Below are 243,793 nucleotides of genomic sequence, written 5' to 3' on the forward strand. Positions count from 1 at the left end.
GTCTTTTCCCTCTTTCTCAGCCTCAGGAATTTTTCTCCCATGCATTTACTGACCAGAACTGAGGGGACTTTTCTGCAGATGTCCAGGGTTCTCTCCCTTTGCAGCTTTCTCCCCTTTGGCCTTACTAACTTGAGCCATTTTCATATCCCAGAATTTCCATGTTAGGAAACCACAGAGATATTCCCATTTGTTGAGTTGCATCTTGGAAGTGGTTTTTTTTTTTCAGGCAACAAACTGGATCAATCTCAGTACTCATCCTGTTTATTTCCTGCCTCCCATGATATATCATTCTGCTTTTCTGATGAATGACCAATGTCTTGAAATTTTTAATTTAGTTTAATATAGTTCCCCTCACCATCTCCGGATGCAACAGTTATATATACCTAGGTCGAGAAATCAACATGATGAATGACCTGGCACCTGAGTTGCGCAGGAGGAAGAGAGCGGCTTGGAATGCCTTCAAAAACGTTGAAGAAATAACTAAAAGGACAAAGAACCTCCAGCTACGAGCACATCTCTTTGATTCCACTGTTCTTCCTGCATTAACATATGCCTCAGAGACCTGGACCCTACGAAAACAGGATGAGAACGCTATTCAGGTCTCTCAAAGAGGAATCGAAAGAGCTATGCTTGGAATATCACGATTCACTCAAATGAGAGATAGAATTCGGAGTTCTGCGATAGCACAGCGGTAGGGCATTTGCCTTGCACGCAGCCAACGTGGCCGATCCGAGTTCGATTCCTCCACCCCTCTCGGAGAGCCCGGCAAGCTGCCAAGAGTATCTCGCCTGCACGGCAGAGCCTGGCAAGCTCCCCGTGACGTATTCCATATGCCAAACACAGTAACAACAAAGTCTCCAATGGAGACGTTACTGGGCCCGCTCGATCTTTGTCAACGCTCAAGAATCAGGGACGCTGTCTCATTTGCCAAGACATCAAAAATCAGATGGGCTGGACACGTATGAGGTTTACAGACAACCGCTGGACTAGAGCCATTACTGATTGGATTCCACGGGACATCAAAAGATCACGTGGACGCCCACCAACAAGATGGTCAGACTTCTTCGTCAAGACCCTGAATGATCGGTTTGAGGCTCTGCATGTTCCTAGAACGAACAGATACCATTGGGCTACGCTAGCACGCAACCTGGATGAATGGAGACATTACTGGCACCCGCTCGAGTAAATCGATGAATAATGGGGATTAAGTGATTAAGTGATTAAGTGATAGTTCCCCTCGCTGGAGCGATAGCACAGTGAGTAGGGCGTTTGCCTTGCACGCAGCCAACATGGCCGACCAGAGTTCGATTCCTCTGCCCCTCTCGGAGAGTCCAGCAAACCACCGAGAGTATCTTGCCCCCACGGCAAAGCCTGGCAAGCTACCCGTGATGTATTCGATATGCCAAACACAGTAACAACAAGTCTTATGATGGAGACGTTACTGGTCCTGCTCAAGCAAACCGATGATGAACAACGGGAGAACCGTGACCGTGCTAGTAAATTGGATACCTTCATTTCATTCTGTCTGTCTAATCAGAAAATTTAAGTCTCCACAGCTCATTTTTGAAGACTAAGAACAGTTTTGTGATTGCTGACATAGGCCCTAAAAAGTTAAACCTATAAACTTGTTCAAATCAAAAACTTCAAAATAAACTTGAATCCCAGTCACTACGTCCAGGGATAGTTATTCCTTTAACAAATATTTGATCAGTTAGTATGTAGTCCACATACACATTAAAGCTCGAATTTTTTTTGCTATGAATCAGACAAAATCTTTGTCTTCCTAGAGCTTATAGTCTAGAGAAAATACTTTGTTAAAATATTAACGCAATGTATTTGCTAATTTGTCAGTGTCTTTTTGCAGAAAGCTCCACACAAAATAAGTGGTATGAAAATTCTAAAAAATAGTGAATGATAAATTTAGACTGCTTTCATCTCCAAATGTCAAGAACTTAGTAGTAGCCCTAAACCAAAACACTTGTATTGCATCTGTAAACAATCACTAATCAACTGGAACATAGCTTCAGGAGGCATGAGTCCCGCCTATGTATCCTGAGTGCTTAAAGCAGTGTCTGGGTTACAGAAGGTGCTGAATATACTCGTGATGTAAACATTCCAGCTTACTTGTCCCCAAATACCTCATCTTGGTTCCGTCGGGAGCGTTGCTGATCGGGAACAGCTAGCCTGCACCATGGGGCTCGAAAAGGCTTAAGTGCAACACATCAGGGGGAGATGGAATTGTAATATGAAGCTGCCCGCCCGTCCTCCATTGTCAGTTCTTGGAAATTTATGACGGACAGGTGAGAGCTAATGCATTCCCCGTCTGCTTTTTGGTTCGGGTCCTGCCGTTTGAATAGGGTTGGTCCAAGTCCCTTGCTTTGATTTCCCGAGCTGAGGACGGGCGGGGGAACTGAGGGGCATCCCGTTAAGATCTGACTTTCGAGTTGGGCGAGAGGCGAGTGGGGAGCCAGCGAGCGCGTGCGCTCCCCGACCGAACCGTGGGAAAGGAGACGTGCACACGACAGATGGGGAAACTCGCGTGTCTGGGGGGGTCGGAGACTCAAGCGCGCGGGGGGCGGGGGCCGCTCCCGGGGAAGTGGCTGCCGTCCAGCCACGCCGCGAATCAGCAGGACCCGAAGGCTGGGCGGCCGACGTGGGCCGGCGCCCGCGGCACACCCCGCGGCGGCGCCCCGGGCCGGCACGTGCAGGGAGCGGCGCGCGCGGGCGGAGCGGCGGGGCGGGGGCGCGGCCCGGCCGCCACGTGACGCGCGCGCGGGTATTAAGCGGCGCGGCTGCCGCTCCCCGCCGAGCTGCCGCTTCGCCCGCGACTCCGCAGCGCCTGGGCTTCGCCGCCCCGACCGACCGAGAGGAGCCCGCGCGGGTCAGCCCGAGCCCCGTCCGCAGCCACCGCCGCCGCCGCCGCGTCCCCGCCCGCCCGTCCGAGCCCTGAGCGCCCCCCGCCGCATCCCACCCACCCCGAGCACCATGAATCAGATCGAGCCCGGCGTGCAGTACAACTACGTGTACGACGATGACGAGTACATGATCCAGGAGGAGGAATGGGACCGCGACCTGCTCCTCGACCCCGCCTGGGAGAAGCAGCAGAGGAAGGTCAGCAGGGGCCGCCGCGCCCGCCTGTCTGTGTGTCGCACCCACCCACCCACCTCCCTCGGGGGGCATCGCCCACCCCGCGCTCTACAGATGCTCGGGGCCGGGCACCCGAGGAAGGTGTTCTCCCAGCCCCGGGGAGGCAGGAGAGCACGTCCAGGGCCAGACTCCACTCCGATGTGTGTGTGTGTGTGTGTGTGTGTGTGTGTGTGTGTGTGTAGGGCCAGACTCCACTCCGATGTGTGTGTGTGTGTGTGTGTGTGTGTGTGTGTGTGCGCGCGCGTGCGTTTGCAAGCGCGCAAATAATTCAAATAACCAAATGTTCATGGGTAGCAGCAGTGCCGTGGACGCGTGTTTCCGTATCACCTGCACTGGTCCAGAAACTAAAAGAGCCTCGGGGCAGTGCCTCCCCTCTGGAGTCTGTGACCTTGCCCCCCCACCCAAAGTTCGACTCTCGGTGGGCCCCAAATCCATAATTGTGTCTTCTGCCTGAGCCCACTTCTAACATCCGATGAAATGGAGATCGAATGCATTCCGAGTTTTCCGAGGGTTTCTCCCAAAGAATAACTGAAAATCGTGTGTTCCAGGCGTTGGACTCTTACTTAGAGAGGGAGGCTGGGTGAACACTAGACATTCACTGATAAAGTAATCATTATTTCACACTCTATTTATAGTTCACTGAGGTAAGCACCCAGGAGCAAGGGAGTCAACCGTCCCCAAAGCTTCCCCACCCGCTTTGCTTGTTGCTCTCTGGGGGCCCATTGGACTGTCCCACATTTTCAATTTTTTTTTCTTCTTGATCTTCTTGGCCAGAGTCAGTGAGGAGTGCTCACCCACAGGCTAAATCTTGCCTCTTGTTGGATTGTGCACGTACTATGAGCAGTCTGGCACACCAGCCCAGACCTGCTAACCCAACCTAATGATAGGGTCATGGCAAAAGCCAAGTGGCCTGTGATTCCCCCGCCACCCGCCCTTTCCATTTTTCAGGGGGTGGAGCAAAGTGGATTTCCCTTCTAAGGGCTTGCTTTAAGTGGATAATCTCTGTTGACCATATGTGTGCATAGGGCACATATGTGCTCCTTAGCACTTGGTGAATAAGCATATAAAAAAAAGCATATAAGCACTTGGTGATAAACATATAAAATATGTTTATCTCACATTTTCAACAGTCTTTGCTGGAAGGAGAGAGGTCCCATCTTTGGATCAGTATCAGATAGCAAGGCACTCATTGTATTATGATTTCTCTTGGTCTCTCTATCCTTTTTTTTTTTTTTTTAAAAAAAACCACTTAACTGTAATTATTTCAAGACTCTCAGTTATCTGTTTCATTCTCTGCCTTCATTTCCTAAGACCTTTACTCATCCATACTGCCCTGAAGAGTGTTAGAAGTTGAATGTAAAGGAAAACAGAATTTTGAGAACTACAGGGTTTATTTTTTTTTCATGCTGTGAGGGAAACATGGAGCTTGGTGATTATTAATGTTGTGTCTAGACTAGAACTATCATCAGTGAGCAAGAAGTCGAATCTTTTTTTGTCAGTGAGCATTTTTTTCTCTATTTTCCCCACAATTTTAAGGATTAAAAATGAAACAAAAAGTCCTAAGCCTTTAAAGTTTACTTTTTTTTTCTTGATGAGGATTATTAGAAACTTCTTTTTCCTTCTTTTTTTTGTACAACCAGTGTAATACATGTAGTCTATCACGAGTCACAGTCTCTAACATGCCCCCATTTTTGGGGGTGGCACTCTCCCAGACCCTTATCAGTAGGCATGGGCTTAGGGGTGTGGGGTTGTACCAGCAGTGGTCTGAGGACAAAATTCGAATCTGGGTCTGCTACTTGGTAGACATCCGAACTACTGCACTATCTCCTTGCCCCCACCATTATTTAAAAAGTGAGAATCTAGGGGCCAGAGAGATAGTATAGCATATAAAGCACTTATGTGACTGACCCAGATTCGATTCCTGGCATCCAATATGGTTCCACGTGCACCACCAGGATTGGTTCCCTAGTCTGGAGCCAGCATTAACCAATGAGCATTGCCAGGTGTTGCCCCAAAACCAAAATAAATAAATAAATTTTAAAGTCTTTTCAGTGGTTTCTGTTGTTTTTAAACGAACAGGCTAGATCTAATGTCAGTATGTCAAGGACACTTTGACATCTTTTTCATATTTAGTTTTTTTTTATATGTTCACAAATTTAAAAAAAAATAATTAGACTGGAGTGATAGTACAGTGGGGTTTTCCCAATTTCACTGCCCGACATCTCATCAGGAGTGATCTCTGAGTGCAGAGCCAGGAATAAGACCTGAGAACTGCTAGGTGTGGGCCTTCAGAATAAATTGTATTTTTTTTTAAGGTTTGGAATTCCTGTGTAAATATATCGTTGTAACTGTGTGACGTATGTAGATATTTTGTAAAGCCTGTGTAACACTTTAAGTGCATTATTGAAATACAAGATATATTTTCTGACTCTAGTCTGGAACTGTGCCAAAAGTTTAAAGTGAATATTCACTTTTTGTCTTAAGATAGGTTGGGTATCATCTGCACTGTGGGAAAGAAGGAAACAAAGTACTCCATGAGAGTATAGACCAGGAGAAACGCTATTTCTACTTTGGGTATAGAACCTACTCAGATCAGTAAGAAGTACTGAACTGTGTACTCCATGTCGCCAGAGCCGAGGCCTCTATTTATGTCCGATGAGACAAACTGCTGGAACAGGCTAAGGGTAAAATGCCATTGTTTCTATTGTGGGCTACCTTCTCCACACTTGCCATTTTGGTGATATGCTGGGTATGAGATCTGTCAACAGATGCCAGTCACCCATGATGACGTCTGTAGCGTTATAATGAATGTAGTGCCTAATATATCCTTGGTGCAGAGAGCGTTCTGAGAGTGTCAGGGCCTGTGGTAATCCCTGCACTGTTGCGTAGAATTCCTTTCTACAGAAGGACTTAGTAAAAGTCTAATGTTATTTCTTTTTCCTTTTTGGTGGGAGGTTGGTTTGTTGTGAAGAGACACATTGTGGTAGAAGGTATATAACATAACATGGGCCATATTCGTCATCTTGAAGTGTGCAGTTTAGTGGTGGTAAATGCAGTCATTGTTGAGCAGTTAATCTCCACAACTCTTCAGCTTTCAAACTTCAACTCTATGTGCTCATTGGACAATAACTTCCCATTTCCCCTACCCCCGCCTCTGGCAGCCACTCTGTGTATCGATGAATTTGACTTCTCTGAGTGCATAAGTGACATCTTGCAGTGTTTATCCTTTTGTGAGTAGTTTATTTCAGGTTTTATTTATTATTTTAGATTTATCCGTGTTATAGCATGTACTAGAAATCCTTTTTTAAAAAAAAAAATTTGAACCATATCTGGCAGTTCTCAGAGGCTGCTCCCAGCTCTATAGTTGGGGCTGCTCCTGACGGTGCTTGGGAGACCAAAATTTCCGTCCTTTTACAGGGTAAATAATATTCCAGTTGAGTGTACATGCCACATTTTGTTTATCCACTCATTGGAAGATGGACGCTAAGTTGCTTCTGGCTTTTCACTGTGTGAATAATGAGGAGGAAAAGAGTCCCCTGCCCACATTTCAAATAGGCTCACTTCAAGCAGGCTAACACCAGAGACTGCAGGACCTGCCAAAGGGCAGCCGAGTGACCTGATATAACCAAGCAGTTCATTTAGGATGGCCTTGAGATGGTCAGAGTCTCACTTTGTAACTTTGGTAACCTGGAAACATAGGCCAAATGAGCTTATGTCCTTGAGGTATTCCAAATCCTGCTTTGCAAAATAACCTGCTTTGGAACTTCTGCTTCTTTTCTCTCCTGCCAGCTGTCTGCAAATGCCCCAACATCTATCAGATATTCTGTAAAATGGAGCTTTTGCCTCCATGCTGGAACATAAACTCACCTGTTCGCTATCATGATATAACTTTGATTTCCCACTTCTCAAGGCATGCTGCTTGTTTTTTCTCTGACTCTTGGTGGGAATTTCTGCAACAAATCATCTGCTATAAACATGGGTTGATAACATAGGATTATTACACACTAATGCTATATGTATATCCTCAATATCTCTTTGTGACCCTACTTTCCCAGTAATGACTTTTATACCCAGAAGTGAACCTTCTAGATCATGTAGTAAGTAGTTTCCATTTTAAAATAAGTGTAGCATTTTCTCCAGCAGTTGGGGCAATTAAAAAGATGTTGAATTTAGCATGAGCATGTGAGGTGTTTCAGAGTACTCACCTTGGGGGTGGAGGGGGGAGTGGGCTGTGTGAACAGAGATGGGGGTTTTTATATCCCCATAACTTAGGTTTTTTTGAAAGGGTCTGTAGACATTCCTAGAGTGTCTCTGCGTAGAAGAATGAAAGAACACATCCAGCCTTTAATTCAACAGAAGCCTAATCAGAAGGTGACTTGTCAGCCCAGCAATGCGGGCTATGTGCCTGTCCCCATAAGCACGCAGTGCTGTCCTTCACCCTCTGTGGGGCTAGATCAGACCTTTTAAGGAAACAGCAGCGTTTTGCTACTTAAAGAGTCCTTAGGTCACTGATCTGTGGCTGGCTGGCTGATCAAACACTTTTCTATCAGTTGTGGAGATTGTAAAACAGTTCTTCATTTATTCCACATTCAGAGTCCTTAATGATTTTCAGTAGTTCCTAAAGAAATACAAATTCTGGATTTTGATCAGTGTTTCCCAAAGGGGGTGAACCGGTGTCCTGGTGGTTGCTGGAATCATGGGGGTGTGATACTACCCTCAGAGGCAGTTGGTGGAGGGGGAGTGCTTTCCGATTGCTTGCTGAAAGGAGTAGACTTGGGGCAGGAGACATAGTACAACGGATGGATGCTTGCCTTGCAAAATGCTGACTCTTTTTTTTTTCTGCAAAGGGGGTGATGGACCAAATAAATTCGGGAACCTCTGCGTTACATGGGCCATTTTTCCCCCATTCACCTCAAGGTACCTCCTGTTGTTTTTGTCATCCAGGCAAAACTGTTGCCATATCAGGGCAGGCTCAGGGAAGGACACATGTGCCTCCTCTGGGAGCAACTGCCCACAGGGGTCAGATTAAATAGAGCCCGGGGAACCTGAGAATTGCCCCTTTTAGTCTTCGGTGAGCAGCTGCCGAAGAAGGGCGCAAGGTGAAGGCTCTTCTCCCAGCTCTGAGCTGTGCTGTCACAGCAGGTTTGCTCTGGAGAAAAGACACTGATTGTTTCCATTACAGGAAAGCCTGTGAGTAGTTGTTGTTGTTGTTGTTTCAGTTTGGGGCCACACCTTGTGGTGCTAAGGGCTTATTCCTGGTTTGGTTCTCAGGTATCACTCCTGTGGAGCACGGGAGACCATATAGGGTTCCGGAGATTGAACCTGGTTAGCCGTGTGCAAGGCAAATGCCCTAAGCACTGTACCAACACTCCTGCCTCTCTGTGAAGCTTCTTTGAATGCTTGAGACCCAGAGGAAATTTCAGCTCCTCCTGGGACTCTTTGGTTGAAGATAATTAAGTCATTAAATCTTTTCAGCTTCCTTCCTTCCTTCCTTCCTTCCTTCCTTCCTTCCTTCCTTCCTTCCTTCCTTCTTTCCTTCCTTCCTCCCCCTCCCTCCCTCCCCTCCCTCCCTCCCTCCCTCCCTCTCTCCCTCCCTATTTCCCTCCTTTCCTCCTTCCTTCTTTCCTTTTTTCCTCACCTGACTGTATTCAGGGCTTACTCCTGGACATGTGTGTAGGGATCACTTCAGATGGGTCTCAGGGGAACCATATGTGGTGCTGGGGATCCAATCCAGGTCAGTTCGTGAGTAAGACAGGAGCCTTACCCACTTACTTTCTCTCCAGCCCCATTTTCTTCCTCTAAAAAATTAAGATTAGTGTTACTTATTTTGCCTACCTCTCAGGGTTTTGCCATTTCAAATTATTAAGCTAGTTTAGGTTGAAGGAACTTTATAGTTCTGTAAAGTGAAGTATGTATAACACTGCACTTGGATTTGTGAGGCATGAAGAAGCATGAGATTTTTTTCCTCAGTGACTTGAATGTACTTTAGTTTGTTGTGGTAAAATACACAGGACTGAGGCTGGAGCACAGCAGGTAGGGCATTTGCCTTGCATGAAGCCAACCCAGGTTCGATTCCCAGCATCCCATATGGTCCCCCAAACACCGCCTGGAGTAATGCCTGAGTGCAGAGCCAGGAGTAACCCCTGAGCATCGCCAAGTGTTACCCAAAAAACAAAAAAAATACACAGGACGAAATTGTCCATAGGGGCCCCATGGCGAGGCACTATCACTGATGATGGGACAGTCACTGTGGTGCAGCCATTTTTGTTCCATGGCCTTTATGTCTCCTTGAATTGATCTGCACTAGTTAAACAGTAATTTCTTACTTTTACCCACACAGATAATACATTTTTTAAAAATAGTGTCTACACTCAGAGCTGGTGGGTGACCCTGTGAACTGCACCATGCGATGCAGTTCTGGGGATCAGAATCCTGGCTGGGCATGTGCTCTGTGCTTTGAACCACATCCCTGGCCTCTAATTCACTTTTCATTTGGATTAGGCAAACTTGAACTTTCTTAGAAATAAGAAATTATTTGCGTGTCAAGTACTGAATAGAGAACAGTTTTGGGAGCAGAGAGATTGCTTAATAGTCATTGTGTATGCTTTGTATATGTGATACCTGGGTTCAGTCCCTGGCATTAATATTCCCCTGGGCACTGCCAGAAGTGACCCTGAGTGAGCTAAGAGAAACCCCTGGGTATTGCTGTCTGCGACCCCCAAACACAAGTAAAATAAAGTAAAATGAAAAAATTTTGGAGGCCAAAAAAGAAAAAGGGTTGTGATTGAGAATAATTGATGAAGCAGCTTTCTACGGGAGGTGGCCTTGCTATGGGCTTCAATAGGTTTAGGAACTATGAGCTGAGTGGAAGGAGAGATAATCAATATTTCTGGCTAGAGAAATAGAGCTAATAGCCTCTAGTGCCTTTGGGAGGGGAGTGATAAGTGTGATGTCAGAATAATAACAGATGTTTGACTAATACATAAGCATGGTCAAGGCACCCTCGTATCTGTAATTCCTTCTGATCCAACCTCATGTCCATGAAAGAGATGCAGAAACAAAGTCATAAAGGCCAGGGTATAAAAGAAGAAAGTGCCAAGTTGATCCAGATGAAGGTGTAGGTCAGCGCCTGGCCCTGTCTCCTGGGTAAGCATGCTGCTTATGTTCTGTGTTTGAGGTATGGAGGCTTAACTGAAGAGGATGGAGGCTTAACTCAAAATCAACCTGCAGCTTCAGAGTTAGAAAGAAAATCGACCAGGTAAAGCAGAGTCGGTTATAAAGGGGAAAGTTTACACCCCATTCTCCAAGCAGTGAGGGGCTCTGGAGGTTTTTGAGCTAGAAAGAACCATGTTTAATGTTAGAGTATTATTGGCAGAATAAATTGGATTGGGTAAGGTGGTGAGACAGATGAATCCAGGCTAAATAACCAATGAGATGGTTGTACACATCGGTGGGGAGGATTAGAACAAGGGGGCTCACCCAAGCAATGGCAAGGAAGGCATCAATTTGAGAGTGAGCAGGAGGGATTAGAAAAAGGATTAAATAACCTCATGTTGTTCCAAAGCAGGCTGTGATCTAAATCCAATTAAGCAGACATGATCTCGCCAGTAGAGCTGCTGGACTTAAGACTCAGGATAGTGTATTGATAGCGTATTAACAAACAAACTAATGAGAAGTGTGTTTAGCTGCTAGGAGAGTGTGTCTGGACAGAAAGTGAAATAGGTACAGGATGTGTTATTATTCAGGTTGGGGAACAGGGTACCATGCCAAAAAGGCAAGTCTTTGGAGCCATGTGGTCGTGAAGGGAGGTCGTCTTTAGTGTTCCTGGGAGTGCTGAATCTTACGTGTGTAAGGAAAAGCTCTCTCCTGGGGATAGAAAGATAGTGTAGTGGGTAGGGCTCCCTGCTTGAACACAGCCGACCCTGGTTTGATGGTCAACATCCTTTACAGGCCCCCAAAGCACCTCCAGGAGTAATTCCTAAGTGCAGAGCCAGAAGTAATCCCTGAGCATCACTAGTGTGGCACCAGAACCAAAACAAACAAAAAGACCTCTGCAGAGAGAGGGGGGAGGGAGAGAGAGCGGGGGAGGGGAGGGAAGGGAAGGAAAGTTTCTGCCACATAGAGTTAGGCTGGGAGGAGGGAGGGAAACCGGGGACATTGGTGGTGGGAAATGTACACTGGTGGAGGGATGGGTGTTGTAACACTGTATGACTGAAACCCCACCATGATCAGCTTTGTGACTCTATCTCACGGTGACTCAATAAAAAATAATTTTTTTTTTAAAAAAAGAAGCACTTGGTTTTCAAAGAAAATTTCAGTTCTGACTAAGCAGTGAAGGGTAGTGTAAAGCCTGGAGTTACCCTGAGCATAAGGGATGCTTTCATGCGACTTCAACTCTAACTTCTTATGCCTTATTGTCAATTACTCAGTTGTCAATAGATCAAGCAAGGACATCAAAATGAAAATCCTCATTGTTTGTTTGAGGGGTGAAAAAGACCTCGTCCCAACTCAGAGAGACACTGAAATGGCACTGAAGGTGCCAGCATTGTAAGAGGGCAAAAATCACCATCTCTGCCTCCTCCCGTGAGTACTGTGACTCGTCCTGGCATCTATCCTGCCCCTGCAGTCGAATTCACTCAGGGAGAAGCAGGAACCCGAAATAAGATGTTCCGTGCGTGTGGGAGGAGGACTAGAACTCCTCGCTGGGAAACTTAATTAACGCAGCCTCAGAGAACTGTCAGAAGGCGCTGCAGTCAGTCGCCGCAGCTGGGAGACACCTACAGAAAAGGCACAGTTCTGGAGTGGGTGGGGGAGCGACCATGACGAGCAGAGGAGTTGATACGGAATCCGTTGGAGGACAGTCAGAATTGTAGCACGGTTTCCCTGGGAACGGTACTAATTCTTCCAGAAAGAACAGAAAGCAAAGATGAGAGAGGAAAGGCTTGCTCTCTGCTGTGCGAGACGGATCTCAGAGGAGGGCAAGAGCCCGGGCTTCCTGCAGACTTCTGAGGAACTCTTCTTGTACACACTTACTCTGTCTGAGCACCTGCACCCAGCCGACACTCCTCCTCCGGTCCGCAGTTTCCTAGCTCAGATGCCATGATGCTTTGCATCCCCACCCCAGAGCCAAATATACATGAGCTCAAGCAGCACGGTTTCTTCTTCTGTTCATTTGGCAGCATCTGATCACGGCACTCGTCAGGGCCACAATAGAGGATCGAATTGACCCCACCTTAGAGACTCTCACAAGATGGAAGACAGGGATGAGAAGGGCAGAAGTGCGACACCCACATCAACCACACTGTGGAAAGAAAATACACAGTACAGTTGAGCTGTGAGCAATGCACGGGTTAGGTGCCCAGCCTTGTCAGTTGAATTCCGTGTACTGTTAGCTGACAGTCAGTCTAATCTGAGGTTGGTTGAACCCAGGAAGGTAGAACCCATAAAATCCTCATCAGCACTAGGGCGTTTGCCTTGTGTGCCGCTGGCCCGGCCGAGCTGGGTTCGATTCCTCTGCCTCTCTCGGAGAGCCTGGCAAGCTATCAAGAGTATCTTGCCCGCAAGGCAAAGCCTGGCAAACTACCCATGACGTATTCAATATGCCAAACACAGTAACAACAAGTCTCATGATGGAGTTTTGTGTTGGGCCGGCTCAAGCAAATTGATGAACAATGGGAGGACCGTGACTGTGACCTCATCTTGGGGGCTAGAGCGATAGCATAGCGGGTAAGGTGTTTGCCTTGTACACAGCCGACCCAGGTTCGATTCCCAGCATCCCATATGATCCCTTGAGCACTGCCAGGAATAATTCCTGAATGTAGAGCCAGGAGTAACCCCTGTGAAATGCTGGGTGTGACCCCCAAAAAATTAAAAAATAAAATCCTCATCTTGCCTCACACACAACTATCAATAACATTGTAAATTACAGTTCTTTAATAATAATTTTAAAAAATCTTCTAAGTGGAACTGGCTGTTCAGACTGATATAGCACTGTAGTACTGTCCTCCCGTTGTTCATCAGTTTGCTCGAGCAGGTCCATTAATGTCTTCATTGTGAGTCTTGTTGTTACTGTGTTTGGAATATTGAATACATCACGGGTAACTTGCCAGGATTTGCCGTGCGTGCGGGCTAGATACTCTTAGTACCTTGCCAGGCTCTCCGAGAGGGGCAGAGGAATCGAACCCAGGTCAACCGGGTCAGCTGCATGCAAGGCAAACACCCTACCCGCTGTGCTATTGCTCCAGCCCTCAGACTGATGTGGTTCCTGTTATTTCCAAGGCATAGTTCCCTCCTGCATTGGTAGAAGGAAATATCTCTCCTGACTCCAAGATGGGAACCTGGTGAGCCAAGCTCGCTCTTAAGTTCACCTTCTTAAGGCTCCTGGAGCTACCCCTTCCTTCTGTGTTGGGCTCCAGGCCTCTCAGTGTGGGATTGGTGCTATTGACCTGTCACTGCTCCACAGATCGTGCTCATCTGCATGCATTTCTCCTCCTTGCTGTTAGGAGTGATCTTCATGAAACACAAGCCTGCTCATGGTATTGAATTCGCAAAGGCCCTCCCAAGCGTTCAGATTTACTGTGCTCTGGGACGTCAGACCTGAACTGACCTTTGGCTACTGGTCTGTTTTCCCACAGGTTCATAAAGATTCCTGCCTCTCATCTAGTTCCTGTATTCCTCATCTGTGACCCTCACTTTTTTTTTTTTGGTGGGGGAAGGGTAATTAGGTCAAACCTGTGTTCTGGGGTTACTTCTCACTCCTGGCAGTGCTCTGGGGAACCTTATGGGATGTTGAGGATTGAATCTGGGTTGGCCGCCTCTGAGGCAAACTGCTATTCACTCTACTATCTCTCTGACCTGACCTTGTGGGTTTTTTTTTTCTTTCTGGGTCACTCCACTCGGTGCACAGGAGATTACTCCTGGCTCTGTACTCATAAATTACCCCTTATGGTGCTCGGGGGATCATATGGGATGCTGGGGATTGAATCCGGGTCGGCTGCGTGCAAGGCAAACGCCCTACCCGCTGTACTAGAAGCTCCAGCCCCTCTTGTGGTTTTTCTAACTTGCCCTTTTGCTCTGTATCCAGCCCTGATCCCCACTAGCCATCCTGGGACTTTCTCCTCCTTACATATCACCTCTTGTATGTGAAGGAGGATAGGCTTTAGGCTTAGGCCCTGAGTTCTATGCTGCTTTCTGAATCTCCCCTTCCAGGGGGGTGAGTAAGCACTCTTTTAGAGGGGAAAGCCATATCTGGCATTGCTCAGGTACTCTTTCCACCTCTGTGTGGGGAGTTATTCCTGGCAGTGCTAAGTGGTACATGCAGTGCCAGGGATCAGCCCTGGACCTCCAGCATGCAAAGCATATGTCCCAGCTCACTCTCCACCCTCTGTCTGCTCACCACTTGCAGTCTCAGTCATGGAGTGAATGAATTATGAGATATATTTCTAAAAAAATGAGTACAATAAAGATTTTAATTTAATAACTAAAGTATGTTTGCAGTCTTTGAGCAATAAATGTATAAATGTTGACATGTGTTTAATCTTTTTCAATGTTTTCTTTCAACTTAGGGCTTAACTCAAAGATTGGAACATATATGCCTAGCATGTCCTCGGCCCTGAATTTGATTCTTGGCACTAAGTGGCCTGCCAAGCACCAAGTGGCCCCTATTTTAAAAAAGCAATGTTTTGAGCCAGAGAGATGGTATAGCGGGTAGGGTGCTTGCTTTGCTTGCAGCTGACCTGGGTTCAATCCCTGGCATCCCATATGGCCCCCCAAGCACTGCCAGGAGTAATTCTTGAGTGCAGAGCCAGAAGTAACCCCTGAGCATCATCAGGTGTGGCCTCAAGAAACAAACAGGCAAAAATTTTCTTAAAGCATTTTCTCAAATTACTAAAATAATGGAATTCTTTGATTTAATTTCTAATTCTAAGAGTTAACCTTCAAAGACAAGCTGCTAACTAGTTTATTATTTTTGTATATGATATTGGGAATAAAACTCCGGACCTCACACATGCAAAATATATGCTTTACCACTGAACTATAACTGTAATCCTAAACTGCTTAACTTCATCGGGGGTTTCTAAACCCAGCCCGACTTGGGGAAATCTCGCAGTGCCCTTGGTCAGACGTGGGGCTCCCACACACAAAGTACACATTTAGTCCTTTGAGCCATCTCCTCAGTACCCAAGCTGCTTATTTTATAAAATAATTTGGAACTAAGATGTTTGTGGAATTAAAAAGAAACCAGGCTGGGAGGAGCGATAGTACAGCATGTAAGGTGTTTGCCTTGTATGTGGACGACCCGGGTTCGATCCCTGGCATCCCATATGCTCCCCCAAGCACTGCCAGGAGTAACCCCTGAGCCTCACTGAGCATCACCCAAAAAGCAAAAAAAAAAAAAAAAAAAAAGAAAGAAAAAGAAAACAAGGCCGAGGAAATACTTAAAGGGTTTCTGTGCATGTTTTGTGTATGAGAGGTCAAATTCAAGACTAAGCATGACTTTGAGTTGTCTTCTTTGTATGTTTGTTGGTCATCCTTCCCCCAGATTACTAACCATTGAAAAAAGGTCATTAGTATCCATTACATTGTCTGTTTAAAAGAAAAGCTGTCTTGCGGGTAGAGGGGGCTTATTTTTTATATGAGTATATCAGTCAGTGATGTTACTGAATTTTCAGAAACATCACTTCTGTGGAAAAAGCATGCATATATTACATGACACGAAATCACTTGCACTGTTGAGATGCTTTTGGCTTCTTTTTGGAGAAATCTCACTTTGATATTCCATTGGAACTTTGCCAGACAATCTGATTTCGCATTTGAATTGGGTTAGTTGCTGGAACAGAAACCTAGGGATTTGGCTCATAGAATGGGATATCCTTTAGCTCACAAAATACATTATGCTTTAAAAGAAGTGAAAAGTTGTAAGAAAGTATTTCTGGTGGTATGCTAAAGCCTGTGACATAAAATTCTTGTGCAGTTAGGAATGGCGAGTGGTAGGTTTTATTAAAGACTTCATTGAAATTTTGTAATGATTGCTGAAAAAAAATAAGTGTTCCATTTTAATATACTAAATGTAGAATTTAACACCAAAAGTGGTATCCATTTTCTATTTTATCACTCATAAAGCCTAAGGAAGTAAATTCTTATTATCTTTAGGTGGCTGATTTCAAGACTTAAAATATCCACATTTGGGGTGTTGGAGATTATCAGTTATAAAAATGGTAAAACAGAATTGTAATGAATCAGTTTAGAGATTAGCTGTGGAGAGGCCTGAGCGATAGCACAGCAGGGAGGGTATTTCCTTTGCACAGTGCTGACCTGGGTTTGATCCCCGGCATCCCATATGGTCCCCTGAGCACTGCCAGGAGTAACTCCTGAGTGCAGAGCCAGGAGTAATCCCTGAGCATTGCCAGGTATGCCCTAAAAACAAACAAAAAATAGAGATTATCCATGGAAGGTAATATTTTACTATTTTGAAACAAAAACATTTGGAGGTGAAACAAGGGTGAGAGTTGGATATATTAGAGGGTAAAGGGAGATGTGTTATTTGGGAAAATGCAACCCATGTACTTAACATTTTGCACAATGTATAATTAATAATCCATTATTCCAATTTTATGGAAATAAGAGGTGACTGGTCACTGCATGCTTTGACCTCTCATTTTACATTTTGAGACAGAACTATGCTTTATTCTCTTTTAGTATAACATTAAAACAAAAAGAACTACAGTAGAATATTAAAAGTGATATTTTACATGGATTTTTGTTAGATGATTAAAAAAAGGAAGGGAAATTTGTCATTTTGCTCATAGTATCACAAGGTATTTATTATATAAAGCAGAAAGGCAGCTATTCTAAGAATTTCTCAGCACTGTTTTAGCATAGATTTTATTTTATTTGATCTTTGTAACAGTCTTAAGAAATGAGTGTTACTTAGCCTCCAGTTTTTAGCTGGAAAAATTAGGTGACTTGCCCCAGAGGGGTTAAGAGTTAGTAAGTGGTTACTGGAAAATGCCTATGTAATTTTATCTAAATTACAAAAATACAGTTCCGCTTCATAGTTGAAACTTGATAAAATATGGAGATGTTAGATATTTCATTGCGTGTTTTTGTTTTTCAAGACTTTTTACTACTAAACTTTTTCTGGTTTTGTTGTTTTCTGTTCATATTTGTAACTAGCAACAAAGATAATAAATCCGAGGTTCAATATTGTGACTTTTTCTGCTCAGACTTTGTGGAAGGGTATGTGTTTGTAGCTTTTAAATTTCTATGTGGTTGCAACTTGGGGCATCTACTGAGAATGAGAAGGCTAAATTTGGAGACTTGATAAACTTTGTCTTCTCTAAGTTAGGCTCTAGCAGTTGCTTTTATCCAACAGAAATGTCAAAGCAAGAGGAAAGGGACTACAGGAAAAGCCAATTAACCTCTCAAATGGTGGTTTATAGGTCATGCCATTAAGGGACATCTTTGGAATGAACTGCTGGTCTGTCTGACTCAGTGTCCAAAAAAGCCAGACATCAGAATGCCTAAGTATTTGAGTCAGGTCCCTTTCAGAACTAGAACATGAGACTTTCAGAGACAAGAGCATAGATTAATTATCCTCCTACAGACACAATGTCGCAGTTAGTGGACAGGAGTGCTCTCTAAGGTTTAAGCTCCCCAGAGACTTAGCTAAGCATATTTTGAAATGGCAGTCTGAAAGCACTCTCTTAATTTTATATTTCAAGTATTCTCTTTTATTTAACTTTTGTGTATGTTGGGGGACATACTCCTGGCTTTGCACGAAGGAATCACTCCTGGCGGGCTTAGTGACCATTTGAGGTGACTCAAAAGCATGCTCAGCTGCGTGCAAGACAAGCTCCTTACCTGTTGTACTATCGCTTCAACTCAGCTCTTTCATTTACCTTCTTATTATGGATAAGTTTAAACATACACAGAAGCAAAGAGAATTGAATATAGTCAGTGCAATGAACCAAGAAAACCCCAAGTTTCATAAGTAAGGGATGTTCAGTTCAATCCCCCCCCATTGAATGAAATGTAATTGACAGAGTGCATATATTTAAGGTGTGTAACGTATTATGATACATGCCTGCAGTGTGAAGTTATTGCCACGAATGCCCAGTGCTAAAAGGAAAAAATGTTTTGTGTTCAACAAGTGCTTTTTCTCTGAACAAAAGTCAAGATTTGGACAGAGTAGGGTCAGGTGTTCCCTCCTGATTTGGAAGGCCTCCCTAGATAAGATACTGCAGCCCCGGCCTGCCTTCCCAATGCTCCTTAGGTCTCCCTCCTCTACCATCCAGTTCCTTGCTACAACTTCTGCTGCGCTTAACATTTTGATTTAGCATTTTCTTGGTTTTGTTTTTATTTGGGGGCTACACCCAGTATTGCTCAGGGCTTACTTCTGGCTCTGTGATCAGGGATCACTCCTGGATGTGCACAGGGAGCCATGTGGAGCACTGGGGTTTGAATTCCAGTTGGCTGGCCATGTGCATGTACTATCTCTCTAGCCCGCAATTGTGTGTTTCTAAAAGCCAGACTTTCCTAAGAGCCACCTTTCTGGAGATCACCGGTGTTTTAAAGATGACATTTCTAGGGCAATAACCCTATTATTTCTAGGAAAAACCCCCTTGGTGAATTCAGCTTTCACAGAAGAGGAACGAGTTGTACTTAGAACACTTTTAGTGGATCAAAACCCCTTTCAAATCCTTTAAATGGTTCTTTGCATATGTATAAAGTCAGTACTGATTTGATCTATATTAAATTTATTTCTTAGAGAGTATTTCTCTTCTGCTATAAACTTTTCTGATTAGCCCAACCTATAATCTCTTTTCAGGTTTATTGGTCTGGTCTGAAGATTTTCACCACTTGAATGGTGAGCCTGAATTTGAGGCCAGAGATGGGAATAGTTTCTGAGGATGAATTGGAAACTTTTGTATTTATTCCTCAGCAGGTTTACCTCATAGACTAAGGACAGAGGAAGGAGCAAATACAACCTACTAAGGATTCTCGTCAAGGAGTCGGGAGAGAGGTTTAGTGAGGACTAATATGTATGCTTTGCATTTGGGAGACCTGGGTTTGATCCCTAGCACCACGTGGCTTCCTGAGCACTGACCTGGGAGTGACCTGAACACTTCGGGGTATGACCCCAAAACAAACAAACAAAACACACTAAGGATTCTTGGGAAAGGGTATCTTGGTGATGCTCCGGTGTTACTCCTGCCTCTGCACTAAGGAATCACTCCTGGGGGATTCAGGAACCATACGGATGCAGGGGACTGAACCGGTGTCAACCAGTGCAAGGCAAGCCCCTTACCTGCTGCACTATCGCTCCAGCCCAAGGACCAGTTATCTTTAAGGGTGCTCTTGCCAGGACTGCTTCTGGGTTTTTTTTTAGATGTAGATCTGGCCCTCATGTGATTATAGATAAGTGGGGATGCACGCCACCACATTCCTTACAAAGATTTTCTTTCTCCCTGTATTACTGAGATATAATGTAAGGTGTGTGCTGAGTTGGTGGCCTGAGGGAGTATCTAGCCTTAATTGAAGGCAAGTGATGCAGGCTTGAAGACCTCCAGAGTAAGGGCGCCCCTGTCTCCAGGTTTGCCTGGGACTAACCCCCGCTATGGTTACCACTCAAGTAGTTTAAGTTGTCTCATCTCACTTCTGAACTTGGTCCAGTTGGGTCTGCAAATGACCCTCAAACTTTCTGAGGAGCAACCTCAGTAAAGGTTGCAATAATGTTGTAGCCCAAGTAATTTTTATATAGGATAACAAGTCATTCCTCAGAGTATTGACCTATTTCTGAATTGCAAAAGCAAAAATTCAGATATTAATAAAGTGAGATTTCTAAGTCTTTGACCAGTTTACCAGAGACAAGTATAGATATTTACTTCATGTCAGTTTATTTCACAAGAAAATATATTTTAAAAAATTAAAAATTTGTGGCACAAAGATGATGACTTGCTGAATACTCAAATGGTTAGTAAGTTTTAGCAATAAAGGTTTGGGGGTGGGGGGGGGTGGGGAAGGACTCCTAAGTAGTCCTCAGGGGTCCTGGTACCACTCTCTGAAATACTTGGCCAAGTTAGGCGGGAAATAAGCTACTTTTAAGTGGAGGTATATATGGGAGCAGGTTAATTAAAGCTGTTGCACGCTTAACAGACTGCAGTTTAATCATACCGAACTTCTTATGCACTTAGAAAGCAAAATGCATGCCACTCCATTAACTGAACTATTTTCCTTGTTTCAGTGGTTTGGAACCCAGTCTTCATTGTCTCGAAAGTGTGCGTGGGTTCTAATGAAGAATTCTTTTTTTAAAAAAAAAAAATTTCTTTAATGGAATCAACTTGAATTACAAAGTTGCAAAGTTATTCTTGATTTTCAGGCTGCAATGTTCCCGCACCAATTCTGTGAAGCTCCTGGAAGACTGTTCTTGCTATGGGCCGCTTCGCCCCTGCGTGTCCTTGTTATACTTTGCCATAACATTCCCTATTTGTTATTTTATAAGCTATATATTTTGGTTTTATAAATACTACATCTGCTTCTGCTGTAGAGGATTATATTAACATGTGCTAAGCTTTAAGGATGTTTGTTTTGACTATTTGCAACACTAAAATTTAAACATGATTTAAATATCTGTGCCAGTTACTAGCGCTGGATTTTTAGATTTGTTCCTCTGACAGTTTTGATATTTCATTTTTAAAAGGTATAAAATAAGACAGTAATCATGGTGTGAAGTGATGCTAATTCTATTTATTGTATGGTAAAATCATGTTTAATGTAAAAAAAAAATCCTTATATCCGTATGAGACATAGGTGGAGCTATTGCTGTCAGAATGCTTTAAAGGCCTGGAAGAAAAGCAGGAAAAATCCTGTCAGAAATACCTGGGGTGAAAGAGGTCTGGAAGTATCACAGGGCCAGGCGCAGGACGTTGGGCTTACCTGTTGTGTAGAGATGAGAACCTATCTTTATCAAAACCACTGGACCTAACACTGCTGAAAGCTGGGGACCCAAACCTCAATCCTTAAATTTTAAAATGCAGGGGTTGGAGTGTGAGTGCAGCAGGTAGGACATTTGTCTTGCACGCTCCCGGCCTGGGTTTGATCCCCGGCACCCTATGTAGTCCCCCAGCACAACCTGGAGTGATCCCGGAGCACAGAGCCAGGAAAAAACTGAGTGTAGCCCAAAAACCAAAACCGAAACCAAAACCCACCCCCCCCCAAAAAAAACAAAGCAAAAAATTTATATATAATTTACTTTGGGGGGAGGGAGGGAACCTGGGGTCACTAGTGGAGGGATGGGGTCAGATATGGGAATATTGCATACCTGAAACCCTATTTTATTTATTTATTCATTGTTTTGGGGTTTGGGGCTTCACCTGACAATGCTCCTAGATTTGCATTCAGGAATTACTCCTAGCAGTGCTGAAGGATCATATGGGATGCCTGGGATGAAGCTCAGGTCAGTCACATACAAGGCAAGCACCCTACCCACTGTACTATTGCTCCAGCCCTGAAACCCTATTTTAAACAACTTTATAAATCACGGTGTTTTTAATTTAAAAAAAATACTATCTGGGTTTTGTTGCTGTAACAGCTATCCGACTGACTAGATATTAAGGACTCCAAAGAAATTCTATTCTGTAACTCTAGAACTTGGACAGCCTACACCTTTACTACTAGGGTTTTAAAATAAGATCCTGGTTGGAATTTTTTAAATTAAATAGGGATTTTAATGTGAATAAATGTAGGAGGGGCACTTCATTGAATGAATACTTTGAATATAGGGGCTGCTGGATTATATCCAGTTTTGTTTTGTTTTGTTCTTTATTTGGGGGTCACATCCAGCGATGCTTAGGGGTTACTCCCTAGTTCTGAACTCAGGAATTACTCCTGCTGGTGTTCAGGGACTATATGGGATGGTAGGGATTGGGCCCGACTCAGCTACATGCAAGGCAAGCACCCTACCTGCTGTACTATTGCTCCAGCCCCATGAGTTCTGTCCAGTTTTAAGTACATTTTCTTTTCCAGGTGGAAATTGAGAGAATGAGTGAAGCAAACCGCTAAAGTAATGACAGATGACCTGGGTTGGAGGAGGAAAGAATCTTGGCCAACAAATTGTTATCAGCCTTCCCAAGTTACTTTTTCAAAGATATATTTTTAAAATTACAGCATATATCATACCTGCTCGCTAAAGAAAACATGGAGATTTTAAGGTCTCTCTGAGCTGGAAGTCTAATGTAACTCTTTGCCCTTTACCAGATCACTTGATGCTGTAATTCAGAGTCATGTGTTTATTTATGTACTTTTTACTGTAGCATATAATTATCTGCAATGCCTCTGAATACAGAGATTTGAATATACATTATTCTGACCACATCCCACTTTGCACAAGGTGTGAATGGGGGGCTGGGAATGAGCCTCTGGATGGAGGAAACCCCTGCCTGGTTCCCTCCCACAGGGAGTGGGTGGGGACTTTGGAAAGGCCCAGTTTGCCTGGATTGATCCCTATTGTTACCCAGTGCTTTTCCCCAGATGGAGAAGCAAACCTGGAGATGCACCTGAGGGGATGCAGTTCCTGCTGAGAATAGTGCTCTCCGCATAATGCAGAGAATGTGGTATATTCCTGAGAGCTGCTTCCTCCTAAATGAACGCTTTAAGCCCTCTGTGTAGGCAGCCATTTATTTGGGTCCCTGAAAATAGTAACAGTATGGTGAACTTAAATTAAAGAATATTTATTTTGCTGTCTGTGGAGTACAAGCTGCTTCCCCAGTTGCTGGGATGGACCGAGGTGGGGTGGGGAGGGAGGCGGAGGGTGGAACCTCAGCGCGCTTTCCCTTAAACAGGAATTCAGCCTCCAGAAGAGAAGAAGGCGAGCACCCAAGAGGGTGCTCTCACCTAAAGCGGAGCAACAGTTGGGCCTGCCCTGCCACAGAGCCACCTCCTGCACATAATTACCCAGGCTCCAAGGGAACAAGTTATTTTGGGAAGCTTAGCTCAGGATCAATCATATGTAAGACTGTTTGTTGGGAGCCTTAAAAGCTTGCTGAGCAGAGAGTTCTCAGAGGAATTCTCCACAGAGCTGGGGCCAACTCAGCGGCAGCAGGTGTGACCCCACAGAACTCTCAGCCAGGGGCTAAGTCAGGCTCCTGGCTCAGGACATCTTTAAGCTCAGATTACCCTGCACCAGTAGTTTTCATGGGGGTTCTTGAGCTTGCCACATCAAAAAAAAGATCTTTTCTAGAATAAACAAAACTTAGACTTTGATTCTTGAAGACATTTGATTTGGTTAAGTAAACATGCTTTCAACCCTTAGTTTAGGCAAAATATGTAGATAGATAGATAGATAGATAGATAGATATGTGCGTGTGTGTGTGTGTGTGTGTGAACTCTTTTTTCCTCCTTACCAATTTTAGTGGGGAGTTTCATCAAGATCATTCATTAACTGTCCTTTAGGAGAGTGAATGCTGTACCTTTTTTTCCTTTAATAATTAAAATTTTTCTTTCAAGAATTTTAAAACACCCACTGGGAATTGAAGTTGAGATTGCTTGAATTGCCAACCAGCAGTGGGAATCAAGGGTCATGGAAATGTTCCTTGCCCTTGCTATGTTACTAAACTTTTACCTTGAGGATCTTAGAAATGGAGAGATGGTAATGGCTGTGGAAACATTAGGAGAATGAGTGAAAAGGGCACCTAGAAGTGGTACTAGGATATTTCTAGGGCATTTATTTGAACAAGAAGGCAGGTAACAAATGAAAGATACTTTAGCTGCTAGGTAAAAGTAAGAGCTTTATGATATAGAGAAAAGTGCTAAATAATTAAACAAAATTCATTATTATTTATGGATGATAGGAAACATGGGAACATATTAGATTTTATTGTATCTGAAATTTCATTTTTGTTTTTGGATGCATATATATTTTAAACGGCGAGTTTGACATGGAAAAGGAATGCTATAACTCCCACAAGACATGACAGCATTTTCACAAGACAAGGGAAGAATACTGTGAAGTCCGCAAATGAGAGACTGCATTTAGTTCTGGATATCATTCTGTGTGTTAACTACTTTTTGTCCTTACCCAAATCTATAACATTTAGGTGAGAATAGCAAGTGTGAGAGCATATTTGAGCATTGACCTCTTTTAAGAAGACTCAAACTAAGGGCCAGAGAGATGGTACAGTGGGTACGGTGTTTGCCTTACACGCTGCCAACCTGGATTCCAATCCCGGCATCCCATATGGTCCCCTGAGCACCGCCAGGAGTAATTCCTGAGTGCAGAGCCAGGAGTAACCCCTGATCATCACCGGGTGTGACCCCAAAAAAATTAAAAAGAAATAGAGTTTAAAAAAATAAGATTCAAACTATTAAAAGATAATTCTTAAAGCTGGTAGACATGATTCTCATCTCAGTATAAAAATGAATGCATTAAAGGTACTGTTTCATTCATTAATGAGGAAACTGGAGAAGTATTACTGGTTCGAAAGAGAATTCAAAAAGCAAGCACATTAATAGATCTGAAAGAGTGGAAAGTAGGCCCAAATGTATGTAAACTTTTCTGTGAGAGGAAGGAGAGCTCGCTACTGAATAGAACACATATCTTGTCAAAGGGCAAGAATTATTCTGCCTTTCTGTCAGTGATCAGTGCCTTATTCTGGAGTTGTAGAATAGCATGAATGGGTTACTGGGACAGAACACATAGTTTTTGCACAGTGAAGCCCAAAATTGTTCTCTACCCTAATGCATCTATCTTCACTAGCCATCTTCCCTTCCCAGGAAGCTTTGACTTGTTCCATCCTTTCTCCACCTTACGGAGGAGATGCCATTATCAGAAACTGGAATTCTTTAAATTGGAATTAGTTTGGGCTAGATAGTGACTTTTTAAAAAACCTGAAAGGAATGCTTCTTTTTTTCTTCCATTAGGCAACTTCAAGTTTTTAGCAGCTTTCTTCATATAGTCTGGTCAGCCCAAGGATGCTATGAAAGTTAACTGTATAAGGCTGGGAGGTTGAAGTCCAAAATTCACAGCTCAGAATCTCTGATTGAAACCAGAGCTGGTGAGGGCTATCTCTTCAAGTGCGGGGAGAGCCATCTTTAACCTCCCACTTACAGTATCATCCATTAGCTTCACTCTATTTTTACCCACAGTCAAGAGGTTGCCATTTACTTTTATTTTTAAAACAAGACTTTTATTTTTCTTTCAAATTTAAAGCTCTTTGTGTGTGGTATTTTTTTTATTTTGACATTTAAGGATTCTATAGTTAAGTTTAACATAGTTTTGTTTTTTAAGGCCAGGAACTAAAGTGTATTTAATTTTTCAGCCCTCCATTTTCTCTCCCTCCCTCCCTCCCTCCCTCCCTCCCTCCCTCCCTTCCTTCCTTCCTTCCTTCCTTCCTTCCTTCCTTCCTTCCTTCCATCCATCGTTCCACTCATATATACAAGTATCTTGTACATAATCTTTACCATTGAACCACATTTTCTATTAAAACAAAAAAAAAGAACCCAGAGAGGCTGGAGCAGTAGTACAGCCGGTAGGGCTGTTGCCTTGCATGCAGCTGATCTGGTTGGATTTAAGGCATCCCACATAGTCACCTGAGCACCTCCAGAAGTAATTCATGAGCACAAAGCCAGGAGTAACCCCTGAACATCATCTGGTATGGCCCAAAGCACAGCGGGTAGGGCGTTCGCCTTGCACGCAGCCAACATGGCCAACCCAAGTTCGATTCCTCCGCCCCTCTCGGAGAGCCCGGCAAGCTACCGAGAGTATTCGATATGCCAGACACAGTAACAACAAAGTCTCCAATGGAGACGTTACTGGGCCCGCTCGAGCAAAGAAATTAGTAACAACAACAAAGTCCTAAGGGACTGGAGGGATAGTAGACAGGTTAAGCATTTGACTTGCATTCAAAGGCACCCTGTTTGATCCCCAGCATTGCATAAGATCCTCTGTAAACTACCAGGGCAGTGATCCCTGAGCACAAAGTCAGGAGTGATCCCTGAGCACATCCAGGTGTAACGTGGCCCCCCCCCCCCCCAAATCCCTCAAACAGCAATAACAATAACCCCTCCCTCTGATTGCTGTCCTTTTTGGTGTGTTCACAAAATCTGACAAAAAAAAAAAAGATTTTGTTTAACAAACAAAATTGTTGAGTAGTATACGCTGTCCTAGGCATCATTTAGATAAAGGTTTCTTAAACTCTACTTGGGACCCCTCTTTGCCCAAGACATTATTATGCCACCCTGGGTGTAAAAGAATGCATTTAAGGATACATTTAAGTAGGCATACAAATCAAACACTTACTCAAGACCAGTCATACATTAATTTTAAAACAAATCTTTTGCAACCCCCACATTTAGTGATGCAATACCATCATAAAAACCACCATTTAAGAAACTAATGTTTCTTAACACAAGACTAATGTTCTTCAATCACTAGTAGCACTAATCTGCAGGCACAGAAGGGTTGAAAACCACTGTTATGCGAACATGGTGGGCTGGAGCGATAGCACAGCAGGTAGGGCATTTGCCTTGCACACAGCCAGCATGGCCGACCCGAGTTCGATTCCTCTGCCCCTCTTCAAGAGCCCAGCAAGCTACCGAGAGTATCTCGCCTGCACGGCAAATCCTGGCAAGCTCCCCGTGAGGTATTCGATATGCCAAACACAGTAACAAGTCTCACAATGGAGACATTACTGGGCCTGCTCCAGCAAATCGATGAACAACGATGAACAACGAGAGGACAGTGCAGTGCTACAGTATCAACATGGTTATAATGTGGATCTATGGGCTACTTTGCAGGGCAGTGCTGGTCAGCAGGTATAAAAAGGTTGAAGAAAGCTGCCCTAGAATTCTTCAGGTTGTTCTAGCCTTGGGGGCAGTAGTTGCTGCAGCACACCCAGGATCTATGCTCAGGGGACCATATGTGGTGTGGGGCATAGACCCAGGATAGCCTCATGCAAGGCAAGTACACTACCTGCTGTACTGTCTTGTATAAATTCTTTGTGGGGCGACCAGGGAGAGGCCCCAATGGCTCGTCCCCTAGCCACCCGGGTTCGGGGTGCCCCGGGCCGCTCGCCCAGCCGGGGCAGCCCGAGACATGGGGCAGATGGCAGAGAAGAGGAGGGCCAAGCCGGTTGACTGATCAGATGCCATTTATTCCACTCTCCGCACGCGCCTGCCCCAGTCTCTCTGAGCCTCCCATTCTAGTCTCACACTGCTCCTCATTCCCGTCTCCTGTCTCTCCTGCTCATCTCTCCGTGCTCCATCTCACAGCTTGGGCTCTCTCTCTCTCCACGTGCCTGCTCCTGTATTCTACATTCTTCTCTCTCTGTCCCCCTTGCTAGTCTCTCCATGGTCTATCTTGCAGCCCTGCTCTCTCTCTCTCTCTCCAGCTCCCTTGTCTCTCCAACTCCCTTGCAGTCTGGGCTGACACTCCACCCAGTCAGGTAGCCAAATCAACATAAGAAAGCCCTTCCTGAGGGCCCACCTGAAAGGTATTCTAAAGCCCTTCCTGACTGCCCCAGGCAAGATACCCCGAAGGTGTTTTTCTCCTTTCCTCAGTCCAATAACTCTCTACATCTTAATACTAGTTATTTTTGTATGGACAAAGTAAGAGATACCATAGAGGCTTATAGGGCAGCTCTCCTGGGAACATCTTGCCACAGACTCAGACTGCAGCGCTCAGGCCAGATTAATCATTCCTAACCCTTGCAGGGTTCAAATTTAGTTGTTACTTTTGGGATCATGACAGCATTTGTCCATGACCAAGCTCTTAACTTATAGTTAAGCATTATGGCGCTTTGGCCCGGCCCATCTTGAGGCCAGGGTAGCACATAGCTTACCGCTTGCCCTGGTTCCATCCAGTCCCTCATAGGGACCCTGCTTTTGGGGGCTCTCGGAAGAAAGGGCAGCTGAGGCTTAGGTGAGAGAACAGTGCCCAGGAGGAAAATATCACTGAGAGTCACATAACAAAAGCATACTGTCTTCTTGTGTCCATACAAAAAGGACATTGCTCTGAATAAACTATGCAAAGGACTTAGGGAGAAGAGAAAAACATTATTTACAAGTCAACAGAGCACAAAGAAGTTACAAATAAACACAGAAATAGGAGCACTGTGATGGGAGCAGCCCAATATACCTAAACTGTGTGATGCTATGCAGGAAGGACAAAACAGTGTTATCCTGCACTATCTCTCCAGCCCCTTAAGTCCGTAGTTATAAATACAGTATTTGTGTACTGTTGAGCATCTAATTTGTTTACGACTGAAATGGTCAACTGAAGTACTGAAATTGAAAAGGAGTGAGCTCTCTAGGTGGAGATCTGGATTCATTTACTATGTGCTAGATTCTTTAAGTGATGCAAAGGTGAGGTAAGTAAAAGCTACTATGTTTGTTACTACTATATTTGTTTCTGAGGTTTTGATTCAGGCTGTCTATGATTGTAGGCATTCACTAGCTTCGAAAATGGGTTATGGGTCTTTTTTGTAATGGAATACAGAGAAACTTGCCTTCTTATAGGGCTTACTTTGGTGGAGAGGGTTCAATTATTTTTTTACTTAAAAAATTGATGAGGGGCTGGAGCAATAGCACAGTGGGTAGGGCATTTGCCTTGCATGCAGTTGACCTGGGTTTGATTCTAGCATTCCACATGGTCCCCCGAGTACCGCCAGGAGTAATTCCTGAGTGCATGAACCAGGAGTAACCCCTGAGCATCGCCGGGTGTGATCCAAAAGCAAAAACAAAAAATTGATGATTATTTTAGTTTAGGTTGGGCTGGAGCAATAGCACAGCGGTAGGGCGTTTGCCTTGCACGCAGCCAGCCCGGCTGAGCCGGGTTCGATTCCTCCACCCCTCTCAGAGAGCCCGGCAAGGTACCGAGAGTATCTTGCCCGCACAGCAAAGCCTGGCAAGGTACCCATGACGTATGCCAAAACACAGTAACAAGTCTCAAAATGGAGATGTTACTGGGCCCACTCGAGCAAATCCATGAACAACAGGAGGACAGTGACAGTAACAGTTTAGGTCATGTGTTCTCAGTGATATTCATGCTTATGGTTTTAATATTCACAGTTACAGAGCTCACTGTCACCAAAGTACCCCAGACCCTCCACTTTTGTCCTTTTGTTACTTCTAGTCCAGATCTTCATTCCCTTCTCTCACCCCTCTTGCCTGGCAGTCTCAGCTTTCATAATCCATGATGAAAGGGATGAAAGGATTATCTCTCTTTTCTCCCCCCCAGCGCCCCCCGTAAGGGCCAAACCAGACAGTATTCACACCAACAGTGGATGAGGGTTCCTTTTTTAGGGCATCCTTGCCAATACTGATTGTCCCCAGTCTTTTTGATGCTCACCAGTGCCAGATGATCTCTTGAGGTCATTTTGATTTGCCTGTCCTTGATAATACAGAGGTTAATTTTAAGGCGCTTTATACCTGTTGTATTTTGAACGAAATCTTGATTCCAATGTAGCTATTTATATGATTTCTCTTAGAAATCCATTTAAAAATACGCACGGGCAAAATATTTTTACCCCTATTTGCAAAAACTATTGTTCTGAACACCTCCTACCTTAGGGAAATATGCTAATGAAGCTCTCTGTGCTCTGCAAAGTGATGAGAGCACTTGTGAAGAATCCTGGGAAAATGAAGACCTGGCATCCTTCTGTAATCTTGGATCACAGGCCTCACATCCCTTTTGCTGTCTGTATGCAGCCACTGTCTGTGAAATGTGCTAAGCCGTATCGGGCTTGTACCAGAGACAGACAGTCGTCTATGGTGCAGCTCCAGACTCTTATTTTCCTAGGCATTCACACTTTTCCTTAAACCCTCAAAGCCCCTCAAGTTTCTGTAAGTTCCGATTATGAGTTGTTGTTCTTTCGTATTTGGAAATTCAGCATCTGTGAAGTACTCTATAGCTTCTCATAAGTTACACTACTTCTCGGGAAGCTATGAGAAATAGAGAAATCGTGCATTCCTTAGGAACTGAAACAAGTTTTGGACTGGTGGGATGGCAGAGTGGCTCAGTCAGATTTCAGATTTGGGGGCTGCTGATTTTCAGTGATTTGCTAACCTTGAGCTGTGACAAGCTGTATTGTCTAGTAGGTTTCGGAGACCAAGCAGAAATTTGTAGGTGGAGATACAAGGGTTGTCAAATTATGCAAATTGTGAGAACATTAGTGTCCCCAAAGGACTTCCAAGACCTCTGACAAGTTGACTATGTGCAGGAGACTTAGAGTTAACATGCTCAGCTAGAGCAATGGTACAGCAGGTAGGGTGCTTGCCTCGCATGCAGCTGACCCAGGTTTTATCCTTGGCATCCCGTATGGTTCTCCAAGAATCGCCAGGAGTAGTAACCCATGAACATCACCAGGAATCATTGCTGAGTGCAAAGCCAGGAGTAACCCCTGAGCATTGCCAGGAGTAGTCCCAAAACAACACACACACACACACACACACACACACACACACACACATTAACATGTTCTTTCTTAGCAAACTTCTTGCTCAAAACTGGTAAAATGTCATGAGTGTTGTTGAAAGGTGTCCCAAACACCTGAATACCTTAAAAGCTGGGCAGGTTTTTTTCTTTTTAAAGATCAGATGATTACCCAATGCTGGAGCGATAGCACAGCGGGTAGGGCGTTCGCCTTACACGCGGCCAACATGGCCGACCCGAGTTCGATTCCTCCGCCCCTCTCGGAGAGCCCGGCAAGCTACCAAGAGTATTCTATATGCCAGACACAGTCACAACAAAGTCTCCAATGGAGACGTTACTGGGCCCACTCGAGCAAATCGACGATCAACGGGAGGGCCTTTACCTTTACCTTTACCTTACCCAATGCTGATTATGCTAAACAGTCAGTCACTGCTGTGAATGACACCAAAGTCTGAGAATTTGCCTGATGTTCTTGCAAATGTCAGCAGCAATGCTTCTTACCATGTTTTAAAAGACAATTGAGGGGCTGGAGCAATAGCACAGAGGGTAGGGCGTTTGCCTTGCACGAGGCCAACCCGGGTTCGATTTCCAGCATCCCATATGATTCCCTGAGCACCGCCAGGGGGAATTCCTGAGTGCAGAGCCAGGAGTAACCCCTGAGCATTGCTAGGTGTGACCCCAAAAAAGCAAAAATAAATAAATAAATAAATAAAAGACAATTGAGGGGTCCAAGTGATGGTATAGCAGCTAGTGCACTTGCCTGGCATGTGGCAGACCCAGGTTTAATCCGCAGCATCCCATATGGTTCCCCTGATTACCACCAGGAGTGATTCCTGAGTACCAGGAATAAGCCCTGAGCATTGCTGGATGTGGCCCCAAAACAGAAAAACAAAACAAAACAAGACAGTTGAGTGTCTTTCTCAACTAAATGCTGCTCTGCTGATTTCTGATGTGCTGTGGGAGTGGCCCCAGGTTTGCAGGGATCACCCCTCTGGTGATGACACATGTGGTGTGTGGAACAGGGTCTTTCTAGCCAAGGGGACTGTGAAGCTTGGGAGCAAGCCAGGAGATGCCCCACTCTTTATTGAGGGCACAGTGGCCTGTCTTCACTGGGAAGCTGACTATCTCAGGGGAGCAGCTCTGACCCAGCTCCCCTACCTTCACCAGGGATTTTACAAATGTACAAGTGTCATAGGACCATTCTGTTTTCCATCTTTACGAAAAGAAAGGCAGTGCGAAGGAATCTTGGCAAATTGGGGATTTGTGAAGGAGAAAACGCTATTCATGTGGTGATTGTAAATGGAGAAACAAAAGGAACAGTTTTAGAAAAATGACTTAGCGGAATTGTCTCAGTCGTTTGATAGGAGAAAGAGGGTTTTCAGAAACAAGGGCTGGAGCGATAGTACAGCGGGTAGGGTGTTTGCGCTGTGCTGAGCTGATCCAGGTTCGATCCCAGATGGTCCCCTAGCACTGCCAGGAGTAATTCCTGAATGCGAAGCCAGGAATAACACCCAAGCACTGCCGGGTGTCACCCAAACAAACAAACAACAACAAAAAACCAGAAACATTGTCATGAAGTCAGTGCCATTTGAACTTTTTCTTCGCCTAATATCCTCTTGAACTTTTCATAAAGTTGATCAAGGCAACTATCATCTCTCTCTTCTCTCTCTTTTTTAGTTTTTGCAGTAGGGAAAGTCTCATGATATGAAGGGCAAATAATTGCTGGGTGTCAGAGTCAGAAATAGAATTGCAAGCTCTGAGCCAGGACTCAGGGCCTAATCAGGCTCTTGCGTGTCCTGATAGGTGCATGTGTTGCTCTCAGAGCACCGGAAAGTCCACTAAGTGCCACAGAAAAAACAGTGTGTGGGTTTTGCAGCTACTGCTGCTGCCGTTTAGTCTCCTCCAGAATTCTCAGGCGTTTCACAGAATCAGCAGACAATGGGGATCACAGAGGCACCCTCTCTGTAGGCCATGGTAATTAAAACTGTAAGCAGTGAAAAGTAAGCATTTTCGTAAAGCATAAGCTTCCTTTTCTTGCAAGCTATTATCACAGAGCTGCTGGGGTCCATTTCCCCCATTTCAGATGGTTACTCACCACTTTTATTGGCTCTCAAGAATATTCATTAAAGACAGAGAAGCTTCATTAGACTTAACGAAACAAATGAAACTTCAAGATTAAATTCATTCTCTAGAATTGAACAACTAAGTAACTACCTATGGTAGATTTCCCTCATGGTATTAGACCTTTCACAGTCTTCTGTAGTGGGGTTCAGGGAGCTTGCATTGGTTTATAGGAGCCACTTTGGATTTATATCAGAAATGTTTCTAACACTCTCATTATGAAAGGATTTAAGTTACATAAATTACAAGGCAAGGCAGTTTGCTCCACAGTATTTCACCATTTTCAGCGTATTTTAAATCAAAACTATATTTTATGTCACTGTTTTCTTTCTGTCAGTTCCATTTAAAAATAAGAATATGCTATTCGTGTCCAGTTTCCAAATGGTTGAATATATTGTTAACCTCAGTATTGTCAAAAATGTTTATTAAATGATTTTATATGCTGAAAATGGGGGCTTGGATGATTTTTGCTCTAAGAACTTAGTTTCAGACACTCTGGGATAACCCACATCCCATCTTGGGACATGTAAATTCCTTTCTTTGACTTCATGAGATTCTTTCATCTCTAGAAAAGTGCCTGGACTATTATGCAGCTAGGAAAAGGAATGCTCTGTATAGTCACATGCTGCATAATGCTGATTCTTGATTGGCCACAAATACAACATGTATTCCTTATAGTGGTGGTCCCTATAAAAGGCCAAGTTGTATAGTTGGAAACCATTAGGTTTGTGTAAGTAGCCTCTATGATATTCACAAGACACTGATTTCCAGGTTACAGTTTTTAAGTGGGTGAAAAAATTTAGGTGTAGAAAAGAGTTTATATCACGATTTATGTTAAAGGGACCCCAAAAGAGGGTCAGAGAGAAAGTACAATGGAAACGTGGCTTACCTTGCATGTGACTGACCCAGGTTCGATTGCCAGCACTGCATGTGGACTCCAGAGCACTGCCAGGAGTGATCCCTGAGCACAGAGCTAGAAGAAATCCCTGAGCACTGCCATGCATGGCCCCAAAAGAAACAAACAAAAAAGGAATAGAAAACAGATGTGTGTCTATATGTGCACAAAATATTACTGAAGAGATAAAGAGGGAGAGGAATGTACTCATTGCCTTGGGGATGGGAACTGAGTGACTGGGATCAAGAATAAGAGATGGAACCAGAAGGGTAGTAGAGAAGTTAAGGTGTATCTATCCTTTGTACGCGGCTGACTCTCTTTTGATCTCCAACACTTCATGATCCCCTGAACACTCTCAGGTGTGGCCCCTGTTCATCACTTCCTGTACAACCCATCAATAGGTCCTGTTGGCCAAGGATATCTTGGAGAATCTGGTGGCTCCCTCCCTGCAGAAGAATGAGAATGGGAGGTTTTCCCTTTAGTCCCTTTTGTTCCACTTGTTTTGTGCAGTGCTGGGGACTGAATCGAGAACTTGACATGCAAGGCGGATGCTTCTCTGCCCGGTCACGTTTGTAACCCATGCACTTGAATTTTGAGTCGAGGAAATGTATTATCCATTCAAAAACAAAACTCATTAATATTTAAATAACAAATTCATTAATATTATATTTTTTAAAAGTGAAATGTGATCCACTAGAATAGCCCTGTCCCACAGAACTTTCTCTGATGGCTGGTTCCATATTTATATCACCTATTTTTTTTGAACACTTTGAAAATGTCTTTCACAACTAGGAAACTGAAATTTCATTTCCTTTCATTTTAATTGGTTTACATTTAGATACCCACACTGGAAGCAAATGTAGACTCTTGCTTAGAATATCCTTTTCTGTTTATATCTGATGAAAATTTAGGGAAAAGTGGGAGCAGAGAGATGTACAGGTGAGTAGTGTGCTTGCCTTGCATGTGGCACACCCAGGTTTGATCTCCAGCATCCCATATGGTCCCCCAAGGACCATCGGGGTGATCTCTGAGCATAGCTGGGTGTGACTCTAAACCAAAGAATAGCACTGCACTGTCCTCCCGTTGTTCATCAATTTGCTCAAGCGGCCACCAGTAACATCTCCATTGTGAGACTTGTTGTTGCTGTTTTTGGCACATCGAATACACCACGGGGAGTTTGCCAGGCTCTGCAGTGTGGGCGGAATACTCTTGGTAACTTGCAGGACTCTTCAAGAGGGAACGGAAGAATCGAACCTGGTTCGGCTGCGTGCAAGGCAAATGCCCTACCCGTGGTGCTATCACTTAAATAAATAAAATTTAGGGAAGGGAACTCGGATCAGCCATGTCAGCCACATGCAAGGCAAACACCCTTGGCCGAACTGAGTTCGATTCCTCCGCTCCTCTCGGAGAGCCCGGCAAGCTACCAAGAGTATCTCGACCACACGACAAAGCCTGGCAAGCTACCCATGAGGTATTCGATATGCCAAACACAGTAACAAGTCTCACAACGTTACTGGGCCTGCTTGAGCAAATCGATGAACGATGGGGATACAGTGACAGTGACAGGGAAGAGAATGAAATAGAGAGCAAGCAAGCGAATAGGAGTGCTATTAGTTTGAGTTTTGTTTATGATTGTATAATCTCTATATGCCCGTAATTCTTCTGGTATTAGTTCTTGAAGTAGGGGACTTAGACTTAAAAATCCTTTTTTTTTTTTTTTTTTGGTGTGCATGGGTCACTCCCTGAGATGCTCAGGAGTTGCTCCTGGAACTATACGGGTTATCAGGGATCAAACCCAGGTTGGCTGCATGCAAGGCAAAATGTACTGATGTACGATTGCTCCAGTCCCTCAAAAATCCTCCTTACTCAGCAAAGTCATCTGAATGGAAATGAAGTCTCTCTGTGTTCTGACTTGGAAGCAGTCTATTTTTGAGAGGGTCATTTTCTCATCTGTAACACAAACCTATTTGTGTGTTTCCCCTTGGGTTAATATGCCAGGCACTTTGTTCTTAAGCTCAGCAGCTGTTGTGAGACAATGGGCCAGTTTGCATTCTTAGCCAGCAGCTGCTAGACACATTCTGATCTGGCCTTGGCAGGAAAGAGAGCACAAGTTAAAAGAACCTTGAAAAATAAGAATAACTTTAGATGCCATTTTTCTTTATAGTTCATCTTTCTGTTGAAGATCACTCTAGTTTACATGATTAGAATGTGAGAATGATGTATTTCCAGGGAAGAATTGTATGAATGTTTTTGAAATCTGGGCTTTAACACAGGGACTTAAAGATGCTAATAGGAAGTCTTTATTACTGCTAGCAATATTTTTGTTTGTTTGTTTTTCTTTGATGGAGGGGTCACACCCAGTGGTACTCAGGGGTTACTCCTGGCTCTGCATTCAGGCATCACTCCTGGCAGTTCAGGGGACCATATGGGCTGCCGGGGATCCAGCCCTGGTTGGACACATGCAAGGCAAATGTGCCCGCTGTACTATTGCTCCAGCCCCAATACTGTTTTTTTTTAATGATTGACTATACTGCAAATTTATTTAATTGATTTAGTTACTAGCTTGAAACTGTTATTCATTCCAGAAAACTAGTTGTAGATAATTAGTGGTTATGGGTCCCTCCTTTCTTCTCTCTACTTCACAACACCGCCCACCCTCAGCTCCAATAGGACATTTTGAATATTCTCATCCATTCTGTAAGCAAGCTTGGTTTGATCGTAGGCAGGGAATAATCACACCCTCTTTTAGTCTACCTTTCCTACAAAGTCAGAGGTTCTCAAAGGCAAACACCTGTTGAAAAGTGAATGCCTGTTGTCTTTTGTCAACAGAAGGTGCAAATTCCTTAGGCTGGTAGATCAGAGACAAGACCTTTGTTTCTAAAGAGGAAATTCGACTACAGTATTACCTTTGGGACTCAAAAAAAAAGTCTTTTCATTTTGTCTGGAAGATCCAAAAGGTTCCAGCCAAGCCTCCTTGGTCTCCCCAGAATTTGTCAGAGACACTGTAATCCCGGTGAGGGAGCCTTAGCTGCTACTGATCCACATTTGATTCTTGTTACAGACCTTCACTGCCTGGTGCAACTCCCATCTCAGGAAAGCTGGCACCCAGATTGAGAACATTGAGGAGGACTTCAGGAATGGCCTCAAGCTCATGCTGCTTTTGGAAGTCATCTCAGGTTGGTCTTCCACAGTTTCCTCAATGTTGTACTCTAGTGCCATGCGATACCTTATTGGTTACTCTCTGTGTGTGAAGAGATATACTTCTATTCGAAGCTGATGCACTGGAAGTTCCCTTTGAAGCTGGCTAGTCAGGAACAAAGAAAACCTTTTCAAAGAACAATCTGCCTGGGGTTATTTTCCTGTTCCAAGTTCTGTGAATTCTGCTTAAATCTGACTCACTAAAATAATGTGAATACACCCACCTCAAAACAAAATAAGAGTCAAAAATGGCACTGCTCTTTTCACTCTTGGTCCAGTGAATGTATATTCTAGAATTTGTCTATGAAAAAAAGCCAGTGAAAAAGATGTTATAATTTTGAGAATAAGAATTCAAATCCCAAGGCCGGAGCGATAATACAGTAAGTAGGGCGTTTGCCTTGCACACAGCCAGCTTGGGTTCAATCCCCAGCACTCCATAGGGTCCCCCAACCTCCTAAGAAATCATCCTTGAGTGCAAAGCCAGGGGTAAGCCCTGAGTGTAACTGAGTGTGGCAAAAAACACAACATAAAAAGGGTTAAACTCCCATAGGTTTTATGGTTTGCCCTGAATTTCAGTAAGATGGTTTAGGCTTGGAACTAGATCTCCCTTGAAGAAGCAGGAACAAGGAAGGATGATGGCAAGTCTGTCCTCATCCCTAGAGCCATGTGATCAGGTGTTTAAGAGAAATGTCAAGTTGCTTCTCTTTTTTACTCATTTGTAAGTTGACTCGTAGCTTTCACTGGACTCTCCCAAGAGATCTGGAAGCATATGTTCTTCTCGTTTGGCTTCCCACTGGTTCATCTGATTTTGAAAGGATTAGGTTAGTGTTCTCTGCTGTGACTTACAGAAATCAAGGACGCATCAGAAGTAGATAACTATTTCTGTTTCAGAAAGTGAAAACTATAAAAACTACATAGTATGAGACTAATACCCAAGGATAATAGAAATATGGGCCAAGAGGATTGGTCCACTGTAGGAAGCCTGCTTCAAGTGCTGGGGGAGGGGGCAGCTGGGATAGAGAAGGAACCACTATGACAAATGATAGTTGGAAATTATTACTTTGATAAGAACTGTGTACTAAAAGTAGGCAAAGGAACAAACATACCTCTCAGTATCTGTATTGCAAATCATAATGCCCAAAAGAAGAGAGAGAGAAAGAAGAAAAGTTCTGACCATAGAAAAGTATCTATCATAGAGGCAGTCTGGGGGTAGGGAGTGGGGGGAGAAAAATTGGGGACATTGGTGGTGGGAAATGTATAATGGTGGAAGGATGGGTGTTGGAACATTATATGACTGAAAACCTTTGAACTCTATCTCACGGTGACTCAATAAAATATAAAGAAAGTACAAGCTCTGAACTTGGGCATCTTGACCTTGTTGTCAGTGAGTCACTTCCTCTATGTCTTCATTATTCTTTTTCCTCGAACAGGAGAACGACTGCCCAAACCTGACCGAGGGAAAATGCGATTTCATAAAATCGCTAATGTCAACAAAGCCTTGGATTACATAGCCAGCAAAGGTGTGAAACTGGTGTCCATCGGTGCTGAAGGTAAGTGAAGTGTGATAGGAGTAGTCCTGACCCAAACTGATCTCCCAGTGGGGGTATGGTAACAGCAGTGCACACACTCTTCCCGCCATCTCTTTTCCGTTCCATTCACTGTCCTAAGCTTTGCATCTCCGGGCGTACAGGGAGGAGAGCGAGTGGTACTGAGGACCAGGTTCAGGATTCTTTGTCTAATTCATGCCGTTTTCTGAAAAGCTATGATAGGAAATAGAAGGAACTTATATTTCCAGGGATTCCTGATAAGAATTAATGAGTAGGAAGGAAGTGGCTCTTTCTCTGTGCAAGATTGGGAGTCCTATTGAGGTGTAGATGGCTCTGGTGTACAGCTCAGTCCCGTGAATCTGTCAACCAGAAGCGCTGGAATAAAGGTCAGGCTGAAGAGGAACCCGTGTTTTTTGTATTTGGTTATTAAGAGCCTGCATTTTTTGAATCTTGAAACATTGGAAACTCCTGGTCTGATTCAGTGGTTATGTATATGCAGGATTTGTGTTTCCTATTAACTCAGAATTCATTTAAGCCAGAGACATTTGGTTATTAATGTCTTATTTATAACGAGACATACTGCAACACTTAAAGATAAGCTGATCTTGCCATAAGAGTATACGTACAATAGCTCTTTAGTCAGAACTCACAGAAGACTTATAACTAGGAGAAAAGTGATTACCGATCATATTATCTTTACATTAACTTGTTCTGTTTTTTCTTCCCCAAAGAAATTGTTGATGGCAACGTGAAAATGACACTGGGTATGATCTGGACCATCATCCTTCGCTTCGCTATTCAGGATATTTCAGTTGAAGGTAAAAGACATCATTAGAAATCTGCTTTGTATGATGATATAGGAATTTGTAAATTAATATCTGAAAAGTGTTATTTAAAATTGAACTGATTTTGTAAAATACTTCCATGATTGTATGAAAGATTTAGTTGTGATCTGGATTTTCACAACTTTTATATTTATATGAGAAAAGACCCCAGCATTGCTGGTTTATTCATGTGGGTAGAATTCATGATCACGACCATCCTGTTGTTCGTCGATTGCCTCAAGCAGGCCCCAGTAACATCTCCTTGGTCATAGCCCTGAGATTTTTTTAAAAAGTGCCATATTCAAGGCTCTTTCAGTATTAGGAGAGTGAGACCCATCATTGTTACTGGTATTTGGCATATTGGGTACGCCACGGGGAGTTTGCCAGACTCTGCCGTGTGGGCAGGTTACATTTGGTAGCCTGCCAGTTTGTCCAAAGTAGGAATGAGATAAGATGTGTTGATGGGATTACACGGCGCCAGGGGGCCAGTTGGTGGGTGTGACCCCTGCCTACTGGAATTTGGAGGATCTGGATGGAGGATGCTCAGCCCCGATCTGAGCAGGCTTGGAGATCTCAGCCCCGGGACCCGCATGCCTTTGTTCCTCTGCCGGTACCTTCATGCGTGTGAAGAGTGGTCTCAGCATGATGGTGGCTGGTTCTGGAGGTCTTTGACTGCTGGACCCTGGTTGGGGCGGGGAGGAAAACTCAACCCGCTCCCCTCCAAGGGGCCCCGGCGAGGACAGCCAGGCGTGGGGGCAGGGGGTAGAATTATTTTAGAAAAAAATGAACACATGTTCAGAACAGAGGTAGATTTTTTAAAAATATTTTTTGGGACTTCTTCTTAGTCATACTAGACACTTCACAACTGTAACTGAGTCCTTGACTGGACTCTTTGATTCTTTGAGGTGCAAAAAATTATCAGTTGACTCTCAGCTAGCTTCCTTCCTACCCTCTTCCTCCTTCCTCTATCCCCCACCCCCCCCCACTCTCTCTCCTTTCTCATTTCCATTTTTTCTTTCAAGATTTCTATTGCCATTATATCCCCTGCCTAACAACTGTTCCATCATTATAATAGAATTCTAATTCTTGGCACTGCTATAGAAGATGAAAATCTTTAGTCCTTTACGCCCACAGCACTTCTAAATATTTTGATGTAGTTAGCACTATTGAAAAGTATCAAATTGACATGCTTAAAATTAGAATTTTTCCCATTTAGTCCTCAAATCACATAATGTATAGCTGTATTTAAGGTCAGGCTGACTTTCCAACCAGTTCATCTCCCCTACCTTTGTCATCTAACAGGTAACCACCTTCCTGAATGGTGAGATGTTCAGGCCATTATTATAGTTCTTCCGAGGATTGAGTACCTCTTACTGTAGACTTTTTAAATAATTTTAATTTTACATCAATAAGCACTAAAAACCAATAATTTAGCTCCTATTGTAGTGATGACACAAGCCTACACAAAATACTCACCATTAAGTCTTTTCTTTTTGGTTTGTTTTTATTTTGGGGTCACACCCAGCAGTGACCAGAGCTTATCATTCCTCATGGGGCTCAAAAGACCATTTGGGGTGCCCTGGATTGAACCAGGAGACAGTTGCACAAAGCATGCGCCTTCCTCGCTATATATTTATTGTCTTCAGCCCAAGGAATTTCTTTTTTGTTTTGGTTTTGGGGTCACAGCAGTGCCGGCTGAATTACCCCTGACTTTGAGCTCAGGGATCACTCCTCGTGGGCAGGGCTTGGGATAAAACATGGGGTTCCGGGGATTGGACTCAGGTTGGCTACATGCAAGGCAAACACCCAACCTACTATACTACCTCTCTGGCCCAGCCCGAGAAACTTCTTTTACAGTTGCCTCCTGAATATTTCTCTGTGATCCCTAATGTGGAGAGTGAGGCCTAAAAATGAAAACAAAAGCAATCTATCAAACCCAAAACAGAGGGTTTTTTTGTTTTTGTTTCGTTTTTGACAGATAGGAAGGGAGCTGGTACACATGGGCTGATTGGTTTTAGAGACAGAAATCAGGGACTGTTCCTAGCTCTGTGTTTAGTAGTGACCCCAGGTGATGCTTTTTGAGGGACCAAAAGAAAAAAAAGGTGTTTCTATTCCATTAGGCTATTTCCTCCTAGTATTTAGACCTCTAAATATATGTAATCTAAAAATTTAAACTAAGATGGTAAATCCTCAATAATCAGGTCTAGCTATCTCAGGAAGCTTGAATAATAATAGACCTGATTTTGAAGATGTTTGTACAGTATGTTGTTTGTAAAGGATGTGCATTTGGGGGCCAGTGTGATAGCACAGCAGGTGGAACATTTTTGCCTTGCATGCAGCTGACCCAGGTTCATTCCCCAGTATCCCATATGGTCCCCCTGAAAATTGCTAGGAGTGATTCCTGAGTGCAAAGCTGGGAGTAATCCCGGAGCATCACTGGGTGTGACCAAAAAGCCAAAAAAATATAAAAAATAATAAAGAATATGCATTTCACACTAATGAAAATATAAAAATACTTTTTCAAAGTTCCTGCTTCCAAGTTTTGCAATTGTTATGGTACATGAGTTTTATCAAGACTCTGCAGGGTTTGATGTGTAAGATGGCTAACCCAGGGGTCTGGCTGATTGATATTTGCTATTAATGGGGATTTCTGCTGGGCTGTTTGATATTTGCTATTACAGGGGATTTCTACTGGGCTGGTGGGAGTGGGACAGGTGTGTCTGCTAACTAGTCAGACTATAAGTGACTTCTCAAAGTTGTTTTTTTCTTCACGGTCTGCCGGGGTAGTTAGCATCTCACATGGCAGCTCAGGGCCCAGTTCAGGTAGACCAAGAAAGTAGGTGATACAGCATCACTTTTGTTGCACTCTTTGATGAACCAGCTACAAGCTTTTACAGATTCAGGAGGAAGAAAATACATTCTGTCTTTTACTGAGAAAAATATCAAAGAATTTGTAGCCTTTTAAATATAGCCATAGGAAACTAAAACTCAAATGTTTTAGTTTATTATTATCATTATTATTTGGTTTTTTGTTCCACATCCGGTGGTGCTCAGGGCTCACTCCTGCTGTTGCTTGGGAGGCCATTTGGGGTGCCAGGGATTGAATTCCAGTTATCTGCCAGCACCCTACCTGCTGTATTATCTCTCTAGCCCCTCATCACACTATTCTTAACCTAAGAAGCATTAAGAAAAGACTTCTTGGAGGAAGCAGGACTTTGAGTGTGACATGAATTTATCTAATTAGCTGTGAGCAATAATGGAAGATTTTAAGGACAAGATAATGGAAAAATGATTAGAGACAATCAAATGTATAATGTAAGTGATCATATTCCTTGTAAACCTACTCTGCATTTGTATTTAGTTGCTCAAGGCATAAACTAGGCATAAAAACTTTTATACTTTTTTTCTCTACTTTCTATATCATGTTAGCACCAAGTCTTCTCGTAATAGTTGTAAAATCTGTCTTTAACGCTCCATCTTTTCCCTAATATAGCCTTAACATTGTCATCTGGCCCAGTATTTGGCCAACAGCTGAATGTGACCTACCACCTTTTTTTTTCTTGTTTATGTTCACAGCCATTTTAAAATGATTGGAAAAATTAAAAAGAGAAGAATATCTTTTGTATTTTTAAATTATGTAAGGGGGCTGGAACAATAGCACAGCAGGTAGGGCATTTGCCTTACAAGTGGCCGACCCAGGTTTGATTCCCAGCATCGTATTGGTCCCCCAAGCACCACCAGGAGTAATTCCTGAGTGCACGAGCCAGGAGTAACCCCTGTGCATTGCCGGTGTGACCCAAAAAGCAAAAATTAAAATAAAATAAAATTATGTAAGGTCTGAAGAGATGACTCATACAAGGCTAGGCACATGCAGGAGGCTTGGGGTCAGTCCCCAGGATGGCCTAGTCTCCTGGGCACTGCTGGGAATGACCCCAGGGCCAGAAGTAGCCCCTGAGCACCACAAAGTGTGCTCCCCCCCCCCAGTAAATAAAATTATAAAAAATTCAAATTTCATTGTTAACAAATGAGCGTTCATTGGAATTTAGCCCATTCATTTATGTATTATTGTCTGTGTCTATTTTCCTACAAGGAAAGGATTGAGTGGTTGTCAGAGGTACTGGGTAACCGAAATACCACCATATTCCCTCTCTGGTTCTTTCCAGACAGTTTTTCTCCCCTATTCTAGACTTTGCTAGAGCTGCCACATTCGTATCTCTAGCCAGTGGTCTTGTGCTACTCCACATCAGTCTCCACCTCATAGCAGTGGAATGTATGATAGAGTCTCTCTCACTCAGAGATTTCAGTGCCTTCATGTTGCCTGAAGCACAAGAGAAGAGGACTGGAGATAGCTCAGGGGGCTGAGTTCATGCTTTGCATGTGGGAGGCCCTGGTTCTACCTATGGTTACACCATCCTTGGTATTGCCTTGGGAGTAGCCCATCACACCAAGTGTGCCCCAACACCAGCCCCTCCTTTTCCAAAATGATGACCTGTAGAAGCTTTAGAGTGGCATCCAGTACCTTCCTTGAGTAGATGTCTCGTTTATTTTCCAGCCAGCCTTATTTTTAGCTACATCCTTTCCTTAAATATGGCATTTGGTATTATGAACTGTCATGTACTACACATTCTATGAATCTTCATGCCTTCATTCATGAGATTCCTTCATCCTGGGACATGTTTTCTCCTTCAGATTCCTTCTTGTTCACTATTTACACGTTAGTTCCTGTCTTACCTCTTTGGGGAAGGCTTTCCTGAATCTCTGCATTCACCCCAAACACTATAAGCAAGAATTTCTGGGCAGGAAGCTGTTTTAACTATATTAGCAAAAGACTAGAACATTATGGCAAATGTTCTTATGGTGAATGCAGTTGGGGAAATGTTCTCAGGTAAATACAAAGGAAACTCTTAAAGAATAAATAATAGGTTTGGTTAATATAAACATAAAAAAAGTAAAGACAGAAGGATGGGAAAATACAGCCTTAGTAACATTTAGCACTGCCCAGAACATGGTGATTTTCCTTACTGACTAAATTCTTTTAGTGGACAATATCTGGGAAAGGGAAAAAAACTATATTTTTAAGCAAAAGATATATTGCATTTTGGACACATTAATTGTGAAGTATATGAAAGCTGATACTTTTTTTTATTTCTAACTCATGAATAAGAGACTAAAAATCTAAGCACAGTGAGGAAAAGAACTGTATTTATCTTATTCTGAGGTGTTATTTCAGTGTTTATACAGAGAGAGGCATACTTGACTTGTAGATCTCAATCTCAGTACGGAAAGAGAAACACCTGTTGAAACTTTTTGGTTGTCTAAAACCAGAAAGTTTCTGCTTAATTAACAGGGTAATTTGTAATACTATTTATCAATTTCATATGCTTCTGAGTGTAGATATATATATAAGTCCTGAGGGATAGATAGCCCAGTGAGCTATGTGTAAGCCCCTGACACTGCATGGTCCCCCAAGTATACTTCGGGTTACCCCCAAGCACAAAGTTAATAAATTCTTCTTGGTTTTTGGCTTTTTGGGTCATACTGATGCTGCTCAGGAAACCATATGGCATGCTCAGGATCAAACCATATTGTCTGTGTGCAAGGCAAATGCCCTCCCAGCTGTACTATTGCTCTGGCTCCACTTGAATAAATTCTTATAAAGTTAATCTTTGTGGAACTGGAGCGATAGCAGAGTGGGTAGGTTGTTTGCCTTGCACATGGCCAACCCGGGTTTGATTCCTCTGTCCCTCTCAGAGAGCCCAGCAAGCTACCGACAGTATCCCACCCGCATGCCAGAGCCTGATAAACTCCCAATAGCTTATTCGATGTGCCAAAAACAGTAAGAACAAGTCTCACAATGGAGACATTACTGGTGCCCGCTCGAGCAAATTAATAAATAAATAAAGAGTGTTCAGGCATATTTACATATTTACACAATGAACAAAGAGAGGACAGTGACAGTGACAGATGCCCTCCCAGTAAATAGATTTCTCTCCCCAAATAGAAAAGAAAACAAAAATTTAAAATCTTGATCACAATATGCTAGATAATTGCACATTTAACAGACTAAGAAATTAATGATTCAAAAGTATTCATTTCCAGGGTCCCCGGAGTGATAGTACATTGAGTAGAGTATTTATCTTGTATGTGGTCTACTGGGTGGAATTTCCAAGCACCCCATAGGGTTCCCTGAGTCCCCTAAGAGTGATCTGTAAACATAGAGCCAGGATGAAGTCTTGAGCCAGGTGTGTCCCCCAAACAAACAAAGTGTTCATGTTTTTAGTAAAGTACCTAAACATCTCTTCAAAAATACATTTTTCAACTTGCAGCGTAATAGATAGTATTAGTTTGCTAACTTGCACTTTTCGTTTCATGGAACCTTTTCTCAATAGTCTTATTTAATTTCTCTAAGTCTACAGAAAAGCTGTGTTAATTTGTTTTAATGATTTTGTTAAAAAAATAAGTTAAAAGCTATGGTAGGGCTAGAGAGATGGTTCAAAGAACTCTGTGCATGCTTCGCATACAGGAGGCCCAAGTTCTATCCCTGGCACTGCCTGGTTTTCTGAGTACCACTGGAGCAACCCCTAAACACCGTCAGGGTCCAGCACCACTCCCCCCAGCCCAGGCATTCTTATTAGTATAGCTGAACCCTTTGAGAAGTCAATCTTCCTTATCAGAATGGGGGACATCTTGGTATATCTGTCGATGAAGTCAAGTCTGATATAATTAGATTGAGCTCTTGTTATACTACATGAGGTTTCATGATGGAATGACCAAGATATATCAAGCAGTAACATATGTTGTGTTCCCCTGTTCAGGATCTGTGCACGGATGTGTATGTGTGCCAAATGGCCGCATTTAGATCTAACCTATATCTGCAGAACTGGGTGGTATACTACCACCAGGTGGTACGGTTGCTACCATTGCACAGTCTTGTTAATCTTTTGCTGAAAGTCTAAACTTGGCTTTGGAAGTGGAAGAGAGTGAGCTTTAATTGAAGTAGGCTGCTAAAGGGCTGGAATGATAGCACAGTGGGTAGGGTGTTTGCCTTGCATGCAGCCAAGCCGGGTTTGATTCCCAGCATCTTATATGGTCCCTCAGCACACCAAGAGTAATTCCTGAATGCAGAACCAGGAGTAACCCCTGTGTAATGCTGGGTGTGATACAAAATTAAAAAAAAAGAAGTAGCCTTTTAAGTGGTTAAAAACCCCTAGTTCTGCATTCACAGCTAAAGAGTGCAAACCACAGTACCCAAAAGGAGAGAGAGAACGAAAGGGAATGCCCTGCCACAGAGGCAGGGTGGGATGGGGGGATAGTGGGTGGGAGGGATACTGAGATTAGTGGTGGTGGAGAATGGTCACTGGTGGAGGGATGGGTACTCGATCATTGTACAACGGAAACGCAAGCACAAAAATTTGTAAGTCTACAACTGTATCTCATGGTGTTTCACTAATAAAAATTAATAAATAAATAAAGAGTGTTCAGGCATATTTACACAAAAATTAAGTGAATTACAAATCTAAATGCTAGTATTTTGTTGACTTACTTTCTAATTTAATTTTATTTAGATGTTAAAAAATAGAGTACATTTATGTTCTCATGGATTCAATATTAAGGTGTGTACATAATTATAAGGGCTTTGAAAATTGTTAACTGCAGCTAGAATCCCAGGTTACTTAAATAATTTTTGAGGAGCTGTTTGGTGGTATGTAGCTTTTGAGTTCTCCAGGAAGCTAGTGCCAAGATCATATTAGAAACTGTCTTAGTTGCCTTGAGCTACTATACTAACATAGATAGATTCTCAAGTATAGACTCATTATTATTATGGTGACCAGGACCTTAAAGCAGGGCATTGTTTGTATAGCAGAATATTGAGATTTTTGTGATTGTTTCCAACTTTGATCCATACCAAGGGAAAGTCTGGATTACAATGTATAAATAATTTAAACAAATAAATACAAAATAATTACTTTGTGTCAGGGGTTGACTCAGAAGTAAAGCACTTACCCTGAATGTGTGAAGCCTTGGGTTTCATCCTTGGCACTGCCATGGGGAAAAAAGAAAAGAAATAGAATATTTTCATTTGAAAATATCATTTAGGGGCCAGAGTATTAATACAGCATGTAGGGCTCTTGCCTTGCATGCAGCCCACCCCAGGTTTGATCCCTAGCATCCCATATGGTTCCCAGAGCACTGCACCAGGAGTGATCCCTGAACATAGAGCCAGGAGCAAGCCCTGAACACTGCTGGGTATGGCCCCAAAAAACAAAAACGAAAAAACGTCTGCCTTGCCTTACTAAAGTGGAAGGCCAGGATTCAATATTAAGGTGTGTACATAATTATAAGGGCTTTGAAAATTGTTAACTGCAGCTAGAATACCAGGTTACTTAAATAATTTTTGAGGAGCTGTTTGGTGGTATGTAACTTTTGGATTCTCCAAGAAGCTAGTGCCAAGATCATATTAGAAACTGTCTTAGTTGCTTTGAGCTACTATGCTAATATAGATAGATTCTCAAGTCACAGAAATGTATTTCTTGTAGCTCTGGTGACCGAAGTCCTAGGCTGGAGTGCCAGCATCATCAGATAGCTACTTCTCACTGTGCACTCACATGATGGGGGACAGAGGTGCTGGGGAGGGAGAAAAAGGACTCTGCTGTCTCTTTTACATACAGTAGGGAGTGATAACACAGCGGGTAGGGCGTTTGCCTTGCATGCGGCCAACCTGGGTTCAATTCCTCCGTCCCTCTTAGAGAGCCCAGTAAGCTACCGAGAGTATCCCACCCGCACGCCAGAGTCTGGCAAGCTCCCCGTGGCATATTCAATATGCCAAAAAACAGTAACAAGTTTCACAATGGAGACGTTACTGGTACCCGCTCTAGCAAATCAATGAACAATGGTAGGACTGTGCTACAGTGCAGGGGAGAGTGAGAGAAAGAAAACAAAAAAGAGGGTACTAGCTCTCTAGTGCCATTTGTATGGGCACTAATACCATCATGAGGAACCCCACCTTTATAATCTCACGTGACTCTAATTGCCACCTCACCACCACCAAACACTTCATTTCTAGGTACTGTCATTCTGGGAATCAGAACCTCAGGTGGAAATCTTGGGAGGAGCACACCAGTGCGTCCACAGTGGAGGTACATGAGATTTGGGAGGTTAATGCTTGTAGAGTGAAAAGGGGAAAAGCAGATGTTGGCAGAGAGACGCTTCCAGCCAAAGCAACTGGCTGACCCTGTGCTGGAGAAAAGGAAGAGAGGGCCTGGGGAAGAAGAATCTCATTCTGCAGTTCAGCCGTCACACTTGTCTGCTAGACTCTGTGTGTCCTGCAGCTCGGATTGCTCTCAGAGGAGTCACACTTGGGGCAGGCAGAAATGGGTGTCTATTGCCCCTCCCTTGCTCAGTCTTTGGCTGGAGCAGCCTAAGGAAGCGTAGGCCCTGGGAAATGCAGGGGTGAATTCAGAGCGTGGCAGCTGGGACGTCAGTTGTTACAGCAGCTGGCATGTAAGCACCACATTGTCACAGCTAGCACAGGGTTTTATATATACATATATATATATATATATATATATATATGTTGCATGCAGTGACCCCAGTTTGATCCCCAGTACCTCATGGTCCCCTGAATTCAGAGCCAGGAGTAAGCCTTGGGCACCGCCAGGTGTGGCCCCAAACCCCCCCACTCACTCTCCAAATTATAAAATCACTAAGAGTTGTGGTCATCTTTCTGGACTTTGTGTGGTTTAAGAAAGTAAAGTACAAATGAGACGCTGAACAGGTTAGTCATGAATGACATAATTTAACATTTTTCATTTAGTACAGTTCCCAGCGGCTGGAGCGATAGCACAGCGGGTAGGGCGTTCGCCTTACAAGTGGCCAACATGGCCGACCCGAGTTCGATTCCTCTGCCCCTCTCGGAGAGCCCGGCAAGCTACCGAGAGTATCTCACCCGCACGGCAGAGCCTGGCAAGCTCCCCGTGATGTATTCGATATGCCAGACACAGTAACAACAAAGTCTCCAATGGAGACGTTACTGGGCCCGCTCGAGCAAATCGACGATCAACGGGAGGGCCTTTACCTTTTACCTTTACAGTTCCCAGGAGCCATAAAGAAAAGTGTTGTTTGGGTTGAAGGCCTGTTTCCAATAACCCTACAGGCTGGCTTTACACTTATTTTATGTCCTAACTGGCAATTGCTGCTGCCTTGATTTTTTTTTTCTTTTTGGGTCACACCCGGCAATGCACAGGGGTTACTCCTGGCTCATGCACTCAGGAATTACCCCTCGCGGTGCCCGGGGGACCATATGGGATGCTGGGAATCAAACCCGCGTCGGCTGCGTGCAAGGCAAACGCCCTACCCGCTATGCTATCACTCCAGCCCCTGCCTTGATATATTTGAGTCCCTTAAGCATCGTCAAAAATTAGTCTCTGGATGAAGGATCCAGCTCCCATCCTCTTGCGGCTTCAAAGGCGCATACAGGTGGTGGCTGGTCCTTTGGGAGAACTGTGTTGGAAATGGATAGGAGCTGAGCAAATGAAATGGCGTTTCACTGTAGACATGTGTTCTTGGTTGTCATTACAGAGACATCAGCTAAAGAAGGGCTGCTGCTTTGGTGTCAGAGGAAAACCGCTCCTTACAGAAATGTCAACATTCAGAACTTCCACACCAGGTGAGCAAACAGGAACCCCATCCTGATAGTCCTGCTGGGATTGGCTGATGGTGGGAGAGCGGTGTGCTTTCAAACTACACTTTCCTTCCACCTGTCTGAGAAGCAGTGAAGTTCAGTAGAGGTTTTGATGCTAAGGGCTTCTCTGGAAAAAGCTTTGGATTAAGGTTTGGGATGCCGCAAAACAGCGCTGTATTTAAAAGGGAGTATCAATCCCTAGAGAAGCCTTTGGAATTTGGGGGTACAGGTACACACTGTGGTTTTTCCCTCCCTGCCAGGAAGAGACGGTAGGTGGAATGTCTTAATAAGGAGACACTGAACACTGAACTTAATAAGGAGACAGTGAACGAGTCTGCAAATCCTGGTGTACTTGGGCAACCCAGGTTCAATCCCCAGCACCCCACATGGTCCTCCCGAACTCACCAGGAGTGATCCCTGAATACAGAGCCAAGAATAATCCCTGAGCATCGCTGGATGTGGCCCCCCAGATAGATACAAATTTAAAGGAAAATGTGATGTGGACATCTCAAGGTGTTGGTTCTTGTGTAGTTCACGGGGCAGCTTGGGGGCAGGTTCTGGGATGGAGTCTTGGAGAAGAGAGAGGAGGAGGAAATCGGGACAAGAAGGCTGTGGCTGACCCGGAGAAAAGACCCTGCGCAGAGAGGCTTCTTGCCTGCCACCTGCATAGTTCTTCTGATACCGTCAGATGAGGGCAGGGGAGGGGAGGCATGGCAGGCAGCTGCATCTGAAGCTGTGAACTTGGAAAGGATACCGGGCAGGGGGTCGTCCTCCATGTCTCCAGGGCCCCGCTGCCACTTTCTCTCTGTTAACACCTGTTCCTCTTCTCAACTCTTGTGCAGCTGGAAGGACGGCCTTGGACTCTGTGCGCTCATCCACAGACACCGGCCTGACCTCATTGACTACTCAAAGCTTAACAAGGTCATTCTGGGCCCCAGGCATGCAGCGTTCCCGCCTGCCCACAGCATGTTGTCCTGAAAATGAGCACATCAGCACTGAGCTTGTACAAACACGGTGGCTGCCACAGCAGCGTGTCCCAGCGCAGCTCACACTGTGCGTGAAGGGCAGCCAGGAAGATACTTACTGGCTCTAATTAGGATTGGGCAAGGTCCAAAGCAAGTCACCCCTTCTTTGCCAAACTAATAATGTGTTTGACTGGGCTTGATTTAACTATGAAGGCACTGTGTGCTGCTCAGAGACTTTCCATTTCTATATTTTAAATATTAGAAGGGAAGTATAAGTTGAAATGGGAAGTGATTAGGGGAGAAGAAAGATTTAAATATTCAAACCTTTTAAGTTATATTTCCTTTCCTGCAGGAGCTTTTGCAGTCTTCTTTGCTCATAATTACTTATTGCCTCACAAGCCAGGGCACATTATCAATAACTATTGATGTAAGATATTAATTATAGCCTTCACTCTCAATTTCAGCTTTGACTACCAGAGGTAGCACTGTAGCTCTCGTTCATCGATTTGTTCATGAGGGCCCAGTAACGTCTCCACTTTGAGACTTGTTGTTACTGTGTTTGGCGTATCAAACACGTCACGGGTAGCTTGCCAGGCTTTGCCAAGTGGGCAAGATTCTCTCGGTAGCTTGCCGGGCTCTCCAAGAGGGGCAGAGGAATAAACCCGGCTCGGCCAGGCCGGCCTCTCACAAGGCAAATGCCCTACTGATGTGCTATCACAGAAAATTCTTTCAGAATTTTTTTCTTTATTTTTTCCAGAAAATTCACCTTAAGTCATTTTAATTCTGGGGACCAGAGCGGATAGTACAGTGGGTAGAGCATTTACCTTGCATGCGGCCGACCCAGATTTGATCCAAGGCATCCCCTACAATGCCCACAGCACTTCCAGGAGTAAATCCTGAGTGCGGAGCCAGGAGTAACCACTGAGCATCGCCGGGTGTGGCCCAAAAATAAATAAATAAATAAGACACTTTAATTCTCCCTATAAGCTTAAGTGTGCAGAATTTTCCAATAGTTTTTGAATTATTTCTTTAGAAGTAATTTTAAAATAAAATCTGTGAGTCCAAGCGATAGCACAGCGGGTGGGGTGTTTGCCTTTCACACGGCCAACCTGGGTTTGATCCCCGGCGTCCCATATGTCCCACAAGCACCGCCAGGAGTAATTCCTGAGTGCAGAGCCAGGAGTAACCCCTGAGCATCATCGGGTGTGACCCAAAAAGCAATAAAATAAAAATAAAATAAAAAATGTGTTAGAAAAAAGAGAGAGAGAGAGAAATTTATGCCCGGACTGGAGAGCTAGATGAACGGGCTGAGTGCTTGCACAACATGCTTTGCATGGGGAGGCCTGGGTTTGATCTCCCAGCACCTCCTAGTTCCCCCAACACCATCAAAGTGGCCTCTGAACGTCACTGGGGTCACCCTTAACACACACACATGCACGCACACACACACAGACACACAGCTTTAAATTTTGTGGAGGATACTTTATGGTGCCCTCGATCTAGTGCCCTGTGAAGATTTCAGACTGAAACATTGCCTTCCAATAAAGCACAAGTGTCAGTTCTAGCATATTCCTCTTGTGGTTGATGTGCTTATCTGACTAACCCTGTTGTGTTGCTGTGTTTTGGTGTGAAATCTGGCCCTGTTGCATGCTGCCTTGCCCCTGTGTGCCATAGGTCACCTGCCTGCCACCCTGCTCCTGACCCATGTCTATTGGAGAACACAGGAAGAATATATTTTGTATCCTAAAGATAAATTCCACAGTACGGTAGTGGAAGGTTGCTGCAGAGAAGAGAGAACCCACATTTTCCAACTTTTTAAATCATATAATCCTTGTATGCCTGAGCTATTTTGAAGTGTTTCAAATGTAGAGACAGTATATAATTTTTCAATGCCTCTTTATCGCATTTATAAATGAGGATTATACTAGACAGTCCAGTGAGTCAGGGATGAAGCTCAGTACCTACCTTGCATGTATGAGACTTTGGACTGTACCCCAGCACTACCACTCTCCCCAAAAGAAATCAAACATGTACTATGGAGACCTCATTTCACTAGTAATTTATAATGGTCAGTTTTGATTACAGAAGGTCAACATACCATTAGTAACTGATTCTCTAAGACTAGTTTAAAACAAAGAATAATAGATAACAATAGCAGCTAAAATTTACAGAGCTTAGATTAGGCAGTTATAAATAAATATGTGGATGTGAATGTTAAATATTTATATGACATACATACATACTCTTTACTCTTCATAATACATAGTGAAATAAAATATAATGAGTGCAGAAGAGGTACTATTATTATCCCAGTTTTATAGTTGAAGGAAGTAAAGAATTAGTCATCTGCCAGTGATCACATGGCCGGTCACTGAGTCGAGAAAGTGCTGAATTGCCAAATTTTATCTCTTAGGATACAGCCTAAATGATATAACTTTCACAAAGTCTCAGAACCATTAGTCTGTATTTTTAATGCTGAAGACTTTCTTGTATATTAAAAACAAAAAGAAACTTGTACTCAGCTGTTTGGCTGTTGTGAGCATTTGCTTTCAGATGCAGGTAAGACTCCCCATGGTATTGCTCCTCTCAATAAAAAGATTATATGCTTTGTTAAAACAACATTTAGCCAAAAAAAGACTTTTTGTCTGAAATAATTGTATGTGCTGGAACACCAGGAAGCTTATTTTGCTTTCTTTGTTGTGCACTGTGACTGTGTTTTGAAGCTTGCACTTTGGAATGTTTCATCCTGTTAAACACTGCCATTGCAAAGACTGCAATTTCTAAAATGTGAAAGTGGCTTGATTTTTGAACACTTAAAGTCATTCTAGACTAACTTTCTTTGTCAAAAACTTTTCCTTTTCCTTTCTTACAGAAACCATCATTTCAGATTCATAATAGCGAATCACTTAAATCAAAACAAAGAGTGTTTAGTCTTCTAATGTTTTTAGCATTTCAGTTGCACAGCTTTGGTTAAATTTATTTTGTATGATCTATATTAATAAGTTGAAGTCAAATGTAAAGCATCAGAACTTCTATTTTTATTTGCTATTTTAATTTTGCTATTTATTTATTTATTTATTTTTAGCTTTTAACATCATTGAAACACAGTGTGTGCCCTTGTTGGCATCTTGTTATACCTGGTCTTAATTTTTTCTACTTCTTTATTCCTTGGCTTTTGTATATATGACACAAGGGTGTTGACCTTCATGATCACCTTTAAGATCTGCAAATGTATGTTTTGTGGCTTTTTATAATCACATTTTTATTATTAATAGAGCTGAAAATAAACTTTGATGGGATAACGGTATATTTTCCTTTCCATGAGAAAAAATCTGACTCTTTTCCTCCCATTCACAAAGCACTTGTTCTTCTAAGCCTTTTGCTCACATTTTATTGATTGAAGTGAGCATGGATTGTGTGGGTTTTGTTTGATTTTTTTAATTTCTTTAAATGTTTGAAGTAATTGGGGAAAGTGGAGAAAATAATACTATTATGGTTAGCTTGGGATTGGAAGGGCTCCTCCTCTCAGTTGAAAAAAAAAAATCGTTTTCCTTAAGTCTTGTTCCAAACATATACTAGGAGAAACAAGTGGTAGAGTGCTTGCCTCTGCATATTTGAGGCCTGGATCTGATCCCTGTTATTCCCCCCCGACAAGCCCTCCAGTGTTTTAAAAACTGGTTCTGCTGTTTCCCATGCAGGATGACCCAGTAGGAAATATTAACCTGGCCATGGAAATTGCAGAGAAGCACCTGGATATTCCGAAAATGTTGGATGCTGAAGGTGAGATGAAAACTGTGATTACTGGTTTAGATAAAGTCTGGACTACACATGTCTTAAGCATGTATAAAGATCATAGCAATTTATTGCCAAGTTACATATGAAGTCTGTAGGACTCCTAAGAAGTTCTTTCCACTGATCACATAACTATTAGAGAATTTCATGTGTAACTTGTATATGAATTACATCTGTTGGGGCCGGAGTAAGGCATTTGCCTTGCACACTACCAGCATGGTTTTGATCCCTGATACCTCATATGGTCCCCTGATCCCACTAGGAATGATCCCTGAGCATAGAGACAGGAGTAAGCCCTGAGTAACCCTGGGTGTGGCCTCCCCCCCAAAAAACCAAAATAACATTTTTCAATCCTGTTAAAGAACAAACTAGCAAAAGTGGAATAAAAAGCTTTGGTAAAGGGTTCAGTGGTGGTAAAAAAAAAAAAATAATGATTTCATTTGCGATTTTTCTTGAAAAAAAACTTTGTTTTCATTTTTCAAACAACACACTAGATTTCTATTACTACATTGAGACAAGTTTAGCCAAATAGTCTAATGCACTTAAAAGTCTACCTGCCCCAGATTCTTCCAATGACAAGTTATAAAATCAAAATATAGAATATGGGATATTAATTATCAACATACCTCTTAAACTACAGCTCCCATTTTTTATTTTCCTGAGTTGAATTTAATGCCCTTAGGTTGGAAAGAACACAACGTTTTGCAGGTTTAGCATTACTTCTTCCGGGAACTAGTTTCAGACACCTCTTGTACCCTCTTTATATGTGATGAATTTATATGAATCGTATCTGTGGCTCACCACTTGCAGCACAGATATGTGAAGCATCTATTCATTTCACTTGTTCATAATTCACTTTCCTCTCAGCTGACCTGAGCACCTACTCGGAAAAACAACACCTTCTGTTGGGTACCAGAGGAAATAATGATATGTAGGACTGTGCCTTCAAGGAATTAACATTCTGTGCTTGTTGTTAACATCACTGTTCCTTGAGTCTACTGGGGAATGAAGAGGAATCCTTCTTAGCATTGTTGGAGAAAGACAAAGGACTTCACTGTAGTCCATAGACAATCTTCTGTTCCTTCTTATTTTTGGTGATTGCATTATACTTACTGTAACAAATTACCACAAGCTGATGACTTTAAACAAGAGCCATTTCCTAGGCTCTTGTTTTGGAATTCAGGTGTTTGCAGGGCTACAATGCCTCGGAAGACTTTAGAGGAGGAACCTTCCTTGCTTCTTCCAGGCATTCTTTGGGGTGTCACAGTATCACACCCATCTTTGACTCTGCCTTTCTATGGCTGTCTTCTCTGTGTCTGCCTTGGTGTCTCTTTCCCTCCTGTTATAAGGACACAAGTCACTGGATTAAGAACACTTTCTACTCCAAAATGACCTCATATTAACTTGACTATGTCTGCAAAGACCCTTTTTCCAAATAATGTCACATTTATAGATATGGGAGTAGGACTGAAACATATATTTGGGGAATAACATTTACTCTCTCACAGTGACATTTACCCTCTCATAGTAAGATTCTCATTTTCCCATTTATTAATTTAGTCATCTTTTCCTACACCTATATTACTGGGTGTTAACACTTGCCTCTACTCTTTAGAACTCTGCTTACTCTTTATAGGGTGAAAATCAATAAGACAGTGGAAGTAGCAACATAGAAGTTTATTTTGCTTTTAGGGGGGAGGATTGGTCTACACTCTGTAGCTCTTAGGACTTATTCCTGGCTCTGCTCTCAGGACTCACTCCTGGGATGCTCTAGGAAACCATACGTGCTGCCCAGAAATGACCAGGGATTCACCATAAGCAAGACAAGTGCCTTAATTCCTGTAGTATCTCCCTAGTCCCCTTTTCCTTTTTAAAAATATACCTTCTCTAAGTTAAGTTTACATTTATGTCCACCATTGATTATTCTACATGGTAAATAACCACCAAGTTTATTCACTTGAACTAATAGCTAGTCTACTAAAGAGAGGAGAATGCCAGAGGGATTTAGTGAATTCACTTTCCAGGTTGTTAATATCTCTGCCATATAGTAGATAGAAGGTGAGCTTGGTATCATCACCATTATTAGTCTGGTATGCTAACATTCTTCTCAGTTCTTTGGTTTTTTCCTTTCTCAGGGTCCTGGTCTGGGCACCCATGAATTCTGATTTTCCTTCAAGGATGATGGATTGTGTTAGTTCTGGGTTCTTTTCCCCCTCCCTTATCATCCTGCTCTTACTTGTCATCCTGTTTCCTTTCTATTGGTTCAGGAAAAATACTTAATATATTTTTTCTTTTTAAAATAATTTCTTCTGTGAAACTTCCGCCAAGAGCTACAAAGTTAACCAGCTTAGTCATGCATCAGGCATTTCTGGTTTTCACTATCCACAGATGACCCCCATGTGCGATGCCTCATAACTTTGCTGCCTATGTTTGGACTTGGCCATCTCCACAGATGAACATGTTTTTATTTCCGGCCTCTCTTTTACTTTAATGACACACATTGGTCTCTTAGTTTGCTAATGCTCTTGAGAGAGTCTTGGTTTCTTCCTGTCTACTCTCTGACCTTATTGCTGGCTGTATGGCTCTCTAAAACTGAAATGATATTCTTGAGTGGCTAACGGGCTACTTTACCCCTCAGCCTGTAGTAAAATTCATCAAGACTCTTCCTCACCTGAGCTGTATTTCAGGGCTTTAAAAAGTTATAGAAGTGGTTTGTTCTGTTTTTCTTCACAGGCTCTGTTTATTCCCCTGAGGTGAGCCCCGGATTTAGATTAGTGGGTACATATGTTCTGTGTTGAATTGTAAAAGAACTGAAGTTCTCTGGGAATGCTGTGTGCGGTTGTTTTATTTTTGTTTTTGTTTTGAAATTCTTCAGGTCTAATTCTTGCCACAGGTGTCACTCACCTGAGTTAGCCGTGCTTTTATCTTTGGCAATTCTCAGAAGTGAACAGGACACAGTACGTGTGCAGGTGTGACTTCTTTGATGTGAACCAGAGTTTTAAAAACACGGAGTGGCATGTAGGGGCTCGGGGGTGGTGGTGGATGGTTCATTTACTTTGACTCCTCTAAGGCAGCCCTTAGCAAAAGCTGCTGGTATTAGAACATCCTAGCAGTTAACCTTCTTTTCTCCACACAGATTTAGTATATACTGCCAGACCCGATGAGAGAGCCATAATGACTTATGTCTCCTGTTACTATCATGCTTTTGCTGGTGCACAGAAGGTGAGGATGTAAAACATGAGTCACCACTCACCCTTCACCTTCTGTGTCTTGATTTTTTTAATTGTTTCTTTCTTTTTGTTTTCCCCGCATCTCCTCTGAGTAAGGAGACCCATCTGGTTCTGAGGAAATAGTCATTTGTCTTTTATAGTCTAGTTTTCTTTGACACTTACTTTCTGTCCATGCAGTAGTATGCCATTCATGTTTGTTTTCCAGAAGGTTCCACACTGTTACACAATCCTACATCCTTTCTATTAATATCCTCTGAAAAATCCAATGACTAGGTTTCACCTTGGGGAATGACAAGGTATTTTTTTGAACTTCACTCTGTCCAGTGACTGATTGGAGTTTAAAGTTAAAAAGCCCTTCACCAATAAGTCCTATATCCAAGGTAGCAGCAGAAAGGTTGTGTGTTCACATGGTTCTGTTTTCTCTCTAATTGATTGTTTTTGGCAGCTCATACAAAAATGGCACCAAGAGTCATAATAAGCACAAGCCATGCATAACCTTCTCTTTAGACGTTTTACCACTCTTGGTGATTTCTATTAATGGCATGGTAAGTATGTATAAGCATGTAAAGATACACCCCCTTCGTTGAACTCATCCTTGCACACCAAAGCCATCCACAGAGCAAAACAGCCAACGGTGGATGGGAAAACAGCAGGAGAGATGGGGACTTGGGGCTGTACTAGTTTTCCAGCATTTTGCAAAGTGACATATGTAGCTCATAATAAATGTGGCAGATGATATGAAGCAGTCCAACGAGGGGCAGGTGTGGACCTCACAAGTCTTTGGGACGAGGTGACAAGTTCTGATAAGTGGCACACGGTTCCCATTAGAATGCCTTTACCGTACTTTTCAAAGTTCATCAAGGAAGAAGGAAGAGAAAAACCATAGTTGATTATTATTTTAAAAAATGCTGATTCAAGACCAGGTTGAGCATGAATGTCAGAGGTGTTAAGCCTTTCTGAGATTTAGAAAATTCAGGGGGCTTCAGAAACACACAGAAAACCAATCAGTGTAAACCAATTTGTTCTTCCCTTTGTTACCCCTGGTTTCTACTCTTCATCTGTGTGTGTGCTTGTTTTCTGTGTTATTTTTCCCCCTTCAGACATTGTGAACACTCCCAAACCTGATGAAAGAGCTATCATGACATACGTTTCCTGCTTCTACCATGCTTTTGCGGGAGCAGAGCAGGTATTCAACATATCCATCCTGTGCTGCTCTTCTGCATCAGTTTTAACTGTGTGTGTGTATATGTGTGTGTGTGCACTCATACTACATGGATGTGTGTTTGTGCACTTTGCATATTACCTTGGAAACTTTTTCTAAGTGTTCTGTAATTGTTGCAATGCTGGGTTCCAAATGGAATATATTTTTTGTAACAGCTTTTCATTTTAGACAGTTCCTGCGTGGCTTTATCTCTCCTTCCTTCTGAGGGGTTACTTTCACTTCTTTGGTCCTAAACATTTATGTCTTAGGAAGAGAAACATAACGTGCCATGAAAACCACGCCTCATTTACTGAGCAGTAAAGAGAGATGCAACAAGGAAAACTTAATTGCTTTTCAGTGTTCCTCGTTCTCTTAGAAGTTGCTTTGCATGTTCAATATTTGTTCAAACATTTTTCAGAACTAATCTTAACTAAAACAGCAAATGGTGTTAAAAAATTTTTTTTAAATGTATTCATCAAGTCACTCTGAGGAAACTGTAGGTGACCTTTAGATTTCTCCTTATTCGGGGCTGGAGTGATAGCACAGCGGGTAGGGCATTTGCCTTGCATGTGGCTGACTTGGATACGAGTCCCAGCATCCCATATAGTCCCCTGAGCACTGCCAGGAGTAATTCCTGAGTGCATGAGCCAGGAGTAACCCCTGAGCATCACCGGGTGTGACCCAAAAAAGGAAAAAAACATTTCTCCTTATTCACCTGTGTTTGTTTCCTGTCCTTTTCCTGACACAACTTTACTCAGAAAATCCCCACAAACTGATCTAGGCAGAGTATATAATACCTCTGTGATCCCCATCCCCTTTATGGCTACCCACAGCTAGTAATGACAACTGTAGTTCAGCCCATCTTTGCAGCTTTGGACTTCAGACGGGAGACGTTTGGTCAGGCTTAGGTAAGCATGGCAGCCCAAATTTGCAAGTTGTACTTGATTCATCACATGATCGTGACTCAAGGCCCAAGTTCCAGAATAAGAATAGAGAATTACGTATTTATCTGAAAGTTGTCTCCTATAGGTTATATAAAACCCTACATCTAGTTCAGCTCCGTGGAAAGATCCCCTAGAGCAAAGCCCCCATATTTATTTCAGGAAAGGACAAGAGTGAATTCAAAGGGGCTGGAACCATAGCACAGTGGGTAGGGCATTTGCCTTGCACTCGGCTGACCCAGTATCCCATATGGTCCCCTGAACACTGTCAGGAATAATTCTTGAGTGCATGAGCCAGGAGTAACCCCTGTGCATCGCCGGGTGTTATCCAAAAAGAAAAAAAAAGAGTGAATTCAAGGGCAGTGACCTATGTCTTTGGGACCCCTGCATTTTTGCTTTGGTTTCCCAAGACTGTCCTCACCCTGTAGTTAGGAGGGTAGTAGAACACTCAGTTGAAAATTCCGGGACTGGAGATGCTGGATGTCCTTGACCCAATTTATTTCTGTTACTAACTTGCTTGATGTTTTCCAAAGTTTGTGTTTTAGACTAATGGTATCTCCCCATTATTCCCTACAGTATATTCAGCCTGCCGTGTAAGTCTGTGTGAAAACTGTAAACAAGGTGTGAAATGACTCATAGTATTCAACAGCCATATACGCTCAATCTTACTCCACCCTAACCCGGAATCTGCACCATTGACAGCACGCCACCCCCCTCATTCCCTCCCATGCCCCGCCACCTTCAGTTTTGTGTATCACCTCCCTGTCGACAGAGCTGTCCTGTTTACCTATTGTGTTTTACAGGCTGAGACAGCGGCTAACAGGATATGTAAGGTTCTTGCTGTGAATCAAGAGAATGAGAGGCTGATGGAAGAATATGAGAGGCTAGCAAGTGAGGTAAAGGAAACGGGGTGACCTGCAGTCCTGTCCATACCCCACCCCCCACACAGAGGGTGAGGCACAGAGGGTGAACATGGATCATCAGGGCTTTTTATTTTTCTTTGCATTTTTTTTCATCTCAGGTGGAATAAAAATTGAGCTATATACACTGGATCTCAGAGACTGTCATCTTATAGCAACATAACGATCAGCACAAAAGTAATCCCGATGATCTCTCTAACCATTCCATAGCCTAGAGGTTGTCTGCGTGTTTGGAGAAGTAGACTGTGATTCCATTCTCAGCTTTGCACCCCTAGCATCGAACTCCCCTAGATGACATTGCATTGTTTGTTGGGTTTTTTTCCTCTGCTTCGTTGGCCACTGACATCACACACAATATGCTCTCCATGTTCCGAAGCCTTGCTCCACGCAGTGACCCAATGTCAAAGGAACAAGTCTGGCCTATTGTGAGACATGGCTCAGCTTCGTGTGTGCAAAAATATCAAGAGGAAGTAGAAGGAAGACAGAGCCTCCTTGCAGGATACTTGAGCATAGTTTTTTCTGATATCTTTCTTCAGCTCTTCAGCCAAGATTCTTGCTTAGAATAGCACTTTTGAGTTGCTCTTCTTTTTTGTTCTTATCAGAGCATAAATGGAAACTAAGCCATCTCATTACTGCTACTACATAGTTTTCCCAGACCAGTCACAGGACAAATACCATCCACAGCACGTCCTCTCTAGAAGGAACTCAGTCACCATGACACCTCTCAGAGACCATATGATTTTTGCTGTGATTTAATGTAGTTCATATTTGGTCTGTACTGGGAAAAGTGTCAGGACACTTGGAAGAGATCTTTCCAAGTTTAATCTAATCCATAGAGAACGAGTTTTTTATTTTCATACTACTGCTATGGGAAAATTCATTTCAATGTCATTGTTAAATTCCAGTCATCTTCAGGGTTGAAATGTGGCCAGAACTGAAGGACAGATAGATGATCTTCAGTAATTATATCCTCCCTTTTTGTGTTCCTTCACTTCTTAGTGGTTTTATAACAGCTCATATCTAAGAACTTAGTACTGATGAAGGGGCTGGGGGGGGGGGTGTTTCATCTTTAGGAATTCACTCTTAGTTTTTCTTTTATCATGTGAATTTCCTCAAGAGCTAGATATATTAAGTTAAAATGCACTTTGACATTGAGTTAATCCCAGTATACAAGACATTTGTGTAGTAAATGAATTCATTAGATTTGAGCTTGTTAAAATCCAAGTATGTTTAAAGTTAAACCTATTCTTTGCTGATCTTATTACAATGCATTCTGCCATGTCAGGTTTTGTTTTTGTTATTTTTTTAATTATAATTTGAAAGCTCCATTCAGCATTTGTCTGCTAATGTCTAGTCCTCAAGTTTCCTGTATATGTCCCGTTTTTGTGAAACATGACTTGTGTTGACTTTAAGTTTTCAACTTGTATATGGTACCTTTGGGATTGATCACTAGTGGCCATGGGTTGGACGCTGAAGTTCTCCATTGTGCTATTGTACGCCAAAAATGGCCTTTCTACTCCTTGCTGTCATGGGTATTGTAGTCCTGCTTCTGAAATTTTAGGAACACCAAGTTAACCCATTCCAAAGTGTTAGGTGCCCATGTTTTCAAAGGGGAGGCAGCTGGGCAGTGTGTTCAGCAGTATTTTTATGTTTGGCAAACAGCTTTTGGAATGGATTCGCCGCACCATCCCCTGGCTTGAGAACCGGACCCCTGAGAAGACCATGCAAGCCATGCAGAAAAAGCTGGAGGACTTCCGGGATTACCGTCGGAAGCACAAGCCCCCGAAGGTGCAGGAGAAGTGCCAGCTGGAGATCAACTTCAACACCTTGCAGACGAAGCTGAGGATCAGCAACCGTCCTGCTTTCATGCCCTCTGAGGGCAAGATGGTGTCGGTGAGTGGTCCAAGGGAGAAGGCCTTCCTCGCTTCCGGGGAAACCCCACCCAGCTTGTTTTCTGGTTGGTTGATTTCTAAATACTTTCTCTGGTGGAAAGTTGAGGAAGATACATGAATTTCTCTAGTCTTTCCAGTCATTTCTATCTATGAGTGCAAGTTTGGCCCTGTAATCCTTTAATTCTTAATGTTTTTCTCCTTAGCATCAGCAATTCTGAATTTGTAAATGCTTTTACATGGTGCCCAATAGGCTTTTGTATAGTTTTTTTGTTGGTCTTTGATTTGGGGCCTCACCAGATGGTGCATGGGGATTACTCCTGACTCTGTGCTCAAGGGTCACTCCTGGCTCTGTTCTCAGTGGCCACTCCTGCTATTGCTCAGGAGTCTGCATATGGTGCCAGAGATTGAACTGGGGCTAAGCCCCATGTATAGTCAGTGCTTAACCCTTGTTATCTCTCTCTGGTCCCATTAGTAGAGTTGTGGTGAATGACCTTTGTTTACTACTTTCTTCCTCAGGAGTTGGCCTTATCTTTCTTTGCCAGGTATACCAGCTTCTAGGTCCTGTGTGGTCCTTAATTGCTTATGTTACCACCTATCCAATTCTTCTCCTTCAGACCTAGTCCTATCTTAACTTCCTGTATCCACATCATCAGTTTCTCCTGCTTCTTGAATCACTCAGATAAGCATATAGAAATAACCTAGAATTTGGCAAACAGAAGTTAAGATCTTTGACTTCACATCTCCCTGGAACCATGGTCCTCTTGTTCCAAAGACCATCCAGAAAGTTTTTTAAGCTGCTTGTTTTTAACTCCATCCTGACCCTTTGCTACTTTCACTTTTCACTCTGCAGTCATCTGGTTTCCTTGCTTTATCTCCCACTTCCACCAAGACTGTTCTCATCAGGGTCAGTAGTATACATCCTAACACTCCAGTCACCATTTTAATTTTCATATTCTCTGTAAACATTGGGGCAAGAGCAAAAAATACAGCTGGTAGGACACTATCCTTGCACATGGCCAACCCAGGTTCAATCCTGGCATCCCACACTGTCCCATGAGCTTCACCAGGAGTATACTCCTGAGTGCAGAGCCAGGAGTAACACCTGAGCACTCTCAGGTGTGGCCGCCAAACAAACAAAAAGCATATTCTCTGTAGTTTCAATACCCTTAACCGTTACCTCCGTTTTTGAGATGCCGTTTGCTCTTGAACTTACTATTTTCTCCCACCTTTTCAAGGCTTTCAAATCATTGCTCAAAGCTTTGCCTCCCCTGCCCCTAACCAAAATAATAATAAGAAAGAAAGAGAGAGAAGGAAAGAAAAAGAAAGGAAGGAAGGAAGGAAGGAAGGAAGGAAGGAAGGAAGGAAGGGAATCACTAGCAGTGCATGTACCCTGAGCACTGCCAGGAATGACCCCTGAGCACCACCAGGTGTGACCCAAGAACTAGGGAAAAGAAAAAAAAAAGTGAAAACCTACACAAGCCTTTTTCCATATCTGAACAAGTGTTATATACTTACAACTGAATGAGATCAACTTTAAGAACTCTGGTGAGGACCAGAGTGATAGCATAGTGGGGAAGTGTCTTGACTTATATATGTCCAACTGAGGTTCAATCCCTGACACCCCATATGGTCTCCCAAGCCCTACCTGGAGTGATTACTGAGTACAGAACCAAGAGTATACCCTGTATACTGCTGGGTGTGCCCCCCCCACCAAGAAAACTAAAACAAAATAAAGACTCTGATGATAATGCCAAACTATTTGATGTTAAGCCAGTTGAATGGTCGGGAGGCATGGCAAGGAAAGGAAAACACTGCCAAACAGTTAGAGGAGGAGATTTTTAGAAGCCTAGATGACTGGTATATAACAGACACCTCTCGCTTATCCTCAAACCATCCCAGGATATTGCTGGTGCCTGGCAGAGGCTGGAGCAGGCAGAGAAAGGCTATGAGGAATGGCTTCTCAATGAGATCCGGAGGCTGGAGCGCTTGGAACATCTGGCGGAGAAGTTTAGGCAAAAGGCATCCACGCATGAAACATGGGCTTACGGTAAGTAGCCCAGGCACCTGTGCAGGGTTTTTAGGCTGTGTGTGTTGGTGGGGGGAGGGGGAAGGGGGAGAGTGTACACCCGGCTGCTCTCAGAGCTTACTCCTGGTTCTCTGCTAAGGACTCAGTCCTGATGGGTTTGGGGAACCATAGGTGGAGCTGAAAATTGAACTGAGGTCGGCTGCGTGCAAGGCAAGCTTCCTACCCACTGTACTGTAGCTCGGGCTCCTTCATTGCAGCATCACAGTTGGTCTGCAGACAGCCATGCTTACTGCTTATTCTGTTCCTGCTACCTGTGACCCTGTGGCACCCTGTGGAGGCGTCCTGCCCTCCATGCTCCTCCATGCTGTCCAGGTGCTACATTTCAAGAGTGGGTGTGAAGATTTGTTTTCTAGTCGAGCAAATAGTATATATATTTTTTAAATAATAGAATTTTAGAAATAGGCTCTTCTACACTTAAGTACTTAAATCCTGGTTCCTTGCTACCCTTCCCTCTTTTATTTTAGCTTTTGTATTTGATTCCCCAGTGCGGGGGGCCCCGCCAGACTACTCTCCGGCCCGTGGAGGTGGCCCTAGGATCCGTAGGTGCAAAGAGGGACCAACCGAATGAAGACACAAGACACAAGAGACAGAGTACAGTTTAGAAACAGAGATAAAGAGACAGGACAGGACAGGACTTTATTCAGGGAAGCAGGGGTATTATATACTTTGCAACGCAGGAAACTATGCTTACATCACAGAAGGCAATTACATCACTAGGTCATATCATATATTGTTAGGAGAGTTACAAAAACTACATGTTCCATGTGCTTGATTAGTCAGTGTCAGTTACTTCTTATTCTTGGGCTAGCTGTGACAAATGTTTTCTTTTAGACAACCATACATAGCTCATAGGCTGCGGTCAGAGCAGACGCAGTACCAGATTTGCGCTAGTCAGGACCCGCTTGTTCAGGGTCACATAGGCCAAGATAACCATACATAGCACAGGCACGTAGGCCCTTGGTCAGTTAAAGGGCCAGCTTCCCATATCTCCCCCTTCCTTTATTATAAAAGATGCCAGCTAGGGGGAGCATTGACTGGACCCCTCCAGGATATCAAGAAGACCTCTGTTTTGCGGAGGGGAGGAGAGTAAATAAAGCCTATTTCCCCTGCTCACTCTACTAGCGGAGGGGAGCTGCGGAAAAGGCCAGGCTAGGCAGAGGAAACCTCCATGCAGGCCCAGTGTACTCCACAGGGAGTCGGAAGCAGCCATGAGGCCTCCCTTGCAGTGCTTTGCCAGACACCTAGTGGTTGAACAAAAATGGAATAGGGTAAAGTCTGACTCTTTCGTACCCAGAGTGTCAGATCAGAGAGGGGCGGGAGAGCTGGCCATAAACAACTCAAGGTTGGGTCCAAACAAACATGACCCGTGAACCATCCTCTGCAGTAGCAGATTTTGTGGCCGCATAATCCAGGGAAGCATCTTCCATTGCCAGACGGTAGTAATGCACTTGTATGGGTTTAGCAGATAGAGAAGCTATCTGTTGTCTAACAAAAGCAGTAAGTCTAGTAAAAATGCATGGGCCAATAGTGGAAAATAATAAAAGAGCAGTAAGCGGTCCTAATAGGGGTGATAGGTAGGGTAACAGGGAATGGAGACCCCCATCCTGTAATGGAGGACTCACGCTTCCTGTGTCTCTGCTCCAAACCTTCCCTTAGTTCTCGCATGGAGTTTTTAATCACTCCACTGTGGTTCACATAAAGGCAACACTCGTCCCCCAAGGCAGCACATAATCCCCCCTCTTTCATAAAGAGCAAGTTCAGTCCTCAGCGGTTTTGAAGAGCAACCTTCAAAAGAAATGTCGGCGAATCCTCGGGGTGAGAGATGGATTGTTCAAGGCTCTCTAAATCAGCATCCACAGTGGCACGAAGTGTAGCTAGTCCAGAGTGCTGAGAAGCCAGGGGACGATGCCTGTACCAGCGCCCGCAAGGCCAAGGGTGAACAGGGTGGCGATGGTAATGGCGGAAACAGGCTCGCTGCGGAATCGGCGGGGTGAGGCAACATGGGCGGGGATCAGTAATCATAAAGGGTGGAAGTTGGGTGGTACAAAATACGGGGGACCACCTGGGAAGTGCCGACCTTATCTTAACATGACAAAACTGTACTCTGCAGTGCTTCCATAAATATTCAAAAGGCCTTTAAAATGCTCACAATTAAAGCTCTTACAAGGTATATTCACTGGGCAAAAGATCACTTTACATTAGAAATTAACCAGAAGATATCTTAAAATTCTGATTTCCAGGAAAACACAAATATAGAAAGATTAAAGCACTCATAGATTATTATGAAACATTAATATTTCACACTTGTGTACAAAGCTTTGTAAAGAACAGGGCCAGGTTGATACCTGGTGACAAGGCTTTGCATGAGATAAAGTTATCAAAATAGTAGCATGTACTTTCAAGCACTGGACAGGCTGATATCTGAGATTAACCCACTTTATAACTGTTAGTAGTTCTAGAAATTTTAGTTACCAGGAGTCTCAGAGATCAGATAGAGCACTGGTAGGGCAAGTTTTGCAACCAATTTTATAACTCTAGAAACTCATGTTTAAACTAAACCATTACATTTGAACCTGTTTTCATGTGTCACAGTTATTTTAACTCACAGGACTTTCTAGGTCAAATATTCTAATCCAATGCAAATATACAGTAACATAACAACATAAGACCTATGAACAATCAATTTTTATAAAACATTATAAAACCTTCTTTGGCTTAATTTCAATAGTTCTTATACCTTAGTTATTTAAAATCATGAACTCTCTACACCAGATACTTTTAACAATTCCACAAGAATACAAACATGCTTTCAGACACAGAAAAAAAAAAACCTTTGATATTATCATAGAAAATAACACTTGGACTGTCAATGTTTATGTAACCATAAGAAAACTTTGTGTATTTTGACGCCTTCTGTACCTCTGTTGTTTATAAAACAGCTAAATTCCTCATTACAATTGGCTGAGGCTTGTAAGATAAAGTCTTGCATTCTCTGAACTTTATTTCACTTTAGTTTCAGGCTCTAGTTCCATAGCTCTTCTAGATATTACAGATTCTTAAGTTCAAAAGGATTTCAACTGTTAATAATCATATAATCATTAATGTTCTTCTAACAAGAAATTTAGATTGAGAATTCTGCTTTCTCTGTAGGCTCATCCTTCTGATAAGAAATCTTCGTTTAACCCTTGTCTGACAGGTTCCAAAAACAACTGCATTTCTTCAATCACTGGGTTGCATATCACTAACTTCTTTAGAATTTCTACTTCTGATATCAGCCTGGTTTTAACACTCGAGTGTTCACACAGACAGACAGACAGACAGACAGACAGACAATGAACTGACTAAAACACCACACATACATGTGCACACATCTGCAGTTGATCGATTGATCTGACCCTTCAAAAGATGACAGGGAGAAACTGATGGACTGAGAAACGAAGGGACAGTCCCCAGGGCGAAGAAATCTTATCGGCGGATTGGGAACACTGCTCCCCATTCCCAGCCTGACCAGCCAGTCTCCTGCTTGTTAAAAATGGGTCAAGAAAACGCTTTTGTTGATATAAGCTGACAAAATAAACTATGACAAAGATGTTACCATATTTTTGCCAAGGTTAATTCTGAGGCCGGGAGATTCTTATCAGATATGGGGATAGGCTGCCTAGTGACACACTTCTTCGTTTCTGATGTCAAACAGTTAATCATAAGATAGTGCATTTCCTGCCTCCGCTGCTTGGATACTCCTATTTCTTTTGTTACCTGCAAAGATCTGACTCCAAAATAATCTGGTAATGCAAACTGCCATTCACTGGCTATCTTTCCCCACTATACTCAGGCCACATGGTGTTACAGAGGTCAACAAGATACTCTATCTAAACTACCTACTTGGAAGCTCCTAGGGTGTTTTTCTAATTGCAAGCAATAATCTATGAAAAAGGATGGTTCCTTGGCAAAACTTTTCTCCAGGTCTATCACTTTGGCTTCTCCCAAGGGGACTCTAACCCCTTGTAAGTTGGCCTTTACTCAGAGGCTCATTGGATTTGGATGTCTCCACCTGGGTAGGCCTAGAGTTGGGCAGACCCACAGCTGTGTGCCTGCTGAACCTAGTGCCATGGCCTTAAAAACTCTGCTTTTTCAAAAAAAAAAAAGTTCTGCCTTTCTTAGCTTGCTGCCTCTTTCCCGCTTATCACTTTTTGCTGGCTTGCAGCTCTTCTCAGGCCTCTTACCTGCCTTTTACCCTTTAATTCTCTCTGCCTTACATCTGAACTGCCTTCATTAGCATTTCAGTTGACCTCTAGCTGATCTTCTAGTTAGACTGAGACTGGGTGGGGAGAAGGATCTCATGCCTGGAAATTGGTCTGCCTTAGCTAGCACAGCGGTAGGGCGGTTGCCTTGCACGCAGCCAACATGGCCGACCCGACTTCGATTCCTCCGCCCCTCTCGGAGAGCCCGGCAAGCTACCGAGAGTATCTCGCCCGCACGGCAGAGCCTGGCAAGCTCCCCATGACGTATTCGATATGCCAGACACAGTAACAACAAAGTCTCCAATGGAGACATTACTGGGCCCACTCGAGCAAATCGATGATCAATGGGAGCGCCTTTACTTTTACTTACTTAGTTTCCCAGAGTCTTTCTTACTAGTGGGTTTTTCTCCCATCCTTTTCATAGTGGATGGTGACGCAAAACAGACAAAGGAGGGGTGCCTCTTTGCAGAGACCATTCACACAGAGGTTAACACATTCCTTCCCCATGCCCCCTAGAGATTTCCAAAGGAGCATACCTTCACAGCAGATTTTCCACAGATTACCTCTTTTACTGGAGCCACAGGTTTGGTGAGAAAGAACCTTATGGGGGCCAATCCACACCAAAGGAAGGCCATTCTGATGAACAATAAATGCCAAACTTACCTTTCTTGATCCTCAAGCCCAGATCCTGAGCTTTCCTGTGGATCTCAGAGAAGTGATCAAGAATTAAAACTTTGGGGGTCGATCGTTTTTGACCCATGTTAAACAATCTTAATAAACAGAACTAGGAATAAGATAACAAGACAATACACACACTAAGGACACACACACAGATCACACTCCCACACTCGCTCGGACTGGTCCTCCTCTCACACTGGTGCGCACCACACTCACCACAGTTACACTGGGATTCCCAAACTTGCCCAAAGGGCGTGCACGTGATTTTCACCTCCGGGGGGGGTTTTTAGTTCTTCCAAGTCTTCTCCTGGTGCCAGGTTTTCCAGATCAGATGAATATGTCCCAGAGAATATGTTCTTTAAATCATGGGCATTGTGACTAGTGGGTATCTCATAACTCAGACATCTGGTTTATCTTCCATGTCTACCGAGCTCCCTGTGATTTACAGCTCAGGGCATCTGCATTCCTGTGGAGGCTCATAAGGGGAGAGTTACTAGTGGAGGGGCACATCAAGTTGCTAATTAGCAGTGCTTTATTCAGGCACTCCCCCACAAGGGCCCAAGTTATTTTATTTTTTTAATTAATTTTTTTTATTATAAGCGAACTTCCCACTGTCTGGTAGTAAGAAAGGAGGGAGAGGGAGAGAGAAAGGTGGCGTTTTCAAATGTGGGGACGTGGATGTGCTTAACTGATGAGTACCTAACGATGCACAGTTTTTTCTTCTGCAGGGGACGCGATTTTATTCTGGGAATCGCGGCTGTGACCCCCTCATCCTGTCACGGGAGACTTCTAGCGGCGAGCGCCCTAGTGGCTTTTAAGTGCTCGACCCATGCCCGCAGGGAGGAACCGCCGGGAAAGGGAAATGGAGTTAAAGAGCGAAGAAAGTGACTGAGAAAGTGAGAGGGAGAAATTTTGGCTCAATAACCAGGCCACCCAAAACAAATTTGGGCTGATGGGAGGGAGGGGATAGAGGGAGGCTGAGAAGGGCCACGAGACTGTGGAGCAGAGGGGTGGTAGCCCTTTAAGAAGGTCTCTAAGTCTTATTGCCAGTAGGAAAAGGCCAGGACTGGGATTTTCTTCCACACGGCCCCAGCATTCATTGATAAGATTCCAATAGGAAAAGGTCAGGGCGGGGATTTTACAGTCTCCCACACAGCCCCAGCGTTTCTTATACACACATTTTCAAGAAGAAAGAAATCGACAAGGTCCTTTTTCTTTACCTTGACTCCTGTGATGTTTAAGGGAAGTCTTAAATAATTCCCTCTTAGTCAGGGTCTGCCCCATGACTACTGACGGCAGATCAAGGGACAAGAGTGAACAAAAGAGGAAAAAAGAGAAAACTACAGAGGAGAAAAAAGGAAAGAGAAGGACACTTACATGAAAGAGAAAGAAGACGCGACATAGATGGGTCACTGGAAGGCTGTGAATACCTGCATGAATACCTGGGAGAAACAGACGCGAGACACGGGGGAGGCCCGACAAAGGGGCCTACTCAGGTGCTTGTCTGGCCAGTGGGAAACTTAGCCGTAGTGGACCAGCCAAAAGTGACTTACGGCCGACGTCTAAGTCAGCACCACCATAGACCATATGTTTCCCGTGGAATCGCAGACAGCCCACTCGGATTCCATAGCCTTTCAGGGACCTTAAGGGTACCCCAGCCGTGGAACCACAGACTCGAATCAGAGGCGAGGATGCCTCTGACTGCTCACTCACTCACACACACATTCCACAGAGGACACAACAAAGGGGGACGTGGGGGGGGGGGGCCTTATCCAACCCAGTGACCGTCTCATACACCTTCTATGAGACTGAACACTCAATTCTCCCCTTGATGCTGCCCTACTCGTCCTCAATCACGAGACAGGGACTTCCAGATTAGACGTGCACTTACCTTTCCGTGCGTCCCGGTGGCCACTGCTTCCGGAAGGGGAGTTCGGCAGTCGTCTCCCAGACACCGCCCCACGTTGGACGCCAGCTTCCCACACCCCAGATACCTGTTTAGGTATCTGGGGAATCAAATACAAATTAAAAATTAGAAACACAAATCAAATAACTCAGGTCAGGCAACCTTGGCGCAGATATCAACTTCTGCCAACAGAATGCCAAAAAGCAATATATAATTTCCCATTTAGAAAATGTTTGGGAAGGAAGAATGCAAGATTCATTTTCTAGGGGCCAGAGCTGTAGGATAGCAGGTAGGGTATTTGCCTTGCACGTGGCTGACCCACGTTCAATCCCTGGTATCCCATATGGTCTCTAAGCCGGCCAGGAATGATTTCTGAGTACAGAGCCAGGACTAGCCCAGAGCATTGCCAGGTGTGGCCCAGAAACAAACAGATTCATTTTCTACAGTCTTCACTTCCTTTTCAATTTTTTTTTCTAGATCACTGCAGTGATGATGATAAAAATTATAATACAGGGATGGAGTGATAGTATAGCGATTAAGGCATTTACCTTGCACTCAGCTGACCCAGGTTCAATTGCCAACATCCCATATGGCCCCCCTGAACACCATCAGGTGTAATTCCTGAGTGCAGAGCTAGGAGTAACCCCTGTGCATCACCAGGTGTGATCCCAAAAAAAGCAAAAAAAAATATTATATTATTTTGGAGGCTGTCCGCTGAGGTCAAAGGGGAAAAATTGGGGTTGGGCTCACTCAGAGATGAATCCTGGCCATGCTTGGATGACCATATGAGGTGCCAGTGTTTTCCTCTCCATTCCTGCAAGAACAGAAACATCCCAAGTCATTTAACCTTGTTTTAAAAAGGTTAGGGATGTTCCCATTTTTGCCTTATTATTGTCCAACTGCTAATATCACACAACAGGATACTTAATGGCTACATCTTTGGAGGGGCAGGCTCGGCCCCAGCTCTGACACTTCCCAGCCTGTGCCTTGGAGAAATGAACCATTGAGCACTGCCCTGTCCTCTTCAGAGTGAGAATGACAGTCAGACCTTTTATAGGCGTTTTTTCAGGGGAAGGGGGATGTTGCACAAGCGTACTTATGAGTCTGGGAGAGAGGGGCTGGAGAGATAGCACAGAGGGTAGGATGTTTGCCTTGCATATAGCCGACCCGGGTTCGATTCCCAGCTACCCATATGGTCTTCTGCGCACTGCCAGGAGTAATTCCTGAGTGCATGAGCCAGGAGTAACCCCTGTGCATCGCCAGGTGTGACCCAAAAAGAAAAAAAAAAGAGTCTGGAAGCCCGAGGCTGGAGCTATAGCACAGTGGGTAGGGCGTTTGCCTTGTACACGGCTGACCCGCGTTCAATTCCCAGCATCCCATATCGTCCTCTGAGCACTGCCAGGAGTAATTCCTGAGTACTGAGCCAGGAGTAACCCCTGAGCACTGCTGGGTGTGAAAGAAAAAAAAAAGTCTGGGAGCTCCCTTCTCATAATACTCAACCAGCTGGGTTGATGATTTAATGTGAAGACCTGAGGATGAGATTCTGTTAGGGTCCGAGTGGAGGGGAATTACCTGGGTCCCCTCAGGAATGCTCAGGGCTCTCCCAGGCTGCATTCAGCAGTGGTAGAAGACCAAGTGGACACTGGACACTGGAGCTGAGGCCAGTCCCATAGCTCAGGTCCAGTCCCCCTAACCACTGTATTCCCAGTCCATCATAAGGTTGGTTTGTTTTGTTTTGTTCGGGGTGAGTTGGGACCATACTTGTTTTTTCTCAAGGGCTGTTTCTGAAATGCTTAGTAGGGAGATCATTATATGTGGTACCAGTGCTTGAGCAGGAGGTCAGCCACATGCAAAGCAAACACCTTACCTTCCTGTATTATATTTCACTGGCCCCATTCATAGGGTTCTGATGGAGATCTAATGAGTTCATATTTATAAAGTACTGAAATCAGTATTCGGCACATAGTAAGTGCTATATTGTCATCATTAAATATCTGAACATCTGTTTTTCACTTCTAGCTTTATAAAATTAAATTCTTAAAAATAATTATCCAAGGGATAAGTATGCAAGCAGTTATAATTACAGCAGTTGCATGGTTTAAGAAATATTTATAGAGTCAGTGAGATAGTACAGTGGTAGGGTGATTGCTTTGCATGCAGCTGACTTGTGTTTGATCCCCGGCATCCCATCTGGTCCCCCATGTACTGTCAGTAGTGATTCCTGAATGCAGAGCCAGGAGTAAGCCCTGAGCACTACCAGGTGTACCCCAAACAGCCCCTCCAAAATAAAATTTTAATAAAGGTCAAAAAGATAGCTCAAAGGACCTCTTGTTTGCTGGGTTCAATCTCTGGCACTGCGTGGTCTGCTGAGCACCAGCAGAAGCATGAGCTCAGTCAGAACTGAGAACAACCTCCCACAAGCTTTGCCAAGTGTAATCCCAGTTCTCCTTCCCCAAATATTTGTGAGGAAATAGGTAGCGGTTTGAAGAAAACAAATTTTATATTACAAGTGGGGCAGGGAATACAGCTACATTTAACCACACATAATAATGCTTCCAAACAAAAAGAACTGGGGTAACAATTTAGCCAGTGGGTAAGCAAGTGGAGTAGAGTGTCTTATCAAACCAGTTATCCTAGGAAATTCTGATGAGCTAATAACTGCTAATGGTAACTGAGCATCAAGCAAGTGGTACACATTTGTTCTTTGGTACATATTCAGCTTGCTTCCCCATAACCTCCCCCCATTATCTGTGGGGCTGACCTTCCAGCACAGATCCTGTAGTAGAGACCTTGGTGCGCCTTGGACAGCATAGCAGCCTGGACTCCGTCTGCGAGATTGCCTCTGTGCCTTGGGTTCTCTCAGACCCACCGCTTCCCCTGCTTCTTGGGGAATCTTAAGTCTCAGAACTGTGGTAGCTCTGAGAAGCCGATGTGTGACATTTGCATCTTCACACTTTCTCACTGCAACCTTTGCAGGCAAAGAACAGATTTTGCTGCAGAAGGATTATGAGTCGGCGTCCCTGACCGAGGTCCGGGCTCTGCTGCGGAAACACGAGGCTTTCGAGAGTGACCTGGCGGCGCACCAGGACCGGGTGGAGCAGATCGCGGCCATTGCTCAGGAGCTCAAGTATGTGTGTGTGGGCCGTGCAGGGGCAGCTGCTCAGCAGGGAGCCTTGTGCCAGGGCCTCCCAGAGGGCTGCAGGACGTGCATCCTTCCGTTCTATGCTCAGTTTACAGAAATCCCAGCGGGAGGACTCCGATGAAAGTCAGCGTGGCTTATTTTGTCAACTTCATTTTTTTTTGTTTTGGGGATCACACCTGCAGTGCTTGAGGGAGTCTTCTGGCTGTGTGGTTGTAGGTCACTCTTGGTGGTGTTGGGGAGACCAGACAATACCAGGGCTCAAACCCTGATCTCAGGACTGGAGTGATAGTACAGCGGATAGGGCGTTTGCCTTGCACGCGGCTGACCCAGGTTTGATTCCCAGCATCCCATATGGTCCCCTGAGCACCACAAGGAGTAATTTCTGAGTGCAAACCTAGGAGTAACCCCTGTGCATCGCCAGGTGTGACCCAAAAAGAAAAAAAAAAACACCCAGGTCTCTTGCATGCCAAGCTAGTAATCCAGCCCTTTGAGCCCTTTCTCTGGCCATCTTGTCATGTGTGCATATTAAACTGAGGAGTGGTGGTTTGGGGGCACACCTAGCAGAGCTCAGGGATTTCTCCTGGCTCTGTGCTCAGGGATCACTCCTGGCGGTGCTCAGGGGACTATATCTGGGCCAAGGATTGACATGAGTCATCCTGTACAAAGCAAGCACCTTACCTGCTTTACTATCTCTCCGGCCTTTTTCTTTTGAACTATAAAGAGATGAACTGACTTCAGTTTGGGGGTCTTTGGGGCCGTGGTAGAACTCCCTGTGCCATCCCATCAAGCAGCACTCCTACCCTCAGCAGAGGGAGGCAGCACTACTTCCCAGAGAAAGGGGAATAAGTTTGGAAAATATGTGCTCTCTCATGTCCTTGTTCTTTATTTTATGGTAGTTGCTAGTAGTGTGCTACAGAACCCATGAATGCAGGTGCAGTTTCCTTTCAGCACTCCTTAAGACCCCCCTTAAGATCACAGTTCTCTTTTGAAAGATAAATCTTTAACCACACCTTTTCCCTGCATTATAATTGATACCTCATTAAAATTTTTATTTGTTTATTTATTTTTGCTAGTTTGGGTCCCACCTGGCAGTGCTCAGATACTTCACCCAGCAGTGTGACTGGGTGTCCCTCCCAGTGGTGTCTGGGGGGGGTTGGCTGGTGCTGGAGATTGAATCCATGTCTTCTGCATGCAAAGCATGTGCTTAGCCCCATGAGCAATCTCTGATAGTTGCAAAAATTTTGGAGTTTGTCACATGAGAATTACTTCTCAAAATCATAGTAATAAGCATTTATTTCTGTATGTTTTATTCTAAAATTGCCCATGTGGAGTCCTGAGTGATAGTACAGTGAATTAGGTGCTTGCCTTACACACAGCCAACCTGGATTTAATCCCTGGCACCCCATCTTTCCCCTGAACACTGACAGGAGTGATCCCTGAGCACAGAGCTAAGACTAAGCCCTGAGCAGCTGGGTATGGTCCAGAAATAAAAAAAAAAACACCCCCTCAACTGATGAGAGCTATTTGAGAGTTCATCCTAACTCCTTTTATTTATTTTTATACTCTTTTTGTAATTCTATTTGTTGGGTTTGGGAACTATATTGGTAACCAGAGAGTTACTCTTCTCTCTGCCATGTGCCATGAGGTGCAAGCAGTCAAAGTATGTGTTTAGCTCACCATATTGTCTCCAATCCCATAACTACTTTGAGTGATTTGAAATGACTCTGTGATTGTGCACAGGGTTGGGGAGAAGTCCCAATGGGCTTCACTGTCTGTTTTGCATGCAGTGCCAAGTTTCATCCCTGGCACCGGTCCACATGGCCCACCAGGTGGAGCCCTAGCTGTGCTCAGCACCACATCAGGAGTAACCCCTGAGCACTACTGGGTGTGTCCTCCCCCAAAAAACACAAAGAATGGCCTCTAAAACTTAAGTAATAACTTTATATCATTCTGGTGTAGATACCAGTGTATCTTCACACAGTCAAGAGCAGCACCCTGGGGCTGGATAGAGAATACAGGGATGATGGCGCTTGTGTTGCTTGACACACACACTGTCAGAAACAACCCCGAGCACAGAGCAGGGAGTAGCCTCAGGGCATCTCTGGATGGGGCCCAAACCCTCAATAAAAGAAAGGAATCGCAAAATGAACTGCTACAGTATAAGAAGGAATTAAAGGTTATGAGAAAAGGAGGAAGAGCTGATAAGTCATCTGAAAGGGAGCCAGTTGTACCGTGAAATGGAATTGGGCTTTTAATTAACTTATTACCATCAAACACAAGTTGATTTCTAATGATGCACCCCTGAATTGTAATGTTACAATGCAACATTACTTCAACAAAAAAAAAAGGAACTAGATACTGAATTTTAATCAGTAGCTCCTCTTACTATTATTAACTTTCATTTTTATCTTTCCTAAAATAATAAGTCAAAATGTGCAGCTCTCAAAGTGTATGAAAAATGGTAGGCACAGTTATGCAAACCTCCTTGGAACTGGAGATGCGTAGCACGGCGGCTAGGTATGAATTAGAGAAAAGACAGAGAAATGAATACCTTAAAGATAACTGTAGGGAGGAAAGAAGTGGTCTTTTCGTAGGGATTAGTCACAGGAGTTTCAGGTTATTGTTTTTGAAGTATTTCTTGTCCTTAATATTTACATTTTAAGGAGCAATAACCTTTCACTTTGTGTTCAGGAAAATGTAAACTACTGATGTGTTTTGGTTGGTTTTTAAGTTATATCTCTAAGTAAAAGAATCTTAGTGCGTCTCAGTCCCATGCAGTGGATGTGAGGCAACTGCTCTTAAAAGTGGGCAGACTTGGGGTGGAGGGATAGTACAGTGGGTAAGGCACTAGCCTTGCATGCAGCCCACCCCAGTTCTATCCCTGGCACCACATACGTTCCCCCAGCACTGCTAGGAGGGAAGCTGAGTGCAGAGTCAAGAGTAAGTCTTAAGCACAGCTGGTGTGGCCCCCAAACAAACACAAAGTGGGCAGACTTGCCAACGAAGCATATAAGCATGTTTTGCATACAGGATGTCCAGAAACTGATCCCCATCCCATGCCCACCACCCCTGCCACACACACACAAAGAATGGACACACTTTATTAATTTATTTATTTTAGTGAAGTAAGATAGTTTTTATTGAACAGAGCTTACTTAGGAAAATGTGAGGGGCTGAGGAAGGAAGCGGAAAACATGTTCAAGAAAGAATATGAGCTTCAAGTGCAAGCAAAGAGGCTGGAGCTATAGTACAGTGGATAGGGCATTTGCCTTGCACGTGGCCAACCGGGTTCGATCCCCAGCCTTCCATCCCCTGAGCACTGCCAGGAGTAATTCCTGAGTGCAGAGCCAGGAGTAACCCCTGAGCACTCCCGGGTGTGACCCAAAAAGCAAAAAGAAAAAGAAAGAAAAAGGGCAAGCAAAGAGACATAGATGCAGCAAGTGAGATACATGTCCAAGAGAGGGGGCAAGCCAAATTGACAACTTCATGTGATAACTTCATGTGTACAGAGGGTGTGTGTGTGTGTGTGTGTGTGTGTGTGTGTGTGTGTGTGTGCGCGCGCGCGCTTTGGGGGTCAGAACTGTACATGCATGGCAAGTACTGTACTGCTGAGCTACATCCTGTTCCAACAGGGAACTTCTCAGTTCCTTACCCCCTTAAAGAACTTTAAGAGCAGAGTTTGAGCTATCTCCTTTACTCAGTACAGGGGGTGGGGGGTACTATTCAATGAGGATAGCAAATTTTGTTTAAAGTGGGGACCCCAGCAATGAACCATTACGTTAAAATTCAAGGTGAAATGAATAAACTTAAAGCCTGCACCCTACAAACTTGTGGCAAGCAGCAGTGGGTACGTGTGTGGCTGCCTGCAGCTTATACACAGCCTGGAGCTGGAGGCACTGTACATGTACTGTCCCAACGCTGTGCATCAGCTCAGTCCCGCTCAGTGTGTTAATTCACCAGACAGACATGAAAGATAGCAACCAGAAGTGGTATTGGAAGAGTGGAGTCAGCAGTTTTCCATGTTGTTTACTGTATTCTGCCTGAAGCTGGGACAGAATTGAACCAACACAGATGAGTTTGGTGCTTTGGAAGGTGTGAAAGCTGTTAGCAAACTCTGTTCTCCTATTGGGGAGAAGTAACTGAAGTTAATGAAGCTCTTGCAGAAAATCCAGGACTTGTCAACAAGTCTTGTAATAACGATGATTGGCTCATCAAGATGCCACTCAGTAGCCTTTCAGAACTAGATGAACTAATGAGTGAAAAAAACATATGTGAAATACATGAAATGTATTAAGGACTGAAAGTGGAGCCCTAACTAATGAAACAGCTTAATCTAGCACAGTTGTCTTTCATTACTGGAGGAAAGAGATTGAATATCACAGATTCTAAAAGCAGCAACAGAAAGGCTTTTTGCCACAATGCTACCAAGAAGAAAACACCTCTTAATTTTCTTATGATTACAGATCAGCACTGGATGCATCTTTTCCACAATGCCCAATCATTTTCAGATGAGGCTTCAGATATTATAATCAGATTTCCAGGCGCTATACACATGCTGTGGTTAAAAGCTACTTTATGTGTGAGTGTGTGTGTGTGTGTGTGTGTGTGTGTGTGTGTGTGGTGGATTTATTTAAAAGAAGTTATTCAAAGATAACATTGTTATCTTAAGCTTTATGTAATGTAATTTGCTTACATTCATCCTTGGATTTAGGTCAAAATAGTCAAAATACTTAATGATCTCTCCATTGGCAATCACCTGTAGCGAAGTCTAGTTGTAGTTGTATGGTGCCAAATGAACTATCCTATTTTAATTTTGAAATGTACTGGTATGGTTGGTGCTATTTTTTGGTTTGTTTTTGGGCCACACCTGGTGGTGTTAAGGGTTTACTCTATTTTCTGTACTCAGGGATCACTTCTGGCAGGATCCACAACCATATGGGGTGTCAGGGATTGAACCCAGCTTGACTGTGTGCAAGGCAAGCACTCTAATCACTGTACTATTGCTTCAGCCCCTGTTGATGTTACTTTTCTACAATAAAGCAACAGCTATGCTTTACAGTAAGAACACTTTAATAATAAACCGTTCAACTTCAAAAATAATAAACCTGGGACTAGAGCAATAGTATAATGGGTAGGGCATTTGCCTTGCACGTGGCAGACCCGGGTTCAATCTCCAGCATCCCATATGGTCCCCCAAGCACCACTAGGAGTAATTCCTGAGCACAGAGCCAGGAGTAACCCCTGAGCATTAATGGATGTGACCCAAAAAACTAATACTAATAAACTTAAAGGAAATGAATTTGATAGAATATAAGAGACTTTCCTTTAAAAGCACCTTATCTTGGCTTATTTTTGAATAGGTCTTTACACCCCTATGACTGTCCGATTAAAAGGGTGATGCCATTTTGTATAGGATTCACTCATTTCCCCCTGGAGTGACTCTGTGACCCCCACTGAGAATTTGTTGTCATGGCAAATGAAAATTATTTTGCCACATAGCCAGGGCTGGTGAGGATGGTTGACTTCCTTTAGGAAGGAAGCATCTTGTTCTTGTGTGTTGCACTAGTGACATGCAGCTGTGCTGTTTACCTAAAAGAATTTTTCTGTGCTGAGGAGACCAGCCTTAGAAGACCCAGTGGCCCTCCTGTGGCCTTAGTGCTCCTCCCAGCACCGAGGCCGTGCCGTTCCAGAGGAGCCAAGGACACTATGGGTTGCAAGCTGATACTGCCCCGCTCCCCACCCTCTTGACTCATTTGACTGTTCCAGTCACTGTGGCTGCAGAGAGGCCCACAGGGACGTCCTCTAAGACAGATAGTTGGCTTCACTAACAGGTACATCGCCTCTTAAAAATAATTCCTCCCTGGGCCTGGCCAAGAAATGAAAGGAGAAGAAAGTTCAACAGCGGCATCGAGAGGGCGGGGTGTTTCTCTGCTTAGAAATCTGTGGACCAACAAGCACGTTACTTACTCTTTAGCTAGTAAAAACTGCCTCAGAGGATAGTGATTTGTTTGCAAGGGTGACAATGAATAAAATTCTGAAATGCCCAGCTCATCCACCGTCAGCTTGGACACAATTTCCTGTTTGTTTTCAGTCTGGGTTCAGTTTTCCTCTTCTTGTCTGGGAAAGTTAACCTTGATTTTGTACTTCTCATAGTGAGCTGGACTATCATGATGCCGTGAATGTCAATGACCGGTGCCAGAAAATTTGTGACCAGTGGGACAGACTGGGAACGCTTACTCAGAAGAGGAGAGAGGCCTTGGAGGTGAACTCTTACAGCCACCTGTTGACACGGAATCTTTTCATAGGGGCTCATTAATTCTCAAGTATTTGTTTTCTGTTTTTTTCCATGACGTGGTTTGTCTAGCACATTGCCTCGGGAAAGGACACTCTAAGGGGAACAGACAAAGTGGGGGAAAGAGGGAAATGAAAAGTTGGTAGCTTTGCAATATTATTTATTTATACATAGGTGAGGAATATTTTTTGAGTTAGAGGGGACTAAAAGTCCTGTGATACTGAGATTTTCCAGTAGTTTTTCATAAGAGTCAGTTGAACTGTGCCTGAGTTAGGAAATTGGGAAGAATTGAATGGGAAATAAGCAAAGGGAACCATTCCCCCCAACCGGCAACACGGTGAATTTGGCCTGAACAAGGCCTCCCTCAGAAGCATAATGTGGCTCATGTTTTAACTCTAGCTAATTATTGTTCTTCTTATCAGAACTCATGTGGGGCTGGAGCAGTAGCACAGTGGGTAGGGCATTTGCCTTGCATGCAGCCAACCTGGGTTTGATTCCCAGCATCCCATATGGTCCCTGAGCAACACCAGGGGTAATTCCTGAGTGCAGAGCCAGGAGTAACCCCCGTGCATTGCTGGGTATGACCCAAAAAAGCAAAAAAAAAAAAAAAAACCCTCATTTGATGTGAAGGAAAGAAACAAGAAACAACTACCACTTTTCTGAGTCTGGGAGCACTTTTGTTGTTGTTGTTTAGGGGCCACACTCAGCAGTGCTCAGGGGTTACTCCTGGCTCTTCACTCAGGGATTATTCCTGGCATAGTCGTGAGACCACATGAGGTCCCAGAGATCAAACCCGGGTCAGCCACATGCAAGGCAGTCAGCCTACCTACTGTACTATCTCTCTAGCCCTGATGACTCTTTTTTTTTTAAATAAAAGCCATGACATCCAGCTTCCTGGTGCTAAATGGTAGTTACATGCCTACCTAAAGAAAGAAATCCTGAGAAGTGACACAAAGCTCAGTGCTAGGTTTGTAGGATGCATACTTCACTTGTAGAGGCCTTGGGTTCCTTTCCTTGCATGCCAAAAACAACTAAGAGAGAGGAAAGACCCAATATGTAACAGACCACATGAACATTTTGAAATGGGAGGAAAAATGAATCCAAATATAGAAGACTTACAGACACCAAATGCCTTACGAAGCAAGTAGAGCATCGGCCTCTATTGCTTGAAGCCTTGTGCTTTCCTATGCCCAAAGTCACAGAGGAGCTCGCTGTTCAATCCTGAGTGAGGATTAAACTGGAGGCATGTGATGTTGAGGAAAGCCGGCACTGACTCTGCACAGTGTTAACAATAAAATGAGAGAGAGAGAGAGAGAGAGAGAGAGAGAGAGAGAGAGAGAGAGAGAGAAAATCCCTGACTCTCCTGTTTTCTAGCAGTATTAGGCCACCAGCTCTCCTAAGGCAGAAAGTGCCGCAGTGTCCTCTGTGGAATCTGTTTTCAAAAAAGTTGCATGTACTAGAGGACTGCAAATGTTCAAATACTTTAGAGAAGATTACTCAGGATGCTGTTAAATCTTAATAGCATTCAGAAGGTTTCAGAAACCTGCATGGTTTAACTTAATCATTTGCCCATCTGTTAATTTTAGGAATACGCACGCTGTAGATTAGAGCATCGTGATGAACAAAATGCAGAGAAGTTTATTGCTCTGGACATTTTTACGGTTTTGGAGATTTTTTACCTTCCCTATGATAATACTTGACTTTATTTAACTAATCTCCAGAGAACTGAGAAATTGCTAGAAACCATCGATCAGCTTCATCTCGAGTTTGCCAAGAGAGCTGCTCCTTTCAACAACTGGATGGAGGGCGCCATGGAGGACCTGCAGGACATGTTTATTGTTCATAGTATTGAAGAAATCCAGGTAATAGGACCCCAGCTCTGCACTTAAATTGCACTAATTGTGATCTTTTTCATTTGTTTTGTTTATTTTGCTTTTACTAAGATGTAGTAAGTTAGACCTAAACCGGAGTTCAAAAATAGCGAAAGCAAGCTATTTTTTAAACTCTTTTTTTACTTCTTACTTTCAATTTAGACAGCATGATTTATATAGTTGTTCACAATGGTTTTCAGGCATACAATGTTCCCACCTCCAATCCTGCCACCCCCTGTCCCCATCCCTCCTCTTCGGATTCTCCGAGTCCCCCAAGCTGACTCCTTGACTGAAATTTTTTTTTTTAATTTTATTTTAGGCACCAGAGTTTACGATACTGACAACAGCAGGCTTCATGCATAACACATTCCAGCATCACACCCTTCATCACCACAGTGTCAGCTTCCCTCCACCATGTCCCAGGGTCCGAACCCCACCGCCCCACCCATTCTCCTTCAACTCCCTTGCAGTGATATGCTTCCTACTAAAGACCATTTTAAGTTCATGGTCATAATTTGTGTCTCATGCTTGCAGTAGTGTTGGGTCTAGTGTTCTAGGTGTATACAGATACTTCATCTCTCCACCACAGAGACCTTTGCCCCTATGTTATTTCCAAACCTCCTCTTGCATTCTTCCTCCATTTTTCTCCTTCCTTGGCATTTTCATTTTGTAATGTAGAGCCAGTATTAAAACATAGACACACACACAATTTTAAAAAGATTTCCTATTAATAGTCATCAGTTTCTCTGCTACCCTTTTACCTTATTTGCAGAATTTAATTTTAGTGCACAAGGTCGCTTTTCTGAAACATCAAGCATGGTTTTCCTTGCAAGATTTCTGCAGTTGTCAGGGCAGTCACATGGTGCAAAAGCGCCTATGATGTCTGTGAAACAAACACTGAAATACAGTGGCCTTTTCTCTGTTTTGTGTCTCTGGGGTAGAGTTTGATCACTGCCCATGAGCAGTTCAAGGCCACGCTGCCAGAGGCGGACGGGGAACGGCAGTCCATCATGGCCATCCAGAATGAGGTGGAGAAGGTGATTCAGAGTTACAGCATCCGAATCAGCTCAAGCAACCCCTACAGCACTGTCACCATGGACGAACTCCGGATGAAGTGGGACAAGGTGCGCTACTGGATGGGGTGTCGATGGGGTTTCATGAAACCAAGGTTGAGGGAATATATAAAAAGCCTGAAGGATTAGAATGCCTGCTTCCATTCCCCATTGTCTCAGGGTCACTCCTCACCCCTTTCCACCTCAACACACCCTCTCCTTAACCTTTCCTTCACCTCACATCTCACTGCCATGGGAATCTCAGTACTGTAGGACAATTCTTAGATTCTGTTGCTTTTGGCATTTTGTTATTTCTACTATGCTTCTTTCTGCTCCACACATATGAGAGAGATATTCTGAATCTCAGGGCTGGAGCAATAGCACAGCAGTATGGCGTTTGCCTTGTGCGCAGCCACCTTGGCCTAGCCGGGTTCGATTCCTCCACCCCTCTCGGAGAGCCGGGCAAGCTACCGAGAGTATCTTGCCCACACAGTATAGCCTGGCAAGCTACCCATGATGTATTCAATATGCCAAACACAGTTCAACAAGTCTCAAAATGGAGACGTTACTGAACCCACTCGAGCAAATCGATGAACAATGGGAGGACAGTGTATGTTTGTGTGTATTTGTATTCGGAATCTGCCCCACTCTTTCCTTACTTCACTTAGTGTAATAGTCTCCAGCAAGGGGGGGGGGATGTGTATATATATATATATATATATATATATATATATATATATATATAATCTCCTCTTTGTCCAGGCATCTGTTCTTGGGCACTTGGTTGTTTCTCAGATTTCAGCTATGCACATGTCTTTTCTGAATAGGGTTTTGGGTTGTTGGATTAGATGCTCAGGACAGAATTGCTGGGGTCATATGGAAGCTAAATTCTTAGCTTTTTTGAGGAGTGTCTATATATTGTTTTCCAGAAAAATTGAATCAGTCAACATTCTCACTAGCAGAGGATGAGGGTTCCTTTATGGCACATCTTTGCCAACACTAGTTGTTTTTGATTTTTGATGGATGTGTGCTACTTTCACTGATGCGAAGTGATATCTTATTATTGTTTTGATTTGCATTTCCATGATGATTCTCTCCCAGTCTGAAGAATGTCTTTTTATTCTGGACATCATTTCTTTTGCAATGTAGAAGCTTCTTTTTTTTTTTTTCATTTGGTCACACACAGCAATGCACAGGGGTTACTCCTGGCTCTGCACTCAGGAATTAATCCTGGCAGTGGTCAGGACACCATATGGGATGCTGGAAATCGAACCCGGGTTGGCCGCGTGCAAGGCAAACTCCCTACCCGCTGTGCTACTGCTCCAGCCCCACAGAATCTTCTTACTGTGATGTAATCCCATTTGTTTATTTTTGCTTCCATTTGCTTGGCCAATGACATTGAATCTTTGAAGATGCCGCTAGATTTCTCTGTCATGAGGGTTATGCCTATATTTTCCTCAACATGTTTTATGGATTCATGTCTGAGATTGAGGTCTTTAATCCATTTTGAATTGGCTTTTGTGCATGCTATGAAAAAAAGAATCTGAATTTGTTTTTTACATCAAACCAAACAGTTTTCCCACTGCAATTTGTTGAAGAGGTTTTCCTTGCTCCCTTTGAAATATGTTTAGCTCCTTTGGGGGGTGGAGGTGGAAGGCACACCTGGTGGTTCTCAGGGATTGCTCCTGGCTCTGCACTAACGTATCACTCCTGGTAGTTCTCGGGGGCCTCATGGGGTGTCAGGGATTGAACCTGGGCCAATAGTATATGAGGCAAAAGCCCTGCCTACTGCACTGTCTCCTGGGCCCCTGAATACAGTTAAGTCTTAAATGCCAATCAGGATCATCTGTGGTTTGTAATAAAAGAGTACAAATGACTTGTCTTAAGGAAAGTTTTACAGATGTGGCAAAATCAGTAGAAGTTATGACACTAATACCATAAACTTCTAAAAGTCACAACTGATAGTTTGGGGAAATGAATTTCCCATTAATACTTCACTTACAATTTTTGGAATATGGGACAGACATGTTCTAAGAAATTCAATTACAGAAAAATTCCTTAGAAAACTGTGATGAGGAAACTAAAGTACTCCTACAACTTTAAGTTATGACAAACTATCTGCAAACAGAGTCAGAGACAAAATAAGATCATTTGAGCCTTTTTGTCTCATTCTTAAGAAAAAAGTATTTTCAACAACACAGTTATCTCAGTGTGAGGTGTATGAGCAGACTGAGCCTGTGTCTTAGACTATCTCAGAGCATATATTAGACTGCGCAATACATAGGTTAAAACATATGCTCAGTATGTATTACATAAGTTCTTTAAGGATATTTGAACTGACTTTCTATAAAAACACATGCACGTGCATCATTTAGTTATAAACTGTGCAAAAGAGAAGGGGAAAACGCACGTGGGAAGCTGGAGAGATAATAGTTGGAGATTTCATTTAAGCTTTACATTTAGCTCTTGGTCATCTGATAGCCAAATTGAAAAGGGAAACAAGCCCATTGAACCAAGTAGTTTCCTTGAAAGGGGGGAAATTTTTCTTTTTACTTCTCAAAGGGATATAAACCTTTTTTCCCTCTGTTGCTGAAAGCTTAAAGCAAAGTGAATTTTTCTAACAAACATTGAATAGTAATGTTTAACAGCAGTTTTACTACAGACATACCACACGAACCAAGTAGCTTTTGGTCTGCTGACTGTCAGCGCACAGAGCCCACTCTCAGATGAGAGAGCAGAGGGAAAAGTGGGATGGGCAACGCATTGGCCAGGCACAACCCTTCCCTGTGTTCAGCATCACAGAGACACTGCACTCAGGTCCCTAGGAGAGGTTCCTAACTTGCTTATGTCTTGGATCCCTTTGAGAGTCGGGGGAAATCCTTAAAGTCTTCCTGGTAATACTCTTTGTAAATTCATAACAATATTTGTAACAGGGGCCAAAGGGATTGTTCAGTGGGCAAGGCTTTGCATGTGGCTGACCCAGATTCTATCCCCCAAACCCCATAGGGTCCCCCAGCCCCTGCCAGGAGTGAGTACATCCACTCCAAGATAAAAGTGTTACAAAAGAAAAGTATTCAACTATAGTTTTGGGGGACCGAAGAGATGGCTCATGGGTCGGACTGCACGATTCACATGCAGGAGGCCCGCGCCTGATCTCCAGCACCCACTGGGAGTGATCCCCAAGCACCAAGTCAGGAATATTCTCCAGCATTGCCCTAAAATGTGACCCTTAAACAGAAAACTCAAAATAGCTTATTTTTATAGCCATTAATGTTACTAAAATGGCTTTTTTCATAGGTCTTAAACTTTTAAAATTGGGATATAGTAATGTATGTATTTGTTTCGCTACTATCATCTTTTTTTTTGTTCGCTTTTTGGGTCACACCCGGCAATGCTCAGGTACTCCTGGCTCTGCAATCAGGAATTACTCCTGACAGTGCTCAAGGGACCATATGGGATGCTGGGATTCAAACTCAAGTCGGCCACATGTAAGGCAAACACCCTACCCGCTGTGCTATCACTCCAGCTCCCAACTACTATCATCTTTAAAAACAACATCTAGTGAGGACTTAGCCTTGAGCACAGAGCCAGGGCTGAAGCCCTGAGCACCACTGGGTGTCGCCTCACAGAAAACAAGAGCAGCATCTAACGGATGCTCTGATCACTTTGAAGTAGGGATGATTATACATGATATTTTGAGAGGCAAGCAAACACCTGCTTTGTGAGAATATCTGTGCTTTCTACTACAGGAAAGCCCCAGTAATTTCAAAGTACCATCACATTTATTGTGAAAATTCACTTGTAGTTAATTTTTCCCTCATCAACTTTGAAAACCCTCTAAACTCTGGACTGTTTAACAGGGTGTCAGCCCTGCACGCCAGAATCCCTGGCTGTCCCTGAGACAGACTTATCCACTGCAGCAGGCGCTGAGTGGCAGCAGGGCTGAGCTGGGTTCTCCTTTCAATTCCTAGAGTAGGGCTGTCCACTCCCCCAGGTGCCTCTTCACTTCTTCCTCCCCTCCCCTACCCCACCCATCCGGATGCCCGCCCCACCCACTCTTTCAACTATTTTCTCACATCTTGGCCAGTTCTGTTGGCCCAAAGCTGGCTTCTCACCCTCCTTCCCTTCACCTCAACAGGTGAAGCAGCTGGTGCCCATCCGGGATCAGTCGCTGCAGGAGGAGCTGGCCCGCCAGCACACCAATGAGCGCCTGAGACGCCAGTTCGCTGCACAGGCCAATGCCGTCGGGCCCTGGATCCAGAACAAGATGGAGGTAGGTTGGTCAGTGCCTTGGGAGAGATTTTTGGAAGCTTCGATATTAATTCCTGGGTTGACTCAACATCAAAATGTCTTATTCTGTGGCCTCTAGTCACCCACTCACTGATGAGAGCCATACATGTATTACTACAGCTCTATTCTTTGCATTTCCTGGGCTTTGTAGCCTGTGTGCACTTACCAGCAACTGTTAACTGTGTGTGTGTATGTGTGTGTGTGTGTGTGTGTGTGTGTGTGTGTGTGTGTACAGTGAAGGCAGACAGATCTTGGTTCATTTTTCCCCCCTTTCTCTACAACAAGGGAGCTTGGTCTACAGCTCCCTTTACAGGAAAAAAATATTGCTTAGTGTCCCCCACCTCCCTGAAATCTGCCTTCCTTAAGCAATCAAGCAGAAAGTGCCTCCTAATTGTACTTGAGGCTCACCTCCCCCTACCAATTATAGTACCCCGCAGAGGGCATTACCTGCCCCCTTGGGAAATACTGGAGACAGACGAGAGCTGGAACTTGTCTCATTCTGCCGTACTGTCCCCATTTCCGTCTCACTTGAGAAATCCATTCCCTTAGCATCTGACTCTGCCAGCTTGAGGTCTCAGGTAGAGCCAGAGTGACATCTCCTCCAGTTCCCACTGAGCTACTCACCTGGTCCTCCCCCCACCCCCTTCCCGCCTCTGTTAGGAGATTGCCCGGAGCGCCGTCCAGATCACAGGAGCGCTGGAAGACCAGATGAACCAGCTGAAGCAGTATGAGCACAACATCATTAACTACAAGAACAATATTGACAAGCTGGAAGGAGATCACCAGCTCATCCAGGAGGCCCTGGTCTTTGACAACAAGCACACCAACTACACCATGGAGGTAGGGACTGTTTCACCTTCGAAGAGATCGTTCTTCCCACCCGTGGCTCTGTTTGTTCCTGGGAGGAACAAGGAGGAAAGGTAGCTGAGCTTTTCCAGTCACAGTGTATGAAAAGGCTTTGTGAACCGAAACAAGCCTTTAATCAATCCCCGTTATCGTCATCACTGTCATCATCACCCATCTCAGCACTGAATTCACAGCACTGCTTCATCGCAAATACCACAGATTGGACTGTTACATTTCTACCAGTTTGGTTCATTTGATCTCCCTGGGAGCCAGCATATATAATTGAGTATAATCAAGTGTAATTCAAGGTCCATCCCACTATTTGGTAAATGGAAAGACATTCCTTAATAAGAAATAGAACATACATCCACCAAGTGGATATATTTTATCCACCTTGTGTATTTTTCCCTATTAAAAATCCTCTTTCACTTCTGAGTGGCTAGCACAGACTCTTGCTAACGGAGGATAAGTAGAGAACTCTCCTGCTATAAATATGAAAAGGCACGATTGATCTGCTACAAAAGTAGAGCTGATCATTTCCTTTGTCTTCTTGTTAGCACATTCGTGTTGGATGGGAATTACTGCTGACAACCATTGCCAGAACCATCAATGAAGTGGAGACCCAGATCCTGACCAGAGATGCGAAGGGCATCACCCAGGAGCAGATGAATGAGTTCAGGGCCTCCTTCAACCACTTCGACAGGGTACCTCATTCTTTCTAGTTAAATACTGAGGACATTTTTCAAGTGTTTTGAGGGTCTGGGGAGATGGTGCAGAAGTTAAGGGTATGCTTTGCATGAGACCGATCCTGATTTGATCCCTGGCACTGCATGGTTCCTTAAGCCCTGAGCCAGGAGTAGCCTCTGAGCCCCACCAGGGCCCAAGAAAGCATCCTCCATTCTCAGAACACTTCCAGTATGTTCTGTCATCCCTAGGTGGCAGTAGTTGGATCCTGGACAATTCATTTTCTATCATAGTCGGTGCTTTGGTTTGGTTTGGTTTGGCTTTGTCACTGCTTTATGCGGTCTCTGTTCTTTTCTGTATTTCCCCCATTTGCTTTTTAAGAAATGATTTTGTCACAGTCCATGGTGGGCTCCACCCTGCTCTGACAATTAGTGAGTGACCTTTGTGTTGCCCTTGTGTTGCCCAAGTGTCCCTTCTCTTTCTGGGGCTTGTTCACTTAGTCAAGTCACCTTGCTCCTCTTGCCTAATTCTCAGCTTCTCTGGTCTTTGTATTTATTGACAGAGGAAGAACGGGCTGATGGATCATGAGGATTTCAGAGCCTGCTTGATTTCCATGGGTTATGATTTGGTAAGACGTGAATTGAAATTTTTCTGTCGTTTGCTGTGCTGTTGAACTAGGATTTAGCTGATAAGTGAGAACTGGTTTCAAGCATAGTAGTACATTGGGACTGCTTCTTTCTCACTCTGTAGGATAATATACATATATTTTAATTTAATTTAATTTATTTATTTTAGCTGGTTAGCCATCTATTGTATAAAAGTAATTTTAGAGCCAGAGTATATAGTTTTATTCAGTAATTGGTCAGATTTTCTTCTAGTGGAAGAAGAGAACATAAGATTTTCTTAGGACTTTTTAATAGCTTTATTGATCTGTCGTTCAGCTATCATACCATTTACACTTTAAAGTGTATATATCTGGGGACTGAAGTGATAATACAGTGGGTAGAGTGCTTGCCTTGCATGTGGCCTTCCAAACTTTGATCTTCAGCATCTCTTGTGGTCTCCTGAGCTCTGCTAGGACTGATTGCTGAGCACAGAGCTGGAATAAGTATTGAACTCCTCCCCCACCTAGAAATTAAATACGGTGTATATGTCTTCAGTTCACTTACGGTCCCCTGAGCATCACCTCCAGGAGTGTTCTCTGAGTGCAAAACCGAGTCACCCCTAAGCACCACTGGGTGTGGCTTAAAAACGAAAACAAACAAAAATTTGTATATATCTCAATGACTTTTAGTATCCTGATGATTTCTTTAAATGCTTTTTCCTTAGGCCAAGAAAACAGCTCAAGTGGCAGAACACATGCCTATCATGTGTAATGCCCAAGTGGATTTCTAGGTGTGGCCCCTGTAACAAGTATTTCAGGACCAGAGAGATAATACAGGGGCTAAGATGCTTACTTTGAATGGAGCTGACCTGGTTTGATCCCAGGCAGTAGCTGTGTTTCACCAAGCACCACCAGGGGTCACTCCTGAGCACAGAGCCAGGAATATACCTAGAGCACTGCCATGCAGCCAAGTGTATACCCTCCTCTTCCCCCCACCCACCCATTTTTTTAAAAGTTTTTTCTTTAAGATAAAAATTTCTTAATAATTGGCTCAGAAACCCTTTTATTTCCCTGTGGGCTATGATAATGCCAGTGTACCTTCATTTTTGCTCTTAACCTATTAATATGTATTTGAACATGAGTTACTGTGATTTCCCTCAAATCAATAAAATAAAAACCATAAAGGACATCTTCTGAGCTGTATTCTAAATACATTTTATAGTCAGAGAAACATCCAGTTCTCTTTGAAATAATCTGCCATAATTTTGGCATTGGGGGTAAAGCAATAGTCTAGCAAACTTGCCTTGTATGCAGCTGACCTTGTATGGTTCCCTGAGCCCTGTCAACCACAGAGCCAGAAGTAGACCCTGAGTACCACTGGGTAGTCCCCAAAACAAACAAAAGCAATTTGTTAAAATATAAATCCTGAGACCAGGCAAATGACAGAAAGGAAGAAATCCGGACACATCGGAGCTTTCTGCTTAATGCTCCAGCAACTTTTTTTAAAATTTATTAGTGAATCACAGTGAGGCACAATTATAGACTTACAAAGTTTCATGCTTACAGCAACTTTTAAAAACATTTGCTGGCAGGGAGCTGAGGAAGTAGGTCTGTGGTAGAGCACTTGCCTTGCATGTATAAGGCTCTAGGTTCAATCCCCAGCACTGCAAAGCAAAATACAGAGCAAAATACCACAGTAATATAAAGAGAAATCAATTTCAAGACAGCTCAGAGAGAGAAGGAGCCACCAAGTAAAGGATGCTTGTAAGGCCCGCTCAGGATGGAAGATGGCCACTTAATACCTGTATTGCAAACCACAACACCCAAAAGGAGAGAGAGAGAGAGAGAGAGAGAGAGAGAGAGAGAGAGAGAGAGAGAGAGAGAGAGAGAGAGTAAAAGGGAATGTACCTGCCACAGAGGCAGGGGGAAGAGGGGAGAGGATGGGGAGCATGGAGGAAGAGATACTGGGAATATTGATGTTGGTGAATGGGCACTAGTGGAGGGATGGGTACTCGATCATTGTATGACTGAAACATAAGCACTAACTGTACCCCACAGTGATTCATTTAAAAAAGTAATAATGTAAAAATTTTTTAAAAATTAAAAAAATGAAATTTATTTCATAGACTGCAAAGAAATGGAGGGGAACTGTTAAGTTTTCAGGGAAAAAGCTTATGTGCCAGTATGGAAAAGCAGAAAAGTGGCAGTGCTCAGGGTTGTGTACTTGGTAAAATAAGGCTCTCTGCAATCTGACCTCAGGGTGAAGCTGAATTTGCCCGCATTATGACCCTGGTGGACCCCAATGGACAGGGCACAGTCACCTTCCAGTCCTTCATTGACTTCATGACTAGAGAGACAGCTGATACCGACACAGCTGAACAGGTCATCGCCTCCTTCCGGATCCTGGCTTCTGATAAGGTCTGTACTGATGGGTTGCTTTCTGCACTTCGGTTATTCTGCTGAAAAGGAAATGGCACTGCAAGTGAAAGAAAGGCAGTTTGATCTTAGAGATTTTTTTTCTACCATGTCAATATTGTTTTGGGGAGGCTGGAGCAGGTACAGCAGGTAGAGCCCTGGCCTTGCACAGGGTTGACGCAGGTATAATTCCCCATGCCCCTTCGGTCCCCTGAGTTCACCAGGAGTGATCCCTAAGCACAGAGCCAGGAGTGAGCCCTGAACATTGTCAAGACTAAATAAACAATCAAATTAAAAGCAGCGCACGAGATGCAGTTAGTACCAGCAGTAAGATACTCACCTTGAATGCAGCAGACTCAGGTTCAATCCTCAGCACTCCATCTGGTTCCCCAAACCCCTCAGAACCAGGAGTAAGCCCTGAGCACCCACAGGTGTGGTCCTAAAACCAAAACAAAGAGCAGCACATCTCCATAGCCATGGTGCGCCCGAAACAGAGAAGCGGACGTTCTGTTCCTGCCATTTGTGCTTGGACCTCACGGGGAGTTTTACACAGGAACCCTGGGTGTCTGTTTTGTAAACTTTCCACTCTTTGTTGGTTTGTTATTTGTTTCATATGTGCAGGTTCAGCTGCATTTTACATTCTGGGTTAGTAGATATGACTCAGAAATCAAGAAACCAGAGATAGCTCGAAGGGTTAATAAAGGCTCTACACATAGGAGGCCTAGGTTCCATCCCAGGTAACACCCTCAGGAGTGACTCCCTAGCATCATGCCAGGAGTAATCCCCAAGCAGTGCCATATATGGCCTCAAAACAAAAACAAAACAAACAGAAAGAAACTGAAATCTTATGTTATGGAATGAGAAACCTTGAAAGATCAGTAACCCTGACCTTGAGTAACTCCAGACTCTGGAGTAAAGTTAATATAGCCATTTACTCCCTGAAAAAAAATAAATGACAGAGGCTGGATAGTACAGTGGGTAGGGCATTTGCCTTGCATGCGGCCAACCCGGGTTCAATTCCCAGGATCCCGTATGGTCCCCCAAGCACTGCCAGGAGTAATTCCTGAGTGCAAAGCCAGGAGTAACCCCTGTGCATCACTGGATGTGACACAAAAGTATAAATAATTAAATTTTAAAAATGACAAGTGTTTCAACACACATGCTATAAGAATTAGGTAGGAGTTTTAATTACAAGTGTGGAATATTTTTATTACATTTCCCCAAAATTTTTAAAAAACACAGTATACATAAATTCTGTTTGGACTCTATGACTCTTTTAACCTGTGACCTAGGCGGAGAGGAAAAGGACATTAACATGCTAAAACAGATCAGTGCACATGTTTACTACCTTAAAATACCAAATAAGAGGACTGGGGATAAGGTACAGCAGTTAAGGTGCTTGCCTTGCATGTAGCCCACCTGGGTTCAATCCAGGCATCCCATATGATCCCCAGGAGTAATTTCTGAGTGCAGAGCCAGGAGTAACCCCTGAATACCTTTGAGTGTAGCCCAACTCCCTCCTTCCCCCCAGTGCATTGTGGGTCATTAGTAACACTGCTTCTGTTCCACCCGTTTTCTGCGATCAATTTTGCATTGATCATGAACATTTGCATGTTTTTCCAGCCATACATCCTGGCAGAGGAGCTACGACGAGAGCTGCCCCCAGACCAGGCTCAGTACTGCATCAAGAGGATGCCCGCTTACTCGGGGCCAGGCAGCGTGCCTGGTGCTCTGGATTACACCGCCTTCTCCTCTGCACTCTATGGGGAGAGTGATCTGTGAGGCCCAGGTTCTGTAATTGTTGATCCCAATCAGAACGCAATAAAAGCTCAAGCCGCGGTTGATTTCTTAGAAACTTTGACAAGCTTTATTAAGTTAAAAGAGAGAGAGAAAGGGGGAGAGAGAGAAAGAGAGAGAGAGAAAAATTTTTTTAAAAATAATGCCAGCAATGTAACCTGGCTGAAATTCAGTTTCTATAGTTATGTGGCAGTTTGCTTTGATAGGTTTCTTCTGAATTTTTTAGTTGAATGTGATGGAATGTCAGGTTGTTTGTTTCTTTGCTAAAACTGAACCGATTACTTCAGTAATATAGAATTAGGATCATCTCGGGGCAGAAGGAAACATTTTAAATGGGAAATTTCAAAGGTACAGAAGTTTAAGTCCAGGAGAAAAAAGTTGCTAACTTGCTAAATGTTTGCTATTTTTAAAAATATTCTTCATATCAGTATGCTTGTGTGATTCCCCCTAGGGGAATCCAGTTAGGGATATTAGTATTTTGCTTTCTTGACTATCCAAAGATTAATTGTGTTTAGTATAAATGGTATTATCATTTCTTTTAATGAATTTAATAGTGTGGGTGACACTTCCAGGGAATAGAAACAAGACTGCCTGAAAGATATTAAAAAAGAGAGAGAGAGAAGATTTAGTCTGCTCTTTGTTATTTAGACTGCATAATCCAATTCGTAGTTTCAATGCCTTATTTTTCCTCCAAAGTAGGGACCTCAGGAAACAGGAAGTCAATATAATGGTCAGGGTGGAAGGTAGAATCGCAAGATAAAGTGAGTTGTTCTTTTTTTAAGGTTATTTATCGATTCCAGGTTTTCTGCTTTTTCTAGAGCTTGTTAGGATAGCTTCTCAGGAGTTTACTGTGTATGGTTTGTTTTCACAAGAACAGGTATCTATAGTAATAGTTTATAGCAAATCAGAGAAACAGAACCCCAAGAGCTCTCTAGGTAGAATTCTTCATGCTTTTAGTTTGATGGTAGGGTAAGGATGAATCCCCAACAACAGTAGAGGTAAGTTCATCCATTGCAGAGCCTTTACATATCTTTAGGTGAATTCTTTTTTTGGTCTAGAAGGCATTACTAGAACTTTCAGCGAGCATTTGGCATGGCCTGTGCTCAGTGCTGTTATTGAAAAGTTCTGAGTCTGGCTATGTCTGCATCCAAAGTCCCATTGCAGAAGACATTATCATATGTGCTTCCAGCATTGTCTTCGTCTCTTCAGTGTTTATTCAGTTTTCTGCTGATGCTTACCTGAATATCACTCCCTGCTCTGTTTTGTTTCGTTTTTTTTTTTTCATCTTGTTGACAGCTTGTAGAGAATAAAGCAGGAATTCTTTTTATATCTGAGTCCTTAATGATAAGGACGTGAATTATAAACAAACAAAAACAGTTACAATAGCAATTCAAGTGTTAGAAAAATTAACAGTTAAGTGTCTATTACAAACAGCTATTTCCTAACAGCTGGAAATATATTTTTCTTTCATAACTGTCTGGTAACTTAATACATTTACCAAATTGGCCCATTTAAAACCTTGAAGCTTTTATAAATTTTGTTTCATTTGCTTAATTTTATTGTCATTGGCAAATTCCTGAAATGTCTGAGTACTTGAGTTTAATGCTGAATGCTTTTGGGATGGTGGTTAGGTGAATTCTGACTCCTTATTTTATTTCAAGCAGGTGCTATATTTTAGCCATATACATTAAGGCAAATCTGGGAAGTTGTTCTACCTTTGAGGGATTTGTGGTGTTTTATGATGGGAATAGGTAGCTTATCTACCTAAAATTTTAATATCTTTACAACACTCAGTCAAGAGAATGGATCGATACTGTTTGCTAATAAATGAAGGAAGTAAACTCTGAAAACACTTAATAAACATGTTTATACTCTCATTTCAGAAGTTATTTTTATTTCTGAAGCTGAATTATCCATTAAACTTAATTTGTAAAAGAAAAGGAGTCCTGTTTTTTATTCTTACAAACAGTAACTGATTTGTTAATCTGTTAATCTCATACTACCTCAATTAAAATTCCCCTCATATTTTAAAACTTTCATTGGCTTAGTATCTGCCTCCATTAAAGACATTCAGACAGATTTGTTGGGGAAAAGGGGAATTTGAGATGAGGTATGAGGGTGGAATCAATAGGAGGTGAGAGATGAATGTTTTAGGAGGTGAGTGGACTAAGAATGAAATTTTACCTAGTACACTTCAGAATCTCTGGTAAGGGGCTGGCGCGATAGCACAGCAGATAGGGCTTTGCCTTGCATGCAGCCAAGCTGGGTTTGATTCCCAGCATCCCATATGGTCCTCTGAGTACCGCCAGGTTTAATTCCTTCCTGAGTGCAGAGCCAGGAGTAACCCCTGTGCATTGCCGGATGTGACCCAAAAAGCAAAAAAAAAAAAAAAAAAAAGGAATCCCTGGTAAGTACTTAAAAACTGTGTGCAGCTCTTTCCACCATCTTAGATTCTCGTGGAGGCCTGGACTAATTAAATGACAGAAATGCCTGGAAGGCTGTGGTCCGAAAACATTTTTTCTGGCTATAAATGGGGTCTCTGGAGCCAGAGGGAACCCCCGGTTCTTCTTAAAATTGAATGTGTTTATGCTCAGGATAAAATGGAATTCTATCTGGGCAAGAGATGCACAGACGTGTACAAAGTAAAGAAGACCATAGTGACACCTGGTGGCAAACCTAACAAAACCAAAGTAACCTGGGGAGAGATAACTCATGACCCTGAAAACAGTGGCCTGGCCAAATTGCAAAAGATTCCAAAACAACCTTCCTGCTATAGAATCCATGTAATGTTGGGTACATCCTCAAGGCATTAAACTTATTGGAAAGTATATAAATAAAGTGTGTATCTGTTTCTCAGGGTTTTTTTTTTTAATTGTGTGTGTAGGGCCAGCGATAGCACAGCGGTAGGGCCTTGCACATGGCCGGCCCGGCCGACCTGGGTTCGATTCCTCCGTCCCTCTTGGAGAGTTCCGCTGGCAAGCTACCGAGAGTATCTCACCCGCATGGCAAAGCCTGGCAAGCTACCCGTGATGTATTCCATATGCCAAACACAGTACCAAGTCTCACAATGGAGACCTTACTGGGCCGGCTCGAGCAAATTGATGAACAATGGGAGGACAGTGCTACAGTGACAGAGTGTAGTGCCAGAGTGACAGTACAGCAGGTACGGCATTTGCTTTGCATGTGGCTGACCTGGGTTTGATCCCTGGCACCAACTAACACTATTCTCCCATTGTTCATCAATTTGATGGGGCGTTCCCAGTATGTCTCCATTGTGAGACTTGTTACTGTATTTGGCATATTGAATATGTCAGTCACAGGTAGCTTGGGTAGCTTGTCAGGCTTTGCCGTGAGGGCAAGATACTCTCGGTAGCTTGCCGGGCTCTCCGAGAGGGGCGGAGGAATCGAACCTGGGTTGGCCAGGTCAGCTGCATGCAAGGCAAATGCCCTACCACTGTGCTATCGCTCCAGCCCGCTCTGAACCCTCCAGGAGTGATCCTTGAGTGCAGAGCCAGGAGTAAGTCCTGAGCACTGCTGGGTGTAGCCCAAAAACAAAAACAAAAAAAAAGGAAAAAAAGAAAGAAAAGAGATTTTATACATACCCAACCTAAACCTAATTTCAATTTGTGAGATAAAAGACTGTTAAGTCTGAGTTAAGACTAAGACCTTTTTGTTTCTTTTAAAACTCTGTAGAAGATTCTAATACCCTTAGTTTAAAAACCTAAGGTTAGCTTAAAACCTTAGTTTAAAAACCCAAAGGTTGGGGGAAAGGCCATTAGTAATCAAAAAATGCTAAAATAAGAGAGAAGGTCTTGCTGGAAAGATAAATAATAGGATAATATGAATAGTCAGGCCAACTTCCATACCACCTGCTTGGCAACAGAAATGCTTGGCATTGTTATATTTGTTTCAGTGTTCTTTTTACTGTATATCTGACTCATTCATGTTCATAAAATAAGAAGATAAAGATGAATTCTCTATCATCCTTAAGTAAAAGGAAACAAATGCAAATGATACAAAGTCAGAAACTTAGAAGAATTTGCCAGTTGACATATTCACCCAGTTTCCCATGAATGTTCATCAAGAAAGCATTGAGTGTGCCCAGCTCTGGCCTTGAGCTTCTGCAAATTTTTGCACTTGCCTATGCAGTGTTTCTACTGTCCTGTTTAAGACAAATTTTCAAAGTTTTTCAAAATTCAGATGGAATCATCAGGGCAGAAGACAAGTTTCTTTTCCCCTTCAGACTCATTAATAAATACTTCAGTGCTTAAGCAAAAGACAGCCCATCATTCTTTGTAGACTGGGAGCTGGAGGGGATTATGACTTGTCAGTTAGAATCCTAGTTGAGGAGTCCTCAGGGCCATGAGGACTTTCTGAAGATATCTCCATAAAGAGCTGACTTTCCTTTTGGTAATAAGACAGAAGAGCAAAAGAAATGCTTGGGAATCCAGTGGGACACATTGCAAATTCTTTTGTATAACTGGGAACTTTGGGGAAATCAGTGCCGCATCAACAGCCAGTCAGGATATGTCCCTTTTAAAATTTGCTTCCACAGAGGGAGAATATTACCTATAGAAATAGTTTTAGAAGACAAGACACACCGTCTGAATGACCCAGTATGAACAATGAGATGTTATTATGGCCAGCATTTAATTGCATCATTCTAAAATTGATCTAGGTGACCAATCGCCAACACTAAGAAACTCAGCCCTCACCAAAATTACTTTCTCCTTCAATTGCATACCTCCCACGCAGGAGTGTTCAAAACCTTCATACTGCCCTAAAACTCAGGCCTCTCTATGGAGCATTGCCAGAAACATTTTCCCCTGATCTGTTTTTACCTCCAACTCATTCCACCAAGACACAGACTCCTTTGGAAAGCTGCAATTTACAAACATTGATCTATCCTCTTCTCCACTTAAATCCTTTAATCATCTCTCTTATCTACTTAATTTTTTTTTATCATCTTCCGGGAGCTGGGTTTTATAGTCTCTGGGTCTTGGCCGTTAACGGGATTACAGGGCTCCGGGGGCAGTTGGTGGCTGTAACACCTACACACTGGAAGATGGGGGATCTGGGTGGAGGAGGCCCAGTCCCGATCCAAGCAGGCGTGGAGATCTAAGTCCTGGGTCCCGCACACCTGGGTTCCTCTGATGGTTCCTTCATGCGTGAGGCTCATCTGAACGTGTTGAGAGTGGTCTTAAGCATGGCTGTGGCTAGAACCGGAGATCTTCAGCTGCCGGGGCTCTACTCGGGGCAGAATCACCTGACTCCGCACCTGGCCGTCCTCATGGGGCCCCTTGGAGGAAGGTGGGTTGAGCTTCCCCCCCTGCCCCGAGCGGAGCCCCGGCAGCTGAAGACCTCCAGTTCCAGCCACAGCCATGCTTAAGGCCTCACACATTTGAGAAATGTACTGTACCAATGAGCATCACTCCCGGGACCCCATCCTTATCTCTTTTTGAGCCTTTGAAGTTTGTGATTTGAATTTTCCTCCCTCATACCTATCTGTTCTTCAATAAACCTAGTTGAAGCTTATACTTGTTAAGTCAACAAAACTTTTCATTCAGCATAGGTGTCCTTAGGATCCTCCTTAGATGCATAGAGAACCAAATAAACAATAATGACCTTGAACTCTTATATGAAGATAAAATAGAACAATTCTTGAGGGTACCTTTCACATTTTTGGTAGTACTTTTCACATTTTTTCCTGCTATTTTGGGAAGGTCAGTGTTAGAGGACACTGCCAGTGAACAATGACCCTTATTGTCTCTCCCGTTAGAATTCTGCTTACATCACTCTGTACTAAGAACATCACCTACTGGATTCTTCCCCTCCCTGTTCCCTTCCCCACACCTCTGCCTCTCTCTCTTTCTCTCTTTCTCTCTCTCTCTGCCTCTCTCACTCCCTCCCTCCCTCTCCTTCTCTCTCTCCTCTCTCCTCTCTCTCTCTCTCTCTCTCTCTCTCTCTCTCTATCATCCTATGAATGTAAGTAGAATGGCTGGTTAGAAAGAACTCAAGGCCATCCTCTCTTTTTCATACATGTTCGTTTTGATTGGTTGGTTTTAAGGAGTCATACCCAGCAATGTTAGTGTTACTCTTTGCTCTGTGCTCTCAGGGATCACTCCTGGCAGTTCTTAGGAGAACAAACGGGGATATGGGGATAGAACTTGGGACAGCCATGTGCAAGGCAAGTGCCGTACCTGGTTGACTGTCTCTCTTGCCCCAGACCATGCTCTCTTAAAAAGGGACTTTGGGATCCAGAAAGAAAGTCAGAACACACAGAAGAGCTCTGATATCAAAGAAAGGTAAATTATTAAGTTACTTGTTTTTTTAACATGTAGAATTAATCCAAAATAAATCACAGTTACATCTAGCATTTTATGCTACTATAGTATATTTTTCGACCTGCTGATTTCAGCTCATACCTATTAGATATCCCACTAATTACATAGCTTATTTGAACAGCAGATAGGGAATTTGCCTTGCATGCGGCCGACCTGGCTTTGATTCCTCCACCCCTCTCGGAGAGCCTGGCAACCTACCGAGAGTATCCCACCCGCACAGCAAAGCCTAGCAAACTACCCGTGATGTATTCGATATGCCAAAAACTGTAAGAAGTCTCACAATGGAGATGTTACTGGTGCCCGCTTGAGCAAATCGATGAACAATGGGAGGGCAGTGCTACAGTGCTACATTTTTATTCAGACATTTACTTTTGTCATTATGTATTCTATTTCTAAAAATGTATAAGATATCTTTTATTAATTGTTTATTTTGGGGTCACTCTCAGTGGTGCTAAAGGGCTGTCCCTCCCACGATGCTGGCGATCAAACCCAGGGCTCCCACGTGCAAAACATGCAGTCCAGACCTTTATGTCCTCTCCAAGGCCCTGAGATAACTTTTTTACTTGGTAAGAGAGCTTTTTATTCCTTATAAATTTGGTGGAAAGGCCATCAATAGCAAAATTATTTCATTAAGGATGGCAGACTTACCCTACCAGTACTCAACTATTATGTGAGGAAAAAAAAAATAATTTCTGGGGACTGAAAGACAGTACAACAGGTAGGGATTTGCCTTGAATATGGTTAACCTGGATTTGATCTTTAGCATCCCATATGGTCCCTTGAGCCTATCCAGAAGTGATCCCTGAGCAGGTTTAAACTCTGAGCCCCATTAGATGTGGCCCAAAAACTAAAAATGCATTTCTGATTTACTTGTCCCGGCAATTTTGAGATTCTTTTCTATAATGGTGTAGTTTATTCTTGAACTAATACAGCAAGTCAGAAACAGTTCTGATCAGAATGTCCAGCCCCAGCACAGGCTGTCTTAATCAGGGCAACTTGGAGGTGGCAGTTTGAGTTTCCCTCCCAGCCCCAACAGAGCCCTGGCAGCTGAAAATTTCCAGAACCCAACTGCCACCACACCTACAATCACTCTCCACAGACTCAGATGAGCCTCACCATGAGGGAATCTGAAGAAAACCCAGATATGTGAGACTTGAGACTGAAATCTCCATGCTTGCTCGGAGTGGGAATGGGCCTCCTCCCCCCATCTCACAAGTTTTCCAGTAGCTTGACAGTCACACCCACAAACTGCCCCTGGTGCCATATAATCTCATCAATGGCCAAGATCCAGAGACTCAGACAGAAAGTTCCAGGAAGACAGCAACATAGGCCTTACCCATAAGTGAATCAGCTGTATAATCAAATTCTAAAGTTTAGAATTCCTGGAACAATTTCTCATACTCTGCACCACTGATGTACCAAGAGTAGCACACACATTTGATTGGGTTTAACGAACATGTTTGTAATCTCTTATACAATGGCTCCAGGATGAAAAACAACAATCTTCACACTCTTTCCTCTAAGGAAACTTTACTGGACCAGTTTTAGCAGATTATTCATAATAAGCAATACAAAATTAATTGTTTCAGTTCTATTCTGGGGCCACGGTTTGGGATTTGGGGTGGAAACATTCGAAATATGGTGATGGAAAGGTACAATGGTGGTAGGATTGGCTCATTATATTAAATATAATGAATTATTGTGAACCTTATAAAAATTAATTCTAGAAAAAAAGAACCAGTTCTGATCTGAACCCATCTAAGTCTGTTCCTAAAATGCAAGGTGTTTTAATGTCTGCGATATTACCAAGTTTAAGAGTGCACAGAGGCAGTTTGTAAAAGGATGAAAAAGAACAAGATGGTGGTAAAAAGAAATGATGTCCATCAAAACTTTAGTTTTGGCCCAGCAGATTAACCATTTTGACTTATTTTATCCATTTTACTCAGCCATATTCTCTCTGCAATTACCATTTAAAGTCTGAGTAGAAGGTTTCATATTGTTTTAGCTTTGTTTCGCCCACATATCCGAGAGGAATAATACAGTATTTGTCTTTCTCTGTCTTAACATTATACCTCGAGTTTTATTCCTGTTGTCACTAAACATAAGATTCTCTCCCACACACCCCAATTCTGTTGTGTATATATACATATCTTTATCAGCCTTTCCTTTGATGTACATTTGGATTGTTTCTATATCTTGGTTATTGTGAATAAGGTTGCAGCACACATAGAGGTTTATGTATCTTTTCAAATTAATGTTTTTATAGACACATTTTTGATATAAGAACACAAAGAGGTTGAGAGGTAAAGGATACTAAAAGACTTAGGAGGAAATTGGTTCACACCTAGTGGTCATCAGGTGCTGTTCCTGGCTTTGTGCTTGGCAGAAAGGTGCTAGGATGTAGTGCTGGGATTTAAATGGGGTCGGTCACATAGAAGGCACATGTCTTAACCCCTGTACTGTCTCTTTGGAACCATGAAAGGCATTTTATGCAAATAAAGTTATGCACAATCTAACAATGAGATATGACCTGAGAATGTGTTATTAAGTGACTTCATAGTTGTGCAAATGCAGCATTGGCAGTAGAGTTGGCATACTTAGGTACTATAATGAACAAAACAAGATTAAAACAAGAAGAAGGGACCAGACAGATAGTACAGGAGGCAGGGTAGTTGCATTCACATGGCTGGTCCCATAAGTCCCACCAGGAGAGAAGAATACTGAGCCAGGAATAAGCCCTGAGTACTGCCAGGAGTGCACCTCAATACACACAAAAAGCAGAGGGTAAATGATATCAAAACATATATAAACACAGGATGAGGCTTTTACCATCATAAAATGATGCAGTAGGATAGTCATGACAACTCTCAGTCCATGACTGAATGAAACTCTGTAATGTGACACAAGATTAAAGTAAAAGGAAGTTAGGACGGCTATATTATTGTCAGATAAACATACTTTAAGTTGTCATTGTCACTATCACTGTCCTCCTGTTGTTCATCGATTTGCTCAAGCAGGCCCAGTAACGTCTCCATTGTTGAGACTTGTTACTGTGTTTGGCATATTAAATAAGTACGGGTAGCTTGCCAGTCTTTTCCCTGCAGGCGAGATACTCTCGGTAGCTTGCCGGGCTCTCCGAGAGGGGTGGAGGAATCAAACCCAGCTTGGCAGGGCTGGCTGCACGCAAGGCAAACGCCCTACCGCCGTGCTATCACTCCAGAACACTACAAATTAGCTTTCTACAGCACAAAAATCTGTCACTGTCACTGTCCTCCCATTGTTCATCAATTTGCTCAAGTGGACCCAGTAACATTGTGAGACTTGTTACTGTGTTTGGCGTGTTGAATACGTCACAGGTAGCTTGCCAGGCTTTGCCGTGCAGGTGAGATACACTCAGTAGCTTGTCGGGCTCTCTAAGAGGGGTGGAGGAATCGAACTCAGGTCGGCCATGTTGGAAGTGTGCAAGGCAAACGCCCTACCCACTGTGCTATCGCTCCAGCCCAACACAAAAATATAATAAATATAAATCTAACAAAGGATTCATAAATGTATGGAAAAGTGGATGCAATTTAATGGGAAAATAGTTTTATAATAACAAATATTTCCCTTTAATAATTGAGAGAAAACTAGACTAGACAAAAACTAGTAAGAAAATGAGGACTTGGCCAATACAATAAGCCAACTAAATCTAGGAGATACACATTGAACACTGCCCAACAATGATAATGGCATAATACACATTCTTCTCAAGTGCAGAGGGAACATTTTAAGATGAACAAACTCAATATGCAATTAAAAAAAAACCCAAGCCTAAAGGTAGAAAAAAGTAAATAAGGATTAGATTAGAATGACAATAAACAAAACAATAGAAAGACAGTACAATAAACTAATGAAGTGAAAAATAGGTTCTTTGAAAAACTCAACAAACTTGATGGCTTTTTACCAACATTGACTGAAAAGAAAGAAGACTTTAAATTTATAAAGAAACAAAATGAGAATATATATTACTACTGATTTTATTGATCTAAATAGAAGAGAATGGGCTGGAGTGATAGCACAGTAGGTAGGGTGTTTGCCTTGCACGAAGCCGACATGGCAGACCAGAGTGCTATTCCTTCGCCCCTCTCAGAGAACCCAGCAAGCTACCAAGAGTATCTCGCCCGCACAGCAAAGCTTGGCAAGCTACCCGTGACGTATTCTATACGCCAAACACAGTAACAAGTCTCACAATGTTACTGGGCCCGCTCGAGCAAATCGATGAACAACAGGAGGACAGTGACAGTGACAGTGACTTCTGATTTTATTGATCTAAATAGAAGAGAATGGGCTGGAGTGATAGCACAGCAGGTAGGGTGTTTGCCTTGCACGCAGCCGATCTGGGTTTGATTCATCCGTCCCTCTCAGAGAGCCTGGCAAGCTACCGAGTGTATCCCGCCTGCACGGCAGAGCCTGGCAAGCTTCCTGTGGTGTATTCGAGATACCAAAAACAGTAACAACAAGTCTCACTTGGTGTTCCTAGAGAGAGCAGATACCATTGGGCTACACTGTGACAGGGACAGGGACATGTGACAGGGACAAATGGAGACGTTACTGGTGGCCGCTGGAGCAAACCAATGAACAAGGGGACAACAGTGCTACAGTGTCATAGCACTAACGTAGCACTAATTTGTTAATACACTAACAATTTGATAACCTAGATAAAAGTGAACTATTCCTAGAAGCATATAATCTATTAAACCAACTCAAAAATGAATATAACTCTAAATGGTCTCATAACTACTAAGAAGAATGAATCAAAATGAAAATCCTCCCAACAAAGAAAAGCACAAAACCAGATGGCTTTACAGATGGATTCTACTGAACATTTAAGGAAGAATTAACACCAGGACTTAAACTCTTCCTAAAACTTGAAAAGATTTTTTTTAGTCATCCTGTAAGGTTAGCATTACCCTGATACCAAAACCAGATTTTTATAAAACTATAAAGCAATGTCTTATGTATTTAACAGAAATATTCTTAGCAAATACTGCCAATCTGAATTTAGAATTTATTAAAATGTATGTTCAGGGACTGGAGCGATTGTATAGTGGACAGAGCATTTGCCTTGTACATAGCTGACTGGGGTTCAATCCTCGGTTATCCCATTTGGTCCCCCAGCACTGCCAGGAAGTGCTTCCTGAGTGCAGAGCCAGGAGTAACCCCTGAGCATCACTGGGTGTGACCCAAAAAGCAAAAATAAAATAAAATATGTGTTCATTATGACAAAGGGGAATTTATTCCTGAGAAGCAAAATCAATCCATGTAATACACTATATTAAAAGAATGAAAGAAATAAAATTATTATCATCTGAATCAATGCAGAAAAAAATATGATCATATTCAACCATCTGTGATAAAACTTTCAATAAATAAAAATAGAATAAATATTTTATGGGAAGAGAGAGAACTGGGGTCATACCTGGCTGTGCTCAGTAGCCCCTAAGTACCATAGGATGTAACAATCCCCCCAAATTATGAAAAAAGTCATAGTAAAATGTTCATGACTCTTTATTTAGCAATACTTTCTTAAGTATAATACCAAAAGAACAAGTAATATAATCTAAATAATTAGACCTTTATAAAATAAAAAACTCATAGGATCAGGTACATACTTTGCATACCAAAGGCCAGGTGAATGCCTAGCCCTGCTTTGTTCCCTAAACATCCCTGGGATCAGAGCACAGAGCCAGCAGTGGCCTCAAGAATTCCTTGCTGTCCACCCAAAAGGAGAGAGAGAACAAAAGGGAGTGCCCTGCCAAAGAGGCAGGGTGGGATGGGGGGATGGGGGTGCGAGGGATACTGGGATTAGTGGTGGTGGAGAATGGGCACTGGTGGAGGGATGGGTACTCGATCATTGTATAACTGAAACCCAAGCACAAAAATTTTTAAGTCTACAACTATACCTCATGATGTTTCATTAATAAAAATTAAAAAAATAAATAAATAAAAAAGAATTTCTTGCTGTCACTCAAGTCCCCCCATTCCCCCGAAAAGAAGAATGGTGCAGTCACTATGGAATAGTTTGTCAATTTCTCAAAATTCTATGTAAAGGGCTGGAGACAGAGCAGGAGAGATAGTAGAAGGCTTAAGACACTTGCCTTACCTTGCAGGTGGCTGACCCTGGTTCAATCCCTAGCACTGTAAATTCCCCTTGAAGGAGGTAGCCTCAGTTTCCCCTTGACAGTGAGAGAGGAAGCCACAGTTTTCTCTTGCCAAGATGCTTCATTTCTTTCATATCCACCTAACACATACTTCATCCTTAAATTCCTGTCTTAACATTCCAGGAATTACCCAGGACCATAAAATTCTGCCCTGGAGTTCAGGCTCACTGGAGCTCACAATGCTTGAGGCAAATGGCTAGAAAGACAAACCAGACAAACTTCCTTACATTCTTTCTAACATTTGTCAGTTGATAAGAAAATAAAGATACCAATTTCCACCTAAAAGGGCCTACAGGAAGGGCCTTTTCCTGTAACTTTCTTGCATCCCCTGTCACATTTGTCAATTGATAAGAAATTCAATTCAATTGAGCCTTTAAAAGGGCTTACACAGGGCTGAAGCCATAGTATAGGTAGGGATGGCGGTTGCCTTTACCTTTACCTTGTATGCGGCTGACCCGGGTTTGAGTCCCAGCATTCCATACGGTCCCCTGAGCACCACCAGGAGTAATTCCTGAGTGCAAAGTCAGGAGTGAGCCCTGTGTATTGCCAGTTGTGACCCAAAATGCAAAAAAAAAAAAAAAAAAAAGCAAGGGGGAGCTTACACAAAACTCCCTTTTAATGCGTCCTATACTAAGTTCCTCACCACTTGGGGAATTCCTTTTATTTACTCTTCTACTGTCCAATAAACTTTTCTACTTTCCAACTGTTGAGCATCTTTATTATTCAGTATTTTCTTTCTTGTAAATATTGAAGAATCTGAGAATCGCGAACAGAGACCCACCGCCTGCACTTCTGTCTCACCTTCATTACCCTGAATCCCTCTGGTATGACCTAAACCCCTCCCCAAAGTTAGGTAAATAGAATAACCAGCTGATTCAGAATTCCAGATCTCAGATCCACACTAAAAGGAATTTAAATCAAATTACAGCACTGTTCACAACAACACCTAAAAGGTGAGAAGTACCCAAATTGTTCTCCATGAATAAATGAATGTATTAGAAAATATGATAGCACAGCCGGTAAGGCATTTGCCTTGCATGCGACCGACCCCAGGTTTGATTCCTCCGTCCGTTTCGGAGAGCCCGGCAAGCTACCAAGAGTATCTCCCCCGTGAGCATCTACCCCGCATGGCAAAGCCTGGCAAGCTCACCATGGCGTATTTGATATGCCAAACACAGTAACAACTAGTCTCACAATTTGTTGTGAGACATTACTGGTACCTGCTGGAGCAAATTGATGGACAATGGGAGGATAGTGCATATATATATATATATATATATATATATATATATATATATATTAAAAGGTAAAACGTAAAGGCCCTCCCGTTGATCGTCGAGTTGCTCGAGCGGGCCCAGTAACGTCTCCATTGGAGACTTTGTTGTTACTGTGTCTGGCATATCCGATACTCTCGGTAGCTTGCCGGGCTCTCCGAGAGGGGCGGAGGAATCGAACTTGAGTTGGCCATGTTGGCCGCTTGTAAGGTGAACACCCTACCACTGCGATAGCACAGCGGGTAGGGCATCTGCCTTGCACGCAGCCAACATGGCCGACCCGAGTTCAATTCCTCCGCCCCTCTCGGAGAGCCCGGCAAGCTACCGAGAGTATCCGATATGCCAGACACAGTAACAACAAAGTCTCCAATGGAGACGTTACTGGGCCCGCTCGAGCAATATATATATTATTTATTATTTTTTCAATGAAGGGCTGGAATGATAATAGGGCACTTGCCTTGCACATGGCTGACCTGGCTTTGATCCCTGGCACCTCACATGATCCTTTTTGTTGTTGTTGTTGTTGTTTGCTTTTTGGGTCATACCTGGCGATGCTCAGGCATTACTCCTGGCTCTGCACTCAAGAATTACTCCTGGTGGCGCTTGGGGGACCATATGGGATGCTGGGAATCGAACCCGGGTCAGCTTCATGCAAGACAAACTCCCTACCCCCTGTATTATCGCTCCAGTCCCTCACATGATCCTTTTGATGTCGGTGGGCCCTACAGGTGACTTATGTGAAGTGTGGAGGAGAAAGACTTTCTCCCCATCTGCCTCTGCCACCCAGAACCCAGAGTTACTGAGTTCTTGTCTCACCTCACGGAAAGGAATTTCAGGAGTAGAGGAGCAGTGAAATTACACAGCTTTTATTTGGAGGTTTTGAAGGGAAACAGGGAGAGGAAGTGGGAGAGAGTGAAGAGTAACCTGCTCAAAAGAGAGCCCGGGCTTCTCCAAGAGCGGAGAGAGCCCCTACACACATCCCAGAGTTAGACATGAAAACATGAAAGTACACATCTTAAGAGGGAAGATGCGGGCAACACATGTGCTCAGGCAACATATGTACGCGCTTCCTTTGTTCAAGGTGGCCTTTATAGGGTTTCTGCCAACCTGCACCCATGTGGGGCTTCTACCTAGCTACCTAGGTAAAAGTCTGTTGCTAGGGAGGTTACCAAGGGGGTTGGGAGTGGAGATGTTGTTCTTTGAAATTCCTTTCCTGACTTTTGTTTCTGCAGGAGCTTTTGTTGGAGGGGGTTGGTCAGGTGTCAAAGGAACAGCTTTGGAGTTTCTAGTTAATCTCTCTCTGGTCCTTAATTGGTCTCTATTTCTTCTGCTGTCATCCCTGTAGGTGTCCAGCCTCCACAGGATCTGGCACAGACTGGTAGACTGGTGCCCGTTAGTTCTCCATGAGGTCAGGGCTATTGCTTCCCATGAAGATTTACTGCTATTGCCTTGGGAATGGGCCTTCTCTATCTGCCTGCCTACATCACTTTGAATCCCACCAGGAATGATCACTGAGTGAAGAGCCATGAGTAAGCCCCAATCATAACTGAGTGTGACCCCAAAACAAAATTAAATGAAAAGCTCTGATACTTCAAGCACTTGAATGAACTTTGAAAGCATTCTTCAGGGCTGGGGCTGGGATGCAGCTTAGTGGTAGAGCACTTGTCTTGCATGTGTGAGACCCTCGGTTCAGTCCTTGGCACTGTTTGGTAAAGGGGGGAAGGAAGGAAGGAAAGAAGGAAGGAAGGAAGGGAGGGAGGGAGGGAGGGAGGACCGGAATGAGGAAAGGAGGGAGGGAAGGAGGGAAGCAAAGGTGATGTAGGCAGGCAGGCAGGCAGATAGGGAAGGCCCCCTCCAAAGGCTATGGCAGTAAATCTCCTGGGAAGTAATATCCCTGAGCTCATGGAGAGCTGGTGCCAGTCCATAACAGACCTTGAGGAGGCTGGACCAACCCCATCTGACAGAAGCTCCTGTAGAAACAAATGACCAGGAAAGGAATTTCAAAGAGGACCATCACCACTCCCAACCCCCTTGGTAACCTCCCTAGCAACCTAGTCTTACCTAGGTAGAAGCCCCACAAGAGGACAGGTTAGAGAAACCCTATAAAGGCCACCTTGAACAAAGGAAGCACTCACATATGCTGCCTGAGCCCATGTGCTGCTTGTGCCCACTGTTCAAGCGCATGAAGTGGTGCCTGAGCACATGTGTCACCCTCATCTCCCCTGAGATTTGTACTTTCATGTTTTCATGTCTAACGCTGGTATGTGTGTAGGGGCTCTCTCCGCCCTGCCCTGGGAGAAACCTGCATTCTCCCTTAAGCACTCTCCACTCTCTCCCACTTTCTCTTCCTCCTTCTCTTTGAAACCTCCAAATAAAAACTGTAATTTTCATTGCCCATCTACTCGTGAAATTCCTTTCTGCAAGGCAAGACAAGAACCCAGTGAGCTCCTGGTGGCAGAGGAGGACAGGGAAAGTGACCATCTTTCTCCACCCCACTTCACATGAGCCACCCATGGGGTCCATCATCATCAAAGGGGCTTTAGTGATAGTAGGGTGAGTGAGCTGGGTACTTGCTTTACACATGACTGATTATACTAGATTCCTAGCACCCCATCAGGTTCCCCAAGTTCGCCAGGAATAAAATCCTATATATTGGTGTGCCTCCCTCTCAAAAAAAAAAAATGGAAAGAAGGAAGAAAGGAGAGAAGGAAGGACAGATGTTACATAATTCCACTTACATGAGGTTATCTAAAGTAATCAAATTTAGAGTCAGAAAGTAGAACACAGGTTACTAAGGGCCAGGGTGAAGATGATGGGGAATTATTGCTTAATTGTCACAACTCATTACAAAAACTTTTTTTTGGTGAGTTTTGGACATGAATATGGTGATGGTTGCAAAATATTGTAACTACAACTAATAACACTGAATTTTATACAGCAATCCACCTTTATCCAAATTTTTACTAACTGCAAATTAAGTAACTGAGATCTGAAACCTATATAAAATCTTGAGAGATTTTAAAATCTTTTAAAATCTTGTACCTTTCACAATTCCAGTACACAATTATAGTAGCTTTATTTTATTATTAGTTATGGTTATTACTCTCTGTGCCTAATTTATGAGTCAAATTTTATCATAATATAATAAACATAGTTTCTCTAGGATTTGGCAATATCTTGGCCTCAGGAGTCACTGGAAGTCTTGGAATATACCCTCAGGGATAACAAAAAACTACTGCTTTTATAGATTGTTAAAAATGGGAACCATGGAGATATCTCAAAAACGTGGAGTTCATGCTATGGGTTGGGTTCAATCTCCAGCACAGCCTGGTAGGTTGGCCACCAATGACACACAAGCATTTTGACAATCTGAACAGTGCCACAGATTTCAATTTTTATGTGTTAACTTGTTTCCTAATAAAAAATATTCTAAGACTTAACATGACAGAGATATTTAATTAACTATTAAAATAAAGGGTGTTTCACAAGTCAAATAAATAATTGCTGATTTGATATTTAATTAACCACCCTTTAACTTTAATGTTTTCAAGCAGCATCTCATTTTGGGGGGGGGGTCACACCCGGCAATGCACAGGGGTTCCTCCTGGCTCATGCACTCAGGAATTATTCCTGGCGGTGCTTGGGGACCATATGGGGTGCTGGTAGTCGAACCCTGGTCGGCCGTGTTCAAGGCAAATGCCCTACCCGCTGTGCTATCGCTGCAGCCCCACAGCATTTCATTTTTGGGAGGCATCCAAATTAATAGATTTTTTTTTTTTTGGTGCGGGGGCACACTTGGTAATGCTCAGGATTTACTCCTGCCTCTGTGCTCAGGAATCATTCCTGGCAAGCTTGGGGACATTATGAGGTGTTGGGGACAGAACTTTTATATAACTTTCAATACCAATTTATCATCCAAGTGTAAGAGCGACTTCAAATAGTAATAGAAGCATATAATACTTACACATAGGGGTTCTTACTCAAAACTAGACAGACCATGCTCCATTATAAATGGAAAACAAAATCTCAATGTGGCTATGTGCTGCCAGAGAAGGAGCAACTGATCACCCAGGGAATAGCTGACTTTGAAAACAGAGTCTCCAACCAGGGCATTGTGAGTTTCTTTTTTTGTTGTTGTTGTTTATTTGTTTTGTTTTGTTTTGTACCACACCCAGCTATGCTGAAGGATCACCCCTGGAGAGACTTGGGGACCATACCGGGTGCTGGGGATTAAACTGAGGTCAGCCATATGCAAAGCAAGCACTCTGCATTTTGAACTCTCTCTCCAGCCCTGCATGAGATTTTTTTTTTAAGTTTTTATTAGTGAGACACTATGAGGTACAGTGGTAGACTTACAAATTTTTGTGCTTGGGTTTCAATTATACAATGACCAAATACCCATCCCTCCACCAGTGCCCATTTTCCACCACCACGGATCCCAGTATCCCTCCCACCCCCCATTCCCCCCAGCCCACCCTGCCTTCGTGGCAGGGCACTCCCTTTTGTTCTCTCTCTCCTTTTGGGTGTGTGGTTTGCAAAAGAGGCATTGAGTGGCAATCATGTTTGGTCTATTGTCTACTTTCAGCACCTGCATGAGATTTAAAAACCCTGTTACAGATGCTAACTGCGCCCTCATCCAAGTATGCCTCCAGCGGGGTGCCACATTCCTAAACTCCCTGCTCTACACCTCGACTGTCAGTTGAGAACCAGTACTCACTCCCATCCCATCCTCTACATTTTCGAAGGGATAAAGTGTTCACTTTATTGTTTTTAATTTTTTTTTTTTTTTTTTTGCTTTTTGGGTCATGCCCGGCGATGACCAGGGCTACTCCTGGCTCATGCACTCAGGAATTACTCCTGGTGGTGCTCGGAGGACCACATGGGATGCTGGGAATCGAACCCGTGTGCAAGGCAAACGCCCTACCTGCTGTGCTATCGCTCCAGCCCGTGTTCACTTTATTTTTAAATTAATTTTTTTTTCTGGGGCTGGAGCGATAGTACCGTGGGTAGGGCGTTTGCCTTGCACGCGACTGACCTGGGTTCGATCTCCAGCATCCCATATGGTCTCTGGAGCACCATATTAGTAATTCCTCAGTGCAGAGCCAAGGAGTAACCCCTATGTATTGCTGGGTGTGACCCAAAAAGAAAAAAAATTTTTTTCTAAGGGAAAGGAAGGGAAAAGAAAGCAGGGGAAGCCCCCAGATTTGGGGAAGAGTCTCCTTAAGAAAGGTTCCCATTCATTTTGTTTTTAACGAGGATTGATACCTTTTATCAAACTGCAGCCTGCCTGAGCTGAGTGTTATTAGCTGTATTTAAGTTAACCTAGTGAGTTTTCTCTTACCATTGGTAAATAAAGGAATCATATTTCCAGTTTTAGAGGGGTATTTATTTTCAAATTATATCTGGAATTCAAGTGACCGGATGAATCAAATAGCCTCTCTTTCCTTAATCGGCAGTGAAATTTGACCTAAGCACTCTTTATTTGGCAAGCTTTATATTTCACATGGAGGCAAATATTCACTTGCAGCTGCGTGCCAGGGATTAGACGCTGCTATTATATGTATATAGCTGGGATCAAGGCAGAAAAATACACTTGGCTGAGACTTTGTTTTGTTGTGCTATACCCTGTGGAATTTTCCCAGAGCAGAGCTTGGGGGTGGCTCCTGGCAGTGCCTGGGGGATCATGGAGTGCTGAGGATTGAACTCAGGCCTCCCACATGCAAAGCATAAGCATTAGCTCTTTGAGTTAGCTCCCCGCCCCCTCCAATGAGAGTTTCTTAAACTCTAGTCTGTAAGGGAAAAGGGCTCACAAGTAGCAGGAAAGTTACCAGAGCTGTTAGAGCTAGAGGAAGGAGGTTTCAGCTTTTTTTTTTTTTCTTTTCTTTTTAAAAGGTAAAGGTAAAGGCCCTCCCGTTGATCATCGATTTGCTCAAGCGGGCCCAGTAACGTCTCCATTGGAGACTTTGTCTTTTTTAAAATTTTTTTTTGGGTCACACTCAGTTTTTTCTTTTGGGGGCACACTCAGTGATGCTCAGGGGTTACTCCTGGCTCTGCACTCAGGAATTACTTCTTGCGGTGTTTGGGGAACCATATGGGATGCTGGGAATTTAACCTGGGCTGAGCGTGTACAAGGCAAATGCCCTACCCACTGTACTAACAGTCTGGCCCCTGGTGACCTTCTCTAAATAATAAATTCTATTTTGCACTCCACTGCAAAGTCAAGTAGGAGGCTCCCACTGAATATGTGGTATATTGAAAGTGATAAGATTTCATGAATAAAGATGGCACTTGTTTAAGTACTAGTGAATGGCAACTGTTTATTATACTGATGCTGATGGGGGTCCTTGGGTGACTTATATGCAGTGGAGATATGAGAGACTGCAGCCTTGATTAGGAAATCTGCCACCTTCTCTCTAGCCACCTCCTCCACACAGGGGACGCCTGGGGAAATCAAAGACTGAGTCTGCTATGAGACGTGCTCTTTGCAGGAAAGGAGTCAGTCCTTGACCTTTCCCAGGCTGTCCAGGGTCCTTGCCTCCTTTTCATCACAAAAAATTTTAGGAGATGATGAGTAGTGGAGTAAAACAAGTTATATTTAGAATTTTAGAGAAAAGTGGGGAGAGAAAAGGAGAAAGACACAGAGAGAGAGAGAGAGAGAGAGAGAGAGAGAGAGAGAGAGAGAGAACAGACAGAGAGAGATATATAATCTGCTCAAGAGAGAATGTGGGTTTTTCCAGAGAAGAGAGCCCCTGTCAGTGTTAGGGTATGATAGGACACAACTCAAGAAGGGAGATTTTGGCGAAACATCTGCTTGGGCACCAAAAGCACTGGGCAGCAACGTGCATAGACATCATATGTGCGCGACTCCTTTGTTCCAAGTTGGCTTTTATAGGGGTTCTACCTGGGTAAGAGTCTGTTGTTAGGGTGGTTGCCAAGGGGCAGTGTTGGGAGTCTGTGCCAAGGTCTTATCAGGGCTTAGTTCCTGTGTCCACAAGGTGGGTCCTGGCAGCCTTAGGGCCTGTTGGTTTATTACTTCCCAAAATCTCATTGCTGTGGGCATGAGGGCCCTTCCCTATCTTGCCTACCTGATTCAATACTAGAGATACTATATTTTGGGCAAGAAATCTATGTAATATTTGAAATGATCAGGGATATGAATGCCTAGAGCACTGAATTGGAGTAGTCTCTTAGGATCACTGAAACAAAATAAAACCCAAAAATGCCCTTACAAAGAGTATGAGAACAGAGTCAAGAGTAAACACTGAACATAGCCAGGTATGGTTCAAAAAACCTTTGTAGAGGGTCAGGTATGGACCCCTGGACATTGAATTTCAAGTCTTAAAATTTGATCTGAAAAGAATTTTCTGCCCCAGCATCAAACTGAGGAAAACAGCTCAAACCCTCAAACCAGAAGCCATCCTTCAAGAGATCCTTCCCCAGGACAAAAGGCCAAGTAAGACCGAGTGAAGGGCCAGAGATGGCTCAACAGCTACCATGCTGGGCATGCCAGAAGCCTGGGTTCATCCTCATTTCTAACACCACTTGATCTGCTGAGCACAGAGCAGAAAGCAACCCTCAGGCACTGATTGGTGTGGTTCTCAAACCAAATCAAACCAAATAAAAAAGTCCTCCCTCCCAAAAATGAAAAAAAAAATTGAATCAAGACCTCTGATCTTCCTGGCTAACATTTTAGTGATGAATCCTTAGCTGCGTTGAAAGCCACAAGGCAGAACAACTTGGAGACAGCCCATTAAATCAGCTTCACCAAAGTAACACCCCCATCCTGCCTGCTTCGTGTTGGAGTCGCTCACACACGCCAACTTGAGCAACATAATTCCTTTCTTTAACTTGGCACATTCCATTCTGAGGTCCCCTGCATACCAATGTGTGTATGCAATTCTCTGTACTGTACTGGTTCCATTTTGGAGTGGCCCACACATCTCAGCTCATAGTCCGTGATATTTTTCCTTTTCTGGGCTCACCAGCAACAATACAATGAGTCAAGGAGACTGGTAGAACTGTCTATTGTGGTAATTGAATGAAGGGCCAGAGATACTTCAACAGGCTACCACGCTGGGGATGGCTGTTGCTCTGTGGCTCCCCAGACACCCATAGGTAACACCCCAGTTCATCTAGGTTCTTCCTGATTGGTCAATCAAATTACTAACAGATTAGCCCGAGAGAAGAATATACCTAAATCTATCTATCGATCTATCATCGATCTATATCTATCTATCTATCTATCTATCTATCTATCTATCATCTATCTATAATGTACATCCTGAGCCAAGGAAGGACCTGGGGTGTCAAGTAGAGAGGAGGGAGATACATGTGAAGAGGAAGAGGGTCAACTCATGACAAAGAGCAGATGAACTTAGATGTTTGTCCTACCATATAGATTTTTGTACTTTTCTAGTGAAACTTACTTCTGAGTAATATACCTAGTTTGAGGCGGGTGGTTGGTGCAGGAAAGGAAGGTAGAAGCATGCAAAGGGAGAGAGTGCTACTACGTTCCTGCTTTAGTTACCTCCATCACCCAAAGTACTGCCTCGGAGGGTCAGTATAGATAAAGTTAGACTGTGGTAAAATTAGTTTCCTTACACTTATTTTGCTTAAAGTTGTTTCCCAAAACCTCAAATTAATTTTTCTAGACTCATTATTTTCCTCCCGTCCACACATGTATGTATAGCATATGTGTACAAGAGTCCCTATTCTTACAGAGTTATCTTTTATTTTCAAAGTCTCTTATACCTGGAAATTTTTTTGGTTTTTGGGCGATGATCAGGGGTTACTCTTGGCTCTGCACTCAGGATTTACTCCTGGCGGTGCTTGGAGACTTTGTGAGATAGAGGGCCATTGAACACAGGCTGCCAACTGTGTTCAACCTACCAGCTGAACTATCTCTCTAGACCCTGAAAATTTCTATTGGTTGAATTGGTCTTTCTTGGCAAATACACTTCCTTCAAGACAAACAGTTGCTTTTTTTAATACCCTTCCCCCAACACCTAGTACTATAGCTCTTCAGGCATACTCATGTGGGTGTTGAGTTTTTCCCCCTAGCCAGAGAGAAGTGGATAGTGATGTTGCTACTCAGTTTCTGCATTCCAAGTGTGTGCGCCAATGCCAGACATACAGCAGGTGCTCAATAAATGTTAACTGTCAATACGATATCATATGAATACTTTGTAGCAGCATTTATATGATCTCATTTCATCCCTACTGCAACCTATAAAGCAGCAATTTTTATCACTCTGTTGCTTCCTATTTGTAGTGCAGAGTGGAGATTGCCTAACGCCAATCAACAGCCAAACGAAACAAGGAACCCATCTTCGGACTCCAAGCTCGTGACACTATTTAACAGATTGAAGCCAGAGCCAACAACAATCATGGTTTCAAGCTTCCGCTGCACTTCCGGAAGCTGGGGCAAAGATGAGCGCCGGGATCAAGGGATGTAGGACTACATCTCCCAGAGAGCCCTGCGGCAAGACCTTAGGTGATTGGTTGAGCTCGGTCCACCGGTCCCGGCGCGCCGAGCTCCTCCGGACCAATAACGGGTGCGAGGAGGCGGGGCCTCGCACTCAGAGGCGCGACTGAAACTGACAACATAGTTCTAACTCCACCCCCCCCCCCCCCTCTTACCCCGCGGAGCTGAAACCCGACGCCGGGCCGCTACCTCATCCTCCTCTGCTGGTCCACGCCGGTGTCCTGGGGGGCCGGCTCCTGGGTGCACGTGTCTGGTCACCAGACTCGTGCTGAGAACCTGGAGGAAAGCCTGCACGCGTTGGAGCCACTGTAGCGGCCCAGCGTTCCGGAGTCGCTGAACTCAGGCCCCGCGGGCTGGAAGGCCCCGGGGCGGCGGGCGGGCGGGCGGGCTGGCTGGCGGGCTTGGTGGGGTGGGCAATCTTCCGAGCCTCCGGTGACTCGGACCTTCTGTGGCAACCTCGCCGGGAGCTGGCCGGCCTCGCTCTGGGCTGCTGGCCGCGCCCCTGCCTGGACCGGGAGTCTCGTGGATTGTCACCGGCGCCCCGACTGCACACGCCCTCCAGTAAGGCTGCGACACTGTCCGCACGCTTCGGCCTCTCGAACTACGAGGTGAGACCTGGAGATGCCCAGCCAGTTCTCCCCGCGGCGGCCGGCACCTTTGTACTTGCCAGGTGCTCTGTGGTCCCACTTTTCTGCTCCGTTGCTTCGCCCTCCTACACTTCCTCCTTACCAGGCGAACAAATCTGTCCAAATGCTCAAAACAAGCCCCCTCATCCCACCCCATCCCCCCAAACTCCCCTTTCCCCCCAAATGCAAAACAGCTTTGCAGTTAGACTGGGAATATCTTCACCAAAACTTTGGAAGTTTTGCTCGACTTAACGCCATTTAGTGTGTACCGAGCGAGTTTTTGTCTCTGCAAACTCCTATGTGCGTAGAATCATCGCTAGCTTTAAAATCCCCTCCGGACTAATTATGACAAGTGGTTCTGATACTGGCTCAGGGATCAGAAAACAAAAACAAAAGCAAAAACTCCCCCCAAATCAAAAACCCAGCTCAGGAGCTTAGCACAAGCCAGCTCTATTTATTTTAGTTTTTGGGCTCCTCCCAGCGATGCTTAGAGATTACTCCTGGCTCTGCACTCACTACTCCTCGGGAATTACCCCTGGCGGTGCTTGGAGGACCTTATGGGATGGCCCAAGGATGGAACCCTGGGCCGCGTGCCAGGCAAGTGCCCTAGCCGCTGTACTATCTGTCCAGCTCCAAAGTCAGCTCTGTTGTCCGCCGCGTGCCAGGCAAGCGCCCTAGCCAATGTACTATCCATTGTCTAGCTCCAAAGTCGGCTGTTTTTTTTTTTTTTCCTTTTTGCGATGCTCAGGGGTTACTCCTGGGTTTGCACTCAGGAGTTACTCCTGGCGGTGCTTAGGGGACTATATGGGATGCAGGGGATCGAACCCCGGTCTGCTGGGTACAAGGCAAACACCCTACCCACTGTACTATTTCTCCGGGCCCCCAAAGTCAGCTCTTAATGAATAAACTTTTCTTTTCTAAGGCCGTTTCAGGGGCTTTTCACTCTCCCCATTCTGCTCCTGCCCATGCTGATGGACTCTCCTAAGGGTGCTCAGCAGGACCTTGAGGTCCCCACATGAAAAGCTTGCATACTTGCCGTTTGAACTACCTCCCCGCCAGGGGAGTAGCTATTTTATGATGGAATGAGGATCTTTAGCTCTGGAAGGTGGTTGCATGCTAACTTAATTGAGAAGCCCGAGATAATACAGTGGGTAGGGTGGTTGCCTTTCACGCGCCCAACCTTGGCTGGATCTCCAGCACCATACATGGTCACTCAAGCACCACCACAAGTGACCCTTGAGCACAGATTTGAGCACCACAGGGAGTGGCCCAAACATTGAAAAAAAATGGAGAAGGAAGTTCATGGTAAGTGAGCTAGTAACCCTCTTCAGTCTAGAACTTGTTCATGTAGTTAGTTGGAACTGTCACTGAGAAATATTTTATCCCTGCAGTTATAAGATCCAACCTGTCCTTCCCTTGGGGATATCATAGTTGTTTATCTCTTACTTGATACTTCTTGTCCCCGCCTTTTTATTAGTTAATTTTGAATTCTTTGGGATTTGTTTTGTTTTGGGGCCATACCTGGTGATTCTCAGGCACTACTCCTAGCTCTGTCCTTCCGTTGTTTATCGATTTGCTCGAGCGGGCCCAGTAATGTCTCCATTTTGAGACTTGTTGTTACTGTGTGTGGCATATTGAATAAGTCACAGGGAGCTTGCCAGACTTTGCCGCGTGGGCAAGATACTCTCCTTAGCTTGCTGGGCTCTCCAAGAGGGGTGGAGGAATCGAACCCAGCTTTCTCGGCTGAGCTGGCTGCGTGCAAGGCAAATGCCCAACCTCCTAGGAATTACTCCTGTTGGTGCTTGGGGACCCATATGGGATGCTGGGGATTGAACCCGGGTCAGCCACATGCAAGGCAAGCACTAAGCAAGCACCATACATGCTGTACTATTGCTCAGGCTGGTTGGGCCTTCTTGCCAGCAGCTCTAGATCTGCAGTGCACTTGAAAATTGTCTCCTATTCCCGCTGAGCCTAAGTACTCTAGTCCACACACTTCCAACCCTAGGTTATCATGTGTTCTTATTCCTTCCAATGTGCCATATTCCCAACAGGTATTAAGTCCAGGAGATTCTTTACCTCCTTGTATTCTCTGCACCATTCTAATAAATAACTTCCAAGGCTATAGCAATATTACTCAGAAAGGTAATGGTGCTTTTGAGCGAATCTGTGACTTTTCCATCTGAATCATGTTGTTGCTTTGCTTGACCAACTTTGTGTAGTTGGTCAGTTCTTTTGCTCATTGAGTTTATCAGCAAATTCTCCAACAGAGGCACCATATATTTTAACCACAATGATAAGCAATTCCAGTAATTTTATATATACACCTGAGCATGTGTCTGTAGTGTCACACAGGGTTCTCTGGATAGGAAATATAGGACAAGCATAGTCTTGAGCACATAGAATCCTTTTATACCAGCTTTCAGGGTAAAGGAACGGAAAGAACTCCTCAGAATTGATTAATGCAAACCTCACTTTCCCTACATTTTCTGGAAGAGGCAATACTGGGGCAAGACTTAGCTTCCCTGTGTGCAAGATCCTTATTGCCTGCAATACCCTGACTGAGAAATTCAGTTTCTTTAGAGCAGTGGCCACAGGGACAGCTTGGTCACAAGGGTCCAGGCACCAGTTTTAGCATCCTAGTTAAAACATTGAGTTTTAAGGACCTTAGTTGCAGAGGAGTTTTGTGTCCAATCCCTTGTGTGTGCTTTTTGGGCCGCACCAGTGATGCTCAGAACTTACTCCTGGCTCTGTGCTCAGGGATCACTTCTGTCAGTGATCGGGGACCCTGTAGGGTGCTGGGGACCAAATCTGGTCAGCTGTGTGCAGGATAAGTGCCCTGCCATGGTGCACTATCTCTCTGGCTCTGTGTGTGTGTGTGTGTGTGTGTGTGTGTGTGTGTGTAATTTTTAATAGGCAAATTGTACCTTGATAGTTAACCATTTCTAACATTTTCTACTCTTTATTCCCAGCTACTCCTGGCTGTGTGCTGGGAGTGCTCCTGGCAGTGCCCAGGGGGCTGTGTGGTGGATTGAATCCAGACTTCCCAGAAGCAAAGCTTGCATTCAGCCCAGTGAACTTTCTCTCTTGGCCCTATTCATCTGTTTTGTCTATTAACCCTTTATTAGGTATATAATTTGCAAAATAACTTCTTCCATGTTTTAAAAAGTTTCCTTTTAATTGAATCACCATGAATAACAAAGTTAAATCATTTGTGATTCACTTTTCAATCTCATGTGTACACTGTCCCAACATTCCTTCCTTGATCACTGTACATGCCATCAGAGTCCTCAGTTTCCCTCCCGCCTCCCAGCTTGCCTCTGTGGCAGGCACTTTTTTTGCCTTCTCCCATGTTTTGATGGTGGTTTCTTTTGCTGTTAGATTTTTTTTTTTTTCAGTTTAAAGCACTCTTATGTATTTATTTTTTTGCAGTAGTTTCTTGTTATTGGAATAAATCTTCAAAAAAAAATTAAAAAGAATCTTCATAAAGAAAAGCCCAAGGTTAAGGAGCTGATAGTTTTTCTTCCATGTAGTTTTTGGTTTCAGGCTTAATTCAAGTGTTTAATCAATTTTGAATTAATGATGTTTTTGCTCAATTTGTCTGTTTTTTTTTTTGCTATACTCAGCTGTGCTCAGGCAGTCAGTACTGACTCTGCAGTACTGACTCTGAGCTTAGTGCTGATGAGCTTGGGGACTGATTGAGTTTCTGGAAATATTTGGGTTTCTGGGATTGAACCCAGGTGGACCACGTGCAAGGCAAATGTCTACCCACTGTACTCTCTCTGACCCATAATCTCATTTTTTTCTAATGTCCAGTTTTTCAACACCATTTATTGAAGAAACCTTTGTCATAAATTAGTTATCTGTAGATTAATGCATTATTTCTGGTCTCTCAATCCTGTTCTATGGATCTGTGTTTTTTATTCCAATAGCGTACTGTTTAGATTACCAAAATTTTATAAATAGTTTGAATCAGGATTTTGGTTCTTTGGTTCTGCTCCTTCTGTATAGTTTTGGCTAATCTGCGGTCTTTTGTCATTCAAAACACATTTTATTTTGCATTTGATTTTAGGCCACACCCAGCAGTGCTCAGGGCTCTATGCTCAGGGATCATTCCTGGCACGTTTTGGTGACCATATGTGGTGCTGGATTGAATGCAGGTGCCCTGCTGAGATGTAATTGCCTTACCAGCTGTAATGTCTCTCTGGCGCCCCAAGACACATTTTCGAATTTTTCGTTTCATTTGTGTGAAGAATGCCATCAGCATTTTGAATCTGCGTTCTGATTTAGGTAAAATGACCATTTAAACTAATGTTTCCTAACTGGAGGCCCAGGACAGGGAGAGTGTGAGGGCAAGGAAGGGAGAGAAAGAGAGGGAGAGGGATGGGGAGAAAGGGAGAGGGAGGGGGAGAAAGGGAGAGGGAGGGACAAGGAGGCGTGAAGGAGAGGAAGAGAGGGAGAGGGAGAAGGAGAGGGAGAGTGAGCAAAACCTCTGATTCCAGTAGGCAGGGGAGAGTCAGAGTTAATGACTGAAATGGCAGTTTGGACTTACTGATTTTTTTCATTAAACTGTGCTAAAGTTCCCTAATAATGGAGCCTGTGCACAGAATTAATAAAGAACCCTGAAGACTTGCTTTGAGAACCTCATCAAATTTGAATCAGAGGGCCACAGCTATATGTTGCCTTGTCTTGAAATCAGAAAGTATAGCCTGGCTTTGGAGCTTCACCTGGGATTTTGTTTTGTGTAAAATCTTGATTGCAGGGGCTGGAACGATAGTACAGCGGGTAGGGCGTTTGCCTTGCACGCGGCTGACCCAGGTTCAATTTCTAGCACCTCATATAGTCCTGTGAGCACTGCCAGGAGGAATTCCTGAGTACATGAGCCAGGAGTAACCCCTGTGCATTGCCGGGTGTGACCCAAAAAGCAAAAAAAAAAAAAAAAAAAAAAAAAAATCTTGATCGCATCATTAGGCCTTCAACTTAAATATTTTGTGGCGTTTTTTTCATTTTTTTTAATACTGTTGAATTGTAAGTACATCTTTCATGAGTGTCTCCCTTACTCCATATTGTGAATTGCTAGAAATTATCATAAAGTCCCTCTCTACTCACATTTTCCCCGTGAATTTTTTTCAAGTCAATTTTTTTTTTTCAAAGCTTTCTTTAAAGCCAAGATGAAGAAAACGCAGCCCGGTGAGATTGAAGCCATTCTACGGGAGCGGATTATGGTGCTCGATGGAGGGATGGGGACCATGATCCAGCGGCACCGGCTGAGTGAAGACGACTTCCGAGGGCAAGAATTTAAAGCGCATCCCAGGCCCCTGAAAGGCAACAATGACATTTTAAGCATAACTCAGCCAGATATCATTTATCAGATTCATAAGGTAAAGAGTCTTCAGCTTCTTAATATTTTCATTCCATCCTCTGAGCAGTTTTGCATGCCAAGGACGGGTCACTGTGTACAGTCTTTGTATGCTAAGGAAGACAGAAGTCATTTGTTCAGAAGGGATCCCTTTGACTCCAAATAAAAGTTACATACTATGTTGAATATTCAAGATAAGGTGATAGAGAAGGGAAGTTTCATTTGGCCTTTGAAACATTCTGATTTTTTTTCTTTTTTGTTTGTGGTTTCTTTTTGCTACGGATCTAAACCAGGGCCTCACACATGCAAAATCTTTGTGTGTGGGGGTGGGGGTGGGGGTGTGGTGAGGGGGGCGGCGGCACACCTGACTGTATTCAGGGCTTACTCCTTGCTGTGTGCTCAGGGATCACTCTTGGCATGCTCCGGACACCGTGTGTGGTGCTGGGGATTGAACCAGGGCCTCTTGTGTGCAACATAAGTGCCTTATCAGCTCTACTATTTTCTCTGGCCCTGCCATTTTTTAAAAATATTATTATATTTTTAATCGAATCACAGTGATATACACAATTGCAAAGTTGTTGATTATTGGATTTCAGTCATATAATGCTCCAACACCCATCCCTTCACCAGTGTAATTTTCCCACCACCAGTGGTCCTACTTTACCTCCCATCCCTGCCCCGCTCCATCCCTATGGCAGGTAGTTCCTCCTCCCTCTTCCTCTCTTCCTCTTTCCCTCTCTCCCTCTCTCTCCCTCCTCCTCTGAGGCCCTGCCGCTTTCAACAAAACTGTTTATAAAGAAACCAGTTTTACTGGTAGCTAATTGATATGAACAAGAGTTAAATTACTACTGCTTATTTCTGCTCACAACAGCATCATCACACTTCTAAATAAAGACCCCAAGTACTTCTAAAACTAACCAATAATTTGTATTTCATTCAGTTTTCCCACTGCTTGTTCCAGTCAGACTCCCTGGAATTCTTTGGCTGTAGAAACCATGCTTGTGTTCAATGGATGAATAAAGGGAAAAGGACCGAATTATTCTCACAGTTATTTCTAGTGGAGTCAGTGACTATAGATTAGATCTCCTGTTGTTGATTTTACTAGAACGTCCAAGTTATATTTGCACTACAAGTGCCTGCAGGAAAGAAGGTTGAGAGACAGGCTAAAGAATGAGAAGAAAAACATTTAAACTTTATTTCAGAGAAATTAAAAATTTTATACAATATTATAGGAAATTTAATTGGATTTAAGATATATGTCTTCTAATTATAAAGATGTTTATTTTTGTGAAAATAAGGTCTAGCTAGTTAATATGGAAAAAAACAAAAGAAAAATTAAAACAAAATACTTGTCAGTATCATGGCAGAACAGCTATTTATATTTTTAATTTATATTTTAATCTAGTTCTTATACTCGGAATTTTGAAATTAAATTACAATTTATTGCTTCATACTGTTTTATAATTTGTTATTTTAATTATATAGCATGAGTATTAAATATCTAGAAGAGTGGTTTTAATACCTTTGTAATAACCTGATTCATATGTATATTATTGGTTAATTTACTATCCTTATTTTGAGGTGAGAAAGCTGTTTTTAATTTTTCTTTCATTCTTGGGAAATTAAATTAAATTAATTATTTGGGGTCTGGAGGCATCTCTGTGGCATGCTGCTCTTTTCGGAGGTTCATTTGTGAGTCTCTGGATCATGTCCCCGAATGCGCTTAAATGGAGTCCAGGGGCAGTTCTTGGGCAGGAATGCCAGGAAAATGGAAAGGCGGGGAGATAGGAAGAGGTTACCCACCCCGACTCAGTGAAGCCTGGAGTTTTTAGTCACTGTTCCCGCGTACCTGGGTTTTTCAGCAGATTCATTCTCATGCTTGGGAAGCTCAGGATGAGCCTGTGATGGTTGGCTGTGAACATGGTGGCGATTGGGTTCTGCAGGTTTGTGGCAGCTGGGGTTCATTTGGGGCAGAGTGGGGACATACCTCCACTCTGAGGTGCCCCAATGATATCAGCCTGATGCAGGGTGGGGAGACTTCTCTGTGGAGTGCTGCTCTCCGCTGAGATTCATTTGTTATTTATATACATATATGTGTATGTGTGTACACATACATGTGTTATATATATGTGTGTGTGTGTATGTGTGTGTATATATATATATATATATATATATGTAGCACTGCACTGTACTCCCATTGTTCATCAGTTTGCTCGAGCGGGCACCAGTAATGTCTCCAACGTGAGACTTGTTGTTACTGTTTTTGGCATATCAAGTACGTCAGGGGAGCTTGCCAGGATCTGTTGTGTGGGTGGGGTACTCTCGGTAGCTTGCTGGGCTCTCCAAGCAAGCTTTGAATGTGTATAGATTTTCATTAACTTATGATTGCAATAGATTGCAGTATTTCCCAAACCATAGTAGCCTCTGGTGTACTTGGGGGTGGATGGGGTACTTTTATACATTGTAAAGTTGAACCATCATAATTTGTGGAATATATATATGTGTATATATGTGTTTAAACTCATAGTATTATTTGTATGTATGTATGCATTTTAACCTTTTTTTGGCTCAATAATTCTTTTGAAATCTTTTACATGGATGTATGTAGCAATGCAATGTTTTTAGCCATATAGAAAATTATAAAATAGAGATATCATAGTTTATTTATTTTTGTAATGAGGTTATTTAGTGTAATTTTGACTTCCTATATATATATGTAAATCTTGTTTTTTTTTAATTTCCAATTTTTCTTCAGTGTTTTCAGTATAGGCAAGGGTTGGTTTTACTCACTATTAGGAAATCATGGTGTTGAGAGATTCCAGAGTCTTCATCAGACTTTGGCCAGAGTGTGTCCAAAAAGTGAAACTAGAAAAAGAACTGGAGGGTATCAACTTCTCAAGGTTTTACTAAGAGAGTAGAGGGAGTGGGAGATGTGAACTGAAATATTCACATTTAGAACTGAGATCACAGAAGTAGTGCTGAGATAGTGATTCAGTGGGGAGCAGATCATGCTAAAGCAGGTAAAAGGTAAGAGAACTGAACCAACATTTGTTAAATGCCTATTCCGTGCCAGACACTGGATCGTATATCTGTATTTTCTCCCAAAGAAGGAGGGTTATGACACTTTCACAAATGAAACTGAAACTTAGTGAAGTGATGAAACTTTATCTGGATTTGATAAAATTCAGTTTGTTTATTTACACCACTACCTTTCTGTAAAATAAATCATTAACCTCTTCTGTAGTGTCTTCCATTCAGGAAGTGGCCAGAAGTTGCTTAGTGATGATAATGATCAATAAAAACAATTGTTGTTGGGGACAGGGCTCCTAAAATAGCTCACATTTGCATTACTTATCTCTTGTTGCAGGAGTACTTACTGGCAGGGGCAGATATCATTGAAACAAATACTTTCAGCAGTACTAGTATTGCTCAGGCTGACTATGGACTTGAAAACTTGGTAAGTATTCAATTTTTCTCCATATATAAGATGTTCATGAGCCTTTGGAATGTTGAATTTGCTAGTGATATTATCACCCAATCTGCAGAGTCGAAAACACCTAGTTAAGTATCATTTTTGGTCAGGGGAGAATGGTTTGAATCTCTCCTCTTTCTTTCTTTCTTTCTTTCTTTCTTTCTTTCTTTCTTTCTTTTTCTTTTTTTTTTTGTTTTTCAAATGTAGGAGTACTGCTGTTTATTCAACCACTGATTAAGCTGACTGAAGCAGCATGAACTCCACATTACTTTTCTTTTTTTTTTTTTTTTTGCTTTTTGGGTCACACCCGGTGATGCACAGGGGTTACTCCTGGCTCTGCACTCAGAAATCACCCCTGGCAGTGTTCAGGGGAACCATATGGGATCCTGGGAATCAAACCCAGGAATGCCCTACCCGCTGTGTTATCTCTTCAGCCCCTCCACATGACATTTTTTTTAATTAAATTTTATTTTCATAAAGTTGTTCACAATAATTGTTTGCATTCAATATTTCAACACCAGTCCCACCATGTTATACCTTCCCGCCACCATTATTTCAAATTTTCCCACCACTACCCAAGCCTGCTCCATAGGCAGATACTAAATGATTTATTTTGTATCGCTTGTTATGAATAGTAAGTGATGTCATGCAGCTGTAAAGTGGCCACATGCTCATGGAATTTTAAAATCTTTTAAATATTTGGGGTCTGGAAGCATCTTTGCAGCATGCCACTCTCTTCCAAGATTCATTTGTGAGTCTCTGAATCATGGCCCGTAATATGCTTAAATGGCCTGATTTTGATCTCTTTCGAGATTTATGTATGGGTTTCTGAAACAAGGCCGATAAATGAGCTTATACAGCTGAACTGGAGTTGTTTGTGGGTATGACTTTGACATACCTAACTTTTGATTGTTTAACTTCTTGAGAAACTTGGTCCCAAGTTCTTGGGGTTCGGCCAGAGGCACAGCGATAATTTTGGGGTTTTAGGAAGCCTGAAGGCACCATCAGGCTGCTGATGCACTCACCTTGCAGGTATAGGTTGACCTGCTGGGCGGCACCATACCCTCTTCTCTTCTGTTTTTTTTTTTCTTTTGGGTCACACCCAGCGATGCTTTGGGGTCACTCCTGGCAATGCGCTCAGGAATTACTCCTGGCAGTTGCTTGGGGGACCATATGGGATACTGGGGATTGAACCCAGGTTAGCTGCGTGCAAGGCAAACACCCTACCCACTGTACTGTAGCTCCGGCCTGCCCCTTCTCTTCTGCTTCTTAACAAAATAACCCATTTGTTTTCCAGCTGGCTTCTTTTATGGGCAAATAATAGTTAAATAAAAATGATAGTTATTCAGTGGTTGTGAGTAAAGTGATGAAGGCATAGCTAGTCGTGTGCAGTTTGTGAAACCCAAGTATAGGGTGACAGATTTAGTTTCCTCTGCTTCTCCCTCCACTTACTTGTAGTAAAATCAATATTCCATAAAATCACCATTATAATAATTTTTAATTATGCAGATGAATGGCACTTAGTACATCGTTGTGCTATCATTATTACTATATCTTTAGTCTTGCAAAACTGACATTCTATCTCCATTAAACAATGGCTCCACATTTCCCCTTCCCACAGAAAATCATCATTCTGTTTGTGTGCACTGTTTTGTTTTGATGGTGTTCAGGGCTTTTCCGGTTTTTCCCGGTTCTGTACTTAGGGGTCACTCCTGGCCATGACCATGCAGTAGTAGGGCTAGAACCCCGGCTTCCTGAATGCAAAGTGCTCAGCCCATTGAGCTGTGTCTTCAGCTTCTGTTGTATGAATTTGACCTCACTAGGTACCTTGTATAAGTGGAGGCAAAGGTATTTTCTTACTCAGCAAGGTAATAATCCAAGGCCAGAAGTAACACAATGGGAGAAGTGATCCACACAACTGAGTTAGTGTGGAGGGATGTTGAGAGGGAAGGGTGTTGGCATCTCTGGGGAGAAAGGTGGGTTCATGGATATTGGGGATGGTGTTGCATTTATGGGCATCATCAGCAGTATTGTATATCACCGAGCCTCGCTAAAACAAACAAAAAATGAAAATAAAAGCAGTCACCAGAGGCACTCCAATTGCATTCATTATTGGAGCTAGCCATAGAATTTCTTATTTATTCCATTTGGATTTCATTTGGCCTTCAGATTTGTTGACTCTTATTTCCTTGCTGAGTTAAACTGGGTTTTAGAACAGTGTGGGTTTCTTACTGTATGGAGGAACAGAAGGACAGAGTGACATTTCTGTCCTTTGTGTTAGGCCTACCGGATGAACAAATGCTCTGCAGGAGTGGCCCGAAAGGCAGCCGAGGAGGTAACGCTCCAGACAGGTAAGGGGTCTCCTGATTTTACAGAAATGGTTCCTTCGATACCCTCAGCAATCCTGCGCTGTCCTTGCTGCACTTTTTTTCTTTGATGACAGTTGACCTACCAGTGACACTGCAGATATACTGGTTTGTAGCCACTTCTCCGGAGTTTCATAACCCAGCATTCGATGGCTTTGTGAACGGACTAGATTCCAGTGAGCCAATGCTCAGGGTTTGGATGCTTTACCAAGGGTTATAGCATAACTTTGTAGCTTCGTTCATGACTTCCTAATGTGTTTATAGCTAACATAACTTTTTTCTCTTTGGAAACATTATGAAGTTATTAAGGTTAATAGCTGATTAAGATATTGAATTGTATCCTTTTAAAACTACCTTTAGGGTACATTGAGTAGGGTGCTTGTCTTGCATACAAACAATACAGATCCGATGTCCAGTACCCCATATGGTTCCTGAGCCCCACCAGGAGTGATCCCTGAGTGCAGATAATCCCTGAACAGTGCGGTTCAAAAATCAAATAAACAAAAAAACCCAACTATCTTTATGCCTGTGGTTAGCTAATTTAGGTAAAGAGACACTGTTTTAGGGCCTGCAGTGATAGTACCGTGGGTAGGGCATTTGCGTGGGTTTGATCCCTGGTATCCCATATGGTCACTTGAGCCCTCCAGGAATAATCCCTGATTTCAGAGCCAGAAGTAATCCCTGAGCACTACCAGGTGTGCCCTTCTCCCCCCTACACACACTAAAATGAAAGACTCTTTATTTTCCATTTCATACCACTATAGTGTTCTTGAAGACTCTGTGAGGCACCAAAAGAGTCTGGCATTCGATTTATTCTTGCTGGGATTTGAAAAGTGCCTCCCCAGAATAACCTCCTGGCTGACTGCCCTAAAGAACACTTGGGCACCAGCTGGTAGGGAGGCTATGAGGGAGGAAAGGAAAAGAAGAAATATATGGAGCCCCTTTGGATTTGGAAATGTGAAACTATTGACAGCAGGAAAGATGTATGCGAAATTGTGAAGAAGTTAGATACTGGCATGGTAATGAATATTGAAGCCATTTATAGGAACTCTGTTTCTGCGAGATAATGTTTAAATCCAGAGGAATGTAGACAGTTACTCTAACAGAGTTACAGGTTAGAGGATATTTTTGTTTTGTTTTGTTTTGGTGCTTAGGTCTTATTCCTGGCTCTGAACTCACAGAACACTGCTGGCAGGGTTTGGGGGATCATATGGGATGCTGGGGATCAAGCCCAAGTCGGCTGTGTTCAAGGCAAGTGCCTTACTTGCTGTGCTATTGCTTCAACCCCCCACGCCCTTTTTTTTGATTTTGGTGTGTGTATGTGTGTGGGGGCGGGGGGGGGGTGGGTTTGGTTTGTTTGTTTGTTTTTTCTTTTCTCCTGCAGTGCTGAGGACTTATTTCTAGCTCTGAGCTTAGTGATCACTAAGTGGGATTTTGGGAAAAAACCCTGGTCACCCATGTGCAAGGCAAGTTCTTGTATTATCTCTCTGGCCCAGGCTAGAGGATATTAATTAGCTAATGCAAGGAAAGTGAGGGCATTTTTTTCTGCCTGCACATTATTATTCAGCTTTGGGGAAGATAAAGAATATTGGGCTTGTAACCTGTTCACACACTGGGTCATCTCCTACTTGTCAGTCTTACCCAGTTAATTGTAAAACACAGCAGAGGCTGTGTGATAAGTAAATGAAAACAAATTCTCATCCTCTTTTAGACGCACTCACCCTAGAGGAAAGGTTATCAAATAATTTTTAGAACTTATTGAATATTTCTCCTTCATACTTTATGAATTGAACCTTACTCATTAAACTTACTGAACTTTAAGAACTCATTTGATACTATCTGCTTCTTTAATTTTTTTTGGCAGGGGTCTGGGGTTGGGAGCCATTCTTGGCGGTGCTCAGAGCCTATTCCTGGCTCTGTGTTTAGGGATCACTCCTGGTGGGGTTCAGAGAAGTCTATTGGGTGCTTTGTATCAAGCCTGGGTCAGGCATGTGCAAGGCAAGAGCCAGCTGGTGGTACTCAGGGGACTATATGGGATGCTGGGAATCAAACCCGGGTGCAAGGCAAACGCCCTACCCTCTGTGCCATTGCTCCTTATCCCTTATATTTAACAGTTTCCTGAGTGGTAGTGGAGATAGCACCTTTAATTGCATTTTTAGTTTTTTTGGTGGTGCTGGTCATGAACACAGAGCCTCACACATGCAGGGCACTGATCTGCTGCTAAACTATATATCCCTGACCGTTAGAGAAATCAAGGTTTTTTTGTTTGTTTGTTTGTTTTCTTTTTGGGTCACACCTGGCGATGTACAGGGGTTACTCCTGGCTCTGCACTCAGGAATCACTCCTGGCAGTGCTGGGGAACCATACGGGATGCTGGGAATCGAACCCAGGTTGGCCATGTACAAGGCAATGCCCTACCTACTGTGCTATTGTTCCAGCCCAGAAATCAAGTGTTATTGTCATATAAATTAAGGAAAAAAATATGTAGGTGTTCTTCCTTTTTGGATATCATTGTTATGAGCAGAGCACTGTAGGCTTTTTAAAAAAAATTTTTTTATTGAATCCCATGAGAGACCAGTTACAAAGCTTTCATACAATGATCAAACACCCATCTCTTCACCAGTGCACATGTTCCACCACCAAGAACCCCAGTATCAGTATACCCACCATCCCACCCCCTGCCTGTGTGGCAGATGATTTCCACTTTACTCTCTCTCTACTTTGATTACATTCAATTTTTTGACAGAAAACCTACCATTATTATTTGGAATTTTCCCCCAACAATCAGACCTGCCGAAAAGGCATCGTTAGATAATTTGTTTCCTGTTGCTGATAATGAAGAGCATATGAATTTGAATTTCTGATATTTTAGTAATTAAGTCCGGAGGGATTTCTGCCAAAAGCCACTGGTTCCGAGGATTGGTTTGTGTGCCTCTTGGATCATGGCCATTCCAGAGCCAAAGAAGCCGTCCTTGGGTGACAACGCGAGGTCTCGTCTGGGCGGGGAGAAGGGCCGGTTCTATCCCCCATCCCGTGAGGCCCTGCGTCTCTCATCACTGCAGGCTTGTACCTCTCTGTACAATAGGCTCTGAACCATGTTGGTCACCAAGCTGCCGCTGAGGGGGAAATGCGCAAGGGACAATGCCCTTTCCCACCCAGGGTGGCATGGGCCCATAGCTTAATTCAGAGTCCAGAAGCAATTCTACCAGAAGCCCCTGAGTTCCGAGATTGGTTTGTGTGCCTCTGGTATCATGGCCGTTTTGGAGCTGGACAGTGGCAACTCAGGGTCTTGTCTTGGACTTTTGTTTTAGGGATAGTTTTTCTTTTTTTTTAATTTTTGTTAGTGAAACACCATGAGGTACAGTTGTAGACTTACAGATTTTTGTGCTTGGGTTTCAGTTATACAATGATCGAGTACCCATCCCTCCACCAGTGCCCATTCTCCACCACCGTTGATCTCAGTATCCGTCCCACCCCCCATCCCCCCATCCCACCCTGCCACTATGGCAGGGCACTCCCTTTTGTTCTCCCTCTCCTTTTGTGTGCTGTGGTTTGCAAAAGAGGCATTGAGTGGCAATCATGTTTGGTCTATAGTCTACTTTCAGCATGCATCTCACATCCTGGGAGGATCCTCCCAATACCCTTTATTTGGTGCTTGTTAGGGATAGTCTTATACCCTTTATTGACTAGTCTATATTGATTCTTGACAAAATGATGGAGCTGTTTACAGATTTTATTCTCATTTTCCTTTCCCTAAAGGAATTAAAAGGTTTGTGGCAGGATCTTTGGGTCCAACTAATAAGACACTGTCTGTATCCCCATCCGTGGAAAGACCAGATTACAGGAATATCAGTGAGTATTTATCATATATAATCCATGATAGTGGGCAGATATTTCTATATTTCATTAACCTGTTCCAATGATTGGGCCAGTGACAGGTTCCAGCTCAGTGTTGTCGTGACTACATCTGTTTTAAGGGTTTACAATGGTCCCTTGAATATAGTGGAAATGTAAATAAAAAAACTAGCTATTTTTTTTAAGTTTGCTTTCAATTGTACAGGAATTATCATCTCTGAAAATAAAACCAGTCATAATAAAGCCTTAAAATGAGAAGTTGAGTAAATACCTATTAAATATCTATACTAGATCTTGAACTACTGTGAAATAATTTACTTGACAGCAGTCCTAAATTATTTAAATATGCTAGCATTATAAATATTAAAAAACTAGCACATAAGTATACTTAACATTGAGAGTTTATGTAAAATCTCAAAGCCTAAATTGGTTTAGCAGTAGACCACAAAAATTTAAAAGACGCTCTCAGAACTAAAGAGCAATGGTAACATTTTTGATAATGAATTTTATGTCAATGGAAAGTTCAGGTTTGTAGATTTTGTTACAGAATGTTCTGTGTAGCCATATCACATTCCCCCCAAACCCCCCAGCGCTGCTTATACTGGGCTGTGTGTTAGCTGTGTCTGGGCTATGCTTGATAGCAAGGAGTTCACTTTCACCTTTGTCTTGTGCTACTGAGGATTAAGTATACTTGTATGTTATAAACAAGTGTAAATGTACTTTTTAGGCTCTTCCACTGAGTGTTTTTGCTTAGAGGTAAAATGGGGAGAGGACTAGCCTCTCAAATGGAAATAGACAATTCAAGAGGTTTCTTTGTGTGTATGTGTGAGTATGGAATCACGCCTGGAGGTGTTAGGGGCACCTTTGATGCTCAGGGACCACGCTGTACCAAGGATCTTAACACAGCTCTCACATGCAAAGAAAGAAAGCATGTGCTCTAGACTCTGGCCTGTCAAGAGTATTTTTTTTTAAATCATTAAGCATAATTGATATATATATACACACATACCATTTTATTATTTTCAGTTATCAACATAATGATTTGATACAATAAAATACAATGCAGTAAAAATCATCATTTTTTTGGGGGGGGAACCTTTTGGGTCATACCTGGTGGTGCTCGGGGGTTGCTCCTGCTTCTGCACTCAGTTATCACTCCTGACAGTGCTCGGGGGACCAAACGGTATTCTGGGATCAAACCTGAGTTGACTATGTGCAAGGCAAACACCCTTTCTGATGTGCTGTAGCTCCGGCCCCTCCATTAGTTATTTTTTTTTAATTAGTGAAACACCATGAGGTACAGTTGTAGACTTATAAATTTTTGTGCTTGGGTTTCAGTTATACAATGATCGAATACCCATCCCTCAACCAGTTCCCATTTCCCACCACCATGGGTCCCAATATCCCTCCCACCCCCCATCACCCCCCACCCCACCCTGCCTCTGTGGCAGGGCATTCCCTTTTGTTCTCTCTCTCCTTTTGGGTGTTGTGGTTTGCAAAAGAGGCATTGAGTGGCAATCATGTTTGATCTATAGTCTACTTTCAGCATGCTTCCCCTCCATTAGTTTTTAAATTTTTGTTTTGTTTTGTTTTATTGGCTATACCCAGTTGTGCTCAGGCTTGTTCATGGTTCTGGTTCCAGAATCAAACCTGGCAGGGCTTGAAGGGCCATATAAGGTACTAGGGATTGAACCAGGGTTTTCACTGCCCACTGTACTCTCTCTTCCGTTGTTAGCACATTTTCAGATTTGTGGTACTATACCATGAACCTGGTGCTGTATGCTGCACCATGCTGACTTACTTATTTTATTACTAGGGGTTTGTAATTAGGAATTTGTATGTTTTGCTCTTCTGTACCCATTTTGCCCATATGGAACTCTCCCCTCAACTCTTCTCCACTCCTCAAAAGGTTCCTTGCAAGGACTGGAGAGAGTCCTCAATGGGCTGGGTGGCACGCTTTGGATGCAGACAGCCTGGGTTCAAGCCCAGGCACTGAATGGTCCCCAAAGCACTCCTGGGTGTGACCCCCAAACAAAAACAACACAAAACAGAAAGTAAAAGATATTCCTAAGAAAACCTAAGTCATTGAACACTCTTGTTTGAGGTTAGAATTGCTCATCAGGCTGGTTTCCTCATTGTCAGAGTTGTTGTCAGAAGGCAAAAGCAAAATCCACACTTTTGCAGCTTTTTATCTCAGGCTGGAGGGAATGTGATCGGATCTCTGATGTCTTCATGTAAGCATGACATTTCTTTAGTTAATCCTCACAATCATCCCTTGATTAATTAAAACTTGTGGTAAAAATGATCTGTTTTAAAGAGATTCAGTGTAAAGTGTGGGTTTACAACATTATGTACTTTCTTACTCATTCTAAGGGGCGGGGGTGTTATGGCAAGTGTTTGGGAGCAATTGTGTTTAGTTGCTGGTTTAACTTCTATCCACTGCCATATTCCTTACTTAATTTCTTACAGAATATGGTCTTGTCCTTAAATGGTGCATAATGAGTCAGCAGTAGGCCAGGTCTGGTCTCCGCATGTCCTAGCCTTCAGGCCACGGTGATGACTGGGGCTGGCTGTGATTTCTTCGTTTTTTTTTTTTGCAGCGTTTGATGAGCTTGTTGAAGCATACAGAGAGCAGGCCCAAGGACTTCTAGATGGTGGGGTTGACATCTTACTCATTGAAACTATTTTTGATACTGCCAATGCCAAGGTGAGTTAAGTCAGAAAAACGGGGAACGCTGAGGTAGGTGCTGTAATGAATTCCCTAATGTAATAAGAAGGCAATTTTAGCCTTTACCAAAGTTAAATTACCTCTATTCCATTTTATTATTGAGTTTATATATAGATGTATAGATATAGGTATATGTAGATATCTATATATATCATTTAATGTGTTTTTAATTTCAGAGCTATATCTGACAGTGCTCTGGGACTACTCCTGGTGCTGCTCAGAGGATCTGAGGTCCTGGGGTTCCCACATTGCAAAGCGTGTGCTTCAGTCCTTTGAGCCATCTCTCAGCCCTGAAAAAAATATTGTGTGTATAATATTTATATGCACACACACATGCGCGCGCACACACACACACACACACACACACTCTCAGAGTTCAGGGTCAAATCCAGGTCTTCACTGTGTAAGATAGGTACTCTACTATTAAGCTACATCCCCAGCCCAATCACTGCATATTTTATTTTTTTCATTTTTAAATTATTTTTTAATTTTTATTTATTTATTTTTGCTTTTTGGGTCACATCTGTGATGCTCAGGGGTTACTCCTGGCTCTGCACTCAGGAATTACTCCTGGCGGTGCTCGGGGGACCATATGGGATGCTGGGGATCAAACCTGGCAAACGCTCTACTCCCTGTACTATAGCTCCAGCCCTAATTTTTAATTTTTGGGTGGGCCAAACCTAGTGGTTTTCAGGGTTTACTCCTAGCTTTGAGTTCAGAGATCACTCCTGGTAGGCTTGGAAGACCATATTTGGTACCAGGGATTGAATCTGGTCTGTTGTGTGCAAAGCAAGCGTTCTACCTGCTATACTATGTTTCTGGTCCCTACTGATTTTTCCTGTTTTATTTTGGGGTCACTTGGTGGTGCTAAGGGCTTATTCCTGGCCCTAAACTCAGGGTTCACTCCTGGTAATGCTTGAGGGACCATATTAGGGTGATCGGGATTGAACCCAGATCAGCCATGTGCAAGACAAATGCCTTAACCTCTGCACTCATTCTCTGGCCTCTATTTTAGATTCTTCAAGGTGCAGTAAAATTTCAGTAGTATTAAATTCACAGTTGATCATTCTATGTCTGCCCTCCCTCTGACTCATTTCACTGAGCAGGATATTCTCCATGTCCATCCATATATTATCACATTTCATAACTAGTTTGAAATTTGACCCTTCCTTCCTTCCTTCCTTCCTTCCTTCCTTCCTTCCTTCCTTCCTTCCTTCCTTCCTCCCTCCCTCCGTCCCTCCCTCCCTCCCTCCCTCCTTCCTTTCCCTCCCTTCTTCCTTCCTTTTCTTTCTTTCTTTTTTGGTATTGGCTCACATCTGGCTATGCTCAGGGTTTTCTCCTGGCATTCAGGAATTACTCCTGGCTGTACTGGGGGATCACATGAGAGGCCAGGGATCAAACCCAAGTTAGCATATTCAAGGCAAGTGCCTTACTCATTGTACTATCACTCCAGCCCCAGTTTGAAACATTAAAAAAAAAAGACTAAAGTACCAGAATCATGAAAAATAAGGGGAGATGTGTATACTACCTTATTCCTAACATGTTGCCTAAAAATTTTTGTTTTAGTTTTGGAATACACCTGGCAGTGCTTGGGAATTATTCCCAGACCTGTGACCAGTGGTTACTTTGGGAGGTGCTGAAGGAACTGTATAGTGATGGTCATTAAATCTGGTCCTTCTGCATGCAGAACATGCACTCAGCCCTTTGTATTATTCCTCTGGCTCTATGCATCTCTTTTATCCACCTTTCAGAAATTCAGAATCTTCAGTAAGCAAATTTTAACTTGAAAAGTTAACTCAGCTGTATGTTTTGAGCAGTAATGAGATTATATTTAAAGAGAGATCCAGGTATACATTCGAAAAGAGCCACCATATTATTTATATCAGAAATAAGGAAGAGATAATAATAGATTATAGTGAATAGCATTAAAGATGTTAAAGATTTGTTAGTTCCGATTTTGAGTTTTAGCATGTGTTGTATATTGTTTTGATTCTAGAGGTTTCCTTCATACATCTGGAATTTATTTTGGGGTGAGGAATAGAGATATGATTGTTTTTTCCCCCTTCTTTTGGTGGTGCCCAGAGGCTATTCCTGGCTTTGTGCTAGGGAATGACCCTGGTGTTGCCTAGGAGACTGTCTGTTGTGACTGAGATTCAAGGGGATTGGCTGCATGTAAGGCTAGCATCTTACCTCTTGTACAGTCTCTCCTTACTAAACTCTTTCTATAAGGTGCAGCTGATTTTCTTAACATAATTCACCGACACATCTTATTATTTTCCATTGAGAGGAATCATGTGGAGTGATACTTTATATCATCCTGAATTTAGGAAGGCAGGGCCATAGAGATAGTACAGCAGATAGGGTGCTTGCCTTGTATGCAGCCGACCTGGGTTCAGTCTCTTGCACCTGTATGGTCCCCTGAGCTCCATCAAGAGTGATCCTGAGCACAGAGATAGAAATAAGCACCAAGGATTGCCAAGCATGGCCCCCCAAACAAAAAACCAACAAAACAAAAACAACATTCAGGAGTGCATCTGGATCAAATTTAGTCTATTAATCTGTAGAATGGTGTCAAACTCCCACCCTATTATATATCACCACATTGTAAGTACAATGTGCTGGGTTAACTGTTAGGTTTTGCCTTTACCCTTTTTTTCCACCCAATTATATATAATTAAAAGATTCTTGGGCTAATTATATATGATACTTTTCCATAATATTTTTGCTTATTTGCTTGTTTGTTGTCTTGGGGCCACACCCGACCCAAAAACTTGATCAGGGGAACTCCTGGCTTGGTGCTCATGGGTCCCTCCCAGTGGTGTTTGGGGATCCTGTGGGGATTGAACCTGCGGGGTACCCTCCTTTCTGCCCCTCCCCCCTCCCTGCAACCCCCCCCCTCACCACCACCGTGTATGCAGAAGATGCACTCAGTCTGTTGAGCTCTCTCTAGCCTTTCCTAAGAGCTCTAGGCTCAACTTCTAGTTCTAAAAAAGAAATTCAGATATTGTTAACTTATTAATTTCCATGATAAAAGCAACCTTCATTGTCATGCCAAGGGAATACATAAGTTCAAGATTACATTTTGATTTTACATTTTTTTCACACTAAAATGTGCACCTTTTAGAATCAGAAAATATAATGAGAAAAAGAAATAGAAGATATGTTCTTTAGACCTTAATAAAACATAGACAGTACACAGGAAAATGTAACATGTACCTTTATAACCTGTATCACATGCACTTTTTAAAGAAAAAATCTTGGGCCACACCTGGCAGTGCTCAGGGCTTATTTTTGGTCCTGTGTTCAGGGTTCATTCCTTATAGGGCTTGGGGGATCATATGGGGTGTTAGGATGAAACCTGGGTTGGCCCCGTGCGATGCTCAGGGGATCATATGAGGTGGCAGGATCAAACTTGGGTTGATCACATGCAAGGCAAGTGCCCTACTTAGAATTCTCTCTCCCAGTCTTGCTGTTTTTGTGTGTGTTATATTTTAAAATCTGTTTCATTTTGATTGAGAGAAAGAAGAAAGAACAGTCCTTCAGTTCCCCCTTCACGGATATACTGGTTCATAGCAGAGCTTTCAGACAGCATTGGTTTGTTCTAAGCTGTATAGTGTTACATCTGAGAAAGGGAAGCAGGGTTTGAATTTTGTTGGGAGGATGTATATCTTCTTCCCAGCAGATAATTGTAGTATCAGGGCTGGGGAAAGAGCTCATTCTTATCAGCTGGTTAAACTAATCTTGGACAGTCTCCCAGTTATGAAGATGTTCTTTTTCCTCTCTTCAACAGGCAGCCTTGTTTGCAGTCCAGAACCTTTTTGAAGAGCAATATGCTTCCAGGCCTATCTTTGTAAGTTCTAAAATGTTTGTGTAATGATTTTTGTCTCTTTGATTAATGTCCTCTTTAGGGTAGGTTTTTGTTTTTGTGCATAGCAGAACTAGGGTAGTATCTTTTAAGAACCACCTACTTATCAAATGTGGGTGCACCCTTGGCTTTGGATGACAAAAATGAGAGTGCCAATGAAGGGGGGTGGAGAGAGTGCCAATGTGGGGTGGGATTAGGAGGAGTGGATTGTTGGTAACATAGGGGCATTGATCAGGGACATTGGACACTTTGGTGGTGCAGAGGTGAAGATGCTATGTTAATCAAAATCAGAAGGGTCATTGCTATTGTAAATATGTCATTTAAGCATGGGTTTACTAAGGAGGTGGGATAGGAGTAGGTAGGGATGGCCAAGCGAGCTGATGCTGGTGTGGGTTTGGAGTTGGAATATTTTATGCCTGAAACCCTGCTAATCACAGCATTGTGAAACATGGCATCTAAATTAAAATGGGGGAAGAAAAGAGCCATCTACTTTTTCTTGGGTTGGGGGGGGGGGAGGGTCGCACACCCAGTGGTGCTCAGTGCTTCTGTGCTCAGGGATCATTCCAGGTGGACTTAGGGATCCATATGGGATGCTGGGGATTGAACCCTAGTTGGCTGCATGCTAGGCATATGCTTTTCTGTTGTTCTATCGCTTTGGCCCTCACTGTCAGTTTTTTCTTCAGTGACTCTACTCTACATATTTAAAATAAAAACTGTCTTACCAACTCCTTCCCCTGAGTCACAGTTTGTTGATTTTGACCATTACAAAAAGTGTTTCCTTAGGTTTTAAGTTGCATACTTCTTTTTCTAAAAAGTTTTAAAATTTTATTTTCATGAAGTTGTTCACAATAATTGTTTACATTCAACATTTTAACACCAATTCCACCACCTTTATACCTGTCCACCACTATTTTGAATTTTCCCACTACCACCCAAGCGTGCCCCATAGGCAGATACTAAATAATTTATTTTGTATTGCTGTTACGAATAGTATGAGATGTTGTACAGCCACGAAAGTGGCTGTGTGCTCCTGGAATTCTAAAATTTTTTAAATGTTTGGGTTCTGGAGGCATCTCTGTGGCATGCTGCTCTCTTCCAAGATTCATTTGTGATTCTCTACATCTTAGCTGTTAATGTGCTTAAATGGTGCCCAAGGGCAGTTTGTGGACACGACTGTCAGGAAACCAGAAGGGAGGGGAGATGAGGGAGGTTGCCCATCCCCAACTCTGTGAAGCCTGGAGTTTTCAGTCACTGGTCCTGCATACCTAGATTTTTCAGTAGGTTCATTCTCATGCCCAGGGGGCTCGGGATGAGTGACAATTGGGTTCTGGAAGTTTGTGGCCACCGGGGTTCATTTGGGGCAGGTGGAGGGACACCTGCTTCTCTCTGAGATGCCCTAGTGAAATCAGCCTGGTGCAGGGTTGGGAGACATCTCTGTGGCATGCTACTCTCTTCTAAGATTCATTTGTGAGTCTCTGGATCATGGCCATTAATGCACTTAAATGGCCTGATTTTGATCTTTTTTGAGATTTATTTATGGGTCTCTGAAGCAAGGCTGATAAATGAGCTTGCATAGCTGAGCCGGAGGTGGTTTGTGGGCGTGACTCCCCCATACCTAACCTTTGGCTGTTTAATTTCTTGGGAAACTTGGTCTCAAGTTGTTGCGTTCCAGCCAGGAGCATAGCAGCAATTTTGGGGTATCAGGAAGCCTGAAGGCGCCATCAGGCTGCTGATGCACTCACCCTGCAGGTACAGGTTGACCTGCTGGTGGCTCCGTATCCCCAAGTTCCACAGTTCTTTCCCTTATGGAAGAACAAAGTCAGTGTGACTTTTTTCTATTTTGTCTATGTTAATATATCTTTAATCCAAGTCTACGTTTTTGATTGAATTTACTTTTTAAATTCAGATTTCAGGGACAATTGTTGACAAAAGTGGAAGGACTCTTTCTGGACAGACTGGAGAGGCATTTGTCATCAGTGTGTCTCATGTGGACCCGCTGTGGTGAGTGATATTTCTTTCCTTGCTCCATTCTTTATTTTCAGGAGGAGTATGTTTGGGCTAGAGGGCATACTTCCAGCTCTGTGCATGGAAGTCTCTCCGGAGGATGATCAGGGACCCCTGTGGTGTTGGGATTTGAACCCCGGGTGGCTGCATGTACTGCATGCCTTAGTACTCTATCTCCAGCCCCATGCTTCATTTCTTTAAGGGTTTTTTTTTTTTGGGTCACACCTGGCAGTGCACAGGGGTTACTCCTGGCTCTGCACTTAGGAATTACTCCTGGCAGTGCTTGAGGGACCACATGGAATGCTGGGACTCGAACCCAGGTTGGCAAATGCCCTACCCGCTATACTATCGCTCTAGATCCTAAGGGGGATTTTTTTGTTAGCTACAAAATGTGAGATTGTGTCTGTGTATTTCCATTGTCACTTGCCTATGATATTGACTTTCCTTAAAGAATTTTCAGCCCTTTCCACAAGCCAAGTCTTTCTCTCATAGTTCTAAGTCTAAGAATAGAGACTGGAAGATAGTGCTTGGGCCTGGAACACATGCTTTGCATGTTTGAGCGGAGATCCATGCTTGTGTCAATAATAGCACCTTAAAACTATTTTTAAGGTCAGCATTTACATTTTTAAAAAACATTTTGGTGTTTGGGCCATAGCTAAGATTCTTGGGGGACCATGTGGGTGCTTAGGTATCATGCGTGGCGGGAACGTTGTGCCAAGTATTGAACATGGGCAGTCTGCATGCAAGGCAGGGACCCTCCCCATTGTACTATCATTCCAGCCCCAGTTGTGAATTTTTGTGATTCTATTTTGTTTTGGTTTTAGAGTCACACTCAGCAATACTCAGGGGTTGCTTCTGGCTCTGCACTCAGGAATCATCCCATCAGTGCTCAGGGGCACCATATGGGATGTCAGGGATCAAACCCGGGTCAGCCATGTGCAAGGCAAGCACCCTGCTCCCTGTACTAGCTCTCCAGTCTCTAGTTCTCAATTTTTTTTATCATCACATTAACATAGATTTTACATTCTGTTTTAAAATATCTCCCTGTTTTCCTTGTCAGAATGTCTTAAATTATATGCCTTGAGTGAAACATAGATTCCAAGAGCATATCTATTTTTCTCCTGTGCTCAAAGGTTTTGAAGATAAGTGTACATTAAGTGTTTGTGAAATCAGTGTTTTTTCAGACTTAAGAAAAGTTGCAAAAGGATAGTACAGAGTACTCCCATGTACTCTTGGATTATTTTCATTGTATTTTACCCCCTTTTGTTAATATGTTACATAACTGTGGTACTTGGTGAAGATTAAACTACACTGCTAAGAACTAAAAATGTTCAGGTTTTATTTGGACCTCAGCTTTTCCAATACTGTCCCTTTTCTGGTCTAGGATTTAATTTTCAGAATCCCATGGCATGTAGGAATAATACAAAATGAAATTCAGTACTATCTGAAAAAAAAAAGAGTAAAATGCCATGATTTGGTAGATTCATGCCTAATTCCTTTTTTTTGTTGTTTTTGTTTTTGGGTCACACCCAGTGCTGCTCAGGGGTTACTTCTGGCTCTGCACTCAGGAATTACTCCTAGTGGTGCTTGAGGGACCAAATGGGATGCTGGGGATTGATTGAACCAGGGTCGGCTGCATGCAAGGCAAACACCCGCTGTGCTATCTCTCCAGCCCCTCATGTCTAATTCTTGAAGGCCATTAGCACTCCACTGAGAGTGCTGTTGTAGGGGTTTAAGGCCCTCCTCTTTATTTTAGAGAAATTCTGTTTTGATTTGTTCTGAGGTTGTATTACATTTCATTTTGTAAAACAGAGAGCCTTTTGGCTTCACAGTCAAGCTGGTAAAAAAAACCAGCTTAATTTTTAAGAGGACAGATCTGAAGTCCAAGGTTATCTTTCAAGTCCTTTACTGAGCAAGGATTAAAGGCCCATCCATTAGATTCACAAAGCCTCTTTCCTTTACCATTAATATTCCTTCTTCATTTAAGATTTTTCTTCTTTTTCCCTCTTAAATATTGCTTTCACATAAGAAGTTTATTAGAAGAGGCAGTTGCAGGCATATTTCTACTTCACAGTATTTCCCTTAGCCAAACTGTGAACTTCCCATCCTTAGGGTCCTTTAGCTCTAAAATCTGATATTGGAGACCAAACAAAAATATCTATGCTCTGTGAGAGCTCAGTGAGATGACTTTGACAGTAGTCAGATAAACATGCTTTAAAGCACAAGGTTATTATTAGTGGCTTGGTTTTAGGTTATGTTCCTTACTTTATCGTTACTTTGTATATATAGCACTGTCTGTATAGCACTGTCCTCCCGTTGTTCATGGATTTGCTCGAGCTGGCCCAGTAACATCTTCATTTTGAGACTTGTTACTGTGTTTGGCATATTGAATATGTCACGGGTAGCTTGCCAGGCTTTGCTGTTCCGGCGAGATACTCTCGGTAGCTTGCCGGGCTCTCCAAGAGGGGTGGAAAAATCGAACCTGGCTCCGTCAGGCTGGCTGCGTGCAAGGCAAACTCCCAATGCTGTGCTATCGCTCCAGCCCACTTTGTATATATAAGCATTTTAAATAAACAGTGCTGCTTCTAATACCTTTATTTTTTCCTCCCCAGTATTGGATTGAATTGTGCTCTGGGTGCAGCTGAAATGAGACCTTTTATTGAAACAATTGGAAAATCTACCAAGGCCTATGTCCTCTGTTATCCCAATGCAGGTGTGTATTACAAGGTGCTCACCCCAAAAATTTGTATTGCAGGTCTTGTTATAGAGTTGACACCAAATGGAATTTTATTATTTTTTTTAATGAAAAAGTATTTTGTTCTAGGCCCTTGTTTCCCTTTAGCCCTGAATGAAACATTTGGTTCAACCAGAAAAATTCGGAATTGAATAAAAATTGTTTTACTTTGGTAAAACAACAAAAGCGTCATCCACGACTGACCAAATTTTGCCCTTGGGGATGATTTTTCAGAATTGAGAAAAGTTGCAAAAGGATAGTACATGAAGGGATGCGATGCCAAAGAAGGGATGTGAAGAAGAAGAGGGGGTGCCCTTTGTCCTCACGGGACTCCTTCTGCTGTACTATCCAAGAGAAGGCGGAGAACTCTGCATGTTACCTGCCTTTTGTTTTTCTAAATAAGAACTAGTTTACTGTTTATAAAAATTGTAAGGTGTTTGTAGATCTCAAGCTGTGCAATTAAATGTTAGCTATCCTAGGATAATCTGCATTTTTAGTGATTTTTTTTTTAGCACCACATAGTTACTTAAGGCTCACAATCACTTTCCAATCTTCTTTCTCCAAATATGTACATTTTAATACACAATTCCTGTTTTCCCCTAAGAGAAAGATAAAAGGAAGGAGATAATAAAAAATACAAATTATATATAGTTAGGTGCTAAAGTCTGACTTGGGAAATTCTATTTGAAAGGAGCTGGTTGTGTTTTTCCTTGTTTCCTTTTTTTCTTTTGTTTTTGAGTCATACGCAGTGGTGCTCAGGGCTTGCTCCTGGCTCTGCTCAGGGATCACTCCTGGTGAATCTAGAAGACCATCATATGGGGTCTTCTGTGTCAGCTGTGTGCAAGGCAAGTGCCTTATCTGTGGTACTATCATTCTAGTCCCTTTGCTTTTACTTTTAAATGTATGTTAGATGTTCATTAGTTCTGAGTATATGTAGTACCATTCCCCCCTCCCTGCCCCTCTTCCCCCCACGCACACACCCCCTTCAGCAAGCCAGGCTTGCTCCTGGCTCTGCTCAGGGATCACTCCTGGTGAATCTAGAAGACCATCATATGGGGTCTTCTGGGTCAGCTGTGTGCAAGGCAAGTGCCTTATCTGTGGTACTATCATTCTAGTCCCTTTGCTTTTACTTTTAAATAAGTATGTTAGATGTTCATTAGTTCTGAGTATATGTAGTACCATTCCCCCCTCCCCGCCCCTCTTCCCCCCATGCACACACCCCCTTCAGTGCTGAGCAGGTAGATAACAGGAGCGTACTTCCTGCCTGCCTGCCTGCCTTCTTTCTTCCACTTGACAGCCCAGGGTACTGTTCTTGACTTGGTCTTCAGGAGTTCTCCTTGTCATGTTCAGTGACACCTTGTGCCAGGGACTGAACCCAGTCCTCCTGCATGCAGAGCAAGAGTTATGTCCATCAAGCTCTTTTGCCAACCCAAGAGTTTTATTTTATTTTATTTATTTATTTTTTTATGGAAAGGGAACTGGGTGAGAGAATATTGTCACTTTTCTTTCAAATGGGAAGGAAATAGTGGATGTTTATTTTCCTCTGTGATTTAAATGGTTTTGGTTTGCTATCTGTGTGTTTATTAACTATTACTATTTTTTAATAATATTTAATTATAAATATAAATGTTTCTCTCTGGTCTTTGGGACACACCCAGAAGTGCTCAGGTCTTACTCCTGTCTCTCTACTCAAGGATTACTCCTGGTGGGGCTTGGAGGACCATATATGGTGCTGGGGATGAAGCCAGCTTGGCCTTGTGACAGCAGTGGAGAGAGCACTGCTGGCTGTGCTCTCTCCAGCCCCCAAACCACAACACCCACTATTCCCTTTTAAGTACCAAGCAGGCCCAACCCTGCTTAGCTTCTGAGCTCAGACGAGATTAAGGCACATTCAAGGTGCTTTGGCCTTTCTTGTTTTTTGTTGTTTTAAAAAAGCCTTTACAAATACTATTTCTGTTTGCTAAGGAAGTTTCAGTAATGGTTAAAATATGCTTTCTTAGGTCTTCCCAATACCTTCGGTGACTATGATGAAACCCCACACATGATGGCCACACACTTAAAGGTCAGAAATCCCATTCTAATTTGTTTTTAAGAGTTGGAAATGTAGATGCAAAATAATTTAGAAGCACATTTTCCTCTAAAGAAATCCCAGTGTACATATAATAGAGTGTAGCTACTCTGAATTAAAGTGGTGGAGGTGGGAGGAGGGGCTGGCTGTCAACATCTTTCTCTGTAGTTGGTGCTGATAGTTACTGGAAAATTCCTGATGAAGTTCAAACCAATTTAATTGAAATTTGGCTCTCCTTTGTAGCCATCCTCTCATCCTCTGCTGGATGGAGCAGATACTCCCCTTGGTCCTCTGTCCTTTCCTCTTCCTCTCCCATTCACCTCTGTGCATCCTCACCATGGAACCTTCACATCCATAATCCCTTCTTTTTTTTTTTTTTCTTTTTGGGTTACACCCAGCGATGCACAGGGGTTATTCCTGGCTCATGCACTCAGGAATTGCTCCTGGCGGTGCTCCGGGGACCATATGGGATGCTGAGAATCGAACCCGGGTCGACTGCGTGCAAGGCAAACACCCTACCCGCTGTGCTATTGCTCCAGCCCCCATAATCCCTTCTTATTACTAACCATTTCCTTGTTCCATAAACTTTCAGCCTCAAGCTCATTGACGTGCTCTCCTAAACGATTGCTAAATCAGTTCTGCAGATGATATTTCCAGTATTATAACTTGTTATTACCTTGTTTTTCTTTCCTACTTATTGTTCTTTGCTAATTAGCCTGTTGCTGAATCCTCGACCCCCACAGTTCAAGCTACAGTCTTCATTGTAGATGGTTATTGGCGTTCTTGAAACGTGGCTCTAGAACCAAGTTTTTCATTCTTTAAACATCTGAAGTTTAAATGCTGATTCTTTATGCGTTATTTGAAACTGCATTATTCAATTTACATATATTCAGCGCTGTATATAGGTAAAGAAGAAAAAAATCCTCATTGTGATCAGATAGGCAGATAAATACCCGGTTGCATTTTAATCCGTATAATGGATTTTATAGATCTGGATTGTTCTTTGCTTTTAATCCCTGTCAAGGCACTTGAAAGCTCCATAGCTGAAGTTAAGTGTATTCACTTACTTTTTTGATGTAAAGCCATTCAGGAATCGTTGGTTGAATTTTCTGCTGAATTGGTAGTGGTGAGTTTTGAATTCAGATGAACTTCCTGAAAAGTTTTCTTTCCCTAAATGCAGAACTTTGCTATGGATGGCCTGGTCAATGTAGTTGGTGGTTGCTGTGGTACCACACCAGATCATATCAGGTAATAATTCTAAATAGTTCATCTTTACTTGGGCTGAAGTTTGGGGTTTTTTGGTGGAGGCAGGCGCATAACCAGCAATGCTTAGGGGTTATTCATGACTCTGCACTCAGGAATTATTCCTGGATGTGGTTGGGGGAATATATGGACTCTGACCCTGGGTTGATGTTTAATGCATTGTCCATGCCCAGTTCATATGTTGAAATACTTATTCCAAATTCCTCTGACTATAACTCTATTTGGAGATAGAGACTTTGAAGTGGTATTTAAGGCATAAAAAAAAAAAACAAACTCAAGAATGTGATGGTATAGTGGAGAAGGTGCTTGCCCCTGCTGGAGGTCGACCTGGCTTTGATTCCCAGCGTCCCATATGGTCCCTGAGCATGTATCTTTCTTATGAAGTGTCTGTTGTGTTTGGCAGAAACATACCAAAAAGGATTACATTATCTTCACTCCTGACATCTCTTTTTCTGTTTTACCCTTCTCTGCACGAAGCTGTTTTTATTATTTTTTCTTTTCTTTTCTTTTCTTTTTTCTTTTTGGGTCACACCCAGTGATGCACAGGGGTTACTCCTGGCTTAGAAACTTTCATGTTTGTAAGTGATTCTAAGGCCACTTAGAATCACTCCTGGCTGTGCTCCGGGGACCATATGGGATGCCAGGGATCGAACCCAGGTTGGCCGCGTGCAAGGCAAATGCCCTTCCCACTGTGCTCCAGCCCCGGAAGCCATTTTTATTTTATGCTGCAAGGATGAAAGTCATACTTTAGAGAGTTGTTGGAGGAAAGAGTGTAAGTTAGAGATGTGGAGGAGGAAATTTGCTGCTGACATTTGCACAAACCGTGGCATCTCTGTGAGGTTTCACCTTCCTGGTCGCGGACTCTGGTGCAATGCACAGCAGACGGGGCGGCAGATACAGAAAATGTTTATAGATTCGGTTCTGCATTACTGAGAAAACTAAAAGGCATAATTGCTGCTGCACATTTGGCACTAGGAGCATAATTATGTTAAATAAAACTTAATAGGCTTAATTAAATTAGTTTCATTTTGAATGAATAGATAACAGTGTTTCCCCTTTTAATCCAGGGAAATTGCCGAAGCTGTGAAAAGCCACAAGCCTAGAGTCCCACCGACCACTGTGTTTGAAGGACACCTATTACTGTCCGGTAAGTCACACCTCTCTCCCTGAAAAAGAAAGTTTTATCTGTGAGGGGAAAATTGAAAAAATTGAAAAAACAAAACCAAAATGACTTTTACCAGAGAGAGGGGTGATAGAATAGTTTATTTCATCACTAGCATTTTTATTTATGGTAAAAAAGTTTTATTTAGGAAATAGGAGAGAGACAGAGTCCCTTTAAGTATTTAGAGAAAAGTCACACCTTCATCCTTAGATTTTTCTTGGTAGGTGGGAGGGGAGGGTCTTGGACTATACCTGGATATACTCGGAGATTGCTCCTGGCAGTGCTGTAGTTACCATGTAGAGTGCTGTGGGCATCAAAGCAGGGTTGAACGCATGGAAGGCCAGTACCTTAACCCCCTGTGCTCTCTCCAGCCCCTTATCTTTAAATCTTAAAACTTTTCATTAACTTCCAACAGGAACTAATAATTAAGTTTAGCAATCTTTGTCAAAATTGAAATAAGAAGAGAGCCATTTAGATACAATTTTTGGAATGAATTTATATACACACACGTATATGTGTGTGTATGTGTGTATGTTTGTTTATATATACATACATAATATATATCTTTAAAGTTTTGTTATGTTCACTGGTTCAGTTTCTTTTCTTTTTTTTTTTGCTTTGCTTTTTGGGTCACAGCCAGTGTTACTCAGGGTTTACTCTTGGTTCTGCATTTAGGCATTACTCCTGGATTTGCTAGGGGGGGTGTTATATGGGATGCCAGGGATCAAACCCAGGTCAGCCATGTGCAAGGCAAATGCCCTACCAGGTATACTATTGCTCTTTCCCTTCATTCTTAATTTAATACTTGTTTTTGCTTGGTTTTGGGGCTACTTCTGGTTCATTTCTGGAATTCCTCTTTTGGAGCCAGGGGACTGTGCAGTGCTGGGATCGAACTCTAGGCTCTTAGATGCAGAGCATCCATCAAAGAAGTCATTTTTCTGATTTTTAATTTCATGTGCTATTTCTGAATTGCTTTTATCTATTTAGTTGTTTGGCCATGCCTGGCGGTGCTCAGTTCTTATTCCTGGCTCTGTGCTTATTCCTGTTTGGGCAGATGGGATGCCAGGGATTGAATCTGGGTTCACTATGTGTAAGGGAAGCATCCCACCCACCGTACTATCTCTCCCATACCCTTTAAATTGCTTTTAAAGATCTCCTTCAGAGTTAAAAAAGAGTGATATCAAACACTCATTAAATTCTCATTAAGTTCTTTGTAAGTTCAGACTTGACAGATGTATATTTTCTGTATCAGATGCTTCACATTTGTACGAGATCGAAAGCACTTAGTGTGGAATTCTGCGGGACTTTAACATAGGATCTCTCCAGTGTTGAAAAGTTGGCATTCTTGCTGACCTGCCATGCTCATCATGGAGTCTGACTCAGGGTTATGGATACCCAGAGACTGGCATGGAAGGGCAAAGCCAGGAAATTTGTTTCCAGTGGGAAGGGCAATCAAAACTAAACTGGAAGTAATAGTGTTCTCAATGAACTATGAAAACAGCCTGGGATAGTTTTTAAATTACCTATATTATATTATTATTTCCTTCTCTTTCACATAGTTCTCTTTTTCTTTGCCCCTCACATGTTCTCATAAACATCTATTATAGGTCGAAAAAATGTATCCATATTATAGATAAGTATCTGTTCATACTTGTATAGTACCACTTTTAACTGAGATAAAGTCAATGGTGTCTTATAACAATTAAACAATATTCAATTTGCTGAGTAACAATAACAAACCTACCGCAGAAGCCTCAAGTCACATAGTTCTTAGGGCGTTTGCCTTGCACGCAGCCAACATGGCCGACCCGAGTTCGATTCCTCCGCCCCTCTCGGAGAGCCCGGCAAGCTACCGAGAGGATCTCGCCCACACGGCAGAGCCTGGCAAGCTACCAAGAGTATCTCGCACGGCAAAGCCTGGCAAACTACCCGTGACGTATTCGATATGCCAAACACAGTAACAACAAGTCTCACGATGGAGATGTTACTGGGCCCGCTCGAGAAGATCGATGAACAACGGGAGGACAGTGACAGGACAGTGACTTTGACTAAGGGCTAATTCATTTATCTTTTTCTTTTTTTGGGGGGGGGGGTTTATTTTGTTTTGGAACACATCTGGTGATGCTTAGGGCTTACTCCTGGCTTAGGGTTCATTCCTCGCCATGTCCAGGGGACCATATGTGGTGCTGGGGATCAAACTGGGTTGGTCACATTCAAGGCAAGTGCCCTATCCACTGTATAGTCACTTTGGCCTATCATTTATCCACTATCTACCTATCTTCTATCTTCTATCTATCTATCTATCTATCTATCTATCTATCTATCTATCATCTATCTATCATCTAATCTACATTTTGTGTATGGTCCCTCAAGCATTGCCGCGAGTGTTCCTCAGCACAAAGCCAGGGGTAAAAGCCTCTGATCTCTCCTCTTCGGAGGTCAGAGGAGCCACGTAAGTGGTGCCAGAGATTAAACCTGGGTGAGCTGCATCAGGGCAGGTGCCTTTTACCCTGCACTATCTCTATGGCCCAAAATGTATTTTTTTGGTTTTTGTTTAGGGGAGTTGGACCATAGCTGGCAGTGTTCAGGACTTACTCCTGACTCTGTGCTCAGGGACACTCCTGGCAGTGCTTTGGAGACCATGTACAGTGCATGGGATTGAAATGGAGCTGGCCGTATGCAAGGCAAGCACCTTAACTTCGTTATGGTCAGTTTAGCCTAATATGATATCATTAGTTTTGAATTTGGGGGCCACACCTTGTGGGGCTCAGGAGCTACTCCTGATGGTGCTTCTCAATTTTTTTTTTTTTTTTGGTTTTTTGGGTCACACCCGGCAATGCACAGGGTTTCCTCCTCGCTCTGCACTCAGGAATTACCCATGGCGGTGCTCAGGGCACCATATGGGATGCTGGGAATCGAACCTGGGTTGGCAAACCTGTAAGGCAAATGCCCTACCTGCTGTGCTATTGCTCCAGCACCACCCCCCTTTTTTAAATATGTGTTGTACCTGGCTGTGGGATGCAGGATGCAGTGATGGAGATCCTTGCATATACTGGACATGTGCTCTGCTCCTTAAGCTTAAGCCTGGGCCCCTTGGAAACTATTTCTTTTATTGATGACAATAGCTGTCTGGCTGGTGCTAATTTTATTCTCCTCAATGGCTTTTGGTCATATCTTAGCAAAAGCATTACAAGGCAGTTACTTTTACTTCCCTCTGTTTTATTACTAGCTCAGAGGGTATGAGATACACTTAGTCACCCTTGTTGTGTACTGCAATAGTTGGGCAGGGTTTTGAACTTAAGGCTTTCCCCAGAACTTGCCTAGAACACCCTAACAAATCTCTCTGTCAGTATTTTAAATGTGCTTAGCAGAACAAAAGCTGTTTACGAAGGCCTTTTCTGTGGTGATACTTTACATTCTGTTGTCGTTGGTTTAGTTAATGTATGTGCAATTGTTGTCTGATATTTGCCCTTAAATTGGCGCTTAACAGGGGAGGTGTAATTTCTTCTGGATAAAGGAGTGGTAAAAAATAAATAAATAAATAACCAAGCCCCCATACCTTGTGAGTGACAGTAGTTGACCTGCCATAGAAACTCCTGCTCCCAGGGTTCTGTCTTGGTTCTTTGTTGTTACCTCATTTGGTCCTGGGCATGCATTGTGTCTGAGAGGCTCAGATTCCATCCTGGCACCACTGGGAGTGACCCTCCAAGCACTGAGGGGGTAAGTAGTCCCTGACACTGTCGGGTGTGGCCCAGACACCAACGCCTGACTCCATGCTGTTGCTGTCTGAGAGGTGTGGAGCACTCCTTCTTTGTTTAAGGTCATGGTTTTTGCCCTAAACTCTTGGCTATGCAAGGATATAATTAAAAATGACCATTTTTCCTTGTTTCACACAGGGCTGATATGATTCAGTTCTTATGAGAAATCTGAAACCCTGAAATATTTCTCTGGGTTTGTTATCCTAAAATTGTTTTCTGCCTGCCAAGTCTGAGTGTATACATTTTCAAAAATTCTTCCCTTTTTTTTTTTCAAGGTCTGGAGCCCTTCACAATTGGACCCTATACCAACTTTGTTAACATTGGGGAGCGCTGTAATGTAGCAGGATCCAGGAAGTTCGCTAAACTCATCATGGCAGGAAACTATGAAGTGAGCATCTTAATAAGACCCTTCAGGCATCTGCCGTGCTTTTGGCTAGACAGTATGTAAATGAAATAGCTCTGCCTTTGCTTGTGTAATTAGCAGAACTGCTGCAAGTGTGAGAATGGTAAAGTACGTTTGTAACTGGCTGAGCTGGTGGGAGGATGAGCCTTCAAAAGACCAAAGCTGCTATTTTCATTCTTTGTCAAAAGGTACTGCATTTGGGGTATGAAGTGGGATGAGATGGGAAGGATTTGGGTTCGAGCTCTGTATTGTGCACTTATGTTTAAAAATGTTGAGACTCTTCTTCATTTTGCAGTTTAATGTGGATTTTTTTTTTTGTTTTGATTTTGTTTTTGGGTCACTCCTGGCGATGCTCAGGGGTTACTCCTGCACTCAGTAATCACTCCTGGTGGTGCTCAGGGGACCATATGGGATGCTGGGATTCGAACCCGGGTCCGCCTGGTTCAAGGCAAACGCCCTACCCACTGTGCTATCGCTCCAGCCACTAATGTGGATTTAAATGATTGATTTTCCCATGAAACGTATTTTAAGATTTGTATCACCTTTAGGTTACTAATTAAGTATATTCCAGAAACCAGTGTAAAAATCAGACTTAATTTTGGTCATAAAAGAAGGGCCCATTTATCATTCTTTATTGAAATTACTGTAATAAATTTTTAGAATTGACTACTCCCTTTTTGGCATTCTTTATCATCTTTATCATTCCCCTGGGCATGAATGTGGGCTTGGTTTCTGATTAGTTCCCGAGATTCCCTTTAGTCCTTGTTCTTTTATTCCTGCCTGTGCTCACTGTTGGCATGTGCTTCTCTGTGATCCTCCTCAGGTCATGAGCTTTTGCGATTTTTTTCATGTATAAGATAAAATCCAAACTTCTGGGGCTGGAGCCATAGTAGAGCGGGTAGGGTGTTTGCCTTGCACACGACCAACCTGGGTGTGATCCCGGCATCTCATATGGTCCCTTATTGCATCTCATATGGTCCCACTTCCAGGACTAATTCCTGAGTGTAGAGCCAGGAGTAACCCCTGAGCTTTGCAGGTATGGCCCCCAAACAAAAAAAATCCAAATCCCATGGGCCCCAAAGTGCCTTCCCATCCTTGTTATTAGAACATTCCTGCAGACTGACTTCTGCTATTTTGCTGTTGTTCATGTCGGTTTCCTTCTTCATAACCCTTTAGAAGTTATTCCTCAATATGGTATTTCTTCCTATGTTATGATGTCCTTTGCCTCTCTCAGATGGATAGATTTGATATACTGAGAGCAGAGTGCTTTCAGGGAAGAAGCAAACTGATACATGTACTATAGGAAGATATCATTAGGTCAGTCAGTATTCTAAGTGCTTCACTTAGCCTTTGTAGATCTTGAGCTAGGTACTGTTACTATTCCTATATTACACCTGTGCAGTTGAAGGCTCAGAGACAGGTTAACTGCTCCTCTGTTTTTTTTTTTTATAGTCAGGAAACCAAAGCCCTCAATCATTCAAGCCCATGTCTTTAACCAATTTGCTATCTCTGCTTAGAGAGCAGATAGGAAGGACAAAGAGGCAGCAGAAACAAGAATAGAGACCAGAGTCATAGTCAATGGGTCTGGTGCGTGCTTGGCATGTAGGAAGCCAGGTTTCAATCTGTATGTCCATCTCAGGAACTCCCCAGGGGTCACCTTCTTCTAATACTTCTTTCTCTTACATTCTTTCCTCAGGAAGCTCTGAGTGTTGCCAAAGTGCAGGTGGAAATGGGCGCCCAAGTGTTGGATATCAATATGGATGACGGCATGTTAGATGGGCCGAGTGCCATGACCAGATTTTGTAACTTCATTTCTTCAGAGCCTGATATTGCCAAGGTTGGACAAGACTTCTGTTCATCAAGACTGTTTACATGTCTGGTAGTCACTTCACTTTCTCGGTTGTCCCATTGGTGTTTGTTCTCATACGCTGTTTGCTGTTTTCCTGTGTTGAAGTCACTAGAGTTTCTGACAGTTTTCACATTTAATGGAAACGTCCACATAAATCAAACTTGAGAAGAGTGGAGCAGGTTCAGCTTGGTTGTTTCCAAGACTCCTGGAGTTGGTCATAAGAACTGACTTGAATTTTCTCTGGTGTCGAGACATATTAAGAACTTACATGAAGGATATACTTACCTGCTCCTATGTTAGCATGAAGGAGGATTTTCCAGCACTGGTGGTTCTTGAGAATTGTCTGAAAGATTTGTATACAAGACTCAGAGAATTGAAAATTGGTTTATTTTACAGAAAAAGTTGATGGGTTTGGGCCCAGATGTCCAGGCCTCTCCTTTACCCGTGAACAATGTCATCAGTTCTGTTCCATGCCATCTACTCACCTCCTGTGAATGATGGCCACATCCTAACCCTGTGCCACTCTCTATCCTGTGTACGCTCTCTCTATTCCGTGTATATTCTCTATTTCGTGTAAGTACTCCCTGTCCCACATATACTCTTTCTACCTCGTGTACATTCTCTATCCCATGTATACTCGCTCTATCCTCCGTATACTCTCTGTCCTGTGTATGCTCTCTATCCCATGTACACTCTCTCTATCCCATGTATGCTGTCTATCTGTGTATGCACTCTCTAGCCCATGTACACATTCTCTATCCCATGTACACTTTCTCTATCCAGTATATGCTCTCTCCCATGTACATACTCTATCCTATGTATGCTCTCTCTATCCTGTGTATGCTCTCTCTATCCCATGTATGCTTTCTGTATCCATTGTACACACTCTATCCTGTGTTCACTCTATCCTGTGTATGTTCTCTCTAGCTTGTGCATATGCTCTCTATCCCGTGCACACTCTTTCTATTGTGTGTGCGCCCTGTTTCCTGTGTATACTTTCCTAGGTCTCCAGCCACAGCCACGTGCATGTGGGTGTGACTCCTGTGCTCAGTATCTTCCCACTAAGCCTCCCAACATACCCCAGCAGCTCCTGTCTTCCTTTTCTGGCTTTTGTAGTCTCCAGCTATGGCCACATGCTCGCTGGTGGGACTCCTGTATTCAGTACCTTGTCACTACATAGGCATCCTAATCCTACCTGTACCTCAGCTATCCTGGGCATCCAAGCCCTGCCTGTACCTGAGTTATCCTGGGCATCTGAGCCCTGCCTAGATTCTGCCTCTGTGTGGCCCTGAATGGCCCGCCTGTGCTGGGCCCTGTGTCTCTGATCCTGGAGGTCCAGGGAGAGAGGAGAGAGTCCAGAGTGTATGTGTGTGTGTGTGTGTGTGTGTGTGTGTGTGCGCGCGCGCGCGTTTGTGTGTGTGTTGGGGGAGAAAGAAGAGAGAAAAGAGAGAAAAAGGGGGGTGGACACACGAGGCTAAACATAATCCCAGTGTTAGAGCTGGGATATCTGAATTCTGTTTGAGGTTTTTTTTGCCTCAGGGTTGAAGTATTTGCCAGAATGAACTAATACTGAAATCAGTGAACTGCCTTCCATTGTTCCATTCTGATACTCAGCTATGTGGTCTTGGATTTTTAACATTTCCGGTCCTTGTATAGGTTATCCTATATGTCTGGAATTATGCTAAATATTTTAGGCTCTAAACAAGCTCAGTGAATACCGTCTCTATCACACAACTGCTATTTGCCCATTGTTTCAGATTGAAGAAACAGAAAGGGCCAAATAGCTAAGCGCATCCTTTACAAGCCAAAGATCTGTCCGTTCCTTCCCCAAACACCCCCAAGTGTGGCTTAAAAACAAAAACAGAAAGGAGAAATGGGGGTGGGAGGACTGTTTGGGAACCTCTGAGGACCTGTTTGTGGTGCCTAATAGTTTTTCTTGGTGCTTGCTCTTCTGATCTCAGGTGCCCTTGTGCATCGACTCTTCCAATTTTGCCGTCATTGAAGCTGGGTTAAAGTGCTGCCAAGGAAAGTGCATTGTCAACAGCATTAGTCTGAAAGAAGGGGAGGACGACTTCTTGGAGAAGGCCCGGAAGATTAAGAAGTATGGAGCTGCCGTGGTGGTTATGGCTTTCGATGAAGAAGGACAGGTGAGTGAATTTCTTTTGGCTCACTTGAAGAGAACCAGTGGGAGAGAGCCAAGTCCCAGATAGCCATATCTACATACTTATCCATGCATCCTTACATCCATGCATCCATGCATACATACATGCACCAACACTTGTAGACGCATCGACATATATACAAGAGAACAATGACTCAATGAATGTTTTTGGCTATCCATTTGGGAGAAAATAAAGCTTGAAGGTGGTAAAGTGTTGCTCACGAAACCCCATGGGCAATAGTACTGTAAACCACAGGGCAAAAACATATATTAAAAAAAGAAGTGCCCTTCATAGAGGCAGACTCTTGGGTGGGAAGCAGTTGCAGGGAGGAGGGGGAAATTGGTGGAAGGAAGGGAGCACAGGAGAGAGCACTGGAGAATGGATTGGTGGTGAAACAATGTATGCCTGAAACCCAGTCATAAATAACTTTGTAATTTTACAGTGACTAAAGATAAATAAACTAAAAAATTAAAAAATATTCCAAAATATGCGATTGTAGTATAGTTGCATAACTATAAATTTACTAAAAATCGCTGAATTATATACCTATAGTGGGTAGCTTTTATGCTACATAAATAATACTTAAATACATCTTTTTTTAAAAAAAAGTTGATAAGGAAAGAAAATGAAGTTAGAGCTTCATTTCTCACCATGTGCAAACATATAGGCATCAGTGAAAGACCTCAGCATCAAAAGGAAGTTCTAGGCTTGCTCACATGCGCCCCTGCTCTGTCTTGGATGTGTGTCCTGCTGGCTTGCTCTCAAAGCCTATGCTCTCTCTTGAACAGGAACGAAGTCTCTTTCTTGCTCACTTACTTGCTCTCTCAGGCCTGTGCTTTCTCTCGAACACACGTCCCTCTCTTTCTCTTGCCTCATGTTTTTCTCAATAAATTTCATTCAATAAAAACTGTTACTTGGGGCTGGACCAGTAGTACTGCAAGTAGGCCCTTGCCTTGCTATCCCAGACACCCCAGATGATCCCCTAAGCCCTGCCAGGAGTAATCCCTGAGCAGCCATGTGGTGGTCCCCAAATACCAAAAAAAAAAAATAACAAAAAGCATAATATCATGCTTCACTAACAAACACAAAAGCAAATTCTCGGGCTGGAGAAATGACTCAGCTGATGTTTATGCTTTGTATCCAGGAGGCCTGCATTTAATTACTGGCTCTTTATGGTTTCCCTGAACACTGCCAGGAACAACCCCCAAGCACCACTGAACCAATTCCAAAACAATAAAATTCTAAAGAATTTATGAGAAAGTAGCACTGCACTGTCCTCCTGTTGTTCATCGATTTGCTCAAGCGGGCACCAGTAACGTCTCACAACAAACTGTGAGACTTGTTACTGTTTTTGGCATATCGACTATGTCATGGGTAGCTTGCCAGGCTTTGCCGTGCGGGCGAGATACTCTTGGTAGCTTGCCGGACTCTCTGAGAGGGGCAGAGGAATTGAACGCTGCAAACACCCTACCTGCTGTGCTATCGCTCCAGCCCCATGAGAAAGTATTTACTTAAATTTGGGATATGGAGAGTGTCAGAAAGCAAATAAGATTGAGTGCTTTCTATTAAAAATGTAAACTTTCATATAGCGAACCATGATACTAATTGTAATGTAAGTAAGAATAGTGGATTAATAATGCTGATATGGAAAGAGTTTCTGCAAATTGCCTCAACCAACCCACCAGAAGAATGGACAAAAGAAAGGAACAAGCAATGTATAGAAAGAGAAATATAGATAGCCCATAAATTTAAGAGGAGACACTTCATTTCTTAGTGATTAAAGAAATAAAATGCAAAGCAATGAGATATTTCTTTCTTAACTATTGAAGAAATAAGATGCAAAGCAATGAGATATTCATTTCTTTTATCAAATAGAAAAAGGATGATAAATGGTCACTCACAAAGTCTGTCATGGGATCAGAGAAGGGGTGCATGGAAGTTCTAACAACGCTCGTTTGTCTATGTAGGGAGGACCTTTATACCTCAGGGCCTTTATATGTATTTGTGTATTTATCTAATTCTTATTTTTTTTTATTTGGGGAGTCACACCCAGCTGTGTTCAGGAGTTACTCCTGGCAGGCTTGGGGTTACCATACGGGATGTCGGAAGCAAACTCAGATTGACCGTGTACAAGGCCAGCACCCAAAGAACTCTCCAAATGTCCATTATTAGTGGAATGCTATATGCTGTAACTGCATTAAAAACGTAAATGTGTGGGCTCTCTTGCCATGTGTGTGCGGGCTGCTGCCCCATCCTGGTCTGCAGCCACTGCAAACAGGGCTGCCAAGCTGGTTGGTGATCAGCTGCCATTTATTCCAATCTCCCTCCCTCCCGCCATTTATTCCATCCTCTCCACAAGCTTATTCCAATTTCACTGAGTTCCCCATTCGTTGCCCCTCATTCCCATCTCCTCCTGTCCCTCATGCTCATCTCCCAGAGCCCATTCTCACAGCCTTAGTTGAGAGCCCAACCACCAGGGGTTGGGAGTAGCAACTACTCTAGAGTCAGCACAATCAACATTTTCCTTCTAAAACAAAGATCTACTGCTAGGAGATTCCTCAAGGGTAGAATTTCATCAAAGGACATACTTCTCTTTTCCTTAGTCCATAAACACTCATTTTAGATTTACTTCTTAATTAATCCTTCTAGTCATTTTATATGGACACAGTTAAGAGATACATTAAGCTTATAGGGTGGCTCTCCTGGGGTCATCTAGCTATAGATGCCAGACTATAGTCCCCAGGCCAGATTAGTCCTTCCTGATGCCTTCAGGGTCCTTGTCCAGTCACTTCTCTTTGGGTCATGACAGAATTTGTCCACGGCCATTCTCTTATTATAAGTCTTATGGCACTTGTCCTGTCCTGTTTCAATGCCACGGTAGCTTACAGATTGCCCTGGGTCCACCCAGTCCCTTCATTGGGACCCTGCTTTTGTGGTGCTAGAAACTAAGGGCAACTGAGGCTTAAGTTGAGTAAATATGACAGATGCCCAGGAGTAAATATTATTTGGAGTCAGTTAACTCCCAAGTTACACGAGCATAGCATTAACAGTCTTCTTGTGTCTATACAGAAAGGACATTGTTCTAAAGTAAACTATGCAAAGGACATAAGGGAAAGAGAAAAGCAGCATTTCACTTACAAGAACAAAATCCAAAGTCCTTGGAAGGATCTGACCTTCTAAGTCACAGGGTGTGATTTGGGGATATAGGTGATTAACAGATAGGGAAATAAGTTAAAGATGAATTCGGAGGAAATTGGGAGTGCTTTGGGAGCACTGTGATGGGTGTAACCCAATAAACCTAAGCTGCCTGCAGAAAGTAAGAAAGGACAAAACAATGTTATCCTACAGTAATGAATACTATATATTGCAGTTTAGAAGAATTAATAATGGAACCATGACTAAAACATTTTGAAAAATAGAAAACTTATATGACATTCCTTCATTTTAATTTAAAAGGGTTTATGTATATGTAAATATAAATATCTGTAAATATAAAAGCAGGGGAAAATTTTGGTGGTTGTTTAACTAGAATTTGGGAATGGTGAACACATATTGATTTATTTGTATAATTGACAAATTGTGGAATTATATGTACTTTTTCTTTTCTCTTTTATTTATGTTTGGGTTTTTGAGCCACACTTGGCAGTGTTCAGGACTTAGTCCTGGCTCTATACTCAAGGATCACTCCTAGCCACTTGGGGGGGCATGTGAGGTGCTGGGGATTGAAGCAAGGTCAGCCACATGCAAGGCAAACACACCCTACCCACTCTACTATTGCTCTGGTCCCACTGTTTCTTGTATTTTTATTTATTTATTCATTTATTACTCTGAGCCACACCCAGTGATGCTCAGTCCTAACTCCTTGCTCTGTACTTCTGGCAGTGCTCAGGAGGCCATATGCAATGTTGGGGATTGAACCTGGGTTGGCAGTGTGCAAGGCAAACACTCTACCTGCTGTATTATCTCTTTGGCACCTATTTCTTTTCACGTGATGATCACTTGACTTCCCGTTAATCGTCGATTTGCTCAAGCGGGCGCCAGTAACGTCTCCATTTGTCCCTGTCACGTGCTAGTGTAGCCCAATGGCGTCTGTTTGCTCTAGGAACACAAAGAGCCTCAAACCGATCGTTCATGATCTTGATGAGGAAGTCTGACCATCTGGTAGGTGGGCAGCCACGCGGTCATTTGACATCCCGTGGAATCCAGTCGGTAACAGCTCTAGTCCAGCAGTCGTCTTTAAATCTCATTACGTGACCAGCCCATCTGATTTTTGACACGTTGGCAAACGACACAGCATCCCTGATTCTTGATCGTCGACGGAGGTCGGAACTCCAGATTCTTTCTCTCATTTGAGTGAAACGTGATATTCCAAGCATAGCTCTTTCAATTCCTCTTTGGGAGACCTGAATAGTGTTCTCATCCTGTTTGCATAGGGCCCAGGTCTCTGAGGCATATGTTAATGCAGGAAGAACAGTGGAATCAAAGAGATGTGCCCGGAGCTGGAGGTTCTTCGTCCTCTTAGCTATTTCTTCGACGCTCTTGAAGACGTTCCAAGCCGCTCTCTTCCTCCTGCGCAGCTCGGGTGCCAGGTCATTTGTCATGTTGACTTCTCGACCTAGGTACACATAGCTGTTGCATTCAGAGATGGTCGTTCCATTGAGAGCGAATGGGGCGTCAGGAACGAGGCTGATTCTCATAAACATTGCCTTCGTAAGATTCAGCTGTAAGACACTAAATACCCATCTTCCGGAATTACCGTACCATATTTGATAGGGTTCAAATATGGCAACACCTACAGGGGCGGTTAGAGGTCGCCCCAAAAACCTCTATCCCTCTTGGAAAGCCTGGCAAGCTACCGAGAGTATTCCGCCCGCACGACAGAGCCTCGCAAGCTATTTGTTGTGTATTTGATATGCCAAAGCCAGTAATTACAATGGGTCTCATTCACCTGACCCTGAAGGCTTCACCAATACGGCAGCATTGAGAAGGATGAGAAAGGAGAGGCCGATAAAATCTCAAGGCCGAACTAGGCTGCCACAACGAAGGAAGACAAAAATGATCGTCTGTACTTTCAATGCACGTACACTAGCATCAGATGGATCCATCGAGGACCTGATGGTACAAGTGCGAAAGATCAAGTACGACATCATTGGTCTGACTGAGACAAGAAGGCACGAATCTCACCATGCCGTTTTCGACACTGGAGAAGAATTGTTCCTCGGAACATGCGATAAAAGAGGTGTTGGAGGCGTCGGTGTCCTTGTCAACACAAACTTGGCCATGAGCATTGATTCATTCATTGCCTAACAACCCAAATCGGACATTTACATTTGAATAGATGTGGCTCACTGCCGGCAGTTTCTATCTTCGTTGTCTATGCACCAACATCTAATTATGATGAAGGAAAAATTGAGAAGTTCTACATGGAGCTGGAGAAGTTCTATAAAGAAGACCACAGCTTCTATAAGATCATTGTGGGTGATTTTAATGCCAAGATAGGACCGAGAAGATCACCTGAAGAACTTCACATCGGGACCCATGGCCTAGAATGGAACGAACAGGGTGAGAGACTGTCTGAGTTCATCATGTCGACCAAGACCATCAGAATCTAAACATTGGACATGGGAGTCTCCCGGTGGACGATTCCACAACGAAATAGACCACGTCATATTCAATCGACGGTTTTGCCTGACCGATGTCACTGTTGTCCCAAAATTCCAAACGGGATCGGACCACCGTCTCCTTCATGCAAAATTCTTCTTTACACAGCGGGGAGAAAGGGCTGCAAAGTTTGAAAAGAGAACTCCCAGAACGACCACCAACTGGGAGCGTTTTGGCACTATTGCAGCAACATGGCAAGGTGCCGTTGTTGACAACATTGATGAGGAATATGATCGACTGGTTCAGCACCTCCATGATTGTGCAAGGAACGCCAAGAGAGAGATAGCCACAAAAAAATGCCTGTCTTCGAAAACTCTTGAGCTTATTCACCAACGTGGTTTGGCGCATGCCTCAGGCATTTTTTGTGCAAAGCATTTTTATGATAAAGACTCACATATTCTGGAAAGGTGCAAAAGAGAAAGGTTTTATTGTTTTATTTGGCGGGGAAGAGTTTAGGGTATTGGGGCACACCAGGTTTTGCTGGGGGGCTACAGCTGACTCACTGTTTATGATGCTTTAATGGAACTCATGGGACCATGCAGTGCCATGGGGCTTGAACGCAGGACTCTTGCATGCAAAGTATGTGCTCTAGCTTATTAAGCTATTTCCCTAGCCCCAGTGAGAGAATTTTGGTCATAAACATATGTTAAATCTTACATCGTTGGGCAGTGCATTGTACATATTGTCAGGTTTTCCTCTTATGATATAAAATTAGGGTGTATATTATATTTCATGTGAGGAAGCCAAAATGCAAAGGTGTTACATGACATTATTGTCACATAGGTGGCAAGCATTTGTGCTAGGATTCAAGTCTAAGATCTGGTGTCATTCATCAATGTCTGTTCTAAATGGCTGAGAAAAAGGAATGTTATTGAGTACAGCTGTCAAGGAAGTATTGGCGAGTCTAGAAGAGATGGTGGGCTGGAGCGATAGCACAGCGGGTAGGGCATTTGCCTTGCACGCAGTGAACATAGCTGACCCGAGTTTGATTCCTCTGCCCCTCTCAGAGAGCCCAGCAAGCTACCAAGAGTATTTCGCCTGCCTGGCAAGCTCCCCGTGATGTATTCAATATGCCAAACACAGTAACAGCAAACTCTCACAATGGAGATGTTACTGGGCCTGCTTGAGCAAATTGATGAACAACGGGAGGACAGTGACAGTAACAGAAGAGATGGTCTCATAAAACCCTTCTGAAGAGGAAATATTTAAAAATCTGAATAAGATCAGAAAGCCATGTGACCATCTTTTCGAAAGACTAGAAGAAGTTCTAGCAAAATTGCAAAAATTTTGTATAAATGAGATTACATCTGATTTCCTCCCACTCAACAGAATGTTGCTGACTTCCCATTGTAGTAATTAAGGATTATTACTATATTTTTTATAGTTTTGTTATATTCCAGTATCTGTATGCTTTATTTCAACCTATTATTGAGTATAATTATGATCATTTCTAATTTAGAAGTAGATTGAGTATCTACTTAAACTCACTGTCACTGTCACTGTCCTCCCATTGTTCATCGATTTGCTCGAGCGGGCCCAGTAACATTGTGAGACATGTTGTTACTGTGTTTGGCATATCAAATACGTCATGGGGAGCTTGCCAGGCTCAGCCGTGTGGGCGAGATACTCTCGATAGCTTGCCGGGCTCTCCGAGAGGGCCGGAGGAATCGAACTTAGGTTGGCCATGTTGACTGCGTGCAAGGCTAACACCCTACCCGCTGTGCTATCTTACTCATGGCACTGTGCTCAGTAATAATTTAAACCAGTGAATATCCTAGTTCATGTAGATAGAATGATTTTCTTTTTTCCTTTTTGGATTTTGAGTGAGCAGACAGTGCTTCGTTCTTCTGGGCTCTGTGCTCAGGGACCATTCCTCATCATACTTGAGGGACTAAATATGGTCTCAAGGATTGAACCGGGGTTTTGCCACATTTAAGGCAAGCTCCATACCACTGTACTACCACAAGTCGTAGAATGGTATTCTTCTTTTTCAATACTTAAATATTTATAGTTAGTCATTTGTTTAATATTTAATAAATATTAATATTTGAACTGAATATTAACAAATTTGAATATTTATTTTGGTTTTGGGTTCATACCAGGTGATGCTCAGGGGTCACTCCTGGCTTTGCACTCAGGAATTACTCTTGGGGGAATGCCGGGGATCTAACACTGGTTGACCACTTGCAAGGCAGACACCACCCCCACTGTATTATTGCTCTAGCTCACTTCTTTGTTTTTTTTTTGGGGGGGGGGTCATACCCGGCAATGCACAGGGTTTACTCCTGGCTCACACACTTAGGAATTACTCCTGGAGGTGCTCGGGGGACCATATGGGATTCTGGGAATTGAACCCAGATTGGCCACATGCGAGGCAAACACCCTACCCACTGTACTATAATCGCTCCAGCCCCACCAGCTCACATTTTTTATTTAAAAAAATCTGTTTTTAATTTTAGACACTGTGATTCACCAAGTTGTACCTAATGGAGTTTCGAGCATACAGTGTTCCCACACCAATCCCACCAGCAGTGTGTCTTCCCTCACCCACGTTCCCAGCTTCCCTCCCTTCCCTCTGCCTTCCTCCTTGGCAGGTGTGCAGTTTTAAGTTAGTTGTCATAGTCTCCAGCTTACAGTGTGGTTGACTCTGTGGTTGAGACCACTTACATGTACCACACCTCTACACCACCAATGTGCTAGAGGCCCTTGGCCCCTGTCCCCTCCCGCCCTCCTCTCTTTCTTCCTTTCTTCCTTCCTGGGTTTCTTTCCTTCCCTGCCCTTTTCATTTCCATCTTCTAGAGTCCAGTGTCTCTCGATGTCCCTTTGCTACCTCTCATTCCCTTGTGCTTATGTTTTATGCTGCAGATAAGGGAGGCCATCAGGTATGGAATAGTTTTCTCAAGGCTTGTGTGGAGAAGGGGCTTGCAGGCTTGAAGAGTATACTCTTTTAACATTTTGATGCACGGGACTAAAGTGTCCTCCAAGTAGTCAGTCATCTTCTACTTTTTAGTTTAGGATGGTATCATGGGCCTTTTGATGTGATTTAAATCATATTTATTTAAGTGTTTATTTTGGGGCCTCCTAAGCAGTGTTCAGGAGGCCTGACCTGCCCCCCCACCCCCCACTTCCACCCCGCCCTGGTGATTCTTAGCTAACTGAGTCAATGGTTCAATGTTGGGACCCAAGGATGCAGTGCCACTCAGTCCCTTTCATGCTGGGATTACCTGCGTCGTCCTGGTGATGCTTAGGGACTTCAGGGGTGCACTCAGCAACACCATGTGGTGCTGGGGATAAAAACAAGGCACATACCTTATCCCCTGTTTTTTTAAAAAAGAACTTTATTCTTAAACAGTTTTATATAGCAGCCTGCTTACTATATAATGGAGACGAGTACGTGATTTAATTCTTTTTAATTACCTGAACACTTAATAATATTGTCAAACTCTGGAAATAGTAGGGAATAGTAGGGAATAGTAGGGAGTACAGTGGAAGGAAGTGCAGAGGATAAGATGAGAATAAGGTTAATGAGTATGAAAATAAAGTTGGGGCATGCTTTTTTAGGGCTGGAGCAATAGCACAGCAGGTAGGGCATTTGCCTTGCACGCAGCCAATCCGGATTCGATTCCTCCACCCCTCTCAGAGACCCCAGCAAGCTACCAAGAGTATCCTGCCCGCACAGCAAAGTCTGGCAAACTACCTGTGACGTATTTGATACACCCAAAACAGTAACAACAAGTCTCACAATGGAGACATTACTGGTGCCTGCTCGAGCAAATCAATGAACAATGGGAGGACAGTGCCACAGTGATATATATATATATATATATATATGTGTGTGTGTGTGTGTGTGTGTGTGTATGCCACCTTGGTGATGACTGATTTTTTTATTTTTTAGGAGAAATCAGGAGGCAAGGGAGTGACACTGTGAGAATGTGGGAGAGAAATGCTTTGGGCAGAGAGAGCCTTGGGGTAGATAATACGTTTGCCTTATTGGAAACCATCAAGGAGGCTGGTACAGCAGGATTTTCCTGTGATGAGATGGGGAACTACTGAGAAGTTTTGTGTTGTTGTTGTGTTCTTCTATTTGTTCTAGTTCTTGGTTTTCGGGGCTACACCAGGTAGTGCCTGGAGGCTCGGGGAGTACTTAGAAATCCATGTTATGCTTGGAAGCTGGGTCTTGAGGGTGAAATCCAGCTCTGTTGCATGCAAAGCGTGTTGAACAGTCTCTCTAACCCATGGAACTATCTCTCTGGCCATTGATATATTTGTAAGGTTGCATCAGGGGTATTTTGGGATGTGAAAGTGCTGTGCTGTTTCCAAGGAGATGAAAGCTTAACTGGAGTGGGCTCGAGTAGGAAAAAAAAAATTCAAGGCAGCAGATCTAAATGACATTTTTTTTTGAGGAATTTTGCTATAAAGGGAAACGGAGAAATAGGATAGATATCAAATATGAAAGGGAGAGAGAGAGAGAGAGAGAGAGAGAGAGAGAGAGAGAGAGGATGACTTATTTTTTTCTTTTTGGATCACACCCGGCGATACACAGGGGTTACTACTCCTGGCTCATGCACTCAGAAATTACTGCTGGTGGTGTTCGGGAGACCATATGGGATGCTGGGAATCGAACCTGGGTTGGCCACATGCAACACAAACACCCTACCCGCTGTGCTATCACTCCAGCCCCCCAGATGACTTAGTTTTAAATTGATGGGATATGATAAGGGGCAGAACTGTGTGAGAGAGTGGGAACCTTGGCTAGAGTCCTGACTGAGTCAAGAGAGGAGGCCATCCCTATACGAGCGGAGCACTTGACTGTGTGCTCACCATTCACGAAAAGTGAGTCTTTGGACTTGGAGTCCAAGTCCAAGACTGCAGAGGTGGAATGGGGTCGGGGTTGGTCAATGTGCTGGGGAATCTGGGCGATTTTGTTTTCTCTGAAGGAAAGAAGCAAGCTCTCTCGAGAATGAGAATAGAAAGTTGTGTGCTTTGCATATCTGTATAGTTTCTCTAGAGTGTAACGCAGAAATCCCTAATACTCTTACTGGGAAAGATAATCTGTAAATGCTTTTTTTTAAAAAAAAAAGCAAAAACAATAAAATACAACAACTCCAATCTTTCACTCTTTGACTTTCTGACTTTTTTGGTTTGGGATGAATCCTGGCTTCAATAATTTTAAAACCATAGAGGTAATTCTTGTATATTCCTCATAAACCACATGCAGAGTTGATCTCATTCTGTCCTACATCAACCACCTGGGGTAGCTGTTGTCGTATTTTACAGAGGCTATAGTCAAATAACAAGGGCATATGGGAGCCAAAGTTTCATCCCTGGTCTGCATAGTTTGAAGACTGATACATGTTTCCAAGACCTTCGTTATTCAGCATGTATTTTCTTTCTTTTTTACATTTAATTTTACTTTTATAGAGTAGTTCACAATATTTGATTACGTTTAATATTCGAACACCAATCCCACCACCATTACACCTTCCCACCACCATGTTTTGGATGTTTCCATCTTGAGTCCCAATCCCTGCCCCAAAGCAGAATTGAAATCATTGATTTTGTGTTGTTTGCTATGAGTAAACTGCTGAAAGTGCTCCAAAAAACTCCTTAGAGGAGAGTGTGTGAAGTTGTTTTATTTCACCCAGGGGTCGTTAAACCCTTCTATAAGAGATTACTAATATGTTGTTAAGGGTTGAGTCCTCTAAGATTAGTTGCCTTCTACTTTAAATCCCATCAAATGTGGTGCACTACTCTTAGAGTATGAGTGATGTGAGGTATGAGATGTCTTGGCAGCGTGGTCCAAAGATAGGCTGACTCGTGGGGGAGGCTCGGCCCAAGCATGTGGAAAGCAGTCGTGACCATGGCAGCGATTGAGTTCTGGAGGTTTTCGGCTTCAGGGGCTGGGTCCCTTGGGGTGGGGAGGGGCCTAATTCACCCCCTCCGCCCCCCCCCCCAAATGAAACTGCCTGATATGGGGTCCAGCGGCATCAGCATGCATTTTTTTGGGGGGGGGGTCACATCTGGCGATGTACAGGGGTTACTCTTGGCTCTGCACTCAGAAATTACACCTGGCAGTGCTCAGGGGACCATATGGGATGCTGGGAATCGAATCCAGGTGGGCCTTGTGCAAAGCAAACGCCCTACCCGCTGTGCTATTGCTCCAGTCCCCACAGCATGCATTTTTAATTAATACTCTATGCCAAAAACAGTAACAACAAGTCTCACAATGGAGATGTTTACTGGTGCCTGTCAAGAGAATCAGTGAACAACTGGAGGACAGTGCTACAGTGTTACTCTATAGTGCTTGATCCTGGCTGAGGATAAGAGTTTTCCAGTTTTCATTCAAATTTGAACACAAAACAAATGTTGGGAAATTTTCCTGGTTATGAAAACAATACACACCACAACAGTGTTAAGATATATTTCATTATTACTGTAAATTATCAAATATAAACTTGAAAACATTCAAGATCAGGTCAGAGAGGAAGCGTACAAGAAAGAGATAAGGTGCTTGCTTTGTATGCCACTAGCCCTAGTTAGATCCCCAGCATCACATGGTTCCCTGAGCACTACCAGAAGTAATTCCTGAAAACAGAATCCAGAATAAGCCCTGAGCACAGCCAGGTGTGAACCCAAAACCAAGGGAGGAAAATACCAATAACCAATAAAAACAACAGTCAGAGGCTAGGACTAAGAATGGAATGTATCTCAATTGATTGAACACCTTATATATAGTCCTATATCTCTGGCACCTGAAAAATAAATTGAACAGAAAAACAAGGTCTGTACAGGTACACTAGTAATTAAAGAAATTCATGTTCATTCCTTTTAGAGTATGGTATAAATTTGTATAGGCTTTATGGAAGACACTGTAATGCCTGTCAAGTGAAAAAAAATTGCTCATATTCTTTGAGCCAATGATCTCGTTTCTGGGAAATTGTTCCAGTAAACGAATCTGCAGCATCGGAATACTGTATATGCAAGAGTTTTCACTAGCTTTATTGAAGATAAAATACCCTAAATGCCCAGCTGGAGAAAAATCAATTACTTCAGTTATATTCTTCTATTAGAATATTATCCCATTTTAAGTATTAATTATATAAATTAGAGAGTCTCATGACAGTGCTTCCATAATATAAATAGCCATGTGTGATCCAAAATTATGTAGTCACTATGTATATGACTCTTAAAGATTTGTTTGCTAAGAAGTGGATAAAAGTGCTTTAAAGGAAAAATAGAGAAAGGTGATGGATTAAAAATGCCTTTTTGTTAAAAAAAGTTTATTGTTATTATTGCACATTGCATGAGCATTAATATTTTTGGCAAGTAGTATTTTGGTATCACATCTACCGTCAAAATCCTAATATCCCTACACCTTCCGCGCCCCTCTCCCCCCACTGTCCCATCTTATCCCAACCTTGGTATAGCCAATTCTGTGGTCAAAGTCTATTCCCTTACTTTGTTTCTTTAAAATCCACATGTGAACGAGATGTTCTGGTATTTGTTCTTCTAATGGACTTTGCTTAGTATGTCATGCAGTAATTCTAGCCAAGCTATGGCAAAAATGCAAGGTGTCATCTGTATCTTTTTACCATATATCTGTTGCTGAGGCTGGAGCTTTTCCAGATCTTGGCTATTATAAATAATGCTGCAGTAAACATAGGTGTATTAATATAAATACACCTATGTATTTATCTTTTGGGAGGTTGGGTGAGGGCTGGGTCACACCCTGTAGTGCTCAGGGCCTACTCCTGGCTCTCTATATGGGAGTTGATCACAGTGGTGTTGGGGCAACCATGTGGTGCTGGCCATTGAACTGCTGAACTTGCTGCAGGTGAGGTAAGAATCTTACCCTATGCTGTCTCTCTGGCCCCAACACTGCTTTGTTCTAATTAAAATTTTTTATTTATTTGTGCCATACCTGATGGTGGTCGGGGAACCATACAGTGCTGGAGAATCTAACTTGGGACTTGCACACGCAAAATGCATGCTAACTCTTTGAGCTAGCTCCCCACCCTGCTAAATCAATCTATCTATCTATCTGTCTATCTATCTGTCTGTCTGTCTGTCTGTTTTGGAGCCACACATATCAGTACTCAGGGCTTATTCCTGGTGGGCTTGGGGGACCTATGTGTCAGGAATTAAATGCACATTGGCTGTGTGCAAAGCAAATACCTTGCCCAGTACCATCTCTTTGACTCCCCAAAACATTTTTATATGATTATAGTCATATATGCCCATTGTAGAATTGTAGTTAAGTATTAAAATTCATAAAAATCAAATGCAAAATTAATATACTTACGAAGTTCAGAAATTGCCAGTATGGATCATTTTAAATAAAGGTAGGTCTTCTACCAGCTAAATTCTTAAAACTGCTATTAGGTACAGTGATCTTTTAGAGTCAAGATTTATTTTGCTCAGATGGTGCTCTTGGTTACAAGAAGAAAATAACTCTTTCAGCTGTTGTTGTTTTGGGTTCACACCCAGCAATGCTCAGAGGTTACTCCTGGCTCTGCACTCAGGAATCACTCCTGGTGGGGCTTGGGGGACCACATGGGATGCCAGGGATCAAACACAGGTCGACCACATGCAAGGCAAGCACCTTGGCCACTGTGCTGTTGCCCCGGCTTGCAAAATAACTCTTTAAAATGGAACCCCCCTGTCATAACTAGAGAAAGGAGAATAGCTTGCACCTACTTTTAATTTAGTATTCAGGTGCTGCCTTGGTTTTACGTTTATAATTAATGCTGCAAGCAAAACTGTGAAGTCAAGATCAGATATGACATAGGATATTAGACCTGAGTTTTCAGGATTGGAAAGCAAGTGTTTTTGCTTGATGCTAGTAGTTTTGTTCAACCTTTTAAACTTTAGGGGCTGGAGAGGTAGTACAGCAGGTAAGGCACATGCCTTGCACATGGTCATCCTGGGTTTTGTCACTGGCATTCCATATGGTCCCCCAAACACCTCCAGGAATAATTCTTGAGAGCAGAGCCATACAATGGGCATGTATGACTATAATCGTATGAAACTATTTTTAGGAGCCGAAGAGATGGTAGTGGGCAAGGCATTTGCTTTGCACACAGCCGATGTGCATTTAATTCCTGACACATAGGTCCCCCAAGCCCACCAGGAATAAGCCCTGAGTACTGATAAGTGTGGCCCCAAAACTGATAGATAATAGATAGATAGATAGATAGATAGATAGATAGATAGATAGATAGACAGACAGACAGACAGACAGACAGACTAACCCATGAGCATTGCTGGGTGTACTTCAAAAGACAAAACCAAATCTAAAAACAACGAACTCCATTTAACACTAGATACAGAATAATTTTATGGAGTTTTTATGGGAAGATGCCGTCATTGACAACATTGATGAGGAATACGATCGAATGATTCAGCACCTCCATGATTGTGCAAGGAATGCCAAGAGAGAGATAACCACAAAAAACTGTCTTTCTTCGAACACTCTTGAACTTATTCGCCAACGTGGCTTGGCACGTGCCTCAGGCAACCACAAGCAAACGTCCGAACTGGCAAAACAGTGCAGAGAAGCCATCAAGGATGACCTCAAAAACAGGAGAGCAGCAGTACTGGTAGATGCAGCAGAAGCTGGGAAAAACATTCGTAATGCCCGCCTGTCCTTCACCAACTACAAAACCAAGATGACTGCCCTCCGACATCATGATGGATCTATCACATCTTCCAGAAGGGCAATGGAGAAGATTATTCATGACTTCTACTCAGATCTCTTTAATAGCCACATCCACTTGCCCACATACCACATACCACATGATGGATATGTCGTTCCCAATGTTCTCCCTTCCGAAATCCAACATGCCATCTCGTCGGTAAAGAAACAAAGAGCACCTGGCCCAGACAAGATCAGACCTGAACACCTGAAGAACTTACCATCAGTACTCATCAATACATTGGCTCGACTCTTCACACGCTACCTGTCTGAATGCAAGGTTCCATCCCAATGGAAAACCAGCAAGACTGTACTACTATACTACTAGAAAGGAGACATCCACGACATTGGCAACTATCGCCCAATCTGCCTATTGTCTGTCATCTACAAACTATTCACTCGAGTCATCCTGAATAGGATTAGCAGAACACTAGATGAAGGACAACCATGTGAACAAGCTGGATTCCGAAAAGGATTCAGTACCATCGACCATATCCACACAGTGACCAAGCTCATTGAGGTATCTCGGGAGTTCAAGATGCCACTCTGTCTAACGTTCATTGATTTAAAGAAGGCCTTTGATTCTGTTGAGACGGAAGCGGTCATAGAAGCCCTAGCCAATCAGGGCGTACAAACTCAATACATCAGGATCCTTCGTGAGCTCTATTGCGGATTCACTACCAAGATCTCACCATTCTACAAAGAAGTAATCATCCATATCAAGAGGTTCGGCAGGGTGATACCATTTCACCAAAACTCTTCAGTGCCACCCTCGAGAACATCATGCGACGGCTGGAATGGGAAAACATGGGAGTGAAGATAGATGGTCGGCAACTACACCACCTCCGCTTTGCTGATGACATCGTTCTAATAACACCAAACATCAGCCAAGCGGCACAAATGCTGAACGACTTTGACCGTGAATGTGGAAAGGTCGGACTACAGCTGAATCTTGCGAAGACAATGTTTATGAGAAACAGCCTTGTTCCTGACGCTCCATTCGCTCTCAACGGAACCACCATCTCCGAATGCAACAGTTATATATACCTAGGTCGAGAAATCAACATGATGAATGACCTGGCACCTGAGTTGCGCAGGAGGAAGAGAGCAGCTTGGAATGCCTTCAAGAGCATTGAAGAAATAACTAAAAGGACAAAGAACCTCCAGCTACGAGCACATCTCTTTGATTCCACTATTCTTCCTGCATTAACATATGCCTCAGAGACCTGGACCCTACGAAAACAGGATGAGAACACTATTCGGGTCTCTCAAAGAGGAATCGAAAGAACTATGCTTGGAATATCACGATTCACTCAAATGAGAGATAGAATCCGGAGTTCTGATCTTCGTCAACGCTCAAGAATCAGGGATGCTGTCTCATTTGCCAAGACATCAAAAATCAGATGGGCTGGACACGTAATGAGGTTTACAGACAACCGCTGGACTAGAGCCATTACTGATTGGATTCCACGAGACATCAAAAGATCACGTGGACGCCCACCTATAAGATGGTCAGACTTCTTTGTCAAGACCCTAAATGATCGGTTTGAGGCTCTACATGTTCCTAAAACGAACAGATACCATTGGGCTACGCTAGCACGCAACCGGGATGAATGGAGACGTTACTGGCACCCGCTCGAATAAATCGATGAATAACGGGGATTAAGTGATTAAGTGATTTTATGGGAACAATAACTATTCTACTCCAGGTAGTTTTTCATTTTCATTGAAATAATTATTTTTATGTGACTATGTTTGATAATATGTGGTTTCCTTGGGAATAATCATCACATACATAACAGCAGATATGAAAATTTGCACACATGTAAACTATATTAAGGATAGTCACTTTTTTCCATAAGTGCATCTTTCATATTCAACACATTTCCCTATTTTTAAATGATTTGAAAATATGCCAGGAGTGTAACTCAGTGGCAGAGCACTTACCTAGCCAAGTGTGAAGAGGCTCTGGGTTTGATCACCAGCACAGCAAATAAAACACAATTGAAAATAATTTTCTAATTTATGGAGAAATGAAGTCCTATTGGGTTATGATTGAAATTTAATTGTTTTTAAAAGAATATAATGAATGGGGGCTGGAGCAAGCATAGCAGTAGGATGTTTGTCTTGCACGCAGCTGACCCAGGTTCGATTTCCAGCATCCCAGCATCCCATCTGGTGCCCCAAGCACTGTGAGAAGTCATTCCTGAGTGCAGAGCCAGAAGTAACTCCTGAGCATCACTGGGTGTGACCCAAAAAGAAAAAAAACAAAGGAGAATATAATGAATGTCTTGATAATATTTAGCTTTATCAATTCAGGAACATGCTGTATTTCTAATTATTGGTTAATCAAGTTGTAGTTTTCCTCAAACAGGAAATCTTAAGATAATGATATTTTGTTTCCCTTCTTCCCTCCTTCCCTTCCTCCCTGTTTGGGCCACACCTGATAGTGTTCAGGGCTCACCCCTGGTGATTCTTGGGGAACCTTATGTGGTGTCAGGGATTGAAGCTAGGTTGGTCATATACAAGGCAAGTGTTCTACCCACTGTATTATCTCTCTGGCCCAGTGTTGCATTATTGTTATAATTAGCTTAATTTCCCATTTTCCCTTAGTGGTGAGTTTTCAGGTGTTTATTTCATAACCAGCCTCAGTAAATTGATCCTGTTTTTTCAGGTGTCCACTACACTATTATAATAGTTCTAGGAAATTGAAAACACTAAACACTAATTCTTAGTTTCCCCTTTACTTTTCCTTTGTAAAACATAATTGAAACGTAGCACTTGATTCTCAAATTTTTCTCTTTGACCATCACGGTTAAACTCTGACAACTATTTCTGTATTTGACCATCAATGTTAAACTCTGACAACTATTTCTGTATATTCCTAGGCCTCCATTTTAATGGTTATAGAGAGTCACCATTCCCTGGGTATGATGGGCTGATTGAATATTTCTCTTTCTGGACTTTACCTTAATGATGCCGATATTTGAATCCTTTGTAAGAAGTAAATCTTTCAGAATTGCCTTCTGTGGTGGGAGTTTAGTTCAGGGATGGGAGGAATATGAGACTTCCAGGTGCTCTTGGTCTGATGAGCTTCCAGTCTGGGTATTCAGTGTTTCATAGGAATTATAGCACAGCAGACAACTGGTATACCTCCAGACTCCTTCCCAGTGGCCCAGTAAATGCCTGGCATTCCTCTTTGGAAGGATATTTGATCTCCTGCTAGAATCTGATGTTGTTTTCTCTTGGCATTGAAGAGGATTTTCCAGCAAAGAGCCTCTAAGTTTAGTTTTTAGAGAAAAACCAGGAGTGTATATTGAATCATAGTGATCATGATGCAAATGGCCTGGTTTCTCATTTTCTCATCTGCTATTACCTCTGTGTTTCAACAGAGGTTTCTCAAATGGATTTTTACCACCCTCAATGATATGTGTCAGTGTCTGATCAGATTTTTTTTTTCATAACTTGGATGCTAGCTGCGAATAAACTACTGACATCTAGTAGGTAGGAAAAAGGTAGGAGAACAGGAATGCTGTGAGAAGTCTGAAACAGTCTTCCACAACAGATAATTACTGGTCCCAAATACAAAGAGTGCCAAGGTTGAGTGCCAAGGCCGAGTTCCCCCTTTAGCTCAGGGCAACTTCTGCGCCTGCAGTATGTTCTTCTCTGATGCCCTTTGACTAGTCAGGGGGCTTCTCCATGTAGGATTTAGTGTCTTTCAGAGGTTTGGGTGGAAGCTGAGAAAGGATCTGATAAGGCAGGGACCGTCCAGCACCATGTGATTCTAGAAAGCTTTGAAAGTATTCTTGGAGCTCCAGTGACAAAAAATATGACATCTTGGATATGTCACTGTCACTGTCCAACTATTTCTGTATGTTCATCGATTTGCTAGAATGGGCCCAGTAATGTCTCCATTGTGACACTCATTACTGTGTTTGGCATATCGAATACGTCACGGGTAGCTTGCCAGGCTTTGCCATGTGGGCAAGATACTCTCGGTAGCTTGCTGGGCTCTCCGAGAGGGGCAGAGGACTCGAACTCGAGTCGGCCATGTTGGCTGTGTGCAAGGCAAACGCCCTACCACTGTGCTATCGCTCCAGCCCATGGCAGAAGTAGAGCATTTTTATATTGCACTATATATAGTAAATATATTTTTCCTTTATTGGGCCATATCAAGCGATGCTAAGGGGTCTGTGCTGAGGAATTCTTTCTGGAGGTACTCTGGAGGCCATACAAGATGCTGGGGATCAACCCGGGTCAGCTGCGAGCAAGGCAAATGCCCTACTCACTGTACTATCCCTCCGGCACCTGTGCTATATATATTTTTTTAATTAAATTTTTTTTTTGCTTTTTGGGTCACACCCAGCAGTGCACAGGGGTCACTCCTGGCTCATGCACTCAGGAATTACTCCTGGTGGTGCTCGGGGGACCATATGGGGTGCTGGGAATCAAACCTGGGTTGACTGTGTGCAAGGCAAATGCCCTACCCGCTGTGCTATTGCTCTAGCCCCTATACTATATATTTTTATGTACAGCATATTTTTGGCTCTCAGTCTATGACATTGTTGGTTGGTAGATCAGTCATTTTCCTCTTCCTCTGAGCTGTCTACAGGCTCCTCTCCTATGGCTTTCCTTGGAGAAAGCAGATCCCCCGTCTGTTATAGTTGGGAATCTACAGAGAATTCCATCTTTCCTCCCCTGCCCCTCCCGCCCCAGAACTTGCTTTCTAGCTCAGAGACTAGCATTTGGAACAAGTCTGCCCTTGTGTAAAGTACAGAGGTTCTCTGTGGGGGCACCTACACTTCCTGGATTGCTGCCAAGAGTCCCCTTTCCTGTCCCATCTTAACTTGACAGAGGTGACTGTCCAGTCTCATTTCCACATCAGAAATATGTCCATGTCCTCCTCAACCCTGAGTTCCCAGCAGCCCAGTTTTGCCCTGGGCACAAGTTCTGCCAGGAACACAGCCTTTTCAGGTGCAGAGTGAGCCAGGCTGGCCTTGGCTTCCTACGACCTCAGCCCTGCACTCTCCCTGCACGCTGGGCAGGATCTCAACTGCCTTTGCCTCCTTGACTGTGACTTCGGCCCCCAATTCTAGGCGTCCTAACATTAGTGGTACCCGGGGACCATATGGGATGCTGCCGTGGGTATCCATCTGCTGTTTTGAGAATTGACTCGGTATTTCCAAGCTGAGCCTTTGTCCTTAGCAGTTTTGTTGTACTTTCATGTCCTGGCTCTGTGTATTTCCTTTGTAAGCTCTCCTTCACCTTTCTTCCTGCTGGCCTGGCGGTTCTCTTCTGAGGGCCACACAGTGCCCCTTTATACCCCTTTTTGTGATCTCTGCCACAGCAGGATAGGCTTTCTGCTGTGTTCTTGATCCACATGGAGTAGTTTAGTAGGAAGTGAAACCTTTCATTTGCCTCTGAAGTCAGTCCTCTGCGAGACATCACACTTGTCCTTGTTAGACTGAATCTTCCCCCCCCCCCCCAATTTTTTTAGACACCATGATCTACAAAACTGTTAATGGTTGGTTTTCATGCATAAAGTGTTCCAGTTCCATGTCCTCCCCCAGAATGTCTGCTGCTAACCCTTACCATTGTCCCCGTGTCCTCCTGGTCCCCCAGTCCTATCCCCCTAACCTTCCACGGGGATAGCCTCACTTCTGTAGAACAGATTCCAGTTTCTGTTGCCTTTGAGCATTTATTTCCTTACTAAGTTTCTTTATATCTCACATAGAAGAAAGATTGTTCTGTATCTGTCCCTCTCCTGAATCGTTATTTGTTTAATTTATTCATTTTTAGATTTTTTTCTTTTTGGGTAAAACCTGGCGATGCTCAGGGGTTACTCCTGGCTTTGTACGCAGGAATTACTCCTGGCGGTGCTCAGGGGACCACATGGGATGCTGGGAATCGAACCCAGGTCAGCCACGTGCAAGGCAAACGCCCTTCCCGCTGTGCTATCGCTCCAGCCCCTTATTTTTAGAGTTAGGTATCTTCTATCCTTCTCCACCATTCAGTTTAGCCCACTTTTTTTTTTTCCCAACTGTATTATACTGTAGCTAGCCCAGGCTTTCTTTGGGGGAGTTGGTGATGTGGGGGCTTCCCCACTGTGCTCAGGAGTCATGCTGTGTTGGGAGGCGGGGTGAGGACTATGGGGTGCCAGTGACAGAACCCAGTCTCCTACATCCAAGCATGCCCTCAGCCCTCTGAGCCATCTCTGCAGCCTCACAGAACGTTTCATTTTTGTTTGTTTTGGGGCCACACCTGGCGATGCTCAGGGCATAGTCCTGGCTCTGCATTCAGGCATTACTCCTGAAAGTGTTCAGGGGACCATACGGGATGCTGGGGCTCAAACGCAGGTCAGTCATGTGCTAGGCAAGTGCCCAGTCCTCTGTACTATTGCTCAGACCTCACAGTGGATTTCTTAACTAAATCCTGTTCCCTCACATCACTCAAATTTTTCACAGCTATGAGTAAACCTGCTAAATCACCAACACTATATATTCCTTCCTTCTTGGCCCTTCTATTTGTGATATTATTTCTGAAGTTTTCCTCTAGCCTAATCTAAGAAGATACTGCAGCACTGTCACTGAAGCACTGTCCTCCCATTGTTCATTGATTTGCTCATAACATCTCCATTGTGAGACTTGTTACTGTTTTTGGCATATCGAATACACCATGGGGAGCTTGCCAAACTCTGCCGTGTGAGTGAGATACTCTCGGTAGCTTGCTGGGCTCTCCGAGAGGGACGGAGGAATTGAAACCAGGTTGGCCGCATGCAAGGCAAACGCCCCAGCCACTGGGCTATCGCTCCAGCTCAAGAAGATACTACTCGCCTATAAATGATTCTTGTCCCAACTGTATATTAGAATGACCAAGGGGCTATTACCTACTGCTGCTTAGTCTTCATCTTAGGGTTCTGATTCAACTGCTGGGGTCTGGTCCAGTGGCCAGTGTTAGGAAACAAGAAAAATCCCTCCAGGTTGCTATAATATGCAAGCCAAATTGCCAACTCTCCCTTACAGAGGAAAAGAACCATTCTGCTATGTTCACTGAACTTCTGTTCTGGATCTGTGAGATTTGCAAGCCAGAGGCTTACTAGCATGTTTATCTCACAGCTCAGACTGAGGAATGTGACAAAGAGAGTGTTGGTGTCTGCCACTATATATACCCAGTTCCTGACCAAGGGCTGGCCTCTGAAACTCAGTTCAGGCTGAGATTCGTGCGTTTATACAACAGCCAGGGGTGGTGTGACTGTGAATATGGAAAGTGTTAAGCGGGAGACCCAGAGAACCCATGTGAGAAAGGCCTCATCCTGGAACTAAGGGTTGATGACTCTGTTCTGACTCTAAAAATGAATGTGTGTCCTGCAAGGGCCCCCTGCTCTTTCTATATGCAGTGCTGTGTATTTTGGTACATAGCCCAGTCCTACGCCTCCACCCCCTCGTATATAAACTAGCCTGTCAGACTGGGCCAGACAACATGACTCAGAGAAGAATGACCACAACTTTGATTTCTTGTCCCACTAGCCAAACTAGGTTTCTAAGAAATTTTAGCAGCCTTGGTAGCCCTCAGTCTCTTTAAAGCCAACCAGACACCTTCAACCTCCAATCAGCAGGGCTTGGTTGCTGAAAATGAAATAATCACATAAGGAGACAAACACGTAAGGACTGTCTATGCTTTAGGTTTTCCTGGCTGGTCATTTTGCTCTCCCACCCAGATCTCAACACGTGAGTTATAGTTGAATTTGATAGAGACATTAAGCATAGTTAGTAAGCACATCAAAAATTCAGCGGGTACATTAAGAGCAGACTGGGATATTTCACATGTCCAATCAACAGGCACTCTTAAAGTCATGACAGTTTCCTATTCTGTTTTTGCCTATGTTGCTTTCTACATCTGGAAGACCCTGAGCTCATTTATTCTGTGCTTTCCTGGACACATTGTGTATATATATATATAAAATATGTGTATTATATAAATATGTGTGTGTGTGTGTGTGTGTGTGTGTGTGTGATGGCTGTTAATGCACCTAAATGGCACCCAGAGGCAGTTTTCAGTCACTGGTCCTGCATACCTGGGCTTTTCAGTGGATTCATTCTCATGCGTGGGGGCCTTGGCATGAGCCTGTGAAGGTCAGCCGTGTGCATGACGATGACTGGGTTCTGGAGGTTTGTGGCTGCCAGGATCCTCCTCCCTGTTGAATGCATCCCTCTACCATAGAGAGATGCTGCCCCATCCCTGTCCCCTCCCTCTTCAGGTGGCATGTTTCCTACTGAATACCAGTTCTCATGTCCTTTGTTTCCATTGTCTTTGGGCTCTCATTGTTCCCCCACTGGGTTTTCTTATGCCCCGCATATGAGAGAGATCATTCTGTGTCAGTCTCTCCCACTCTGACTACCTTCACTCAGCATGATACTCACTCTCCAGGTTCTTCCATGTAACAACAAGTTGCATGCTTTTTTTTAAGTTTGTTTTGTTTATTATTTTGTTTTGGAGACCATATCTGGTGCTTACTCCTGACTCTGTGTGCTTAGGGAGTTAACCCACATGCAAGGCAGGCATCCTACCCACTATACTATCTCTCCAGCTCCGTTTAAAAAAGAAATGTTTTTTGTTGTTTGTTTGTTTTTTTAACTAAAGTTACATTGTCTGGGACAATTGAATCACTCAATTGAGTTTAGGTGGGAAGAGGATAAGAGGGTGGAGTGTACACTGGTGAAGGATGTGGTATTGGAATTATGCACAAGAAACCATTATCAATTGTAATATAACCTCAGAATCTCAATAATTTTTTAAAAACGTTGATCACTTATAACAGCTTCAGATATGCAACATGAAGCAAATGTTTATACTGTGTATTAAGCTCATCATTAACACTTCAGTTATATCCTTAATTTAGTGATGTTGGAAATTGTCAAGAACATTTTCCACTTTCATTCAAAATTGTTGACTTTTTGAATAGCCAGAGGGATAGCAAAAATTTACTTTTTCTTCAGAATAGATTTAATATTTTTGTTTGTTTTATAAACAAATAATTCAGAATGTATTTTGTTGAATGGTCCAGTGTTGAGGTTATGCATGAGATACTTAACTGTTAAGTAATGCCTTAAATGAAAGTATCACTCGTTCATCCCTGCATTATGTATATACTGAGCACATTCTCTGACAGGGTAACGTTTTCACCCAAGTTGACCAATATATCGCATTCAGATATGTAGCCAAAAACAATGAAAGGGTTGCTAGATAAATACGTAATGTGGAAGAGAGATGTTTGAAGACAGATGGGTGAAGGCAGGCTTGGTGCAGGACAACTGATAGAGTGATTATTGGAGGCTTTCCTGAGAAAGGGATGTTCGGGCAGGGTCCTGTGATTTGGAGTATACAGCTGTCCCTGGCATGTTCTGGGCAATGACAGTGGCAAGTCCAAAGGGTCTGAACCCTGGTGAGTGACAGGAACATCAGAGGAACAGAGTGAAGAGCATGTAGTAGCTGAGAGAGGGGAGCAAACAATAGGCAGTGAAGTAGGAGATACAGGCTGTGGATTAAAAGGACATGGCGGAGCCGGGGTGAGAGCATAGCAGGGAGGGTGTTTGCCTTGTAAGCAGCCAACCTAGGTTCGATTCCCAGCATCCCATATGGTCCCCTGAGCACCGCCAGGGGTAATTCCTGAGTGTAGAGCCACGAGTAACCCCTGAGCATTGCCGGGTGTGACTCCAAAAGGCAAAAGCTAAAAAATTAGAAAATAAAGGGACATGGAAAGCCTCTGGTGTTTGAGGTTGGCTGGAAACAAGTGCTTTGCTTTCTCGGATCACTGTTTAGAATATTATTACCAGTTCATACTTAAGACATAAGGTACATGTAAATTAACTAGTTTTATTAAGAGCATCCTGGGATATTAGACTATTGTAGGAAGAGCAGAGAAATCTGTGGCACTATTGTGTGGGCAGTGGCTGAGAACATATGGACCAGGTCAAGAGGGGAAGGACAACTTTTTTTTTTTTTTTTTTTTGCCTTTTGGGTCATACCCAGCAATGCTCAGGGGTTACTCTTGGCTGTGCACTTACTGTTACTCCTGGCAGTGCTTGGGGGGCCATATGGGATGCTGGGGATCAAACCCGGGTCGGCCGTATGCAAGGCAGACACCCTACCCACTGTACTATTGCTCAGGCCCCAGGACACTTCTTTTTAAACTTGTTCTTTCATAACGTTTGGGTTTTTATTGTGTGTATAATTTTTTTCGGAAGCTTATTTATAAGAATACCCTGCATGTATTGGGAATTGATTTTTACAGAAGCAGTATACCTGATGTGTTAATGAAAACGCAAAGGGACTTTGAGCCGGTTCATCCACAGAGCAAATTTGATCAATGTTTAGAGGCTCATCAGCTTTTGGATTTCTCTGAAATCCAACATTGATACTTAAGACAAGTGATACTTAAGACAAGCTTTGTTTCCACAGAAAAAAATTGTATTTTTCTATTCAAATTATATTTCTCACTCTTTTTCCTAGGCAACAGAAATAGACACCAAAATTAAAGTGTGTACCCGGGCCTACCATCTCCTTGTGAAAAAACTGGGCTTTAATCCAAATGACATCATCTTTGACCCTAATATCCTCACCATTGGTACTGGAATGGAAGAACATAACTTGTATGCTGTTAATTTTATCCAGGCAACGAAAGTCATTAAAGTAAGTATGGATGGGTACTTTCTCTCTCTCTCTCTCTCTCTCTCTCTCTCTCTCTCTAGCTTTTTGGGTCACACCCAGTGATGCACAGCGGTTACTTCTGGCTCTGCACTCAAGAATTACTCCTGGCAGTACTCAGGAGACCGTATGGGATGCTGGGAATCGAACCTGGGTCAGCTGCGTGCAAGGCAAACGCCCTCCCTGCTGTGCTATTGCTCCAGCCCCTGGGTACTTTCTCTCTTCCACTCAAAATATTGCTCAAATTCTTCACATGACTCCAGTGAATAATTGGAGATAACAGATTTTTATTGTGTGGGTATGTTAACATTCTTGTTCATAGTAGTAAATCGACTTTCTGAAATTTAGGACTTTATTGTTTTTATTATTTTTCTATTAGTTTTCTTTTATATATTATTTTAGGTTGTGAAGTATGACACACACCGAAGAAAATGAAAATTCATTTTGAAACGTAATAGCTTTCACTAAGGTCTTGAAATGGAACTTGTTTAGAGCCTCCATTTCTTTCTCTTTCTGATTACTTATTATACTGTCCCTCATTCTAAATTTGTTGGCAGTGGTCATTAGCCTGTTTCATTAATATCACTTTGTTGCTTTACCTAACAGTTGTCACTACATACATGTGTGGTCAATGCTTTTTTTTTTTTTTAAAGACTTTGAGCTACAGCCAGGGGTGTGCAGTGTGCAGGGCTTACTCCTGGCTCTGCACTCAGGGACCATTCCTGGCAGGACTCAGGGGACCATAGTGGTACTTGGGTAGGTTGCATATAAGGCAAGCGCCCTACCCTCTATACTATTACTATTACTCTAGTTGCAGAACATGGATTTTTATAGTTGTGAATTAACTTGTAGCTCTGTAGCACTGTCCTCAAGTTGATCATCAATTTTCTTGAGAAGACACCAGTAACATCTCCATTGTGAGACTTGTTACTGTTTTTGGCATATTGAATACGTCATGGGTAGCTTGTCAGGCTTTGCCGTATAGGCAGGATACTCTTGGTAGCTTGCCGTGCTCGCTGAGAGGGGCAGAGGAATTGAACCCGGGTCGGCCATGTGCAAGACAAACGCCCTACCCACTGTGCTGTCACTCCGGCCCATGAGTTAACCTGTTCACTAAAATTTGTGGCCCCCTCCCCCACCCTTTTAGTATTCACTCTGTCCATTGTTTTCAGTCTATTAATAGGCATCTTTTTATGGTTGATAGAGTGTCATATTATTCACATTTTTCAGAATTTTCTTCCTGATTTTTATTTCAGTGACCTCCCATAATAGTGCTGAAGAGCTGTCTGTGGTTACTAAAGTGTAAGAAAATGGTGATTACTTATTACTTTTATTACTTATAGAGGAAATAGTTGTGTTAAAAAATTAATTTTTGACATGTGTTACACAACTGTTGTCTGTGAGTTCAAAGTTAATTAGCCAATAATATATATTAAACAAGTTATCACTAAAACAAGGGGTTTGGGCACTCCTGGAAATATATCCCAGAGAGGCAAAAAAGTATAGTCGAAGTGACATCTGCACTTGTTTGTTCATTGCAGCACTCTTTACAATAGCCAGAATCTGGAAAAAACCCAAGTGCCCGATAACAGATGACTGGTTAAAGAAACTTCTGTACATTTACACAATGGAGTACTATGTAGCTGTTAGAAAAGATGAAGTCATGAAATTTACATACAAGTGGTACTACATGGAAAGTATCATGTTAAGCAAAATGACTCAGAAAGAAAGGGATAGACATAGAAAGATTGCATTCATCTGGGGAACATAAAGTAACAAAATAGGAGACTAACACCCAAAAGTGGCCGAGATTAGTACCAGGAATTTTGCTCCATGGCTTATAGTCCAGCCACACATGCTAGGGGAAAAAGGAGCTCAGATAGAGAAGGGAGCACCAAATAAAGGGTGTTGGGAGGATCCTCCCAGGACGGGAGAAGCATGCTGAAAGTAGACTATAGACCAAACATGATTGCCACCCATTGCCTCTTTTGCAAACCACAACACCCAAAAGGAGAGAATAAAAGGGAATGCCCTGCCACAGAGGCAGGGTGGGATGGGGGGGATGAGGGGTGGGAGGGATACTGGGATCTATGGTGGTGGGAAATGGGCACTGGTGGAGGGATGGGTATTTGGTCATTGTATAATTGAAATCCAAGCACGAAATTTGTAAGTCTACAACTGTACCTCATGGTGTCTCACTAATAAAAATTAAAAAATTAAAAATAAATAAATAAAAAATAAAATGATGACTAAAAAAAGGGGGGGTTGGGGAGAGGGGGGTGGTGCTCCCCTGGTAATTCTTGTCCAATCAGTTCACCGCATAGGCCCAAGCATGTGATGCTGTGCAGAATGGCCTAGTTGTGCTGGGGCTCTACAGAGCATACCTGGCAGTGCTCAGTGGTCCATTCAGTGCCAGGAATTGAGTCTGGGTCTAGAGCTTGCTAGAACTGTGCCCTAACCACTGTACTATCATTTAGCCCCCAAGTAAGGTTTTTAAACAAGATTTTATATTGATTAATTGCTTTAAAAATGTTGTGCCCAGAGGTTGAAACCTAGGTTGAAAATCCTCCTCAAGCAAGGATTTTCAGCATTCCCTGCTTTGGTCTTCCTGGTGACTTTATAAACAATAATCACCACAAATAACAATAATGAGTTGTATCAACAATATGATTTCTTTTTCTTGCTTTTAAGCTTACTACAATTTGAGTTTTAAGGTTCTTTTTATTTCCTTACCCAACCTAATTTTCAACTTTGCCTGGGTTGCAGCTGTACTTTGTTCACTGTAATGAATGTATAACACTCCATTATAGAACTTTACCATATTAGCTCTTTTCCTACCGGTAGACATTTTTTTTTTTTGTTTCCAGTTGGGGGCATTATGAGTCCTGCTGCCGAGAATATTATTGTATATATAACTTTGTGTGCGTGCGCATGAGTTCCTCCATAGCTCATATGTGGAAGTGGGATGTCATAGTGGTCTAGAATGGCAGAGACACCCTAAGTGCTTGAATTTGTTCTTTCACTGACAGTAAGAGTTCCTCTTGGTGCATCTGTAGCCACTGCTTGAGGATTTTTTTTTTTCTTTTTTTGGTCATACCTGGCGATGCACTGGGTTTACTCCAGGAATTACTGGTGGTGCTCAGGGGACTATATGGGATGCTGGGAATCAAACCTGTGTCGGCCGCATGCAAGGCAAACACCCTACCAGCTATGCTCTCTTTCCAGCCCCCAGTGCTTGAGGATATTAACTATTAGGTGTGGTGGGAACTTCAGCTTCCTTTTGTCCTTCTGTAATTGACCAAGTTTACAGAGAATTTAAGGGAGTTGGTTCATTTAGATTCAAGATTCAAGTTCCCAAATGTATTTGGCCTACTGATCCCCTTTTCAAAAAAAGAAATTACCCAGCATCTGTTTGTAAGTCTTTCCATGTACAAACAGAAAGCACAGAAGAAACTTCCCCCATAGAAGAAGTATCCCTCACTCTTCCCTCTCTACCCCCTACATATAAGTAACGTACCTGAAACTGCTACTATGGACAAGGCTCCCCAGGCTCCCAGTAGTTGATTCCAGTACCTGGAGGCCAGGGTGGAATCACTCACTTTGACAATCACTAGTTTAGACCAGGACACCTGGTTGTGGAGGCCTTCTTGTACTTTGCGCTCCAACAAATGACATACTCTTTTCTCTTAGTTTGTGTATGTCTAACGTCATTGCTTTCTCTTTTGGAGGGACTGGAGCAGAGGGGGGGATGTTATTCCGGGCTCTGCACTCAGGAATTACTCCAGGCTATGCTCAGGGAGCCATATGGGATGCTGGGACTGAACCCAGGTTGTGTGCATGCAAGGCAACGCCTTACCTGTTATAAGGCTTGCTATTGCTCCAGCCCTGCTCTCTCTCTTTTTCATTCATTTATCGAGAAAATATTTTTTCGTGATACTTTAACCATACATTGTGCCCCATCATGGTCACTCTAGAGGAATGCCGAGACAGAGTAGAATGTGAAAAATTCCTCTAGGGAGATTCGATCTGATGGCAAAGACCATTTGTGAATCAGTGCCTCTGTGATGCCACATTATGGTAAGATTTGATCTCTAGCTGCAAAAAGCCCTGAATCATTTCAAACTTCTAAACTATTTTTACTTTCCAGTCTTGTATAAAGCTCAAGAGATATGATCATTGCGTTTGGCAACAAAAGAGAATCTCTTCACATTTTAACATGTCTTGTTAGGAAACATTACCTGGAGCCAAAATAAGTGGAGGTCTTTCCAACTTGTCCTTCTCCTTCCGAGGGATGGAAGCTATTCGAGAAGCAATGCATGGAGTTTTCCTGTATCATGCTATCAAGGTATGGTAGAAAGATATCTTTGTCCCGTTGAAATCAACTTTGACTTGGGGCAGGGGTTTGGAAATGTTGGCCTGCAGACTAACTCGAACCTGCTTCCAGTTTCTGTAAATAAAGTTTTATTGAAACAAGACTATACACTCTCACTTACATTGTTTACATCTGCTTATATGCTATAGCAAGCAGAGTTGCATTTTCGACAGAAATTATGGTCTGAAATATTTTCTCTCTGGACCTTTATGAAAAATTTTTGCTGACTTATGATTTGGTATCAGAAATTTAGGATCAGAACTTTTTCAGCTGGGTCAGAGAAATAGTACAGCTGGTAAAGTATTTGCTTTTTATGTAATGGACCCAGATTTGATCCCTGGCACTACATATGGTCCCCTGAGCAATGTCATGGATGATTCTTGAGTACAGAGCCAGGAGTAAACCCTGAACACTGCTGGGTATGACTCCAACAAAACAAAACAAAATGAAATAAAATGGTTTTAGCTTTTTGAAAAATCCTCACTTTCCTTCTTATTACACTTAGTTTGGTATGGACATGGGAATAGTGAATGCTGGAAATCTCCCGGTATATGATGATATCCATAAGGAACTTCTCCAGCTGTGTGAAGATCTCATCTGGAATAAGGATCCTGAAGCCACTGAGAAGCTCTTACGTTATGCTCAGGTAGAGGGAATGCTCTTACAAATGGTTTCTTCTGTGTTTGAATGTATTGATCACTTATAGTTGCGTAACATTCACTGTAGAATAGACACAAGTAATTCATCCTCTCATTGGATCCCTGAGGATTTCTGTAGAATTCCAGAGAAAGTATTTTAATTACTAGAAAAGAGAGATAGGCCATACCCAGCTGCTTCAGTATTCTGAATTTAGGTTTCTTTAAATATATATTTAAATGTATAGTTAATTTTTATTATATTGAAGTAACACTTATTAGTTTTAGAAAATTTGCAAATACAGGTAAGCTGAAAAGAAAATAGTTAATAGGACTTATTAACCAAAGATAATCGTAGTTGAAATTATATTGTAATTCTCAAGTAGTGTTTTTTTGTTTATGTTGTAATGAATATTTTCATATAAATTTTGTACATTAATAAATGGAGCTATACTGTGGATACTCTTTTGATAACCTGCTTATTTAGCAGTATACTGGGAACATCTTTCTGTTTTATTTAGATGTTTATCTCATTTATTTCGTCAGTGGAATGGCTATTTAGGATTTTCTTTTGTTGTTTCTTTGGTGTTCTTAGCTTTGTTTTTTTGCATTCCACCCTGCTATTTCAATATTGGAATGATTTCCATATCAGAATCTTAATCTGGCAGAAGTACCAGTTTATCTTTTCTATCAGAGTACTGAAATGTGCTGCAAGAAGGAAAATTTAGGATTTCATTGTATCCTTATTTATCAACCTTCTGAGTGGAAAGAGTTAGATTTTAAAACAGTTCATTTAGTCTTACACTTAGCCAAGCTGATCTGAGTTTGGACTCTGCCCCAGTAAGCACGTGACCCTCTCTCAGTTCCCTAGAATACATTTCTGAGTTCTGCTGTGAACCCAGGACAGTGTTTAAGGCAAGTTCTGCTTCTGAGCTCACTGCATTGGCAACATTTTCTTTTTTGACTCCATTTATTGCTTCTGCTCCTGAAGACAAAGTGCTTCACCTTTCCACTGTTTGAACATTAAGACCATGAATGTGGAACTCCACTCACTTTTCAGTCTGTCTTTCCCTATGGGAGGGGCTCCTCCATGAATAGCCCTTAGATGAGGGTTCTGTAGGAAGTCTGAAGGACATTTTCTATGGTCCTCTATAATCATGCAGTTATTCTAGAGCTTTCTCAGTCATTCCTAAAAGAATATGATGTCCTGTTTTTTTTCTCCCTGGTTCAGATGAGATAGCTTTCTTACTAAAAAAAGACAGGACTCCTTATTTATGAGATGACATTCATTTAATGTTGGTTTGACTTCATGTTTTATGTCAGTCTATCTTTTCTGGATTCTCTTTGAGTATTTGTTGACAATTTTTTTTTGTTTCTGTTTATGATGCTGAGCTGCTAAGAGTTTTTGCATAAGGTTTATAGCTGAGCTGAGAGAAAACTTAATTGCAAATGCAAGAACTTAACAATCCATCATGTAAGAAATTGCTTCCCTCTCAATGTAACCCAAATTTTTATTACAAGCCATTGACCCTTTGTCAAGTAGGCTAACTGTCTACTTTCAAGGTGACTTCTGGTACCACAATAAGGGAATTAATAACCAAAACAGATATGCTTTAATAATTCCCAGGAGTTTTCAGTGCTATAGTAGTTCCTCACTATATACCAGGTGCAAATGGTGCATAAAAAGAAGGAATTTCACGAGGCAAATAAGAATTGAGGAATCTTTTTCTTCAAAGAAAGTGGTTATCTTTTTGCTACTAAGGAATGAATTCTGCATCCAAGTTTTCTTTTTTCTTTTGAATGGAATTATTGTTATCATCTAGGTAACACTGTTCTTAACTGCATGCAAGTTCTTGTCTGATTATTGGAAAGGGTAGAGAAAGAGCAATCTGCGGGCTTAGATTTTTAACTCTACTTCATGGGGAGCAATGGGTGTTATTGAAAAATAACTCCTTTGATTTGACGCAGAGTAACCTGTGGTGGATAAATTATTTTTGGTAATAAAATCTTCCAGGTGTTAGGTTGGGATATTAGCTTAAAGAACTTGAAATGCACGCCTGGCTTGGTAATGCCCTGTGTTTGATTCCTGGTACCACATGGTCCCCCACATCATTGGGCTAGTTCTGGTGGTCCATGGCACTGCTGGCCTGAGTAGCACTGCTTGAGAGATACCCTCACTCTCCCCCCAAATTTCCAGATCATATTCCTTGTAATTCACACTAAGCTTCTTTATTGATCTCTAATCTTTTTTTTTTAAATTATTAGTGAAACACCTTAAGGTACAGTTGTAGACTTAAAAAAATTTTTGTGTTTGGGTTTCAGTTATAAAAATGATCTCACTGCAGCACTCTTTACAATAGCCAGAATCTGGAAAAAACCTGAGTGCCCGAGAACAGATGACTGGTTAAAGAAACTTTGGTACATCTACACAATGGAGTACTATGTAGCTTTTAGAAAAGACGAAGTCATGAAATTTGCATACAAGTGGTACCACATGGAAAGTATCATGTTAAGCGAAATGACTCAGAAAGGGATAGACATAGAAAGATTGCATTCATCTGGGGAACATAAAGTAACAAAATAGGAGACTAATACCCAAGAATGGCCGAGATTAGTACCAGGAATTTTACTCCATAGCTTGGAGGCCGACCACACATGATAGGGGAAAAGGGAGCTCAGATAGAGAAGGGAACACCAAATAAAGGTGTTGGGAGAATCCTCCCAGAATGGGAGAAGCATGCTGAAAGTAGACTATAGACCAAACATGATTGCCACTCAATGCCTCTCTTGCAAAACACAGTACCCAAAAGAAGAGAGAGAGAACAAGGGGGAATGCCCTGCCACAGAGGCAGGGTGGGATGAAGGGGATGGGGGCTGGGGGGAATGCTGGGACCCGCGGTGGTGGAGGATGGGCACTGGTGGAGGGATGGGTACTTGATCATTGTATAACTGAAACCTAAGCACAAAAATTTATAAGTCTATAACTGTGCCTCATGGTGTTTCACTAATAAAAAAATGATTAATAAAAAAAAATAAAATAAAATGACAACTCAAAAAAAATGATCGAGTACCCATCCCTCCACCAGTGCCCATTCTCTACCACCAAGGGTCCCAGCATCCCTCCCACGCCCTGTCCCCCCATCCCACCCTGCCTCTGTGGCAGGGCATTCCCTTTTGTTCTCTCTCTCCTTTTGGGTGCTGTGGTTTGCAAAAGAGGAATTGAGTGGCAGTCATGTTCGGTCTATAGTCTACTTTCAGCATGCATCTCCCATCCTGGGCGGATCTTCCCAACACCCTTTATTTGGTGTTCCCTTCTCTGTCTGAGCTGCCTTTACCCCTAGAGTGTGCGGTTGGCCTCCAATCTAATCTTGATGTCTTTGGAAAGGTCTGTTCTCTGAAGGGCAGATGATAAAGCGATGGATAAAAGCCAGACCAGGGCATTGTAAAAGCACCAAAAGACACTGAGCCTAAAAGCCTCAGTACTGTGTCCTCAGAGCAACAGAGACCTTTTAGTTTCCACAGGGGGGGTCATTTGATCAGATTTTTACTTTGGAAAGGTCCCTCTGGCTCTAGTGTGGAAAACACACAGGGGAATAGGGTGATTCTGTGCTGTGGAAAACGTAGTTTGGACGATGAAAATGCAGTTGGGTGGGGAAAAGTACTGAAAGGTATTATCATTAGGACTAGGTGGTTGGTTGAGTGTGAGGAATTTGTGGAGACTCAGGAGTAATACTTAGATTTCTGGTTTGGGTAATGGTATCACCCATTGAAAGATGTGTCATTCCCATATGAAGCATGATTTATTGTATTTTGCTAAAGCTCTTTTGAAGTCTTTTTAACACTCCAGTTTGCAGGGCTCACTTTTTCAAATTCCCCATCTACTCTGTTATCATCGTCTAGTCCATAACATTTCCTGGTTCCGCCCTCAGCACAAGCTTCTTGCAGCTTACCTTTCTCTTATATTTTCCACCTTCCTTATTATAGGTCGGGGTTCTTGAGGGCACACACTAATAAGATACTTATTAGTACAAGATACTCTCCAGGACGATATCTGATTTCGTTTCATCACAGCCTCTCTACACATGGTTATGGGCAATGATGACTGTTGTGTTAAGCTCTAAAGTCCATCAAATGTGGCTCAGCTTCTCACAAAACCATAGAAATATTTTGTCATAAGTTTTATCTTTTAAGAAAGAAAGAAAGAAAATATGGAACCTTACTCTATTCCATGGCATATTCAAATGTGCCGAAAACAGTAACAAGTCTCACAATGGAGACGTTACTGGTGCCTGCTGGAGCAAATCGATGAACAGCGGGAGAACAGTGCTACTGTATTCCTCTACTGAAAACTAAAATCAATCTCTCTCTCTCTCTCTTTCTCTCTCTCTCTCTCACTCTCTCTCTCTCCGGACATTTGTTGAAATCCTAGTTCTTGCTGGTTGTCTTCTAGGAACTGGACATTGACAAGAAGAATAAGGGTTTCTGTATGTGCGTGTGCATGTGATTTGTTATTGTTGTTTTTAATGCCAAATAATCAGTAAGGACCTCTTATAACTTTTCATCCTAATTTTAATTCAGACTCATGGCAAAGGAGGCAAGAAAGTCATGCAGACTGATGAGTGGAGGAACAGCTCCATTGAAGACCGCCTTGAGTATGCCCTTGTGAAGGTGAGCAGTGGAACCCTGAGTGGGGACAGGATGCTCGAGGCTTATGTGGTGTCATTGATGAAGGGTGGTGCTGACAACAGCTGGCGAAGAAGAGTCCTTAGACCACCCACCTCTCTGGGTGATTTTGTCCCTGACTCATTTCTGTTGAAGCCATTGGGTGTAGATGAAGTGGCCAGGGGCAAGAGGGGGCAGGCTGTTTAAAATTTGATGGTACAAAGAACTGACACTCAGGTCATAGAATTATTCAGATTGAAATAGACGACTGCTGGACTAGAGCCATTACCAACTGGATTCCACGGGACGTCAAAAGACCGCATGGCTACCCACCTACAAGATGGTCAGACTTCTTCGTCAAGACCCTGAACGATCGGTTTGAGGCTCTTCGTGTTCCTAGAACGAACAGACGCCACTGGACTACACTAGCATGCGGCAGGGCCGAATGGGGATGTTACTGGCACCCGCTCGAGCAAATCGATGATTAATGGGAAGTCAAGTGATCAAGTGAAATATTAGTAGTGCTAAGGTTGAGAAACTCCCTAAGATCAAGTTGTGTCAGTCAATGAAGCAAGTTCCAGCTCTTCTGAAAACTGCAATTTTAGGCAAGATAAACAGTGTTATAGCTTCAGTTTCCTCATTTGTGAATCTGGAGAATTCCATTGGGGGGACTTTTGAGGGGGAGTCCTAGAATTTTAACATTTTGGATCTTTTTTTGGGGGGGTCACATCCGGTGATGCACAGGAATTACTCCTGGTTCATGCACTCAGGAATTACTCCTAGCAGTGCTCGGGGGAGCATATGGGATGCTGGGAATCGAACTTAGGTTGGCTGTATGCAAGGCAAACGCCCTACCTGCTGTGCTATTACTCCAGCCTTTATTTTGGATCTTTTGAGATTCACAATATTTGAAATTATGGAACTAGACAGCCAAGGATTGTTGAACTAGGGATGCTGGAGGTTTTGAAGTGGATCAGTGAAGGTCAGGTAAGTTAAGAGAGAATTACAATGAGAAAATATATTTCACAGGTAATACTTATATAATGTGTTAATCATTAGAATAAGAAATAAACTGTAGCACTGTAGCACTGTCCTCCCGTTGTTCATTGAAATGCTTGAGCGGGCACCAGTAATGTCTCCATTGTGAGACTACTTGTTACTGTTTTTGGCATATCGAATACGCCATGGGGAGTTCGCCAGGCTCTACCGTGCGGGTGAGATACTCTCGGTAGCTTGCCAGGCACTCCGAGAGGGGCAGAGGAATTGAACCCGGGTCGGCCACGTCCAGTGCAAACGCCCTACCTGCTGTGCTACTGCTCCAACCCAAACTGTAGTACAAGTTTGAATTTTATGTAATAGCACTATGTCTGTGGCTGACTTTTACTGGGCACTTTGTATTGGGGACAGCTGCTAAGTACTTTATATATAGTGTTTAATGTGTTATTTCACTGTCACTGTCCTCCCATTGTTCATCGATTTGCTCGAGCAGGCCCAGTAACATCTCCATTGTGACAATTGTTACTGTGTTTGGCATATCGAATACGTCACGGGTAGCTTGCCAGGCAAGATACTCTCGGTAGCTTGCCAGGCTCTCCGAGAGGGGTGGAGCAATCGAACTCGGGTCGGCCATGTTGGCTGCTTGCAAGGCAAACGCCCTACCCGCTGTGCTATCACTCCAGCCCAATATGTTATTTAATCCTCAGAATAACCATATGAAGTAGGCACTGCATATTTTAATTTAGGAAATCAGATTTAATAATTAGTGATGGAGCCAGGATTTGGACTCAAAATCTGTTTCCAAATCCCGTACTTTTAAATTTGTTAAAATTGTAATCACTATGATTAACAATATAAAAGTAAAAGTAAAGTAAAGGCCCTCCCGTTGATCATCGATTTGCTCGAGCGGGCCCAGTAACGTCTCCATTGGAGACTTTGTTGTTACTGTGTTTGGCATATCGAATACTCTCGGTAGCTTGCCGGGCTCTCCGAGAGGGGGATTAACAATATACTCTTAATAATAGGGTTTCATGCGTACATTCCAACACCACAACCTCCACCAGATTGTTCACTTCCTTCCACGATTGTCTCAGCCCCCCTACCCCCAAAACCCACTACCCACTACCTTGTTTCCCTGCCAGGGTGATCTCAGTTCTGTAGACCAGATCTCATATTCCAGTGCCGTTGGCCCTTTGTTACGCTATTGCTATGCTTCTTTATAACCCACATATGAAAGCGATCGTTTTCTGTCTATTCCTCTCCCAGTTGACTTCGCTTAGCATGATTCCCACCATTCCATTCATGTAGAGGCAAATCGCATCATTTCATCTATACTCAGAGCTGAGTAGTATTCTACTGTACATATGTATTATATTTTCTTTATCAGTCTTCTCTTCATGGACACTTGGCTTATTTCCAGGATTTGACTATTATGAATAGTGTTGCAATGAACATAGGATGCAAACAACTTTCCTGAACAGAGTTTTTAGCACCTTGGTACAGACTCCCAAAGCTAGTCATATGAAAGCTCATTTCTTAGTTTTATGGCAAGTGTTGAAAAAGATTGAACCAGTTGACATTCCCACCAACAGTGGATGAGGAGAATTCCTTTTTCCCATCCATGTCAGTACTCAAACATCTCCCCCCGCCACACACACACACGCACACACTTTTCAGCATTTCCATGGTTCATACTGTTGGGTGATTATACAGAATTTTAATTTGATTTTTTTTGTAGGGTATTGAAAAACATATTATTGAGGATACAGAGGAAGCCAGGTTAAAACACGAAAAGTATCCCCGGCCTCTGAACATAATTGAAGGACCGCTGATGAATGGCATGAAAATTGTGGGTGACCTTTTCGGAGCTGGGAAAATGTTCTTACCTCAGGTTTGTAAAGATGGGAGGAAGTTTTACAATTGGAGAAAATGGTATTATCTCTTAATGTTTTAACTTTGATAAGTGCTCAGGGGCATTGACATTTACTGTCTTTCAAAGTATTCAAGAGTAATTTGGGAAAATTCATCCTTAGACTGATGTAAAGCTTAGCAGTCATTTGGATGTTCTTTTGTTTTTATTTTGCTTTTGTTCAGCTAAAATTGGTTTGTAAGAGTGTAAATATTTATGTTTTATGGGCACAGTTTTAGCATACTATGTCAATCACCAAAGTACCAGTATCCCACCATTGCGCTCAACTAGACCCTGTCAGTCCACTTTCCACCTTTCTTTGGTAACCTCAGAAGTGCGGTCAGTTTTTTATTTCATTGGGCATTCTCTTTTCTTGCTTTTTCTTTATGTACTACCTACGAGTGAGATCATCTGGTATTTTCCTTTTTTCCTTATTTCACATTTCACTTAGTATAACACTTTTAGTTATAACTAGTCCATGGTGAAGTAAAAGGCAGGATTTTATCTTTTCTAATAGCTGAGTAGCATTTGTGTGTGTATGTGTGTGTGTGTGTGTGTCTGTATATATATGTGTGTATATATATATATATATCACTTGTATCACTTGCCACTTGTCATTCCGTTGATCATCGATTTGCTCGAGTGGGTGCCAATAACGTCTTCATTCATGCCTGTCGCGTGCTAGTGTAGCCCAATGGCGTCTGCTCGCTCTAAACAAACAGTTTGATGCTCTTCGTGTTCCTGGAGCGAGCAGATGCCATAAATATATAGATATATAAAATATGTTTTATGATATATTTTATGGCTTTAAGATTAACATCTAAGTCTTTTTTGAGTTAGCTCTTGTGCATGGTGCAAGATAGAGGTCTCTTCACCATTTTACGGGGGAACCTCCCAAGCAGCGCTCAGGAGCTGGGGGCTGCTCCTGGCTATACTTGGCCAGCCAGACAGCTCGAGCCTGGGGATGCAGAGTGCCAGGGACCATCAGGGCCGCCTTGGAGGTGCTTGAGCAGTGAACATGTATCAGAGTTTGAACTTGGTTCCTGTACATCCTGACCACTGGGCTATCTCTTCAGCTCCTCATCACCAATTATTAGAGAGACTTCTCTTTTCTTCATTTTATAATCTTAACTACTTTGTCACAAATGAACTAATCCACATATATAGACATTTTTAGCTGGTTTGTCAGTTCTGTTCCCTCACCTGAAATGTCTATTTTGTTGCAATACTACATTGTTTTGATTACCAGAATGTCATAGCTTATCACTTAAAATCACTTAACTTCCCGTTAGTCGTCGATTTGCTCGAGCGGGCGCCAGTAACGTCTCCATTTGTCCCTGTCGCGTGCTAGTGTAGCCCAATGGCATCTCTTCGCTCCGGGAACATGGAGGGCCTCAAACCGATCGTTCATGACCTTCACAAAGAAGTCTGACCATCTGGTAGGTGGGCGGCCACGCAGTCTCTTGACATCCCGTGGAATCCAATCAGTAACAGCTCTAGTCCAACGGTCGTCTTTAAATCTCATTACGTGACCAGCCCATCTGATTTTCGACACCTTGGCAAATGAGACAGCGTCCCTGATCCTTGATCGTCGACGGATGTCAGAACTCCGGATTCGTTCTCTCATTTGAGTGAAACGTGATATTCCAAGCATAGCTCTTTCTATTCTTCTTTGGGAGACCTGAATGGCGTTCTCATCTTGTTTGCGTAGGGCCCAGGTCTCTGAGGCATATGTTAATGCAGGAAGAACAGTGGAATCAAAGAGATGTGCCCGGAGCCGGAGGTTCTTCGTCCTCTTAGCTATTTCTTCGACGTTCTTGAAGGTGTTCCAAGCCGCTCTCTTCCTCCTGCGCAGCTCGGGTGCCAGGTCATTTGTCATGTTGACCTCTCGACCTAGGTAGACATAGCTGTTGCATTCGGAGATGGTCGTTCCATTGAGAGCGAATGGGGCATCAGGAACAAGGCTGTTTCTCATAAACATTGTCTTCGTAAGATTCAGCTGTAGTCCTACCTTTCCACACTCACGGTCAAAGTCGGCCAGCATTTGTGCCGCTTGGCTGATGTTTGGTGTTATTAAAACAATGTCATCAGCAAAGCGGAGGTGGTGTAGTTGCCGACCATCTATCTTCACTCCCATTCCTTCCCATTCCAGTTGTCGCATGATGTTCTCGAGGGTGGCACTGAAGAGTTTTGGTGAAATGGTATCACCCTGCCGCACCCCTCTCTTGACATCAACGATCACTTCTTTGTAGAATGGTGAGATCCTGGTGGTGAATCCACAATACAGCTCACGGAGGATCCTGATGTATTGGGCTTGAATGCCCTGATTGGCTAGGGCTTCAATGACCGCTTCCGTCTCAACAGAATCAAAGGCCTTCTTTAAATCAATGAACGTTAAGCAGAGCGGCATCTTGAACTCCCGAGAAACCTCAATGAGTTTGGTTATCGTGTGGATATGGTCGATGGTGCTGAATCCTTTGCGGAACCCTGCTTGCTCACATGGTTGTCCTTCATCTAGTGTTCTGCCAATCCTATTCAGGATGACTCGAGTGAACAACTTGTAGATGACAGATAATAGGCAGATCGGGCGATAGTTGCCAATGTCATGGATGTCTCCCTTCTTGAACAGTCATAGCTTAGTCTGGCTTATTTATTTATTTATTTATAGGGCTTTTCTTGGGAGCTCTTTAGCTGTTCTTAGGACTTAACTCTTGGTTCTGTGCTCAGGGATCTCTCCTGACAGCATGGGGAACAATATGGGGTACTGGGGATCGAACCTGGGTTTGCCACATCGAAGACAAGTGCCCTACCCACTATACTGTTGCTCCAGGCCCCTCTGCATCTGTTGATTTGTCCATATGGGTTTTATCTTTCCTTTTGTTGATGTGATATATCACATGAATTTATTTGCATATGATGACTGTTCTTTCATTCCTAGAATAAATCTCACTAAATCATGATGTATATTGATCCTTTTAACATATGGCTGAATTTGATTTACTAAGATTTTGTTGAGGATGTTTGCATCTGTGCTCATCTTGGATATTAATCTGTAGTTATCTTTTACTAGAACTCACTAGTAAAACCATCTAAACCTGTTTTTTTTGTTTGGGGGCAGACTTTTAATTACTCTTTCAATTTCCTGACTTGTAATTGGCTGTGTAGGTGTTCTGTTTTCTCCTGATTCCAGGTTGGATAATTTTAAATATTTTTTCATTTCTTTTTGGTTCCTCGATTTAGTGGCATAGAGTTGCTCAGAATAGTCTCATACTTTTTTTATATTTCTATGGTATCTGTCATAACTTTCTTTTCATTTCTGATCCTGTTTATTGGGGTATTCTGTCTTTCTGCATGCGCCAAGCTAAGAATTTCTCAATGTTTCTTATCCTTTCAAGGAGCCCGCTCTTAGTTTCATTTTCTCTTATAAACATTTTTCCCCATTGATTTCTACTCTGATTTTCTTTTTTTTTTAAATTTATTGAATATCTCTTAGATCATTGCAAAGCTGATCATGATTGGGTTTCAGTCATACAATGATCCAACACCCATTCCTCCACCAGTGTTCCTTTTCCACCACCAATATCCCCCATTTTTCTCCCACCATCCCCCACCTCCCACCCACCCACCACCATCCTCAGCCTGCTGACCAGCCAGACACTGTTCTCCTTTTTCTCTCTCCTTTTGTGCATTATGGTTTGCAGTACAGGTACTAAGAGGTCATCTTATTTGTTCAGGGCGTTCAGTATTTTTATTGGGAGGGTAAGGCTGGAGTAGCTTGTTCTTTTTTCTTTTCTTTTTTTTTTTTTACATGAATCACTGTGAGAATTACAGACTTACAAACTTTCGTGATTATCTTTCAGTCACACATGATCAAGTACTCATCCCCCAACCAGTGCCCATTCTCCCCCACCAGTGATCGCAATTATCCCTCCTGCCACCCCTACCCCCACCCCTCCATGCCTCTGTGGCAGGCACATGCAGCTTTGGCGTATGGACATGACTGCCAAAGCTTCTGGAAGTACAGGGAGGTGGGGGAAGATAACCCTTCTCTTCTCCAAGAAAGCCTGTGAGATTTCAGTCACAAAACCCACATATCCAGATTTTCAGCAGATTATATCTCGGTGAGGTCTTTACTGAGATGGTGGAGTCCAATGGTGAACATAGCAATGATGTTAGATTGTGGGAGCAGGGGGCTGCCAGGGTCTCTGCTTGGGCAACACCAGGCTCACCCTCCACTCCTCCAATTTACCCTGGTCTGTTCAACCGTGCAGACTGTGCACGTGAGATTAACTGTGACTTTTGATTTCTTTGAGATTTATTTATGTGTCTCTGAAGCAAAGCCGATAAATAAGCTTGTATAGCAGAGCCTGAGGTAGTTTGTGACTCCCACATACTAACTTTTGGCTATTTAATTTCTCAGGAAACTTAGTCCTGAGTTTTTGGGGTCAAACCAGAGGCACAGTGGCAATTTTGCGGTATCAGGAAGCCTGAAGGCACCATCAGGCTGCTAATGCACTCACCCCATGGGTACAGATTGACCTGCTGGCGGCACCACACCTCCAATATTCTTTGATTTCTTATCTATTCATTTGTCCATCCTTTCCTAGTTTTTTAATTTATTTTTATTATTTTCTCTTTTATTTCATTTTATTTTATTTTGTTTTTTGCACCATACCTGGCTATTTTCATGGCTTATTCCTGATGTTGTGTTGAGGATTCACAATTATTCCTTATGTTGCCCCTTCTCAGAAGAGGAGACCAATGTGGGTAACTTGGGATCAAAGCATGATTTCTTTCTTTCTTTTTTTTTTTTTTCTTTGCATCATACCTGGCAATACACAGGGTTTTTTTCCTGGCTCTGCACTCAGTAATTACTCCTGGCAGTGCTCAGGGGACCATATGGAATGCTGGGAATCGAACCTGGGTAGGCCACATGCAGGACAAATGCCCTACCCACCGTGCTATTGCTCCAGTCCCTATTTTCTTTTGTTTTTGGAACCACACCCTGTAGTGCTGAAGGTAGGAGGTGTCTACTCTTGTTTTAGTGCTCAGGTATCACTCCCAGAGGAGTCAGAGATTGAGCCTTGGCCTCCCACAAATGTACCAGCCATCTGTGTGACCTCTTCTCAACCTCAAAGCACATATCTTCATTTGTGCTAAGATTTTATATATAGCTGTTAGATTGTTAAGGTTGTTTGGTTAAAATACCTGACACTTCACACACTTCCCTCAATCCCCCAGGTTATAAAGTCAGCTCGAGTCATGAAGAAGGCTGTTGGCCACCTTATTCCCTTTATGGAGAAAGAAAGAGAAGAAATGAAAGTACTTACTGGCGCAGTTGAAGAAGAGGCAAGTTAGTTTGTCTAATCCGGGGGATTTTGTGAAGGGCTAACCTTAGAGTTTCTTCCTAGGCTGGGATGGGACTTGTCTATGTTTGTTGTAGAAGATAAAATACAGAAATTGTTCAACTCAACCAGGTATCAGAATACCCAAGGATTTGCCTTTGCACTTGTCCTCATGACATTTTTATGTGTTGTTGATTTTCCCAGTAAGCCCATAATTTCAATACAAAACCAGTTCATTCATTCATTCAGTTCAATTGTATCTGTCACTTTGCTAGATTCAGTAGCTATAAAGATCAGTCCCTGCCCTTGAGTAAGTGAGTCATGTATGGTTTTGGGAAACCTCTTAATTTAATATTCTGTATACTGGTAATGTCCTTGGCACCACTTCCGCATTCAATTTCTTTCTTGTTGGCTACACCACATAGTGAATCATTGTGCATTTGACCTTATTTAGTTCCATATGAAGCTCAGTCTGCTTTGGCCCCTGATTCTGAAATCTTAAATTGATTTGAGTTTATAAGTTGCTCAGACAGACGTAGTACTCATAAAAATCTCATGTGCCTTTTTCTTTGTCCCCCTCCCACCCTGAGCCCCACACCCACCTCTTGTGAAGGAGGAGGAGAGTCTGACCGTGCATGAGAGGCCAGCACTGTTGAAGAACTTTGAAGCTAATCCAGTGTCCCTCTGCACTGTGCTATTTTAACTTTGTGGATTCTCATGAAACATGCGTGGTTTGCCAGCTTCTCCCCCCACCCCCCTGACACACACACACACACACACACACACAAACACTTACTGCTAACAATGAACTTTTGTCAGCTGGATTTAGCAGGTTCTGAAAAGGGTGTTCAACTATTGGGCGTTTTAAAAAATTTGAGCTTAAGCTGTTCTTTGAAGTGATGAACCCATGATTTTGAAAGAAAATCCCTGAGCTTATTAACTAGGTAGCCCCTTCCGAACACTTTCATTTCTGTCTTCAGAGAAGCACGTGATTGAACTTCCGCATCATATTTTCAAGTTTATCTTGGTTGTGTTAAGTTGTTTTTCTGTGTTGACATCTGACTGACTCTGGAGAGTAAGGTGATGTATTCTAAAATGACTGAGCAGTTCTCAGCTCTTCACTTTGGCTTACTCCCCAGAACCCTTACCAAGGCACTATTGTGTTGGCGACCGTTAAGGGCGACGTGCATGACATAGGTAAAAACATAGTCGGAGTGGTCCTTGGCTGCAATAATTTTAGGTAAGTTAAAGCCCATCTTTTCCAACCTGTCTTCTTTTATTTTTATTATTTATTTATTTGGGGGGGGAGTTGGTAGGCGGGCACACCCAGTGTTGCTCAGGGCTTTCTCCTGGCCCTGTGTTCTCTCCTAATAGGGCTCGGGAAACCACATGGGATGCAGGAACCTGGGTAGGCTGTGGGCAAGGCACATGCCCTACCTGTTGTCCTATGGTTCTGCCCCTCTCTCATTTTAAATTAAAAGCATCAGCAGGCTCATTCCTAATTGGTGGGAGAGGTGGGGTATGAAATGGATTGTAGAGGTTTTTCTAAATTTTTTTTCCTTTAGTACATCTTTTTATTTTCTACAAGAACATATCTTTTCAAGTAAGGTAAACTAGTAGCTATTTAAATGTGTTGTGTTTGAAAGGACAGAAAGTAGCAAAAACAATTCAAGTAGTATTTAAATAGCCTACAAACATTCTTGAGAATGTATGTTGGGCCAGACATCTATTAATTCATTGGACTCCTCACTCATGTCAGTAGCATAAAACATACTCTTGATAACTGGTATATATTAGAGCTGAGATCTTAGAAGATGTTGGCTAAATGGAAGGTTGTTTTGTTTTGTTTTGTTTTAAGCATGGTGGGAGGGTATACCATACAGGGTGCGGAGTTGGCTGCATGCAAGGCAAGTGCCCAACCCACTGTAGTCTTGCTCCAGTCCTAAGTGGAGTTTTATAAGAAACTTTGACTCTCTGGTTCTTTGTTTTACTTAGATCAGGACGATGGATGCTTCTAGGTAATGATAAAACTGGTTTGTGAAATTTTTTTGATCGGGGGGAATCACACCCAGCAGTGCTCATGGCTTACTTTTGGCTCTGTGCTCAGGGATCACTCCTGGCAGGCTTGGGGGATCATCATGGGTGTTGGGGATCAAAAGTGGGGTCAGCTGTTCATAAGAAAACTGCTTTCCGATGTAGCTCATTGTTAGTGAGTAAATACTCAGCACAAAGGCATTTCTGTGTAAGAGCTAATGACCTACAGTAAGTGTGCATTTTTGGTTAGATTTCAGCATGTTATTTGTAATAAGAGCCTAATATTACTAATGTCTTCTCTGGTCCATGTCCAACCAAAAATCCTTTTGAGTCATAGACTTCTTTCCAATGTCAAGTTACGAGAAACTTAACCGTAGTTATAAGCGGTTCCCCCTTAGAGTTGTGTCAGCTCACTGTTGCTCCTTAAGTCCACTCCCTACCCTCATCACTATCCATTATCCACCTCTGCATTCAAAGCTATTTCAGTGTAACTGCAAATCTTTCAAGGAGACTGAAGATGGAAGAGCAGTGTGAGGATGGCAGCTGTTTGGCTGCCAACTCACTGTCAAAAGTTTAGCATTCTCACCTAGTCCTGGAAATGAAGAAAATGGTTTTGGAGTATATATTGTTTTTACAAAGGGAAATATCTTTGGAGATATAATACCGTTGGGATTATAATGGATTTAACTTATATGTATTTGAATAAACTGTTCTCTAAAATCTGTGACATCTGCTTTTATCTCCTCTTTCCAAATCTGTTGTTGGTTTCTGTTTGCCTCTATGACAATTAGTTAACTGTATTTCAACTTCTAAATGTTTATAGATCATCTGCTATGTACCAAACATTGTGCTAGAGGCTCTCCAAAGCAAGTGAGTTGACTTTTCTCCAAAAAGTTTGCTGTTTCACATACTAAATATACAGATAAACATTCAACTGTGGTAATGGGATGGGATCCGTTTAAAAATAATTGCTTGTAGCTAACTTCTTCAGAACAATTCTTGAAATACTATTGCCATGTGTTTATCATTTTTTTACTTCCTTCGATGGATGAGTAGCTGAGAGAATCATACTAGGAATGTTTTTCCTCTGGTTAGTAAAGACATTTTCAGAGACCAGGAAGAACTGTGGCACTTCTCCAGAGCGCTACTGGAATTGAATGTCAACACTTGTGAAAGCTTGTTTATTAAACCTGAGGCTTCCCTGCAGCACATCCAGTTCTACTGTCATGCATAGAAGGTCAGCTTACCTCTGCTAGTTGTTCTAGCTGGAGAAACATCTTTGTTGAAACTTTTGGCGGAAATGCAAGTGAATGTGCAAATTCCTGAACAGGTCAGGCACACCTTTGTGCCTGAGTTGTGACACATAGACTCTTGGAATTAATGGGTTTAATTTTATGTTTTCATCTGGACAAGTGTTCTGGGAATCTGCCTTATGTAGTTAAATGTATAGACTTGGGCTGAGTGTCAGTGTTCTAGGCTGGGTGCTATGGTAAGTCATCTAGCCAGCAAGTAGAGCAATAATACAGCAGGTAAAGCATTTGCCTTGCAGCTGCTGACCCAGGTTTGATCCCTGACATCCCATACAGTCCATTGAGCCACCAGGAACGATTCCTGAGCATAGGGCCAGGAGTAAGCAAACAAAAAAGTAGAAAATGTGTTAATGTAGTAGATCTTATGGTACAGTGCAGTTTTTGCCAATTAGAGAATTTTAATTAATCTAGGGATAGGTCCTATAAGAGTCTACTAATATCTAAGATTTGTTTACTATGAAATTTATGTAACTGATTTTTTTCCAGGTGGTGCTGGTGATTGAACCCAGGCCTTGACACGTATAAGACATGTTCTCTACCACTGAGCCATGTCCTCAATCCCTAATCTTTATTTTTCCTTCTCCCAACCCAATTTTTCTTTCATCCTTTTACTTTTTTAATTGTTGATTTTATCTTTGATCTCTTTCATAATTGTATGCCTCACAAGAAAAGCAATAGAAAAATGCAGTGTAGGAGAATTTAAGTGATTTCTTCATGGACTCCTAACTAGCAAGTGGCAAACCATGTTCATGGTCTCTCTGCAAGTAAGGACTAGGTCCTTTCTCAGATTACCTTCCAATCTTGATTCTAGAGCCAGAGAGGTAAGGCTCTTGTCTTTCATGTGGCTGATCTTGATTTAGTCCCCAGCACTGCAAATGGTCCTGCTCAGAACCACCAGGTGTCACTCCTGAGTGCAGAGCTAGAAATTCCCCAAACACCTCTCCATGTGGCGTAAATCTCCCAAATAAACAAGCCCAAATAGTATTTGTTTCAGTAATAAAGTTAACTGTAATGCCTAGCATTAATATTCTAAGTAAATTCCTTGTAAAAATAATTTGGGATATTAAAAAAATTTTTCACTTGATTGATTTTCTTATTTAAAACATTTTGTGGGAACCCAAGCAGCATACCATAAGAGTCACATCCAGCAGTGCTGGGGCTGCCCTTGTCTTGCCAAGAATTAAGTCCAAGGCCATACCCCTCCCCGGTTTGTTACTCTGCCACCTGTGACATATCCGTGACTTTCCCAAAACATTTTTGATCAGATATTTCATGATATAAAAGTTGAATTTATGTGTAATTTTTTTAATGTATGTACTTTTTAATGATAATTATTTGAAAAGACAAGTGTGAACATTTCTTTCTTTTTTTTTTTTTTTTTTTTGCTTTTTTGGATTACACCCAGCGATGCACAGGGATTACTCCTGGCTCTGCACTCAGGAGATACTCCTGGCAGTGCTCAGGGGACCATATGGGATGCTGGAAATCGAACCCGGGTCGGCTGCATGCAAGGCAAATGCCCTACCTGCTGTGCTATCTCTCCAGCCCCGAACATTTCTAATTTAACAAAAATCCACTGTAAAATTATGTAAATAAAAACAAGCTGGATCAACAGGACTTTAAACAGTTAGTTATAGTCAGTGTATAGACTGTATTTTTTTTAAAATATGGATCTTCTGAAATAGATAACGAGGCATATGTATATATTAGGCAGTGGTTTATATATATACATATATAGTATACATGATATATACACATATATACAGACTAGACAAATATACATATGTCTAGTAAAGGCAGAAGTAGGCAATTATGACCGAGAATGAAATATTTTGAAAACTATATTACAGGGTTCAGCTGAGAAAAGAAAATGAAATAATGCAAACTCTCAAGCATTGGTTTCATAATATAGGTTTTCAACTTATGTGTATGTAGTTTTCTAGTGTTGCTGAGATATAAATGACTCAAAGCTATGTGTAAGTGCATGTGTGTTGACTTGATAAACTTTTTACTGTAGTATTTTTACTATCCTAGCATTAGCTCCATCAAGTCACATAATTTTTTTTCATGTTGAGAACATACAAGAACTACTCTTTTCACACTTCCAGGAATACAATACAATTTTTTTTTTTATTAGTGAAACACCATGAGGTACAGTTGTAGATTTACAATTTTTTGTGTTTGGGTTTCGATTATACAATGATCAAATACCCATCCCTCCACCAGTGCCCATTTTCCACCACCATGGATAATATCCCTCCCACCCCCATTCCCCCCATCCCACCCTGCCTTTGTGTCAGGGCATTCCCTTGTGTTCTCTATCTCCTTTTGGGTGTTGTGGTCTGCATCTTTATAATTAAAACAATTTAAAGCATCTTTATTATTAAAACAATTTAGAGCATCTTTATAATTAAAACAATTTAAAGTTATCCTTGAAATGTAAGCCTTTCAGTTTTGCTCTTATAGCACCATGTTATGTCGCTTCATTTGGGTGGGGGTGTTGTGCCTGACCAAGTAGTACTCAGTGATTGGCCCCCTCTCTGCTCAGGAGTGACCCCTGGCAGTGCTCAGCAGACCATATGTGGTGTGGGAGATTTGAGCAGGGTCAGCTGTCAGCTGCGTGCAAGGCAAGCACCTTACTGGTTGTAGTGTACCTGGCCCCTTACTTAGTTTCATAGGCAAACCTATATTTAGTCATAGTTTAACAAAAGTTAAACTAGTGCCTGCATATTTTCAATACGCTCACCAGAAACTTCCCCCAAGCTACCAGTTGCAGTGCCACAACTGCACAGAAGCCCTGCATTTGTTTTTTACTGAGTTTGTACTACCAGAGTATACCAATATAGTGATTGTTGTTTCAAAATAATCTTCTTTCTTATGTACATATGCCATATGTACTTCTATATTTGAAAAGAAAATGTAAGTAAATGAGAAGTTGAAAAATTCAACAATATAAGAAGAGTACGTAATGAGAAACAAGTCTTCTTGCCCCTTGGGTCCAGCATACTGATGACTGATGCATGTAATAACGTTGCCCATTGGTTTTATTGAAATAATATTCCAATTTTAAGAATTGCTGTTATCATAAGACAAGCAAATATGCATTCTATAATTTTTAAAACATCTTTCAAACAACTGCTCATAAGTATATCAATGCCGAGGTGCTGTGTAAAAGTATTTAGGTGCAATTCTAAGATAGAATAGAACATGTAGAACATTTATTAGGGCATAAGTTCCTATTTTTTCTGAGTTTCTGAAACTTCCTTTTGTTTGTTTTTGGGCCATGAGACCGGAATGACAGTATAGCAGGTAGGATGTTTGGCTTGCACACAACCCACCTGGGTTTGATTCACGGCATTCCATATGGTCTCCCGAGCACCACCAGGAGAGATTCCTGACTGCAGAGCCAGGAGTAAAGCCTGAGCATCACCAGGTGTGACTCAAAAGAGAGAGACAGAGACAGAGAGACAGAGTATTTGGGCCACTTCTAGCAGCACTCAGGGTTTACTCCTGGCTCTGTGCTCAGGGATCAGTCCTGGTGGGCTGGTGAACCATATGATATGCCAGAGATCAAGCCTGGGTCAATAGCATGCAAGGAAAGCGCCCACTGGCTGTGCTGTCTCCTTGTGAGTTGGACTTCTGGTATTTGTTCTCTCAGAGCTAGCTCCCAGTGTGCTGGGCCCTATACTACCCTCCTGCGTTCACTCAGCTCAACTTTTCTTTTGTCTCACTCTTTCCTGCTCCCTAATTCGTTCTCCCTCTCCCTTGCTTGAAAACAACAACAGATTGGGGCCGGATCAAGGCACTTGCCTTCCCCACAGCTGTTAAGGTTAAGGTGATGGCCTTCCGCTTGGCTGACCCAGGTTTAATCCCTGGCACCCCAGATGGTCCCCCGAGCCCACCAGGAATGACCCTTGAGTGCAGAGCCAGAAGTAAGCCCTGAGTGTTGGGTGTGGATTGTGTGGCCCCAAAACAACAACAAAAACTTCATCCTAAGCAAAAGGCAAACTATTTAGAAGTCATAAGACTGCTTTAAATGAATTTATGCTCTATGGATTATATATGAGTGGAGCTGCTTCCAAAGACTCAGCATTATTACTGGCATATGGTAGGTACCTAAAAAATGGTAGTGGTACTGTGATGGTTGATACTTAGTGAGCACTTTAGGGTGATTTCAGTTTACACTGGAGTACTGAGTACTGTCTAATGGAAAATTACAAATGTTTATTTCAACTTTGTTTCTTGTGGGTTCTCTTTATTTTTCTTATCTCTCATTTCTGTGTTTCAGAGTTATTGATTTAGGAGTGATGACTCCCTGTGATAAGATACTGAAAGCTGCTCTTGACCATAAAGCAGGTACAATGGTGCTTCTGTCCCAAACTCTCATATCTCACCACTGTGATCTGTGAGTCCTAATGTCTAAGCCCATGTGGGATCCCTGGGGCCTTAAGGATCAGCTCTGGTGTACGGGCTGATTTAATTGCACTTTATAATAGGATGAAAGGGTGAAGAAATATCTGTAGAACTCCAGCCCTTACAATGAGAAAAGGGAACTAGTTTCTTATAAGAGAACAATGTTGTGTTAGATTTTTTTCCCTCTGTGTGTAGTTTTTATATTCCTTAAGATACTGATATTTTCCAATCTGGAGATCTTGAACCAACAGCCTATTCTGTTACATGGCTTTTCCAAAATGTCGCAAATATGTTATTGCAATTTTGAATTGGATATGATATTTATTGCTGGGCTGGAGAGATAGTTCAAGGGCTGAATGCATCTTTGCATGCTGGAGACCCAGGTTCGATCTCTGGCAGGGTGCTGCATGATCCCCTGAGCACCAGCAGGAGGGAGTGACCCCCATAGCACACAGCCAGAAATAACTGATGAAAAGAAAATATTCACTATAAAAAGCAATCAATAAATTAAAATGATGTCTTAAAAAATTAAAAATTGGCAGCTTTGAGTTTTGTGTTCTCTATTAACAGTTTAAAATTGAGTATCACAGGACTGGAGTGATAGTACAGCAGGTAGGGTGTTTGTCTTGCATGCAAACAATCCGGGTTCAATCCCCGGTATCCCACATGGTCCATCCCATATGGTCTTCCAAGTACCACCAGGAGTGATTTCTGAGTTCAGAGCCAGGAGTAACCTCTAGGCATTGCTGGGTATGATCCAAAAAGCCAATAAAATTGAATCTCCACACTTCCTCTTTTTCTCTTATCCTTCTCATTATCCTGACTGTTTTCTCTTTTTTTTTCCAATACTAGACATAATTGGCCTGTCAGGGCTCATCACTCCTTCCCTTGATGAAATGATTTTTGTTGCCAAGGAAATGGAGAGATTAGCTATAAAGATTCCATTATTGATTGGAGGAGCAACCACTTCCAGGTAAGTCAAGCAAATGAATCTTGAGCTTCACTTTAAATTCTCTTAAATGCCAGCTTGCAAATACTGTGATAAAATCAGAGTTGTTTCTTTTTCTTATGCTTAGTCCATTGCCTCCTTATTTTATCAACACTTGAATTTTTCCCTGACTTCTCTTGAATATCTGTGAAGCGTGCTGAAGGAAACACATTTGTGTCCTGCCCACCCTTTTAATTTGGGGTGGGATTTCCTTGGATTTGCATTTATCTTTTCCTGACCCTCGTCTCTCACATTCAGTTTCGAAGATCCCTAATGAGCACTTGCTTCTTCCTACTGAAATCAAATTGAGTGGACAATCTGTATTTTGGGAGGGGCACAAAGACTTGCTTAAACATTTGCCTCTTCTTTAACTTGAGGCAGGTATCTGACTGATTGATTACAGGTTCCTTCCGAACCTGGCTTTTGTAATAATTGAGGCACAAAAGTCAATCAAGTTAGGATGAACTGAAAGGTCGATCACCCCAGGATGTTGTTTTGCAAAATGGGAGGTCTTTTGTAAACTAAGCTAAGAAATTGAAAGAGGAGAAAATTTCTATTTGATAAAACAAGCATTATTCAGATTATCAGAGTTTTTCCTTGGGTCATGATGACAATCATATTTGGTGAGAGATACATTAATTATGGATATTAGACTTGATGACAGTTTTCTTCCAGTTTTACTGAAAAATAATTGATAAATATCTCAGTATCCCTCCACCCCCATCCCATCCCGCCTCTGTGGCAGGGCATTCCCTTTTGTACTCTCTCTCCTTTGGGTTGCTGAGGTTTGCAAAAGAGGCATTGAGTGGCAATCGATCTATAGTCTACTTTCGGCATGCATCTCCTATCCTGGGAGGATCCTCACAACGCCCTTTACTTGGTGTTCCCTTCTCTGTCTGAGCTGCCCTTTGCCCTGGCATATGTGGCTGGCCTTCAAGCCATGGAGTGAACCTCCTGGTATTTATCTCGACTCTTCTTGAATATTAGTTTCCTATTTTGTTACTTTATATTCCCCAGACGAATGCAGTCTTTCTATGTCTGCCCCTCTCTTTCTGACTCATTTCACTTAGCGTGATACTTTCCATGTAGTACCACTGGTATGTAAATTCATGACTTCGTCTTTTCTAACAGCTGCGTAGTACTCCATTGTATAGATGTACCAAAGTTTCTTTCTTTAACCAGTCATTTGTTCTAGGGCACTCAGGTTTTTTCCAGATTTTGGCTATTGGAGTCACTGTTACTTTTGTTGTTATTGAATTGTATCAACTTGTTCATGTATTTCAGATATCAACTCCTTATCAGACTTCTTATTTGTAAAATATTTTTCTTATTCCAGATTATTGTCTTTTTACGTTTTTGGATATTTTGTAATAGACATTCATTGTTGGTTTGATGTAGTCCCAGTTGCTCTTTTTTTACTTTCTTGATTGTGTTTTAGGTGTCACATACAATAAATCATTGCCCAAACCCATGTCTGACATATTCCTTATGCTCTGTATAGTTTATTTTGTAATAATGCCCAGATGGAGCATTGGACTTCATGGTTTCACAAGCATATTGCTTGTTTTTTTATATAAAAAATGTAATATGGATCTGATCAAAGATATTCGATTTTTTTTAAATTCTACAAACAAATGTATGTTAGGTCACTTGACTTAATCAAGATTCCCCAGAGACCCAACTTGATCTTGATAGGATGTCTGCTTTTGGATAAATAAACACATCTCTTTTTTTTCTTGGATATTAATTCATTTGAAGAGGCCCATACACATTATGGAGAGCAATCTGTGTCACTCATAGTCTTCTGATCTCAGTGTTAATTCTATCCAAAGAATAGCTGCACAGAATTATGTAGATTGGTATTTGACCCAAAACTGAGTACCAGGACCTAGCCAAATTGACACATAAAATTAGGCATGATCAGGTCCCAGAGATAGTACATTGCTTATACACCCAGCACAGGGTCTTCTCCCAGTACCAGCACTCTGAACATCACCAGGTAAGGCACTAAAGTGCCCTGAGCACCGCCAGGGGAGGCCCAACATCATTGGTTGACTTGGGCATCCGTGGCACCCAGGGTTCATGTGAGCAGCAGTGAATCCTCAGCCTCTTGCATCGAACCACTAACCTAATTGGCTGAGCATTAGGTGGGGTCCCTGAACCTCTCAGGCTTGGGTGGCCATCCCCCCCAAACATGGTCCTGTTTATAATCTAAATGGCTTTTCTTGAATGGCTTATGGGAGGCTCTCAGTTAGTGTTCAGAAAGCCTGGGGACCGCTCCCTGCAATTCTGTGTTGCTGATCAGGTTCTGAGGTATTATGGGCCATCCTGGCCACCCAAGTGGAGCTGGGGGGCATCCATGGAAATGCTCAGCAATAACCTGGGGGCTGTGAGGGACCATGTGATTCCAGGGATCAAACTGGAGTCCCACTGATAACATATTTTAAATTGGGTGTTCTGCCTTTTTTCTTCCTGATTTCTATATATTATTTATATTACGCAGTCCTTTGTTGGAAAGATATATTACAAATAGGTCTTCTCAGCAGTCTTAGATTTTTTTGTCTCATAGGATTTTTGATAAAGTTCTTAATTTTTTTTATGAAATCTAATTATTTAGTTTTTTTTATTTGGACGTTGCTCTCTTTATTTTTAGAATTTTTTATTGAGTCACCATGAATTACTAAATTAATCCTGAATAACTTAGGCAGGCATACAGTGTTCTAGCACCAATACATTTCACCAGTGTGTACTTCCCTCCACTAATGTGCCCAGTTTCCATCCCACCTCCCTGCCTGCCTCTGTGGCAAGAACCTTTTCTTTTCTTTTAGGCTCTGTAGTTTCCAATACTGTTACTAATAGGGTATCATGTGTATTACTTTAGTGGCACCTTCCCTGTCCTATTCCCCACCTGTGGTCTGCTTCCTGCTAAAGTCCAGTTTTCATGTATCTTTCTGTAACTATAAGAAAACGTGGTGGAGTTCATGCACAATTCAATCAGCTAATCAGTGGCAGAATAATTAGCAGTACTCCTACAAAAAAAGAAAAAAAAAAACCTGACAGTGGTAGAATATTTGCCTTACACATGGTCTACCCGGGTTTGATCCTTGGCACCCCACATGTTTCTCTGAGCCTGCCAGGAGTGATTCTTGAATCCAGACCCAGAGCCAGGATCTGCACCCAGATCTTGAGCACTGCTGGGTGCAGCCCCAAAACCAAAAAAAAAAAAAAAAAAGGAAAAATAAAAAGAAAGAAAATCATGTACTCTTGGGAGAGTCAACTTTGCTAGAAAGCATTCAGGAATTCAAATATCATAGGAATCCTTGTTATTACCTTCTACAAACCTTTTGAGTGCTCCGCAGAGGCCCAGTTATTTCCTCTAACTGAATTTCGGCAGATGGTGACTCAAGACGTCTAAGTTATCATGAAAATAGGCCTTGGAGAAGGAGAACTTCCTATGTTTTCTAGACCTTAGTGGTCTGCATGATGGTCTGCATTAACAACTACACCCTCAACTTTCTCAAAATGGGGTGAAAGGTTGTCTACTGAATGGATTCTTGGAGAGGTTGAAAGGGTTGTATAGATCTGGGGACACAGAGGGGTTGAAATATACCTACTGTTCCATTGAGCCTGTAGCTGTAAGAAAGTAGGAAACTGAATACTCTCCTGCCTGTAATACAGATGGTTTGGGTATCACAAGCTCGAAATGACTCTAAGAGAAATCTGGTCCTGGTGGCTGGAGTGCTTCTCGAGGGCAGGAGTCTGGCAGTTAGCTCTCAATTTTTTACTGGTTGAAAGCCAATGACTAAAAACTGGCTTTTTTCAATCATCTTTTGTGTGATTTAACTTGGATAATTAAACAGGAGTCCACGTTGCTCAAAACTAGCAGAATGTTTCTGAGTTTTTTTCCCCCTTAATTGCTAGGAAGTAAGGTGTTCATTACATAACGGATATAATTTTCCTCTTTGAATTGGCTGCAGGAAAGCTTAGAACTCTGACCTATATGTAGGATTTCATGAAATGAATTTTATATGCTAATCTCAATTCTGATTACAATCTTAATTTTCTAGTTTTTATTTTGGCCTCTTATCTTTTTCATCTAATTTAAGTTTTTGTCATGCTGCATCTTTAAGAACACTAATTCTGGCATAGGATATGACATGACATTAATGTTTGGAGTCCTTATTCTCTCACCAAAGTGTTTAAAAAAAAAACTAAGGTTATCGTTATTCTGCCCATTTTGAAAGTACAGGAAGCAACTAGTAAATCCTTAAGTGCTGGTGAGTGACTTAGCTGAAGTGGATTTTAGATTCAGCTGTACTCTCTAGCCCTCTGTTCTTGGTTTAGAATTTTACATTTTCTTTTAAAGTGGGACCCATACATAGCTTTGCTTAGAACTTACTCCTGTTTTTGTGCTCAGATTCACTCCTGGCAGTGCTCAGGAGACCTCTGTGACAAGGTGTTATCTCTCTAGCCCCTGTTCTTTGTATACAGGAAGGACTTGTTATACATCTTTTCAGACTTGAAGAACTGTTCCTCTGGGGACCTGAGGCGTAGTATGAAAGTAAAGGTGTTTGACTTTCATGCAGCTGACAGCAGGGAGGTTTTTTTTTCCCTTAAGGTTGTTCACATTAATTGATTACATTCAATATTTCAGCACCAATCCCAGCACCATTACACCTTTTCACCACAATTATTTCAAATTATTCCACCATCATTCAAGCCTGCCTGCCACAGGCAAATGCTAGATAATTTATTTTCTGTTGCCACTTTTGTGGCCGTGCACTCCTGGAATTCTAAAATTGTAAAGAACTGGGGTCCAGAGACATCTCTGCAGTGAGCTAAACCATTCCGAGATTTGTTTGTGAATCTCTAGATCAAGGCCATTAATGTGCTTAAATGGCACCAGGAGGCAGGTCTTGAGAGGCAGGTCTTGAGTGGCTGACACCAATCTGATCTCCAGCGCCCTTTAAGGTTTCCCAGTTACCTTCAGGAGCACAGGCCAGGGATAATCCCTTCACACAGCTGGGAGTGGTCCCAAAACAAAAACAAACAACAACAAAAAAGAATGGTTTTTCCAGCTGGAGAGGCTGTGTAAATGGAAGAAAGTGGATTTGGTGTTAAGAATATTCTATAAAAAAGCCAAAAGCACTCTCAGTGGCTGGGTAAGTGCTATGTCTGTACTCAACTAGCTTTGTCAATTTTTTATTGGAAAGCAGACTGTATATTTTTATTATTGTTATTTTTTAAATGTGGGATCCATCCATATCTTCTCAGCATCTTTGTTCAGAAGATCATCAGAGAGTGGCTGGAATTGCACAGAGAACCAATGATGCTTAAGAAAAAAATTTATTAAAAAAACTTAAGCTGGTGCTCTTTAAGAGGATTTTAAGAGGAATGTCATTTAAGTCACACAAGACTTAAACGTAGAAGTTATTTATTTTAGAATACACTTTTGAGGGCCGGAGCGATAGCACAGTGTGTAGGGCGTTTGCCTTGCACACAGCCGACCTGGGTTCGATCTCCGGCACCTCATGTGGTTCCCCAAGCACCGCCAGGAGTGATTCCTGGGTGCAGAGCCAGGAGTAACTTCTGAGCATCGCTGGGTGTGACCCAAAAAGCAAAAAAAAAAAAAATTACTTTTGAGAGCCGCACCCTTTGGTGCTCAAGACTTACTCCTGGCTTTGCACCAAGAGATTACTCCTGGTAAGTTTGGGTGAATCATATGGAATGTCCTTCCCTCTGTGCTGATTCTCCAGCCACCCAAAAATAAAATTTCTTGAGCTGAGGAGATAGCTCAAAGGAGGGGCCTATTTGTTTTGCATGTGGGAACCTTGGGTTTGATCCCTGATGGGGCGGGCACCGCTGGAAGCAGCCCTGAGTCAGGAATATCCCTCAAGCACACTTGTATGTGACCCTCAAAAGAACTATATGCAACGCTGGGACAAGCCTCACCCATGAGTGAACCTGCAGGAAAAATTAGGTATGCAGGAATTGTGACTGAAAACTCCAGCTCAACAGAACTGGAAATGGGTTACCCCCGCCCATCTCCCCCTGTTTCCGGTAGCTTGACAGTTCACCCCCCACAGGCTGCGGCTGGCACCATATAATCTCATTAATGGCCATGATCCAGAGACTTAATATAAATCTCCTGGAAGAAAGTGCAGACAGAACTCAACCGCCGCCATGCTCACAGCTGTTTTCCACATGCTCATCCAAGCCTCACCAAGAAGTGAATCTATTCCTGGACACCTCATACTTTACACCACCAATATACCAAGAGTCACCCACCACATTTGATGGAGTTTAAAGTAGAAGGCAACCGATCTTAGCAGGAAATATACTAATAGAGATATAGATATTAGCACACAAGGCTCAACCTTTAACAACATTTTACTAATCTCATAGCAGGGCTTAATGGCTCCTGGGTGAAATATAACAATATTCACACACTTTTCTCTGACAAACCTTTTTTGGATCATTTTAGCAGATTATTCATAACAAGCAATATAAAATAAGTTTGGTTCTGCTTTGGGGGCAGGGTTTGGAGTTCGGGGTGGAAATATGGTGGGAAGATGTCATAGTGGTGGGATTGTTGTTCAAATAATAAATGTAACAGATATTGTGAACAGTTTTATTAAAAATGAAATGCATTTAAAAAACTATATACATATGTATGCATATATATACACAGATATGCATCTATATTTTTTTCCTGGAGAAACTTTATGTGGAATACATATTGAGGTATATTTGTGTGGTCATAGAACTGTCAAGAGAGAAATTGTCTGGTTCTGCTTTGAAGTTGGAGGTCACTTTATGACTTTTTCTACTGCATGAAAAATCTTCCTCCTTAGAGAATACCAGGATGTCTTCAAAACATTTCTTCTCTGAGCACACAGTAGGTACAAAACAGGTCTTCCACAGGCAGGTACATTGTGTGCACCCGGGTCATTGCTCCAGGGTTGCTCCCCCCTCCTCTGCATGCGACCTACTCAGTCCGGACATTGCTTCTTGCACTGACTCAGTCCTGAGTGCCCATCTAAGAGCTCAGCTCGCCGCCTGATGGTTTTAGTCCTTTGCCTCCTGTTTGTAAACTGCGAGATCGTTAGAAAGGAGACAGTGCTAATTCTCCTCTCTGCCTTAGGAATGTATTTTTGAGCCTTTCCTGATAATTCTATTAATATATGTCTATGTAAACACCTTTAAAACAGCCAGACAGTGAGGAATGGGGACGGGAGGCAGGGAGCAGAGTTGGTCTAGAGGTAATTATAGGGACAGTGTGCAGGGTCTTGTGGCACTTTGGCTGGGGGGGGTGGGGGGATTGTGCAGTAACTTTGTATATTAATACCATAAATGTTAACACTGGTGTAACTGTGTTACATAAACTATGATAATAGTAAAAAGTAAATCATAAAAATAAAATTCTCTTAGTTTAAATTTTTTTTTTGGTTGGGTTTTGGGCCAAGTGGTGCTCAGAAGCTATTCTTGACTCTGCTCAAGAGTGACCCCTGCGGTGCTTTGGGGGGGACCATATGTGATGCCAGGGGGGATTTGAACTGGGGCAGCCACACACAGGGCAAGTGCCTTACCTCCGAACTGGTTCTCCAACCTTTTGGTTTTAAATTTTCCCCCCAAGACATAGAAGGACTGCATTCATTTGTGGAATATAAAGTAACATAATGGGAGACTAATACCCAAGGATAGTAGAGATAGGGACCAGGGGGGTTGCTCCATGTCTTGGAAGCTGGCCTCACATGCTGGGGGAAAAGGCAGCTCAGATAGAGAAGGGACCACCAAGTAAAGGATGCTTGGAGGGCCCGCTCAGGATGGGAGATATGTGCTGAAAGTAGACTACAGACCAAACATGATGGCCACTTAATACCTGTATCGAAAACCATAACACCCAAAAGGAGAGAGGGAGTAAAAGGGAATGTGCCTGCCACAGAGGCTGGGGAGGGGGGAATTGGGGGTAGGGATACTGGGAACATCGGTGGTCTAGAATGGGCACTGGTGGAGGGATGGGTACTCTTATCATTGTATGACTGAAACTTAAACATGAAAAATTTGTAAGTCTGTAACTGTACCTCACGGTGAGTCATTAAAAAATAAAATAAATAATTTTTTCCCCGAGCACTCCATGACTCTTGGAACATGTCACATAATTTAGAGGACTGTCACTGCCACTGTCACTGTCCTCCCGTTGTTCATCGATTTACTCGAGCAGGCCCAGTAACATCTCCATCGTGAGGACTATAAAGTAAAATTTTATTTCTGCCTTCCCATCTTAGGACCCATGTGTAAGCCCTCCATAATCAGTGTTGATTCTTTGATAGAGAACTCTGTGGTTTTGCTTTTGCTTCCTCCCACCCTTCTAAATTTATGGAAACATATCGGGTTGGTTGCTTGAGGAAGATCAAAGTTGGTTCTGTTGAAGTTGAGGGGAGACAATATCAAAGTATCTGACTAGGGTGTAATAACTCTTAGTTATTAAGGAACGCGACTGATGCAGGGCAGAGAAGGAAAAGGGGGATGAGACCAGAAGGTCTTTCTGTTCTGCGGAACTTGTGTTGCTACTCATTAAATAGGTAATGGTGGCCAGTTCCACCTCTGTCCTCTCCAGCCCGGGTGTGCAACTCTCACAGAGGTAGGTACGCATTCAATTCTCAGCTCAGTGTTACAGTCTACAATGAAATTGCAGGTATGTGTCCTCTGTTATTGCCATAAACATTCCATCATCAAAGGGCCATTTGGTTTGCACTTTAGCAAATCAGGTAATTTCAAGGATTAAAGAATGTTCCTTTCTCCCTACCCATATTTTAAAATTTAGCAATAGGGAGTTGGGGCTGAGCCAACACTAATGTAAATATTTATGTTGCTTTTGCCTCTCTGTTATTTGCTGTTGAATTTATTTAGGGTCTGAGGTTCCTTGCTACATGTCCAAACTAGGGTTGGAGCTGAGGAGTGCGGTAGTCTTTGGATGTCAGGGAACAGCAAGAGAGTAATGTCCTCTCTCCCCTGCTGAGGATTGGATTCCTCCAGTGCTCTGGCTGCTATCCCAGCTCATTTGCAGGCAGGAACTCAACTTGGACTTTATGGCAGCAAAGTGCAAATTGCCTGTTCTAGTTAAGGCTGTAGGTTCAGCCATGCTCCTAACCGAATAAGGTCGCCGGGTTTTCCTCCACTGGCAGAGATCTGAATCTCTGTTCTTATCACAGACTGCATTATAGCCGAGGCCAAGTCCATGGCCTTCCCTGTTGGCTTTCCCTTCTAGGGTCAGGAGAAAGTGACTCTTGTCTTACAGAGGAAATTTGTTGTTCAGTATGTATAGATACCTGAAGATTGTTCTCTGGAAAGCACTGTAGCAACCCTTTATCTCTCTTGGTTCTAAGCGGGAGTTGTAGAACCGTCAGCACTGATGGATGTGCCTTTGCTCTGACCCCTCTTTACAGAACCCACACTGCAGTAAAAATTGCTCCTCGCTACAGCGCACCTGTAATCCATGTCCTGGATGCCTCTAAGAGTGTGGTGGTGGTAAGTGTGGGACCTTGCATTTACTTCAGATGTGTGGTAAAGAGAGAGTAGAGAGAGAGAGAGAGAGGGAGAGAAAGAGAGAGAGAGAGAGAGAGAGAGAGGAGAGCGAGCATTAGGAATTAGGGGGCAATCAAGGTCTACTGTTTGAAAAAAAAATCAATTGTTTGTTTGTGGCCAATCAATCATATTTTAAAATTAAAAAAAGCAAAACGTGAAAGAATAGTCTAGGCCTCTGGCTTCTCATGGTATCCCTGGCAGGAGTGGTGGCAAGTGTGGCTTGTGCTTTTGGAGACTTGAACCAGAAGCAGGGGTTCTGGGGTTCTGGTCAGAGTTAACATGAATTGCCCAATACCTTTTTTTTTTTTTTTTTTTTTTGCTTTTTGGGTCACACCCAGCATTGCATAGGGTTATTCCTGGTTCTGCTCTCAGAAGTCACTCCTAGCAGTGCTGGGGAACCATATGGGATGCTAGAATCAAACCCAGGTCAGCTGCAAGACAAGTGTCCTGTCTGCCAAACTATCTCTAGGGCTTCCTAATCTTTATTTTAAACTATACAGTCTGTGACAATTTGTTATCTGTGCTATTTGTTTTTTCTTTTGTTGTGTGTTTTGTTTTATGGGGTTTTTGTTTTGAGTTTTTGTTTTCTTTTGGGGCCACACCCGGTGATGCTGAGGGGTTATTCCTGGCTCATGCACTCAGGAATTACTCCTGGTGGTGCTTGGGGGACCATATGGGATGCTGGGAATCGAACCCAGGTCAGCCACGTGCAAGGCAAACACCCTACCTGCTGTGCTATCGCTCCAGCCCCTGCCCGGTACCTTTGACCTTGACGTGAATCCAGAGAGATTCCAGCCATGGCAAATATGATTAGATACCTAATTTTAACTCCATGCTAGAGCTAAATGGAATGTAGAACTTCTTTTCTTTAAAAAAAAAAAAACTATTTTGAGATAGAAAAACATTTAACCTGGAAGTGGGCCAGTTGACTTTACCCAGAGGCTGAAAAAACATTGACTGGATATTCAAAACCCAGAGTTCGAGATTCTTTCCTCAGTAAATTTAAAGAACCTAAGGGCTCTCGCTTTCCTTTCTTCTTGCTGACCACGTAGCCCCATGGTTTCCATCTCTGTTGTAACCACAACGCCTTGTTTTCAGGGGCTAGCTTATCTGGGAACTGAGTATGGTATGAGTAAGAGCCAACTAGTCCCTTCTCCTCATAGGCCCGACTTTTGGTTCCCATCCAAGGGATGTTTCTAGAAAAGCCCCAGGTTTGGTCGAGCCTTCCCATGCTGCCCATGTGGAAAGTTGCTGGGAGGCTGCTGATTTGTGGGAATTCTTGGCAATGGCATGCAGCTTGAGGTAGGGTAGCAATCTTCCCAGAGCCATGTTCCAAAAGGATTCCTCCACGACTATGAGTTTACTTGTATGTAAGTTATACAGCAATTGCTAATACTTAAAAAAAAATCTGTAGAGTGCTGGTGACAGTACTAACTGTGCTTTACATGGATTATTTTACTTGATCCTCATAAAATAGATAGTTTTGTTTTCTCCCATTTTAGAGATGAGGAACAGAAGAAGTGAGGAGATCAGTAATTCTCCTGAGGCCACACATCTCTTGTGTGTTTCAAGTGCTGATGGAGATGTGCTTACTCTAAGCTACATTCAATTTTTGTTTTGTTTTTGTTTTGGGGGGCACCCCCAGCAATGCTCAGGGCTTTCTCCTGGCTCTGTGCTCATTGACCACTCTTGGCAGGACTCAGGGGACCATGTGGGGTACCGGGATCAAATCTGGGTTGGTCAAGTGTGAGGCAAACACTCTACTCGCTATGCTATCATTCTGGCTCCCTGAATGGCTAAAATACAGTAGCAACTTACACCTAAGGATGAATCTCACTTCCTGTTCTTTCTTAAATAAAAACCAAGGTACCAATATTGGGTTCTTTGAAAATTATAAAATCTATTTTCAGCTTATTCTTTCTCATGCCAGTGTCTTTAAATTTTCCTTTATTTATTAAAAAGAGATGTTGATTTTGATTAAACCAGACTGGATTCATAAATTGCATGTGCAAATAAATGATTCCTACCGTTTATTTTTCAAATAGTGATTCCTGTATCTTATATTTGAGTTGCATTTCATAAAGTACTTATATAAGGCCCATGGTGAGACCTTTTTTAAAGTCTCATTACCATCTTCATATGCTAATGAATGGCTGTACAATTCCATTTGGAGATCAGTCTTTTGGACCGTTTAAGTACAGGGTGACTCACCCCTCTAGGGAGGGGAAGGACTTGAGCTGAGGAGGAGCTGGCCTTCAGTTCCATTTCGAGGATAAACTCCTTCAGCATCTTGAAGCTGAAAGGCAGGCAGAGAACGAGCAAGGCATGGGCGTCGTGTTCTTTATGGTTTAGGTCAGCTGGACAGTTCCACTTCTCTCATACAAAGAAAATGCCCACATGTTTATATGACTCAAGCATGTGGCTGATAAGCAATTATTTGGATAAGTGCTAGTGACATTTTTTTCATGGATCATTGGTACAGGTTGTTTAGGTGACTTGTTGGTTCAGTCTGACTTTAATTGCATGAATATGACCTGGGACGTGCTCTGACTTAATTCCCCCATATATTTGAAAGATTCCAGCTTTATGGCTACAATACAGTAGCAACTTACACCTAAGGATGAATCTCACTTCCTGTCTTTTCTTAAATAAAAACCAAGGTACCAATATTGGGTTCTTTGAAAATTATAAAATCTATTTTCAGCTTATTCTTTCTCATGCTATTTGCTGTGACAATTCAAAAAGAAAAGGAGTGGTCGGTGGGAAAACATAAGAACAGTGATATTGTGGAAGGTGGGTCAGTGCTCAAAATTGGCCCTAAACTTGTTTCTATCAAACAAGTCATCCTGGGCAGTGAGGGGCTTGTCACTGTTACTCTCGGAGCAAGAGGGCTGTGTGGGAATGTGGAAGGTGCCAACACACCATTGCTTTATATGCTCTCTATATACACATGGTGCCTGTGCTAGGGTATTAGTACAGTCTTTGAGTGTTAATTAAGGAAATTGAGTTTTATCTTCTCATCGTTTCATGTCTAGTTGAATGCAAATGTTTTATTATTTTTAAATTTAGCACAGCGGGTAGGGCGTTCGCCTTACAAGCGGCCAACATGGCCGACCCGAGTTCGATTCCTCCGCCCCTCTCGGAGAGCCCGGCAAGCTACCGAGAGTATTCGATATGCCAGACACAGTAACAACAAAGTCTCCAATGGAGACGTTACTGGGCCCGCTCGAGCAAATCGACGATCAACGGGAGGGCCTTTACCTTTACTTTATATATATATACACACATAAATATGTATGTGTGTGTGTGTGTGTGTGTATATAGAGAGAGAGTTTTATTTTTGGTTTGGAGGCCACACCCAGTGATACTCAGGGCTTACTCCTGGCTCTGCACTTGGGGAACACTCCGGGCAGGGAATATGTGGGATGCCAGGGGTTGAACCCAGGTGGACCGTATGCCAGGCAAGTACCCTACCCAGTGTACTATTGTTCCACCCCCTTGCAAGAGTGTTTTAAAATACTCCTTTACCTGTACTTTGGAGAGTTCAGGAGTTGTTTTTGTTTAGCTCTGCTGGGTTTCCTCAGTGAAAACTTGGTTGAGGTCAGGCTTGAGTGCAACTAGCAGTACTGTGATGTGAGTGCCTTTGGGGGTTCTATTTTTAAGCTGGCCTTCTCTGATTTTATTTCTAAACAAGATGATGGTAATGATTGGATGTGGAACACTTCACAACTTTGTGACTTTGAGTGCCGTCTCTGTATAGAGGCTACGCTAATCTTTTTTGTAGCATTGTAATTTTAGCGTATGGGCTGAACTGAGCATTGTACTCACTTTTTTGTAATTTATTCAATTGTTATACTTAGAAAATTTACATAGGATCATAGATAGTTGAAGCTAGCAACTGGACTTCAACCACTATCTAGTCTAACTTCTGCAACACAGACAATGTTATTCAGCTCCGTACCTTGCTGTATGTTAGAAATCCCTTCTGAAAGATGCAGTGATGAGGCAATGCTGTAGTGTTTGAACTGATATATGCATTGGTAACAGCCATATCTTCCTTTCTTTGTAATTGTTTTTAACTTTACTAGTAGCTATTCTTTTTTCAATATTAAAGAATATTTAGAGAGTCCAGTTTTATAATTTATTGAGTTAGTCTCACAATTCTCATATGATCTGTTTCTTATTTTCTTTCTTTTTTTTTTTTTTTTGGTGGCGGGAGGGCCATACTCAACAGTATGCAGGGCTTACTCCTGGCTTTGTGCTTAGGGATCACTCCTTTTGGGCTCAAAGGACCACATGGGGTGCTGGGGATCAAACCCAGCTTGGCTACCTGCAAAGCAAGTGGTCTAGCCACTGTACTATTGCTCCAGCACCAAAAGCAATTTACTAATCTTCTGTTTGTTTGTTTGTTTGTTTGGGGGACACACCCAGAGATGCTCAGGGCTTATTCTTGGCTCTGTACTCAGGAATCATTTCTGGTGATCTTGGGGGACCATATGGGATACCAGGGACGGAACCACTGCAAGGCAAACGCCTTACCTGTTGTACGGTCTCTCCAGCCCCAATCCCTTTCTTTTCTTATTTTGATAGACGCTCACAGTTGAGCATGTAGTCCTCCAGCAAATCTTTGGGAAGCATGTAATTTGTATGTGCCAAGCACTATCACGGTCACGGGCACGGTCCTCCCGTTATTCATCGATTTGCTCGAGCAGGCCCAGTAACGTCTCCATTGTGAGAGTTGTTGTTACTGTGTTTGGCATATTGAATATGTCATGAGTAGCTTGCTGTGCGGGTGAGATTCTCTCGGTAGCTTGCCACCTCTGAGAGGGGAGGAGGAATTGAACCTGGCTCAGCCAGGCTGCCTCTGTGGCAGGGCATTCCCTTTTGTTCTGTCTCTCCTTTTGGGTGTTGTGGTTTGCAATAGAAGTATTGAGTGGCCATCATGTTTGGTTTGTAGTCTGTTTTCAGCATGCATCTCCCATCCCGAGCGGGCCCTCCTAGCACCCTTTACTTGGTGTTCCCTTCTCTATCTGAGCTGCCTTTTCCCCCAGCATGTGAGGCCGGCTTCGAAGCTATGGAGTAATCCCCCTGGTCCTTATCTTTACTATTCTTAGGTGTTAGTCTCCCATTCCGTTACTTTATATTCCACAAATGAGTGCAGTCTTTCAATGCCAGGTCTACTTTTTAAAGTTAACATTTTGCTGCCGTTCCATGCAGGAATGAGCAGAGTTGTGAAGGGATTGACAATGTTGACATGGGAGAGCTCAATGAAGGATGTGCTTTATCTCCTTTTGCTGTCCTGTGGTTACGAACTTTGATCTTGCATTTTCAGTGTTCTCAGCTATTAGATGAGAATCTGAAGGATGACTACTTTGAGGAGATCACAGAAGAATATGAAGACATTAGACAAGACCATTATGAGTCTCTCAAGGTAAGTGACAGACGGATCTTTGCTTGTTGGAGTTATAAAATGTTTCTACAGCTTTTTATGTGACTTTACTATTTTTTAGAATGATCATTTTAGGGATGTTTTGTTTTCTAGCTCAATTCAGAGTTCTTCACTTTTCCCCATAATTTTTTCTTATATGAAGATTAATTCTAATTATTCAATTTATTGCATACCTAGTAGGTATGCGATACATACCCATATTAGGTACTGTGCTCAATACTGGAAATTATGAGAATGAACAAAACATGAGCTTATTTCTAGCAGAAAATGAACTGAGACAGTTTACTGAAATGACCTCTCCTAGAGACCCCAGGTTTTGGTTTTGGTTTTGGTTTTTCAGTTTGTTTGATTTTAGGGCCACACGTGGAAGTACTCAGAGCACAATCTTGGCCGTTTGATCAGGGATCACTGCTAGGGTCATCGGGGGACTATCCGGGTCAGCCACATGCAAAGCAAGTGCCTTATCTGCTGTGCTATCCCTCCAGCTCTAACCTCTAACCCTTGTTTTTGAGGGAACAGTGAAGATATTACACAGGTCCATTGTCAGCCTCTCTCCCTGGTTTCCTCTCATGACTGTGCAGTGTCCCAGGGAATCCATAGAGTTGGCATAAGTACTCTTGAGACATTTTGTGGGGGGTATTTCTTGGTTCACTGTGTCAGAGGCTGGGTTATTGTGTGGGTGAATAGGCAAGTGAACTGAAATAATGAATGAAAAGAAGACAACTGACATTCCTGAGTCGTTGGCATCATTATTTTTCACAATATTAAACATAATTATTTATTTATATTAATGCTTGGGCCACACCAGCAATGCTGAGGCCTCCTCCTGGCTCTTTACTCAGGGATTACCCCTGGCAGGGCTCAGGAAACCATATGTGGTGCTGGGGGTAAAACCTAAGTCAGCTGTGTGCGAGGTAAGCACTCTACACCCTACTCAGAAGCCCAGGGATTCATTTCTTTCTTTCTCTCTTTTTAAAAAATTTCTTTTGGTTTCTGGGGCATACCCAGACATGCTCAGGGACTGCTCCTGGCTCTCACGCAGGAATCATTCTGGCAGTGCTCAGGAGACCATATGGGATGATGGCCATGTGCATGGCAAGCACTCTACCTGCTCTACTATCTCTCCTGCCCCCAAGCATTAATTTCTTTTCTTTCTTATTTTTTTTTTGTAGGAGTACTGCTATTTATTCAGCAACTGATTAGCTGATTGAATTGGGCATGAACTCCACCTTAATTTTTTTTCTTTATTTTTTTTTCTTTTTTATATTTATTTATTGAATCACTGTGGGAAAAGTTACAAAGCTTTCAGGTTTAAGTCTCCATCATACCATGATCAAACAGCTCTCCCTTCACCAGTACTCATTTTTCACCACCAAGAATCCCAGTATACCCCCCTCCCACACCTCCAAATGCCTGTGAGGCAGATGATTTCTACTTAACTCTTCTCTACATTGATTACATTCATTATTTTGACAAAAGATGCACCATTATTGTTTAGAATTTCTCCCCAACCAATCAGAATTCCTGAAAAGGCATTGTGAAATATTTTGTTTTCTATAGCTAGTTATGAGAATCATATAATGTCATGCGGCCATGATTTTGGATTTCTGCAAAGAGCCAGATAATTACGAGATTGGTTTCTGTGTGTCCGGTGTTATGGCTGTGCCAGAGAGCCGCTCGTTGGGGGTAACTCATGACCTCAGTAGGGCGTGAAGGACGTGCCGGTACCGCCCCCCTTCCCATGAGACTGCAGTTGCCCCATCACTGCTGGCTCGTACCTGACTTTCCTATAAGCTCTGAGGCGGTGGCCACCTTGCTGCCAGGGGGGAAAAAGGTGGAAGGGAGCAACACCCTTTCCCTCCCAGGGAGGCATGGCGCCGTAGTTTAATGCATGGTCCATTCACTTTTCTGCCGCAAGCTGCTGGACTCTGGCCTGAGTCCTTTTGCCTCTGGAGTCATGGCCATGCCAGAGAGCCGCTTGTGGGGGGCAACTCATGATCTTGGTAGGGCGTGAAGGACGAGCCGGTACCGCCCTCCTTCCCATGAGACTGCAGTTGCCCCGTCACCGCCTGCTCATACCTGGCTTTCCTATAAGCTCTGAGGTGGTGGCTACCTTGATGCCAGGGGGGAAAAAGGCGGAAGGGAGCAACACTCTTTCCCTCCTGGGGAGGCATGGCACCGTAGTTTAATGCATGGTCCATTCACTTTTCTGCCGCAAGCTGCCGGGTTCTGGATTAAGTCCTTTTGCCTCTCAGAGAGCGCTTGTGGGGGGCAACACGTGACCTCAGTAAGGCATGAAGGACGAGCCAGTACTGCCCTCCTCCTGAGACTGCAGTTGCCCCGTCACCGCCAGCTCATACCTGGCTTTCCAATACGCTCTGAGGTGGCAGCCACCTTGCTGCCGGGGGTGGGGGGGGGGGGGGGAGGGAGGGAAGGCAGAGGGGAGCAACACCCTTTACCTCCTGGGGAGGCATGGCACCGTAGTTTAACGCATGGTCCATTCACTTTTCTGCCGCAAGCTGCCAGGCTCTGGATTCAGTCCTTTTGCCTCTGGAGCCATGGCTGTGCCAGAGAGCCACTTGTGGGGGGCAACTCATGACCTTGGTAGGGAGTGAAGGACGAGCCGGTGCTGCCCCCCTTCCCATGAGACTGCAGTTGCCCCGTCACTGCCTGCTCATACCTGGCTTTCCAATAAGCTCTGAGCCGGCAGCCACCTTGTATGTAGTCCAGATGCATTTCTGCCAAAAGCCGCTGGGTTTCAAGATTTGTTTCTGAGTCTCTGGTATCATGGCTATTAATCAGCTTGATCAGGAGCCAGAGAGGTCGTTTGTAGGCAGCGACTCGGGGTCTCATTGAGATGGGGAGAAAGAGTCGTCTCCACCCCCATGTGGTGAGGCCCCGTGTGTCTTGACACTGCAGGCCCAAACCTGACTGTCCAGTGGCCTCTGGAGGATGGTGGTCACCAGGCTACCAGGGGGAACAGGCCAAGGCACGAAACCTATTCCCACCTGGAGTGGCCCAGCACCAGTAACCTAATGCAGGATGCATTTCTGCCAAAAGCCTTTGGGTTCCGAGATTCATTTCTGAGACTCTGGGATCATGGCCATTAAGCAGTTCGATCAGGAACCAGAGAGGCCATGCCTCCAATTATATAGCTGAGCCAAAGGTGGTTTGTGGGTGTGTCTCCCACATACCTAACTTTTGGCCGTTTACTTTCTTGGTAAACTTTGCCCCAAGTATTTGGGGTCTAGCCAAAGGCACAGCAGCAATTTGGGGGTATCTGAAAGTCTGACATTGCCATCAGGCTGCTGATGCACTCACCTCACAGGTACAGATTGACCTACTGGCAGCACCATACCCCCCTCTTTTCTTTTTTTTGAGGGGGGTGGGGGTCACACCCAGCGATGCTCAGGAGTTACTCCTGGCTCTGAGCTCAGGAATTACTCCTGGTGGTGCTTAGGGGACCATATGGGATGCCGGGATTGAATCTGGGTTGGCCGCGTGCAAGGCAAATGCCCTACCGGCTGTACTATCACTCTGGCCCCCAAGCATTAATTTCTTACAAAGCTTATGTACTGGCTTTCTTGAGCATATCTTCATAGCAGCATCTAAAAAGCTGACAGTTTCTGACTAAACAATTTTTCCCTCCCTTAGGAGAGAAGATACTTAACATTAAGTCAAGCCAGAAAAAACGGTTTCCACATTGACTGGCTGTCAGAGCCTCACCCAGGTCAGTTTGGCGATTGCTTTGAGAAAGGCTGTAGGTAGCAATCATGAGCTGAAGAGATGTTTGCATTTAGTCAGCGTTAACCCTGTATCCAGCCAGAAACTCTGAGTGGTGTATAACCATGATGAGTGACAATGATGATAGAAAATGAAAATAAGCAGATCTCCATCTACAGGGAACTGAAGCCTGTCCTGGTTAGGTCCTCGGCAGCTGGGTCCTTGACACAGCTCTGCAGTGACTGTGACTATTTTAATCTGATGAGACCGTTTTGGGTAATACCTTGAAAGGTTACCAGGATTCTATTTCTGACCTGAATTCTATGCCCATACACTGTGCTGTAATGGAGTGGGCACCTCCCACCCTGCTTCATTCCCTCCCCCTCCCTCCCCACCTCAAACTAGAAGCAAGTCTAAGAGACCCGTCTCAATGGTCTGGTTTGATGCTGCTGGGTCTGCAAGCAGGTCCGATGCAGATGTGGGTCAGATGCTGAAAAAGCTCCCATACATAGAGCAAAGCAGGGCCACTGTTTTTCCCTATTTACCACCTCCCTCTCTCTCTGTGTGTGTGTCTCTGTGTATGTCTCTCTCCTCTCTCTCTCTATCTCTTTCCTTTCATCTTTCTCTTTTGTTTCCTCATTCTGTTTTTTTTCTAGCCTCTTTTCTTGACTTGCTCAAGGATGGAATAAACTATAAGATGCTTTAACAGGCTCAAAGAGACACAAGATACAAATGCAAAATTGAGACAGGGTGAACACAGGTTGTATTAATCGAATCCAAATTTCCAAGGTAAAATCTCAAAATCCACTTTCATTGCTCGTGACATCTGTGTTGTTGTGCACATCTCCACGGAATTGTGCGGATCAGACTAAAAATGTAGGGTCTGGGTTCAGATTTTATTCCCACTGAGTGCTTCAGTGGAAGGAATACGGGACATGCTGCAGGGTGGGAGGCCAGGCTTCTGATTCCAGCTCTGCTCCTGGTTCTGTCTTTCCTCAGTGACCTGAAACAGTTTCTGATGTTTGAAACGGGAGTTGCTTGATGGAAATGTTACACGTATAAAACACTCTGTCAGAAACCTTAGGAAACTCAGAATCACTCCAATAGCCCAAGCAATATGTGTGTGTGTGTGTGTGTGTGTGTGTGTGTATACATATATGTGTGTGTACACACACATATGTCTTTTTCACTGTGAGATCGATAAAAATATCACAAGGAGATTGTTTTAACCAATCAAACATCCAAAACATTTCTTTGGGTAAACAGTGCTTGGCAAGTTTCTGGAATGATTGTCTGAGGGACAGCAAATCCTTGAGGCTCAGGCCTCAAAAGTGTTTTGATACCAGCCCAGTTTTAGACACTAAAAGTGAATAAAGGGATAAAGACGGCTTCTTCTCTCAAGGCCCTTTGATAGTTAAACCTCAAACAGATCTTCAACTCTGGAAGATAACACGTTTTAGAGTAACAGTCTTCCTTTTCTATGCAGTAGTACATTTCTCATCTGCTTTTCCAGAGCAGAAGAAACTTTATTTTGGTGGGGCTGGGGAGGTGCTCCCTGCTTGGGTGAGTGGGTGTCATTTTCGCTGAGACTCAGCCTGCCGGAGTGATCCACATATGACAGGTTTTTTTTTTTCCTTTTTGGGTCACATCTGGCCATGCTCAGGGATTATTCCTGGCTCTGCACTCAGGAATTACCCCTGACGGTGCTCAGGAGATCATATGGGATGCTGGGAATCTAACCCGGGCTGGCCACATGCAAGGCAAACACCCTACCCCCTGTGCTATTGCTTCAGCCCCTGCATCTGACAGTTGGGACTATAACCCAGCAATGTGGTGCTGCTCCAGCCCCTTGGTACTTGAGCTCATCAGACCATGCCTGGAGATGCTTGGGGGCTACACAGAGCCAGAGCTCAGACTTGGGGGTCTTGGACCTGCCAGCCACATGCTCCACCCCTTCGAGAAATCTCCCAGGGCCATCACAGAAGACTTTACCCAGGAGGATGGCTGTAATCTTTTTCAGTTACCAAACAGAGTGACATAAGCGAGTATAAAGAAGGGGTCTGTGTAATAAATTACTGACTAGGAACCAACAGGACAGGGTCCTGTGAACATATATTGAGAAGGCTGTGATTTTGCATGCAGGATTAAGCTTCTTCTCCTTTTTCTTTACTTTTCCTTTGCTCTCCTTGACTATCTCATAAGAGAAAAATTCTCCTGAGATGCTGTGTGTTATCTCGGAGCATCTGAGATTGGTGTAGTGTCAGTTCTCTGGTCCCAGAGGTCCCTGCTCCCCACAGAACAGAAAAACAAAAGTGTGAAGGTGAGACAGCAAGTTGGCGGCCAAGTTGTCTGACGCTTGTGACCCCCGCCTTGGGCTTGGTGGGAGATATAGCCCGCCTGCCTGATGGCCTCATCTCTGAGGAGGTGGATAATGAACCATTTTCTGAGTACTCAGATATACCCACTAGCTACTTTAAAATGCCCTGCTCCCTCCAAATAAAGGGTGTTGGGAGGATCCTCCCAGGATGCTGAAAGTAGACTGTAGACCGAGTATGATTGCCTCTCAGTGCCTCTTTTGCAAACCACAGCACCCAGAAGTAGAGAGAGAACAAAGGGGAATGCCCTGCCACAGAGGCAGGGTGTGATGGGAAGGATGGGGGGTGGGAGGGGTTACTGGGATCAGTGGTGGTGGAGGATGGGCAGTGGTGTAGGGATGGGTACTTGAACATTGTAAAATTGAAAACCAAGCACAAAAATTTGTAAGTCTACAACTGTACCTCAAGGTGTTTCACTAATAAAAATAAATAAATAAATTTAAAAATTAAATAAAATGCCCTGCTCCCTATAAAAGAATGTATCTGTAGTGAAAGTTCCCATGTATTTTAGAGTGCCCTTATGTGTACAAGTGACGATTGATCCAGGTCTTTATTTTCTCTTGGACCAGGGACAAGGGTGGGTGGAAGAGCTGCAGGAAGAGTTTCCTGGGGCAGCATAAGTCAGTCAGCCTCCTGGAGACTGTTAGTTCATGCTCACCTAAGATTCCCTGCAGAATCCAGAGTGATCATTTAAAGTTTCCGTCTTTCCGAACATGATGGCCACTTAATACCTGTAACCAAAACACCCAAAAGGAGAGAAAGAATAAAAGGGAATGTGCCTGCCACAGAGGTGGGTGGGGGGATGGAGTGGGGGTGGCGGGAGGGATACTGGGAACACTGGTGGTGGAGAACAGGCGCTGGTGGAGAGACGGGTACTCGATCATTGTATGACTGAAACGTAAGCATGAAAGTAACTGTACCTCACGGTGATTCATTAAAAATTTATTTTAAAATGAAGTTCTGGTCTTCGTGAAACAAATCGTATGCTTGGCAGGGAGGCGGTACTGGGAAACAGCTGACCCAGAACGGTCTCTGGCAGGCAGCTCTGGCGCTGGTGCTGATGGTGATACTTATTTTCTCCAGTGAAGCCCACATTTCTTGGGACCCGGGTCTTCGAGGACTATGACCTGCAGAAGCTGGTGGATTACATTGACTGGAAGCCTTTCTTTGATGTCTGGCAGCTGCGGGGCAAATACCCAAATCGAGGCTTTCCCAAGATCTTTAACGACAAAACTGTAGGTTCGTTAATTAAGTTCTTCCTTCGTGTTCTCATAGTTGAGACATAATAAGAGAACAAGTGGTGATCTGTGCATTTGGATTATATGGGCTATTATATGTTGTCTCGGAGAGCCCGGCAAGCTACCGAGAGTATTCGATATGCCAAACACAGTAACAACAAAGTCTCCGATGGACACGTTACTGGGCCCGCTCGAGCAAATCGACGATCAACGGGAGGGCCTTTACCTTTACCTTTTACAATATGCTGCAAGATATTATTTACTGACTTGTCTCTTTAATACTTTTTAAATTGCTCAGTCATTCCTTACAGACTAAGCTTGGCATTTATGTATTCTTTTTTTTATTTTGGTTTTTGGACCATGTCTAGTGATGCTCAGGGGTTACTCCTGGCTCTGCACTCAGGAATTACTCCTGGTCGGGTTGGATGACCATATGGGGTGCCGGGAACCAAACCCAGGTCGGCCACATACAAGGCCAGTGCCCTGCTCACTGAACTGTCATTCTGGCCCCTCATTCTTTAAGAAATATTTATTGATATCAGTTATGTAGTAGATGCTTTGTTTGCCACTGGAGATAAAAGACAATTAAATTCTTGCTGTCTGGAACTTTGCTAGATGGTATAGTGGACAGCAGTGGATAGCATGCGTGTAGCATTCAGATTCCTGCTTCAGAGCCAACCCCAGGCTTGCCTGCCACACAGTGATAAGACAGACCTTTCAGCCTGGGAGGTCGGGAAGACTTCCTGGAAAAGTAGTGTTTGAACAGCACTGTGGAGATTATGGGCTGGAGTGATAGTACAGCGGGAGGGCATTTGCCTTGCGCACAGCCAGCCCGGCCGAGCCGGGTTTGATTCCTCCGCCCCTCTCGGAGAGCCTGGCAAGCTACCGAGAATATTCAGTATGCCAAACACAGTAACAAGAAGTCTCACAATGGAGACGTTACTGGGCCCGCTCGAGCAAATCGATGAACTACAGGAGGACAGTTTTGTTTTGTTTGTGGAGATTAAATGGGAGCTGTTGAGTCTGGGACTGGGGACAGGAGGCTGTGTTGGAGAAAAGGCTATTCAGGCTAGAGGAGATAGAGTGAGAGGCACAGGCAGATATATGCCTGTCAGGGGAACTGCAAGGAGTTGATTGTGCCTGGCGCATTAGGGAGAAGGATTTGGGTCACTGACTCAGCAAAATGGTTGAGTGGGTAACGTGCTACCCGCACCCCCAAACCTAGGCCAGTCAAAGAGTAGCCAGATCAGAGCAGGGTGGATGGGGTGGACTGGGAGAAGACAGGGGGCTAAGTCATAGCCCTTGCCAGCTGCCAGCTGCCAGCTTACTGGATGTGGTGTGCCTATTAGGTCATTGTGTCTCAGCAGCCACAGCGAGGAAGAAGACCCTAGTTTTGCCTGCTCTGGGGTGACCTCAGATAGCATTACTCTGGCCAGATAATTCTGGACTGGCCACAGACTTGACAGAAAGCACTAGAGACCCCATGGTCCTCTCTGCGGGAGGGAAGGATGACTGTGTCGGAAACCAAAAGGCAGGTGGGAGCTTGGCCCTCACGGTGCTCATGGGGATGTGCGGGGCGCCGAGCAGGGTGGGGTTGGCAACTTCTCAGAGAGTCCCATGTCCCCTGAGGTCACTGTGAGGTCAGTGGGAGTGTATGTGCACAAAGGCACATGGGAGATGGGAGGAACTGGCCCGCTTCGCTTCACTGACAGACGGCGCAGGGAGCCGCGGATTTGGCGCTCTGCCTTTCTTAAGTGGTTTGAGCCGGGGAAACAGACTATGAGAGCTGCACTTAGCAGGAACCACTGAACTCGCATCAGCTCCACTGTACCAGTGGCAAATAAATAGCGAGTGGGCGCTGGAGCGATAGCACAGTGGATAGGATGCTTGCCTTGTATGTGGCTGATGGCTGACCCGAGTTCAATTCCTGGCATCCCATATAGTCCCCCCCCAAGCACTGCCAAGAGTAATTCCTGAGTGCATGAGCCAGGAGTAACCCCTGAGCAATGCTGGGTGTGACCCCAAAAAGAAAAAAAATACTGAGGGAGTGTTTGAGAGTAAACCGAGGGTGAGGAGAGAAATGACTGAGCAGGCAGTGGTCTTAAAAGGAAGGGATTCGGGGTTGTTTATTGCAGGCATCTTCGCAATGTTTAGTTTTGTTTTTTTTCAATAGGTGAAGAGGCTAAAAAGGTCTATGAAGATGCCCAAAATATGCTGAAAGCACTGATTAAGCAAAAGAAACTCCAGGCCAGGGGCGTGGTTGGGTTCTGGCCAGCACAGAGCGTCCAAGACGACATTCTCCTGTATGCCGAGGACGCAGTTCCCCAGGCAGCCCAGCCCATCACCACCTTTTATGGGCTCCGGCAGCAGGTAGGAAGAGTTATTGACAGCCACCACGTATGCAGCTTTCACTTCCTGCCTTGAGTTCTGAAAAAAATGTGAAGTAAGCAAGCATGAACTTTGTGTAAATGGTAGCACCACATGCGCATCTTCCCCCAAATGACCAGTCAGAGGTCTCAACCCATGGCACTTGTGAGAATGTGGGAGAGATTAGGTGCCAGGCAAGTTCACAAGCTCCAGCCAGACTGGGATTATTGGGGGGAGGGAGAAGGAGGAGGGGATTGGGTTACTTCCAGCAGTGCTCAGGGATTCCTTCTGATCTCTGTGCTCAGGAACCAGTCCTGTGGTGCTTGGAGGAACACGTCGGATACCAGGGATCAAACCCAGGTCAGCTGCAGGTTGGGCAAATGCCTTACCCACTGTCCTGTCTCTCTGGCCCCCAACGTGGGGTGTTTACTTTTGTATTGAGCAGGTGCAGGAGAAGCACTGCCATGCTGAGAGTGTCCGGTACATATATATGAATGTTGTCTAGTTCATAAACACATTTGCATCCATGAGTATTAGTACAGTAGGTGGACAGGTCCCTAATCCAGAGGATGATAGTCTAGAACAAAGGTTTGCGGGATGTCTGCAGAGAAGTGAATGAAAGCAGGAGACTGTGCGGTGTTCACAGAGCTTAGCCAGGAGAGCCCAGCCCCAGCTCTTCTCTCTCACTCTGCCGGCTTCCTCTGAACAAAGGAAACAGGCTCTTCGCATCTTCCTCTTGTATGGCCCCACATGAAAAGATGCAAATAGCATAAGCATGTCCCTTTAGCTTCTGTGGAAAATAGCAGCTAATTAGCAGTCAGGGCCAGAATTCACTGGTAACTAAAATAGGGTTGCAATAAATTATTATTGCAAAGTTTTACTGCCATTTGCAGCCATTCAGAAGCGATAACACTGCTGCTTTTACCTATCAATGCAGTGTAAGCCATAGTCATAGATATTTGAGCCACAACTTTTCTGAAGGAATTCTTAAATCTGGAGCATCAAGGACTATGGCCACAAGTTAAATGAGGGCAGGGACACCTTCACTGCATACTTAGTGAACAAGCGCTTCATGTCTGCATTTGGGCTCAGACACGAGACAACTTAGAGTAGGTGGGCTGGGATGTAAGTTCTGACTTCTACTCACCTGGACTCACCTGGAAATCAATAACTTCTCGTGTGTGTGTGTGTGTGTGTGTGTGTGTGTGTGTGTGTGTGTGTTTAATATAATGGATTCTCAATGGACACATAGTACTCACTCATAGAAGCCGCTTTCTCCTGGTACGTGTTGGAAATTTCTGGCTGTAGCAGTTTAGCATTCTGGGGTTCTCCTGTGGTGACTGGCTAGTTAATATTTCTTCCCAAGAGCTGTGAGGCTCTGTGGCCTGTATCTCCTGGTGGTGCCAGGAGGCCTTGTTTGCATCTCTGGCTTTTGTTAGCAAAGGATGGCTGGTGGTCAGGGTCTACCTGAACAGTGGCTCTGCCGAGCAGTCCCTGAAATCTGTGACATTTTCAACGTTTCCAAATACCTTTTTGCTTTCATGGTTTTCTCTGTCAAGCATCAGGTAAGCAGTGCTTACTTCCAAAGACAGCAAAGTAATAACTCTAGAGCTTTGGCACCGGCTGCTCCCTAATTGCTCGGTCGGTCTTTTGCCATGCGGATAGCAGTCCAAAGAGCCGGCAGCAGTCTCCCCCAGGTCAGCCACTGTCTTATCTGGAGCTGTTTGATTCGAGATTTTTCTGCTCCAGATTTCCTTTCTATAAAAAGGAGCCAGGGGTAGCACAGTGAGTAGGGTGTTTGCCTTGCATCCGGCTGACCCAGGTTTGATTCCCCGCATCCCGTATGGTCCCCTGACCACTGCTAGGAGTAGTTCTGAGTGCATGAGCCAGGAGTAACCCCTGTGCATTGCTGGGTGTCACCCCCCCAAAAAAAGGGGGAGCCAAAGGTATCCCTTACATTACAGGATTGTGGAGAGGATTACTTGTCTATATAAATGTGGTAAGCATCAACAAGTATTAATTATTAGCTGTTGCTGGCCTTCTCAGGAAGTGCTTCTCCATTGTGAAATCTGCAGCAGACCTCATTTGTCAGCTTGATCTCGGGGACACATTAGCCATCAGCTGCATCTGTCAGATGATGGAGGCTAGGCCCAGGCCCTGTGTTGAGAAATCACATTTTGATTTGAGTTGACTGAGAACCTGGGTCCTGCTGAATTGTTGGGTTGATTGCAGGCCAGCTAGGGGATGTCCTGTGCCACCCCCCTACCCCCCTGTGGCAGACAGCACATGGCCCCTGGTGTCAGTTCTGGCAGTTTCTCGAACTGCTTCTGTGGATGCCGAGAAGAGGCTTTCATACATTTAGAGACCCCATTCAAACATGATTTCAGGATCTGATGTTGATCCTTTAAAACACTTTGGTATAGAGAAAAAAAAATTTTTTTAAAGTATGAATGTTGAAGGGTCTAATTCCTAGCACAGTGCTTGGAGGCATTCGGCAAAGGTTTGGGCCACTTGTGAAGAAGTCATCTGGTTCCTTGACTTTGTGAATTCTCTCGTCATTATTGCTATATGATAATTTTATTTGTTTATTCAAGAAGCATTCATTGGCTTCTCAGTATTGTTGGGCACTATTCTGAATGTTGGTGATTTTTTTTTTTATTAATGAATCACCATGAGGTACAGTTAGAGACTTACAAACTTCCGTGCTTACATTTCAGTCATACAACGATCTAGCACCCATCCCTCCACCAGTGCCCATTCTCCACCACCAATATTCCCAGTATCTCTCCCACCCTCCCACCCTCCCACACATCCACCCCCACCTCTATGGCAAGCACATTCCGTTTTGCTCTCTCTCTCTCTCCTTTTGGGTGTTGTGGTTTGTAATTTTATTAATGTATTAAGTTGCCATCATGTTCAGTCTAGAGTCTACTTTTAGCACTCATCTCCCATCCTGAGCGGGCCCTCCTAGCATCCTTTACTTGGTGGTCCCTTCTCTGTCTCAGCTGCCTTTTCTCCCCTGCAGTAAGACCGGCTTCCAAGCCATGGAGCAATGCTTATTTCTACGATCCTTGGGTGTTAGTCTCCCATTCTGTTACTTTATATTCCACAAATGAATGTTGGGAATATAGCAGTGAACCAGACAGACAAACATCCCTGTTTGAAGCACCTCTACAGTGGGCCCTCATGGATTTGCCATCCACTCCATGTTGATGCTACTTCATGCTAATGACCCCTCTGCCCTCTCCTTGGACTCCAGGCTGAGAAGGACTCTGCCAGCACAGATCCCTACCATTGCCTCGCCGACTTCATCGCTCCCCTGCACTCTGGCGTCCATGACTACCTGGGCCTGTTTGCTGTCGCCTGCTTTGGGGTGGAGGAGCTGAGTCAGGCCTATGAGGAGGAGTGTGATGTCTACAGCAGTATCATGGCCAAAGCGCTGGGGGACCGGCTGGCTGAGGTAAAGCAGTGGAACAACGAGGTCAGAACCCAGTGGGTGGGGGAGTCCCTGAGAGGCACCAGAAGGCCACACCCCCTCGGATCGTGTCTCTCTCCTAGCCTGTGTGGAACAAAGCTGGCGCTGAACAGCACACAAACTTTCTTTCTTTCTTTCTTTCTTTTTATTTTTACTTTATAGGGTGGTTCACAATATTTGATTAACAGTTAATATTCAAACACCAATCCCATCAACATTACACTTTCCCACCCCCAAATTTGGGATGTTTCTATCCCTAGCCCCAATCACTGTCCCAAAGCACAGCTGAAATGATATATTTTGTATTGTCTGTCATGGAAAACTGCTGAAAATGCTACAAAAAAATATCCATAGAGGAGATAGTGTGAAGATTGTTCTATTTTGTCAGGGGCCATTAAGACATTCTTTAGAGTATCACTAATATGTTAAAGGTTAAGTGATGCGAGCTTTCATATACATATGTATATCTGAAACTATGTATACATATATGTATGTATGTATTTTCCTCTATGATTTGTTGCCTACTATTTGAACCCCATCAAGTGTGGTGTGGTACTTATGGAAAATGAGTAGAGTATCTTATGATGTGTCACACAGCCGCAAATGTGGCTGCACGGTCCATGAGTATTTTCACTTGTACTTAAGGCTCAGCACGAACCTATGTGGAATGACCTTGAGCATGGCGGCAGTTGGATTGTGGAGGTTTTCAGCTGCCAGGGCTGGGTCCCTCGGGGCAGACAGGGCTCTCACCCATCCCCCTCTGGGGCACCCTGAGTGAAACAGCCTGGCACGGAGTAGCACACGTACTTTCATGCCACCACATATTCCTTAATTGTTCGCACGTCATCTCTCGGGCAAACAACCACAACCACAGCAACAACAAAACAATCCTTCACAGTGCCATAGCGTTAGTTACCCTTACAACCTTGACTTCTTTGCCTCAGTTTCTTCTGGATATCTTGTTGTGATAGGAGGTTTTCCTGGGGAGCCCCCAAAATAAGAATCCTATTTCTGTTTCAGAGCTCCCTGTTTGAAGTTTGTATTTTCTGTAGAATCCTCATCTTCCTTTATGTGGACTGGACAGGGGTGCTGTCCCTTTTTCCTCAGTGTTTTAACAGTAGAACTAGCTTTTCTGTGATTGGTTGGTTGGGTCCTAGGGATACTCCTGGACACTGCTGGGAAGCTACTCCTGGGAGTGCTTAGGGGACCATGTCGTGCTGGAGGCTGAACCCAGGGTTCCCGCATGCAAAGCGTGTGCCCTTGGAACCATCTTCCTAACCTGACCTAGCAGCTTTAGTGCTTCCAGTTCCTCTTTCTGACTGCTCTCGAACTATCAGGGAAATGACTCCATTCCAGGGCGTGGAACGCTCAGGTTGAGACGTCAGAGCCCAGGTCAGGACCAAAATTGAGTGGCAGAGCAACTGATGAAACTACAAGTGAGCTGAGAGTCCGTCCTGCCCCTCTAGCCCAGAATTTCCCTGTCTGTAGCTTCAGTGCGGAGGGTGCTATGGATTTGCTTTGGCTTAGAGTGTGGCAGGGGCACCCATCCTGGGGGCTCTGATTTCTCTGCCTAACCAGCACATCTGCTTCGGGGCTCCCAGGCCTTTGCAGAGGAACTGCATGAAAGGGTGCGCAGAGAGCTGTGGGCATACTGTGGCACTGAGAGCCTGGACATGTCAGATCTGCGAAGGCTGCGCTACGAGGGCATCCGCCCGGCACCCGGCTACCCCAGCCAGCCTGACCACACTGAGAAGCTCACCATGTGGAGACTCGCCGACATCGAACGCTGCACAGGTTTGCCCAGAGGGGAAGCACCTCTCCCTCTCCCTCCCTCCCGCCCTCTCCCCCTTCCTCTCTCTCCCTCCTTCTCTCACTCCCTTTCTCCTTTCCTCCCTCCCTCTCTCTCTCCCACCTTCTCACCCTCCCTCTCTTCCTCCCTCTCTCCTTTCCTCCTCCCTCCCTCTCCTCCCTACTTCCCTCCCTCTTCCCTTCCTCCTTCCTTCCTTCTCTATCTCCCTCCCTCTCTCCATTTTCCCCTCCCTCCCTTTCTCTCTCCCTCTACCTCTCTCTCTTTCTTTCTCTCTCTCTCTCGTTCTCTCTTTCCCTCTCTCTCTAAATAGACTTTTATAACCATATGGCACATATGGTTACATGTAAAAATATGCAAAGGTGCATACTGAAGTCACCTCCCATCTTTTTTTACAGTTAGCTCTTTATTCTAGAATTTTCCTGAGCATAGTCTCATATCACATTTTCAGACTCACTCATTTTCATTATTTTTTTCTCCTGCCCTATAACAGATGGAAAGTTAGCCTACTCATGGTACCCCACTGCTCGCCAGCCCCGTTTTCTTATTCTTGATGCATTGCTGACTTTCTCCATCAGTGCCTCTGTAATCTTCAGTTACTTGCTTCTTCCTTACAGATGCCATCTCTGGCCACTGACGCTCACAGAACCGTCATTCTCGTTCATTCTGTTCTAGCTCGACTTTTGCGCCATTGTTAGCATTTGTGCTCTTATGTAATCATAGTTCTCTCTTCTGCTTCATCTGTGGGCTGGTTCTAATAGTTGCAGATCAGAAATTGGCACATGTCCTTTTGAGACAGAAGGTACGGGCACTCAGCCTCCACTTCCTTGGCCTAGAGCAAAATCAGTCACAGTTCTGGCTGTTGCCTCATCATGTCCAAAATGCTGATACGAGACGGGAGTGCAAAATTCCTGCCATTCAGGTGACCCAGACTAAGCCCACAATTTGCAGGGGACTTCATCCAAAGCGTGTCTCCAGTGCTGGTGAAAGGAGGGAATCTAGATGTCAGGGGGCACTGGGAGGCTGTTAAATGTGGCTTATTGGGAACAGCACAGACTCTGAGCACCAGGAGACGTTGATTTGATTTCGTTTCTTCCATCAGCTAAGAGGGTGACCTTCAACAGAGCTATTAAACTTTTTTTTTTTTGCTTATTTTTTTGGTCACACCCAGCGATGCTAAGGGGTTACTCCTGGCTCTGCACTCAGGAATTACTCCTGGCAGTGCTCAGAGGACCATATGGGATGCTGGGAATCAAACCAGGGTTGGCCGCGTGCAAGGCAAATGCCCTACCCACTGTGCTATTGCTCCAGCCCCAGAGCTGTTAAACTTTGTGCCACTGTTTCCTTGTCCATAAAATGAATGACCTAGATAGCCTGATGTTTCCCATGAGTTCTGAGCTCCTGAGCATTGTTTCTCTTGAAATCTTACTGTAGGCTCATTCTTCACAGGAGTCTGGCTTTGGGTCATTTCTGGTGGCATTGGTCCTGTAGGAACTATTGGAGGATTATTCAGATAGTTACTTCAACTCTTGACTTGTGCTCTAAGACCCAGGCTTGGGAACAGCAGTGGCCTCTCAATTGAATCATCTTGGGGAACTATGGATAGAATGTTGAATGTCTTTTCTATTTTTTTTTCTTTTTGGGTCACACCTGGCGATGCTCAGGGGTTACTCCTGGCTCTGCACTCAGGAATTACTCCTGGTGGTGCCCGGGGGACCATCTGGGATGCTGGGGATTGAACCCATGTCGGCCGCGTGCAAGGCAAACGCCCTACCTGCTGTGCTATCACTCCAGCCCAAAGAGTGCGTTTTCCAGAGCAGAAGAGATTTGCTTGTCCTGAACTTGTTCCACCAGGGACAAGTTGCTGAACTAATCTGGTCACAGCTTTTGTGCTGTGCTCCAGTCACATAAAAAGCCTAAGGCTACTTCCATTCTTGTTCAGCAGAAGTTTACTGGGTGTCTGTTAGCTGGCCAAGTTCTGCTATAGGCACTGAGTAAATGAATATTTCCTTGCATTGGCTCTCTGTAGGTATTAAGTTAACAGAATCGTTAGCAATGACACCTGCTTCAGCAGTATCCGGCCTTTACTTCTCCAATTCGAAGTCCAAATATTTCGCTGTGGGAAAAATTTCCAAGGATCAGGTAAGTTAGCTTGTTCATTGTGCATAGCTTCTCTCTGTTACTTGTCTTGTTGTAAATGGAATTGTGAAACTTAGTTGCTTTATATGTGAGTAAAAATAAAATGAAAGGGAGAGGATGAAGAAATGTACTTTAATTAATATATTAATTAGATTTCAATCCATCACCCCAGTTCTGACCTTTCCACTTACATATAGACCATTCACACACCTATGTATAAGCTTGAGCTATTTTTCTATATATTATATTCTGTCTAAAGAAAAAGGCAACAAAGTGAATAAATATTTCCCTCCATTTACCGCATTACATTTCTGCGAAGACAAGAAATGGAAGGTCCCCGAGAACATTTCTTGGCAAATCCAGTGGAAATTTCAGTTTGAAAAGTCTGAGCCTTGTGGTTTAATGACTTGCTTTTCGTCTTTTGCAGATTGAGGACTATGCATTGAGGAAGAACATGTCTGTTGCCGAGGTTGAAAAATGGCTGGGCCCCATTTTGGGATATGATGCAGACTAACATTTTCTTTCAGTCTCATCTGAACTTGGCTGTTTCTCAAGGAAATGATGTCCAACCGTGCCTTAAAAGCAGCAACACACCCGCCTGCACCGGACTGGCATTTGCCTGCCTTCCAGTTTTGGAGCAGACTCTGGTGTAACTGTGTAGAGGAAGAGGCTGTCCTGGGGCTCTTGGGGGGCCGGGCCCGATACGCAGCTGTCTTTTCAGAGGACCTTGAGTGAAAAGCAGCAGACTGAACTCTGGTCGGTATCTGGAGCCCTCCCAGGTCTGGGACCAAGTGCAGAAAGAGGTCTTTTACATTTCAGAGCAAGTTAGCTTGTGTCTTTCCATTTTTGCCTTGGATTTAGGAGGCCACTTTCTCTTTCTTTCTTTTGCTTTCGTTTGGGGGGGGAGGGGCAGGGAGGATGGGAGGACAGGTCTACATACAGCTGTTCCCAGGGCTTAGTCCTGGTTCTGCACTCAGGTGTCACTCGTGGCAATGCTCAGGGAACCAACCATATGAGGTCCTGGGGATCAAACCTGAGTCAGCCACATGCAAGGCAAGGGTCTTACCTGCTTGTGCTATCACTCCAGCCGCTAAATCTCTCTCTCTCTCTCTCTCTCTCTCTCTCTCTCTCTCTCTCTCTCTCTCTCTCTCTCTCTCTCGGGCGGGGGGAAGCCTAATACTCAGTTGAAAAGAGAATGTGGCTCTGTGGCAAAGGGATGCTGTGAGAATAGGAACATTTCAGTCTAAACAC

The 243,793-nt window shown here is 43.2% G+C and overlaps 2 protein-coding genes across 4 annotated transcripts; both read left to right on the plus strand.

The window, feature by feature from the left end:
- The first annotated feature begins 2,917 nt into the window (after window positions 1–2,917).
- Window positions 2,918–96,562, plus strand: ACTN2 (actinin alpha 2). Of its 3 annotated transcripts, none has more exons than XM_056113610.1 (21): window positions 2,918–3,111; window positions 36,652–36,766; window positions 38,219–38,338; window positions 39,067–39,153; window positions 49,738–49,825; window positions 50,683–50,761; window positions 54,504–54,585; window positions 58,928–59,013; window positions 60,773–60,865; window positions 62,552–62,782; window positions 64,681–64,828; window positions 74,669–74,819; window positions 80,988–81,096; window positions 82,848–82,988; window positions 83,939–84,121; window positions 88,188–88,322; window positions 89,000–89,179; window positions 89,743–89,889; window positions 90,432–90,497; window positions 92,733–92,891; window positions 94,512–96,562. In XM_056113610.1, exons 1-21 carry the CDS (start codon window positions 2,986–2,988, stop codon window positions 94,668–94,670), a joined length of 2,685 nt encoding a protein of 894 aa, XP_055969585.1. In that variant the 5' UTR covers window positions 2,918–2,985; the 3' UTR covers window positions 94,671–96,562. The 3 variants fall into 3 exon arrangements, with proteins under 3 accessions (XP_055969585.1, XP_055969583.1, XP_055969584.1); XM_056113608.1 differs by lacking the exon at window positions 58,928–59,013 and adding an exon at window positions 57,734–57,819 and having other exon boundaries at window positions 2,937–3,111; XM_056113609.1 differs by lacking the exons at window positions 58,928–59,013; window positions 60,773–60,865 and adding an exon at window positions 57,734–57,819 and having other exon boundaries at window positions 2,937–3,111.
- A 21,841-nt stretch (window positions 96,563–118,403) lies between these two features.
- On the plus strand, window positions 118,404–243,325 carry MTR (5-methyltetrahydrofolate-homocysteine methyltransferase). The gene is made up of 33 exons (XM_056113598.1): window positions 118,404–118,595; window positions 123,777–123,991; window positions 127,337–127,426; window positions 129,723–129,792; window positions 133,567–133,659; window positions 136,263–136,369; window positions 140,181–140,240; window positions 142,162–142,256; window positions 144,872–144,972; window positions 146,994–147,055; window positions 148,242–148,309; window positions 149,392–149,471; window positions 153,520–153,632; window positions 155,344–155,484; window positions 157,458–157,643; window positions 183,523–183,702; window positions 187,946–188,062; window positions 188,595–188,735; window positions 193,303–193,392; window positions 196,121–196,273; window positions 201,533–201,640; window positions 202,776–202,876; window positions 209,269–209,336; window positions 210,246–210,366; window positions 219,831–219,912; window positions 225,302–225,400; window positions 229,073–229,148; window positions 232,600–232,755; window positions 234,928–235,124; window positions 238,381–238,581; window positions 240,198–240,390; window positions 242,433–242,545; window positions 242,970–243,325. The coding sequence occupies exons 2-33, from the start codon at window positions 123,782–123,784 to the stop codon at window positions 243,054–243,056; spliced, it is 3,759 nt and encodes a 1,252-aa protein (XP_055969573.1). The 5' UTR covers window positions 118,404–118,595; window positions 123,777–123,781; the 3' UTR covers window positions 243,057–243,325.
- The last annotated feature ends 468 nt before the right edge of the window (window positions 243,326–243,793 follow it).

Source organism: Sorex fumeus, unplaced genomic scaffold (genome assembly GCF_029834395.1).
Source record: "Sorex fumeus unplaced genomic scaffold, SorFum_2.1 ptg000021l, whole genome shotgun sequence".
Lineage (NCBI taxonomy): Eukaryota > Metazoa > Chordata > Mammalia > Eulipotyphla > Soricidae > Sorex > Sorex fumeus.

Bases quoted from the DNA above. Each gene is read 5' to 3' on its own strand.
- MTR (XM_056113598.1), top strand. From the start codon at position 123,782: ATGAAGAAAACGCAGCCCGGTGAGATTGAAGCCATTCTACGGGAGCGG. The intron at 140,241-142,161 runs GTAAGTTCTAAA...TTTTAAATTCAG, and splicing joins ATGCTTCCAGGCCTATCTTT to ATTTCAGGGACAATTGTTGA. The intron at 155,485-157,457 runs GTTGGACAAGAC...TTCTGATCTCAG, and splicing joins CAGAGCCTGATATTGCCAAG to GTGCCCTTGTGCATCGACTC.
- ACTN2 (XM_056113610.1), top strand. From the start codon at position 2,986: ATGAATCAGATCGAGCCCGGCGTGCAGTACAACTACGTGTACGACGAT. The intron at 38,339-39,066 runs GTAAGTGAAGTG...TCTTCCCCAAAG, and splicing joins GGTGTCCATCGGTGCTGAAG to AAATTGTTGATGGCAACGTG. The intron at 62,783-64,680 runs GTGAGTGGTCCA...AAACCATCCCAG, and splicing joins CTGAGGGCAAGATGGTGTCG to GATATTGCTGGTGCCTGGCA.